Raw genomic sequence first — 278,004 nt, 5'->3', positions numbered from 1 at the left:
ACAACACAGTCTTTGGAACCTTGTAAAAGGAGACACTGAGAGATTATGGTCATGGTTATTTATTTATTACATATTTATACTGCCCAACAGCCGAGGCTCTCTGATCAGTTAACAATTAAAACCATGGTATACTAATATCAAGATTCAAAACTTTTTTTTTTTTAAGTCATATAAAACCAGAATAAGTTATAGTCTGGGGAAAGCTTGTCCAAAAAGATGTGTTTTCAGGAGGCATGTGAAGTATGTTACATTTTCCACCTCCCAAACCACACGAGGGAAGCTTTTTCCAGAGTGTGGGGGCCGCTACAGAGAAGGTCCACCACCAAGGCTTTTCATGATGAGATTCTGTTCATTTCGGAATAGCCAGCAGGACCTCCTCTGACGATTGTAGATGTCATCTGGGTGTATATAAGGGAAGGCGGTCTGCTAAGAACCATACAGAAAAACATCTTTTTCACTGAGCATCTTCACGGACTCTCGCCCCCATAACTCCTTAAAAGTAACAGCAAGAAGCAGCACAACAACCCAGCTTCTGCATCTCTACTTGCTAGCAAGAAGGATTGTATTACTCAGGATTAATTGCCCAAATAACAAACAGAGACTAAATCCCTCCCCCCCAAAAAACCAAAAGATGACGAATTATATATACACACATTATATATATACACACATTAAAACAGGAATGCAACATTCCGATATTCTGGCTGCTGCTTTAGCTTCACTGACAGCATTGGTGGGCGGACACACAAGATGCCCTCCCCTCCCCATTTCCTTTGTGCTTTACTGCCCTGCTATTTCTCCCTATCCTGGTCAATCACCCATTCCCCCCCCCATCACATGGCAGCAAATGGGTCCCTTTTAAAAACAGGTCATTGTATGGAGCAAACATCCAGCTCACCCAACAACTTCTGTCGTAGGGGTGTGCCAGGTGTGCCCACACTAATGTCTCAAGCAATAAGCACCACATTGAGTAGGGATTCAGAGGAGGATCAAGATGCAGTGAGAAGGGTCCTCCAACTGCTCTGCTGAAGCCGCCCCCAGCACTCCTGGAGAGCTGCTACCTATCACAGGAGACAATACTAGGCCAAATGGACCAACAGTCTGGCCCAGTATTAGGCAGCTTCCTCATAGTGTGCAAGGGTTTTACAGTCCATAAATGCCGAGCAGGCTTCTGCATGTAGAGGGCTTACAATCTGCATTATCTACTTTTTACATCCAGGCTAATTTTGGGCTCCTGGCTGCAGTGTTGCAGTTTCCCGGGTGATTGTTTCACCACATCCTCAGATCTAGATTCTTCAGCTTGCATCCAGATTTGAAAGCTTATTGGTAACAGTTCAGTAAAAAAAAACGTGTATGTGTTTACATTGTTTTTATCCCACTTCCCCATCTGTTTGAGGTGGTTAACAACCATTTTAAAAAAGAAAAGAAAACACACACACACACACTGTAGATATGGAATACAAATTTTGGATTAGGAAGGCACACAGACCTGGCCAAAGAAACCAATTTTCAGTGACTGGTTATGGGACAAAAATAGCCTTAATCACCCAGTTGGATGAATTACATTGGGGAATGGAGAGTGCAACCTTGTTGGTTTTTCTGGACTCTTGGCCCCCAGTATCATCACTCATGGATCCTTCTGGATCAAATTTGCTAGAGGTGGCTTGGGAGGTGGCGAATTCAGTTGACGGTGCTTGGAGACTTCTGTTCCATCTTATGGCCATTGACTTTTGGGGTGCCTTGGGGTTCTATCTTGTCCCCTACACTTCTGAATGTCTATATGAAGCCACTGGGGGAAGACATTTGGAAGGGTGGGCTGAAACGTAATCGGTATGCAGATAGCACACAGGTCTACCTCTTGTCCCCACCTACTAATCCCAGAGAGGCTCTGCAAGTCTTGAACAGATATTTCAAGGCAATTTTGGGATGGATCAGGATGAACAAGATGAAATTTAATCCAGACGAGATAGAGGTATTGTGGATGTGGAAGTCAGCTGGTGTGGATGGAGGTGTACAATCAGTTCCGGATCCAGTTGTACTTCCGCTGAAAAATCTGCCTTGCAGCTTGGGGATTCCCCTGGACATGGCACTATCCATGGAAGTGGTGGCTAGTAGTGCTTTTTACTAGCTTAGGCTGGCATGCCAGCTGCAGCTCTATCTAGGGGCAACTTGCTTCAGTTACTCATGTCCTGTTACATCCAGACCAGACTATTGTAATACCCCTCTACATGGAGCTGCCTTGAAACATAGCTTGGAGACTTCAGATGGTACAGAATGCAGTGGCATGGATGAGGGGGAGGGGGAGGCAAGCATTGGGAGCACATTGCACCAATTCTGTATCAGCTACACTGGTTACCAATTCGCATCCAAGCTCCATTTAATGTGCTGGTATGGACCTTTAAAACCATATGAACCCACCTGGGTATTAAGGTTAGCCACAGAGATCCCTGTTTGTAGGCCTTCCAATAAGATTGGGTTGGCTAGCCGACACAAGAGAGAGGATCTTATTGAAGTTGGCCCCTCATCTGTGGAACACGTTTCCAATCGTGGCTTATTTGGCTCTCTCCCTATTTGATTTGAAGTGGGCTTTTGATTTCAATCTGCTTTTTATTGAAATGGTTAGTTGACTTTTTCATGGTAAACTTCAACCAGACCAATAAACTTTTTACTGGTTTGGTTGAAAATATTTTAGGCAGCTGCTTTTAATTCAATGTTTTTAATATATTGATTTTAAATGTTTTATGAAATTATTCAATAAACAAACTTTTTCTAAAAAGTCAAGGAGCCATATACAAAGTGTACCTCCTAAGGATGAGCATAGAAGTCATATGTTGCCATTGTGTGAAATTCCTATGGACAGGTTTATGTTATTGTGAGCAATACAAACCTGGGCTAGGAGTCAGAGCTCCCTGACTCTGTTCTGATATAACTTCTGTGACTGCGCAGGTCCATTCTCTCTCTCTCTCTCTCTCTCTCTCTCTCTCTCTCTCTCTCTCTCTCTGTCACACACACACACACTGGTGAATTATAGCAGGACTGGAACAAGATTGTGCTAGATAAATTAGCACCATTCGAATGTCTTGAAAACCAAGAGAAATAGTCTAACTGTACTTCATTGCAATGCTAAAACAAAATCACATACAATAAATTAAAACTATTGAGCGTGGTCAAAATGTTCTTTTATAAATACACTGAGAAATAAGAAGAAACCTAGTTAACTGAAAATAATTTAAAAATTTAATTGCTTTGGCACTTTGTTTTGATATTATTTCTTAGTTTAATAAGTAATTTGACACCAGATTATTTGCAGAACTTATGGTGACATTGAGAAAAGGACAAAAGTTAGGTTAGGAACAAAGAGAAGTAACCTTTGGAGTTCCTATGCCATCATAGAACGCAAATCTCATTCAATGTCCAGTAGCAACCTTGGCAATGAAAGCAGGAATGTGTGGGTGGAATTTGCTGATGTCATGAAGTTTAAAATTTGAGATCAATACTCCAGATGAAGACTGGAAAGACTGGAAATTGAAAGGCCCCGTAGGCTTCAGTAATAAAAATAGGATAGCATTAGAGTGCATTCAGACCAACACTGGATCAAATTAATTTTCATTTTGTTTGTCATTATCCTTGTATTAGCCCTTTACATAGTTCCCATACAATTGCATTTTCTGAACCTACATTTCAGTCCTAGATTTAGGATTTTGAGGTGTACTTGTACAGTTATAGACAACTGAAATTTGATGTGCTGGAAAAAGTGAGAAAAAACATTGAAGGGGAAGTTAAGTTCTGGGATCATGATGTTGCCAGACTTTAACATTTGCCCAAAGGAAGTAGCAAGAGGTCTGAGAGTCATTACCCCCTTAATGCAGCTAAAGGGTTTGCCATTCATCCCCCATGTGTGTCTTAGGGCAGGGGACGACGACCATAGTCTTTTTGAGGGAGATGCTTATGCACCATGTTTCCCATCACAGCACATTTACAGACTGTTTTCCACTTCACACTTTAAAAGTTCACTGGGAGACTCCCAGGAGATACGCAGCAAATGAATTGGCCACAAAGAGAATAGCAAGAGAGGTGAAAATTCAACACAAATTAAAAAAGGACTCTACTAATGAAGGAAGAGGTATGGGGAAATGGAAGAAGTCTATCCAGATGGATTGCTGGAAGCATTGTTCCTCTAAATGGTACAAGCCCTTACACAAACCAGGAAGTGGTGCACATGCAGTGATATAGCACAGAATGGGCTGCAGACTGAACCCTCTGCTTGTGAAATTTTCCACAATAGATCTCAATCTCTCTCTTGTGCATACCACACACACACATGTGTGTGATTGGCCTTAAGTCTGCATCCTGTACACACTTATCCGGATTCCATGGGACTTACATCTCACTAGACATGCATAGGCTTACATAATAATAGTAAAAGGTAAAAGGTCATGTGTCCATTGACTAATAATAAATAGTCTGCCTATCTGCAGTCAGTTAGTTTGAAAGGTTAAACAAGGAAAGAGACCTTCAGGTACTGGTCTCATTACTCACAGGACTAATGTAATCGCAGCTAAAGCAAATAACATTTTTGGATATTACATTTCCAGCAGGAAACCGAATACATTGATATCATTGTTTAGCACCCTGGAAAAGAACACTGTTCATGGAAGTAGCCAAAATTGCAACCGCTAAGGATTTACGGCACGGTTCCCCAACATGGCAACCATGGGCACCATAATGTGCAGAACACAGCAGCTCAGCTGTTGTTGGGAGCTGTGCCCTTTCAGCATGCAACTCCTTTGCTAAGGAAACTGCATTGTCTGCCTATTTGCTACTGGGCTAGGTTTAATGGGTAATGGTTTAACTAGGTACTGATGTACCCTAAACAACTTGAGACCAGATACTTGTTAGAGTGCCTTCTCCTTTATTAACCTACCGGGTCACTAAAGTTATCAGAGAGCATGCTCCTGGTGGTTCCACATGGACTTGTGGCCTGATTGGAGTCTGCCAGAAGAGCCTTCAGTGTGGCGGCCCCCTTTCTTTGGAGCTGTCTGGCCCTGGAGGTCAGGCAGGCGCCAACATTGTGCTGCTTCTGGCACCTCCTGAAACAGCTCTATTCCAGGAAGCATTCCTTAACTGACAATCACATTTTTATTGGCATTCTGTTTTTTAAAAGTATAATTTTAATATGGTGTTTTAATATATATTTTTATTTATTCTATTTTACTTCTTATGTTCACAGTTCTGGAATCTGTTTTAGATATTGAACAGTATACAAATGTTGTTGATGATGACGTTATTCCATGGCACCCCTAAAGCTCTCTGCTTGCCCTTTCTCCATGCTGTGCACGACTTTGTATTATTTCCCTGTGTGACTTTTCCCCATAAAGTATGGGAAGTGTCAATGAACCATTGAAGCTGTGGGAGAGGCTGCAAGGAGGATGTGGAGGAGCAAGGAAAATGAGGACACTCTTCACTTAGGGCTTCCTGTTCTCTATGTTTGCCAGAAGCAATTATCACTATTAAGCCAGGCCATCTTAGGCTGGTTCTCTGTGTCTACATGTGGTCTGAAGTTTAATGGAGGTTTAGTTGGTTTCCCATGTAAAAATCATGGAGATCCTTCAGGATCCACACCTTGGGGGACCATGTTTTTCTGCCATAGCAGTACTGAAAAGTCCCAGATCTGTGATTTTTACTGTGCAGGCTGTAAAACTGTAGTTTGTGGGGGAGTGGGGAGGGAATCCCATGTAAAAATCATGCAAATTTACTATGGGCCTGTCTTGATGGTACCGCATTAGCACTGCAAGGCCTCAGGGTCCCGCATTGGCGCTCCTTCCCGACATCTGCACGGGAAGGAGCACCAATGAGGCGTTGCCGCTGCCACTGGGCCAAGCACCAGGGAGAGGAGAGGAACGGGGCAGCTGGCTCACCTCCCTCTGGCTGCCCTGTTCCTCTCCCCCAACCTTTTTTATTTTTTAATTTGTTGATGCGAAACTTTGGATCTTAAGATTAATTTTATAAAAAAAAATAGGGGGGGAGAGGAATGGGGCAGCCAGAGGGGGGTCAGAGGGAGGACAGCCGATTTGGGCACCATGCGTCCCTCTCTTCCTCCCCCTCCAGCTGCCCTGTTCCTTTCCCCCATTTTTGTTTATCTGTAGATGCAAAAGTTCGCATCTACGGATTAAAAGGGGGGAAGCAACAGGACAGCCAGAGGGGGAGGAAGAGAGGGACGCACAGCGCCCAAACCAGCCCTCCTCCAGCCAACGGCAACCAATCAAGGAGCGCCATCGGCTGTGGCACACCTCCACTTAAAAAAAGTCGGGGTAATTGCCCAACTTTTTTAAAGCTGAGTTTAGGGAGTTTACCCCTAGATGGCTTCGGGATGGCAGCTGTGTCATATACGTCAGGGGTCCCCAACCCCCTGTCCACAGACCGGTCCCGGTCCGTGGCCTGTTAGGAACCAGGCCATGCAGGTGAGCTGCTTTCACCCACCCCAGCATACCATCTCGCCTGCCCAGCCGAAGCGAAGCAGGACGCTGGGGTGGGGGCGACAGCTTCGGAACAGCACGCCCAGCCGGAAGCCGCTCTGTTAGAGTGACTTCCGGGCGCACTGTTCCGAAGCCGCCCGCCCGCCCCAGTGTCCTGGCTTCGCTTCGGCTGAACGCCCACCCAGCCGAAGCGAAGCAGGACGCTGGAGTGTGGGGGCGGACGTGGCTTCCCAAAACCATCCCCTCAAATTGTCTTCCATGAAACCGGCCCCTGGTGCCAAAAAGGTTGGGGACCGGTGATATAGGTGACCTGCCGCCACTCCAAATCCACTCCAGGGCAAACCCCTCATCAAGACAGACACTATGTTTTTGATTTACTAGATCTGACTTTTACTTTGTTGCCATTTTGTGATTGGCTATGCCCCCATGGCAGCCATTTTGTGACAATGTCCCTGACACTTCCTCAAAATTTCAAATGGATCCATGGGCCCAAAAAGTTTGGGAACCCCTGATTTAAGGCAGTGAAATCTAATGCTGACTGTGAAGTGTTACAGGATGACCGCAGAGTCTTAGTGTTTTTCAGACTTAGGGTGTGTGCACTCCTGGAGAGGTGTAGGCAGTTGTTCTTCAATGACGAGTACCCCCAGACGAGAGGTACAAACTTTTTTACTGTACTTACAGCAGCTGAGCACACAGAAATAGCAGGAGGAACTTTTCTTGTGATTTTATTCGCATGCTGCTGCTTTTCTGACACTTTCTACATTCTATTCCATAGGGCCAGTTTAAAAAGGATAGAGACCCCATTCCTAGCATATGTAGGGTGACCATATGAAAAGGAGGACAGGGCTCCTGTATCTTTTACAGTTGCAAAGAAAAGGGAATTTCAGCAGGTGTCATTTGTATATTTGGAGAACCTGGTGAAATTCCCTCTTCATCACAACAGTTAAAGGTGCAGGAGCTATACTAGAGTGACCAGATACAAAAGAGGGCAGGGCATCTGCACCTTTAACTGTTGTGATGAAGAGGGAATTTCACCAGTTTCTCCATATATACAAATGACACCTGCTAAAATTTCCTTTTCAATACAACTGTTAAAGATACAGGAGCCCTGTCCTCCTTTTCATATGGTCACCAATGTGTCCATAGGACCATTCAGCCTGGCTCATCACGATTAATGCAATAAATGATGCTGAATGTTAATTGCTGGCACCAGGGGAAATTGAGGCAACCCTCTATATTTTGCAAGGTTGTTTTGTTTTTGTTCTATTGCTTCACAGGTTTTCCTCCCAGCAGGCCTAGATGTAAGCCTACTAACCTCCCTTTTGCTTTGATCTTCCTGCCCCAGGGCCAGGGCAAGAATGAACATTGTCAGCTGAATAAGCTTTTGTTTTGTTTTACACAAACATAGCAACATAGGAAGCTGCCTTATACCTAGACAGTCAAATGGTCCATCACAGGCACCAGTTCTTAATGTTACTTAATTGGCCTTATGATGACTGGCTGGAATGGAGACTGTTCAGACGGGGGATGAGTGAAACGCAGGTTTTTGCAGCTGAGTTGATAGAGTGGGCCTCATTGTCCCATTTCTTCCTCTGCTGCAGCCAGGTGCAATAATGAGCTGAAAAAGGACTCATAATAATAAGGGATATTTATTATGCACCCGTCGGATGCTCCAGGTCCTGGCAAGCTTCACTGCTCCTTTAAATGGGTATGATGAGTGAGGTCCCACTTGTTCTCCCCTGGGTGCCAGCACTTTGACCCAAGCCAAGTTAATCTACTGGTTCCTCTCTATTCGGTGCTGGTTAAGCCTCATCTTGAGTATTGTGTCCAGTTCTGGGCACCACACTTCAAGAAGGATGCAGACAAGCTGGAGCGTGTTCAGAGGAGGACAACCAGGATGCTCAGGGGTTTGGAAACAAAGCCCTATGAGGAGAGACTGAAACAACTGGGCATGTTTAGCCTGGAGAAGGGAAGATTGAGGGGAGACATGATAGCACTCTTCAAATACTTAAAAGGTTGTCACTCAGAGGAGGACCAGGATCTCTTCTTGATCATCTCAGAGTGCAGGACAAGGAATAATGCGCTCAAGTTACAGGAAGCCAGATTCCGGCTGAATATCAGGAAAAACTTCCTGACTGTTAGAGCACCTAGGGAGGTTGTGGGTTCTTCCACACTGGAGGCATTCAAGAGGCAACTGGACAACCATCTGTCAGGGATGCTTTAGGGTGGATTCCTGCATTGAGTGGGGGTGGTTGGACTTGATGGCCTTATAGGCCCCTTCCAACTCTACTATTCTATGATTCTATGAAATGTTGATCTGGCTAAATGTGTCCTACATGCACATCTGGCATTGGTGTACCTTGTTCTCTCTTGCTCTCGACATGGTGCACGGCGCACACTGTAATTTGGGAGATTACAGGCTATATCCATAGCTTAATTTTTAAGAAAGGAGGCATTGGATTCAAATATGTCTCAAAGTTTCACACTGGAACTAGGAAGCCCTAAAAATGGTTAGTTACTCAGTAGTGCAACTAGTGCCACAAATACAAGTCTGCACATTCAAATAAATAGTCATTATGTCAGGTTTTAGTGCTTTAAAAAAGGCACAACTACTATACATGTCATCTCTCAGGAAATTAGGGCATACAAGAAACTGAACAAAGAAACTTTCACCTTTCTAGCACCATAATTTTAAGGTTTGGGGCATATGTTTGCTGGGAGATACTTATGGCCAAGATGGTAGGAGTGGAGATGTTATGTGTCTGGGCATAATTGATGGGGCTGGAACAAGGCTCCCTGCCAAAAAATTCATCCGACATGCATGGGAATGACCTAAGACCCTTATTGTATACAGTTCGTTTCCCAAAGTCCCAATTCCAAGCCAAAGGCATTCCTATTTGTGATTATTTCTGCGTATATCACACAAGTTTGCATAGTTACTTTATTTGCATAATTATTTGTTTCAGTTGCAATACTTGGGATACTGCAGAGCTTGGTTCCCCCCACCCCAACATCTGGGGGGGAAGGGGAAAATACACGGAGGGGTCAGTATGGGCACATGGTAGAGGACCAAGGCCAAAGGGGCTTACAAAAAACGGTGGTTATTTTGAGAGTCCTGGCAAGACTTTCTTGTTTGAGAGCTTTCAGCAGGCATTCCTCCTCCTTCTCCCCCTCCCCACCACCACAACTGTTTTATAGCTTTTGTTCATAATCATGAAGGCTAGAAACTTTTGTTTCAACTGAAAGCTGATTCTCAGGAATCCTACTCCTGTGCCAGAGCCAGATTGTAGATTCAAAGTTTCATGGAGGGCATACAAAATCACAGGAGCGTGCACACACGCACGAAATGTGCACCGCTTCGTGTTACTACCCTTCATTACGCCAGGTGTTACATAATGGGGAGAAATGCCAGGCTTTGTCCTGTGCCCACCTGTATCCTCTCCCTCAAAAAACTGCTGCCATAGCAGGCAGTGGGCATACTGACCAGCAACAGAGCCAGCTCTCTCAGTCATCTCTTTCCAGGCCCTCACCATCATGTCCTCTCCCAGCTAACTCACGTTCAGATTTCCTAGCCCTGAACCCATCCCATATTTATTATTCTTCCAGTGATGGAAGTGATCAGGAGCCGCACAGTTGCATCAAAACATGGTGGAGTCCCCTGGCCGAATTTTTTCCTCTATGGTGATCACTGAACTTTGAGCACTAGAATAACATTCTGGGAATCTGAGACAAAGATGTTGTCCACTTGCATCACTGCTTTCTTCTCTCAGCTTCCTTCCAGCCCAGTCTGTGCCCTCTGCTCCCTCAGGCTGCCAGCTTGTTTATTTTTCTTCGTCATCTGCACCATCAAGGGGACCAGTTTCTCAGCGAGGGAGGGGAGTGCAAGGGAAAGCACCTATCATTCCCAGAAATGGAATCCAAAAAGAACATGAAAAATGGGGTGCGTGCAGAGTTCCTGGGCCCCAAAGGGACTTGTGGATGAGAGGGCCTGGTCACTGGAATGACAAGCTGAGGCAGGCATTAGTATGGCCGGCGCAGGTAATTATGGCCATGGGTCATGAAAGAGGCAGATAGAGACCATGAGCAGGTCCCTCAAAGTGAGTCAGGCAGCGGGGGATCTACACTACTGCTTTTAAAGCGCTTTAAAGCACTTTGAAAACGTTTTGAAAACTGTATATGCAGTGTGTCCTGGACCCAAACAGTTCTCAAAACTGTTATAAAGTGCTTTAAAGCGCTTTAAAGAAGTAGTGTAGATCCCTATACGAGTGTCCCAATATATATTGGGGCCCAAAAGCTTAGCTCTAGATATGAAATCCCTACCTTCTAGTTACAAGGTGGTCTTTATAGTGAAAAAAGAAACTTTATCCATGATCAGAGAACTCTCTTCCTTTGTTATTATTGCTTCACACCATCCAGGGCTGAGCCCTGCCATTGCAAGTAGGGTTCTGGGGCTACGCTTTACTGAGCTTTAAGTCCTGGTGGTAAAGAGGGATGCTTGACCAGCTGCCAGACACAATGGGCCACACTTTTCCAGGGGCCCATCAAGGTAGATCAGACTGAGGCAGGAACGCTTTTGAGGCCCCAGTCAAGGTCTCCTCAGGCTTGGCATTACGTCTCACACCCTCTCCCCACATGCTGGTCCCAGCTCAGCAAGGTTTTGGCTGGGGCTGCTGCAGCTGTTTCCCATTTAGACATGGATGAAAAAGATGCATCTTTCAACTTTAACCGCACTCCCCTCCCCACCAGGCCTGGCTTCTGGCCCATCGAAAGTCTGAATCCCTCCCTTCCCCCCTCCCCAACTTCCAACCTGCATATTTGAGAAACTATTCAACTCTATCCAAATTCAGTAGCAAGATAAGTTACCTAAACAGACCCCTCTGCTAGCTATCAAAGGAAGCAGGAGTTTCTCACCCGGGACTCTGTTTTTGGAATTAAATCCTTTGTCTAATTCATCGTAGACCTTCCATGAGCTGCAGTCAAGATGTAATCTATAGATGAAGGCGGGACTACATGTTGTCTTGGCAAACCCAACGTTTGCCAAGACGATGGGTAGGTGGAGGGAGGGGTATGCAGGGGAGAACTGGTAGGCAGGAGGGAGAAATACATATCCACCCACTACCCCCTGCAAATCCCACCCCTGAAACTTTTTAAACCTAGCCAGGTTTATTTCTGGTTTCAAAGAAATGATTTTAAAAAGTGGGAAGGGTACACTTCCAGGGCAGTATCAGAGGACAGAGGAAAGGTTAAAGAATCTCCTCCTCTCGCCCACCAATTCTCACCTGCAAATGCCCCCACCCAAACATCACTGTGTGTTTTCTTTGCAATGTGTTTTTCTGCCCTGAGGTTGAAGAATTAGGTATTTTCAGCCTATAGCGGGGGGGGGGGGAAGTAATTGCTCAGAGTGGGGAGGATCTGTGTTTACAAAAAGAGTCTCTAACTGTTCAAGGCCCATTTGGAATTTTTGAAAAAATCTCATGGGCACGACCACAAAATGGGTATAGGTAATGTTGGGAGTATCATCCCCATTCTGTGTGTGTGTTCTCTTTGGCTCTATGTTAGAACACACAGATACAGAATAACACACACACACACACACATTTTAGGACTCTGTTTTGTCTGTGTGTTTTGTCTGTTTTGTGTATAAAAGACACAGAGACATAAAAATGTATTGAATAACAGACACAAGTTGGGTGTTGTCTATGTTTTTGTGTTTCTCTGTCTTTTGTATGTGTGTTTTGCCCTCCCCAAGCTTACTAGGCAGTGGCAACAGCAGGGCCCCATTTGGTGTCCGCCCCCGCCCCCCATCTTGCTGCCTTTTTTTTTTTTTTTGTAGCATTTTAGCAGGTGGCTGGCATGATGCTTCCTACCATGAAATGTTTTGAACGTTCTCCAAACAAAGTTGGGAGCTCCTGCTATTCACGGGACAAGAAGCAACAGTTTTCAATTACTTTTCCCTTTATTATATTAGTTTATAATATTTATATCCCTTCTTTCTTCCAAGATCTCAAGGTGGTGTACAAGGTTCTCTCATCCTCCCCGCTCCTGTTTTAGCTATTCAACAGCCCTTTGAGGTAGGCTAGGCTGAGAGATTGTGACTGGCCCAAGTTCACTTACTGGGCTTCATGGCCGAATGGGGTTTGAACCTGGATCTCCCCAGACCTAGTCCAACACTCTAAGCACTACACCACAGAGCAGATTTGCACGTCACGCTAAGCCACCCAGAGAATAAGCCACCATGGGTCGGTTGTTCGCTCACTAACCCTATGCTACAGAGCACTCTGTAGCTTGCCTTCCTCCCTCAATCCTCCTGCTGGCTCCAGCACGTATCCTGGGGCCCTTTGCAGCCAAACTCCCCATTTCCTTGGTCTCTTATAGCAGCACCCTTTCTGCAATTGTCTGCTGGGGTTGCCACATCCTCAGGAAAACTCCCCCCAGGCATTAGATTGCCAAATGGAATTAATTTTCAGAGTCCTTATAAATGCAGCAACGCGTTTGCAACCTTTAAAAATAATTAAGTTTTGTGCTTTTGCGCAAGAGCACAAGACCACCTGTCCGATATTTAGGCAAGGTTTCTGATATCCCCTCCTGTCAATATCCTTGTCAATTTTATCCTGTTTCCATACTTTCCTTGCTAGTGAACACCTTTTCTTTAAAGGCTGCTTCATGTTACATTGAAGTAATAACACTGTCCCTAAAGCTCTTTTTCTTCTGCAAGCAGTTCTCCGCTCCCCCACCCCACCCTTCATTCTTTCTGCTTCCCTTCACTGTTCTCTGTTTCTAGCGGTCACGTATAGATATGGGTTACAGAGCAGTGAGCAGAATCGCTAAAGATACACAAATGTCATGGCAGAGGAAAATCTCATGCCAGAGCAGTAAAATGGAGGGGGAAATGGCACAAATCTCATTGCAGAGCAATAAAATGGAGAGGAAATTGTCAAGGCAGAATAGTAAATTGTAGGGCAAATTGACACAAATGTTTTAGCTGTGGATATTCGCTCCTACACATGTGCACAGGACCATTTTTTTAAAGTTGCAAACTAAAGATGGTGAACCACCAAACTGAATACATGAAGGCCTATACAATTCTAATGCTTTCCTCTGTGTATGGATAGTGCTGTTTTGGCTACAAAAAGAACAACACTTGGAGAACTAAGTTTGCTTTTAATATATATGATTATCAGCAAGAATAAGATCTGATTCCACTTCAGCTGTCTACTACTAGCACCATAGATCAATCTATCACCTACGTGAAGAAAATGTACCTGAGCTTGTTCTATGTAATATTTTGCATCCATATTAACCAAAGTGCAGTCATGCTTGGTGAAAGTATTAGTCCCTGTAATTTCAGTCGCTTGTTGGTGGGGTGACGAGAAACAACCCCCAAAGGTTTTTGCAATCTTTGGGAGTTCAGCAAAATTGTAATATAGGAGGGCAGGGAGGCATACCATGATAGAGATGTGGTGGTAGAGGGTTAGACTTTTATAGGAAAAATTGCCGCCAGTTCAAGCATCATTTCCACTGGGCCGTTCTCTTTGCAATGAGGAGTGCTGCTAGGCTGCTGCTTATTTCTGCTCTGCTGCCTCATGGAGTGGTGGCATTACAAGAAAGGCTGCAGCCCTCTGCTGCTTTGTCTTTATCATGCTAAGCCCTCCGCCTCTCCCCCCCCCCGCTGCCTAAATATTATAATTTCACCCAACCTCCCACCAAAGTCTCCTCAAATCCCCTCTTTCACTGGACACATATGGCCCCACAAGCTGGGCATTTTCAGCCCGGCATTAATCTGTACTGAATACTGTATTTGTTTGGGAAACTCATAGGTTTCAGCCTCCTAGATGTTTTCGTGTGAAACATTGGGATTCACTGTTTGCTGTTTTTAGGTACAGACCCCACTTGTAAACACCTCTGAATAAATGCTGAGCAATGCTGCTAGGGTAACTGCTATTATCCCTGCTCATCATCTCTAAAGTCTTTGGTCTAATTGGATCTGGTTAAATTAACCACTTTTCATTGTATTATTAGTCTTTCAATCACAGAGTCCTTTTTTCCATTAAAGGGTTGTGTTTCTTGTTATCACATTTGTCTTCATGCTCCAGTCTTGCATACCTATTGGAATCCAGGCACCAGATGTTGTGAGGGAGGCTTGTTTTGCACTCTAGGCTGAGAATGAGGGAGAAAAGATATCGGTAACCCTCAGTACTGTAGCTTCATCTGGGCAGATACCGTTTATCTCTCTCAGTGGCAACAGGGAAGCAAACTCAGTACACGTGTGTGTGTGTGTGTGTGTGTGTGTGTGTGTGTGTGTGTGTGCGTGCGCGCGCATGCATGTGCAAGCAATCACACATAGAAGGAAACATCACCATTGCTGTGGGCACAGCTGCAAGATGTTATGTCTTTGTTCCTTTATCAGTCTGGGAAAAAACAAGATACTGCTAGAATCAACTGTTCATTCATTGCAACTCCTATGTATTAAGTCTCTCTAGCGTGTGAAAATTCGCATGTCATGGCCAATTCCTGGATTGTTTAACCCAGGAATTGGCAGGGCATGCAGAAGTTAGTGAGAGTGCCACTCACCACTTCCATTTTCAATTAACAACCCAGGAACAACCTAGAGTTAACCCAACAATTGCCCATGTTTGTAGTACACTTACAACTCTGGGTTGTTTCACTCATAAACAATCCAGTGTTTCTGGGTTTGGACATCACAAAACAATCCAGGAGCAGGGCATTCTTGAGTTGTTACTTGAAAACAGAAGTGGCAAGTGGCACACTCACTCCTGCACCACCACTCCTGCCAATTCCTGGGTTAAACAACCCAGGAATTGGCTGTGACGTGCAAAGGGGGGCAGTGGATGCATCCAGACCCAGGTTTTATTGGGCTATCACCCTGCCTCATTCGTAGAGTTTTACAAGGGATCCAGATGACACCTTTCAATCTTTTTTCTCACCACAGAAAATCCATTAAGGACAAAAGAGCTCCAAAATGTCTTTTGATTGGTAGCACTAGGAGCCCTCCATCTGGAAACATTCTGTATTTACTTCCATAGGCACACAGCAGGGCATGGATCCCTAAGTGACACCAACCAATGCAAACCCAAGGATCTCAGGACACCCATTTCCTGCCATACTTAATAGAAATATTGCTGCAATTTCCATCAGGCAAAGAGTTTCCATCATTTCCCTCATGCTCTCTCCCTCAGTCCTGACCTCCCTGCTCCCAGCTTTGTGCTAAGTAACTGTTTCTCTTGCCCATTTTCCCTGGGCATCAAATTCCCATGGCCTTTGGAGGCCTCTGTCATAAACAGCCCCTTTTCCTTCAGCAGAATGGAAGCACTAAGCTCCAACAGCCCATTCCATGACATTCACTTCTCTGCAGAAATGGCCTTACCATGAGACAATGTACAACCACTAGCTGTTTGAGGTGGCAGGATTGGGGCCACTGAGAGAGAGAGAGAGAGAGAGAGAGAGAGAGAGAGATCCAATTGTTGGGAAGTGCAAACAGTGAGCACCAGTTTCTAAGCTCTTATTCTAATAATGAGAAGAGCCATTTTGTCCAATCCTGGGTTAACTGCCTAGGGAAGCCAATGAACAATATGCATTTTGGTGCCATATTGGAAGTATTTCTTCATTGCCAAAGGAGGTGGTTTGGGGGCAGAGAACAACAACAGGTGACCCTCAAGACGGTACTGTGAATAACAGCTGTGCAGCTGTCACATTTGTTCATCTGGAAAGGCTTTGGCCTGCAGCGGGATGGGTGACTACATGTGGATGTTGAGTGACACCAGATGAGCATTTTATCGCATGCTCACTACTGCCCACTTATGGATGTTTGCATGTCCGCCTCTTGCTCCTTCTTGCCTGTTTTCCATCACAAAATGGACCCCTTTTAATCTGACTTTTTTAAAAAAAAACAGAATGTGCCACCATTTCCTGTTGTGTGCAGTAAAAACAGCATGATAAAAACGCCCCCTGAATGGGCCACATGGTCTTTACTTCCTCTTTCTTCTCCAGGTAGAAGAGGAAGTATCACGGGACAGGAGCAGGGATGGAGAAGTGACGGTAGGGAATCACAATTCCTCCCCGCCCCCCCGGCCCGGTCTGATGACGCTCATTGTCTGCTATGGATTATTCATAATACCTAACTATATTTATTCACAAGATGTATAAAACACAATGTGTTTCAATTAAACTTTATTTCAGGGCACATATGTTTATGTCCATATTCATTGAGGTAAAACTCTTCCAAGAACCTTTTTCCAGGAAACAGATGAGTGACCATGCTCTAGAGGAAGGATCCTGAAATAGTTGCCTCACTTTCATTTTACTGTAACATACCAGGATCGCCTTGTTAATTTTAGTTGTTTTTGTTTTTCCAGTTTGAAGCTTGCCTATGTTCTTGGGTTTTTTCCCACCCTTCTGGTGCTGACCCTCCTCCTTTTTGGCTTATGGGCACAGAGAAGGCCAATTGGTGGAGCAGGGATGGACAAATGGCTGCAGGAGGAGAGTAATGACTTAGGGTGCTTCAGGACAAGGCTTTTATAGCGCCATCAACTTGCTGCATTCATGGAATTTTCTACATGAGGCACCTATCGTGTGCTCATCATTCCCTACTCACAGGTGTTTACGGGTTCTTTAAATGAAAATGTGATCTTCCCGTTTCACTTCTGTTTGTAAATAGGGAAATAGGGAAATAGTTTTAAAGCAGGGAAAATGGGGTATTATTTCTGATGGTAAAAGAAAATACAGTCCCCTCTTGTGTGTTTGCACAGCACAGCACCATCTAGAGGTTATGTAGAAGAAAAGCAGGAAAGGAAATTCTCCTTATGTAGAGCTTGGATCTCAATTCTATGAGAAAATAAGCGAAACTAGAAACATCAGATTAACAGCCTCATGTTAAAAAAAAAAAAACCTCAGAAAGGGGTCAGACAATAGCGTTTTCCATTTGTAGCCCTCCTGTGTTTTCTCAGGGCTTCCTCCGTCTTTTTTCTTACCACAGGAAATTGTTAAGGAAAAAAGGCTGGAATTGCTACACTGTGCCTTCAGATTGTAAGCACTGGGACCCACTCCAGCTGGAAGCACCCTTAGCCTTCTCTCTTCCGGCAATTAAAACTTATGGCCAACCCTGGTTCTCAGGGGCAAGGAAGAGCTACCAAGCCAATCAGGATGCCTTGCTTTTAGGTTGCTGACTAGGGATTTCCCCCTCCATCTTCTGTCAGATCAGGCATGTGAACAGGGAAGCCAATGTGCCTTGAGCAATCCTGTTACTGTCACACTCTGCTCCTTTGTGTTCACCCTCATCAAGCCACACACAAGGAAGTTGAGCAATGCTAGCAGTAACTACCTAGCTTGGGATGTGTGAATAATGCCTCTAGTGGGCGCGTGCATTAATGAGGATATGACCTCAGACACTGCTGGCTCAAGCATACAGCTGTCAGAGCACATTTTTTAAAAAAAAAAAACCAGAAACATTCCAACACTGTGATATTTAACTCGGAGAGCTGCAATGATCTAAAAGAGAGGTTCTCAGTTTAGGGTTCTGGAAATTTGGAGGACTGTCCTTTAAAATAAGAAACATAGCAACCAAAGGCTCGACTGACCCCTATTTTTCCTGATGCTGAAGATGCTGCTTTAAGTATCTGCTGAATGTGTTGCCTACATCATCAGTTATAGCACACATACTTTTTATTTATATAATACCATTTCCTGGTGCTCAAAGTGTTTCCATATTTTAGGAAAGAGGCCAATATTAAAAAATCCTAATCTTCCATCCTATATTGAGAATGCTGTGCTTTCTCTCCTTTAACTCCTGTCCTGACTTGCTCTGTGCAAAAGGGCAGCAATGAGCAGAAATTCACAACACACCCACTTTCCAGTCCCGGAGGAAGCACCTTTCCACATCCGTTTTTTAGATTACATTACTGACACGTATTGCTGCCACTGCCAAATTATATGGACTGATGATCTCTAAGAACATTTCCCAACCAGGAGGTGCCCCAGATCCTGTGCCTGAGGTTTAGATTATTTATTTATTGCATTTCTATACCGCCCAATAGCCAGAGCTCTCTGGGCGGTTCACAAAAATTAAAACCATTCAAAGTATAAAACAAGTGTAAAACCATAATATAAAATACAATATAAAAGATTCTTTGTTGGAACAATAATTCAACACAAGTCATTCTTAAGCAAGGGCAGGCATTTATTCAGAAATTGGTTGACTCATTATTTGTCCTACTGCCCTATCTATTCTCAAATTCGTTCTAAATATTTAGATTGTTTTTTTAGAATATACTTTTTGTTTACATGCAATAACAAGACTGTCATGTTGGCATTGGCCAACTTCGCTCTTACAGCCCAAATGTATAGAGAAAATTTCTGACCTTGCATGTATGATTTTAGCATTGTTTTTATTATGGTTGTTGTAACCATTGGTTGAAACAATAAAGCTTTTGACTACTTAGGTCAGTTTCTAACTGAAAAAACACACACATTTCTTTTGGATCAGATACCACATTTCTTATCACCCATGTATAAAAGAATGTGTATGACTTTTGTATATCTGAAAAGGTAACTTACTGTACCTTCCCCAGAAAAACTGACATTCTGGGAGCTCTGAATGTGTGGCTCCTTATGTACAGTCTAGAGATGGCTGGCACTGCTAAGGCTTTGCTCTCCAGCAACCAGCTGGACGGTCAATCACAGAGTGTCATCACACGGGGGGAAATCACGTTTGCTTACCATCACTTCTCTGTTTGCACATTTGTCCCTCATTACTTCCTCTTTTGAAAGAGGAAGTAAACAACCTGCACATGACCCATTCAGTGGGCCGTTTTGATCTCACTGATTCTCCTGCACACAGCAGGAGATAGCGGCAACTTTCGTCTTTAAAATAAGTTGGACTTACTGGGGTATTTTGTTGTAACACGAAGAAGGCTAGAAGGGTCGAGAGGCAGATGACATCGTGAGAAAGGGACCCATGAAAATCTGTGAGTGCCCAGTAACAAGCGTGCAATGAAACACTTGTCTGATGGCGCTCACTGTGGTTGCACATAGCACTGCATTATCCATTACAGTTCCTTAATGTCTGTCCCCACAGCAAAGGTAAAAGTGGGCAGTGCATTGCCATAGCAATCCCAAGCCAAAAAGTTTGAACATTGGTGCTGTATTTTATTATTGGTGCGTATACTTTAGCACCAAAATTGTGGGGGTGGGGGGGAGATAAAGAAAAAAGCAAATGCTGGTTGTGGAAAAGTAATGGGGGAAGGGATGTATAATAGCAGAGAGGCACGCGGCCAATACAGGTAAAAATTCCTGCAATCAGCAGTTTGGTAAGGATGGGGAGGAGGTGGAAGGGCTGAATTTAGTTTCCATGATGTTTCCTTGGGTGCTTCCAGACAAGGGTTTTATTCTGCACTCGCCCTGCCTCCAACAATGAATTTTATGGGTTGGGTAGGTTTATAGATGTCTCATTCATGAACCTCCCATGTTTTTTCACTGCATCTTCCCCGTTTTCTTACCATAAAATATCTGCTAAAGAAAGAAAGACAAAATAGCTAAACAATATCCTTTGAATGAAAGTCCTAGGAGCTGTCCATCTAGAAGCACACTTCAGACAGTTGATCTGCAGAATGTTCACCTGCGGAACATTCATCTGGATCCAGAACAGGTGGTGGCAGCAGTGCAGCCAGAAAACTCAGGGCAAGAAATGCAGGGCCTAAGCAATTCTATCACCAACTGCTTCTTGGATCACTCCTCTCACCTCACCTAGGAGGCATCTTTATGTCTCCACTTTTGCTATCGATTCCCCAAAAAACCTGCAGCATCACTGCTGCGAAGCGGCAACAATAGCGTTACATGGCAGTAGTGAGCACAGGCTATCCAGGCTGGAAAATGGTGGTAATACGCAGCAAATGTCAAGTGATTGAAAAACCTCCAAAAGCTTTTCGTTGTTGTTTTCTGACTACTCTGCACACCATTGTAGCGCTTAAAGCCTGCATCTGCATAGCTACAATTCATTGAATTTGAGTTATACATAATTACTGTCCTTACTTTCATTCGAGAATCAGACTTTAATGTCACCATGGCAGCCACTACTAAACATTCACCTGTGATCCACCCCCCTGCACTGTATTATATCGTGCCTACCCTGCACTGAGATCCGCCCTCTAACTATGCCCACTCTCTTAACCTGAATTGAAACCACCACTGACATGCACAAACAACCATGGTGACATCGGAGCAAAGTAAAAACACATGGTAAAATGGCACATCAAAAATGCTCAGCTTCATGGGTATTAACACGATGTGACTGTGAATTGGCAGCTGCGTCATATAAACAATGGAGCACAACTGCGCAGCCACGATGGAGTATATACAGCATATAGAAAAGTTCCAAGTGAATCAACAGAAATTTGTTAGACCAAACATTAATGTCTGTGTGGGTGGGTGTTGTGGGGGTGGTGGGATATCCCATTTTATCCTTACAACAAACCTCTGAGATAGGTTAGGCTGAGAAAGAATGGCTCTCATTTTATTATGGGGGTGATGTGATTTTACAAACTGATTTGTGGTTTTTCTTTTTATTATGTAATTGTATTGACTACTGTCTATAACCTGCTTTGAAGGCCACTAAATGGCGGGAAAGCAGCACATAAGAACACAGGAAGCTGCCTTATGTGGACTCAGAACATTGGACCAACTAGCTTAGGATTGTCTCTAACATATCTGACTGGAGATCTTTCTCAGCCCTACCAGGAGATGGTGGGGATTTAACCTAGAAGCTTCTACATGCAAAGCATGTGCTCCGCCATTGCTACAGCCATTCCCCATGCTGTACCAAATTGATGAAATAAACAAACACTGTAAAATAAATAAACAAATAAATAAAATGTAATGAATGATTGAAATACACAAAACACTGTATTACAAGAATGGATGGCTGGGGCAAGTTCACCCACCAAGCTTCAAGTTTCCCCTGTCAAACCCCCAACCTTCTATCCACAGCAATATGATGCTGGCTCTCATTTCAACACACGTTCAGAGTCCCACTGGAGTCACCAATAATCCTTCAGTGCAGGGGCAAGAAACTACTGCTAAAGGTAAAATTAGATTTCGGAGGAAGAGGAGGAGGAATCAACTGTATAGCAAGAGAATCCAGGCCTGGAATGCCAGAATAAGGGGCCAAAGAAAGCAAAGCAGCCCAGCAGGCTGCTAAATGGAGTTTTCAGTTACACACACCTTTATCTCCCTGCACCTCCCATACTGGAACGGGCAGTGGTGGCGCACAGCTTTGCTGGGGCAGTTCCCTGTCCTTCCCAGTGCTGTGCAGAACTAGCCCCTGCTTCACTCGAAGAGGGCTGGATTGGAGGGGTGAAGAAGCTCCGAGTTGTTCAGCCCCTTACTCAGGGCCCCCAGCATTAAGCCAAGGACCACGCCACACTCCCTTCAAGGCAACCAGCTGTTCCCATCAAGCTGCCAGCTGTGTCAGAAGCCTCAAAACAGCAGCCCATTGTAGTGTGGGACTGGAACACTGCCAGGACATGGAGGTGGTGTGTGTGCAAGGGTGATAGAGGGAGTGCAACTTCTGCAGCTTATCCCCCCTCCATAGTGAGGTCCTTCCCCCTCCCCCTTTGCCATCCACCCCAAGGTTGCAGCACAGATCTCTTTGAGCCATCAGCTTAGTTGCACCCACACTGTAAATGTCTCCAAACGACTACTCAAGACCCCCTGTAAATCCTGACTAGTAGATCGGGTCTCACTTCGTCTGCTTTTATTAAGCAAACTCTCCTCCCTTCCTGGGGCTCCTTTCCATATATAGCTAGTCCTATCGTCCTTCCTCTAAAAGTGAGGGTGGAGAAGAAAAATCCAGTTAGGGACGGAACATGACAGGCACCAGGTAATCCCTCTTAGATTCCAGGTTTCCCCATATTTCGGTCTGAGGTACAATCCACACCTCTCTCGTCAGGCGCACTTGGCCACTTCCTGCTGGGCAACGCTGGTTTACAGCCCCTTCCGGGAGTTTATCCTCCCCAAATTAGATGACAGTGATGATAATGGTTAACTTTTACATAGTGCTTTCAAGCGTTCGAAGTTGTAATGTTATCGAGTCGTAATGACCTTGTATGGGAAACCAACATTATTATCTCCCTGTTTTCCGGATGGGGAGACTGAGGCTGAGATAATGGCTTGGCTAAAGCCACCTAGTGAGTTCACCGCAGAGCCGTGAGACTCAAGCCAGGGACTTCCGGATTCGTAGCTCAACGTCTCCTCAGCCACTGCGCTTAGGACAAAGCCAGCAAACTCCCTCCCTCGCCCTCAAGGGGCTCAGAGCCACCGCCGCCTTCGAAACAGCCCGATCTTGCGCAGCGTCAGGCGGGGCCGGCCCTTCTCGGCCACCATCTGGGAAGCCGGCGAAGACCAATTGCGGCGTTGCGCCCCCTACTGGCCACAATCCTTTCCGCCGCACACGGCGGGGGAGGGGGCCTGCCGGACGCCTCCGCCTCCTCAGCGTCTCCCTCAATGATTCCACCGTCGGAAGGCTGTTGGCGCTTTCGCTGGGAGAATCTGGAGGCCCGAGAGCAGCAGCAGCAGAAGACTGCGTTTTCCCGGCAAAGAGCCACGGGGGCGCTGCTAGGCCTGGACTCCTCATGGCGCCTGCCCCTGAACCTGTTTCCCGGAGCCCCGCCTATTCCACAGAACCCTGATTGTCTATTGGTTCCAATGGAAGCCCGCCGCCTGCACGCACGTCGCTTAATTCATGCAGAGTGGCAATCCTACGCATGTTTAGACATGTTTGCCATTTAGAGCGCAATCCTATGCATGTCTAGACAGGGGGGAAACTCTTACAACTCCCAGCTAACCTGCCTCCATGGCTGGTTGGGGAACGCTGAGACTTGGAGGATATGTTTCCCCCCTGTCTAAACATGCATAGGATTGCACTGTACTTTTAAACCACCCAATAACCGAAGTATACAGTACATTGAAAACTTAAAATGGAAATGATAAAAACAACAGCGCGGAATAAAACTAGATAAAGCATGAAACTATTTCAGCACATAAGACCAAATTAAAATAAACAACAGCATAAAGCACTAAACAGTTTGTAACATGCCTGGGAGAATAAAGAGGTCTTCAGCTGGTGCCAGTGGAGGGCAAATGTAGCTGGGGAGGGAAGGGTTAACTCCCCTTCCCACATGCTACAACACCCCTCCCTAGTCCAATTTCTTTTTTTTCCCTGGATAGCAATTAAGCTCAGAAAAAAAACGTTTTCCATTGGTTTGGGATGATCTGGGGTAGGGTGCAAATTAATGGAATAATTTATTTTATTTAAGATTATTTGGATGAGAAACTTTGGCTTGCCTCCTGAAACATGTAAATAAATCCTAGTAATTCTTTTTAAATGTGTATATTTAGATGTAAGTTAACTTATGCAGGTTTTATGCCAATTTGTCTCCTATGGGCCTGGACCCTGAATCTTTTAAGTGCCCAGCAACATCCCATGCCATGCTGTCCCCATATAGAAGAGGACGCAAATTCAGTACTTTTGCTTTTATCTACTTAATCTGCCCCAGAGTACATATTGAGGTGGGGAGAGATAAAGGAGATGCGTCTAAGTAGGACGGCCAACTTTTATCCTGAAAGGGCTCCTGTGCTTTTAAGCTGAAACCTTTTCTGACCCTGGAGATGGAGTACCAGTTTTAAAAATGCAGGAGTCCTGCCTGAAAAAAGTTGGCAACCCCATGTCTAGACACTTAGGTAACAGTCCCTGTTTATGCTGCAAATGCTTGTGGGAAGTTCCCTGTTATTGCAGGAAGTGGCCTTTGCAGTCCAGAGGCTCAGAGCTGTTCCTGGAAAACTGTTGATGGCTGTAGAAAGAGTGACAGATATATGCATTTCACTTTGGCCCTCAGGATGGACAGCAGTGGGTGATTTTCCAGGAGCACCTCAGAAAGGCAGTGCCACCGTGATGATGAAGAAATAATTTCTGATGTAGAACTAGATTCCAAGGGCTATTCAAAAATTTGAAGCCAGCGTTTGGATATAAGGAAAGCAGATTTGAAGAGCATTTGTTGTGTGTAAAATGTTATATTCCTAACAGCCAAAGATATGGGTGGGTGTGTAACTTTGTGGTAGAGTGTTTGGCGTTCTTCACACAAGCGAAATAAGGCACGCTTGTGACTCATGGAAGTTTCTGGGTCCTTTTGATGACGTCGTCAACCTCCATGCATCGACAGGAGAGGAAGTTTTTAGTTATAGATCATGTGGTTGCTCTTTTCTGCCCATGTAATGGTACTTATTACAGTTGCACAAGAGAAGCAGGAAGCAAAGCCCAGTAAGGCAACACAATTTCCCCTTAATCTAAAGAAGCCCTACTACATGTCTTGTTTTCAGCAAGGCCCAGGCATCTCCAGTGAAAAAGACGGCAGGTCATGAAAAAGACTTCCTTCTGTCTGAGACCCTGGAGAACTATGTTGGGGAGATGAGAGTTAGGCCCTCCCTCACTCCCAAGGTGTGATCCTCCCAAAACATACACACATACCCCTTGCTGCTGATCTGAGATGAATGATTTCCCAGTCTATGGGGAAAGGGGTTTGTGGGGGAGGCTAGATAAGGACACCTCATGCGCTGTATCCAGCCCACAGGACAGAAGCCCCCAATCCTTGGAATAGACAATCCTGGGCTAGATTGACAAATAGTCTGGCCTGATATAAGGTAGCTTTTTATATATTCTTCTTGAGGAGGGCCAGGATCTCTTCTCGATCATCCCAGAGTGCAGGGCACAGAATAATGGGCTCAAGTTACAGGAAGCCAGAATCCAGCTGGACATCAGGAAAAACTTCCTGACTGTTAGAGCAGTACAACAATGGAACCAGTTACCTAGGGAGGTCGTGGGCTCTCCCACACTAGAGGCATTCAAGAAGCAGCTGGACAGCCACCTGTGAGGTATGCTTTAAGGTAGATTCCTGCAGTGGGCAGGGGGTTGGACTCGATGGCCTTGCAGGCCCCTTCCAACTCCACAATTCTATGATTCAATGAGGAATAATTATGTGGTCTGAAAAGACAGGCTGGGCAGCCATCCCCTGCCTGCCTTCCCTCTGTGACCCGCCTGCAAGAGACCAGGATTCCATCTCCTCCTGTCCCAGCAGAATCTCTCCCCACCCATTGCTGAGGACAGATACAGAGCCCAGTGGTCCCAGTTCCCACTCTCCCCACCCATCCTTTCCTCATGAGAGCCACCCAGTTGAAGGAAAGGGTGATGTTAAAAATAAAGGAGAATGGAAGAAAAGGTCGAAAGGGAGCAATGCCTCAAGTCGTGGGACGCTAATAGCTGAGAGGGCCAGTAAGGGAACAACTCACAGTGGTATAAATAGCCCTGAAATGCAGACCGTTCCCAGCATTTCTATCCTTTCCTGTACCCAACTACTGGAAGCTTCCTGTTAAGCTCACACCAGTACGCCCCACCAGGCCAAGTTCATGGCAAGGCCCCAATAACAGCATTCCTTTAGCTTCTGGCAAGAGGATCAGGCGGACAGTATAGAAAGTCTCCCTGGCAGGTCCTGCAATGCAAGGCGATGTAAACAAAGCCCAACTCTAGGAGATAACAGCATGGGGGAAGAAAGTCCAAGCCCACTGGATGGGCTGTTAGTCCTAAGGCAATGCATTGTCTGTTAGGGTGGATTTCTGGTCCAGCAAAAGTTGACTACGTTAAAAAAAAACTGTATTATTTACATTTCTCTGCCCTAGTGCAAATCCAGAACTCTTCAGTCATAACTCCCAAGGAGCACACACTCCTTTTTTACTGCCCAGTTGTTTAAAAATTATTTATATTTGGGGGATGGGGTGCTTCTAGAGGGTGAAGTCAGGTTATAGTATTCTGAAAGAAAAAGCACATTACAAATACATAACCCATGAAACAAAATAAATCTCACCCTGTCAAGTCACAGGAATAATACCCTAATCTATTTCACCCAAGGCCAAGGAAAATGGTCTGAATTCTTCTGAATGATGCTCAGACATTGACACTGGGCAAGAGCACTTCCCTGAACACCCTCATTGTAAAGATAGCGCACAAAAGGCTGGAGGTTCATAGCACTTGTATTGATTGCAAGAGGACATCATGGAGAAGGTTAGTTTTCTTGGCATGCAGAATCCAGGTCAGGAACAGTTCAATGGTTCTTACAACAACCTGGAGACAATTTGAATAATAGAATTTCTTGTGGAGCCATTGGTGAATGAGTTTCTTTTTGAAATAAAGTGTCCTAGCAGCTTCTGTGGTTCCTTCCTTGTGCTCCCATTGGACAAACACGGCCTTCGCTTTCTGTACAGGTGCGCAAGGCCTGCACAAGACATTGAGCTGTTGCCTGAGGTAGAGCCAGAAATCCTGCCAACACCCACCCAAGTCAAGGTGCACAGCCAAATTGGCAGCCAAATTGTTTTGGCGCATGAGACAAAAAAATATCCCACAAGCATCTCTCCCCATCCCTGTCAGTGAATAGTATATGTTTACTGACAGGAGTGGGGATTGGTACTTGTGGGATAACAATAATTAAATAATTACCCATTTGCTGCCCTTTCATGGCACCCACAATCTGCTGCTTGAGATGGCTGCCTCATTCTGCCTAATGGTAGGGCTGGCCCTGCAGGTGAAGTGAGGTAAGTAATGCTTCCCCCAGAAGGGGAAGGCCCTGCACTGGTGCATCACCCCCAATTAATGCGCCTGGGGGGTCTAGAACATGGCTATCTGGTTCATCCATTGCCTGCCAGTCATGTTCTGGCCTTTCCCCTTTAATACCAAGAAGGGGTGCCTTCCTCCCTTATTGTCTGTACTGCCCCTCCCTGTGCTGCCTCCCCCTCCCTGCCACATGGCTGCCTGTCTAACAATGGTGGTCCTGCCTGTCCCTGGCTTGTGACCAGGGGGTTGACCAGGGACTACTGGAGATGTGGTTCTTACACCCCTTCTCTTCTGTTTCCCTACTGCCTGGCTTGCTGACAAGTAAGAAGAAGGAATCCAGCTACCCCTCCCACTGACAAACACAGGAAAGACACATGTGGCCTAGGAATGTGGCAGATTGCACAGCACCCAGGATGGAGTGGATCCTGAACGACAAAGACAGATGTCTGGGATTGCCGACCTGTTATTCCAACAAAGCTCCTGTGCCTTTGACCAAAGAAAGGGGAGCAGGTGAGCAGAGTTCATGCTAGAGATAGCATCACCTGTTGCCTGCCTGCCTATTATGGAACTTGCTACAGCATAGGAGCCCACCTGTTGTGAGTAGGTTTCCAACCATGCAGCAAGCAACTGGTTGCAGTGCTGGTGATGATGGTGTGACCCTCCCTCATGGTCTGCATGGGACAGGGTGGCTCCTGTCCGTGTTTGGAAAGTGTGCCTGTGGAGAGCAAAGGGAGGCAAAGAAAGAGCCAGCAATGAGTAGCTGGGAGTAGGGGTTTGTGAGGAGGGGATAGAGCAGAATGAGAGCGAAGAATGAATGGTACCACCCCAGGGTGCTCAGCCATGCTCAACTATCTGGCTCCCCATGGGAAACGGGTGCAGTGATGACTATGAGTATATGTCCTCTTTCCCCATAGAGGGTCCCAGTGGAACAATGTGTGCAGGGACTGGACTACAGATGTATTGGACAACAACTCCCTGCACCACCCCCCACATCTGGAAGGCACCAGGTTGGGGAAGGTTGTAGCAGAGGGAGGCAGAATACGATTGTCCTCCATGGCAAAAGGGATGGGTGGGAGCGAGACATGAGAGATAGTCCCCGCAGTTATACCTTGCACCCTTGTGTTTCATTTTCCATTACTTACCTGTGTTGGTTGCTCAGTTGTTGGACAGTGGGTTGGAGTTTGGTGTTGGATGTCTGTGTCCTAAGGCACAACGTGGGCACGGGGTTGCTATTGATGCAGGGGCAGCTATTTTTTTATGCCCTTCCTTCCTCCATTGAATTCAATGAGAGGGAAATGTCTTGTACCTGGTAATGCAGGGATGGTCTGGAGAAGTATAGGGCTCTTACTCTGTGTCATCCGTGACCCACCCCATTTCACCCATTCTGCTGGTGTATCTTTCCCCACGGCTTTGTACTGCCAGCATCTTTGTACTGTTCCGCTGGCACGTGTTCCATGGGGGCAGCATATCTGGTGTCACACCGTTGCAGTGAGGCTTCTGCAGAATCCTATAATCCCTCACCTTGATTGTACCGTTAAAGAAAGAAGCCAATTTTAATTTTAGCATAAATGGGATAAATTCATTCAGTTTTGGAATATAGATTGTGGATATCCTGGGGATACAGCTTTGCTGTTGTCTCTGTAGTGATCTTTAGATAAATATTTATTCACACAGGTGTACTCTGCTGTTTGGTCTATGTATCTTATGTGTATTGTTTTGGACAATGGCTTTCTAAAGAATAATAAATTGATATAAACAACAGTTCAGTAGCAGAAAAATAGCATACTGCAGCCTCCCCCAATATGGTGTTTTGGGATACAGCTGGCCAGGTCTGATGGGGAAGTCCAAACCATCTGAGGAAGGCTGGCGTAATTAATAATAATAATAATAATAATAATAATAATAATAATAATAATAAAATAACATTTCTGTAGCGCTTTCAGCTGTTCAAACTGTTTTACATGCATTATCTAATTGTCTTCCTTACAACAACCCTGTAAGTCAATGTAGCGTTATTATCCCTCATATTGCAGATGGGGAGACTGAAACTGAGAGTGGGGGAGGGGGAGGGGAGAGGGGAAAGGGAGCAGCTTGCCTGAGGCCAGCTAGTAAGTCCAGTGCAGAAGTGAGGTTCAAACCAGAGACTTCCCGATCCATAGCTTCTCTTATCCACTCAGCTCCATCTGTTCTGTGTGGCATCCATACAGATGCTGGACCTCTCTCTTATCTCTCATGCACACCATACAAGAATGCAGGCTACCAAATTCTGAATCAGTTGAAGCTTCCAAACACTCATCAAGGGCACCTCCTCCCATGCAATGTATTACAGTAGTCTAACCTCCAGGTTACAATGACATGAAACATAGTCATCAAGTCTGAATCCAAAATGAAAGGTCTTATCTTTCCCACAAGAGGGTAAAATGCACTTTGGGTGTTTTCAACCACTTCAATGGATCCAAAAGCATTCCTAGACTCCAAAGATCAGTGGGCAGTGAAGGCTGAGGTTATCTATCATTGATGGTTATCCCTGTTGAACCCCCTCCCCCTTTACAGGTCACAGGGTCTACTGTTTTGTGGGTATACGTGGGTTTTTTAAACAATTGTCTCATCTAGCGTCACCTTCAAACAGCTTTCCCTCACCAGGGCTGCCCACTCCATGCTTTTAACAGAGGAGAAAAATACACTCCTATCCTATTTTATACATGATGGTACATGGATTCCTGCATTGAGCAGGGGGTTAGACTCAATGGCCTTGTAGGACTCTTCCAACTCTGCTATTCTATGATTCTATGATATGGTTCTATGATTCCTGCTTAGGGATAAATAGAGGAAGTTGTAGGAAACTGTAATGTCTGACGTAATCCCAGTGGTGCAGCTAGTGCTGGAACTCAGGGCCCAAATCCTGGAGTGGGTCCCAAATGACTGTACAGAGTGTGGCAGCCGATGAGGCCAGGCGCAAGCAGGCCCGGTGTCCGCTCCAGGGCCGGTATAAGCATGTTGGGGCCTACGGGGTGTGTAGCTGCTCAGCACAGCAGTGCCCTTTCTTTCATCTCATTTAAAGAAACAACAACTACATTTTATAATCAGAGGGGTGCCAGACAGGCATTACATGGTTACAGATGCTCATTACTTTAAAAAAATCCTTTCTGCAGCAAAATTGTGTGCTTCTTCCCTCATAAATGTGCTTAGGATCAGGGCAGCCGGAGCAAACTCCATTTTATCCTGTAGTCATGCTGCTGCTATGGTTTAAATTCTTTAAGCAGTTGTAAAGCACGGAATGGTGGGGGTGGAGAGAATATCCACTTTAAACCAACTCTAAAAGAGTGTGTGTGTACGTACATGAGATCATTAAATCCAGGGACTAAAATTACCTAGCTTCACCACTGAGTAATCCTGAAATGTGAGTTTTTTTATCCTTCCCATTCATGCACAGGTATTTAGGGGGGGGGAGTACAGTTATAGTTGCAGCTGGCTTGATCATGAGTTACTATGGAGGATGTCCAAATTCTATGGTGTGAATTATTTTATATTAATTTTACGACAAGTGAAGAAGAAAACCGGCCACAAGAGTCATTTTCTAAAGTTTGGGCGTTTGTAGCTCATTTGAATAACAAGTCTGCTCAATAAAATAGATCATGTTCATCTGCATCTCATTCTACGGGGCCACAAACCCCCCAGTCTGATTTCCAGGTTACTACTTCGCTGACCCTGAGGCGAGTGCGCCTCCTGCTGGACTCACGGTGCCATTGCCAAGCAGGGAAATGTGTAGTCCAACAAAGCAGTGGGTGGACAGCTATACCATGCAGAAATGGATCGTACTAAAGAAATGAACATTTTTATTGCCTACTCCAGCCAGGATACTTGCCCAGACCAGACCTGATACTTCTTCCAAGTTGGCTTGTGTGATGATCTTTACTGGACAACAGCCACCCTAAATTTTACAATAATTGAGCAGGAATTCACCCACCCACTCCCCCTGCACACATACCATAGAGAATGGGACTCAGCAACATAATAACTAACAACTCCAGAGCTGTGCACTGCCCCTTTAGCGAACCAGCTTTCCTTCTTGCAAACCACAATAGATCTGATTAGGGCAAGGGGGATCCCATTTCACTTGAGCTTCGTAAACAGGCATGACTGTTTCATGCCAGAGTGCCATTCCAGTTGCAAAAACACTTGCAGTTGTTTCTGTATTTTTTGCTTTGGCTAACAGTCTGAAGTGGCTTGCGAGTTACTCATTTGCAGTTACTAGTTCATTATTACGGCTGCCAATGCAGCAGCAGCATTTGGGGCCTGAGTGGCTTTGTTTCCCCTCCTCCACCCCATCCTGTGCATTGGGCCTCCCCAATCCATGCTTCCATTCCCTCCCACTGGTGGATTGTGCCCTATGAACCAGTGGGCTGACCCCAGGAATCCTACTGAATTTTCATTTACATTCCTGGGATCAGCCTGTTTGGGAGCACTTTGTGCAAGATTGAAGCCTCGGGCCAGACATGTTGCTAGGTCGCCTTATGAAACACAAAAGCAACTAAGGGGGTTTCTCCATGTCACCGGGCTGGCGCTGCCTCCCTCTCAAAAACCAGGCTTTCCCTCCCCTGGGGTGATGTTGGATAATCCCAACACTGAGTAGGGATTGTGGGGTTCCTGGGTGGCCATTCAGAGCCTCCCCCAGCTTCTTCCGGGTGGAAGGCGACCTATCGCAGGTCGCCTTCCACCAGGCACCACCTGGCCATGCCTCCATTGCAACTCCAGAGTGAAGCAAGGGACTGTCTTGATGTCATCTTGCACATCCTCACCTCGCTCCAGAGAAAAAGGTTGGGGTAAGTCCCCGTCTTTTTTTCTCCACAGCTTCGGCGGAAAGCCCCAGGGTGGGTGCGCAATTGCAGCATGGTTATTGTATAATCGACGCCGCGCCACTGTGCACCCACCCCGGGGCTTTCCGAGCATTTAGACAGCCCCCAGGAGTTATGTGGCACCTTAAACCATTTTTCTGGCATGAGCTTTCATGGACACGGTCCACTCCATCAGACACATGAAGTGTTAACCTCAAGCTGCGAGATCTATATACACATGCTGGGAATATAAACTGGAACTAAAATTCAAAAACATACAGACAGTGATGATTATCTTATCAGTTGCCATTCACAAAATGTTGTTGGGTGATGACAGACAACATTGCAATGGTAAGCCGATTGATAAATGTAGTGTGATATATATTCTCACTTTCAAACCACAGGAAATGGAGCTGAATCTCTTGATGAATTGTACTTCAGCAATTCCGCACTGATATCTGCCTTTGAAATTCCTTTGTTCAGGAACGGACACCTCCTGAATGATTAAGGTCATTGACAGTATCTCCTGGGAGGTTGAAATGTCCTCCCATTAGGTTCTGAACTTTGCCCTTGGTTTTGTTAGAGTTGTGTCTATTTATTATTTTATGTAGAGACTGGTCTGTTTGTTCCACGTAGAACGCAGAAGGGCACTGCTGGCAAATGTTGGTATTCATCACACTGGACGCTGAGCCAGTGTAAGAACCCCTAATGTTGTGGATGGCATTATTAGGACCTATGACAGTGTTGCCAGAGTAGATCTGGAGACAGAGTTGGCATCTGTGTCTGCCACAGGCTCTGGTTCCTGTGTCTACATCTCTGTTGTGGGGTCTGTTTTTACGGGGGAGTATCATTTTTAGGCTGGGCAATTGTTTGTAAGCAACCATAGGCCTACCATCCAAAGCCTGTGAGCATTTAAAAGCTATATAGTTGGGGGAGTGTGAGGGGGGAGGGAGAGAGAGAGAGAAACACAGTTTTGAAGAGTGAGGAAAGGGGAAACTGTGTTTTTCCTCTTTCTCCTTTTAGCAGAGGGGTAAGATCACCACAATTTTAAACCCACCCCCCACCCCCGATACTTATATGTTGTCAGGTTTGAGCAGATCAAATCTTACTCTCCATTTTCTCTCTCCCTCCTCAAATTCCACATCTCAGCTGCTCTCAACTTAACTAATAATCCTATAGACTTGGATCCAAAGATAAATGAACAGAATAAAGTTCAGTGGATACCCAAGACAAACAGAGGTATATTAATCTGTAAATTAAAAGAGAAATTAAAACTCAAAATAAATGGGCAAAGACCTGAGGGCTTCCAGATTTACAAAATATTAATGGCAGATGAGTCAATATTTTCCCCCCTCCTCCACCCACTCTGGGTACTCCTGGAAGAGGTTTTCATCCTGCAACTGCCCTGCCTCAAACATGGAATTTACAGGGGACCCAGATGTTGTCACCTTCAGCTTGTAACCCTCCCATGTTTCCCTACTGCCTTTTCTGTCTTTTTCCTTACCAGAAAACATCTGTTAAGGAGGGAAAGACGGACTAGCACTCCATCTTGCGGGGAAGGTATGGTTCCAGACAGAGGGTTTTGAGTGCTGCATCCAACGAAGTGAATGGACCCCTTCACTATAGCCTATGCTGGCTAGGGCTGCTGGGAACTGAAGGCCGAAACATCTGGCGGGCCACGAGTTGCCCACCCCTGTTCTAGAGGGAGCATATTCCACAGCTTGGGAGCAGCACAAGAGAAAGCGTGCCTGACACATGGGTCTCTGCAGGGAGTGGGATCCTCAAGAGAGCGTCTCCTGCAGATTTTAACAACTGGGCAGATTCATAATGAACACCTGTTTGGAAGAAAAATGGGGCCAACAAAACAGCAAGATAATGAATTTACAGAGTCCCATTTCAGGGGCTGTCGGTCCTAGATCCATGGTGACCATGCCTGTAGCTTAGCATTCGGAGGAGCCCTATGCAGATGCAGATAAGAAGTAGCTGCTTGCCTAAAGGATGCTTATATTGGAAGATGCTCCACCCCAGAAGCAGACTCCTCTTAGGGCAAGGAGTCACTTGCTGCTGACTTCAGTTTGGTGCCTCCTCTAGAACAGAAAGCTCAGTTTGGCACACTGGATTTCATTAACGACTAAAAGGCAGTCTTGGGCCAGGGCTACACAACTCCTTAAACAACCTGTGGATTTTTACTGCCTGTCTCATGTCAGTGCCAGTCAGCCTGTGCCTCCTTTAGGCGCTAGGGCAGCTTGCCTTCAGCCCTCCACGATGCTGTGGGCCCTGGTGTAGGGCAAAGGAGGCACCCCTCCCATCTTGCAACTGGAGAGGGCTCTGCATGACGTGAGTAGCATGCAGGGCCTAAGCTGCACATTCCCAAGGCTAGGCCCTCCCACCATGTGCAAGCTATTAGGCAGAGCAAAGCATTTCTTGTGCTTGAGTAAGAATGTTCCCACAGCAGAACGGTGGGGTGGGGGAGACGCTGGCCGAAAGCCAGGCGTGTGGAGATAAGTCTCAGGCTGGCCGAGGTCCAGCCCTCGCAGAGCCCCATTCACAGCAACCTCTGGCCTGGCTCCCGAACCTCCCTGGCCAGAGGGCACCACTTCCTTCAGGGTCAGAGCCTTGATTTATGCACAGGGTCACTACTGCCCATGCTCCCTGGATGTGCACCACTGGGGTGGCACTTGGCACTGCTCCACAGGGCCCAAAGTCGGCCTGCTGGCAATGGTGTGCTTCTACTTCTGAGGCAACTTAAGGCTCCAGCCCAAAGTCAGTAACAGAAAGCTTCTTATAAAAGCCCCACAGGCCGTTTTTAGTCTTCCTCCACTCACTGTCTGAAATGGCAACAGCAACTCTGTGGCCAATGCAGGTCCAGGAAGAGATTTACAGGAACCCTTCCCTCCATGCCAGATAATGAAGCAGCCAGAATCGTCACCCATCAGGCAGCCTCTGGGATTTCCTTACTATAAATGAAAACACAGACGCAGGGAGCTGCCTTAGACTGAGCCAGAACCTTGGTCCATCTAGCCCAATATTGTTTACACTGACTGGCAGCATTTCAGGCAGGATTCCCCACCCCCCAGCCCTAACAGGAGATGCTGGGGATTGAACCTGGGACTTTCTGCATGCAAAGCAGGTGCTCTAACGCTGAGGTATGAACCCCCTTTTTCAGAACTACTAACACAGGACCCATTTGCATTCCCAATATGTCATGGTGAATCTGACGCCACTGCAAGGAGCCATTTTTCACAATTATTGCAAGCCAACTCAAGGATGGGGAAACTCTGGCCTGCAAGAGATCCCCATCTGCCCCACCAGCTCCCCTGGCTCTTCTCCCTCCCAGAGGAAAATTTCTTATCTCCGATCTCTGCAGAGATAAAACAATACTGCTCTCTTGCCACCCACCATGGTGCATTTGGGTTTTTAAAAGCATCCATTCAGTGCGATTGAAAGCCTCCTCCAGTACAATTAGGCTTTTAAAATTAGGGGTTTTTGTTTTAAGAAAAGCCTAATTGTAGTACAGTGGAGGGGGGGGCGGGCAGGGTCACTATTGGGGAGGAAAGCGCTCTCCCTCCCCCCTGCTGTTAACCCCCCCAGATCCTAAACAAATTGTTGCAAGTTCTCCCATCAACAGCACAAATCAATTCAAGGGACAAGGTGGAAACAGGTCCAGACACTTGTGAAGTGATCATAACTTTACAAATGGTGGCCTGGGAGTGTTGGGTCAAGAGCTTAACATCTGTACCCCAAAGGGGAGTGTTCCACATACACAGGCAAATTGCATGTTGGAGGCAACTGACTCTGCTAGCATAGCCTCCCAGAAGATTCCTTTCCCCAGCAGATTGGGAACAATAAGCCAGGTATAAAATAAATGCCTGGAGAGAGTATGTCTCTGAGAGAGAAAAGTGGCTCAGTTCCCATATGAAGTCCGAGGGGGTGAGTTTCTCAAGACTCCTCTAGCCTCCCTTTGGCCTCTGCAAACAAGGCAAGTCAAGGCACACAAGGGCATATATGTGTGTGTGTGTTTAAATAATGGACGAGAGAAAATGCAATCAAAACAGAAGCAGAACAGAGGTTATGACTTACACAGAGTATGTGCATACAACAGAAGTGAAGGGCTCCAGCAACCTTGTGCCCATGTATACTTCGGAGTTAGGCCTGCCTTGAGTGATAAGTCTAGGACTAGTGTTCATTATTCCAGGCACCCATTAAAAGTAATTCAATCTGCAGAACATTCTATTTGGTTTAGTGCTTATCTGTCTTTGAATTGTTTGCTTTAGGTATAAAGTACCAGTTCTTAAATTCAAGTGTCCTGGGAGAAAACAACGTGCTCCAAAAGGCTAGATGTTGGATTTTCAAGAGTAGTTCAAATAAACTTGATTTCACAACCTGAATTTTCCCTCCCCCTTTCTTACTTTCCAGTGGGGTGTTTCTTTGAGATTCTAGGTTAGCCTTCCCCCAACCTAGTGCCCTCCAGGTATGTTAGACTGCAACTCCAAGCTGGGTAAGGATGATGTGAGTTGGAACCCAACACATCTCAAGGGCACTGGGGAAGGCTGTGTCAGGTAATCCAGAACATGCTCCCATGTATAACATGGCCTGATCAGGAAAGGTGCTGCAACATCACCCCCTAGTGGCATTCCAAATCACAACAGATCTAAGCCATGATGGGAGACAGAGCCTGAGAGACGTGCTTTGCTCCATTACCACGAAGAAGGGAAAATGCAACGAAGGTGTTTCTTCTTAGGACTGTGGAGAAACACACTTTACTCCCAAAGAAGCAAAAATTATCATGCCAAACCAGAGCAGGGGGGAAAGTCAGCAGCGTTGGCATTTCACTATGTCGTCACCAGTTCTCATGTCAAAGACTGAGCAGCAATAGCCAGTAAGGAAGCTGGCCTACTGCCGCAAACTATCCAGCCCCGCTGACCTATCCTAATGGGATCTTTCCTCTCTTCTTGGCAACACTGTCTATTGTGGCATACTAGCAAACTAGCCCTGAATGTAAAAGGGAAATCAGGCTGAGGAGAGAGTGTAAGCTTCAATGGGAGAGACTGAGAACAGAAGCAGCCAATGGAATATGAGCCCATCGCTAAAATGGGCCCAAAGCCATTATGGCAGCCTCCACACAATCCTGTGTGGGAAAGCCCACATCAGCCAGTGTAGTGTAGTACCTAAAGTGTTGGACTGGGAGTCGGGAGATCTGGGTTCTAGTCTCCACTCAGCCATGGAAACCCACTGGGTGACTTTGGGCCAGTCACATACTCTCAGCCCATCCCACCTCACAGAGTTGTTGTTGTTGTGAGGATAAAGTGGAGAGGAGGATTATGTACACCGCCTTGGGTTTCTTGGAGGAAAAAAGGCAGGATATAAATGCAATAAATAATAATAATAATAATAATAATAATAATAAGAAGAAGAAGAAGAAGAAGAAGAAGAAGAAGAAGAAGAAGAAGAAGAAGTAGTGAGAGCTGGACTGGCCAAGGCATTGAGGTGGTACAGAGCATCCCTCCCAGCCAGATCCCCTCCTAGTAAAAGACCAAACTGGTTTGTTAAGTGGGCGTAAAGATCCTGACCCTCCTGACCTATTTAGATGCCATGCATGGTTTGGCCTTTAGTGGACATGAATAATGCGTTGAACGTGGTGCAGAAAAAGCAGCCGGAGGGTTCCCAATCTAGAACGTGTTCCTGATCCCAACTGGGGGCCTGTGCCAGCTTCCTGCTGATGATCACCCCCTCCCTGGCTGATTTATGCCCCCAGGAGGCACTATTTTCAGTAAAGGAGTGTTATTAGTTCCACTACTCTCAGTCCCATTCCACAGCTTCATCTGATCCACTTCACACTGACGGCATGGCTTCTGATGCAACCCACCCTAGAATCCCATGTGCCACCTCTTAGGGCAATTCTAAAGATCATCCACCAACTTCCAAACACAGCCCTTTAGAGCATCAGGTCCAAAACATTGGAATAGACAACAAATATAGGGGCAAGAAGCCTCTTTATCGTGGCTGCAGTTCCATGGACACGTTGACCTTCTTTCCCAGAGCACTGACAGACTTTCCTCCAGGCAGATATAAAGGTTCCACTGAGTCGCACTCCTACAGGAGCAGCACATGGCTGAGTTACACGGATCCTCCTTTTACACACCGGACAGTCTTGTCTTTTCTCCAGTTTCCCACATGCACAGCAGATGTGGCCACAAGGGCAATTATGTGACCTTCTTTTGGTAGCGCAGTAGGCAATCTCACACCTCTTCCTCAACCCATCCAATTAATTTCCTCTTCTCCTAGGTGGCACAGGATTTTTGTAGGTACAGTCACACTTCCAGGTGATTACAGTGATAAGAGACAACTTCCTTGTGGTGTGTTTCATGGTTGATCCTGGGTACTTCATAGAGGAATGCAGAAGTCAAGCCTTGCCCTTTCCATGGGTATTCATGGCTCACATTCAGAGGAAGTGAGCTGGAAGACCTTTGGCCAGACGCAACAGCTTGCGATTTTATAGTCAGGAAGGCCCAAACCAGAATCATGGAAGCAGATCCTCCTTATTGCGGGCTTGTCACAAAACCAGTTAACGTTTCGTGGGACTTGGGATCCAATACGGTACAGGAAAATTCCAAAGAACACCAGGGAAGGCCCCTCTCTCCACAGTCAGGCCAAGCTGCCGCTGTGGCAGTTTCCTGCATGGCGAGGAGAGGAGGTGCTTCTAATGCACAGAGCAGTTACTCCATCTTTCCATCACGTTCCTTTCCCAGGAGGAAAGCCCACATCAATTGATTGACTTTTTCAGGTTGGTCCTCAGCAATGAAGTGGCTGGCTTTCGGGATGAGGTGCACCTGGACGCTGTTCCGTATATTCTGCACCATAGGTTGGATCAGCCCCTGTTCCAAGTAGGCATCTTCCTCTCCCCAGATCAGCAGGGTGGGCATCAGTATATCCTTGCGCTTTGGAGGACCCCAGCTGTATGGACAGACACACATGTGCATAAAATGGGCACTGGGCATCCAGTAGCAACCCACTTTTCCATCTTGTCCCAGTCAGGATCAGTCCTCCCACTTCCCACCCCAGGAGTCTCCTACCCAACAGACATGGAGGAAATCCAGAGGGATCTGGAAAGGGAACATCCCCACACCTCAGCTTACGTTCTAGAACCCAAGACTGCCCCATTTCAGTAAGAACTGCGATTCCTTGGAATTCTTTTTGGAACAGTCACAGCATTTCCCCTTTCCACGTATGGACATACCAAGGGAGGAGAAGCATTCTGCCCCTGCAGTTATTTAATCCAACTAAGACTTTGTGCCCTCTCAGAAAAGTAGGATCAGAAGATTACTGCTGTTCCACTCCCTCCACCCAACACTATTGAGGAAAAGGCCCGAATGTACTGACACTCCCAATTCTACTACCCAAAGACAGAAAACGGGAGCAGGAAGTGTTGATACCACCCAGAAAGAGAGTGGGGGAAGACTGAGTTCTCACCAGAAGACGTTCCTGTAGTAATTCAGGGGCGGTGTCAAACCGCCAAGGCTCGAGAGGCCATACAGATAAGCCTCCAACTCCTCCTCTGTTAAACGGTGTGCTGGATTCTGGATCCCAGTCTTCTCATTGGTCAAACAAAACTTCATATCCTGTGGAGACAAGACAGCACCATGTTGGTGTCCACCCTAACCCTGTATAAGACAACCTCTTATGAGACAGGGAGATCTCCTGCCACTAGAACAGCCTTTCCCAGTCTGATGCCCTACAGATGTTGTGTACTTCAATTCCCCAGCCAGCATGGCCTTTGGGCAGAGATGCTGGGAGTTGTCATCCAAAACATCTGGAGGAGGGCACTAGGTCATGGAAGGCTGCTCTGAAGCTGGCCTTTCATATATATATGCCTTCCAGGGGCCTGCCATAAAGTGCCTGAGCTGGGTACAGCAAGAAGTAGTACGGTCTTTCCCTTTTTCTCCTTCAGAAAACAACAACTGCCCCTACTCCTATGTACAGTGCCTTGCATATGTATTCACCCCCCTTTGACTTTTACACATTTTGTTATGCTACATCCTGGAATTAAAATGGAGCAGCACCAGAACTTATTTATGGATGTCACAGCACAGGGAGTGAATACTTTATACAACCAACAAATGCCAGTTTGTTTTTGTTTACTTAACTTTTGTGCCACAATAATAAAAGAAAAACCACCCTTGGGGAGTTAAGTATGTTGTGTAGGTAAAATGGTGAACATGCCAATTAACTCCATTTTAAATCCAGGTTGTAAGACAACAAAACGTGGACAAGTCAAAGGCACTGCATTCACCTGACAGTTCTGTGTGTGCTGGCCTGCAGTGAAAGGTTTTCCCAGCACTCCTCTCCACATTGTATATAATGTGTATTTTATGCTTTTTATGGCTTTAAATTTTGTATATTGGTTTTTAATGTTCAGTACTGCAGTGGTATATAAATGTAGTAGTAGTAGTAGTGGTGGTGGTTATAATAAACTCTCTTCACTGGCTGCCAATTAGTTTCCGGGTGAAGTATAAAGTGTTGGTTATCACCTTTAAAGCCCTACATGGTTTGGGCCCAGGCTACTTGCGGGATCGGCTTCTCCTATACAAGCCGCCCCACACACTCAGGTCCTCTGGGAAACATCTGCTTCAGTCAGCAAAGACTAGGCTAACAACCATTACCTAGAGGACCTTCTCTTCTGCTGCTCCCAGACTGTGGAATGGCTTGCCAGAGGAGACTCGTCAGCTTGACAGTCTTTTAGCATTCAAGAAAGCTATCAAGACTGATCTCTTCTGGCAGGCCTATACAGTAGAATTTTTAGAATATTTTTAGTATGTTTTTAGGATGCTTTTAGGATGTTTTTTAAACAGTGTATACCATGTTTTTAATCAGTGTTTTATGCTTGGTGGTGTTCCCCGCCTCGATCCAGTCAGAGAGGTGGGTAAGAAATAAATTATTATTATTATTATTATTATTATTATTATTATTATTATTATTAATAATAATAATAATAATAATAATAATGCTGCTACATGTGGGTGTGCCAGTCTGCCATGACAGCACAGGATTGGGGCAGCAGCGCCACCTAGAGGAAAGGAAGGGAAAAGGCAAAGCACAGTAAGTCCCGGGGCTCAACCCAGGAGCATTGAAACACGCCTCCTCTTGCCATGGGCATTGCTCCCTCCTCCCCAAGGGCTTTGTGCAGCAAGTTCACCCCCTACTACCCAATGAAGCCATAAGCCACTGATTCTGCATCTCTAGTTGTTTAGTGCCAACGCGCCCACCCATGCCGGCTCCTCACAGGTAAGATTTAAAAACCTAGAACGTCTCTCCGCCGCAGGGGGTGAAGGGAGAGAAGTCTGGATGGTATAAAAAAAAGGCAGACAGCCCAGCTCATAATCCTGCAGCCAGAGCTGAAAGCCAGCCCCCGTCATTTATTTGCCAGGAAAAGGCCATTCATAATACTTGTATGACATTACAAAAGGTGGAACAGAAATAAAACAATGGAGTACTTAAGCAATTAAGAAGAAAGTTGAACTAAAATACAGCCAGGTCTTTACACCAGCCCAGCAGAAAGCTTTAGGGGACATGGTACCATGAGACACTGTGGAGGTTTGTAGCTCAGGTTTCAAGGGAGGAGAACCGTCACCACAAGGCAGAATGGAATACTTGGGCTTTACAAAGGAAAGGCCCCTCTGCACCCCCAACCCGGGAGCGGTTTTATGTACGTAGGCTTCTGTTCCCAGAGTGGCAGGCCAGGAACAGTCAGGCCCACCATGCAACCTTTCCCCCACTTACGTGGAAGTCGTTCACGGACAGCCTGAGCTCTGGCAGCTTTGAGAGCTGGTAGAAGAATAGGTAATTGGATCGCAGCAGCTGGGTGGGATGTCCAAGGATATATTCTGCCAGGTTGAAGGGGGGGAAAAGTTGTGGCAAAAGTTGCGGCATTGCCCTGACATCCGTTCTAGATCACACTAGATCCTCCAGGAGGGCTTGGAGTTCTCCTTACTATCATTTAGGCCAGGAGTGGCCATCCAGATGTTTTGGCTACAATTCCCATCAGGCCCAGCCAGTAGAACCAATGGTGAGGGATGCTGGGAACTGTGGCCCTCCAAATGTTTTGGCCTACAAGTTGCCCGCCCACCCTGATCGAGGCACAAGGCAAATGCATTTCTTTTTTACCAGGATTTTAAAGAGCTGATCATGTTGGCATTTTCAACTTACAGCGGTTTGACTTCTGGGCTGCAACCCTATATCTTTTTACCTGGGAATAGACATGTCTATTAGACATTGTGTTCTTACTCTCTATTTGAATGGACTCTTGCTTTTTTACTTTGTTTGCTTTATTACTTGAATGGGTTGGTGCTCGTTGAGTTAAGATTGTTGGCTTTATCACCATAATAAAATTGTACTTTTGCACCTTGTTAGCTGCCCTGGAAACATAAATTTATGGTGAAGGTGTGGGATATAAGTTATGCAAATGGTTTTTTTAAAAAATCATTAACAAGAGGAAGAAAGGCTCAACTGGGGTGCCCCCACCCCCCAATATCTGAATCAGCTACCAGCCCATGCAGTGAAAACAAGTGGCTGCTTTGAGTGAGTCCTCCTAGGGCCAGCCTCCCTAGGCCAGCTCAGTGCTTAGGTGCTAGGGCACGGTACCTGGACAGCCCAGACAAGCCCCTTCCCCCCATAAGAGTGGCAATGCGACAGCAACGGCCTGGCAATGGCTCTGGAGTTGTAGGGTAGGATCCAATCTTAGGGCCTACATAGAGTAGACCCATTGAAATGAATGACTTCAATTAATCATCACAAACTTGTCCCATTCATTTCAATGGGCCTACTCTACATAGGACTAACACTGGATATTACCCATAGTGGCCCTGAATAGCCGAGCAGCTTCTTTCCCCAATCCTGCTTGGAGCAAAAGGGTGCCAAAAGCTGGACACAGCCCTTGGGAGCCCCAAATCACAGGGCCTTACCTAACAGGATGTGTAACTGGACAGCATTCATGACAATCAGCTTCTCCACCATGTCGGGGTGATAGGCAGCAAATTCAGACGCAATGAATCCACCCCAGTCATGTCCTACTAGGACACACTTAGCAGTTTCTGAAGAACAAGAGAGACAGAAATCAGCAGAAGAAAGAGAGCGTGGGCAAGAATCGGTCTGCTGGACACAACAAGCCTGCTAGATCATTTCCCAGACTCACTCATCTGTTATTTCGCAGAGAGCCCCAACCAGGATCCATCCAACACTTTTGAAATCTTAACCAGACCTGGAGGAGTTGGCAGCAGCCAAGCCCCGGCTGCACTGCCACCGGGAGATGCTCTTCTCCCAGCGTAACTTCTCACCATCCTTCTCACTGGAGCCCAGGGCTTCAATGACGTCCCGCACGTCTTCAAGCAGCGCATCCCTCCCGTAGTGCTTACGACCAGCTGGTGCGTCGGAAAAGCCGTAGCCTCGCAAATCGAGTGCCACCACCTTAAAGGCTTCCTTAAATTCCTTCAACTGATGCCGCCATACAAACCTGATTTAATACATAAAGGAATAAGACAAAAGTGTAGAGAAGGGCTTCCCTGCCAGCAGACATCCAGGACATCAGTGCTGGTTTGCCCCTTTCCCCCCCTCCAATATCAAGAATCCCTCACCCAGCTTCCCCTTAACTTTACTAAATCTCTTTTAACATTCGTCCTTCCATCACTGAGATAGTAATTCTATTGACCAGCAACCGTGTTGTTTGTGCATTCCATTGAATGTATGACCGATACTAAATGAATGCTGTATAATTATGATTTAATGATGAAGGCCTGAGAGTCATTCACCATGAATCATGGGAGCTGAATACCAAGCAAGTGACTATCACCACCACCTCCAGGTCCTTTCCTCTGGCAAGTTAATCCGTTCACTCCAAGCTTTGCAGCACACCTGCTCCCAAAATAGGTCAACTGCCACACTGGATGAGAGACCTGTGGGTTGTCACTGCCTGCACGAGTAAATTGGTATCAGCCCCACGCGTTCCACCTCTCCTGATTTCCACACACCACAGCAACACTTACCAGTTCTGAGGATATCCGTGCAAGAACAGCATCAGCTGTGCTCCTTTCTGGCCAGCCTGAACGTAGTGGAGACGGAGCCCGGAGTTCTTGAGGCCCCGAAGGACAGAAAAATAGGATAGTTACACAGACATTCAAGGTGCTTCTCCCTTGGGGAGGGATCAGAACTCAGTGACCGAGAACATGCTTGGCATGCAGAACTGCTTAGAGATATTTTTAAAATGTGGTATATAAATCATCATCATCATTAGTTGTTGTTGTTGTTATTATTATTATTATTTTATTTCTAACATTTATATACCGCTCCACATCTAAACAGATTCCGGAGTGGTGAACAATAAAAGTTGAAAAGATAAAAGAATAAAAGACCATATTAAAATGTGTTGTCTTTAAAAAACAGAATACCAGTAAAAACCATGGCTGTTAAGTCAAGGAAGTCTTCCTGAAATAAAGATGTTTTCAGGAAGCGCCAAAAAACAACACGCTGTTGGCACGTGCCTGGCCCCCGGAGGCAGGGAGTGACACAGAAAGGGGGCTACCACCAAAGTTCAATCTTTGACCTCTCCATTTCAAAGGATCCCTGCATGAGATCCTGCTGTGGGCCAGGCTAGACAATACTGCGCTGGATGGACAGACAGTGAGGCCAGATGCAAGGCTGCCTACGTGCCTCCCAGCCTTTCAAATATGCCAGCCACACACAATGGCAGACCCCAAGATCTTGCTTTCCCCTCTCATTTCAGTAGACTCCTGTGAGCTGCTAACCGTGATGGTCTCTCCAAGGGGCTCCGCCCAGTCCCTCGAGCGTACTCACCTTGAGCGTCAGGTATCGGTGCTCCCCATATGAGGAATCAGTGAGGCAGCTTGGAGGTGCCTCCCGCTTCCTCCTGTGGAACACCTGTCTGGGGCCCTTTGTCAGCACCTGCCAGAGCACCCCCCAAGAGTAGAGAGCTGCAGTAAGGCAAGCAACGCTGTACACGGCCAGCCAGGAGGCCACAGTGGAGACCTTCAGCACCAGACGAGTGGGGACCAGCAAGGAGCGATAGAGAGACACCATCCTCTCTGGTTGTCCTTCAGGGCTGCAAGGGAAGCATTCTCCTTTTTAGGCCAGTTGGGCTGAATAACCCAGATTCTCATGAAAATACCCCACATCAATGCACACTTCAGCCTGCATCTGTCCAGGCAAGTGTGTAACACAGCAGGATTCTCGGTTCCCTGTGGATGTGTGGTACAGGGTGCATAGAGAGGCAACGGCTGCCATGCTTCTAAGCCCATGCCGGGGCCCGTAATGAACTTCCGTTACAGCGGCAAGATCCAAATGCTTTCTTTGGACGCTATGGCAGCTCTCCAAGCTTCGGTGGGCTATAAAGGGGAGTGCAGGGGATCTTGCACAAAAGCTACAGATGTCATGACTGAGGCCTGGCACGGAATAAGCTCAAAGTCATTCTCTACATCTGCCATGAAGGCTGCAGGTACCTGTTAGAAGATGGGAGACCCAGACTTAGCCACGTTACAAAGGGAGTCTTGCCAGAGGTGCAAAGGTTAGTGCCTGATTCCAAAACATTCTGCAAATAAAGTTTCCAACAATCGTCTATCCCATAGTTGTCTTATGTCGTCTGCTTCCTTTTGTGTGCGTGCGTGTGGGGGTAAACTTCTCAAATCTTGGGATCTAGCCAATCTAGAGGGTGGATGATTGCCCCCAAATGCGGCTGGCTATTTATGTCTCTGGCTGCCTTCCAGAAAACTGCTCAGGCGCCCAAGCTCTGGTCGCCTCAGCCGATCAGGAGCGGGATGTCGCCCGGCCGGCTGCCCTCCTGCCCAAACCCAAGGCCAAAAGTTTCGCCCACAAACGTGGCCAAAGAGAATCCAGCGGAGGTGCCCCAGACGCCCCAAACACTGGCGATTCTCGCGCCATCCGAAAAGCGAGCCCGTAGATCGCTCCCCGCCCATTCTCTCACCTTGCCTCCAACGCACGCGGCTCCCGCAGGCTGGAGTTCAACCAACTCGCCTCTGCCTCGTCCCACCCTTGCAAGCAAGCAAGAAAGCAAACAAGCAAGCAACAAGCGCCGTCCCTCGTGGCCTCAGCAGCTCCGCCTACCCAGCAAAGGATCGGGCTGGTTCTGCCCAACTTCTGCCGCCCATAAACTCAGGCAGGCGAATACGAAGACAGGTGAGCGGGAGGGGCGTGGGGAGGGAAGTCGGCGCCCCTGCCCGCGTCGGCCTTGCGCAGAGAGCTCCGCCCAGCCCGAGCAAAGAGTGCTGGCCAGCCAGGCCTCTCGAAGGAGGAGGGACCAGAGCTCCCCGCGCGCCCATCCGCCGCCTGCGCCATTACCTGGGCTCGGGGACGGGCTGGTGGGGCCGCCGCCGCCTTCTCCCTGTCAACTCGGCAGGAGACCGTCAAAGGGCCCGGCGGCTGCACGCAATGGATCTTCCGCGTCAGGAGCAAGGCGGCAGGAAGTGTTGGCGCAGGAAGTCTGGGGGAGGCTCTCTTCCTCCGGACGGGATGCTGAGAGTTGTGCGAGAGAACCGAAGGCAGAGCTAGAGTCTGCTGAAGGTGCTTTGAATGCCGCAGGTCTAAAGCCCTGAACTCTCCCGGTAGGCCAGGAAGGATGAAGGCGCCAAACTGGGCTTGGGGAGAGGTGTGTGTTTGAATGTACTGGTCTCAGTGAGGTAGGGTGGCAAAAGGCAAGTGTCCCTTTTACAGGTTGTTTGGGTCCTAACTACAAAAATGGGCTTCTTTCCATTAGCTTGAAAGTATGTTTCTTCTTCAATTTCCACTTCGATGTCATTTGTGTTTGGTAGAAATCAGTGGAACGCAGCTTTACTTTGAGGCAGCGTTACCCAGCCCTTAGCACTTCAAATACTATAAACACTATAAGCGCTATAATAATAATAATGTAAAGCCGGAAGCTGTAAGAGGTCAGCTGGATACCTTTTTTTAGTTATTTATTATGGCATTTATATCCTGCCTTTTTTCCTCCAAGGAACCCAAGGCAGCGTACATAATCCTCCTCCTCTCCATTTTATCCTCACAACAACAGCACTGTTGACTGGCCCAAAGTCACCCAGTGGGTTTTTATGACCGAGCAGGGACTAGAACCTGGATCTCCACTACACCACACTGGTTCTTAAAGATTAAAAAATGGGTATACTAAAACAAATAATGCTTACCAAAAGATAGGGGCTACTACAAAGCAGAAGTTATTACAAGTAAAATCTACTGTGTTGTATAGTGCACTGCTGCTACTCGGAATGTGGCCTTTCAAACTTTGGCTTTGTGCATACTGTAGCACAATAGCTGAGAGATCCAGGTTTTGATCATTGTCGCTCTAGATGTATCTTCATACTACCTGTATCTTTCTATGGCTAGCTCTGTTGCTGTGCTTTTGTGTTTTCTGTACTGAGCCCCGGACAGCTTTTTCGGAGACATTTTCACAAATACCCCAGTCAAGACACATATATAAACCCACCCATCTGTCAGGGATGCTTTAGGGTGGATTCCTGCATTGAGCAGGGGGGGGGGGGGGCTGGATTTGCTGGCCTTATAGGCCCCTTCCAACTCTACTATTCTATGTTTCTAGTTGCTAGGCTCGGTCACATGGTTGCTACAGCTCTATATTTTGGGGCAATGGTAATTTTCAGCATTAAAAAAAAAGCAAGGGAAGAAGACTACAGAAGAAGCTACAGCCTGGGAGACTACTCTGGTGATATTGCCCCTTTAAGATTAGTGATACCACTCCAACAGAGGGCCTAACTTGTAGCTGAGGAGGAAGTGTTGAAGGAGAGCTTGCAGCAGGAGCCATTTTGTGGGGGGGGTTGAACTTAAAAAATATAGGCCTACCACTCCATGGCAGCCATCTTTTAAAAGCTGCCCACACCACATGACAGAGACTTCATTGGGATCCTAAAAGTAGAGCAGGAGTGCACCAAGAGTAGGGCAGCAAATAAGAGTTAGTTCACTGGGCCCTTTCACAGACATTGCTGGGGAAAAGCTTGGGAGTAGCAGGGCCTGTTACAGTGCTATGTTTTGCAGCTATTCACAAGCCTTACAGCTTTGTAATACTGTGAAGCTGCAGAGCTACTCGGGGGAAGGGGGGGAGTCTGGGGCAATTTGCCCCAGTCTCCCACAAAGCAATGTGTACCATTGGCCCTGCCACAATTCACCAGAATTCTTGGTATTTTGTTTAAAGTTCTCATTAAAAGAGGAAATGGTATACTAGAAGGTAAGATGATGCTGAATTCATGGCCCGTGCTACCATTAGGCCAACTAGGCAGCCACCTAGGGCACAGACCTCAGAGGGGTGCAGTACTGCCCTTTAAGGGTCACAGTTTTATACAAATTAGCTGTTCTAAGAAAAATAAAAGGAAAATATAGTTCAGAAACGCTTCTTGAACAGCAGAATCAAAGTTGGCAATTTTGGGGGGAGGGGGGAGTGCAAGTAGCTCGCCTTCCCTGGAGCGCAAAATAGTCTGGCAACGGCCCTGGCTGAATTGCAACATTAATTGTGACACAAAGGGCCTCTCCACAGCCACAATGAAGTAAATATTTTACATAGCTGTGTATGAAATGGACTAGATGCTAATTTGAGACTTAAAGTGGCTGTAAAATGTATCCTTGGGAGGCTGGAGAGGAGGGGCCTGTTTATTAGCAAGGTAATATCATAGCAAGGTAAGATATTTATGTCTGGGCAGCAATAGAGACTGGATTGGTCAAGCAGGGTTATGACTGACCAAGGCCAAGTAGTCCATGGGGGTGGGGGGCACCAAAGGCACTCCTCACCCAGGGCAGTATTTATACCTGAACCACTACTTGGTCTCAGTGCTGCCGCTGCTTCCCTTTTAGCTCGGCAGGAGACCATTGAAGGGCCCAGCTTTTGCAGGCTATGGATCTTGAGTATCAGGCAAGGCGACAGGAGGTGTTGGTGCAGGAAGTCTGGGGGAGGCGGTCTCCTTCCATGCAGCTTGTTGAGAGTAGTGGGAGGGAATTGAAGGCAGATCTAAAGCCTACTGGAGGTGCGTTATATGTTGAGGGCAGAGATCCTTCTATGGATCTGCATAGTGGCAAGGAGGAGTCAAATGGCTTGCTGGTCTAAAGGAAGCATCTTCATTACATGCCCAAAGCCTGGGAACCACTCCCGATATGGATGGGCCAGGAAGGATGAGTTCATCCCTAATCCATATTCCTGTCCACCACCCTCTGCAGGCATTCAAGTGCTGTGCCAAGCAGTAGTAGAGCACAGCTGCAGGATAAGTGACCTCATTGAAGTCCAGCCAGATGACTTGCTTAGTTACTGGTAGTTTGCTGGTGTTTGGGGTTTTTGGGCCTCAACCCTTTTGCCTTTGTCCCCACCTACCATTGGAATGCGGCCCTCAAGAGCTTCACCAAGATGGGATTTGGCTCCCAGGCTGAAAAAGATCCTTTATCCCCTGCTCTGGAGCAACTCAGCAGAAAGGGCCTGAGGCAACAGGAACAAGCTCGCTGCCTCCCTGTATTTAATCAACATAATCCCATGGTCACAGGTCTAAGACCGATCAAACATTTTTATAGGAGCAGGGGCGCCTCAAAAACACACTTTTATTGAGTTTAGTTCTCTTTTGTAGGCTAGCCCTCTGAAAATATAGGCTCTGTATTTTTTCAAGTAGTAGCTAGCTATGGATGGTGCTGTTCTTTGGCTTAGGGAGCCACAGCTGAAAGATCTGATCCAGCGTTCTGCAACCTGGTGCTCTCCAGATGTTTTGGACTACCATTCTGATCAGCCCCAGCCAGCATGGCCAATGGTTAGGAATGCTGGGAGCTGTGGTCCAAAACATTTGTAGGGTGTCAGGTTAGGAAAGGCTGACCTGATCTCTCTGCCTCCCCTTTGATCCTTCTCACACTCCCCTGATGCTACTACACTTAGGGCACAATCTTATGCATGTTTAGACAGGGGAAAAAATGTCCCACAACCCCCAGCATTCCCCAGTCAGCATGAGATTTTTTTAAAAAAGTTTCTATATCACCTAATTGCCAAAGCTCTCTGGGCAGTTCAATACCACATGATAAAACCAGGCCTGGAGAGTAAACTGACTGACTGGCTCTAAATCCACATGGAAACCTGTTGGTGGCCCCCAGATAATAAAGCAGTAGCCAATATAGGGTTCATCCAAATTACTGACATGCAGCAAGTCTCCTAAAGCAAATGTTTTCTATCTGGAGAACTCACTAAGAGGTCTCTGAGGAAAGATGGGTACAATTATATTTCTTTGTTCAAAAAGATTAAAATCAAACAATGCTTACAGGTTAAGGGCTGCTAGTAAAATAATAATCAGGATGCACATCCTCATTCTGTTTTTCAAAGCCGTCAGTGCTGAACTGAGTAACAGGAAATGGAGTTCACCTGCTTAGGTCTACTATCATCACCTTCAATATCAATGGGCCTCATTTGTTGACATCATTTAGGCCTCACTGACTCATGAGGAAATATAATTGCGCATCTTCCTTCATCTCAAATTCTGCTCCAGAATGATCAAAATCGCTCTTACATAAAGTTGTTTAGTGCACACATAGCCCACCATACCCTGATTTAGAGCTGCCAATTGAACCCACACCCCCCAAATAGTTTTTTCCAGTTTTGTTTCTTGGCTGGTTGGCAGAAAAGCAAGTCGTCTTCTCTCCCCCCACCCACCCCAGATGGTTATGTTTTAGCTATATATCTTTGGTGAATACATTTTCTTTTTACTGGAGTCGGGCATTGGGCATGCCAGAAACTGCAATGCTGTGCGTCTGGGTCTACCTCTCTTGGTCATTGCTCACCACAAAAGTTTGACTCCATCACTGGCAATTCTACCATGATTATCAGAAGATAAATTGAGTGGCACAACATGAGCCCTAACATTCTCTGGTCACTCCCATCACTGCCACACACTCGCTGTGCTATAAACAGCACTGTGTAGGTATAGGTAATTTGTAGGTCAGGGTGGCGAGCCATTGACCCACAGAAAAATACTAAAGCAGCAGTTTCACACATATAAAAAAGTGCCTTCATTTCAGCTGATCAGTACCCCTTTGCCTTAACATTCCATACTCCTAGCACTCTCCTCCAAAAACAAACCCCAAATTTAATAACCCTCTCTAGGAAAAAGTTTTCCTAGAAGCCTTCACAGCCCAGCTGGGGAGGTCTGGTGGGCTGCGTTTAGCCTGTGGGCTGGAGGTTCCCCATTGTTGTCTTAAATGAAGGATGAAGCTGGCCTTGCTGTGGAGTCAAAATCATGTATTGATTTCCATTCAAGGCTTTATATCCACTCGGGATGTTTGTTTTTCTGGGCAGGCCTGGCATCAGCAAGTGGGCTTACCCAGTGGCATGTGCAATGGGCCATTGCCACTGGGTGAGCTTGTTCACAAGAGTGAAGGGGAGGGAGGGGGATCTGGGCAGCTGTAGGAGCTGGGCATGGGGGTAGGTGAGGTGTCAATGCTGGTGGGATCTGGAGGGGTGTGGGCACTGCGACAAAGGCTGCATTGTGCAGTATGTGGGGGGGGGAGGCATGAAATGTTCGGAAAACTCAAGGGATAGCTTCTGTTAAGGTAATGGGGATTTTTGTACTTTGGGAAGTGGGTGTGCTTTTAGGGAACCAGACGTGCTGGGACCCATTCAACACAACCTTCACCAAGCATCCATGCACAAGAGTAAAAGATTAAAGAAAAAAAGTTTACTGCATATATTCAGTACAAATGTTTATTTTTGCAATGAGAACTGCACAAAAAACCTTTAGTATATAAGTGAAAACTCTATGAATTCCCTTCTACAAATGTCTAAAGTGTTTAATACAAGTTTCAAATTCACTGACATAATTATTTGCCAAGCGTTCCGTGCATTAAGTACAGTGGGATTGTACATTTCTCTTATTTATTTGTACAGGACTTGAGAAGGGAGAGAAAAAATAACCAAGATTACATCATTTAGGCTAGACTCCTACATCTAATGTCTGTAATTGTTAAAATCATACATAGGGGTTGGGGAGAAGGGGAAATTAAATATGTCTCAGTCTGAATGACAACCAAATTATAAACACAAACATCTTGTAAAAACAGAAAAATAAAACACAAGAATAGCAAAAAATACCTTTGGCAGAAAAAAAAATCATGTCTCCAACTAACGATACCACTCTATGTTCATCATTCAGAAATGTGTAAAAATAAAAGACCAAGTACAGCTTTAAAAAATTTAAAGCAAATAGGTGCAAGCCTGTAAACATTCTGAGAAGTTTGCAAAAGATAGAAGTGAGCAGAAGAGGGGAGTGAGGAAGAAGAACAAGACAGCTGAGTAAGCCACCAATCTAAAAAACGCTACCACTACTTGGAACTCTCAACTACTGACAAGAAAAGGTTGGCAAATGTCAAATGGAAAAAGAGGGTTAAACATTAAAAAAGGACTAACCTCACTACTGACTAGATACAGGGGGCGTTGTTCTTTGCATACATATAAATTATATATTTTAAATTTTTTACAACCGAGGGTGCTCTCTTGGTAGAAGTTCCAGCATCTCCATTTTGTTATGCCTTTATTTTTGTCAGTATGGTGCGGTTTTATTATGTACAATTACGATGAGCTCATGTGTGATCAACTCTTACAGCGGATGTGCACTTAAAGTACCCCGAAAACCCTGAGCTTAAAATTAAAGGAGGGAGATGATCATCCAAAGTGCTTCGTAAAAAGGGTGGTGGTGGTGGTGGGGAAAGGGAGACACGGGGGGCAAGGAATACTGTGAGAGAGGGACCGGCAATGGAAATGAAAGGATCAGAACACGTTCAGAGGAGAAGCCAATGTTCCTACTTCCCTGTAAAGGATCTGCACAAGAGCCAAGAAGAGAGGATTAAGGCCAGTTAAGGAATCTGTGGTAAAGAAGGCGTGCCAATGGCACAGGGAAGAGAAGGGGATGCCAGGGGGTTCTTTCTGCTTAAGTATGAGCCATAGCCATAGTTATATGAGCTCCCTTTTCCTGACAATTCCTGGGATCCAATTTAAAACTAAGGACTAATCCATCAATTAGGCCCTCACAAAGAATCTGTGTGAGCCGGAGATCCAACATTTTATGCATTCTGAAGTGAGAATGCTCACACATCAGCAATTAAAGGGTGGAAGATAGTTTTCGTGTACAATCCAGCGTACTGTGACTACCTTTATGTTGGTCCAGAAAGAACAGCTACATGTTCCCAAGCATGCAGTGACCCGAAGCCTGAGTGCTGCCCTCAGGAACCCAGCAACCTTCAGATCACACCGCTGCATTTTAAAGCTAAGGGCAGTTATTGGCCACAAGTCTAGTCAACTGATACAAATCCACTGGGCTTGGAGATGATGTGCAAGCATCCCCTGGCTTTCTCAAGACTGGCACTGACCTGGAAGAAGAAGAACACAGCCAAGAGTTTGCTTGCTTTAACAACTCGTAGTAGAAAGGTTGGCCAGCACCTACTTGCTCATTCTTTCTTTCAGCTAGATGACTCTCAGATAGCTTTCAGGGAAGTTATCTTGGAAACATCGTTCCTTCTGCCACCCCTTAACTCCCACCAAGTACCCAACAATCTGGTCCTCTACATAGAAAAGCACAGAGATCTTCTGATGATGTAGAGTTAAAAGGCACCTTTAGGTAAAATTTCAGCATGAAGGCCAGTGGTAACACTGGCCCCTAAATTCAATCTGCCCCCTTCAGTACATGGCTACTACACCAAGTTACCAGTATTGATATGTGACCATGTGTCTCGGACTGCTTAAGGGCATAGAGATTTAACTGTCCACTGAAAGGCCAAGTCCTGACTGGAAATGGAAAATTAGGTCTGCCACATTTGGCAGTGGCAGCCTATAGCTTGGTCTTGGCGGTGTGCAGCAGGCCAGTTCACAATACCTGCTGCAAAAAGACCTGAGAGTGATGCTGAAGAGGACTGAACAATGCAAGGACCATACTAATCACAGGCAATTGAGGGCTTCCTTGGGTGTTCCGTTTCCCACTCCCAATACATCAAGGATAATAACATGAGGCGGAGTACTGCAGTCCTTTCCAGGCTTGGAGGTAGCCTTGCACAAATAGCTACCTACATTTATGTCATTTTGGACTCTACCTGCTTCATAATATATGCACTATGTAACACAAAGTAGAGTTTATCGCCAAATTAGGCCAGCTATAATGTAGTTGGGCAGAATGTGTCTTTATCGGATTCCGTATTCCAGCTTTATGCGAGTGAAGAGAAGAGATGACAGCAGGCTACAAAATGTCTTTCAAAACATTTGTCATATGGAAAAATAGGGGTGTCCTTGGCTGTATGTGCAGAAGTGAGGTGGGTGGAGGTGTTCACACAGAGCGATAGCCTCCTCTACAGCAGCTAGTCAGGGAGGGCCTGACAGGAATAAGCACACTGAATGACAGTGTTGAATTGATAGCCCAACCCCACTGACCCAGACCAAGGACAATTTATGCCAGAACAGTCACATTTTGTCAAGAGAAGAAGAAACACAAGAGGCCATTTGCAAGCTCGGAACGGTTCAATCCTATAGCCAGCAGTTCCTGTTCTAACACCTGTTTGGACAAAGAGTACAGGAATGTGAAAAGTGCTGCCTATTTCCCCCCCTTTGCTTTTACTGGGTTCTCATGGGGTCAGGTGCAGCCAGTCCAAATGTCCCTTATTTAGCTCACCCCAGGCACCCAAGCTTAAAAGAAAACCTTTCGCCAACAACACAGGCCTTGTTCAAGGCTTGGAGAAGCACGGTCCGTAAGAATTAGGACAAACTTTCTCATTCCAACAGATGTGGGCCAATTTTTACTGCTAGAAGCTACACCGTGCTCTTGAGATTTGTCCAGAGCAGGAACAAGAGTGTCTGACAACAACCACTACGTGCTCTTCCCTTACTTTTGGTTTAGTGCTACAGTGTGAAACCATTCAAGTCTCTGCTGCCTGCCAAGGCTGCGACGGCTTGTTACTTTGTCTTCCTACTGTTTCTATGGCATTCTGTAGTTTTGGTGCTGCTGCTTGCAGGCAAGCCTTCCTTAGATTGGTGAGAAGATGGAAACCCTGATCATTGTGGCCGGAGAACTCCCTTCCCTGCTGGAGCAAGACAGATGAGAGGGACAAGCTGCGCTTTGCAGCCTTACTTACTTCCTTAAAGTCATTTCACCACAAGAGGGATTTAAAAGAAATGTCAGTACTACACCAACTTTAAAAAAAAAGAGATGAGTTTATTCCATGATCAGTACAGACCAAATGCATATTCACCGTATTAAAGTAAAACCAATTAATTACTCCAGAGATTGGCCAATACTGACACACCAGTATTGTACTGTATAGTGGGTATTTATGGCACATAAACTTGGGAACAATTCAAAGAGTAAAATGAAAAGAACACTCTAAAGGTGCTGGGAAAATGGTCACTGCTAGTGTGAGAGAGGACTCAACTGAAAAAAGGAGCAGGTCTCCCTTCCTGCTGATCCAAAGCCACTCCCCATCTCCCTCCCTGGAGCTGCTCCTCTGCTGTATAAAAACTAATTTTAACAGACTCCATGACATTTAAAAACCCAAAATGTAGCTTTCTGGTATTACAGTTAAAAATATAGACTAAAAGTCTGGAATTGAGCAAAATAGAAGCAGTGTCTTTACAGAGTTTGGTGAGCTCACCAGTAAAACTCAAACAAATATATGCCAACTATATTCACTATACAATACAGCCACAGTCCAATACTATTGACAGGGTGGGAGCTTCCCCTGGTGCTAATGTTTTCCCCACTCCACTCCACTCCGTAATGAAGAGACAAGAATACCCAGTCAAGAGTTGAGCAGAGCCAATTTGTCTGGAGGAAAATAAACAGATTGAAAGAAACTGACTTTGGTTGGTAGTCTAGCTCAGATTCCTGGACCTCCACACAATGCTAAAACAAAAACCTCACTCAAATGGCCAGTTACACTTGACACCTCCACTAAATTATTCCCTTTTTCACAAGCGAACACTTACAGAGAATGGCTCCCAGCTAAAGGCTTGTGGGAAGTTTAGTTAAAGGCAAAGCCAGTGATGAAAGGACCCAAAACAGCTTGTGTGTCTTCCCTGCTGAAGCCCAGGCAGGGTCTTCCTGTACATAGCCTCTCAATGCAGAGCGTCTTGTGCTCCCAGCACACAGCATTGTAGAGTCAAAGACATTCTGTAACTCAGAACTCTTTTGAATAGAAAAAGGGTGAACAGCATAAAGTCCTGGATATACTGCAAGTAAGTTTGGCATAGAGAATATCAAGTGATCAGGGGCACCCTTCCCAGCAACTGCATGTCCACCGACTCAAACCTAGTACAGAGTTGGCTTGTCTTGGTCTCTCTTTCTTCAGTGAGGCGGGGGTAGGGGGGGTGGGGAAGAAAGTCAAATTGTAAGGCAGACTCTGCTGATCCTTCTGAGGCCGCAACTGTCACACATGCAGAAAGGCTGCAGGAATGCTCTCCTCCCAGCCGCCAACACTATGGAGAGTCAAAGATTTGCCGGGAAATTAAGGAGTCAGGCGAAGAAAACCAGGCGCGCTGTTAGAAAAGATTCTCTTCAAATATTGCCAACAAATCACTCTGGAAATTCATGTCGATAGTAGCTGCCATCTGGAGGTAAGAAAAGAAAAGAAGGCAACAGTCATGGGCTTGCAGGAAAGGTTACATCCGTAGGATGGACAGGCAGAAAAGAGAGGTTTCCATGCCATGCCTCAGCCTGCCAGTGGCAATCACAGGCTTCCTTGGCCTGCTGCACTGTTTCTCCCACAAAGGCTAAATTCTCAACTCTTAAGCCGAGCGTATAGCAGAGTTCTGCTGGGGCTACACTAAGGAAATCACACAAAGCAACGTTATCAGGGCTCAAACAGGTAAGAACATGCTTGCCTGTGCTACAAATGTTTCTGTTACAGAAACATTTTTTCTGTGTAACAAATTCCCTCACTGCTTCATAAAAACGAAGAGGATAATGTGGCAAATGGGTAAAGGCGACCAGAAACATGGGATACTTAAGAGACTGGTGTGTATGGAAGGGAAAAGGGAAGGGAAGGTGAGTGAGACTGAGGGATATAGGAGTGAGAAGGGAGGACCATGTGCTTTATCCTACAAGAAGAAGCCTCTGGCCCAGGGTCATGAAGAGTTGGTTGTGCGTGAAAAAGAAAGCGGAGGAGAGACGTGTTCATGCTTGAGGGTCAATATTTTTGGCCACAGAACTGTTTAAACTTCAATTGTTATGTGTGGAAAGTATATGTTTGTAGAATGCACGTTATGGGTATCCCAAGCAGAGGATATATTAAAAGGAAGTCAGAAAGAAAGAGGGGGGTGGGCAAGGAAAAAGGTCAAAATTCAAGACAGGAAAAGATCAGAAAGCGAAGAAAAGAGTAACACCTTTTTTAATGAACATGATACTTTACATCTATTTCTAGGAGGGAACCCTCAGTACCATGTGTCTTCCTTTACAATTGTTCTTCCTTTGGCTAAAAGAACTATTTCCCCTTTCCCCAGTTTTAAAGAATCTAAATGTCTACACTCTCTAACCTACGCTTAGGAAGATACAAATAAATTTAATTACTGATTTTCCTAAACATGGCTGCTTTACTCAGAAGTAAGTCTCTTAGGCTCATACTGAAAAAGCTGGAGAATATTTAGCAAACAGGACAGATTCAAATGTACCCCAGCAGAGTGAGCCTGCAGTTATTTGGCTTGTTGACAAAATACCGCCTCATCCAACCACCCCCTCCCCCCTCAATAATGCCCTTCCTTCCCCCTCACTTACTGCCTCCCTGCGCCTTCGTTCCTGCTCTCGTTTTCTCAGCATCTCTCTCTGTTGGTCCAGCATGGACTGAGAAGCCTGCGGCTGAGAGCTCTGTGCTTGGGGAGCGGAGGCTGCGGCTGACACCTGCTGCTGGGGCTGGGGTGGCGGCTGCTGCGGTGGCGGTGGCGGCTGATGATGCTGGGGCTGCTGCTGCTGCTGCTGCTGCTGCTCCTGGCGCCGCCGGACTTCTTCATGAACCCGGCGAGCTTGCTCCAGCGCATCCTCCTCCTCACGACTCCTGCCCAAGACCAGAAGCACCGTTAAACCCACAGACTGCTCTCTGTCTCCATGCAAGAGCATCAGGGAAATCGCTCAAAAATACCACCAAGGAAGCAGAGGAGACTAATCCAATAGCACAGCTGGACATTATATCCTAGCAACACCTTGTTACTGGTGAAAATATAAAAACCATTGGAAAAGAAAACCTATCTAGGAGGAGATAAGAAAAAATAAAACAAGAAACAGCTCAGGTGAGAATGTTAGCTGAAGGCTGCCAAGAAGTATTTTAAGCAAGCAGGCAAACAGTGGGTGGGTAAGTGGGATGGTAGCGGCCAGCAATGGTTGACCTAAGTGGCTGAGGGCAGCAGCAAAGCCAGGCCAGGGCACCATGGAAATGGGAGGTCAGAGCACATGGAGGGGAAGGAGGCACGGCCAGCTCATGACTGAACGGTGTTCAAACTCCAACCGTATCAAGTTTCAGATGGAGGGGACGAGGAGATAGTTGGTGGAGTGAGAGAAGGAAGAGACTGGAAGAAGGGAAGGAAACCAGAGGAGGGACTGTGCAGCTGAAGAAAACAGGAAAGGTGGAGAAAGAAGACCTGAGAGAGGAAGAGCTAGTGAAAGGAGAAACGTTTCCTTCCTGTGGAGCTGGTGAGGCGAGTGGATTCAGGGTCAATTGAAAATGAATTGATTTGGAGCCTGATCTGGGTAATTACATTTGGGAGACATTGAGTTGGGGTGATCTGAGTAGGTTATTAATTAGGGGGGGGATTAATTTAATAGGAAATTATTTATGATAGGTATTTAGGTATTTATAATTGGGGCTATCTGGGCAGGACAGTAATTTGGGAAGGGGTGCAAATTGATTGAACACTTATCTGAGGTGATCTGGATATATAATTAATGGGAACTAAATTTATTGAATATGGATGGAAACATGACTGGCTTGCCTTTGGTGAAGTGGGAATACTGTTGCTACAGAAGAGTGTGGAGCTTTGGAGCTCAGAGCCCACCTCTGCCTTGTATCAGGTTCTGGGGCAATTTAGTTGCCTCCTACCCTCGCCACCTTTTTTCTTTCTGTGAAATGGGTGTTTTGTTGAGGTAGCAAATGTTGTGATGGGCCATGCCAGCCATTTTGTGGTGGTGAACACAATGCTTTCTCAAAATTCCAAGGTGCCTGTAGGCCAAAAAAAGCTGGGGAAGAACAAGCCCCCTTTTTCCTGCTGCTAACCCACCGTCCCTAAAAGATCGAGAGCCTAACAGTGTTTGCCCCCACACCCCGGCAAAAAAAGCTAATGAGGGAAGTTAAGCAGAGCCCTGATCCCCAACAGGCAGATTCTTCTCACCTCATCCTCTCCTGCTCCCGCCTCTGCCGCTCCTTCTCCTTCTCTGCTTGTTCTGCCTGAGCTTTCAAGGCCTTCTCGCGCTCCTCCTTTTCCCGGGCTGCTCTTTTGAACTGCTCAAAGCTGTCACTGGAGGATTTCCCTGTTGAGGATGGAGCGGTGGGGTGCTTCTGCACTAAGCTTGCCCAGGAGCCCATATTCTTTAGTTTCAGATCCTGTGGAGAGAAAAAAATTGCAGGATTAACACTGAACCTGTACCATGACTAGCCGATAAAATATAATATTAGGCAAGTTTGGCAGTTTCAAAGTTTCAATTAATGTTTTTCAAGTGACTGTCCTGAGGAATTGTAGGCAAAAAATTCTGGAGGGCCACAGATGTTGCCCAAATTGCTTCAGAAAATGTTCCGATGCAAACTCAAGATTTTCCAGCAAATTTTCCAATTCAACTTTTTTGGGAAAACCCACATCGCTGATTGGAAATACCGCTGAAGAGAAGTTCTGAACTACCTCACGGATGCTGGGGTTGCGGCTGGAAAGGTTTATTCATCTACTGAATCTATGGGTGGGTTCATATATCTTTAGGATGCTTTAGGGTGGATTCCTGCATTGAGCAGGGGGTTGGACTCGATGGCCTTGTAGGCCCCTTCCAACTCTGCTATTCTATGATTCTATCACAGATGATCAGGCTTGCAATGGTTTGTTCTCTCCTTCCTTCCCCCTCAGTTCTCCAGCCAGCTCTGACACGTATCCCAGGTGCCTTTGAGACAGAACCTGTTTTGTCTGCTCAATCTGGCCCCCTCCCCACTCCAATCGCTACCCCTTTTTGTTCACCACCTTCTAAAAATTGTTTTAAAATTACTTTTTGGGTGCTTCGGAATACACAAATGTGTTCCCCCCTCCCGTCCTTTCGCAAGTGCGCAAGAGTGGGACTTTTCAGCTGTGCCATGTGTGTGTAGGCTTGTGTTGTCAATGTCCTTGTATGTTGCAGATGTCGATGGGAGCAACCAAGTGCAATACGTAACATACAAGGAAATTGACAAGACAAGGCTGCATATTAGCTAATTTGGAACACAGTTGCAGAGGGACCCAGTAATGCAATTCAGAAGCACTGGAAGGGGAGGGGGGGCAAACAGAGTAAGGAGGAGTGGGGGAACAATATCTCTCCCTTGGCAATGTGATCCTCTCGCTTTTAAGTGTTGAACTGACACTTCTCAGTTTCCTCCATCTTTTCAACACTTCCAAGAGTCTCCAGAAAGGGGGGAATATTACCTCCTCCATTTTTCGCTGCTCCTTTCAGAGTTACTGCAGGTGCGCAAATCTCCGCCCCCCCCCCTCCAATATACTTTGCAGGCTTTAAATTTGAGCATTTATTTCCCAGCCTTTAAATTTAAACAAAATATTCCCAACATTAAAAAAAAAACTCTCAGAGGAAGGCCAAACACTACCACCACTGCTGCCCAATGGGGCTCCATTCACTCCATCCCATACAGCTGCCTTCTCAGTATTTTTTTTTTATTAAAAAAAGTGTCTGGGGGATTTGCACACATCCACTGAAACACAGTAACCGCAGCAGTAACTGCTCCAAAAAGCAGCAGCAAAACCCGGGGGGGGGGGGGGGGGGAGAGAGAAAGAGAGAGAGAGAATGAGAATATCTTCCCTTCCTGGAGTTGCTAGAGATTTGGGAAAGCGTTGAAAAGGTGGAGGACGCTGAGAAGTATCAGTTCAGCACAAGTGCAGAAGTGATGGCAGTTCAGTCCAGATCACTGAAATTGGCTTTCCCAATGTTGGTTATAATAGTCTGCTACTTTTTCAGGAGCACTCAGTTATAATGGGCTGTTACCTTTTTAGGGGCGACTGGTGTTTTTGGTTCCTGCTTCTGCCTCTCTTTGTCCTGGACTCCTGGTGGTGCATTCTGCTCCGGGGGTCTTATAACAGGCCGTCCACTGTCCACTGGCTTAATCTCTGTTCCTGAAACAATGATCATCACTTTAAGAATCTGTTCCTATAGGTTAGCACTAAAGAAAAACTGACTGTGGACTAAAACGGGGAATTTGGCCTTTCCCGCTTTCTGTAGACAACTCTACAATGAACCACATACATGCTCAGCTGTCACTCACGTTGTTGGATATGCGCAGGTGGCTTGATGCTCTCTGGGTGTTTGGGAGGATCCTGCCGCAAGGGAGGGCTGAAAGTCTCGTTTCGAATGACTGGGGACTGCATCTTGTCCTCTTTCACCATAGGCTGTGACTGAACTACAGATGCTACTCTCAGTTCCTGCCAAGGTAGGAGAGCAAAGACAAATCAGTCACCTTTTCCCTTTGTAAACCCATCCCATCTCCACATGATCCATTCCCACTACAAGGTTCCAACAAAAACCTGCATTCTCAAGAGCAGAGAGCGCTAGACAGTGCTTGCAAGTTGCATGTGCAGGCTATGAACCCTGAAAAGCCCTTTACATTCACAGTGCACCTTTACCTGTTTTTTTGGCTGGACATTTGGTTGTGGTGGAGATTGGTGTGGTAGCCCCTGGAACTGTGGCATCTGTGGGGAATGCATCATGAGAGGGGAAGGCGCTTCTCTCAAGTGACCTGGAACAATTCAGGACCAGTCAGTCAGTCAGCTTCTCATGACAGTCTATTCAGAGTCATTAATCAAAGATTTTGCAAAAATGATCTGCAGTTGATCTAAAACATTATACAATTAGGGATGGGGGGGGAGATGCTTACTTCAGGAACGGAATGGAGGGAGGGCTTTCATAAATTATCAGCCTCTTGCCAGATATGTGTTACTTTAAAAGCATACTTAATGTTGCTCAGGTACATTAAGATAACATGCACCAATCAATGAATGAATCTTGCTGCACACCCTTGTCTGGGATCAGGCCAATGAAGCAATGCACAAACTACCAGTCAGGATGAACAACATTTTGTATGAAGCGATGATCTTTTTTTGTCTGCACCACTAATTGGCCTAGTTATAGCCTAAGGGTGTGGATTGGAGATGTAAAATTTCTGGAAATTTTGAAGTCATGGAATATTTCCCGGGAGGGAAAATGAAATTTGAAGTAAAAATAGGAATATAAGCAATGCTTACTTTTTTCTCAAATCTTTGTTGATTTTATTTAACAATAATATGTATCATTTATTAGTACATAAAATATACTATTATACATATTTATGAAATTTACAGCTCTGTTTACTCAGAGCTTCCAACTAAAAGCTAAATCTAATCCACTTCCTTCTGTGAGTCTGGGTAAGAGACAGATTCTCACTTAAATCTGCAGATTTCTCCACATTTGAACTGTCCCATGCTCCTAAAAACTGATGACACTGGAGAGTGTCCTGAATACGTTTGCAATCTTTAAAAAGTCTTGTATATATGTACTGATCTCCCTCACTTGTATGCCTTAAAATGAACTGATTCTTCTCACTCCCTGCTCTGTCTTGACATTTGCACGTCTTTTCTTATCCCCTTAATCTCTGCTCTGCCTTGAAATTTGTGAATCTCCACTCTGTAACCCGTAAGTATATCTGACAGCTAAGAATGGAGACCAGTAGAGGAAAGTGACAAGCACAAATGGGGGTGTGGTGGGGGGAGAAACCGAAAGCAGCTGGTGGCTCCAGGAGAAGGAGCTTTTCGGGTGGATGTAATTAATAGTAGGCGATGAAGCATTTTATTTATTAAAAAAATGGTGTTCACTAAAAAAGCAAGCCCCAAAGTGGAAAATGAAATTGACACAGTCATTGACTTGCACAAGACAACAGACACACCCCACAAATAACATTTGTGAACACATTACTGCATTTATAAGAGCTCAGAAAATTATTTCCATTTGGCGATCTGATGTGGGGGGAGTTTCCCTTGGTAGCTGTTAACCACAGTGGACCAAAGGTAGAAAGAATGCTGATGAAGGGACCAAGGAAATGAGGAGTCCTGCCGCAAAGGGACCTGGGATACATCCCGAGAGCCAGCGGGAGAACTCAGGGGCAGCGAGGGAGCAACAAGCAACAGAAAGCCACAGAGCACCTGATTGTCGGGTTAGCAAGCGAACAACTAACCCATGGTGGCTTCGTCTCAGGGTGGCTTATGAGACTTGCAAACTCACCCAGTCTGGCTTTTGTGTCTCTCTTGGGCATCTCTCTCTGGCTGCTTCCCTGCCCCCTCTTTCTCTTGACCTTTTCTTCTTCCAATGTTATCTTCCCCAACTCCTATGCACCTTTCCCAACACTGCCTGCCAGGATTCTTCAGCTTACCAAGTGCCCCAGTGTGTGTGCGTGCACATGTGTTCGTGTACGCATGTATGCACACCTGCGGTTTCCTGGCCTGCAGCCGCTCACTAGCTTCTTTTCCCTAGAATGCCTCTAGGTCCAGTTGGGGCTCAAAGGCATTGTGTAGAAATGAAGATGCTGTGGCTAGAGGCCAGAACTTCCCGCTCGGAAGGAATTTTTGCACCACCTCCTTTTGACATTGATATTTTTAACAAGGCAAGGCAATACGTTGCTTGGGGGTTGTACAGTGTCTGGGAGTGTTTGCATGGGCTGTTGTAGGGTTACTGGAGGGTTGTTGTTTCCAACAACAAGCCATGCTGCCCAGATTCGGACAACACGACCAACTGCGCCTAGGCAGTGACGATTCAAACCATGCCCTGCATGCCCTGCGATTTAAATAAGCCCTGATGGCTTATTTTGATCATGTGAACCAGATCACTGTGTCAGTCATTTGAGGTGGAGAGGTGAAAAGGCTGAGAAGGGAGGGCCCAGGTCAAAAGGCCAACAGACACAAGATACTTGCTTCTAGTACCTCCAAACAAGATCAAACGTCACCAGAAGAAGGCAAGCACCAATAAAAGCTCCATATGCTTGCCTTGTGAAGATGGCAGCACCCTCCACATGTGGAAATGCACCCTGGATTTGAGTGTTGTATATGGCAGAGCAGGCCTAAGAATTATCATTCTCTAATGCTGCGGATTGTCATCTTCATACTACAAATTTTGAGTGAGTAGATCTTTGTCTTAAAAAGCATTTCATTAATTAAAGCAGAGAAAATATTTAATAGGGTTTTTTTTCCATTGGAAAAGGGGGGTATCCCTGGAAAAAATCACAGAGAAAAATAAAGTATCTGTTTATCTTTGTTTTCCCCCTGGGTCTTCGCGCTTTTAGTCTGGTGCCACATGTGCTTCACAACAACTTCAGAATGCTAGTCCTCACTTTTGAAGTTTCCTTCTCCTCCCTCAATTCCCATTTGCCCCTTCTTGGTTCAGTTCCAATTCCAGTGGCTGTGAGTTCAGTCCTGCTGCCACCTATGCCTTGACCTGCCTCCTCCTATCCATTCAGCGGCCTCCTTTGTTTCCTTTAAATTCCTCTTCAATACCCATTTCTCTAGCAAAACCACCCAGACGTACCTGCACCTCCTCCATCACCAGGTGACTCTGTCCTATCTCACCTAAACCACTTGTGAGTCAGTTCCTGACTTTTTCACTCTCCCATCTTTGCTTTGTTTATTGCAAGCTCTTTGGGGGAAAGAGTTAATGCTATGTGCAGCACTTAGCATACCATTACTGCTAAAACAAATGTGAACTAGGAGGAAGTGGAAGTTGAAACAAAGGGCTTCACTATGCACCATGACCTCTTATGCAGTTAGGAATCTGACAGGATGGCTGTGAAAGAAAATTTCAGAATTCCCTATCCTATAACGAACTAGAGTGGGAACAATTATTAATGTGCTGGAATTGTTCCACAGAGGCATCTATCTATCTATCTATCAGCAGCAGACACTTTGATTAATCACTGATGTGCCACATTTTAAACTGTGTCAGACTATGCTAGCAATTTTCATAAAATACTTTGTATACCTGAGAAATAAATATGCAATGCATATTCTTCTTCACAGAGCACATAGTTAAAACTATGGAATTCACTATCACAAGATGTGGTGATGGCCACCAACTTGGATGGCTTTAAATGGGGTTGGATAAATTCCTGGAGGAGAAGGCTGTCAATGGCTATTAGTCCTAATGGCTATGTGCTACCACCAGCATCTGAGGCAGTAAGCCTATGTACACCAGTTGCTGGGGAACATGAGTGGGAGAGCGCTGCTGCACTCATGTCCTGCTTGTGGGCCACTGATTGACAGCTGGTTGGCCACTGAGTGAACAGAATGCTGGACTAAAGGGGCCCTTGGTCTGATTCAGCATGGCTCTTATGTTCTTGTATAAATGGATGCAGCAGGACACATGGGATTTTTGAATACAAAAATTGAAGCACCTGAGTCAAATTATACTGAATAGCTAGGATAATCTAAGCCAATAAGCATGCAGTCCTAGGCATATTTAGACAGAAAAAAAGTCCTACAACTCCCAGCATCCCTCCAGCCAGCCAAGCTGACTGGGGCATGCTGGGAATGGTATCTTTTCACTCCTCCATCAGTTAATTCTAAGGCTCATTAATACCATGCCGTTGGCCACCATGGAGAATGAAATGTATTATTCTTGTGTTATTTAAAGCTGGCATTTCCAAGAAAAGTAAATCTAAAAACTTAGACAGAATGGGTCTTCTCCTGCTTTATAAAAATAACTGGATTGAGACATATATTTTGCTTGATTTTTTTTTTTTAAAGCAAGGGCAGGTGAAAGACAGGAGAGGTACTGGATGAACAAGGGACATTCTGAACGGATGCACATGGGACTAGTACAGAATACAGATAGATGGAAAAATAAATTGTGAGCTTCTAAAGATTTAAACTTTTTATCAAAATAAAATGTTATTTTGTAAATAAATGCAAGGCTAGTAGTGTAACACTGTCAAATAGAAAGAAAACAGAGGTGAACTTGAGTTGGAACTTAATAATTCCAATTGGAAATATTTTTTTCTTCTTCTCTTGACTCTCTTCAATTAATTTCCTCTTACAGAACTAAATTAAAAGACAGGATTATTATTTTTTTATGAGTCTTAAAGTAGTGAGATGGCCTCCAATGAGCTGACCACATAGCATTAGTAAAGTAAGGGAGACTTTAGAAGCCAAGCAATTCATTCCCAGTATGCTCCTCGCTTTAACCCTGTCCACATTAGACTACTCACCCGCTGAGTAGGGGTCTGGCTTGTGATGTCGTGGCGATGGGTGGTGTTGGATGACTTGTTGGGGTTTTGAAGGCGGCGGCGGCGGCTGTTGCTGCTGTGGGGGTAGATGCTGCTGCGGAGGTGGCTGAGGCTGAGGGATGTGGGAAGGGAACTGCATGGGCTGCATATGTACTGGCCTCTGCTGCGGCTGATGCTGCAACTGTTGCACTGGAGGATGAGGGGGAGGCTGCAGGGATGGCTGAGGCTGTGACTGGACCGTCACCGAAGGGAGGAGAGAAGTCTGTGGCTGCACTTTCTGCAACTGCTGCAGGTACAGCTGCATCTGGCTATTACTCAGCGGCAGGTTGTGGTGAGGAGCGGGAGGTTCTTCCTCCTCCAGAAGCACCTGGGGGGGCTGGGGGAGGGGGGGCTGCGGAAGCATGGCTTGCTGGTTAAGAGCTGGCGACACTGCAGAAGGCCGAGGAGGTTTAGGAGGGAGTGCTGCAGCTCGATTACTGGGTCTTGAGGGCTGCTGAGGCAGAGCATTGTGCAAAGCTGGGGGAGAGAAAGCAGTAATACATGGCATCAAACACGGTGGCACAGAGACAGTTCATGGGCCAGTTTGCACGATCACCGCAGCACACGCCGTGGATTGTGGTGTGTGCCGGTGGCCGTTTTGAATATTCAACCCCTGACGGAGGGGTTGAATAGGGTTTGCCATGTCGTCTGAAACCGAGTGCCAGGGGTTGGTTTGAGGTTTAAACAACACTCAAATAACCATGGTCTGTTGTAGGACAGAGTGTTGTTTAACCTTCAAACAACTCCTGCCACCCGGCTTCAGAAACATGGCAAACAATGGGAATGCCCCTGCTGGGAGTTGAATATTCCAAATGGCCACCAACATGCACTGCAACCCAATCTACACATCTAGCTAGGAAAGGGATGGCTGAATTCATAGTAAAATGGATGGACTCCTTCAGATTACAAGCAATGGATTACATTTTAAAATCCCCTCCTCTGCGCCCCAAAGTAAAAATATTGGCTAAACATTTATGGGAAATGTTGGAAGACACAAGCATTTGAATTTAAAAAATAACTTAGCCCTGCACACATTGAAATACCCTGTACAGCCTTTCCTGTGCCAAAGAGCTCATTAAAAGAAGGGTTAGGCACATTATGGTATAGCATGAGAAAGACACCCACCGTTCCAAACGCCAGATCCTGACCCTGCAATTCTAATTCTATGGCCCAGTTCAGACATAATATTCCCATTTTGCTAAGCCACAGTTTAGCAAGATGGGAACCAGCATTGGGCTTGCATGCTTCCCATGCCTCCTGTATGCTCCTCTGGTTAGCTTGAACTGCAGTTCCTTATGAAGTTTAAAATAGAGAACTATGGCTTAATGTCATTTTGCTAGCCAGGACCTTAATCCATGTTCAAAGTGTAAACCAACAATTTAGAACATAGTTCCTTGTTTTCAGTATAATTAGGCACTGTAGTTTAAGATATCCATGGGTTAGCAAGCTGGGAATATTACATCTGAAATGGTTCTCTTAACATCAAACTACTTGACTTGGGCTGCCCTGCTGTTCAAATACACACAAAGCCCAACAAGGGGGATTTGCAAATCAAAAGTGAAGACTGTGACACATCCAAGTTATTCAGCAAGTGCTCACCTGGAGGGGACACTACTGCAAGTTGATTCAAGTGAGGAGGAGTGCTGTGCTCAGGCTGCTGAGGGAGATGGGGTGGCATCTCTGGCTGAGGAAGATGCATAATAGGTTGAGTGAAATGTGAAATAGTGTCAAACATGTTCCCTGGGAGCGGATGATCCATAACTGGGATCTGTGTTGGAACAAAAGCTGGAGGAGAGGACTTGGCTGGAGGGGCTGCTTGTTGAGGGGCAGGTGGAGGTGGCGGTGGCAGCTGCTGGGGTTGCAGTTGTTGCTGTGCCTGTTGATGGTGATGATGGTGATGCTGCAGGGAAGAAACAGGTTCTACAATTAACACAAAGCAACTTTGGGAGTGGACATTTTTGTATGGAGAAGCAACAGGGGGAGGGAGCGCTTATCCTTTCCCTACAATTCCTCCTCACCGGCCAAGTTGAACGTTCAACTGAATGTCTATGAAAGAGAAAAGCAGCTTGGGAGGAGGAGGGAGATATAGGCCCCATTCAGAAGACACCTTAAACCATGGCTTTAACCATGATGGTTAAGCCAGAAAGCCAGGCTGTGTTCAGAAGACACCTTAAACCACATCTTTAACCATGGCGAATAAAGCAAAAAAACTTATTCACTGTGCTTAAAGCCATGGTTTAAGGTGTCTTCTGAACACAGCCTGGCTTTCTGGCTTAACCACCATGGTTAAAGCCATGGTTTAAGGTGTCTTCTGAATGGGCCTGTAGTGGGAAAATGTTAAGCACTCCCTAGCAATTCTCCACACAAAAAGCCTTCTCAATGTTTACAAAAACTAGTCACTGAAACTTCGTTGCATGTCTTTTTGTGCAGTTTGCCCTTTACGACAAGTAACAAAGACCACTGAATCTTAGGCTGCAGGGGGGAAAAAAACATGCAAAGTACTTTTAAAAAGTTTATTGTTGATCCAACCCAGCAATCAGTGCATGTTTCAGCAATCTAGAGCAGCAGATTTATAAAAGGATACTGTCAAGAAACGTATCACAGAGCAAAAGGCCAGGGCAGTTTGCCCCTTAGTCTTTTGCCTCCAGGCAAGCAGTCACTATGTAACTGAACTAATTGAAAGAATTTAAGGATTTTTACTAAAATTATTTTAAAATGCAATTTTGAGGGGAAAAATCTAGCAGCAATAGTCTCTTTTTTTTTGAGCTGCACTTTCTTGATCTTCAATGTATCTTCTCCTTCAACTAGGAAGATTCAGAAGTCTCTAAGGAAACTGGCGCTAGATCCAATGATAATCAATTACCTGGTCTGTTCTATATCCTCACCAAAACCCCAGACTCTATTTAGTGCTAAGGAGAGAGGTAAATAACTAAGCTTTGGTTGCATATCTCTGGTGGAAGGTGTAACATGCTTCCCCAAGTGAGACAAGTCTAGGGAGGGTAAGGTGCAACATAGCTATTCCTCTCAAGATGAGGTGGGCCCAAAGATGAGGTGGGCCCGAAGCAGTGGGGGCGTCTTCCTTGAAAAATCCAATTAACACTGAGCAGAGAGCCATCATTTTAAAATCTCTTCTCTAAAAGAGAACCTGTACAATAACTCACCTTCTTTTGTTCTCGCCCAGTATGTCCTTTCTTCTTAAGTTTTGGGGGCATTTCTGTTGGGAAAGTACAACAAAGGATTACTGCATAGGAACTGCTTTTGAGTACAATTTGTTTTATGACTACGGCATCAAAATCAAAAGGCGTTTAAAGTTCTAGCAGCCACAGAAAACTCTTTTTGATATCCCACCCCAGCCATTTTTTCCTTTGGAATTTGGCATTTCCTCACAGAAACTAAACACTCAAATTGTTTTATATAGAAACCATTCCAAGTATGCAAGTTGTAGAGCCAAAACCTCAGAAAAAGAAGGCAACACCTGGTTTTAGCTATTCACTTTTGGGGGTATTTCCCTCAACAGCTCAGTTGCCAGCATAAAGGTTACCATGCCTTCCCTTCATATCTGCTTTCAGTACTACACATAATAAAAGCAGGAGCAACTTGTTTGAACTGAAGTAATAGCTCCTATCAACTCCTGTATGTTGGCTTATGGATTGTACTCACTACCTCAGGAAATGAACTGTACAGCAAGAATTTGCTCTAGGGATTTCAATACAATATTTGCTTAAGCTGTCTACTATTGCACAGTAAAATGCCCTACAAATACCCTCACACAAAGTCTGCCCTGCTTTCCTGAGCTCAGTGGCTTTTTAGATTTTTAAGGTTACACTAGAAACCACATCCAGGTGGGTAGGGCTATCCCGTTAGGGTTCAAACCATGCATGCTGGGAATGGTTGTGCAACTTTTTTTATGACACACTTATACAACTGCAAACCTAACCCTAACCCTAACCCATGACGGGAAGTATTCCTACAGTATTTCTTTCTATAATAAACAGGTCAAAAATTCTCTGCTGAAAGATAGTGATAAGGAAATTGGCCAGAAAATTCAGGTTGATTCCAATACATACATTTGTTATGAGGGAATAAAAGTCCTATAAATCCATATCACTACTCTCAAAAACAGCAAAACTAAATCTCCGTGTGGTTTATTTTTCAAAGTAAAACGTGTAACAAAAGACTGCTCTGTTTCAACATAAATAAAATCACATGGGATTTTCACAAGCCAAAACGTAACTGAACAGTAGACATCAAGACATCAAGATTAGGTCCTAAATGATGCGTTGTACCCTTTAGGGCCATTCTGTTTCAAACCTTCCCCAGGTGAATTAGAGCTGCTGATCTACAACTCCTCCTGTGCTTTTAAGTTTTATTGTTTGACATTTTAATGTGAAGTGCTTAATAGTATGAAGCCATGTTTCTCCAAATATGCTGTTAAAAGTATCCCTTTCAGACTTTTCATTTGTGCTAATGAGAAGTTTTTCCATTACAAATAAACAACACCAGATCTTTCTGCAGCTGAAGTTAATGTAACTCACACCAATCGCCACTTCTCTATAATATCAGATACCTTTGTTGCCTTTCAAAACCCGTCAACAGCTAGAATCCAATAAACGCAGCTTATGAACTCCCTCTTGCACTGCACAATACAGAAACACAGGAAACTTCCCTCCACCCCAAGCAGCAACAAATCCAGCATGTCTTTGAAATTTTACCAATAATATCAGTTGTACCAATATTAGCTTCACTGTAGAAGACTTATAACTATCACCTGCCCATTATGATCTTAGAAAAATGCAGCCAAAGGAACTGCTTTTCACCATGGAGAAAGCCTGGATGCATATGCTAAATTTGCAACTATAGCCCATACTGAGCCTTCTTCAACCTGGTGCCCTCCAAATGTTTTGGAGTTCAACTTCCATCAGCCCCAGCCAGCATGGCCAATGGGTAAGAATGCTGGAAGTTGTCATCCAAACCATCTCGAGGGCACCAAGTTGGGGAAGGCTGTTTCAGCCTATAATTTGAAGATCGGAGTCTTCAGAACTCAGCTCAATAGTCACCTTTGGTGCTTCTGTCAGTAAACAAATAAAATAAAATAAAAGTGTTTATCTCCCGCTCTTCCTGGGCCACAGAAAGGCAGCAACCTTCTTCTCCCCTTCACCTAGGTGTTGCCAAAGCATCTCAAGTGCAGTGTATAATCACATCCAGACCTAGAATCCATGTTGGGGGCAGGCATGGAATCTGACCTGCAAGTGTTATTCAGTATTCAAACTTTCACAAAAAGGTTTTCTATCTTGATTACAGCTTTTTACTAACGGCCTATCAGTATAGAATTTTCACAGTGCATTTTGGTACACTGATCATAGTGCATTCATCTGCTCATATACTTGAACTACTTGTTTTTAAAAATGGGTTTACTGCAATGTTCAATACCCTCTCCCCTTTTAAAGTATGCAATTGGCATGTGAGAAAGGCAATTCTCTCTTTTAAAACACTCTGCTTCTGTAAGATAAGCTGACCTACCTTTAGCATTCTTGCATCATAAAGGTGCTTTCTAAATCTAGAGTCCCAAAGTTGTAAGAAAGAGAAAGCAACTTTCAGGAAGAACTGATACTGATGTTTTATTGGATGAGGGTGAACAAAAACACGGAAAGCCAGAAAATGTGTTTAGCTCAAGAAGGAGAAAAAATAAATAAGGAAGCACTTCTTATTCTAAGGCCCAATTCAAACATTATTTCAGCTGTATGATTGCTGAAAATCACTTCACCATGGTCAAAGCTTTATGTGACTCTGATCACATCTTCCAGTATGGCACGGGTGGGCAACTTCCAGAGGTTTTAGCCCGCAACTTCTATCAGCCCTACCTAGCATAACCAAAGGTGAGGGATGATGGGAGTTGTAAGCCAAAACACCTGGAAGCCCACAAGTTGCCCACCCCTGCTATATGGGAAGTCTGCATAAGTACCTGTGCATCAACACTAGTAACGGTATTTACCATGTGGGAATCTATTCCAGATGTTGGCACAGCATGCAGTCTCAAACAGGCTGATTTTTCTCAGAAAATCTACGTGCTGAAGTAATGTTTGAATTAGGCATAAGAGTGGTCTTGATACATTTCAGGCTGGGGACATGATTATTTAGGTCAAAACAGCAACAGCTCAGCCAATGTAATTTCTGTTAACGTAGTGGTTATATAGGCAGCATAACTTAGTTTGACAACATGGGATTAAAGATTGAAATATACAAGTATATCAGCTGTATTAGTCTTCTTTGTGCTTTATTTTCTTGGCCCCATAAAGATGATTTCTGTGTGTGTAAATAATATTTTACTGGAGAATGTTGACAAAGGCAAGCATTCATCCCGAGTAATGGAAAGATGGTGATTTGGGGCGGGGGGGGAAACTGACATGATTATATCAGGTTCCATCCAACAGTGCACAAGCAGACTTCCTCTTGTGCAAAAGGACTCCCCTTCCTCTCCTCCCCGTTGTAACCTACTCAATCTTCCATAGCAGATTGCAGGGGGAATCTGTTCGCCAGTGGTGCCTTTTTTGTTGGCAAACAGGCAGCACTGGATACAACCCTCACCCTACCAGCGTTATTTGGGCATGCACTGGTGCCCATGACTACATAATACGCGGGTCTACACAATCACGGAGGAGAGAAAAGCCATGGTGCCTTACTTCCCCTCTCTGTGTGCTGCCTAATTAGCATAATTACCCTCATTGGGCATGGTTGCCATTACATCCAGCAAGAGTGGCTGGCTGGGGAGATTTACATACCACCAAGCAATGCATGGGTTTCAGGGTGGTTTGTAAACCAAAAGCCAAAACAGAGATGCCAAAAAAGCCAAAAGCAATGGGGTAGAACAAAGGATGTTATTATAAAATCCGATGTGTTTTGGACCCTTGGGTCTTTCCTCAGGGTGATTAGACAAAAAACAAGGGTATGAATAGAAGAGAGACCTTGCATTTTGTTTAATCACCCTGAGGAAGGACCCAAGGGTCCAAAACGCATCAGATTTTTTGTTCTACCCTTTTGCCTTTTTTGACATCATGGTTTGTAAACCACCCCAGCCCCCGCCCCCCTCGCTGGTTTTGGCTGTCCCAACAACCTGTGGCCATATACTAATTAGACTGCTCGCAACCAGCTCAACGGACGGAGGGAAAATAACCCATATTTTCCCTCCATGATCATGCAAACCCACAGTCTTGAATTTCAAAGCTTATATTCTAATTAGACCTCTAGAAGAAAACCAGCACATGCCAGTGTTTCATGTAGTGATATACATTTTAATGCATCTTTAGCCTAATCTTACAGGAAATTCCAACCTAATGAATCAGTGTACAAGATCCTAGGATATTCTCTGTCACATAAGTAAGAGGAGTCTGCAACACTATCTATACTTCACTACTCAAAATCAGGGGCAAGACAAGGCAGAAGTGGGGATTTTCTTTGTTTCAACTGGTAAAAGCTCAAAATAGTTTGACAACAACGCACTAGTCTACATAAGATAATGCAGAAGTTTCTAAAAATACTAAAATATCCAAACACAACTCAGATGCTTTTCAGAATGTTAATGCAGTTTTCCATTTATTGTTAGACCAGTCATTAAAGGCACAATCCTATGTATGTTTAGGCAGAAAAAAGCCCTACAACTTCCAGCATTCTTTAGCCAGCACGGCTGGGTGGGGAATGCTAGAAACTCTAGGACTTTTTTTAAAATCTTAACATGCATAGGATTGCACCTTAAGTAATTTAAAATGCAACCTTGAGCGCCAGTTTTGGTGGAAAGGTGAGACATACATTTAATAAATGATTTTTTTAAAAAACCCATTTCCTACATGCATACAAAATTTGATTAAACTTACGCTAAAGACCTTGGTTTGGATCTAAAGTAGTGTGGATTTGCATCCCACTCATGCAAGGGGGCTCATCCACTACCCTCTTCTAGTGGCAGCCCCCGTACTACCCGAAAGGCACCTACCAAATGTTGGAAGACTCTCTGGAATGGCTTTTTAGGGATACAAGAGACTGCAGACGGGGTGGAAAAATAAGAAAACCTCCCTGCCATGTGTGTGCAGAAGTGCCTTCCACACATGCACAGGGGGGTTTGGATCCAAGCCTTATTTTTTTTCCTCTGTGCATTTCAGTCCTGCAGAATGAAAATACATCTAAATTCACTGAGAAGGTTTCATATTGGTAATCAGAAACTAGGAATTTTCAGTAAAAGAAGCCTGGTGTGTTTGTTTGTTTTTTAAAAAAAGTTGTTTATTTGCCAATGAGACTAGCAACTTAATGCACATTATGACCACACAGTGCTTTCTGAAAAGCATCAGGGTCTAACTTATTTACATGGCATCCTTTTTACAATATTACATTTTGATTTCCTTAAAAGTAGCAATTATAACTATTAGAAACATAAAATATGAAAAAAAAATCCCCATTTAAAATTGTCAAGTCAAAACTACAATTTTAGTTATTATACAACAGGTACATTGTATGTAGCAAACTAAATTATTTATGTTTATTATTTTAGAACAAAAATAGATCAACTATACAATTTGTTTTAAAAATTATTGTGATTACATCACTGTTAAAATCATAAGCATGCAGATAAAATATAAAACAGATTATATAAATTATTGGTAAATTATCTGTAAAAGTAAAGTAACTGAACAGCTGAATAAAAATAACAGCAGTCAATTCATTATCAAATGCATTTTGAACAGTTCATATTTAAGGGAAAGCAGAATTACAGCTTTGCTAAAAAACATGCAGTTATACATTCCAACCAAAAATGTCAAGCCCTTACCCATCCCTTCACAAAAATTGAAAACAGGAACAAAGGCAAAATGGAGAAAGCAATATAACACTACTAATAATAACAGTGTATTTTAAAGACCTGAATATAGTGTTTTTATTTATTTATAACCTTCGCTTAATAAGAGAGACTCCATTGTATATTTACATCAAAGGCTTTAGGATATCAAAATTTGAGGTGTTAAGCAACTTGCTTGTTAGGAAGCACTGTGTTTGTTTAATGTTGCAATGCAAGACACTGGATCTAACTATTTCTGGTTCCTGTGCTTGGAAGGCATTACTTATTTAGATAAGCAGTCCACCTAATCCTAAGAGCTCAGAGTGGATCAACTCACTTAACATTCCTTGCCACTGACAGTCATGGAAATTGGAATAAAGCTTAGCATTCAGATCTCAAGTTTGTCTAGACATACTGTGTCTTTGGCTTTATAGAAAAAAGGGCAACCATATTCAAAATGTACTTCTAAGGCAGCTATTATATAACTGTGTTTTATTTTCAAGGAACAATTCAAACATCCATTTTGTAGGGGGACATATATAATAAAATAAGTAGGACGCACCCTTTGTTCAAATGAAATACATTTATTGCTATTCCATAATCTTGTAGACAATCTAGTGACTGCTTATAACTAGAACTCCCAGAAAGACGGGTTTCCCCAATTACTGAATACATCCTGTTGGTGCTTTGCCACTGTGTATTCAGAGCTGAACCTTACACTGAACAGAACAGGGAAGTCTTTGCTCACATGGAAGTTCTGTAGAAGCAATTAATGCCTGCAGAGTTTTACGGTGGGCTAAAAGGCAGAAAATGGCATAAATCTCTATTTTTTAAAGAGCAACCCCCCAGCCTGAAATACAACTTCTCCTAGCATTTTCCCCAAATGAGGTCTGTTAGCCCCCTGCAACCTGTAGTAGAAGAGGGCTCCCACCTTCCTGCAAGTAGGTATGATTGAAGTGGGACACTGCATAGTAAAACCAGATGACTCATTTACACAGGATGTTTTCCAGTGAAGCCAATCCTTCAGCAGTTTTCATGCCAAACCACTCAGGGCACAATCCTATGCATGTTTAGATAGAAAAAAGAACTACACCTCCCAGCATTCCTCAGCCAGCCATGCTTTTGGGAAGTTTTTCTGCCTAAACATGCGTAGGATTGTAGCCTGAACTGCTTTTTAAACTTGAAAGAGGCTTTTAAAAAAAGCATGGGGATTCAGTGGAAGGAGCCATTAGGAGGGGAACAAGCAAGAAAACTCTGGTACACACATACTCTAGATCACATTTGGATATTTACCCTTTGTTTAAAATTTCCCAGCTCAACATATTTCACTGGAAATGATCCCAATCACTGCACTGTCCTGAGCTTTACCACATGTTCCAGAGCTAACAGATAATTTGAGAAAACTGTCATATTGTCATACTGAAAAATATCACCAGATACGAAGTTGGTGGGAGGTGCTCTAATTTATGGAAAAAATACAAAACACTACTGCTTTTTGAAAAAGCTGGAAGACTCATTCAATTAAGAACATGCTTTATTTATTTACAATATGAAGGGACAGAGCATGGACACTCTCCTTCCTCGTGCTGGGATAAATATCAGTATGAACTGTCTTGCAGTAAACCATAGCTATGTTTGTGCCTTTTGTGAACTGAGACTAATGCTCCCTAGGATGATGTGTGTGGGTTGAGTTAGCAACAGACTTCTCTCCTCACTAGTGCTCTATCAACTACAGTCTGTAACTCTTAGCTCCTCGTCTGCTGTTCATGTGAACTAGGCTTATGTTACAGCTCTCTATGGTGCAGTCCACATCACATGCGATGATAAAAAAAAAAAACCCAAAAAAACTTAACTCCCATTACTTTGAATGGATGTGGAAGACAGCCTAAATGTTTCTATGGAAGAATCTAATTTTTAGACAATAGCAAAAATTGACAACAGGAAAAATTGTTCTCCCGATCTTCCATTCCACAACCCTGCTTTTGATACAACCTATTCTTGGCACAGTGATTGGGGGAGGGGGCTGTAGGATCTATGAAGAGTTGATTGAAAGATGAATCAGCATGCAAGATAACTGATTTACATGTTTAATATACGTAATCAAGTCATATACAACAGCAAAACCCAAAATTGCCCATAATATTATTATTATTTGCACAAAAACATTTGAATTCTCAAAGAGGTTTAAATAGTAGTATGTTAGCATAGTACTGTAACTGAAAATATAAAAGATTGTAGATCTTAGAAACCCATAACCTTTTTCAACAGAAGCCTTCACTGAAATCATGCTTAAAATTGTTGTAAAGCTGATGAAAGGATTAACGCAGAAAAGTATGCTGAACAATGTACAGTTAAATACATCCCAACCTCCCCCCTTCATTACTCTTTGTTAAAATAATTCAGTTACTGGGGAAATTATCTACATTTTTCATTAATAAGAACCTAAGAAGAGCCCTGCTGGATCAGACCAGGGATTCATCTAGTTCAGCACACTGTTCACACAGTGGCCAACCAGCCGTCGGCCATTAATAAAATTATTGTTCTAGTGGCAGGAGTCTTTTAAATTGTTTTATAAAATTTTCAGGTTGGAAAATCTCAAATGAATTTAGCTGTATTTTGATTACAGGCAAACAGTATTATTATCACAACAGGTCTATCCATCTGTACAAATGATAGTTCGAGGGAGGAGCCTTAGCTCAGTCGTAGAGCAGACGATTTGAATGCAGACCCAGGTTTGATCCCCGGCATCTCCAAGTAGGGCAAAAAAAACCCTACTGCCTGAAACCCTGGAGAGCCATTGCTGCCAGCCAGTGTCGGCAATACAGGGCTACATGGACCCATGGTCTGTCTGAGTACAAGGCAGCTTCCCATGTTCCTATGATTCCCCTAAATGAACATTTTCCTCATGGCTTATATTCTTTCTGTGCCTAAATTGTTCTATCCTAGAGGCATCAGCAAACATTTTAGCTAGGTTCCAAAAAAGGGAAATTATGCACATATGGGAATGATTTCCACACAGCAATTAATAACCAAAGAGAGAGAGAGAGGGCAATTTTAAAATTGCACAGTATAGGCTGCTTCTTCAGGTGTGCTGAATTCAGAAAAGCAAAGCTCTAGTTACATGCTGCTGTCTATATGGTCTGTTCTTTATTATTTAACCTTCTACCTGTAGAAAATAATCCAAAGTCAGAAGCCAAGATATCTAAGAATATATGCAAGATATACTCTCAGTTTTGAGAGGGAAGTAGGTGTGGTTTCACTGACAATTTAAATGCCTTTCTGTTCCTAGATGCAAAGTGCTCTGTTGGCAAGGGTGGCAACAGACAAATAATTATTTTCAATATGCCACCTCGTATGACCAGATATGCACAAAGAACATCTGCATACAAACAATGCATCAGAAAATTAAACTAAAACCCCTAAAATGGACATCCCACACACCCCAAAATCAGATGCTATTTCTGAAATATTTGGCCATTGGCTACAATATTTTAATGTGAAAGGATTATCCAACTATTACAGTTTTATAAGCTAAAAAAAATTGGCCATGTTCAGAACTGCTGTTATCTCTTTTAAGTCATAGTTAAAATATGCTAGAATACAAAAAGCCACTAGACACATCTTTGTTCATATCACAGGCAGCACTTAGATTGGTTTTATTTCAAACTTAGCTCTGTTAAGTGACACACTCTGCCTAGTGAAAGTGGGGTGTAAATACGGTAAATAAAAACATGCCCCACTTTCACAATAACCTTTTTGTAAGTCATGTTGTAAGTAAAAAATACAGAATACACTAAAGCGGTTTTAAGAAGAAGCCCCCCACCCAACACACACAGTAAGGCAGGCCATCTTTAAGGCAGAAGCTCCATAATTTAGTTGCCAATATAAATAAGGTTCTCTTTTTACTGCCCATTTTATTGTTCATTAATCTACCATAGTTATATCCCCACTTAATAAAACCTCTTAAAGGTGCAATCAAAGAAGTTCTACAACTCCCAAGATTCCCCAGTCAACATGCTGGGAGTTGTAGGACTTTTTTTCGTGCATATGATTGTGCCCTTAGAGGTTTATATACATTTTGGCCAGAATAAATGTAGTATTTGCATATACAGACATTTCCCCCCTGAAATGTTTCTTTCTGATAGTTGCCTCAGAGAACCTCAAACTGTTACCAAAGTGTCTCTGAGTTTTTTTAAAAAAAATTAAGTTGCAATCCTGTACTTAACTGGGAGTAAATTCAAGGTAAAAAGTAACCCGGGTAATGCCTTAAGTTCAATGGGACTTATTTCTGAATAGACATACATAGGATTGTACAGGTAAAAATTACATGGGAACCAAGGACAATACCAACTATGCATCACAGTTTCCCTTAGAAACATTCGCAGCAATGTTTCTTCTACCACTGAGTGGTAGAAGAACAATCACCTCTTCTACCACTCAGGGATCTTTGTCTCAGGACTGCTAAGCAGTAAGAGACCATTCTCTACTATCAATGTCCTATTAATCTGAGGAACAGTATTCAAAACTTTTAAAATGTATGCTTAAATAGCAACAGAAATATATTTATCAAAGCTATGCTGATAATTAAAATACTTGGGTCACATATAAACAGGTGGCACATAGTTTTTATACTTGTGCCACAGAGAACCTAGTCTTATTATTGCGATTTTAAAGAAACTTGCTATTGAAATGCATGGTAGCCTGAGAAATGGAGCAAGAAATAAAATAAAAAATAAATAAAAGTGAGCATGGAAGATCAGATAAATCTGGAAATAATTTAAAATCTAAAAGCAGCATTTGAAGAGTGCCTTGCCAAATCCCTGCCACCCTAGACAACCCCATGCTTTTAAAATCCTAGAAAGTCAACCTGAGGATTTTTTTTTTAAAAAAATGTCCATACATTCTTAATCTTTTTTCCCCTTTCCAGATCTAAACAATCTCAGAAGCCTTTTCACATTGCTACATAGGTACTAGGAATGTTACATAAAGTTCCATTTTGTGATGCAGGAAAGTATCCTTTAGAGCACTGGTCTTCAGCTGGTCCAGACCCGAGACCCACCTCGGACTCCCAGCATGTAACATGGGACCCACTTTCACAATTTCCCAACATGGCAGCAATAGCACTGTCATGACCCATCTGGACAGATCTTGTGACCCACTTTTGGGTCACAACCCACCAGTTGAAAACCACTACACTTTAGAGTGAGAGTGGAAGAAACTGGTGGAAGAAACATGGGTGGATGCAAAAGCCCTCCATCCAATTTTGATGCCCCCCCTGCCCCTCATACTGCAGTTCTGTGCAACACAGCCCATTGTGTTCAGGAGGGTCCCACAAGCCCTCTGAGGAGTGCTTTCAGGAGATATGGGGGGAGTTGCCCAAGCAATTTTCTTCTCACGAAATCACCAGATACAATTCATTAAAAAAAAAGACTACTCCCAAGATAATAAAATACAAGACCACTCTAAAATATTGATTTCATGAATAAAACATTAAAATTTGGCCCAAGTCTGAGCTCCTTCTTATTCTTGTAAAATGTTAGATGCTTCATATCTCTGTCAGAATTACAATTACATAGCACATCAGAAAGTACAGAATTGTATTCTGCCATATTTATTTATTTTAAAATATTTATTGTTGCCAGTGAATGTACCATAAGTGTACCACAAACTATAAAACTACTTTTGGATCACATGGGGAGTATCAAATAAAGGCACTTTCAATCTGAAAAATGCAAATGTATGCTGCAATGCTATTTTAGAAAAACACACTGCATTTGCCTTTTGAATTTTATGAAACCTGTAAATGATTCCAAAGTTAATGCCCACCTGCTCCCCACAAAATTCTGGAAATGTGAATTTAAAATAACAGAACAATGTTCCACAACATTTCTGCCCTGAGTTCAATCTTTCCTTTCAAGAATGTAATTTTTCTAACACTCTTTCTCTCTCTCTTTCTTTCTGTTTTCTGGCAAATTGGCTTTGTTCTCTAATAAAGGTGTCTTTTACTCTTAGCGAGATGAGAAACTAGTTTAGAAAAAACCTTTCCCCCTAAACTGCAAATCTAGACCACCAGACAGATGAAATCTTGGCACAAATTATAAAATGACTCCACCAATTTACAGTATATTTCAATGTACTATACAGAATATTTCAACAATTAGATGCAACATTCTCATTATATTGTTGGATTCAAACTTGGCAAGCTCTACATACAGAGACCATGTGTACTATTTTAATTACAAATACAAAAAAAAAATTAAAAAGACCAAGCCAGTACTAAAAACATATTTATTTATACAGGAAACAGGTATAGGATTGAGTCTTTAAATAATCTGCATCTAACCTGTTTCTGAATCTTCACTGTCGGAGGAGCTGGACTCACTGGTGCTCTCAGACTCTGAGGAGGAGAACCCCTTCATTTTAGAGGAACCAGCAATTACATCCACTTTCTCTGCTGCAACAAGATAATAGCACAATATTGTCATTGGATAAGAATATAATCCAGAACTCATTCTTGTGCTTTGTAGTTCTCTCAATAAACACTCCAATCTACTATTTTTCCCCATATGGAATATTTCTGCATACTGATATGCTTTAGTTGGGTTAAGTGAAACACTACTTTCAGAAGAATGGTGGGAAAGTGCCACCCTGCTCTTTCCCCACAAGCTTCAACTAAAGGCATGTAAAAGAGGGTTTGCCCTATAATATAATCCTTTAAGAAATAATGCAGAATTAAAGGGATTGAATAGGTATACCAATAAAGCTTTGGAATCTAGGTGCTTTATCCTGTTGGTGACAACTACTTTGAAATCTTGACATTTGCTGCTGCATTTTTTTAGAAAGTTATTCTTCCTTAATTAACATTTATGAAGAAGTAGTAAATTATTACTAACACAAAAAACTTGAATGCTTCAAAAAGAAAAAATGTAATAGAGCCTTTGTTAATTGTTTTGTAAGATACCATAGTACATTATCTTAGGAACTCTCTCGTGTAAAAAGGCTGTGTCTGCCTGTGATGAACAGTTTCACAATAAATAGAAAATACATATGATTCACAAAACAGTTAAAATAAGTTGTAAGATATAAGTACTCAAATAAAACAGAAATTTGATGTGTTTGTATAGTTGTTTGAAGAAAATATTTGTAATGTTGTCTTAAGCAGAGGGACACTACGATCAATGGCCTATATCAAAGGCCGTTGAGATGAAGTCCAGTGATAACATCTAACACATTTGCTCCTTTGGTATTAATCTAATCCATCATTTGCTGGAAGGCTGCAACTCCATAAGGAGGTACTCTGTTTCCTTGCATGAATTTACAGTACCTGAATACTAACAGGTTCCCCATCTCTACACAATGGTAACTGATTAAATAAACATCGCTGGAATGTGAAGCAACTGTTCAGAGCTTGAAAGGTACCTTGAGGTTTCCTCTTTTTTCGTAAACAAGACGTTACATATCTCTCCAGCTCCCGCAACGTGGATGCCTTTAATGTCTCAAAGTCAATTTCAATCTCATCAGGATTGGAGTTTTTGAGTGAGGGTTCTCTTGACTGGATGATATGGACAACCCGGCCTAGTTTCTCACCAGGGAGTTTGTTAATGTCCAGGCTCAATTGTCTTTTTTCTTCATAAGACATTGGCTTACATTTCTCCTCCTCCTCAGACTCATAAGCAGGAGGTGGTTTCGTGTTCTTCACAGTCACAGGCTCCTTCTTACTACTTTAAAGAACAAGTAGAATGCATTATTATAAGAAGCAAAATGCTACAGGCAATATAACAGAAGTGTTGTTAATTACAGTTAAAGTTTTGTTAGTACTGTCTACTGCTTTCTGAGATCTGGTATAAACTAATGTCTAATAATCTGAGCCATGAGTCAGCAAGTCTAGAGTTTAAATTGTACCTCAGTCATAAACATACTAGATGGCCTTAGACAAGGCACCATTTCACACCCTCATCTGCAATTTGGGAAGAATACGACTGGACTATTTTACAGAGCTGCAGTAAGGATTACAGAAATAATATATGTGAAATTCGCTGAACACTCAAAAGTGCGATATAAGTTTTAAATACTATTGTTTCAGTAACTCAACAATATAGCTAAAAGGGCAAAAAGAATAAAGAAGAGAATGATCTGCTATCCATGTAAAAGAGAACACACGGTTAAAGGAACTACAGTACTTTCAGCATGAATTTTACTCAGAGTAAGGAAGCTAGCAACCAGAATCCAATTACTTACTTACCAGACAAAGAGCATACATGGACAGCAGTATGTTTCTGCAGTTTCTAAACACCAGCTTCCCTGTGCCATACTGCATTCACAAACCACTCAAACTCAGGGAAGTTTAAAAAGCAACTTGTGGGATGGGTGTCAGAAAGCAAAACCCAAAATTAATATAATAAATAAATAACTCTGCTTCCCAAGTGTAATTGACTCTGTTAACTCTATGTATTAAGGCCAATATGCTGATACACTACTGTCAAATAGCCATGTGTACAGATATAACCAATGAGAAACCTATTTGAGCCAGATTTAGAGACATCGGTTCTATGACAGCTAGTAAGTACATGTTCACTGAAGGAGTTCTTACGTTCAATGTTTTTTGAGTGCAGTATTGCATTCCCTAAACTAGAAAAATCCTCTCCTACTAAGGAGAAAAACAAGCTGCTTATTTAGAAATGATTGTTTCTTAAATAATCATCCAGGCAGTCATACAAATAGGTTTTGAACTGATTGATCCATCTTCAGTAGTATTCTAAAGTTCTAGCCAAGGAATTTCCTTTCTTTTCTCAAGATTAATTTTTAAAATACAGGGGTGGAGTATAGTAGGGCGTAGAGCCACTGCTAGTACTTAACAGAAAGAAGAGCTTGTTAAAGAGTAAGAGCGCTGCTCAGTCAAGGTTATGTGGTTAAGGAAGTGGTGCGGCCCTACTTTTTCGCTGGAAGCAGCAGCTGGGAAGGCAAGGCTCCTAAACCCTATGAAAGAGTAAAGCCCTATAGCAGAAGGGAGGCATAGAGGAAACTTGTTTTTGCTTGGCTGCTACTGCTACTGTCACTGCTACTGCTAGTATTTACTGTTGGTAAGTGGTCATTTAGCTTGTTGCTGAGGAAGCACAATAAACTAGACTATTTCCTTTTATAATTTCTGGCTGATTTTAAGTTCAGCATTATTGCAGGGCCCATTCACCATATGGGGTAAGCATCGTCCCGCTCAGCTACTTGTCACAGCCCCATAAGGTATTAATACTAGAAATATGTAACTTTATATCAGCAGTCAGGAGGACAACTTTATGATCTATTTTATTTTTTAAAAAATTGGCTGCCTTTAAAGTAGAGTCGCCTCAAGGTGGCGCATAAGAAAAAAACAATACAAAAGTATATAAATAAATATACAAAAAATACTATCAAAATGTTGTATGACCAAACAGAAGATATTTTAAAAAACATCAGTTACAGGTAAAGATTTGAATGGCTCCAGAGTGTTGTTTTTATATTGTTGTCTATATGTTTCTGATGTTATTTTTAAATTTTGTATAATGTTTACTGCTTTTAACTGTTGTAAATCGCCCAGAGAGCTTCGGCTGTGGGGCGGCATATAAATGTAATAAATAAATAAATAAATAAATGTATGGACTGAGAAAGTGAAAGCAGCCATTGTCAGTCACATGGAACAGAGACAAAAAGGAAGGAGCTTGCAGTGCTGAGAAAAAGGCATCCATCCACTTGGATATCTGAGGCAATGCGACATCCTGGAGATGGTGTTTTTCGGAAGTGCAACATTAGTTCCGTTATTAGTGGTATGGGTTCACCATAACCAGAGGTAGGCAGGGTGTTCAGGATGAGCTGGCTTTGAACCGATTGGTTAGAAAGGTTAGAGAGCCTGAACCATTACCATAAGGATCTCAGGGGATGTCCTGCTTGATATATTTCTTCTTTTTCAGTTCTTGGAGAGCATCAGCAGTTACAAATGGGACAGAAATGTGTTGTCAGTCTTCAGCCTGCTTAGGAGATGGCTTCAAAAGCTGTTTTAAAACCTAGCCCCTCAGAAGTATGTTGCACTGGGGTTAGTGGTAAGGCAGAGTATCTAACAAAGGTCATTGATAGAGGACTGGACATGAATCAGAGAGCTTTATATGAAGCTTCTTTGGCCACTCGGACATAGTGGCTGTCAGTTTTTCTTCCATAATGATGTTTGAAGCCTTGAGGAGTTACAGCCATGTGCCTGCTTTGTACATTTCAAGCAGTGCAGATACGATTCCTACTTGTGCTCTTCATAAAGACAAATTCAACATTGCTCCTTAATATCAGGGACCTTCCCTCTCCAAGTATGTCTGCTACAAACAATACACATAAACACACACATGCGCGCGAGAGAGTGAGAATGCTGGAAAAAACACCCCATTTTAAAAAGGGAGTGACGCCAATTACACTAAGAATAAAACAGAACAAGAGAAGACTTCTAGTCTAAAGAAGAGCAAGTGCTAAGGCTCAATGTAGGAAGAGAACCACCACAGAATGAGCTAATTGAGCTGCTGCTGTTGTAGACATTGGAAAAGAACTGAGCAAGAAGGCCCTCGCCCCATCCCTTGAAGCAGATGCAGATGGTAAAGAAAAGAAAAGAAAGGCGAAATCATCTTGAAGGGAGAGGCGCAAATATCAATTCCTTGGCAAGAGCTCTAGAATGTTCCTGGAGTTGGTTCTGCATAGCACAGAACCCCATATCTGGGACTGCATGGAAACCACAAAGAACTACTCAAGAGACAGAATTTGTACCATGATTATATAATTCCATTTGCTCCTTTGTCATAGTTTTCTGCAACACAATAAATTAATCTTTAAAAAAAAACTAACAATTTTATTCAAAATAAACTAACTTTCTTTTATTCCTGGTACTATTATATTTTATATATTCCAGCAGTGCCTTTTTCAATCTGAACACACATACTTGGAAAAATTCCACAAGCTGGTGTAGAGGCATTTACAACTTCACTGTAAAACATATATCTATGCAATTCTCTTGGGAGGTTTTCTGCTTTATGTATATTCATAAGAAAATGTATCTGTGCAAAAAAGTGACACAAAAATGTGGGATACAAATCATAATTACAACTGCCCAACATAGCAGTCTATTCAAGGATCTAAAGATTCTTAGACAAAACATTAGCATCATTGTTTGTTGCTGAAAGTGATTTAATTGATATTAAGGCTTTCTGCCATTGAAAATAGTTATTCCAAAAGCCTAGAAGTTCCACAATTATAGAACTATACATTCAAACAAACGGTAGCCCTCTTTCATTCAAGTTAAACTATCACAACACGATGTGGTTGAAAACAATGTCAATTCAACTAGAGGTTTCTGAAGTAATGGAGGTTCTGCCATACTTCTGACAATGCTCTTGGTCCTCAATCCAACATTAAATAAAAACTACGCATGCACACATAAGACTGACGCATGCACACATAAGGCTGACCTTGCGTTACTGCTGCTGCCGTTATTCTTTTTGAGCTTCTTAGGTGGCGGATCCTTGGTTTTATTTTTCTTATTCTCTTCTACTTCTTCCTTCTTTTTGTGCTTCTCCTTTTTCTTTTCTTTCTTGTCTTTCTCTTTTTTCTTTGGTTTGTTCTGTTGTGGCTGGGACAAGGCAGCCAACTGCTCATGCACTGCTTTAAGCTAAGGAGCAGACACACAGATCAATATAATTTTGTTCTGATTTCTTTTTCCTGCATTCTTTATTTTAACTCTCTCCCGGCCTCCTGCTTTTTCCAAAGAGTGTGTCTGAGGACACACTGCTCACAAGCTCACCCATTCTTCATCAGCAGTACTGCCTACTGAGGAGGAAGGGATGATACTATAAATTTCCTTCATTCTCTAGGTGATAAGGGGAGCCCAGACCGGCATGGTAGATCAGGGCCCTTCTTCTTACCCATTCCTATCCAATCAGCAAACAAAAAGGAGGGAGCACAAACTATTCCAGTAGTGCCTAGTGCATGCTTGATTCTGAGTCAGGAGTTCATCTCCCCTCACCCTAGCACAATATGGATAGTGCAAAGAGTGAGACACCCAGGCATCAACAATCCCACTCACATGGTGAGTATGGAGCAGCCTTCTGGTGAGCAACCAGCCCTCCTCCCTCCTTTCCTCTCCCAGCTGCAGAGGTGGGCAGGGATCATCCTTGCAGCTGCACAACTTCTCCAAAGGTGTGCGAATGGCTGGGGGCTGTTTTCTGGCAGCTGCATGGCCAAGTTGCCCTGAGCACCTTAGCCACACAGGACCAAACTGGCATCCCACCACCCCCTGCTGGCCTTTCCGGCCTTTCCAGAGCAGGAAAGGCATGGGGGGGGTGAAGGTTGGATGCTGCTGTCTAAAGGCCTTTTCCTGCTAGGCAGGTGTTTGGAAACACCTGATCTTGGCTTAGCTGTTTCAATAACGTATGTAAGAGGAGCGTGTGTGAAAATAAGCCCTACCCAACTCTCCAAGTAAAATTATGAGAGCTGGGATGAGAAGCTCAGATCATCTGACAGTAAAGCACACATGTTCGCCCCTAAAAGCAGCATAGAATTGCTATGGACCTGTGAGCTTCTCCTCATCCAAGTTGTATAAAAACTGGAATGTGGGCTACAAGTCCCAGACTATACATGTGGCTGGTATACAGGGAGCTGAACAGAACCTAACCCTAAACCCGAAAGCTGGATTTAAGCAGATAACTGGGCAAAAGAGGATACGGAGTCAGATTCCCAAAAGCAGGATACATAAACGTTTTACCTGTTCCTGGAGCTCTGCTAGCCGCTGAGCTCGCTCTTCTTCAGAATCATCTGATGAACTGTCACTATCAGAGGAGCTGTCACTGCTGCTGTCACTGGATGAAGGTGGGGGCACTTTGGGTGGGGGCTGCACCACTACTGGCGAGGAAGCTGGAATCACAGGCTCTTCAGGTTCATCTGGCATTTTAGCAAAGCGCATCTCAAACACATCCTGGGGAAAATACAATAATCAATATATGTAATAGTCATAGAATCATAGAGTAGTTGAGTTGGAAGGGAGCCATAAGGCCATCAAGTCCAACCCCCCGCTCAATGCAAGAATCCACCTTAAAGTATACCTGACAGATGGTTGTCCAGCTGCCTCTTGAATGCCTCTAGTGTGGGAGAGCCCACAACCTGCGGCCCTCACTTCAGAAACCTACCACCACCTCTACCCACCCTGAAAGAAGCACAGCCACCTGTGGCACCCACAATTCCAAACTCCAGAAGGATACCATGGTCCAGGACAAACAACAAGGTAACATTTCCCCAGGCTCTCCCCAAGCAGGTTGTCAACGAGGGCAAGCTTTGTTCGAAACCAGGCCTGAAAGCCTATAAAAACATATCTTTTAAAAATAAAAATCTTATCTCGAGAAATGGACCCATAAACCCCAGATGTATTAAAACTTTTAAGTTAGTTTAATCTTCCAATTAATAATTTGTTTTCAAAATTAGTTTCTGAACTTGAAAAAAGTATGAATGTAAAGCAGATTTTTTTAAAAAAATAATTTTTTATTTACCTGCAGTTTCCGTGCCATAGCAACCACTTCATGATCAGGAGGGTTATACTTGTAACAATTGGAAAACATCAATCGGACATCAGCTGCAAATTCCTGAGCATCTCGATAATCCCGGTTCTCCAGTTTGGACTAGAATTGTAAAATAATTCTGCCATTAATATTGAAATCATGACAAGAAAGTAACACAGAACAATTACACTACTATTCGGAGTGTAACCACATTGTAATCTATGGGTAGGGGTGTATGGTAGCTACTGTAAAAAGCACTGCAGGAAATGGCCGTGCTTCAGAGGCATTTGCAGTAAACTACCCAGTTCACAATTATTTAATATGATGTAGGAAGTAATTTATTGTTGGGCATGTCCACTATCACTGTACACCCTACAGTAAACCCTGCTTGACCTGTCCAGGGCCAGATCTACACCTCATGTCATATTGATATGATCCCATCTTGGTGGCGCCATATCCCTCTTGTGCATTTATACCTTGCAGCACACACAATGGCATCTACTGCGGTATTTCAGTGAATACGGAATAAATGCAGGGAATAACGCTAGAAAAGCAGTATATGGAATGTCTAATGTGCCCCAACAGTTATTGGTGCATTTCAATACTGCTAAAGAGCACTAGTGTAGATCTAGCCCAGGAATCTACAAATTCAGAACACAATAGTATTCCTGATATCTGACATCCTGGGGGCAGGGGGAAATACCCTTCTTTGTTTCTTGCCCTGGGCAGCACCAAAGTTCTGTGTTGTGGGGGCTCTGATCAGATCATTCTTGTCTGTTGGGGAAGGCATTAGTCTGGACCAAGTTACCTCACTACCACAGGGAAGAAGTGGAGAGAATCTTTCAGCAGCTTAGACAAACAACTATGGTGATTAATCCCAGAATTCGCATAGGAGGTAAGAACAGGCATAGCTGTATGTTTAATGCAAAAGCGGGAAGGCATTGAAGAATGCATTGAAGAATGGTATAAAGAAGTGTGGGACATTGCTATAAACGATAAATTGACATGTAATATAAAAATGCAAAGAGGCATAGTAAAAACGAATGATTTTGAGAGTATATGGAAAAAGTTCCTGGAGTTTGTATTTTCTAAAGGAAGGGGGGTTCCACCAACAGATGAAACTATGAGTTTTTGGAAACAAGAATGAGATCCCGAGGTGGGGGGAGCACTGTTATGTTTATTATATTATGTTTAATAGGTTAATATTGAATATATGATAGTAAGGTATGATAATATCTTGTATTAAGTGATTTTGATTTGTGTTTGTTGTTTCAATAATAAAAATATTCAAAAAAAAAATTAAAGAAAAAAAAAGCGGGAAGGCTACCACTTCCCAGCAGCAAGGATGGGCAGCTACAGCAGGAATCAGGTGGGTATAAGCAGAAGGAAAAGGCCTCATATTTCCTGTCCTACAGGGGTACTTTACTGTTAAGTACTTTACTATAGTATTAACTATATGGGAAGATCAATGAAAATGCAGCCACAGGTAAAACATGTCATCTTGTGGAAACTAGGGCAGACACTTCCTCTAAGTAATGGATAGTCCTATCAATCAGGAGAGACCTTCAGGAATAATGCATACCTGACCACACTGCTCCCCAACAAGCAGTCATGGCTTATTTGTACAAACAAAACTAATTTCATAACAGCAGCAATTCAGCCTTTTTCTTTCCTTTGCAAGCAGCTTTAATGAATATAGGAATCATTCATTCATCCTGCCTTCTATAAGACATTTTCTAAATCCAATTTATTAACAGATTCAGTTCACTCATTCCCCCTCTCCACATCAACAGCGCAAGCACGTTTGTTTTAATAATTCATTTTAAAAAGAGAATCATGACAACTAGCCTGGCTTGCACAGACTAAAATGTCAGCTTCCCTGCAGTTCATCCTCCTTTCCCACTCCCCCACAACAACGTGTTAGTCATAGATAAAATGACTGACTAGGAAGTCCACAGCCCTGAGCTGACCCTGATAGAAGAACAACGGCCAGAAAAGTTGCTTCCTGTGTTCATGTTACGAAAGTAAGGATGGCCAACAAAGTCCGATGCTTGTTCTCCTTGCCTTGCACCACACCCTTTGTCTCTGACCCCACTAGGCCCTGATAGAGAAGTGTGTCAAGGCCTCTAGGAAGGGGACGATGACTGCTTGCTTCATGAACAAAAAGAACCCCAAGAGGCAACCACCATAGGAATAAAGCTAAACCAGTAAAATAATTGTTATTCAAATTTGTACACAACTCTATTATACTCAATTAAATGTATTCAATGTGATGATAGTAATACAAATCAGAAAACAATTTCCTGCCACATCAGTGTTAATCATTATTGAATGTTATACTGCTACACTGATGTGGCAAGAAATTGTTTTCTGCTTTGTATTATCATCACATTTATTTGACTGCTTGCTTCAGCCAGAGCTTCTTGGTAACTAGTATAAACAAACCTGCACCATCAGCCCTGTGGCCTCCAGAACATAGAAGACAGAAAGACCTGAGGTCAAGGGGGAAGGAAGGGGCAGGAATACCCCCAACTCCTGACAGAGCTCTTGAAATATCTGCATTTCAGCCTGCATAGCAAAAGAACTATTATTATGTACTGATGATTAGTTATTACCAAAAGCGCAACAGAGCAGGCATAGGTAACATGGTGCCCAGTACACCCTTAGATATAGTTTTGGGCGCCTGACAAGAGTCCCTATCCTTCCTTAGTTTTTATGCTGCAATAACAACAACAACAACAACAACAACAATAATAATAATAATAATAATAAACCATTCTTACTGGCAATTGGGATTGCATGAAAGCAAAGTGAGGGCCTCTAAGTTGGACCCATCTCCTTTTCCCCTTAATGTCTCTGGGCCACACATAGGCCTCGGAGATGTTTTTTAGGCCTAGTCACTATCAATTTGTTGTTAATAATTTCTGAAGAAGTTATAACAAACCCCTGTAGAAGGCCTAAAAACCAAGAGGCTGAAACAAGTCCTGAGACTTCTCTCTTTACGTCTCTTTAAAACAAACAACCCTCTATAGAACAAATGTAAATTGCTTGGAAATTCCTTCCTGCAGATAAGCATTATAAAAACCAAGAGGCTGAAACTTTGGGCTTTTGTATAATAAACTTTTCTATAGCATCCTGAGACTTCTCTCCCCTCTTTGTGTACCTTTAAAACAAACAAGCCTCTGTAGAACAATTGTAAATTGCTTCGAAATTCCTTCCTGCAGATAAGCATTATGAATATGCCAACAGAAAAAGTCATTGTTAAGGAATGTAGGTCTTTCCCCGAAGTAGCTTTATGATAAGGCACCTAGTGCTGCTGCATTATTAGGCTAAACCTCCGAATAATCTTTCTTTGATTTGGGGCCAGTTGTTTTTTCCCCTACTCTGGAAAGAGGGTTGCCTTCTCATTTTCTGCCTAAGTGGGGATGTCCAAAACCTGTTTATTTCAAATTAGTTTTCTGATGTTCCACCTCTTGATGTCAGGTAACCATGAATGGTCAGCAGTTTCCAAACAATGTCTGTGTGCATGTGCATCCCGTACCCCTCAGCTGTCTGAGGAATTGTTTCAATATCCAGCTACTGATCATGGAAAATTCAGTTCTAATAGTACATTATTTGCAAACGCTGCAAATCTGAGAAACCCCTCCACAGTTAAGATGCAAATTTTAGTCCTCTGACAATTTTATTTCTACAGTGAAACTGATAGTATGAACTTGTTGTAAACATTGAGGGGGGGAAGCTTATCAGTTTCACTGCAACTTTCTGGAGTCTTGGTATACAAATCCCCAAGCTTGTGTAAAATTTGTGTATCCAACAGCAATATTTTTTTCTCTCTGACCCAATATGCATAAGAATTTTCACATCCAATCACCGTTTCCCCCCTTCCTGGTAGAAATCAAATCAAATATAATTAGATATAGGACAGCTTGGTGTATTCACCTACGAAAGTGGAACATCCAAATCAAAATAAAATGTGGCCAATTAATGCAGCATTTCCATGCACAAGGCACACTATAAACCAGGGATGGGGAACCTCCAGTCAGTAGGCTAATTTGGTCTGCCAGGCTGGCCCATCCAGTAAATCTACAGGGCCCCAGACAGGATCCATTGCTTTCACCCTACACGATAAAGGCTAGCAGGAAGTGGAATTCCCTCTTCATCACAACGGTTAAAGCTGCAGGAGCCCTGCCTTATTTTGTATCTGGTCACTCTAGTTGAAGAGGGAATTTCACCAGGTGCTGCATGCATATAATGACACCTGCTGAAATTCCGTTTCCAGTACAACTGTTAAAGATACAGGAGCCCTGTCCTCCTTTTCATACGGGCACCCTAAGCAACAAGCTAAGGGGGAGGCATGAGGTAAGCAGACACCCTGACCAAAGGGCAGGCTGAAGGGGTGTTCCCCCAGCCGGCACCTAGGAAAGCCTGTGCTCGGTGGAGCTGGGCCCTGGCCGCCGTCACCTTGGCTGGGGTTGCTTCACTGGGCACAGGCACTCCCCAACTCCGATCCCTGGTGTCATTCAGCTCATGGAGGGCTGGGTGATCTGCCCAATCCATCCCAAAACAGTTCCCCACCCCTGCTATAAGCAAACAATATTCTATCACATTCTAAAGGGGAGGATGTGAGCTAATAATTTTCAGGCAAGGTTTTGTAGAACTCCATTATCCATTTATTTATTTTTACAAAAAAACTGCTCCAGTGTACTTCTGCAAAACCCCGTGCTAGCTATACTGTTGGCCAACTAACTGAAAATACACATAAAATTATTGTAAACAATGTATGCACACACACACAGCTATGCCTCCCTGAGAACCACATTTTTTGATATATGCTTGCATGCAAGACAACATAATACAACAAAAAACTGTACTTACTTTAATTGTGCTCAGATCCATAGGATGCTTAATGATATCACGATAATCATGAAGCCCAAGTGCTTCCACATCCACAGGCTTGTAGAAGGGCCACGCATACGCAGCGTGCTTCTTTGCAAACATCTCCTTTATGATGCCACTACAATACTTTAATTGTTCTGACGCTTTGCTACTGCTACTCTTCTCTACTACATGCTGCTGAGAGTCCGGAACATCCTTCTTCGGAGGCTTCACAGGTCGGCTTTCTCTTCGTGGACCTGCCTTGGCGGGCTTGGGTTCAGGGGGCAGCGATGACGATTCATGAACGGGGTCAATTGTCGTTGGAGTTGTAGTGTCTGCTTTCCTCTTCACACCCTTTTTTGTCTGCAAAAGCAAACAGTCACTCTTTGTAGACGTCTGCTCTTTCATTGGCACATTGTACTGTGGAATTCTCATAACTAAGCAAACAGTTCACACAAGAAGGGGAAAATACAATCACAAGGACTTCATGTACCCTTCACTATATTAAGGCCAAGTATCTATTTTAAGATAATTTACCAAAATTTTGACCAAATATCAATTAAATAATAATCTTAAAAACTGGTACAGTGCAGTGTAGGAGCAAACTGTGAAGCTGTGTGCCATGAAGTCTCTGGTTCAAATCTTGCCTCACCCTATTTCCTTACTAAGCAGTGGTAAGGATTACTGAGATTATTTGTGTATTTATTTAATCTATTGATATATACTGCTTACCTTATCTGCATGCGAATAGTGTGTGAGAAACAGTTTGTACACATTAAAGCACTACATAACTACTTAATCATCATCATGGGCTGGATCCAGAACTGCTCCTCCGTGAATAGAAGGGGGCCTTTTATTGGCGGAGAAAACAAAGATCCAAAGGAAATTTCCCACTCGAGGAAAGAAGAGGTTGGGTTTTCTTCCGCTTTTACTCGCAACCAACAATCAGCTCTTACATAGGTTTCTGAACATGACATTCGAGCCTTTACCAATGGGTTGTTTAGGGGCTAAACAACCCAGAGCTGAACCCATGATTTGATGTTATACTGTTTTTATATATTCTGAGCTGTTTTGGGATGGTGTAAGCTTTGAAATATAAATATCTAGATAGATAGATAGATAGATAGATAGATAGATAGATAGATAGATAACTCCACTGCTTTGAAGAGCACAACTCCCTGCAACTACTTTTAACAATTTAAAAATAAAGTACAGATAGAAAACCTATGTTAATCTTTAGCTTCAAGCATGTCAACATTTAGCCATCAATCCTTACACCACCCTTGCTTTAGTTATTTTATCAATCCTTACACCATCCTTGCTTTTTTCTCTGCTGCTTTTCTCTTCCATATAACATAAAACCTGTTTTCCATGTACAAGCGAGTACACTTTCTATCTAGTTCATAGGGCTTGAACGATGGCAAAATCTGACTTTCTTGTACAGTAGAAATTCGCTATTACACATTTCTCTGAAAGGCTTTTTAAACAGATGTTCTAGGAGAACAGCAGACAAGGAAAATGCACCCACTATTTTCAGTAGCTCAGGGTTTCTTCACAGTTTACAAAAAACAAACCATTTTAAAAACATACATGTGGCAACAATCCTCAGCCAAATTCAGCTTCCTTTATTAGCACGTATATGCTTAAAATGACCTGTGTGACATAGAGATGTGAACACACCCACACCCCAAAAAACCTGGGGAAACTATGGGGAACGTTTTTTCTTGTTGTTTTCTGTAGGGACTTTTTGGGGGATGCTTTTCTGAAAGGAATTGGATTAGGAAATATTTTCTTTTAGAAAGATGAATACCATGTTTAGGACAAGGTATTATTATATTGCTATCTAGTCTTTATTCCCTCAAAATCATTTCTAAAAATGATGTAATATGAAGACTCTTATGTAAGACTATGTAAATTTATCAGAACATGACCATTCCTGTACACTGAGGACAATAAATACTGTCCAACTCTCAACTACAGAACAAGATGTCTATTTGCCTCCAAGGGCCACTGCCATTTTCACAAGAGAAGTAAGAAGGATTCAGTGCCATGTTTGCTTGTGAGCTTCCTCTTGTTGACATTTTTTCTAGAACAGGGTTGGGAAACCCTTTTGTCTCTGTGGACTATATGTAGTGTTGGGCTGCAAACACACCCTTTGTACCTCTCCTCCCTGCCTGCTGAGATGGGATCACTCGTGTGTGGGGCAGTTAAAGCCTCTCCCACCCCAAAGAGGTCCCTTCTGAGATTGCTGTTGGGGTCTTGTGCAAGCCTAGCTTGACTCTGTCCCCTAACTGTCCATGAGAAGATCACAGGCAAATTTATTTTAAAGTACAGCAGTCAGAATTGTGCAAGAATGAAGTGAGAGAACTGCTAGGAGGGATACGCCATGAGCCAATGCCCGGTTATAGTGTTGTCTGATTTGGGGCAAGTTATATCCCCCAGTTTATTTGGAATTGACACCTGCCATCGTGAAACAAAACCGTTTCTAGTTTACTCACCTTCATGGGCTGCGCAGCTGTTGGGATAATTGGTGGGTGTGTCTGAATGGGTTGCGGGGCAGAAGGGGGAGGGGGAGGAGGCGGAGGGGGAGGCGGTGGTGCAGGAGGTTGGGGAGGCACCACTGTCATTACTGGCGTCTGGACAATAAGGTCAGGGGTCATAGAAGGAAAGGAGTGAGTTGTTTGCACGGGCTGAGGATTCGGCTGTGGAGCTTGCGTCTGTGGTGGGGATGATGCTTGAGTTGCATTCTGTACCGCTGATGCGCCTGCCTTGGATGTAACTGTCAGAAAGGGACAGTGTCACATTCTGCACATAAAGCCTCTAAGTATGCAAAAATAGACTTTCCTGGTAACCTTATATAACCCAAGTGTTAAACAACCTAAAATGTATACATTTTCCTTCTCTGATTAACCATATACGTATATATAATTACAGAAACATCCTTTCTCAACAACTATCCAGTACTGAAAGAGCCCACAGTTTATTCCAATAACTAATAAATGCAAATCACTTATTTGAAAACAAAATGGTTTTTTCTCTTCTTTCTCCAAATGTATTATCTTTACAATTATAGCCACCTCCCATCTATTCAAATCGTAGTGAATGTAGGACTTTAGGTTTCTGGAGACATACATTCGTTCAGACTTCCTGAATATGGACCACAGGTATTTTGGACTACAACTGCCATCATTCCCGCACTCAATCGGCATGCTGTTTGGGGATGATGGGAACTGTAGTCAAAAAGTAAAGCATTATACTTGGGAACGTCAATGGAGTAGGAGCAAAATTTGCCCTTTAGCTTTAACACGGTATTTCTCCCTCCAAGACAGGGATACTTATGTACACTGCACACATACACTGACCTGGTTGTATGACACAACAGCCCACCATGAGTTACCCACAGGGCTATCACGTTGCACTGGGCACCTATAGGTGCCCGGCCTGCTGCGGCTTGTCATATCATGCAAATCCAGGGGTTGTTTGAGTGTTAGTCTTTGTTTTAGGGTTATTTGAGGATTGTCTAACCCTCAAACAACCCCTGCTGCTTGGGTTTGCACAACACAACAAGCCATGAAAAAGTGGTACCCACGAACACCTGGCATAACCCAACAGCCCTCGCAGGTAAATGAAGATATGGTGGGCTGTCGCTGTGCAAACCAGTATCTTTTCAAATATATATTTGCTTTCCCTACACATACATACAAATAATGTCAGCAAGTTTTTTTTTTTAAGTTCAAAATAAAGTAAAAACTTGGGAACACAAACAGTAGATCAAGTATCAGTACCTGCTTCTTTCCTACCACGTCCTCTTCCTTTTATCGGGACTATAACGATTTCAGTTTCTTCCTGGGTCATTTCAGAAATTTTCTGTAGAAAAAGTTTTTCTAGCGCTTCTGCCATTAAAACAATATCATCCCCTTGCTGAACAAATAAGAAATTAAAGAAGTTAGTGATTATTTAGCGATATCAGTGTGAGCATACAACTTTTCTGGTTCTGTGTGTCACTGTTAAAAATATAGTTGGACAAATGGCAGTTAATTTGCCATCTGCATTTGGAATATCACAAATGTGTTGGAGACTATGGTGATAATGGTGCATTTATCACTTACTTCAGATGTCTGTCCATGTGACCTTAGAAACCATTCTGAGCTTTTAGCATATATATCACTATGCATTTGTAAATGGAAGCTATGGTTCCTTCAGAAGCCTGAGGCCTTGGGTTGCTTTTCATTGCATCCTATCCTATGCTGTACAGCCCAATGTAGTCACTTTTGGATTCTACTTTACTTTCTCCGAATCAAAGTTGGTCAATACTTGACTGAAGTACAGAAACATTTCACTTATTACCCACAGAGGGGAACTAGGTAGCATATAACCTCCTACCTACTCACTATAGGCTGGTTCACACATCATTATAAGCCACCCTAAAAATAAGCTACAATGGGTTGGATGTTCCTTCACTAATCCATGGACATGAGGAAAAGTTCCTGATTTTTAGAGCAGTAAAACAATGGAACCAATTACCTAGGGAGGTTGTGGGCTCTCCCACACCAGAGGCATTCAAGAGGCAGCTGGATAGCCATCTGTCCGATATGCTTTAAGGTGGATTCCTGCACGGAGCAGGGGGTTGGATTAGATGGCCTTAGAAACCCTTCCAACTCTACTATTCTAGGATTATAGGATTCTATTCATGACAAGACGATCAAGCGCTTTGAAGCTTGCTGTGACTTGCTTTCCCATTAGTACTCCTGCTCACTCCCATGAGCCTTTGTGGCACAATCTCAGCAACCTATTTCACTAATGAGTGCGAATGCATTATTTTGTAAAAGAAAATCTGTTTTGGGGAAATTTGCACATCTTTAACAGTTTTTTCAAAAAGAAAAAAATTCAGAGAGGTTTCCACATATTTAGCAGGGAATTTTTCTGTTACTGTGCTTTAGTGAATGTGCAGAAATCTCCCCAAAAGTTAAAAATATTTAAAGATAGATTTGCACGATTCTAGAGAAAAAACCCAGAAAAAAATGGGCAGGGGGCAAACACGTTTTTCCCAAGGACAGAGTTTGTTTTTTTACTGAAAGTTCAACAGCCTTGGATTATGATTCTTTTTAGAATTTAAGATGTTTTTATATGTTGTTACTCTGCCTTTATGCCCCCCAAATTGGTTTCTAAAACTATGTAATAAGAACACTTTTATAGGAAGGCTAGAGATGTAAACTGTCCACAAATAATGTAACCATGATTGAAAATGCTTTTAAAGTCCTCCCTGTAAGATTCCCAGCACAGTAATTCCTTCCATTCCTTATTAAAATTATTGATCTAATATATCTTTTACTGATACATTTCAAATCCATGGCTTGTAGTAGGGGTTGTGGCATTGGTAAGAAACCACCCGTGCTGTGCACTGAGCCGGGTTTGGATGACACGGCAACCCACACTGCCTTGTGGGTCATTATGCAAATTGTGGTTGTGCCTGCAGCACATATGGGGGCAAGGGAAGACGGCAATTTCCCGCTCCATTTTATAGCCCTTCCATGAGATTTGCATGATTTTCTCCTTATTTTTACTGCTTTGCCATGAGATTTGCGGAGCAGCCTTTAAAAGGTGTTCGCTAGGAAAGGAAACACCCTTTCTGCAATTGGTCCACTGCAGTAGGTGGCTGACCCTCCTACAGATGTGAAGGTCTGGCGGGGTGGGGGAGAGAGAAACCATTTCCCTCCCCCCCCCCCATTTTTTTCCCGAAGCCTTTTTGGGGGGGTTTCTGAAAAATTGGAAAACTTGAGAAATAATAATGAAGAAAAAATGCATTATGGGATGTTTTATTTTAGCATGATGAATAAAATGTTTAAGACAAGGTGTTCAGATATTTAATTGTCCAAATGATTTCTAAAAACTATGTACAGTATCAGATTATTACAATTTCTGTGCACCAAGGACAAGCAAGTCCTAGGTTGCAAACTAAGACTACAACTCTCAAATGCATTCACATCTACAAATTCTATTATAAAAAAAACATAAAACCGTCCTCTAACATTAGAAATACCAAATCACCAAATAGTTTTTACCTAGGGGGCACTGCCATTGAAACAGAGACTAAAACTGATAGCGATAGCTCAGAAAACGAGTCTGATTAAATTTCATGCATATCCATTGAATTTTGGTCTCCCTGACTTTTTCCCAGTTCTTTTTATGGGAAAGGGTGCTTTATGTCTGCTTGACACTGTGGGGGACTAGCAGAGACATAAATAATTTTCATTGTTACTAATGTTGATGGTTTCTTCTGTTTGTTGTTGTTGTTGTTGTTATTTTGTTTTTGAATTGTTTTTTGCCTGCTCCTCATAAACTGGCCAAACCAAAGAGGTTCCTTACAGTTTAGGTGTTCCTAACAGTTCAGGAGCTTGTAGCTCCATTTGTTACCTTTTTTTTTTAATGAAAAATAAATTCAATATGTAATAATTGTTTGAATACACTGTACTTTTAATATACCAAATGTAATAATTTTATGCCAAACCATCTTGGACATAATTACATTTTATGTTCCTAAAGTAACAAAGTGTTTTTCAATCTGTAAAAAGTGTTAATATTGCATTATTTCAATTTTTCTGAAAATTTCTATTTCCCCCCCGAAAAACCTGGGGAAAAAAACATTTCCCCCCCCATGGCTTCAAAATTTCCGGAAATTTTACATCTCTAGACCCTCCCACAACAGATCACAAAAAGGAAATAAAAGCAGTCTTTAAAAATAAAAGGTCTTCAAGGAAGGGAAGTGCCGAAGTCTGTCGGGATAAAAAAAAACCACCCATCGTGGCTTCTTCTCAGGGTGACTTAGCATGATTTGAGAATGTCCCCTACATGTACATTCTTATGCCAAACACCCTTTTACCTCTACATTTTCTCTTCTCAGTTATATATCCCATATCATTAGTTTATAGCAGGGGTTGGCAACCTGTAAACCTCCGGATGTTGTTGGACTCCAACTCCCATTACCCCTGACCATAGTATGCCCACCCCGGTTTATAGCCTCCCAATGCAATGTTGCCTCAAGAACGTTTCTTTTTGAACACTGCTATAATGCAAGAACAAAGGCCACTCAGGAATCACTACAGCACTTGTTGAAACTTTCTTTCTACAATCATCTCTAAGACATGCATTACCACTTTCTTTTTCAGAAACTATCAATACAGTGAACTCACATTGCAGAACAAATGTTTTCTAATTTTCACCAATGTGATGCATTAACATGTAAAGGTTTACTTAAGGCATTTGCCAAGCAGAACTGTTATTCCTGAATTTTATTTCTAACCAAAACAACAAGGAGGCATTCCAACCCAAAAAATAAAAGCAAGTGTCTGAGTCACAAATCTCCTTCTTCAGGAGCCGCCTGCAAAGTAACAAGATATAGAAATTTAAAAACACTCTTGCATAAAAGCCAATTGGCATATAGTACAACACCACAGACAAAATGCAAATAAATAAATTTGTATCTACAGAGTCAAATAAGAAGAACTTTCAATTAACAAAAAGATAAAAACCACCCTCCAACATTAAACATGCCAAACCACCAAACGGTTTTTACCTGCTCTATCAATCTCAACTTCAACAAATGACCATTAAACCGTCTTTATATCTCCCGCCCACAGGTGCATATAATCAACATCCAGAGCTCTTCTCAAAAGTCAAATCACACAGGAAAGAAAAAACTCAACAACAAAGGAAGGAGTTGTAACTTCTCATTCAACCCTTCTGGAGATTTTTGGATAAACAATTCCAAAATGCACTTAATTTCTTTTCTTAATGGCATTTTTTCCTTCATTTTCACAATGCATTCTTTCCACTGCCCAAAATTTCAGATCAGAAATTGTATGATTTTTCTCAAGAAAATGAAAAAAGTGCTCTTAAGAAAGGAAATTAAGGGTGCAATCCTATGCATGTTTAGCCCGAAAAATTTCCTCCAGCTCCCAGCATTCCCCAACCAGCATGCCTACATGATGTTGATTATATGCACGTGTAGGAGTGATATATAAAAACAACTGGGGAATTTACCAGCGCTGGCTTAATGGTCATTTCTTGAAGTTGATATAGATCGTGCAGGTAAAAACTATTTGGTGATTTGGTATTTCTAATGTTAGAGGACGGTTTTATGTTTTTTTTATAATAGAATTTGTAGATGTGAATGCATTTATTGTATTTATCTGTTGCGCTATATTATATTTATTTATATATATATATGTTATGTATGTATGTTTGGCTTTTATGCAAGAGCATTTTTAAATTTCTATATTTTGTTACATGACAGGCAGCCCCCGAAGGAGACTTGTTCTCCTAAACACTGGGTAAGCACAGAGTAAAATAGGTGCTATTGTAACTGAGTCACTTGTTTTTCGATTCTAAAAATAAGCCACACATTTTAAGTACAAAAGACAGTAGCCACTGAAATACTTTTAATAAAATAGTGTTGACAAGTTTGTCGCATCCTTCCTAAAGTCTAAGTTTCAAAAGAAATGCTTATCATTTCTTATCAAATGTTGTAAACCGCCCAGAGAGCTTCGGCTGTGGGGCGGTATATAAATGTAATTAAATAAATAAATAAATCAATCAAAATTTTAATTAAACAAAAAAACATGAAAACGGTGACCCGATACGGTAAATTCAAACTTGAATTTAGCAACAGTTTAGGAATACATCATTTGCAAACCCAAATCTATGAAGTCAACATACCTTATTGTAGATGTAACAATTTGTAAACATTGTATTGAAGTCCTGGATACATTCTTGAGCATTCCAGTAGTAGTTATTCTCCAAGCGTTTTTTTATTGTTCCCATGTCCATAGGAGTTTTAATAATTTTATAATAATCCTGTAGGAAAGGAGATTGATTAAGTATGGCAACTGAAGACTTCATTAGGCCTACTTCTTAAAACCTTTTTCAGATGGCAAAACGTAAAGAATAGAATTTTTATCTGTCCTAGCTCTAGTCACTAAAACGTCAACATATTTTTGTAGCAATGTTTGAAAGATAAATAATCTTAGACCTGAAAGCATTCAAATAAAACCATTGAAGAGCAAAATAATCCAATACTTGATGCTTAGTAACTACATGCCAAACTACACAGTCACTCTGTTGCGTTTTAATTCTGCAGGCAAAAATAGGGAGACAGAGGCAGGTCAAATTTCAGAGCACAAATTTAAAGAATATTAGTTACTTCATGGATGAGAAACCAGTATTTTGTACATCAAATGGCTCTGCTCTAACAAAATGTGGAATCTGCACCAAGTAAATCTTTAATAGCAAGAATATTTTTAATTTTAGGAAATATTCCAGCTTCAGGCCATAATACCTTCCAATAGCTTTCCTCCTAGACAAACAGTTAAATTAGCTGGTCAATTATCTTTCCTGCTGGCAGTCTTCAACAACAGCAGGCTACAAATGTTCTTACTGCTGCTTATTGCACTAGCCTCTAGTTTAAAAAGGAAATCTTCTCCTTGGGCTAGCCGACTGCCACTGTACCATAATTTTTAAGTGAGGAAGATTCAAAGCTTCCTTTCTTGCCAAGACCAAAAATAAGATACTTCTAGGTTAGAATGCTTACTTATAAAACAAATGAATAACCCAACCTTTGTAGTGACCCCAAGACTCAGATCACAGAGTCTTTGTAATACTGACACAGTACAGCTCCTACCCAAGAGGTTTGTGATCTACAACAGACAGACATGGCTGGGAGAAAAGTCAGGGACTGGTAATGAAGAGTGGACATATGGATGGACATTTCAAATAGCTTCTCCACTCCACCTCCCAGCTCTAACAAACAACTGTGAAATCCAGTCCATTGAACATAACATATACTGCCCCTTTCCCATTCTTCATTCTCCTCCCTTACCACACTAACTATATACTATGTACCTTCATTACATCTCTCACTTTAATGTGGATACATTTGCTGTCCTCTCTTTCCATACTGTCCAGTACTTCAGAACCTTGGATGACTGCCATGCTTTCTCTATTCCTACTCCTAGTCCCTTGAGAACCCTCTGAAGGAAATCTATACTCTATGTTGACTTCATCCACTATAATTCTACTCAGGCCTAACAAAGCAGTATTTCTACTCTTCTCCTGTTGATTCCCAAATCAGAAATCACACATTATTTTCAATTTTTGGTTGGGTCATCAGGCCCTCCAATCCTCCATAACCATCCCACCTAGCTCTCTCACACCACTAATGATTAAATATGTTGCTTTACTTTTCTTCTCTTCAGGCTCTACTTACAGGGAGGTTTAGTTTGACAGCATCCACAGGCTCCTGGAAAGGCCATGAAAACTGGTGTTTCCATAACGTCTTGAGCACCACTTTGAGCAGATATTGTAGTTGGTTGGTCATGCGCTTGGGTTTGCTGGGATTTGAGGTCTCTGGTGGAGGTGGGTTAAGGGCTGCTGTACTGCCTTGTTGGGGTTGGGCCTGGGCCTGTGTTGTAGACATTTGTGTAGCTTCTAGTCCATCCCCCATTACTGGTAAATTTCTCAGTCTTGTCCCAGGGCCACTCTCTGCAGACATGCTATTGATCCCATTGCATTCTCCACCAGGCACTCTGCAAAGGAAAAGAAACAATATTAAAGATATGGTTAACCATCTGTGTACAGAACAGAAAGGAGAACACTGCATGCTTTAAATTGCCTAGAGTAAAAGATGTGCCCATATAAACAGCATGTAGCTTAGTTTACCCCCTTGCTTTCCAAAAGCCTAAGCTAGCCAAATGATTCACAGTTGAATATCATAAGGACGCAAAGTAGATGTGGAGTCTCCAGTCTAATCTAGCTTTTTCCTTCTCCAATCTTTACTAAATACTTTTTCTATTATTTATTTTTCTATTACGAGTGTAGTTTCACCACACTTTTCAGCCAAAAAGGCTCTGAGAGCAGCTTACACAAAATTATAAAAACATGGCAGCACCTGCCCACAGGCTTACAATCTAAAATATATGACATGACATGAAAAGAAAACAGAATGAGGAGGGGAACAATATCACACACACACACACACACAGAGGCACCAAATCTTTAAAAACTTAAAAATTTGATTCTTATTGACAAGCTGGAATGTAAACAGTTCAGGGAGATGAGGAGCAAAACGGATCTGGTCTCTCAGCAAAGCCCTCCCACCCACTGAAGCCTTTATACTTGGTTTTACCAGTAAATAATCTTTGCATATCTATATCTATATATCTGCTGGGGCTGGTAGAAAAACCACGTCTCAGGCTCACCATGGGTTGTTTGGACAACAACCCACACTGTGTAAGCGTTGTCTTGTCGTGCGAACTCAGCCATGTACAGGTGTTCTTGATGGCTCTTAATGACATTCATTAAGAGATACAGACACTCAAGGTTTGTTGCGATTCCCCTCAGGGGCTCTGCCCAATCAAACCAGGTATCTCTTGGGTTTGGCAGGCAGCATCTGGCATGTGGAAGAGAGGAAGGCGTTTTTCCTGAGACACTCCTTTTGCTCAGGGAGAATCCTAAAAGAACTGATGAATGATACTGTGTGTATGTGAATGCTTTGAGTGTGTGAATACCCGAAGGTCTGGATGGAGGAAATCAATAAATGGAGTATACGCATGAAAGAAATTCAAAAATAAAATTCAAAAATCCTTATCACTGTAATACTTTCATAGGTCATAAAATACTGTGCAAGCTTTTGAGTTTTCCAGAAATCCTCCATCAGGCAATATGGTAAACAAAGCAAAAGAAAGAAGAGTGGGGTTAGGAGTGCTGATGTTCAAGCCATGGAGTCTGCATTTAGTTATAGTCATAAGAAGGGAAGTGAGAGGAGACTGCAGCCATTCAAATGAGCCTCTACATTACAGAAGTAGGCAACCTGGTGCCCTGCAGACATTTTCGACTACAACTTTCATAATCCCTAACCAATGGCTGGGGTTGATCGGGAAGTCGCCAGGTTGCCTACCCCTGTTCCACCAAGAATGGAGATGGGTTTCAAGTTGCACCTGGTATCCTTCCAAGGGTTGCTGGGAAGAAGAAACAAACATTGGCTGATCCCCATTTAGCAGATAACTAAAATATCAGCCAGGTGATGTCAATTAATAAAAAGCCTAACTGAACAAAACTGTCTTCATCAGGCAGTGGAAGCTAAATGGAGAGGGGGCCAAATTAACATCCTAAAGAAAAGAATTCCACAACTGAGGTGTGGTAAAAGCGTTTTCACATCTTCCAAATAACCTAGCTTCCACCCAGGCTGTGATACAGAGAAGGTGTTCCCCATCAGTTCATAACGCACAAGCAGGATGATATGGGAGGAGACGGTCCTACAGTACCCTGGATTTAAGCCATTAAGGGCTTTATAGATAATATAAGCAATTTGAATTGTTCTCAGAAAATACTGGAAACAGTGCAGTTAAGTGCTCACATAGCTGTGTTCCGACAAGCACACTAGCTAACAAAGCCTTTGATGGTTAAATTCACTAAGATGGCACATTGTTTTAACTGCTTTTAAATTATATATTGTTTTAACTTGGTTCATGGTTTAATTTGTTTTAACTGTGCATATTTATTGTTTTATACTGTATGCTTTTATCTGTACGCTGCCCTGGGATCTTAATGATATAGGGCAGGATACAAATGTTTTAAATAAAATAAATAATAAATAATGCATTCTGGATCAACTGAAGCTTCTGAGGACTCTTCAAAGTAGCCAGATGGTGATCACATTATAGTAGTCCAATCTTGATATAACCAAGGTCCAACCTTTCCAAAAATGGGACAGTTGGCATACCAGCCTAAGCTGGGCAAAGAGCCTCCTGACCACGGCTGCTCTCTGAGCATCCAAACAGGAAGGCCATATCTAGAACTTCCACTAGACTGTGAACCGTATTATCTTTCAAGTGGAGTGCTGAAACCCTGCATCAAAAGCTACACTCTTTCCCGCCCCGCCCCCATTCCAAATAGAGCACCTCTGTCTTTAATTTTTAAGATCTTATCCAGCCCATTACTGATTCAGGTCAGCAACCACTTCCTTGGAATCAGAAGGAAAGGACAGATAGAGTGATGTGTCATCTACATACTGATAATATTAGTAACTTGTTTAAGTAGTGAAGGGTTCAGAGACATTGGTCTGGTTCGCACGTCACAGTAAGCCATGCTGAAAATAAGCCATAGTGGGCTAGTTGTTCGCTCACTGAACTATGTTACTTCCAAAGATGACCAGGTGCTCTGAAGCTTGTTACCACCTTAGTCCTCCAGTTCCCACCCAGCATGTATCCCAGGGGCCTTCACAGCAGAACTCTATCCTGGAAGTCTTTGTAGGAAGGGCTGGTGATTTTGCAGCTTTTTGCCATTGGCCCGCTCAGTGTGCCTGGCGTATTTTGTTTTGCTGGCTTTTGTTGAGTGTAAATGGCAAGTTGTTAGTGTAAAGGCTGCGCAAGTTTCTCTGTTCATTGCCTCCAGCTCCATAATCAATGATCCTACTGCTATGCTTGCCTTACTGGGTTACTTTTGTGCCCCATCTTCCACCCACTCTCTCATTTCACAGACTCTGCTTGCCCTAGTGGGTTACTTTTTTATATCCCCATCTCCCCACCCCTACATCTGCATTCACAGACTCAATTTGCCTTAGCAGGTTACTTTTACACCCCATCTCCCCACCCTCCAGGCTTTCAGCATATTCTTTCAATCTGTCTTATTGGGATGGCATAGACAGAATCTCTATTACACAGCTCTAAAAAACACCTGGAGTTCACTTGGCTCCCAATCCTGATCCTCATTGATTCTTTCCTGGAACTCTCCCTGTTTCACTCTGTTTAGCCCATGTTTCCAGGGTCAGAGTTCTTCCTCCCTTTCATCTGAACCATCTTGCTGTCTTGTTTGTCCCCAGACAGATCCATTGTCTTGTATAGCCAGACAGCACTTCCATCCTGTGTGTGGAAGCTCTCACCAGCTTCCACAGATGGCATAGCCCACCCTGTGACCTCACTGTATGTTTCTACATGTGTGCTGTGCCTTAGAAGAACTGCAACATCTATTTGAGATGCTGACTGAGTCGTGTGGTGAACAAGCAAGGAGTCTTTGTGCTAAGGTTGTTACAAGGATCTAGAGTCAAATGCAGCCACCTATGTAGCCACACTTTAAAGTCTATTTTTGCAACCACCTTGTTTTGGCTCCAGGTCCCTCATAACAGTGTAGCCAGCCATTCAGTCACCCCATTCAGAGCCTTTGCTTGTTATCAGACCACTATGTACATTGTGGCCTTGTATCCAAGGGGGTGACTGCCCCATTTTTGAATTTGTAATAAAAAGCTGAAATCAGAAGGTAGCCTGTACTCTCTGTGATTTTCCAAGGATCTTTGACTAACCAGGATGGTTCTATTTCCTTCTCTTTCTCTTTAGATTGTTGTGGATCTATCCATTCTATCCCTTGAGTGGTCTGTTGTCACTCATGCTCCATGTGTACAGCTTCCCAAGCCCTGTCTCACAATTTGCTTCACACCTTCTACACAACTTATCTGACAAACACCAATTCCCTTCCTTCATCTCTGTTACTGGTATTAGGTAGGGTGACCATATGAAAAGGAGGACAGGGCTCCTGTATCTTTAACAGTTGTATTGAAAAAGAAATTTCAGCAGCTGTCATTTGTATATATGGAGATCCTGGTGAAATTCCCTCTTCATCACAACAGTTAAAGCTGCAGGTGCCCTGCCCTCTTTTAAATCTAGTATAGCTCCTGCACCTTTAACTTTTGTGATGAAGACGAAATTTCACCAGGATCTCCATATATACAAAGGACACCTGCTAAAATTCCATTTTCTATGCAACTGTTAAAGGTACAGGAGCCCTGTCCTCCTTTTCATATGGTCACCCTAGTATTAGAAATAGTATACCAGTGTATTAGTTAGGGTAGGAGGTGGCAACCTGATGTCCTCCAGATGTTTTGGACTACAACTTCCATCAGCCCCAGACACCACACCAATGGTCAGTGATTATGAGAGCTGTAGTCCAAAACATCTGGAGGGCACCACATTGCCTACCCTTGTGCTAGGGGCTTGGAATACTAACAAAGCAACATTCTTTTCTGTAAAATAAGAACTGAATCTTTTATTCTTAATACTTGTTCTCAGCTCTTGAGCCAATTCCCCCCATTTTGTTGGAGTATGGCACATTATCAACAGCATGCACACCACACCTATGGGAAAGAACTCTATAATCCTGTGTTTGTTATGACACTTGTATACATACAAGTTCACATGACCATGTGAACAAAGACATGAGGTAATATTACCACATGGAACTCAACCAGATGAAAAGTCAAGCAGCTACTATTACCATGTCCTAAAGTGGCATCAGTTGTATGAGAACAGCGACAAGCATATTATCCCACTTCCTCCACCCTGTGAGGAATCTTGCTGGTGTTCCCTGACACAAGAGGGGATCACCATCAACTATGCTGTTCAGTGGAAGACTAGCCAAACGGCCAACCTACTGTAGTTGCAGACCAGAGTGATAGAATTAGTGATAACCCTATTACAGTGTACCTGGTGGAATCATAGTTCTCAGTCTTGTCCAATAGATGAAAATACATGAACCTCCTCAAGAATTTTTCTTCCACTTTAGAGGCATTTCTCTGCACCCCCTTCACTGTTTGACATGTGGGGGCAGGGTGGGGTGGAACACCAGAGATATGGTCTTCCAGATTGTGGTCCACAGAATTTCAACACTGCCCTAGAGAGCCACATATGAATCTATCAGTACCTGGTTTTAGACAAGAGGCAAAGCCAGTTTTATTTCAGCAGTTTTCAGGATATTGTTTTTAAGGATGTACTATTGCCAGTGCTTTCAAAGTGTCACTGCTCTCTGGTTTTTGTTTATTTGTTTATTTATTTACTTACAATATTTATATACCACTCCCCATTCAAAATTTCAGAGGGGTGTACAAGATAAAATAAAATACAAACAGAATAAAACACCTTAAAACAGATTTTTAAAAGAAGCAAAATGAAAAGTGAACCGTGGCTGGTCATTGTTTGAGATGTTATTTGTTACTCCGTTATTGTTTTAACATGTGTATGTCATCTTGATCACATTTTAGAAAGGCAAGACAGCAATTCCATAAACAACAATAATGAACAGAAATAAGCAACAAGAATGAACAGTGGAAAATATTAAGTTCTCAAAACCTATACGTCTAGTTTTATTTAGGAATTGTACTTAACAGTCATCTTCCAAAACAGTGTAATACATGAGAATAGTCAGGAGAGGGTGCTAAAAGCCAGGAAAACACCACAGAGGATATGCTAAGTAACTCACATTTCAAAAATCGATGGGTGTCACATGAGCTATACACCTAAGCTCTAAGTTATTTTAAATAATGTGCATCTGAATTATACCTGCTAAATGTTAGGGCCACAGCTACCTTATCAGAGAGCACCATTTCTAATCTAGGAACAAATCTGGGACCTGAGTGGACATGCACTGATCAGTATGAAAACTGTATGCAGAGAGAAACAATGGTAGCAACAAAAGGAGCCATTAAGACAACCTTCCCCCAGCCTGGGGACCCTCCAGATTTTTAAGACTACACTACCCAGCATTCATAACCACTGACCATGCCAGCTGATAGAAACTGAAGTCCAAAACATCTGGAGGGCACCCGATTTGGGAAGGCTATTTTAAGCCTTCTCTGTTTGGGCCATGAGGCAGGTGCATCATCAGCCTGCCCATGTCTGGTGACCTCCAGATGTTATTATTATTATTATTATTTATTTATATAGCACCATCGATGTACATGGTGCTGTACAGATAACACAGTAAATAGCAAGACCCTGCCGCATAGGCTTACAATCTAATAAAGTTGTAGTAAACAATAAGAAGGGAAGGAGAATGCAAACAGGCACAGGGAAGTGTAAACAGGCACCGGGAAGGGTGAAGCTAACAGTATAGAGTCAGAACAAACTCAAAGTTTAAAAGCTATAGGGAAAAGAAAAGTTTTTAGCTGTGTTTTAAAAGCTGTGATTGAGTTGGTAGTTCTCAGGTGTTCTGGAAGAGCATTCCAGGCATGAGGGGCAGCAGAGGAAAATGGACGAAGCCGAGCAAGGGAAGTAGAGACCCTTGGGCAGGCAAGAAGCATGGCATCAGAGGAGCGAAGAGCACGAGCGGGGCAATAGTGTGAGATGAGAGAGGAGAGATAGGCAGGAGCTAGACCGTGAAAAGCTTTGAAGGTCAACAGGAGAAGTTTGTATTGGATTCTGGAATGAATTGGGAGCCAATGAAGAGATTTCAGAAGCGGAGTGACATGGTCAGAGCGGCGGGCCAGGAAGATGATCTTAGCAGCAGAGTGGTGGACAGAGACCAGCGGACTGATGTGAGATGAGGGTAGGCCAGAGAGGAGGAGGTTGCAGTAGTCCAACCGAGAGATAACCAGTGCGTGAACGAGAGTCTTGGCAGAAGAGACAGACAAAAATGGTCGAATCCTGGCAATATTATACAGGAAGAAACGACAAGATGTTATGGGCTGCAACTCATACCACCCCCACCCAGCAAAAACCAGTATCAGGGAATCTGGGAATTGCAATCTGGAGTGCACCAGGTTGGGGAAGGATGATCAACTGACTCCTTTCAGCCTCCTCCAATGAATGCAATACAAAAGGCTATATAGCCTATCCTTTACATTAACAGGGCTGAAATCTTTTATGTTTGTTTTTTGCAAGCATCTGCTCCACTATGATATTCCATATGGAATTTTAAACTCATTGTGATGCTTAGGGGCCTGTTCCTTCACCTCCCTTTATTTTAATGCTTGCTTCAAGGTTTGTGGATAACAGAGAACATTGGGAGTTGATTCTCTGTGCAATCTTATATATGTTTACTTAGAAGACCCAAATATGTTCAATAGGGCTCAGTCCCAGCTAATTGTGTGCAGCATTCTAGCCGTTGAGTATTAACTAATTCTAACAGAGACTGAAAGAACTTCATTATGACTAATTTTGGGGAACTCTTTAAGACTGATAATTAATGCACTTCCAGACTATCTTAGCATAGACATTAGAACAATTTACATCCAGGAGATGGAAATTATAAGGTAGAAGTATCATTAACTCATTATAGTTCTCAAAACATGAGACAAGTCTCCCTGACGCAGTACAACTGTAAAAGTTATGCAAGTGGCTACATAATTGTTCCCTGAACTATTTATTGGTTTAGTGTTGAACAGCACCCTATTTCCCCCCTATCATGTTTCCTTTCTTCATGGACCTTGAAAATCATGCTATAAGCCAAAGCCATAGGTCCACTTTTTATTTTGATCTGCTTAACCCCTTTGCTGAACTGATAACGATAGCACTAGTTTAACTGATCTCAGCATCTTCATCAAATTTTGGTAGGTGTTTTTCCCATTGTTTCATTCGTTATGAAAAGAAAGCCATGTAAGAGATATATTCCAGACTTTTAATATCACTTCTTTCTTCGGACGTTTTAATGTAATAACTCCAGCAAAAGCACCTATGTTCCATTAACTTCCTTCTAGGAGATGCGGACTTGATTTGGAGGGGGGGGGAACACAAGTGGGAAACCCAAAACAGAAAAACAAAAGGGAAAGAATAGGGTAAGAGAGAAAATAAAGTGTGTATTGCAGTCCAACTTGTTTTGGCCTCTTAATAGTCTTTCAGCAGGGAATTCTGGAATTAAGAAAATTTGGGGCCACTGACTTTTCATCTTCCAATGACTTTATTATAGAGAAATACAACTCTGTGAAGAGTCTGTATTGTGGAGCAAAATACATTTCAAACCATCACATTTCAAACCATCATGGAGACAACAGCAGTTGGCCATTCCGGCTTTAAGCCAAGTGGGGAGGAGTTACCTGAACAATTCATTTGATGCGGGCAGTGAGTAGTCATGTTCCAGCAAGGTTATATTGAACTGAGCTTGTCGAGAAGATCTAATGTGATGTAATCAAGTGCTGGACTACAACCAAAGAGGCAAGGATTCAAATCATTGCTCAGGCACAAAGTGATCTTGGGCCAGTCACAATTTCTCAAATTAATCAACTTTACAGGGTTATTGTGGAAATACAAAGACCATACCATGCTTCTGAGAAGAATGGTAAATAGCAATAGGTCAACATATTCCCTTATATTTCCATAATACTGATGCTGTTACCATGATGGCAAATTTTATAGATTCTGGAATCATTTATTATCAGGCTTCATCTTCTACTGTGTAACATTCATAAGAACAGACATGCTGGATCAGACCAAGGCAGGGTCCATTTATTCCAGCATGTTCACATCTGATGTGCTTGTCACTTCTAAGACCAGTCCACTATGTTTTTTCTTCCCCTTTTCTTTCCAATCATTTGATTTTTGTACTAATATTGTTTTATTCTCACAATACATTTAGTCACTGATGCCATGCTTGCATTACCCCAACAAAAGTTCTCTATTTTAATACAACATTAAAATGCAGTGTAAAACAATAAAGCTATTACACATAGAACATGGGATAGTAGCAATGTTATTCCTACTTAGAGTATACCCATTGAAATTAATAGGACTTAAGTTAGTCATGACTAACCAAAGTCCCATTCATTTCAATGGGTCTACTCTAAGTAGGAATAACATTGGATACTACCCATGGAATTTTAAACAAAGAGCCCCAGGCTACAAAGGAAAAGCTTGGATAAATGAAAAGTTCTTCACCTGACAACCAAAACCTTAGGATTGCCTCACAATTTCCCATTCTCTAGTAATCTCCTGTTTAGGTTATTGCAGTGGATTCCATGTGGGTCTGACTTAAAAATAGTTCAGAATAGTGCTGCAAGATTATAAACTGAAACCGTTTAAAACAAAACAAAACAAAACATTATGCCTATAGTTTGTCAGCTGCACTAGTTCCTAGTCTGTTTTGGGCCCAATTTAAAGAGCTGGTTTTAACCTTTAAAGGCTTAAATAGTTTGGGACAAGGTTTCCTAAAAGACTACTACCTTCTCTCAAAATTAAGAGACGTGTGTGTATATATATATATATATATATATATATGTATGTGTGTGTGTGTGTGTGTGTGTGTGTGTGTGTGTGTGTATATATATATATATATATATATATATATATATATATATTTCAGTGACATATATATTCACTCATACTTGCTAGGGATAATCACCCAAAAAATTAATTGCAACTTTGAAACTGTCAAACTTGTCTGATGTTGTATTTGCAATTGGCATGAATTCATTTCTACTAATGAACTTATGAAATGGATTTTTTTCCGCAGAAAAATAAAGCACTGGAAAATTTTCTGCCCCACATAACTGGTAATGGCACTGAAAATAGCTAAAATGGTCCAGGAGAATCTACACTGCTGCATTCCCCCTTTCTCTCTCCCAACAAAGGTCATTTTACAGGGTAACCAAGGCAGGTTTTTTGTGCTGGGTAACGCTATGGTATATGTGGGTCCGGGATGGGGGTAAAAGTAGTCCTTGGATCTCCCACAGTTGCCAACTCCTGATCTTAGCTAATCAGTTTAAACATAGTTGTTAACATTCTCTGGATCCAGACTAGGTTCTTCAGAAGTGGCAGAATTATGGCTTTTTAAAAAAGAAGTTGGAGCTGCTCTCTCTTTCAAAGAGGCATTCACAACCACCTGAACTCAGCCAGACATCTTCTCTTCCTGCATTTAATAAGCCCTAAAGGGCAAGGGTCCAATATACAAGTGGTCAGCCAGACTCAACTAAGCACCCTGTCTACATCTTCAGGCTCCAATTACTGGAATTAAAAGCATAAAAAACAAGGTGCTAACCTTAACCAAAAACAGACAATTAAAAGAAAAGAAGTTAAGGATATGATTATAAATTAAAATTTAATACAAATGAAGTTAAATTATTAATACTTCCAAAGAGCACTCTTATACAAAAAAAGTAATAAACTAAAACAGTGCTCATTTGACTCTGGCCATATGCGTTTCGACGTTTGTCTTCATCAGTGGCCCAATCACTAAAAATATACAGAAAGACATTTATTAGTGCCTTAGATAGAAGCAAAGGAATTTTATCTTATTTTCTTTTCCTGTTTAAATAACAAAGTTTCTTTTTTGCATTTGATGACTTCCAATTACTGAAAGTCATCAAACACAACTGGACCAGATGGTTCTCTGGACACCTCCACTAATTACAGTGCATTAATTGTGGAATCAAAATTATGATGGATATGATCAGTTTCACGCTGGAGGAATGGCAAACGCGATTCAGTGTAAACAAGTGTAAAGTGATACACTTGGGGCAAAAAATCAATTGCACATATTACTGATGGAATCTGATGACTGATCAGGGAAGGGATCTTGAGGTTGTGGTGGATAACTCAATGAAAACATCAACCCAGTGTTTGGCAGCTGTGTAAAAAGGTAAATTCTATCTTGGAGATCATTTGGAATGGAATTAAAAATAAATCTCCCAATATCATAATCCAAAACTCCGGTGCAAACATACTTGGAATATTGTGTACGATTCTGATCATTACACTTCAAAAAGGATATTGTGCAGTTGGGAAAGGTGAAAAAAGGGCAACCATCATCACTTTGCCTCCAGTTTGAGATCAATTTTAATTATCCACTCAAACTGGTACTGGCAAAGAGGTGGGTCTTTTAAACAGGTCTGAGGAGCAAAAAAGGAAAAAGCAACTAAATACAGTGAAGAAGTTTTCTGCAGCGTACGGTAGGGTTGGGCAAACAGTCAAGAATGCCTGGAGTTGTCCTGCAATCATCCACTCAAATACCTTGCCCAGGAATGGGATGTTAGCCACCGAGCTATAGTTAACATCCTCCGGGTCCAGATTAGGCTTTTTCAAGAGTGGCCTGATTACTGCCTCTTTTAAAGAGCCCAGCACCGCTCCCTCTCTCAGGGAGGAAGTTACAATCTCCTGGACCCAACCAGATATTCCTTTCAATGTTCACTGTGATAAGCCATGAAGGACAAGGGCCGAGCAAACAAGTGGTTGACTGGACTTGGCCAAGCAACTTGATTGCTATCGTCAGGCCTCATCCAATAAATCTGGACCAGATGGTGCTCTAGATGCCTCTACTAATGGAACTGCATTAATTGTGGAAACCAAATCATGATGAATCTGAGCAACCCCTACTTAAAGCCATGGGTTATAAGGTGGGTGAAAAGTTACTATGACAATGTCCATTTGAATGCCATGGCAACCCATGCTGCAGCATGTTTAAATAGGTAATCCTGGTCACGCAACCAGCACACATGGAAACAGGGGAAACAACCAACACTACATTGCTTCCCCCACCGATCATCTGAACCTGGCCTCTGTTTCCTACAGAGCTGGAAAATAAAGGGCCCTTCACTACCGCTAAAGAGTCATTATACAAACCACAATGTACACTGCCACTTAACTAAAGAGCATTATAAACTTCATTTAGTATCTGGTACTATTTGACTATGGTCAAATTGACCAGTAAATTAACTAGCATCCCAACTCTAGTCTGTATCATTTCACTGCATCTTGTGTAAACTAGAAGGAAGACAATTATCATCATGAATGTATTTGAAGGAGTTCCACGCAACCCTACTTGGTCAACTGGCCAAATTTTATATAACATGGAAAGAGAAATTATTCTTTCATGATGCTGTGAGTTCATAACACAGAAACAGTGAAGTGTCTTGCAGCACCTTAAAGATTATAAATTAGGTAGCAAACAGAAGATGCCTGGGTGTGTCCATATAATTTGGTTCTGCACAAGTTTGGTTCTAGAAGGAACTACAAAACTGATGAAGGAAATTCCCACAAATATACAAAGCCAAGTCAGTATGGACATGGCTTAGAAGCGTCAAACAGGCATGATCTACACAGACATGGGAACCAGAGCCTATAACAGGATGAGATACCAACTCTGTCCCCAAGTCTACTCTGACAACACAGACCAGGCAACCCTGGGCCCCCACATTGTTTTGGCCATCGCTACTATCCAAATTGGGGTGTCTGGTTATGCTGGACTATATGCCATCAAAACTGACCAAGTTCCACCAGGATGTCTGTAACTTTCTCCCCACTATCAACCTAAGCCTTGATCAGTTCATGCAACAGGTTCATTTCCTGGATACAAGTGTGCAACTACATAATAACACCATCTTATATCGGAAACCCACTGGCAACTACATATGCTTCCATGCTTCCACCTAGAACATACCACAAGATCCATTGTCTACAGCAAAACTCTACAATATAGTTGTATTTGTTCAGATTAATTGAAGAGATACTCACAACTTAAGGATTTAAGTCAGGCAATCCTCAGTCTACAATACCTATCCAACTAACTGAAAACACAAACCAACAAGCCCAGACTGGTACCCAGGAAATATACTATAGGACAGATCCAGAAGAGCAGACATCCACTTGCTGTCATCTACAGTTCCCAGCTAAAACCACTGAACTATCAATGATCAACAGCCCATCCACATGACAATGGCACTTCCCTCTCACAGGCCTTAGGTGATAAACCTGTATTTGCTTACAGACAGCCTCACAACCTAAAGCAGTTTTCTCACCAGCAAAAGATGACACAACAGAGACACAGACATGGGAACCAGAGCCTGTGACAGGGTGAGATGTCAACTCTGTCCCCAGGTCTATTCTGGCAATACTCTTACCAGACCTAATAATGTCATTCATAATATCAAAGGTTTATACACATGCTCACCTTCCAATGTGATATATATGCCATTATTTGCCAGCAGTGCCCTTCTGCATTCCAGATAGGATAAACAAGCCGATCTCAACGTAAAAGAATAAATTAACAGAAATCTGATATCAGAAACAGCAATATTTAAAAACTAGTAGGGGAATGCTTCAGCTACCCAAGACAGTCTGTTCATCAACTTTAACATGGCCATTCTTGAACAAAGGAATGTTAAAGCCAGATTTTAACATGAAACAAGTGAGCTACAAATTAATTAAGAAGTTCTCTCCTGTGGCTTCAATAGGAACAATCCAAGGACCCAGTTTGCATGTAATGACAGCAAATTTTGAGTTAACTGTGGGTTGTTGGACTAACAATTAACCCATAGTGTCCAGGTTTTCGTGTCAAGGAATAACCTCTGATCAGAGGTTGCATATTCAAAAATGCATATTAACTAATCAATGATTTGCTGTGCTTGTGTGCTGCCACCTTTTTGAATAAGCAATCTCCAATCGGCTGTTATTCCATGATATGTGAACCCAGACAGTATGTGTTAATGTGGATTAAACGACCCACCGTTATCTTAAGACCTAATTGTAGGTTAACTGTGTTGTTTAAGCCATGATTAACCAATTGTATCCAGGTTCGCATATCATAGAATAACCTCAAATCACGCTGCCACTATTTTGAATTTTCTACTGGACATCTGGCTGGCAAATGTTACAGAATGTTGGACTAGATGCACCTTTGGCCTAATACAATAAGGGAAATCATCAAGGAGTGGGAAATGGGAGGAGGAATATGTGCCCCACAGCATATAAGTAAGGAGAATGCACAAATAACCCCAGTAATACCAAAATTGCATGTAACTGTCCATGGATTGTGAAGGCCACAGAACAGCAAGCACACTGCCTCCTGCCTACTTCCAATTTCCACTTGGCACCCAGTTGGCATCCTTGTGATTGTGAACCAGGAACTCTGGGTTGTTGAGGGAGAAACAACCCATGGTTTGTTGGCTTCAAATTGGAAACATCAGGCACCATCCTAGCCAGCCAAAACTAACCAAAGATTCAAAGTACTCTACACACTATATCTCAGGAATTCAAAACTCCTATGTGACAAGAGCCTGGGGGATATAAATGCAGCTGAACTAGTTTCACTACGGACCAAACTGGAAGATGTTTAAAAGTTGTCTCAATAAGCAGTTGCCCAATCAAACGTTCTTAGCCTTCATAGTAATTTAGTATCTCTTTAGTTGGGGATGGAATGGGAAGAAAAGAATCAAGTTCTCCTCAAAAACAAAACCATTCCAAACACATACACACATGCTCTGCAAAACGTACAGTTAACTCTCTCCAAAGTGCACAATTATGGAGTAAGCTTCTGAGAGAGATTGTGAGCTCTAACAATTCTATGCAAAGTGTCCAAACTATTTCCGTGACATCCAAAGAAAATGAGCAATTGAGATCTAGAAAGCCAGGTACACTGCCCTCACAGACCTCTGAATAAACCAAGACTTAACCAGAAGGGTACATTTAGAAATAGAGATGAGAGCAATAGTGCCAGAACAAGTGAACAGTAAAGCAGATATAGGAAAAGAACCAAGATGGTTGTTAATTTTCACTAATATAAAACAAAGAAAAAAGTTACTATAAATATTTCATAATATACTTTTATTTCTTTATTTAATTTTAATTATAATGTAATTACATGTTTTACACATTTAACTGCACATTTTACACATTTAAGGTAGCAATAAATCATGTCACGTTTTCACCCCAAAATCCAAGAATTATAAAAAAAAAACTGCAGAATATTAACATTCATTTTAATTATGCAAGCAAAATCCAATCTTTAAATAAAAGTTAAAATGTCAAACAGTTTTCTTGTATTTACGTTAACATTGATTTTCTCCTCTGCACCAGATTTATAGGATCACTGTTTCATGGAGTAGATTACAAGTAATCTTCATTAAAAGTTAAGTATTGCCTGAGCATTTACACAAGTCAGGGTAAAGAAAGAGACTTTGTGAAGTTGGTTTAGGTACAATCATGTAACGAATGCAACAAAAAACAACACATCGAACAGTAAATCCAGTACTTATCAGGAATCCTTACAATCCTAGCTTCCATTTTTAATGAGATGTTTCTGGTTATTACAATTGCAGTGAAGAAGCTACCTATAGCACATACAGAACCTGTTCACATATAACAGTAACAAACCATGGGTTAATTAATTCCCAGGTGATGTGCTGTGTGCAAGCTGATTCCTATTTGAATATGTAACTTCCAATCAGCCCAATCATAGGTCGTTCTGTGATGTATGAACCTGCCTAATAATACTAGAACCCGGGGTTATCCAATGAAGCTGATTAGCAAGAGATCCAGGACAAATAAAAGGAAGTACTTCTTCACACAGCACATAGTTAAACCATAGAATCCGCTTCCACAAGATGTAGTGATGGCCACCAATTTGATAGCTTTAAAACACATCAAAATGCGGCGGCCAGATTGATAGCTGGAACAGGGAGGTTTGAGCATATAACACCGATTCTGGCCCGCTTGCATTGGCTGCCTATATGTTTCCGAGCCCAATTCAAGGTGCTGGTCTTAACCTATAAAGCCTTAAAAGGCTTGGGACCACAATACCTGATGGAACGCCTCTCCCAACATGAACCTACCCATACACTGCGCTCAACATCTAAGGTCCTCCTCCAAGTGCCTACTCCGAGGGAAGCTCGGAGGATGACAACAAGGGAGAGGGCCTTCTCAGTGGTTGCCCGCCCCCCCCGACTGTGGAATGATCATTCCAATGAGGCTCGCTTGGCGCCAACATTGTTATCTTTTCGGCGCCAGGTCAAGACTTTTCTCTTCTCCCAGGCATTTTAACAGCATTTAACAACATTAAGTTTGTTTTTAATGGACCCCAGAATTGTTGTTTTTAAATGGATACTGTTGTTTTTATACTGTTTTTATGTTTTTTAAATTTTTGTATACTTTTAATGTTTACTATTTTTAATTGTTATAAACCGCCCAGAGAGCTTCGGCTGTGGGGCGGTATATAAATGTAATAAAATAAATAAATAATAAATAAAAGGGGGTTGGATAAATTCCTGGAGGAGAAGGCTATCAATGGCTATTAGCCCTGATGGCAATGTGCTATTTCAAGTATCAGATACAGTAAGCCTCTATACATCAGTTCCTTAGGAACATGGGTGGGAGGGTGCTGTTGCATTTGTGTTCTGCTTGTGGGTTCCTGGCCAACAGCAGGACTAGATGAACCCTTGATCTGATCCAGCATGGCTCTTCCTATGTAGGGAGAAGAAGCCACTGTGGCTTCTCTATCCACCCCCACCATTTACCTAATAATATCCCACGATGCAGCGCAGGTTGGTGTGCTGCCTGAACCTTTGCAGTAGAAGTTGTAGAGTGGGTACAAAGTTACTCCACTGGGCCACAATGCCAGGTTCACAACCCGCCAACCAGTACTGCATTGCAGGGAACTACAAATGGCAGTGTCATGCACAACATGTCCAGGGAGCTGTGGAAGAATTGTCCAACATCCCTAAGAGTTAATCATGGGTTAAACAACCCAGAGTTAACCTACGATTAGTTCTTAAGCTAACCCAGGTTTGAACATCATGGAATACCCTACGATCAGCAAATCGTTGGTTAATTAAATTAATTTACCCACTTATCTGCTGCTGTTACACGTGAACCGAGTGTCTTCATGTTTGACTTCACATGTTGTGAAGGAAACTACGATCCAGCATATTCAAACTAGAAGCAGCACATGACCTGGCAAATTGTGTTAATTGCCGCTGTTTATGCATGAACCAAGTAACATTTTCAGTGTTCCCTAGTCCACATCTTGCTTCATCCTTGCACTTTTCCTCAAGTTCTAACTATTCCTTCGTAGTCTCTCAAAACATTTCTAGAAAGCTTTGAAAATTCAGCTTGGATTCTAAAAAGTGGGTTTCACCCAGACTTGTGCCTCCGCAAATAGAATGCCTCCATTTGTTTTCAGAGAGAACCAGGTTCCAGCAGAGGTTTTCTACTGGAGGAAAGGGGAACAGTAGCGATTTTTTCCAATTCTCCCTCTCTTTGCAGACCTCAGCAATTCATGAGGGTCCCCCAACCCTCTGGAATAGCAGGTGGTGATGAGAGCTGCCGGAAAAAAATGAAAAAATCCCTGTTCTACATCCCTTCCTCCTATGCCAATGGAATTCCCAGAAAACAAGACTGGATGCAAGCCAAGGTTTTTTGTCCATACATCTAAACATGTATTCTGCCAAACAACCCCAATAAACCCAACACCAAAATTATGAGGCAACACGTGTGATGTTGGACTCAGACTTCCAGTCCATGGAAGGCCTTCTTGTATTTGCGGAGAGAACCAAGAGCCAACGCTGAAGGAAAAGAACCAAGACAGCAATTTTCTCTGATTCTCCCTTCCCTCTGCAGCCCCTAGTGCCACTTCCCACACTGTTCCAGAGGATTGGGGCATCCTCCAAAATGTGGCACTGTGGGCTGATGGGAGAATAAGAGAATACTACTGGCCCACCCACTTCGTGCAGCAGAACTCTGTAGAGTGCAAATCTGGATCCAACCCCTTACACAGCAAACATACAAAAGATACAATTGAGAAACAATTAAGAAAATACATCCAGTTTTCCAAAATAGTTTTTAACTACAGAATTTTATTTATTACATTTCTATACCCCCCAACAGCAGAATTCTGGATTATGTCCCCAAAAGCCAAGTGAGTTTACACAATTTTTAGGACAGAATTCCAAAAATATTGTATAAAGTTTATTTAAGATTAATTCTTTCTCTAAATGGCAATAAACAATAAATAAGATACTTCAGAACTGAGACATTACTCATGAAGATCTATCTATCAGGTCTGTTTCATTTGGTCCTGCATAACAATGTGAATTATTTCCTTGAAAAGCTTAACCCACATTGTTCAGATAACCAGATTAACTCAACAAAGGCATCTTCTCAACAAGAGCAGATAATGGCTGCATTTGCACAAAACATTAAGGCAGAATCCCTCAGAATCCTAACTTACTGTTCATGGGCAAGTGTGCTGATGCACATTACCTAATTCCTCCCATTGGTTCCTGCAAGCAAGTGTACATACCAGGATGCAAAAGCTTAGTGTTACATTCGAACTGGGAATCATGGCTTGTTGCTCCTCTAACAAAAGCCAGGGTCTGAGTTTGGCTTGGGGATCCAGACTCATTGGAGGAGGACAAGCCAAGGACTGGGTTTGGACAGAATGAAAAGCTTTTCCACCCTAGTAAATTCTGCTGGTGGCATGGTCCCTGCTGACCGTACCAAATTCTAATCAAGGTATGATAAAATGGTTTCCCATAATCTAATTGTAAAGAAAATTAAAAAGTTACTGCTACATTTCTCTACTGGAGTTTGGCTGCATTGTATCTTAAGGCACATGCTTCTTAGCTGTGAATCTCTTCCAGATAGAAGGTGCCATCTTTATTATGGATCCAAATAATTGAGGCAGTTAGTTTTTGCAGCAAAACATAAATCCAGTTCCTGAACTATTATGAGGAAAATAGAGTGGGCTTAGACTTCAGACATTACTCATCTATATGTTTTTGTGCAAATTATGGCAATATTGCCTTGGGACCCATGTCAAGCCTGTGGGCTGCCCATTACTTATCCCTGTTTTATGTTCTCCAAAGTGGATTACCCACAGTTGTACCAGAGAGAGAGAGAGAGAGACACACACACACACAGATAACAAAGGCTAACATGAAAATTTCTTCATTTTAGCATACTATTTTATCAAAATGTGACAAGGAAGTTCAGTTTGTTATATATTAGATAAAACAAGTTAAACACTATAAAGTATGAAAAATATGGAGCTGTTGACTATGAATGCAGAGTTGTAGACCACCAATCCAGGTCCATTTGGCCATGCAGTATTCTGTAGAAGAAAATCAATTTGGATGTAGTAGATAAGTCATTTTCTTTCTTTCTTTAAACAAATACAGCCAACTACAAATACTTACTCTTTACACTAAACTAGACTCATGCACATCACCAGTTGTATTAAACTGGATGGATTATCAGCATTTTAAAAGATTCTTCCAGTGAAGCAAATTAAAATTGAAACATTTTATGTGGCTCTTCATCTTGGTTACCAACTAAGGCCATCAATTGCTTCAGGTATAACTTGCCAAGTTTTCCCTGCATATTTTAGAAGACTTTGCCTATGTATTATTTAAATTGAACAACTTATCTGCAAATTATCATTAAATAGTTTTCAATCATTTTCCATTTCCATGGCAAAAATGGCATTCATAATCAGCACACTGTTCTAAACAATTTTCCTAATTTCAACTTCATCCCACTCCCTTTCTCCACCATACCCCTGGGCCAGGCCCCACCCCATCCATTAAAAACAATAATCCAGAATTCTCTGACTATTTGAATCTTAGAAATATACTAATACATCTATGCAAATATATTTGCATAATTTATGCTCCCTTGCCTTGACTGTGGATTTTATTATTTTTGTACAAAAAAATGTATATAGTCCTAGCAGACAATGCAAATTAATACAAAAGGTGACGGTTATGCCACTTGACTAAGATGAGTCAGCAGAATCAAGCCAGAGAAAGAAATGTTCATGAGGGAGAAGAATAGAGGAATGAGTCAGCAACTTGGGAGTTACAGAAAGCATTCCAAGGGGATGCGGAGTGAAAGCTATAAGGGAGGAAACTCAAAGGAACTGCAGTAAATGGAGCAATTACTGGAAGACCAATTAAGAATACAGCTATCACAATAAAGAGTAGTGGTGACTTGGAATTCTAGATGAAGAGTACAGAATGAAATGAACCATGGGGAAAATAGGATCTGAGAGGATTTTGAAGTGTTCTGTTAACATCCCAAGCAGTAACAATTTCCTGAACAGTCCACATGATGCCAGTAAAATAAATTAAGGAATAATGAAAATGTACTAGGATGAGCCATTGACCAATGTTCACTAAATACGATAACACTGAGGGATATTAGATGACTAAACAGGCCTGGCTCCAGGTTTTGGGCGGGGGTGGGTGGGCTCAGCTGACATCGATGGTTCCCCTGCGGCAGCGCCTACCCATATGACTTAGTAACTGGAGAAAAAGCTGTGTGCCTGCCTGCGGAGGTGGCACCAAGCAGAGCTCCACATCTGCACAGCGTGCATTAGCTTGCTGGTGTTGCCATGTTAAATTATATCGGGTCAGTGTCGATGAGTACAGATGCATGGCCCAGGTGCTCTGTTTACCAGCACTATCTCCCAGGCCACCTCCTTGTCCTTGCTGGTCACTACCATGTTAATTATACCATCCTGCACACAACATATGCATATCGGGATAATTAACATGGTGTTACTGGCACTACATAATCCTGACTGAATCACGCCAGCTCTGTTGATAATGGCAGCAATTGAGGAGTATACTAGGCCTCCAGCATTTGCTATATGCTGTATATCTTAACGGAAGCTCTCCCATCAGCACTCTTACAAAAAGGTCTCTCTCCTAGAAGACCTTATACAAAACCAGGCGACTTCTCTACAAATATTCAAAGGATATGCCTTAACAAACAAATATCTACAGCTGTTGTGCTGCAGCACACAGAATATGAAAGAGAGCAATACAGAGAGCTCTGAATTGCTGCAACTTATGCAAGCATTACCTGAGTATTTCAAAGTGCAGTTTTCCCTAGAGTATGGAGTGCTACAGAAGTCAAAGATGAAAACTGCTCCAATTTGTGGTCAAGGGCAAAGCTGCTGAGAAGGCTAATGTGGGTCAATTATTCCAATTTTTTCCCCTCAAAGGAAATCCTTCATCACCACCAGAAGTTTTAGGATCTGTTTTAGGAGAGACTAATTTTGGCCTGCTATGCTCTAGCCTGGTACTTCAAAAATTAGATCCAATTAGAGATGTTCCTCATTCAAGGTTGTTTAGTCCAGCCACAAGCAGTGATGTGGGGTGGAACATTTTCCAAAACAGAAAATTTTCTACAGAAAATTTTATTTTCCCTAAATTCATTTTAAAAATGAATGTATGCCAATTGCAAATAAAATCTTAGGCAAGCTTGACAATTTCAAAGTTGTAATTAATATTTTTCAGGTGCTTCTCCCTACGATATATGTGAAAGAAGTGTGTATGTGTGTGTGTGTGTGTTTGTGATTGAAATACATATATGTCTCAGTGAGAAATTGAATTAATATAAAGTGACAGCGAAACTGAAGGCGCCCCATCAACATTAGTGGAAGACGGTTGAACTGTTTTGAAACAAATGAGTGGTTGTCCGCATTTCATGCATAGTATGTTGGGCTGCTAAAATTAATGTATCAACAGATCAATACCCTTTTTTTTTTTTTACATAATGGGTCTGTTCGCATGTAACAACCCATAGGTTTTAGAATGACTTCTGAGTAAACGTGGAAGGGGCATCAGCACATCCACTCTCTCCTGCTCTTGCGTGAGAGGCCATTGGTTCTAAAACAATGGGGGCTGTTATGTGAAAAACAGGTCACAATAGTATTTAAATCACAGTAAGTATTGGTTAAGGCCTTACTCTCATTCATGTTGCTATGTGGAAAAACTTCACCCAAAGACTGAAGAACACAAAAACAAAAATTAAACTTAACATCAAAAATCTTACAGTGTGAATTACTTGATGATTCCTCCTTTCCCAAACAGCCACCTGTGTCTCCTGAAAATGATGCTCCAGAGGATTGGGGGGGGGGGGGGCTCCAGAAAAGTGTGGGAGGTGACCGGGGTGGGGTGGGGGGTGTTTTACAAAAGGAATCAATGAAAATCCCCTCCGCCATTCCCTACACTGGAACTCAATCATTTCTGCAAATAGAAGGAGCCCTTATGTTTGCACAAGAGGCACTCTGGATTCAACCCACAGTAGAACACATGTTCACAGTTATTATATTATTAAATATAAGCCATTCTTTTCAATATTTACCTGGCTATAACCATAATGCACAGGAGCTCCAGATGAAAATTTGCAGTATGCACATACAAATCCAGAAAGCCAAATATTCATATGCTATAATACACAAGTATTATATACAAATAGGGGGGAAATGACACATTACCTTAATGCAGAGTTTATCCTTCTCTATATTCCTCCACTTATTACTCTCTAATTTCCATTTTTGACACTGAACAGCAAAGTGTCAATCTGTAAAAAATTAAAGTATTATATTAGTATCAAACTAAAGTGCCAAGGGGAAAAATACCATTGCTTATATTTCAATTTCAGCCTATGAAATTACGCTCCAACTTTCACACTTAAATTCAACCCTGTGAATTTTGTTTTTTAAAAACCTGATTTCTAAAAATGAAGTTTTGAACGTAAGAAATGCCCTCCTTGGTCAGACCAAAAGTTTATTTGTTTCTAATGATGGCCAGACAAAAGCCTCTGGAAAGCTTATAAGCAGCCATTAACACATTATCCATGATCCTGATTTTTGTGCCCAATATCATGAGTTGTATAACTGTAAACATAGAAATCTTATTTAGTTTTCTGGCTAAGAGTGATATATGGACCTATCCCCTGTGAATGTTGCTTAAAAAGTAACTCATTTCCCAGCATTCTTTCATACAGTATAAGATATCCTTTCCCAACCTAGTTCCCGCCAATCAACCCCAGCCAGCATGCCCAATGGCCATTCTGGCAGGGTGATGGAGAGTTGTAATCCAACACATAAGGAGGGGACCAGATTAAGGAAGGCTGGTTTAGGACAATACTATGTTGAAAATGGTTATTGGGGTCAATTCAGAAGTTTTTGTTCAACAACTGCAATTAATTCTTCCATTTTGATACTAAGGATAGCAGCTTTTAAAAAAATCTTATTTACTCCTTTCTTCAATGCTAAATAGATCAGCAGCAGAGAAAATAGGAGAATACCAAAGAGGAAATCCTGAAGGCCCACTTCCTCCTGCGAAATTACAAAAGACACTGGGAAAAGGGAGGCAAAAACAGAGAAACCCTTTTTACATATTGAGCATTATTTCTTAGTCTAGAGTATTTTAGATGGAAACGGATTATTTTCTTGATTATGTATGAGTGTGTATTACTATCATAAAAATTTTAAACATTTAAAAGTAAATTCAGTTAGCAAATATGTAACTGTCTGAATAAACTATACTTTTAGATTTAATATAACAACTATGATAATTCTATGGACAAACCAAGATATACATAATATGACCAGGGGGAACTTCAGCAAGTAGTTCCTCAAACATATGAACCATCCTAGAAGAAAGAAAAAGCAGGAAGAGCTGGAGACAGAGAAAGACAGGTTTACATCATCAGTTGTTTGTGAGGAATTGATTGGGGCGGAGTTCACCAAAGCAGAAGCTGGCAAGTTGTAGGGAGGCAGTACTCTACTCACACCAGCACAAACCGAACTACTCATGGCTTAAACAACCCATGGGTAGTCATTATGTGCAAACCAAGTCACTGACTGTTACAGAACAAGCCCAGAAACCAAGTTTGGGAAGAGCACAGAGGACTACAGGTGGAGAGGAGAATAGGATGATGTTGCATTCCTCACCATTTCTGTTGTTTTGTAAAGACCAAAACAAGGGTTTCCTCTCATGGAAAACTATTTGGATTTACTTTTGAGGAACTAAGTGAAAAAAGGCGAAGTACAAAGGTAATAAAGTGGAAGTAAGATTGTGTGTAGATCTTTAAAAATGCTGTGATACACTTGTCAGATTATAATCCTGGGTGCAGATATTTGCTACAACATACCTTAACCCATTTTTTTTAATCCAAAGGATTGGTATGGAAAAGTGTTTGAAAAGGCTTGAAATCTAAGGAAGGTTTGCTGCTTTTTTCTAGGTCTTCCTCCAAGATATCTCAAGAATCAAATATATACACACAGTTCACACATAACAGACTACAGTGTGTTATTTAACTCACAAATTGGTGGGGGTGAACAGGACAGAGTGAGTGTGCTGTCCTAGTATGCTCCTCACTTTCACTTTCATTTAACATCATACAATCACCCTGTTCATAGGTTGTTAGCATTATGTCTGAACCTGAACACTCTGGGTTGTTTATGGGTCAAACGACCCATACTTAATCCAACAACAAACCATGGATTAACTCCAGGTTGAGTTGTTTATAAGTATCCAGGTTCGGATATTATGTTAACAACGGACGTTCATAGATTGTTTATTCAAACTGGAAAGGGCTCTCACGCTCTGCACATCCCTACAAATTTGGGGTTAACTCATGATTTGCCAATGTGATGTGTGGACCAGGTCATTAAGTGGATTGCGCAAGGGAAGAGGGCATGGCTTGGTATTCATTATATGTGAACTGACCCTATGTGTTTGATTTACTACTTCATAGGTTTCATTTATTGTAACTTTTGAGTTCTCTTAAACTTTGAATATTCAATATATAAAAAATGTAACCAATTCAATATACATTTTAAAACCTAATGAGAATAGAAAATCTTAAATATTTACAAGTTTCAACCCTCCAAAACATTCCTTGCCTCCCCTAAAACTACCATCAATTATACAAATAAATTTTAAAGAGTTAACTGTATAGAATCCAAAGATTAATCTTTTAAAAAATTAAAGCAGTGATACTCACGTACGCTTACCAATGTATAAAGTTTGAGAGAGTGCTAAAACAAAAGAAAACAATCCAAGGCAAAGGAAAAACTAAGGAACAATTTAAAAGTAGGGATATATTATAATCCAATTATTTTTACTGCAATGTTTTAAATCATTAAGAGCTTGCCAATTAGTGAATAATACGACTTACAAGAAATTACTAGAAATTATTTTACCAAGATATAGCAGGTTGAGATGTGGTTTCTTGCAAATTCATGTTTGTACTGTTTATCATTCTTCAAGCTTACTGGGAAATTAAATGCTGTACTAATTGTTTTCCATACTAGTGCTATTGCTGTATATTTCATCATCTCCTCAATGTCAATCCTTTGGTACAATGCTGAGCATTAAGTGGACAAGTAAGAATCCTAATGGTGACCTGCCTTGCTAAAGAAATTAAAAACTAAGCCTAAACAGAGGGCAAGATCTTTCCTATACAAGTGTATTACTCATGGCAGACCCCCAAAGACCACAAGAGAGCCCTATTTAGCCTTTTTGCCCACCCGCACTCTAGCACACATAGATGCAGCTGATTAAAGGGAATGTGTGAGCCTCCTGTCTACCTGTTCATTCCTCTACCCCCTCTTGCATACTCAAGAATGCAGAGGCCTCCCATTATTCATAATAGCCTGCCCATGAATGCCAGGAGTGTGTGTGGGGAGGGGGAGAGGGAAAATAAAGATCTGTTATTCCCATCAAGGATACCTCCATATATAAGCACTGTGCCTGGATGGGAAGGATTATGTCCAATGTATTAGAACAAGACTTCACAGAAGTTTCTTTAGCTGATATTCAAAAGCCAGGGCTTTCCCCACATTTATCCCAATACTCACATATAACTAGTGTTATATATTTACAAATGAGCATTTTGTTGTAAAACAGGAACTAACTTGGGCTGCAACTCAATGGATGAAATATTAATCAATTGATCTTATGGTTTTAGTCACTGAGATTAACTGCTAAATGGCACATGAAGAAAACCAAGAATTCTGATGAAAAATTATGTTTATTCAGAAAAATATAAAAATACTATCAAGCAGCCACACATAGGGATAGTTCTCACATAACAGCCCAAGAGTTAAAGAGCTCATGAGCAAGTGGGTGCACCATTTCCGTTTTTAATCAACAACCTACGATTTGTCGAGCGTGACATGATGTGTGAAACCAGATCAATGGATTGTTTAGGGGCTTAACAACACAGGAGTTAAACGAACAACAAACTATTAACTTCTAACATCAACAACCTATGAATGAGTCGATTTTAGATTGAGTAAAAGGGGAAGTGGCAGACGTGTAGAAGGCAGTGTGCTCACTCTCTCCCAATTGTGCATGACAACCATGTTGTTTAAACCATGAGTTGTTGTTACATGTGAACCAGTTCATAATAATAGACTGTAATATCAATTGTCAAGAAAAGATTAAGGTATAATGGCCATAATTCTCTACTGTTTTAATCCAGCACTTCATATGCAGAGGTATACTGCTTCTGAAGATCTTAGTGGATATGGTCATGAATGACAGTAAAGATGACCTAGATACAGCATCACACCTATTGTAAACCAGATGTTTCCAAGAATTCAAGCCCACAAAAGGACTAGTAAGGCAAGTGTCAGAGGACACCATTAATACCACCACCCCAGAACGTGAGTGCAGATTTTTTTTCTAACGATGTGCTTCGTCGCTACAGAGCACCAAACTGTTCAAAATTAGCTTATTTGCTATGAGAATAAAATCTAGCCACTGCATCCACCATCTTTTCTCTGCCCCCCACCCCCTTACAAAGGATTGTTGCAAGCTTGGTTGCTAAGCAGAACAGACAGAGGGAGATGAGAAGCAAGGATTTCTCCCCAAGCAGACAGTCCAAATCCTGTTCCCAACAATGACTAACCAACAGACATGGAATAACTGCAGAAACTTGCTATTGCTCTTCAAAGCTGCTGCCTCTTCTACCCTTACCTTCCCATCCCAGAATCAGCATTGCTCACCTTCCAAGAAATATGGTCTCTTTAAAGACACAAGAGGTACCACCAGCAGAGCTAGGAAGCTAGAGTGTACACACTCCACAACACAGTGTTTTCTTTAAAAATAGGTCCTGTGGTAGCGGCGGCTTGTCAGTTCTGGCTACAGAGCCAGAGAGAGAGAGAGAGAGAACTTTTCCATTGATCTAATTATGTTGCAACCATAGTAATTATACCGTAACCAGTGAAAGTAAAGTACCACTTGCACTACCCAATCCCAAATTAACCAATTTCCTGTATTATGCAATAACTGCATAATTCAAAACTTGTACTATTTTCCTGTACATCATCAGATGTGGAACATTAAAATGTTAATTTCATGAAACAAAATAAAAGCACACTGAAAAGTTACAGAGCAGGCAATCACGAAGATTGAGGAGCAATGACATTAAACATTAAAAGTTATGTATCTGTGAGGGTGCCATTAAATCAGGTGCATGATTATATGTAGCATGCATGGATGTGTCTTGGGGGAGAGTAGAAGGGCTGCAACTTTCTTTCCTCTTATAATTTGGAGAATCTTAAATAAAATTTAAATAGGGGCACTTCTATGATTTGAACTAACTTCTACATTGTGTTGATGACCTTTGAAGAAAAGTATAAAGACTATTGCAAATAGATTATGTGGAAATTACAGACCTAATCCGTAAAGAATGTAGCCTTCAGTTTTAGAACGGGACTAAATGATTTTGAGTTTTGTTTCAGGCCTGACAAAAATGCTTTGATTTTGGAATACAGTAAAGAAGGGAAAAGGACAAAACACTAACATATGCGTGCCTTATGTGATCTCACATTGTGGGGAAGAGTAGATTAATTTTTATTCATTTCGGAAGGCAGCCTTAATTTCAATGGGTTTTGAAATCAGTATCACTGTTTTGTAACACAGTTTGAGGCATTCAGTGCAGTAACTGCAGAAAGGGAGGGAATGGAATGTGCGGTTTAGAAGTATGAAACACACTTTTTTTCCGAGTGCTGACAAACTAGGTAGGATCCAATTGTCTTCTGATACTATGCCTGAGGGAAGAAAAGTTTTGAATATGAGGTTAGGGAACTAGTCAGAGAGCCTTTGGCTCAGGCGCCCCTCCACTAAATACAAACTGTTGGGGGAGATTCAAAAGAATCAGGACCCTAATGTTTCCTTCCATTATCTTGAATTTTCATTTTTGATAGGAGAGGGGAACATGTGGCCCTATAGACATTACGAAAACCCAGAATTTAACAACCCATACCATGGTTTAGCATTATGTGTGAACCCAGCCACTATGTCACAACAAGTAATGTTGAATGGAGTGTTACGAATTTTCCATTTTTAGAAATTAATTGCTTCATAAAATTAGTTACGTAATTAAAGCATACTATACAAGACAAGTTGGGAAACTTGAATAGATGCAATACTAGTAAAACCTAAAAATGAAAAGTTGTAATTAACTCTTTTCTGGTGGCTATTCCCTGGAACCGCACAACTTTGGACATAGCTCTTCAGGTATGCTAAAACGGCTATGTTAACAGTTCTCAATACATTCATTCTCTCTTTAAATCTAAATTTTGTAGAGAAGTATGACCTTAAAATATTTTAAAAATCCAATAAAATTCATCCCAAGTAAAACTTTGAATTTGTTTTAATATCTAATTTAAACCACACTAGATGCTGTTGCTCAGCTGCAACACTGCAGTGGGCCTTACAGTTAATAACCAAAATCTGATCAGAAGTAGTTTGGAAGGGTTTGGGCCTATTCAGCCTGTGGAATGTCGGAATCAGTGAGTTTATCTCTGTCAGTGTTCTCAGAAGAGAGCAGGCGGGAGTTAAGTTACTCCCATCCAGCTGCTAGCTTCAGCCTTGGAGAGGATAGAGGCTGGCAGCCTTCTCTGTGAGAACCTAACAGGAGAGGTGGGGGCAGGGTTTATTTTGTTTTGTTTTTAGAGATGTCACCCCTGAAGAACAGAATAGAGATACCCTGTTTGGGCAAGGGTTCCACTGATAGGCTAAAATCCCTAGTCAGTTGTTCAGGAGGAGGGCTATCGCAGCCAAACCTTCACTTTTAAGCAGATGCCCAGGCTGCTTAATTGCCCAGCTTTATTGCCCAGATTCCTTTGTATAGACTTCCTACCATCTGAACCTCTTGAGGAACTCTTCACACAGACTCTTCATCCAATTTATGATTATTATTTTTTAACATGTTATTCTTGTCACGCTCCGAAATCTTTGGATGTGGAGCGGTATACAAATATTGTAAATAAATAATAAATTTGGACTCTTGTCTCTTTGAACTTTGTATTGCTAAGAACCTGCCATGAAAAGTACTGCTACACTTTTAAAAGACCTTAAATTCTTGTTTGCTATTGACTTGGAGCCATGGAGATAGCAGAGTGGAATCTATAGTCACCAAAATCTCTGCATGTGTTGGATTATCTGGACTGCAGCCAGATCTATACCAAGCAGGATGTGACACTTGGAAAACAGTTTGAAAACTGTTTATGTCACTATTGTTATAAACCATTTTAAAGCAGTAGTGTAGATCCTGCCTTACGCCTGAACCGGTCTTGACTCTTGGATTTTAAAGGCTATTTACATAGCACTGAGGTTCTAACAAAGATTTTAAAGTAGGACTAAACCTTTGCATGTGTGAATTTGTTTAGGTCTTTCTCTAAAAACCCTTATCTTGGATTCCCTGGGATGAATTATGCCAGGAATCTTCTAAACCCCTTGCCCTGTATTTGGAAGCCCTTGTCTTGGATTACCTGGGATGGATTATGACAATTCTTTTCTCAGTCCATTTGGGAAACCCTGGTCTTTGAATGCCTGGGGCAGCTTATGCCAGGAATCATTTGAACCCCTTGCGAAGTATTCTGAGCCGTAGAGATTGTAATAAGGAAACCAAGTTGTCTGGATCTCTGGCACACATAATTATTTGCTTTGGAATGTTCTGGAATTACATGGAACCTATAGCTAATTGTCACCAGCTATCTGATTTCTGAAGAATGTAGGCATTAAGTTTTTACTGTGGGATTTGCTACAATAAAAGAGTCTCACTGATTTGGGGTGCCCTGTATCAGTATGCCAGAGTGTGTGCCTGAAGGATCAGGCCCATGACACTAGGTGCACTTTACTGAATTTTTCCTAATCAAATACTTCAGTTCAACTGCTGGCTATTAGTAAAACTTTGAGAGTTATAAAGCATGTAGGATTAACATGGTGTACTTTTAGCTTTGTTTACTAAATACAGGTAAACATGCTAAAACAGATTTCAGTCAATTTATGACTGCAGAATGTTTTCCAGCTCAAACTTTTCTGGAAAACCCAATCAATGGTTGCAACAGTCTGCTATGTCATTTGTGGGACTTGAAAGGAGTGGTACATCCTTGTACAGCCTCCATTCCTTCCTATCTAATTAATCTCAGAAGGCCACATTGCTGAAGTATTGCGCTGAACCTGGTATTTGTCTTGTAAAATTCCTCAGTACTCCATTCTGCCCTCCATAACCATGCTACTGTTTCACATTATTATTAATGCAGAGCTTGAAAGGGGAGCACGTTTCTCATGGATGGTTTAGCTCCAAAACATGTCCCCTCTTTTTGGTGATTTGTTGTACTTTTTCCAAAGAGTATGGAACTATTTGCAATTAGATGGGTGTAAGGGAGAAAAGCAAGTATGTTCCCCATGCTGAGGCAGTTGTGCTGTTTTCAATATGCAATCCCCAATCAGGCCTATTGAGGGTTGCGCCATATTGTGCAAACCCAGCTATCATGGGTTATTTGAGAGTTAAACAACCCTTGCAAAACCCTCAACTACAGGCTGCATATTCAAAATGGTATCCAGCATACACTGTAGCTCAACATGGGACCAGCTGGCTTTGTTGTGCAAATCAGCCCATTATTTTCAATAGGATGCACATTCTCATTCTACCCAACTAATCATGCATAACTATGTGCAGTACATAGTTTGTACATGCTGACTTTGAATTTAAAATTATTCTTTATGCTGATCTTTTATTGTTTATTTCTAAACTCCAGGCATCTAATCCTACTTTGATGGAATTAACACCTTCAGTGATCTTTCCGGTTACTCAATTAATTGGTTAAAATCGGAGTTGATGCCAACTGGTGATAGTATATTTTCTAATGTGTTGGGTAATGGCCAATTTCAGTGGTGCCCTGATTTTATCATGTATCTGGGAATACTCATTCCAAGAGATATATCTCAATTGTTTAAAATAAACTTAAATAAATTGATTAGTGAGATTACACAAGATATAGACAGATGGGCTCTACTGAGTCTATGGGGTAAAGTCAACACACTGAAGATGAACCTTATACCTCAAATTCTTTGTTATGCGTGGGATTGCTTTATTTATACCTGGCAAAGATTTTGAACAACAATGCTTTGTTTTGTAAATCCCCACCTCGAATATCTTTGAAATGGATGCAGCTTCCAATTAAAGAAGGTGTGTTTGGTTTTCCAGACCTAGCTTTGTACCATCAGGCTTAGCTATTGGCTAGTACTAAGTTTTGGTATTTTTCTGTTCCCTCAGAACTGCCACTGTGGTCTGTCTGGAAGACTTATGGTTAGAACCTCTTCCCAAATGGATAGCACTCGGTTCTCGTCATATCAGAATAAGTAACCCCCCTCTCACAATTTTGGCTGCTAGACAGACGTGGCATATATATCACATCAATTACAGTTTGATTCATCCTCTCATGAAAAATTGACTATATGGGGAAACCCAGATTTAAGAATTGGAAGGAAAGCATTTCTGTGGAGTACGTGGACGGATAGGATGATTTTTACTTTGGATCAATTAACAGGCTCAAATGATGAGTTTTTGTCCTTTTCACACTTGTGTGTTAAATATAAGTTACCTGCTACAGCTCAATGGAATACTTGCGATTGCAACATGTGCTGGAATCTAGGTTTGGTCCAGCTGGTTTTACAGCTTTGGAGCCTCCAGCACTGTTAGAAACACTTATAACAGCTGAACTGACTTGTCAATCCACAACCCATATATATAAGTATTTAATAGCAGTAAGTAAATATGATACCCATAGTTTAAGACTGGATTTGAATAAAGAATTGGAGTGCCCTATCTTGCTTAACCAATGGACGGTTGCCCTAGCATCTGTATCTGAAGCTTTTATGGAGCTCAGGTTATGTTTTATTCAGCAAAAAAAATGTTTCAGGTTTATTGGACTCCACAATGCCTTTTCAATAAGGGTTTGTCTAACTTGCAGTTGTTGGAGACATAATGCATCTAATGCTTCTTTAACTCATATGTTTTGGCAATGCCCAGCAGTTGCCCTTTTGGGAGGAGGTTATAATAAGGATGAACTTTGTACTGAAACCATCTATGTGTGTGTCCTCCTAAATTACCTATCAGCTTCTTAGAAGTTAACACATGGTCAGCGCAGATGGATCTTTAGAGCCCCTATGACAGCTAAAAGACTTATACTATCACACTGGAAGGACAAATCCACACCTCCCATAATACGATGGATCGAGGACCTAATCACGTTATCAACTTTTGAACAGGTGTTATATAGACGCAACTTGGAGGTGGATAAGTACACGGATATATTGTCTGCTTTTCTTGAAACCTTTGTATAACTCTCTTCCTCCCCTTTTTTTTAAATGAATGGTACACATGATATAAAATGACGATATCTTATAGATGTAATCTATGGAATTTTTCTCCCCATTTTCATGATGTATTTTCTGTTCTGTTTTGTTGATATTCACAATAGAAAATAATTTTAAAAATGCATAACTGTGTGCAACTAGACTTGATCCAGAGTAAATCTTGCTGCATACCACTAGCAGCAAATGCAACTGGGGTTGCTCTGCCACAATGGGCTCAATAACCATCCTCAAAAGAGAAGATTAGAGTTAACAGGATCATCTCTGTATAAAGGTTGTTTTTAGAGCAGGGATCTGAACACCCTTGAGGGAAGGTGGGAATCCACTCCCATCCAAGGGGACACTGATAGCCCAAATAACTGGACTCAGGTTCTCATGGCTGGCCTTCAGCAGCCAAGGTGGGCACACCGGTCCAAACACCACACTGTGGTTTTACAACCCTGCTACACCCTTGAGAAAAACAGACCAAAACTAACTGTAAGCCTAACTGACCATTCCGTTACACATCTGACTTGGATTTTTTCTCAACTACAGCATCCAAGTCAGACTAAATTTGAGTAACTTCACCATCGAAGGATCTAGCAGAGACATCAAAGCAAGCTACAGATCATTTACTCTATGGGTCTGCAAGCCTAGATTATTATACCCTATTAGCCACTTAAAATATCTGCACTAGAAAAAAATTAGTCAATATCGCTTTACTATCACCTCAATGGTATTCATGCATGCTGTGCTCTCTGTCAGCTGTAGCTTGACTTATCCACTACCTACATTCAAGCCCTCTAACTATTTCATGATCTTAAGTTCTAGGAAGTCCCCTCAAAAGGAGTAGAGGCTGGAGTGGAACTGGTCAACTGCTTCAGCTACTCTCCTACTGAAGTATTCACTCTCCTACTGAAGTATTCAACCTACCAACTCAATAGCGTGGATATGCCTTTGTATTCTATAATCTTCCCTAACGAACATCTTGTTAATCCAGAGATGCTTGGAGATACCTCTTTATGATGTGAATGTAAAATAACTACAATTGTAGATGTAGTTACAGATAATCATATACTCTGTTAGGAAGTGGTTACCAAAATGAAAGGAAACAGATTACCACTTTTTCAATTTTCCCCAAACAAGAGCAATAGTGAGATATTTTAATGAAGGAATAAACTGAATTTGACTTACTTATAGTGGTAGAAAATACAAAAGGGATCACAAGGAAGATGGATTCCCTACTTTCAAATCTAAATAATTCACAGGATAACTTTATAAGAAAGAAGTCTAGAATATAATCTCTCTGAATACCAATGTACAGCAGCAAAATTATGTACAGTGGGAACGATCAACGCTCCACCATCAATCTTAGGCCAGTTTAGGAAAATAGAGCTAACAGCATTTATGACTAAGCTGCCACATCTTGTGAAAGTCTATAACCTCTTAACAGGTTCTTTAAAGTGTCAGGCTAATTAAGGAAAACAACGTAAGAAAAATAACTGACCTGTAGAAGTTTATATTGTAATTAAAGAGCCTGTTAAACAGATATACTAACTTACTTAGGGTTGGCTCTAGAGATAGACTTGCACAGTATGACTTTCGCAGCTCCTCCCACATGCTCCATAGCCTTCTTCTACCAAGCATCAAAGGATCCTATGGAATAGTTTCCCCATCCTATAGTAGGGCAGGGAAAATGGGAGAATTTGGTGGGTCTGGCTTGTGCAAATGGAAATGCCTTTTTGCTTCTGCAAAACACCTCTGGATCCAACTCAGAGCCCCGCCCCGCCCCCAATTTAGTGAAGATTCGCTAATGTCCTGTAAATTAGTGCATTCCCCCACCAGAAAGCTTCTAACAATAGTGTTCTATTTTAGACAGGCAGACAGAGAAAGAGATTGATTGAAGCAGATTTCAAGTTAGTAATCCTTCTTAGTAAGCCCCCACTGAAGTTGCTAGCCTATGGGTTTTTTTTTACTTCCTTGTTTTTTACTCATAAGAGGGACCCTCATAGAAGTAAAAACCTGGTGAATAGCACAGTGGATGGCAAAGGAGGGAAAGCTTGCTGTGTCCCTAGGCTACTTGGCTCCTGTATTGGCTGCAGAGGAAAGGGTTTCAATTCTTCCACAGCCAGTATGGAAGCAGAGCCAGTTGGTGAAGGAAATCGTTCTGTCCCACCTTTGCCAGCTCATTCACTCATCTGGAGGAATTCCATACACTCACCTACATGAAATTAACACAAGATCATATGAACTAACTGCAGGTAACAGGACATTTATATTGCTTTTATATTGTATTTTATATTATGGTTTTATACTGTTGTTTTATACTTTGAATGGTCTTAATTTTTTGTGAACCACCCAGAGAGCTTCAGCTATTATTATTTATTAATATTTATTTACAAAGCACCATCAATTTTCATGGCGCTGTACAGAATAAAACAAAACAAGGCAATCTGCCATATGGCTTACAATGGGCAGTATAGAAATGCAATAAATAAATAAATATTAAATTAATGCTGTTAAACAATTTGGAAATATTAGGCTAAACTTACAAACCTCTTTTAGAGTTTGGCACTATTCCTGCCAAGGTCTTTAGAAGAGCTTTAAAATTTTCCCAGAACTTTTCCCATGTTTTATCTTTCTGTGTAAAATTTTCCATTTCATAGGTTCAATAGTAATAATGAATGCATGCCAATTTTGAGAACAATATTAAGCAAGTTTGGTAGTAATTGTAGATGAGCAGTCAGCATATCGTGCTCATTTATTTGGGTTGCTAAAATGTATTAGTATATCAAGAGTTTTCAATACCTTTCTTTTTCTTAAAGAATGTAAGGGTAATACATGTTATTTTCTTTAAATCTTTAAAATTATGCCAATAAAAAGTATTTATGTGTGATTTAAATGTTATAAAATGTGTTTTATTTTCTTCAAGTATTTCAGGTCAAATACTTGCATACAAATGTGTATCTTGAGAATGTGTGCAAGTTTGTACACATGTCTAGAATAATACGTTTGGTAACAGTTCTCTTTAATCTTCAATCTTTTCGCAGTGATTCAGTTTTAAGACTTCAAACTACCAGCTTGAATTGCAACCCGTCAGAGATAAGGAGAGGTATAAAAGTTTTAAGATGGTATAAATATCCCACTCTTCACTGATTCTATGAAAAAAGACAGTTAAAGACCAACAGACACTACTTTTTAAGACTGAAATTCAGGGTGGGGGGGAGGGAATTCCTCCTCTTCTCCTTCTACTTGACATTTTGTCACAAATATCACTTATACCCTATAATAAATAATAATAGTAATTCATATCTGTCTTTTCCAACTAATAGATTCACTAGCGTGCAATGGAGAATTACTGTTAGAAAACCAAGAGGAGAATGTAACAGGCTGTGACTTTTCACCTTGAGGAAAAGCCTCCAAATGCCCAGAACTGTCTGGGTATAAACCACTTTAAAAGTCAAGGGCCTTTCAGATAGCAATAGCCATTAATCTAAACTTTACCCTCATGTCAAAACTAGTGTGTTCATACTGAGAAGTTAAAAGGTTATCTGACAATGAACACATCCTAACTTCACTACACAAAGGGACAAATACTGATATGTTTTACAAACCTGGATACGAAGAGTCAAGAATAAATATGAACACAGAAAGATAAACCTGCAGCATGGATACTGTCTGGAAGAAGTCGCTGTGTGCAGGAGTTGAGGGAAGCAGGGGCATTTTTGCCATTGTAAAAAAACAGATCTCTGTTCATTACACAGGATTCACCAATTCCCAAAACAAATTTCTGTAACAGTCACACTATTTCATGAACTTTTTACACTAACTTGGCCACAGCAATAGACTACATCTGACCAGGACTGAAGGAAATCAGAGGAAGCAGGCATCTGAGGTAAGAGTGCAGATGAGGCAGCAAACAGAAAAGTGGCAAAATGCCAAATGAGATCAGGGAATGATGTTGGCACTTGCTGGGCCACCCTTACTGCTACAAACCATCTATATGGCCACAATTCAGTAGGTGTCTTGGTAATATAGAAGACTATAAAACTGGTCTCAGAAGCCAGCTAGCAGGGCAAGCTTTGCTTTTACATTTCATGTTTTTTCAAAGCTCTCAACAGTTATTCTTCTGTTCTCTGTGTGAAGCATAACTGCACCTAACATGTTCCTCAACTCTCTGGTAAATAGTGTCTTGACTCAAGGAAACAACCATGTATTCTCTCTCTGCAATGAAAGAAGGGTCTTCAAGAAAAGGCATCAGAATCCTTCTGCACTCAGATCTTAAAATATATTGACAAATATTAAAAGGTATTAAATAATTAGTCATTATAATTTTTCATATTCCATTCTGATTCCATGCATTGTATCTCTAGTAGCCTGTAGTGTTTATGATTACATATTAAACTGCATTGAATTATAATCCATAAAACATTTTGGAATCCATAGATATTGGACCTGCAATGATTCAGCAATGAATTTAAAACTCAATGTAGATTTGTAACCATAACAAGGAATGCAAATTAAGTTTTTCTTAGTGAATCATACTGTAGCTGTTCAAATAGTATTTTATCAGGGCAAAAATAGCAAAATGAGTGAACTGAACAGTGTAATTTTCAATTTGCATCTGCACTACATCTCCTGAAGAAAACCAGACAGCCAAAATGTTAACACTGACATCTTGATGAGCCTGGAAGCTGATAAGTAAAAACTTCAAGTCATGGATCAGTGTCGGACACCACAGAAAGGTGATGTTATAACATAAGAATGCTGATGCTTTATCAAGTCTAAAGGACTCTGAAGAGCAAGACTAAAGAAAATCTCAGTTTTAACTCAAAACAGAAATAGTGTCTTTTGAAACAACGTAGACCAACCTTCACCAACCTGGTGCCCTCCAGATGTGTTGGACCATAATCCCAATCATCCTAGCCAGCTGTCAAGGCAAGGCTGATATAAATACAAAGATACACACACAATCATATATACCTTGCAAATGTTCTCATCTGGCCCAAACCAATCTATCAACTACATAATGATGTATTTTTAAGCATTTACCATCTTCTAATTCAATATTTACTATCCAATCAATATAAATACAAGCTATATTTTTAGCATGTATTTATCAGTTGTTTCCAAGATTACATTTGGACAAAATACTTCTTAACAAACTCCTTTGAAACAGATTTAACACATTTAATTAATCCTGCCATATATGGCCAAAACTCAGAACATTCTCCTGAAAGCTAACATGCTTTGAAATATACTGATTTAGGTAGTATTCCTCCAGTTCCATACAAAGGCTTCCCACATGAAGGTCTAAGATAAGCAATTCCTGTAGACTAAATACAGATTAAGCAAACACAAATACTAACTCCTTTGGTGTCAAACCGATCAGTTATCTCCCTGTACAGACAAGGCAGATATTTACAGAGACTGAAGAGGCATCTGTGGTCTTACTAGCCGCACTTTATTCAGTAATCCACTGACCTGAGGGCTTTGATAGCGGTTCATAGTTGCATGTTGCAGCCTCTCTGAATGGGGACAACTTTGGAAAAAAGCTATAGACGCCCCTGCAAGAACCTACTTTCCGTCAGTGATACAGAGGTATCTTAAATAGCATGAGCTCTGTGTGGGGAAAAACTACATCTGAGTCATCTTATGCTCTTAACTCTTGATGAATACAAATGCATCAGAAATCAAGCCATTCCCTAGTTCTGAATTTATCCCGCATAAGAAACTTGTGAAAAACATTTGGTTGGTTAGTAGAAAATGATTATGTTGGGAAGATCCTCTAAGCAAGAGAAATCTAGTCCCACAAAACAGAATTGCTGTCTCAGTACCATGTCAGACAACCATTCTTGCTCCTCCTTAGGAGGCTTTTGTTTTTAAAGAAGTGAACGGCTACACAAAGCTAGAGATGAAGAACTGGCAGGCCTAGGCTACATTATCAAATAGCAGATATGAAGAACTGCATTTTTGCTAATAATGAAGCACAGAGTTCACTGACTTGAGGAAAAAGAAATGCTCACATGAGCAGTCTACTCACTTGAGTCACAAACTGATTCAAGATCAAAGCTCCATTTTATGAAAAGGGAAATTGCTGTTGAATTTTGGCATGAGTGGCCAGCTCCCACCTTACGTAGCTTATGTGAGGGGGTGGGGAGAGCACAATTTGTCCCCAGTGTATCTTTGGAACCAAATCAGTTGTTTCTGGGAGAAATTCTGTATTTCAAGTCTTTAGCACTGGCATTTAGAGCTTTTCATGTAGTCATAGCTACCCCTTCTTTCACTCTAAAAGGAACAAGGGAACTGGATGGCCCCTGAGAATTTTTTTTAAAAAATGGCCATGCCTGTCCTGGGAAGTAAGAAGCTCACTTCTGATGGCTATAGCAGATTGGGACAATTTGGATTTATTATGCAGGGATGGAAAAGGCCTATGTGTCTTGCTAATTTAACTTAAAACATAATAAAACTGAAGGCTGAAAAAAGAATATTTCTTTCCTGATCAGGAAAAAAAACAGGCAATAAGCAGAAAGAAAAGAGGACACCTCCAAAGCAAGCCCAGAATAGCTCTCTACCTTCTAAGGATTTAAGAGAATCCACCTAAGGCAAAGCTCAGTGGATAGAAAGAAACATGATGCGTATAAAATCTGACAAACTCTGACAAAAACCCAAATTCCTACAACCACCACCAATTTCTCACATAAAACTGCAGAACTGTTACACTTTTACATAGCCATAGCCATTCCTTTTACCAAGAAAAAGCACAACAGTATATCTAGTATTTTGAAGAGTCTTAGAGATCCAGCTGAGTATACTTCTGTAGCAGAATGAGTACAATTAGTAAAGATTTGCTTTAACAAGAACTATGCAAGAAACAACAGAGGGCAACTTAGCAGATAACTCTGCACTGAATAAAGATTACAGCATAACAAGTCATGTACATGTAAAAGGGTATATTTTAGACACTTATTTTCCTCCACCACCTATGCTCCCTGCAAGTTACTAAGATTTTAACTTCTAAGTGTCGACTTAACAGATCCAACTACATCACCACCTGCATATCAGAAGCCATACTAACCCAAATACCCTATTTCTTCGATTCTAAGACACACTTTCCCCCCCATATAAACATCTCTAAAAATGGGGTGCGTCTTAGAATCGCGGGTGTGTCTTAGGGTTTTTTTTTCCTGTTGGTGGTACTGAAATTAGTGTGCGCCTTACAATCGATGGCGTCTTACAATCGAAGAAATACAGTATATCACTGCCAGCCCTTTGCACTAGACTAACATATTGAACAGGAAGTTCAAATGAACATAAATAATATGTGCTAATACTTAACATTAAACTGACCAAACTCTGGGTAGAAATATAGAAGAGAGGTGATTGCACAAAGTCAACATCACATAATTGAACCAGATTATGCATCTTGAGGGCAAGAATATCTTTACCAATATTAAGTCTGCTTCACATGTTATACCTTTCCTACATGTAAATATAGACAAACCATATACATTGCCATATGTGAAACTCAGAAATGTATTTTGCTTTATGCATGTTTGAAAAATACACCAAATTCTAAACATGTGTACATAAAGTAAAAACATGCAAAACAGTGTACATGTTTTCTCTCTTACAGTTTCTGTAGGGAAAGTTTGTGTGTGAAGCAGCTTTTAGTTGAACCACAGTAAATGACAAAGGAAATACTACCTTTGGTTGGAATCTTGCAGATGGAGTAGCTACCTTCTGGGCAAAACTACATGTATAACCAGACACATATTACTGTGGTTGTAAGAACAGCTTTACTCTTGCTATTCTAAGGTGCTCTTCATGAGTACTCAACTTGCTCCATGGAGTCTAGAGAACAATGTTAACCATCATAATTGACCAATTATGACATATTGGAATAACATTTTTCATGAAAGCAGGAAAATCCCTTCCATACCCTAACTACATGATCCAAGACAGCAGTTTCTCTTTCACCAACTTGAACTTGCAGCCATTGGTCCTCCAACACAGTGCACACAAGGTTCAGCAGATGCCACTGGCAGCAGCAAACTATTGAGTGTTTCATTGATACTCATTCATTCCTTCTGCTACTATAATTTCTGGTGGTGTGGGGTGGAAGAACTGAAAATCACAACACACAAGCTGAGTGGTCCTATTACAGGAATAGCTGCTTGCTTCACGAGCATATCTGAATCCAAGCCTCCTTCAAGCTGGGATTGTGGCAGCTGTTGGGACTAGGGAGCATTCCAGGAGTTTTATGGCACAAGCTAGTCTTCTACTCTTCCTACAGAAGAGACAGATGTCTCCTCAAAACAGAATCCTCTAGTAAAAATCAAGAGGGCCAAAGAAGTCCATCATCATCATCCAATGTAAAAAGCCCTGCAGGGGAAACAGCCCTGCAGATCAGTTTGGTGCAAGACACTGCCATGGGTAGGAGTGCACAGGAGCAAGGTGGTGTATTGCCTCCTGACTGCTCACTGCTGCTGTTTCCACCTTGCAAAACAAACCAGAAACTGTGTTGCGCTCTATGATGTCCGAACCCAGCACTCTGGGTTATTGAGGGAGAAACAAACCAGAGACCTGGTTCATACGTAGCAACTAGCTAGAAATTAAACAACCTGCAATTAGTTGGGCCACACTGCAGCAAGATACCTCCTGCTCTCTACCACTTTACAACTATTCCTGGGTTATTTGTTTTAATGTGTGAACCCAGAACTCTGGGCTTTTGAAGGACAAACAACCCAGAGTTCTGGGTTTGCATATCACACAACCCAGGAACAGGGAGCTCTTGGGCAGCTTACAAAAGTAGATACAAAATAGAAGTGGCTAGCAGGCGCGAGGTAGAGTGCTCACACGCATGTTCCTGCACAGCCCCAACTTACTATGGGTTGTTTAGGTAGGTCAGAGATTTTACCCAACAACAAACCATGGATTAAAAAACTCTGCTGTTTCTTCGTCAACAACCCAGTGGTGAGTTTGGCCATTATGGCACACAACTCAGGAATGGCACGCTCTTGGGTTGTTTTGCAATACTGTCAGGGAGCAACATGCTCGCAACTACACATGGTTTAAACAACCATGAGTCCTCGTTATGTACAAACCAGGTCTACACCTACAGCCAGTGAAATCCAAGTGCATGAATTTAACATAGTAGGTTTCACTCTTCAGTTTTAAATCAATCCTGATTTAAAACTGAAGAGTGAAACAAGCTATATTAAATTCATGCACTTGGATTTCGCAGTTGTAGGCGTACCTGGTTCGCACAGCATTTTCAGATTTATTGTTATCTCTTAAGTAATGAATTATTTGCCACTTAAAGACATTACTTACAAGTTAAAGCACTGATTTGTCCACAAAACAGCTTATAACATTTAGTCCAAAGGACCTATTAGCAATATTGATCAAAATCTTTGGGAGAAGTTATTATAAACTTTATTAGCTATCTAAAATTACAACGGGACAAAGCTTCAGGTAAAATGAAACAGTAAAAATTGTTCACTAATTTTATTGTAACATAATAAACACTATGAGTATGAACATTACAAAGGTCACTGTTGCCTCAGATTATGTTTATTAAATATCTATATATACAAATACTAGCAAGTGACCTAAATAAAATAAGATAATTTCACAAGCTTTGCAATTTTTCTATCAAGTAATATAACAGGTTCTATGCCAGAATTTCAACTCCTATACAACAAAAGTTCTCTAGAAGATCTACTAAAAATGCTGCCCTTTAGAAGTTAATGAATGTCAACTGCTCCTTATTTGGGAACACAGTTTGTACTGGATCCTCTTCTAAAAAGAAATTGGAATTATAATCTATGTCAACATTTAGATCCATCTAACTATAAACTGCTTTAAAACTAAGCGACTTTCCTGACAGCAAAGATATAGGATGGGGGAGACAGTGGTTACATGTGGTGAACAACTAAGAGAAGAGATACTTCAGGGGAGACAAATTGGAGCTTAAAATGAACGGCTAAGGGGCCAACTCCTGGCAGCGGTCCGAATCTGGTCACAAGATATATATATTTTATACAACCGCCGACTGCGGCCTTGCTAGGCGGGATACCGTTTGCCGCGCATCCTTCGGCCTTTCTAATCAGGCTACAAAACAAGAGAAATGTTGGAAGCCAAAATATGTACCAGTTCGAGCCAAGAAGCCAGCCAACAAGGCCTCCACTCGCAGGGAGTCACTGGGAGCCAAAGCACAGCCAGAGCTGCTCCTGAAATACCACCAGGTGGGGGCGGCGCTAGGGCAGGACCAGCGGTCGACCAGGCCTAGAGGAACCGCAACCTTTGGCAGGCAGGCTAGAGCGCGGAGCGAAGAGACGGAGTCGCCTCGTACCCGCTACTTCGAGGGAGGAAGGAACCAGACAGCCAGTCCCCTCTCAAGCGGCGGCTTCTGTTGCCCGCCCGCACGCCTGCCTGCCTGGCCGGCCGCCCTCCGTACCGGAGCCGCGGCCGCTACTACCACCGCTTCCCCTCCTGCTCGATGACAAAATGGCGGCGGCAGGAAGTACCATCAGCACCCGCCCCGCCCAGGCTCGCTCACTGCGCCACCCGCGCACCGGAGCCGGACACCCCTACGCAAAGACACTCGGCTGCTCTCCGTCTCATACGCACAGGCGCCAACAGTCCCGAAGGTGCGGAGCGCGCCCGCAACGTCCGCCGGTTTCATAGCGGTACGCGCGGAGGACACAGACATACTTACGGCAATCACGTACCCTACAGGGAGTAGCGAAGACGCTCCTACGTAAACTCCGCAGCCACCATAAACCTTCCACACCACCTACCGCAATCCGCGTAAGCGTGCAAAATAGCGAGCCACATCCTACGCAATAACCCGGCGAAGAACTTAACAACTGCGAAATGTGCGTAAATACAAAAGGAGAAAGATGCGCCCTTCAGTAGCACGGGACGCTAGGGACAATCTCATTAACAGACAGCTCAGATTGGAATGGTTCGCCTAAGACCTTTGCGCAATAGGCCTCCGCGCAAAATGCGTAATCCGCCTGACGCAACGGTCACATTACGCAATGCGGGTTACGCCGGCAAGACAACGTAACTGAACAAGGAGAATACCAACCCCCGCAACCGCTCCCGACCCGGCCCAGCTCTTACCTGACGCCAAACGAAGAGCCGGACCAGGCCGTATTGTCACTAGGCTCCTGCCAGACCAAATCCTGCAAAGTCCTGGCTAAAGAGAAAGCGCCGCACTCCGTAGGGAGGGTCGGGGACCACAGCGAGCCGAGCAGGGCAGACGGAGCGACGGGCAGCGGGACCAGCAACGGCGGCGCCACAGTGACCTCACCGCGCGACGCATTACGTCACCGCGCAAAAAGCCACGCCTCGCGTCAGGTTCCCTTATCGCCGGGCCACGCCCCCTTAAATGAGAAACCTCGGGATGGAAAGCGGGCTGGAATTTTTCCCAGTGTCATCGAGAGGGGAGTGAGAACGCAGTAACCCAAGAGGGCGGGGGAAGGAAGTTGAGGCGCCGCAGTCCCAGGGGGAGAAGGATGTTTGGCAGGAGGGATCTCTACTGCCTCCCGAAAGCGCTGTTCCTTACGACTGGAGGAGCTGCGCCCCGCCCTCGCTCCCTCCCCCACCACCTCTCACGGAGTAGACTCCCGCTCCTTGCCAGAATGCATCATCCCTTCCTCGACCGCTTCTGATCTCGAAACCATCTTCAGCCCACTTGTCCCAGAGAGCCATGAGCCCCCACATTTACTGCTCCAGAGAGCCATCAGCCCCCACATTTACTGCTCCAGAGAGCCATCAGCCCCCCATTTACTGCTCCAGAGAGCCATCAGCCCCCACATTTACTGCTGCCAAAACAGTTGTGCACTTGCCCGGGAAAAGCGTATGACTACAACTCCTGCCGCTTGTTAGCTCAACGCTGACCCTGTCAGCCCGAACACGTCGTCGATACTCAATCATCAAAATACTTGTTCCAAGTGCCCGGCGGCGTTTCACTTTCCCCAGCAGCACTCGTGGAAGTGTGTCACTGTGACAAATAGGAAAGGCAGGACTCTCGGGGTAAACGCGGCCGTAGTGCAATTCCAGCCCCTAAAAAGGTGGGAAAGCAGCCTTCCCCAACCTAGTGCCCTCCAGATATGTGGGATTACAACCCTCCTATTCCCCCAGATAGCAGGGCAAGAGGCAGATTATGAGAGTTGTAGTCGCATACATTTGGAGGGCACCAGGTTGGTAAAGTACACCAGGGAAAGGAGGCGGAAACCAGTTTCTGCGCGCCACCCCCACCCACCGGCAGACGAAGACCGGCCGGGTGATAAGCCGTGCCCTTGTCCTCCCAGCTCAATCAGTATTCTTTAGTTAATGAGTACGCAGACCGGAAAGGAGGGACGGGACGGGAGACGGAGCCTTTGTTCGCCTGCTGGCGCGGAGGACTTTGACCATCAACGCTCGCTCACCTCTGAGCCACAGCGACTGTGGCGTAACTGGCGAGCGGCCGCGCAGGCGGAAGCGCATCGGGGGAAACACCATGCCTGCTTTATCCTTGACATTTCAGGCCAAGGTGGAAGAGGGATTTGGGGCGGGTGGAGGATAACGCTCGACTTTAGGCAGGGCCACATCTCTCGGAACTCCCCTCCTCTTCGCCTGTTCTGCTCAGCAAGTCCTACCAAAAGAGCTCTCGCGAATAAACATATCCGATAACCTCCGTGCTCTGTTGGACAGCATAATTCATTTTACTAGAGATTACTATTGACAATGGAGGAGATCTTTCTTCCGCTGCCTAATTTAATGGACCATGCGGACTAAGGAGGAAGGAGTGGGGGGCGGTCTTGACTAGGAAACAGAATGGTGATGGTTTCGCAGTAGTAGCAGGGAGCAACAATTCTGCCACTAAACAGAGTTAAAAAGCACCATACACTACAGAAGAGAAATGGGGGTGTTATATACTCGACTGTGTGCCATTCACAAAAGGTGGAATCTGGGCCACATTGCAAATGGCAATTACAACAGCCATCTCTTAAGCAGAAGTAACTGACACCTTATGCAACTTAGTTATTACGTTTCAAAAACAGCAATTTCACCTTTTCATATATATATATATATATATATATATATATATTTGTATCCCGCCTTTTGCCCAATGCTGGGCCTCAAGGCGGCCTTACAAAGTTTAAAATATACATGCGGGCAGGGGGAGGGTAACAAAACCATAAACAATTAAAAAATACACAACAAAATTATAAGACATTAACGTAGATAGAGGGCTGGATTATTCTCCAAAGGCCTGCTTGAACAAAAAAGTTTTAGCCTGCTTCCGAAAGCCCATCAAGGAGGGAGCCAGCCTAGCTTCCCCGGGAAGAGAGTTCCAGAGCACCAGAGCAGCCACCGAGAAGGCCCTCTCCCATGTTCCCACCAAGCGTGCCTGTGAAGAAGGTGGGACTGAAAGAAGGGCCTCTCCAGAAGATCTCAAAGCACGGGCAGGCTCATAAGGGAGAATACGTTCTTTCAAATAACCTGGACCCGAACCATATAGAGCTTTATAGGTCATAACCAGCACTTTGAATTGTGCCCGGAAACAGACTGGAAGCCAGTGGAGCTGTTTTAACAGGGGAGTTGTATGCTCCCTGTAACCAGCAATCTGGCTGCAGCTCTTTGAACCAGCTGGTTTCCGAACACTCTTCAAAGGCAGCCCCACATAGAGCGCATTACAGTAATCCAATCGGGATGTAACTAAGGCATGTGTCACCGTGGCCAGGTCCGACATCTCTAGGAACGGGCGCAGCTGGCGCACTAGCTTTAACTGTGCAAATGAATTCCTGGCCACTGCTGAAACCTGGGCATCCAGGCTCAGGGCTGAATCCAGAAGTACACCCAAGCTGCGGACCTGCATCTTCAGGGGGAGTGTAACCCCATCCAACACAAGCTGAATCCCTATTCCCTGATCTGCCTTTCGACTGACCAGGAGCACCTCTGTCTTATCTGGATTATGCTTCAATTTGTTCGCCCTCATCCAATCCATTACTGCCAACAAACACCGGTTTAGAACAGAAACTGCTTCCTTGGAATTGGGTGGAAAGGAGTAGTACAGTTGGGTGTCATCAGCGTACTGGTGGCACCGCACCCCACAACTCCAGATAACCTCTCCCAACGGTTTCATGTATATGTCGGAGTCCCCCAGTACCACCTTCTGGGTCCGTCCATCCAGGAAGGAATGGAGCCACTGTAAAACAGTGCCTCCAAGACCCATCCCAGCAAGGCGGCCCAGAAGGATACCATGGTCGATGGTATCGAACACCCCTGAGAGGTCCAGCAGAACCAGCAGGGACACACTCCCCCTGTCCAGTTCCCGGCAAAGATCATCCACCAAGGTGACCAAAGCTGTTTCTGTCCCATAACCAGGCCTGAAGCCAAATTGAAATGGATCTAGATAATCCGTCTCATCCAGGAATCCCTGGAGTTGGGAGGCCACCACACGCTCCAATACCTTGCCCAAAAATGGGATGTTAGAGACTGGCCGGTAGTTATCCAATACAGTGGGGGCCAAGGAGGGCTTTTTCAGTGTGGGTCTTACCACTGCCTCCTTCAAACAGGTTGGGACCCTTCCTTGGCAAAGGGAGGCATTGACCACTCCGCTTACCCACTCAGCCAGTCCCTCTCTGGCAGCTTTTATAAGCCAGGAAGGGCAAGGATCTAGTATACACGTGGTGGCTCTCACCAATCCAAGGACCCTGTCCACATCATCGGACTGTGTATGTTCAGCTCCATCCCAAGGGATGGGAATATATATGTGAATAAGGCAGAAGGTAATAATAATAATAATAATAATAATAATAATAATAATAATAATAATAATGTTGTCTACAGGACTGCAACAACAGAATACTAGTACTACTATCCATCATGTCTATTCACAGTTTCTGGAAGAATTTATTGTGCAATTGAACAATGGGGGTTGTTTGTTTTTTGTCCATCCTAAGCATGTCTCTGCTGTATCTTTATTGCTATGAACATACAGAAAACCCTGTGGCAGGGATCTCCAGCCATTTTAGGCCAGTGGGCACATTTGGAATCTTCAAAGTATGCCCTGGGTGCTCTCACCAAACACCCATTTTCCAGAAGGCAAAGTGGTGAGGCTAAAACAAAATAAACTTGCCCCCAAAGCTAAGTATAAGGTAGAAGTGAGATTGGAGCTCCAAAACACAAAACCACTCTTTGGAACTCACAATTTTATGTTCTAAGACCCATTTCACAGAAATCAAATTGACGAGGCTCAGAAACAAATAACTTGATGAGTACAAGGCAGTGACGGGGTCTGATCCCCAAAAGCCAAATCACTTACTCTCCCCCACAAAGCACAACAGGATAACCCATTTCAGATGAGGCAAACTGGTGATGTGACGAGAAACACACAAACAAGCAAAACAGACCCCACTCTCCCATAGCCCCCTACCCTTCCTACAAACCCAGTTTACCTTTTATTTTTTGGCTGGCTGGCTCTGCTTCAAAACAAAGGTCTGGGCTGCAGCCACTCACCATTTTTATTTTCTAGGAATCTTTTTGTGGCTCAGAGGCATTCTTGGAAATAAAGGTAGTGTTGAAAGCCAATGCTTTGTGCTATGCCAGCACCCGCAATGTTTTTAAATAATTAAAAAAATAAATAAAAACCAGTAGGGGCAGGTAGCCTGGCAGACACCAAGGGAGGTATCTGTGGGCACAATGCTGATAGGCACCCCAGTCCCATGGGAACAAGTTCTATATATTACATTATGTACTATGAAAATAATTTTTGCCTTTAGATTTTATTGGGGGAAAGGGTAATACAATCTTTACCATTTTAGATTTAATTTGAACCAGAGTTTAATAGGGCTGAACCCCAGCATCAGTTTTCAGTATCATGGTTCAGCCCTGAAATCTCATAGAATCATAGAAGAGTTGGAAGTGGCCTATAAGGCCATCAACCCCCTGATCAATACAAGAATCCACCTTAAAGCATACCTGACAGATGGCTGTCCAGCAGCATCTTGAAAGCCTCTAGCTTGGGAGAGCCCACGACCTCCCTAGGTAATTAGTTCCATTGTTGTACTGCTCTTAACAGTCAAGAAGTTTTTCCTGATGTCCAGCTGGAATCTGGCTTCCTGTACCTTGAGCCCATTATTCCATGTCCTGCACTCTGAAATGATCAGTAAGAGAACCTGGCCTTCCTCTGTGTGACAACCTTTCAAGTATTTGAAGAGTGCTATAATGTTTCACCTCAATCTTCTCTTCTTAAGGCAAAACATCTCCATTTCTTTCAGTCTTTTCTCATAGGGCTGTTTCCAGACCCTTGATCATCCTGGTTGCCCTCCTCTGAACACGCTCCAGCTTGTCTGCATCCTTCAAGTGTGGTGCCCAGAACTGGAGGCAATACTCTAGATGAGGTCTAACCAGCACCAAATAGAGGGGAACCAGTATCTCACGTGATTTGGAAGCTATACTTCTATTAATGCAGCCCAAAATAGCATTTGCTTTTTTTGCAACCACATCACACTGTTGGCTCATATTCAGCTTGTGATCTACAACAATTCCAAGATCCTTCTCATTTGTAGTATTGCTGAGCCAACTATTCCCCAACTTGTAACTGTGCATTTGGTTTCTTTTTCCTACGTGTAGAACTTGGCATTTATCCCTATTAAACTTCATTCTGTTTTCAGCCCAGCGTTCTAGCCTATCAAGATAACTTTGAAGTTTGTTTGTTTTCCAGGGTATTAGCTATCCCACCCAATTTTGTGTCATCTGCAAATTTGATAAACATTCCCTGCACCTCCTCGTCCAAATCATAAATAAAAATATTGAAGAGCACTGGGTCCACGACTGAGTCCTGTGGTACCCCACTCGTTACCTCCCCACAGTTTGAGAAGGTACCATTGATAAGCACTCTTTGAGTCAGATTCTGTAGCCAACTGTGGATCCACCTAATAGTTGTTCCACCCTGAACAAAGAACAGAAACTGTCTTCCCTTCTTCCTTGAATAACCACAGGTGAGGCCCAACACATATAGGATGAGACACAAGAACATGGCATCCAAGGAAATTTGAGCCGGAGCACTTCACTTTTTAGGAAAGCAAGTATTTTCTCCATAGCACTGATATAATTTAATTATCATATTCTACATTAAGGCAGAATATAACCCCAAAGTATCAACAATTAGAGACAAAGAATTATACACTGACTTCTCCCAACAGAAAATGTGCCCATGTTTATTTTATTTATCCCCAAAGGCTTCTTCAGACCAGATAACTTGTCCATTATCACTCTTTTTACAAAACGTGCCTATGTTGGAAGGAAAAATTCACTTAACCAGTGTTGTCAAGGTAACAGATACTGGGCTTTGTAGTTTGTGATTTTAATAGCACCTAACTACCTACAGACACACACGGCGCTGCTACTGAAGACCAGAAATTGTAGTTTAGCATATATGGTAGATGTCGAGTGTATAAAATGGATAGAAAAATGCTTTAATGTTAGGCTATGTACTGATAGACATGAAGGCAATATGATTGGACTGTTCCCCTGCTGTTTTTTCCTAGCATATAACCTCAACTAAAAGTTTTTGTTGTATTTAATAAATCTGTGCTGATCAAAATTAAAAGCAAACCTCAGAATTTGAGGGAAGGCAAGGCTAAGAACAGAAAAGACAGGTTTGCATGATACTATACAAAATGCGTGCCAAATAGTGAAGAAACACGAAAGAGTAAAGTTAAAGGAATGTCCTGTTCTTAGGGAAGGAAACAGGGAAGAACTATTTTCATTTTTCCACCAGTAGGGGGAACTTGTTAATAAGCAATTAAAAATAGTATTTAGTCTACAATTAAGTTACTAAAAAAAACCAAAAGTGCTATTAGAAGCATTGTGCATTAAGAAAGCATTGGAGGTGGGGAGCTAATCTCAAGGGGAGAGAATATAAAGAAACAATTCCAACATGACAAGACAGCTAAACAGGAATCACTTTAGGCTTGCCAATAGTATACATACAGAGGCTAGGGCAGGTTTCTTAGAGCATAAACTGCTTTGCTAGTGACTTGTATTTCTGTACACACTTACTATAATTATTAAGCAATGGTAAGAGTCAACAATCGGGAGCCATGTGAATTGATTCCTACATAATGCATATGGAGCAAGACCAAACTACTCCTGCTTAAGTAACAGCAACCATGGTCCATGGTCCACAGTTCAAAATAGTAGCCCATTAATTTATTTCTATTTCAAACTAAGGATCTTTTTCATATTCTTCCTTAATGGAAGAGTTTCTGCATTTATAGTGAAGTCTTTTTTATTACTTGGGAATAAAGCACAATTCTATTCTCATTTCTACATATTAAAGTTGTATCTTAACAATGGACTTCATATGCACTTTATGGATGTTCTCAGCAGTTGTATAGAAAGCCTTTTATCAGGTCACAGTATTTGCCCATCTAGCTCAGGATAGCCTACTCTTGTGTGCAATAACCCTCCAGAGTCCAGAGTCTTGGCAGAAGTCTTTCCAATGGGGAAGGCCACATGACCTACCACTGGCCTTTTTAAATTGTCAGGGATTGAATCCGAGCACGTACAAACCAGGTGCTCTGCCAGACGGTCAAAGGAAAACCCACATCAGACGCAAAGAGGAATCATCCCAAGTGTTAAACCTGACTAGTAAGATATTTTGTAGCACCATCGCTCTACAAATGGCTGAAAGTCTACTTTGCAAACTATTGCAGATAGCTTAGAAACCAATGAATGTCATACAAATTTCTCCCAGAAATAACCTAGCTAAAATAACCTAACCTAAAGACTGTGTGTAGGGAAGTATCATGGCCTTTAGCAATTCAATATCAGGATTTTGTGAAGCTTCATGATATGACCTCAGGGACCTGCTTATGGCCATGCTACATGGCTCTTCTTACAAGGCCTGGGTGAATTATGAAGACTGCTCTGCCCATTCTGAATGTACTACAGTAGGAGAAAAAATGCTTAAAATTCACACACCAAAGCAAAAAGTTACAGCAGCTGTGAGGTAGTCAGTAACTTGTGGGCAGGGTTGTGCATATATATTGATTCCATCTGTGAGAAAAAGTATAAAATGCTGCAATACTGGTAGTACAATCCTGCTTCTCGCTATCTCAGCTTTAAGAGAAAATTGCTTACCCTTTGGATTGCCAATGGAGTAATATACAGTGAAGTTACAAAAACCAGAAGAGTGACTAAATAAGATTTCTAGGGCATTCTAGATTTCTTTGGTTTCCAGCAACACAACATTACTGAAGGATTCTTGATTGTCATCTGAGTCAGTTACCCCAACAAGGAGAATAATCTCTCTCACACATACACATATATGGAAGTTTCCACCTTCATTTGCTGTTTTAGGCAGATCTCAGCTTTTTTAGTCAGCATAGTTGACTGAGAAATGTTAGGAGTTGTAGGACTTTTTTTCTGTCCAAAAATGCATAGAATTGCGCCCTTAAAGAGCCATTTTTTAAAAACAAACAAATGAACCAGCCATGAAGTTAATATATATTAACTGGAGTTAATATATATTCATGCCTTTCCTTACCACCACTTCACCTGCCTACCAGAGAGAATTTCTTTTAAGGAACAGCTCAGGTATTTGGGGATGGGGGGGGGAGAGAAGTGTGCATTCTTAACATCCAGAGAGCTGACAGCTCTTCTAGGTCCAGCAATGTTGTGACAAATTATACAGTACGTATTTTGGAGCCAACTACATTAACACCAGATAACCATTTCCAGAATTTTATTTAAATGCTAAGACAAATGACTTTGTAGCTATTCAAAATTCATTCCACTTTAAATCATTATGCTATAAGCATCAATCATAACACTAACAAACCCACCCTTATTTTCCTGGCCTTGGTGCTTCTCCTTTGGCAATCTCCTCTGTGAATGATACTCCTGTGACTTTGATGAGCAGTGAGGTTTTGGTGGTGCCATAACTTTTCTCCTTCAAGTTATGTCTCTCTTCCAGCATAATATACAAGCTGCAGTTTGCCATCCAGAAAATATGAAACAGTGCACAGTAGAAATGATGACCCCAGTGTGACACAATCAACATGGTGCTTAAAAATTATATAGTTACAGATCTTTTTTTTTCATGCAATCCTGCAAACTGGATAAATGAAGATAACAGGCATCATGGCAAGTCCTTTCTCTAGGAACTTAAAACAAGCAAACATTTTCACAGGAAAGAAAAAAAAATCAACATTTATCTACTCCCTCATTAACAAGAGGGTCAATTTAATTTCCAAATGAAGTCATATTTCCTCACTATTGAAAATTGAAAAGCAGATAGGAGCTGAATGATCAACAACTTTGTTTTTCAAATAGTTCTATTCATTCTAAAATACAAGGAAATATCAGTTTAGAGCTTTCTGAGCTCTCTAACCTAAAAGTTTAATAGACTTGCTGATTTCCATTTTCTACAACAATAAAGCACGAGACTGCTTCCATAACAGAATAATCAAATCTCTTCCTTTCAGATAAGAACAAAACTGGCAGCACTCCAGCAATGCACAGACATGTACTGTAAGATTGGGGTGGGAGGTGGCAAGATTATACAGGTAAGCAGGACAAATCACCTTCATACGACAATCATTCATATGGTAACTCCTACGGCACCTCGGAACTTGCTACCACAACTGGTTCCTCCTTGGTGTCATTGCTTTCAGCTGTTGCCATTTCAGAGCAATTCTCCTCTCCAGCATCCACATGTTGTTGCTCCTTCACCTGGTCTTCTGATGCTCTCTCTTCAAGATTTCCTTGGGAAGGGTCAGAACATTCTTCTGTTGTTTCTACTGCCTCTGTTTTCTCTTCTGCCTGCTGCTGCTGCTGCTGCTCCTCCTCTAGTGGTTCATCTTTAGAAAAACCTGCAGTAGAGGAGGCTTTCTCATCCCCTTCTGGTTTAGAAGTTTCACTGGCCTCAGTGGTTTCGATTTCATCCCCAGTATTCTCTTTTTTCTCTACAGTAGCACTTTCTGTAGCCCTTTCACCATCTGCCCCCTCTAAGGCTTCAGATTCATCAACATCTTGGTCAATGTTTTCATCTGTAAATGGGTCATCACCCTGATAAAGGGAAGAAGCACATTATCAACATTGCAGAATTATATGAATCTCTTTTAGAAAATCTCAGACCTAGAATGCAGAAGTTTGCAACTGAGTGTTTGAAAACTGAGCACCCTCACTTCAAAGCCAAATCGTACCAGTTCCTCCCTTGCCTCAAACTACTTGAGCAAACAGATTATATTTTTACTACTTTACCTGCCAGCATTCTAAATCCTATGTCACTATCTTAAAGCTGGCAAATTCTCTGCCTCACAGAAGTAGGAATGCAATTTTTGCTGCAGTATGTTCATTGTAGCATCAGAGAGGGGCAATTCCATAATAGGAAAATGAAGTGAATCTTAAGCAAAATGCAGTACCTGTGACCTAGGAGGACTGCTCATTTCTCAACTTACTTTTGAGCACTCAAGTTAGCGGCAGGAACTGCCCCCTTTAAGAAATGCCCAGTTATCTCAGCAGCTAAGATAAGTTCAGCTCTCTCACCACCTATTCCAGTAGTAGCGAAGTCCAGATGTCAACAAATGTCTGTAAACTAAAGATGTGTACTCACACATTTTGGTGCTATCATTAATAAAACTCTGTGTTGAAAAACAACAACACCCTACATGACGACTATACTGGAAATTGCTCATTCAGAAATTATGCTAATTTTATTCAGGCTGAGGAGAAGGCTTGCCACTGCCCACAATAGGGACAGTGCTGTGTTTTGGCTCTGTCTAGGATTTCTCTATTAAAGAAAACACCATATGAAAATAGCAGACACACTAGTGCTGCTCTGTTGGCTCTCAAAACCATTGCCTATTCTATATCAGGACTCTTTAAAGCCATTCTCATCCCACACCCCACTTCTTGCAGATCACTCATGTATAACTGACCTGCAACAGATGTACAAGGGGAAAAAAGCAGCATTCCTGGGGCATAATCTGATGAAATAAATGTGTATAACTATTTTTGAACTCCTGTTCTGATGAGGCACAGGAGGTCAAGAGTCCTGTTCCTTCTTCTATATCCACGGAGTCCCACCCACAAACACTGGGCTGGATAGCACAGTCAAGGATTTCTGCACCCAGAAACTAAGTATTTCTGTTTTATGACCCATCTGGATCAAATTCAGACCAGACTAACTGCCTCTATGAAAGGTGATCCATGCAGGTGAAAGACAAGTAGTGTCATCTTCTCTGGCTGAAAATCAGCCAATCAGCTTTATTTACTGATGTTCTGGAGTTTCAGAGAGCTCTAGGCTCTACACTGCGATTTGGATTTGCCCATTAATCGCTAGTAAAAAGGGGGGAATTCAAAGTCCCCAACTGGTGGAGACTGTCACAGGCTTCCTCAGGAAGGGCAAGGTGCCAGCATCCTTTAGTGGAGGAAGCATTAGGCCAGTGTTCAAGAATCATCTCTTGATGCCAACAGTCTCACCCTGCCTTCATCCTTCCTTTTTTGGGGAAGGTGCTGAGAAGATTTTTGATGGGGCAGCTCTGGCATTACCTGGAATCCTCAGATTTCCTTCACCCCTTTCAGCTTGGTTTTGCACCTGGGTATGGTACGGAGACTGTGCTGGGTGGGTCGAAGATCTCCTCCTGCTGATGGACAAAGGTCAGGTGTCCATGCTGATTCTGTTAGACCTGTCGGCAGCCTTTGATACTGTTGATCATGAGGTGTTGCTGAGGCACCTGCGGACCCTAGCAGGGGTAGACGGAGTTGCGCTTGAGTGGATCCATTTTTTCCTCCGAGAGATCCCAGAGGGTGGCACTGGGCAACTGCTCATCTGCCCCAAGGGCTCTCTCGTGTGAGCTACCGCAGGGTTTATTCTGTCACCCCTCTTGTTCAACGTGTATGAGAGGCCGCTAGGGGAAAACAGCCTCAGTATATAGGCCATCAGTGCCAACAACAGGCTGATGTTCTCAGCTCAAAGTCTTTCACTGGACCCAGCCCAGAGAGCAGAGTCTCAGTTTTGCTAGTGTCTGCCTAGCAGAGACTAGGTAATTGGCAGATGGTCAGTGTGGATAAGACCAAAGTGTTGCCAGAGGGACATGTGGAGGAGATGGCAGATGCAAGATCTGCTCTCCCATTAGTCATGTTAGCCCCAATAGGGTCCTGTTGAATCATGGGTTGCTCCTGGATTCCCAGGGCACAGTAGCAGCCAATCTTGTTTCTTTTCATCTTCACCTGGTCAGATGGTTGCAATCTTTCCTGTCAGAAGTGGAACTCACCAATTACACATGACCATGTGTGCTGTATGAGCAAGCTCTTGATGGTCACATAGAAGTGTCCACATGACCTGCAAATGCTCATCTAAGCTGGCATTGTTCCCATTATGGGCATTTCACACCCATGCTTTTCAGTTCTCATCAGGATAAACTGCTAGTTTCACCTGCAGAGCCATGCCATTCCCAAGTATTTTGGAGGCCCTGACTCACCTCATGCACTCTCTCTAACAGTTGAAATCAGCTCAACTGATGTCAATTGCCTCCCACAAGTGATATTTGGGATGAATGGTAAGTGCTCTGACACTGGAATGTTGTTGCCAGGTTAATTTAAAAGATAAACTAACAGAAGTTCCAACTCCCTAGGGAAATCAAAACAGAGCCTACCTTTTCACTCAAGAGAAAGTCCACCCCATGCTGAGAGCAAGAACACAATGCTTTACCCCCAATGAGTTATATTTTAAGCAATGCTTAAATTGAGGATAACGTTCCCCTCTATGCAGAGTTTTTTATTTATTTATTTATTGCATTTCTATACCACCCAATTGCTGAAGCTCTCTGTATTTTACAACATTGTTGCCAGAGGGTAGTCTTGAGGACAACAGCATTTAGTTTGCTAATTTGTCAGATTTAATTTCAGTGCCTTCACCACTATCTATAAACAGCTAGAGATTTCTTATATACAGTCTGCTAGTGTGAGTATTTAACACATCTGGATAAAAAGCGTGAACTGCTCTAAGGTACACTCAGACTATACATAAGAAAGTGAAGCAATAACTTTGCTTCCCTCCATCTGAGATTAAAGTCACATGCAGCACACTCAGCAGTACTAGGGCTTTGCTCAGTTAAGACCAAGCTGGAGCTCCTGGTCTCTTGATCTGTGAAAAAGTGGGACTGAGTGGCAAACATCCTGCTTACTTACCTTGAGGTACTTTTCTAGCATTTTCACTATGTGCTTGCTATTTAGGACACTCTTAGCTACATGGAAACTAGCCTTCTTGAAATGCTCAGCTGCCATCTGGAAAGAGTAGATATACAAGTCATTATGAAGATTAAATACAAAATAAAACATGTGTCTGATGCAGAAGTCTACACTCCTGGATATTTCTCTTATTTCAGGGCATCATCCCAGTGCCAGCATGCACTCATGGTCCTACAAAATGCAAATACATCAGACTTCTTGGTGAGGCTTTTGCCTGGGTGTCTTCAAATCACATGCATTTGTATCCAAAAATTCCTTTGAGTTCTCCACTCAAAGGAAACTCCTGCAGGAGAAAGAGGTGGAGAAGAAGGTGATTTTTTTTATCCTCCACCCACCTGCAGCCTCATGTGGCTGCCCGGGGGATGCTCTGGAACAGTGGGGGGGTCCCAGGTAGGTGGGCAGAGGGCTTCAGGGGAAAACAGGCAAAAATCACCTTCCTTCTCTTCCTCCAGTAGAACACTTTGCTGGATCTGTCCCTTTCATTAAGGAAGAGATCCAATACATTATCACCAAAATAGAGTAAGCATTCATAGAAAGTGAATACAGAATAGAATCTGAATTACATTTGTATGAAGCAATAGATTTTATAGCACCTCTAGTGGCAAAGTGATGGTTTAGTATCAGTGAAAACCAAACTGATGCAATGTTTCTTCTATAGTACTTTTGTTTATTTAATCATTCCTCTTATTCTGACTACCCTTACATAGATGCTTCATAGGGAAAGCATCACTCCCTACTATATAAGAACAAAAACATTAACCTTTTCCCATATAGTTTGTATTAAAATACACTGGGTTGAATTTTTCTCCAATATGTCAACATTCAGTTGTAATGACAGGGCAAGTTACACATGTGTCACTGAAATATGAAAGCACAATTATGAAAGCATCCATGTAGTGTAAGTTTTTGCCTTTTCTGTTTATTGATTATGAAAAACATTTTCTGGCTCTATAACAGGTAGGAAGTCTGATATAGTGACAGGAAGTATCTCGGGGGGGGACAAGTATAGGAACCTGACTCATACCCCCAACAAAGCTATGCTCTTTGTGAAACACAGTAAGGTTTGTAGGTTTGGTCTCCATTAGGTCCCTCATAAACTGAAACTACCATACACATTATTGGCACTGATTAAAAGTTCGGTGCTCACAGAAGAATGTTGAGCAGTAGCAGACCTAAAAAAAAGTCTGACAAGAAATTTCTGACATTTTTAATCTTGGGAGGGCAGAAAGGGGGGAGAAGTAGCAATCATCCTGAACCAAATGTCTTCTGGGTGAGAGATAATTAACAATAACACACACTTGTTCTTCCTATACAGTGAAGTAACTCCTGAATTGAGTCAACTATTCTGTCCCAGAGGTAAGAGCATTTATTAGCAACCAAGATAGCAATTACTCCATATACTCCATACATGTTTTCAACTGTAAAGAGACAAATCCTTGACTGGATGTAGGGATCAGGTATGGAGTATCTAAGAATTAGAGAGTAAGGCTGCAATCCTAAATCTACTTGCTAAGGAGTAAGCCCCATTGAACTTAGTGGGATTTATTTCAAAGTAAAAATGCACAGGATTTCACTATTAGATTGAAATTGTCTAGAATTATTATAATCACCAAGAATGTACTAACTAGTATTGCTTACCCTGCGATTCCTATTATGATCGACAGACCTCAGATGTCTCTGAAGAAGATGTTGCTGGGCAGGAATTAGCATATCACAAGCGATGCAGTGAGCTGCTTCTATCTTCTTAAAAAAGTGCTCCTGACCAATTCCTGAAAAGGTGCTAACAAGAATTAGGTACTGTCCACAACAGTTGAACATAAAAAGTTCTAACACCATTTCCCCCAACTGACTACATTAATCATTTTAAGCATAAAAACTAAGAAATTACCGTTCGTGCCATTAAAAAAAAGTTGTCAGTTATTACAACATCAAAATCAGCTCACAAACATTAGTTCACTTGTCACCATAATATGTAGGGCAACATGATCCAAACATGGGAAGTTAACCTCCCAGCAATGGCTACAATTTTTTGTAAACCGCCCAGAGAACTTCGGCGATGGGGCGGTATATAAATTTAATAAATAAATAAATTTGAATTTCTTGTACAATCTTCTCTGCTCCATATACTGGATTCTCTTTGGCTCAATTTGGACAACATGTTAGTCAACGGTTAATCAACTGTTGATTAAATAGTCCACCGTTGACTAATGTGTAGCCTGTCGGGCAAAACCCACGCCATGGTTGGTTATTTCCAAAAAATAACCAACAGTTTGCAGAGTTGTTTTTCTGCACCACTGTTGGTTATTGTGTCGTGTGGCAGGCTCTGTTGATTATTTCCCTTATCGACAGAGTCGCAAGGCAAGAGCGGCAGAAACCCCAGCCGCTCTAGCCCATGGGGGCTCCCATCGGCAGGGGAAATAATCCTGTGCTGGCAAGTGCTTGGGGAGCCCCAATCGTACCGTCCCTTCGTGGGACGGCGCGATCCTCAGCTCCGCACGCACTTCCTGGCATGGGCACATGGCGCATCCGATTCCCCTACATCTCTCCTGCTTTAGCAAAGGATTGCCCTTCTGTTCTCGTGAATGGGGACGCGATGAGGAAGAATCTGTTCTGCTTGTCACAGCAGCAGCTCAGATCGGTGCATGCCCCTCCGTCGCCATCATTTCCTTAGCAACGGGGCAGTGGGCGGCATTGTTGCAGCCATCCCCATCCCTGTTGCTATGGAGATGTGGGCGGATGCATCGGTGTAGAGAGAACTTCTTCACTGAGAGGGCATCAGTTGTCTTGGTGGAGCGTCTTCCGTGCCCATCTAGTTTCAAGACAGTGATAGTCAGAGTTCCCTGCTCTCTGCCTCAAAAATAGATGGGGATGGAGGAGGCGTCACTGAGACGAATGATGCCCTCTCAGTGGAGATGTTCTCTCTACACCGACGCGTCCTTCCCCTTGTGGCCATGGCAACAGGGAAGGGGGCGGCGTTGCTAGAGCTGCCCACTTCCCTGTTGCCATAGCCCAGATCGGGAAGGATGTGTCAACGCCAAGCCATGTGATCTCCTGTGAGGGATGATGTTGCTTGGCTCTGATGCGTCCTTTGCTGGAGGCTGGACTGCGTGCCCTGACACATGAGGAGACTGTTCCGAAGGCCCTTGCTTCTGCGACGGGGACGATGCGTGTTTCTCCACAGGCTGCTGCCACAGAAGCAAGGGGCTTCAGAACAGTCTCCTCATGTATCAAGGTGCAGGATCCAGCCTCCGGCAAAGGATGTGTCAGTGCCAAATGATGCCCCATCACCTCTCCCTCTGCGCTGGGGCTTCTTTCTCCGACGAAGGCTACAGTGCCATTTCTTTTTGCTCGTTTTCAGCTTTCATTCCAGCAAACTTAACTGGTGCTTGCCAGCAGGACTGTAGCTACAAGAAGTCCAAAAGAAAGGGCCAAGATAAACAAGAGGGAAGCATCAACACGCTCAGAGGAACCCTTATGTTTGCAGAAGTATGTAACATTTTTAAGGAAAAAAACGAAAGGAGCAAACATAACAAAACAAAACAACAGCACCCCAGATCAGCCCAATAAGAACTGAACATGCTCAGAGGCCAAAGAATGCTGAGTGTCTGTTGGGGGGTGGGAACAGTGAGGGAGTCAAGTATCCTGAAAGGAATTTTGTCTGGCTGGACTGGCACCCTGAACAAGAGCGCCCACCACTGCAATATTTTGTTGCAGGTCTCATTTGTGAAGTTTACTGACAAATGTTTTGTTCTAATTGAGACTTGCCCATCTGGTCCCCTTCCAGATGTTTTGAACTTCAACTCCCATCAGCCCCAGCCATCATGGCTAAAGGACAGGAATGCTGCGGCTTATAGTCTCTTCTTATACACAGAACTGAGTGAAACACAGCCAGTCAGAAGTCCTGTCACAAGCAAGTTGGCTATAGGAATCTCGCAAAATCCTCAAAGAAAGTCTTTGTCCCAACCCTCTAATGACTTTAGGTTCCTATATTCATATCCGAATGCCCCTAGAACAGGAGAAACCTGCAGTGTTATCCAATCATGGTGTCTTGAACAGCCTAAGGGCTCTTTTTGTTATAGCTTAAATAAATAAAATACCATGTACCCAGAACTGTGAAAATAGGATTGAGTGTCAAAAAATAGTCTTGTGAAATTTTTGAATTGGAAAATTCCTATGCTAATTATTAATCAAAATGGAATAACAACATGTATAATGCCCTGAATTCATTACGGGAAGAATAGGATACATATGTGAAATATATAAAGCAGGTTGTAAGAGATGTCTAGACACATCTTAACCCTTCTATCCAGTATCTGCTGTCCCTCATGCACAGTAACACATTTCACCCACTTCTTACATGCTGCCTGTTTAAATCCTGCTAAAAAAAATTATGAGCAATTGCTTTTCTTGTGACACAGACTGTCCAAGTATTACCCGTATCATGAGATTCAAGAATATTGCAGCACTGTGTACTCTTTATGGTGGGACTTCTTGAATTACTGGTAGCTTTCTCCTTTTAACAATGTTCCACTTACCCTTGAAAGGATCTGGCTTTGGTTTTGTGCCCTCTTTCTCAGTCAGCTCTTGTCGACGCTTCCCAATTTTCTTATTTCTGTTCACAATATATTTCTGGGGATTAGGAAAGAGAAAACCTCCATAATTTTACAAGTCACCACCATCAAACAAATAAAAGTCTGACAGGAGGAGGCACTGTAACTACACATGACACACTAGTCACTCAAATTAATGATCCCAAGGTCACTTTGTTTTTGGTCCTGAGTGGAGTCAGATGACATTTTAGAGGCCTTTTTTCTTCTTTTTGGATTCCAAAGGGAGACTGTCCTGTTTGGATGCCTTGGCCTTCTTAGTAAGCTTTTTGGAAATGAAAGTGTCAGTGACCACCCCAGCAAGGGTGGGTGGGAGTGTCATGTTTGCTCAGACATATTTGAGCAGGATGCCGAGGGGCTTTTCTCTCTGATAGGCTCCAGCATGGCAGGAATCCCCTCAAGTGGGCTATTAGACAATTGAGCCATGAATTAGGCTCCTCTACTGCCTCAATTGCCTCAGATCCTTTTCAACTGCCATAGCATTGCCTTCTGGCGATTAGATCAATTGCGCTCAGCCTGTTGGCAAAGACTGGCAATGCGGGCAGAACTTCACAACGTGCCCTTTTCCCAGGCAGAATAGGCAAAGCAAGTGTCCGTCTGTTGGGAGCAAGTTTCTTCTGCAACGGACACACTTATAAACTTGTGCCAGGAGGGCCATATGCCCTTCGGGCGATTGCTAGATGGCGAAATAAAAATAAACAAAAAATAATTAAAAAAGAGACAGATTGAGTAAAAACTTCAGCTTTAACAACAGCTATCAATGAACTGATAGAGAAGTTTCCTCACGAGGCTGAGGGTATTGGTGGAAACCCGCTAGGGACATGCGCACTGGGACTGTGAGGGGAAAAGTTCCCACCAAAACTCCTCAGCTATAGATCTTCCCTGAATTGAAATTTCACGTAGATGCACAGCCCATATCTGTGACCATGAAGAACAGCTCTGGACAAGCAGTGCAATCATTTGGCAAGTGATATTCAGAACCATGGTACATGCTAAAATGATTTACCAGTAACTTAAGCCTATTTTTAAACAAACCTATGATGATCTACCACCTTAGGGAATAGTAATCCCAATTAAAGTAATCCCAGTTAAAGTACAGGCAGTTAACGTTTCCCAATAGTTGTGCTGTTTTCCATAATTTAAGGTTTTAAAATGACATACCTGCAGGAATTCTACAGTCTTGTCAGGCAGTTTGGTCCCAATGTAGCGCAAGACCTCTTTGTGAAATTTGCTCTCTAGATGCTTCTCCATTTCTTCATCATCAAAGCTTCGAAATTTACATACGGAGCAAGCAAACTGGATCCTGAAGGAAGAAACTTAGTTTGATTTGTACTGTGCACGATTCCAAAGTCACTATTTATGATATTCAACTCTTTAACAAAAATAAATAGCATCAGAAATTATCTTCTGTCTACACAATGCCTTTGCCTATTTGATCTAGTACTGTACTGTTTGCTATACTAAAATATACATAGCTTTGCTGCAATTCAAAAGTGTATCACAACGTAATCTCATCTAGAGGTTAGTAAGATTTTCAAGTTCTCTTACTGCTACTCTAGAAAAAACATAGATACCACAAAGCTTATTGACATGGTACTTGTTACACAACACTAGGGTGCACCAGTTCTTACGTTCTTCCAACAGAACTTTGCCTTTACTAACAAAGATAACCTCCTAAAGGAACAGCTGTATGACATTACATTTTATAAAGCACACATAATCAAAAACACATCTGAACCCCCATCGCATCCCCTGCTAGACCTCTGGAAGATACCCAACATTCTTCTACTCCCTATATCCACCCCCCCCCCAAATAAAAATGGAGACAATCTTGATTACTTTTGGCCTCTCCCAACCAAAGTAGTCTCTATTGAGATCACCATTTCCCCATTGTTGTTGGAGATGGGGGGAGGGGGGAGAATAGGATACACATGTGAAATATACAAAGCAAGTTGTAAGAGATGTCTAGACACCTCTTAACCCTTTTCTATCCAGTATCTGCTGACCCTCTTGCTCCTTTCTGCTTCTGAGAGTGCTATTTTCCTGTCTCTAGCAATCTCACTGGAGACTGCTGGGGTTAAGGAGAAGCAAAAGGTCTCCCAACCACAAGTGATCCCTAGATCTCAGCAGGCAGGTGAGATTTAAAACTCCCCATCCTTGCATGCGGAGATGTCTCATCTGGGAGGGGGGCAGGGAACTGTGTCTGTGTGCATGCACATCTGCTATAGGGAATGCAGTCTAACATGTCCTGAAATACATTAACTAAACCTAGTTTTGGATTAGGTCTATTTACCAAACTTGTATTTTTGACCTTATTTTTGTTATTAATTATTGTAATATGCCTGGGGTGGGGGTTCATCTGGTCTGAAAGTCAGGGTATTTGCAAAATAAAATTGAAATAGGTTGTGTGGAGAAGATAGATGAAATTATTGGCAGGGACAGGACCTATGGGCCATCAGTCGGCTACCAGTGATTTTAAATTTTGCTCTCAAAATCTCCACATCTTTTCAATCGTGAAGCCCCAAACAATTCACAATAATAACTCATTGTCAACTATAATGCAAGTCAGTCTTCTCCAATGATTTTTAGATGTTTTGTACTATAACTTATACTCCATGACCATTGGCTATGCTGGCTGGGGCTGCTGGGAGTTGTAGTCCAAAACATCTGCAAAATAAAAAGTTGGGAAAGGCTGATGTAAGTCAACAGCCTATTCCTTAACGTTTTTGATGGCTTATTTTCTGGGAACACAGACATAAAGCCATTTTGATGTCTGTAATGTTATATCTGACACTGAATGTCTTTGTAAACCCCATTCCAAGAATGTGACATTTTCAAGTTCTTACTATCTGTACATTTTTCTAAATATTCAAAAGCTAATATGAAACTAAGGCTCTAAAGCAAGAGTAATGTATTTTCCTTGAGCTGTAAAGTTCCTATGATGCAAGCAAAATGGTTAAATTTACTGTTATAAGTTGGAGGCAATCATAAAATGAAGACATAGCCCAGATAAGTTACGAATCCTGCAAAGACTTGGAACACTATCCATTGCATCTCTGTCATGTATTCTAGAGCTAGATATGATACGGGATCTATGATATGGAAATCTTACCCATGAAACAGGAATTGAAGTTAAAATAATCTTTTAAAAATCAACTATATTTAAAGATGCAAATTGCTTTTGATTTGTTTAGTTACCTGTCCATAGCACGGTCACGCATCCGATCCCTTTGTCTCTGTTTCTCTTTTCTTTGTTTTGTCTCTTCATCATCATCATCACAGCCGTCACCAGTTGCTATAGAAAGTCATGTTAAAGCAGTTCTTTAAGAGCTATTGCACATTTGTGCTAGGATGCTTTGGATGGAAATATTTTACCTTCTGATACTATCTCTCCTTTCTTTAACTTGCTTTACGGATTTGATGTAAACATCACCAGAAAACACTTACTCTGTCAGTGCTCCATATAGTTTAAAAGAAGAGACTTATTTATCAACGTATTTATCAATTAACAGGTGTACGTAATTTTGCCTCTAATATGGCCACCCCCATGAAACACAATATTAGTGTTAAGGCTCTCAAGAGGAGAAAGAGTGCTACTTGCTCTATGAGAAGTACTTACATAGTAAAAGTGCTTTTCAATAACCTGGAGGTGGGGGCTGAAGTGGTTAGGTTAGGCCTCAAAACAATTCTAATTTAGCGCAGTGTAATAGTGTTGGGTTTGGAGGTTGGGGAGAGGAGAAGCCAGGCTCATATCCCTGCTCAACTATGCAGTTCACTGGATGGCCTTGGGCAAGTTAGTCTTGCTTACAGGATGATTGGAGGCAAAAAATCCTCTGAGCTCCTTAGAAGGAAATGCAGGATGCAAATATTACAACAAAAACAGAAAACCTGTAGTCTCAAAATAATACCAAAGAATGTTTCAAAACACACATCCAGAAGAAATACTCCAAGATGTGCTCAGTATCACCTAGATTATTTCATGTATCCCTTCCTCTTCTTCTTCCATGTCACAAGTTAAACAGCCCAGGGAATACAAATTGGTTAATGGGAAATGAATTAACAAGAGAATGGCATGAGATTCAGCCTAAGTGCAAAGTGATGGATGCTGGATTATTTTCACCCTCAGAACCTTCTTGTGAGCTTCCAAACCCATCTGGCTGGTTGCTCTTAACATTCTAGATTAAAATGTTCCATGACCATGGTCTGAGGGAGGAAGGCAATTGTTGTATTCTCTCAAGCTGAGTAATATCTTATTTTTACACAAGCAGCTTTCTAGTGACAGACACCACAGCTAATGGTTCAACTCAAGGATATACATGTTATCTCTATGTTAAGAACTTGCATTCTCAGGAAGAAGATACTTGAATGTTACAATACAGGTGATATTAATAGCTTTTGGTTTAAGTTAACTTCAGATTAAACAAAGTGAAGGAAGGGAACATAGGTTTAGGAAATGAACTTCATCCTACCTTTCCCCCTGCGAACTCCCTCATGCTCCTTTAAAAATAGAAAGAAAATGGAAGGATCACACAAAGCCATTATTTCTACATCTCTAAAGTTCGACATAAAAATGTTCTATGTTGAAATGTCAGTAATCCAAAATATTAACCATTTTAACCAATTAGTTTTTAAAATTTAGAACTAAATACAAAATTTGCAATCCTATTTACTAAAGAAATGTTGGCATATGAGTGAAGTAGATCATGTTGATTCAAGCATAATCTGGATTTTTAAGGAGGTAGCCTCTGGTCTGCTGGGATTCACCACCTGAGCCACTCACCTCTTCCCTAGACCATGCCCCCTCTCCCCACATGGAAAGGCTCTTGTCTCCGATTTATCTACTGATTGGAGGGAAGAGCTTTTCCATGCCAGGAGAGGGGCAGGGTGGGGCTGTGGGAGGAAGCTAAGTGATTCAATCTCACTTACTTTTGAGCTTTGTGCTAATTACTTCTCAGGCTTGCCCTGCAGAGGCTTCCCCCACTTACTTGTAAGTAGATATGTTGCTCATGCTTACTTGTGAATAGAGGAGACGTGCAGAGGGGCTTGGTATTTGGATACTAACTGAAACTGTTGCTGAGTGATTCAGTCCTACTTCCTTCTAAACAGTCATGTAGAGCTTTCTTCTGAATAGGTTTAAAATCAGTAATAATCACATTTTGGGCCCACCCACTTTGCATTTGACCCTGTCCACAGATGGAATGTGGCTCCCAAGAATTTTCCAGATGGGAATTTGGCCCTTAGGCTAAAAACGATTTTCCACCCCAATTTAAGGCAGATACAAATTCCTTCCAAGAAACACTGGAAAGTTGTTGCAAGTCAAAGGCAAGATATGTAGCCCATATTTCAGAAATCTGAAAGTCTGGTCACATATTATTTTGGTAGTCAACACATTAACAAGAGTAAGTTTCAGGATTCACATACGACCTTCTCAGATTTACTTTATAGTATGTATAAAATTAGGAAAGTAAAATACTGCATTTATATTTTCCTTGATATCATAATCTTGTCAGTGGGTTGAAAGAAAAGAAGGATCAAGAGGTCAAGAGGACCATGGATTTAGATAAAAACATTACAGCTCGGATTAAACATTGTTTCATGCGTGCAGAGGAATGTCACATACAATCCTGAGACTTGCTCTCTCCATTACCAGACCAACTTCCTCACTAAGTATGGTGTAACGTGCCTCAATTATAGATTAGCTTTCAGATTGTAGACCATACTGTCCCTAAAATTAGGACTGCAGTATAATAGAGCAAATTTATTTTGTTTGTGCTGTTAAAACAGGTAACCTCATTTTTAACCACATTAGCATTCTTGGGGATTTCATACCTTGGAAACAATACTAGGAGAAGAATGCCACGGTTTAAGAATAGAGTTCCATCCTATGTCACTTGAGCAGACTTCCCCTTGCCCAACAAGACTTCCCCTTGCCCTCCTTTACCTACCCCTGCACAAATCTGCTCAGAAAAATCCCCCAACAGTTTTCATCCCACTGGAGGACAGACAGGATGGATACCAGCCATTGCCATGGTTTGCACATCACAAAACCCAGTTTTCCAAACCCTGAGTGAAGCGGGAGCAAACATACTGCTTCTCGCCATCCAACTGATTCTAATGTAGTTGGGTGGAGCTAAACAACTCAGGGACACCCCATCTCCAGGTTGATTGTCACATCTGAACCAGTATTCTGGTTAGTGGGAGAAGAGACAACCCAAAGTTGTAACCCAAAAACAACCATGGGCTATAATTGTAGGTTGTTTCTCTGAACAACCCACAATTCCAAGTTTTGATATCACAGGGTATCCCTGGATTATTTAACTCATTGGGAACACAGAAGGCAGCATGCTTGTTTGCGCCTGCTAATTCAGATCTATCCATGATTTAAACAACCCATAGATAGTTGTGCTGTTTTTAAATTAGCCTCAAAGACAAGGCAGTAAGGTATCAAATTATTATATGATCTATTTTCACTCTTAGATGGGGCCACTGTAATTCAGCCATTAAGAAACCAGAAGACACGCTGGAAAAAGTAGGTTAACTCAAAGGCTTTAGGGAAAGTTACTTACACCTTTATCTCCATCATCTCCTGATTTGTCTTCTCCTTCGCCATCATCTGTGAAGAGCGTAAGACACCATTCAGCTACTGTGGAAAACTACTTCCCTTTGTTGCTGTCTAAACAGCAACACTGTTCTATAATGGAACTAGTGTTCAGGAAACAGCAGCTCAGAAAGCTGTTTCGCAACCACTGATAAGTGAAGATTACTTACTTGAGTATTTTCTCCATCTTACTACATGGATTCAGGGTACCGATTTCTTTGGTAAACTGACAGTGCTGTGAAGTACTGTATTTGACAGCAGCACTTCAGAGGAGGTGGATTTTATATTGGCATATTATTAATAAGTAATTAGAAGCACCAGATATGTTGGCCTCATAGCAAAGAACATGCTGGATCAGGCCAAGGGTCCATCTAGTCCAGCATTCTGTTTACACAATGGCCAACCAGCTGTCAACCAGGAACCCACAAGCAGGACATGAATGCAACAGCGCCCTCCCATCTATATTCCCCAGCAACTGGTATTACAGGCCTACTGCCTCTGATACTGGAGGTAGCACATAGCAACCAGAACAAGTAGCCATTTTAAAGTAATCCAAATTGGTGGCCATCACTACATCTTGTGGAAGTGAATTCCATAGCTTAACTATGCACTGTGTGATGAAGTACTTCCCCTTATCTGTCCTGAAACTCCCACCAATCAGCTTCATGGGATGACCTTGGGTTCTGGTATTATGAGAGGAGGAGAAAAAGGAGAAAACAGCATACTAGTCCCTATTCAAACGCTCAGAATAAAATAACTTTACCATTATCAGAGTCATCTCTTTCACTTTCTGTCTTGACTTGCTTGCTGTCAGGTTCTTCTCCGCTTTGGGACTGTTTCCGCTTGCGCAATCCACCTTCATTATCTGAACGCCCACCCAGACGACCGCGAAAAGCTCTTCTCTTGGGCTAGAAACACAAATTGAACAAGACATGCTAAACCAGTTGATCAGTACCAGCATGTGATCACAGAATCTTTCAAAGCTCCCTGCTGTAAATGTACTCTTCCACAAAACCCTGATTGACACCATCTCCTTAGGTAAAGGATGTAGCCCAAATAACACGCATGCTTCCCTACCTTGCAAGTAGGCATTCTTTCATGCAGTGATATTCAGTCCCAATGAAACACACACAATGGAAGAACACTACCCTGTCAACGATCACTTCTCAATTATTAAAAGTAAAAATAAGCTGCTTCTCATTTATTTATTTAATTGATTGATTGCATTTTTATACCGCCCAATAGTGGAATAACAATTAACAATAACCTACACAAAATGATGGGATATCTCTCCCTTCGCAATTTAATTTTACAAAGAGCTACTGTTGAAACAGCTATAAATCTAAGTTCCCAATGTTAGCATGCTAAACTTACTCTGCCACGCGATCTGCCAAAGCCATAGGGCATGTTCCCAGGAAACCTTCCCATTCCCTGCATTCCCATCATGCCGTAATCATAATCCCCATAGTTGCCGTAGTCGCCATAGTCTCCGTAGTCGCCATAGTCTCCGTAGTCGCCATAGTCTCTATATTCAGGGATGAGTGCTTGGGAAAAGAGTGATGGAAGCCTGTTAGGTCCAGGCCCTCCCATATTCCTCCCGCCCATGTAATTCATCTCATTCCATCGCGTAGACAGCCGTTCTGTACTTGATGGCATGAAGCGATCTCGATTGAAAGTGTTAGGGCGCCCTCGATTCTGGGCCCTCCCTCTAACAAAGCCATAGTTGTTTCCTCGGCTGCGGGGCTGATCTCTGCGGTTTCCAGCATCATCATAGTGACTTCCAAAAGAATCATTCCGATCTGATCCAACTTCATTATAGTCATAGCTGGCTCTGTACAGGTCACGGTCAGGCACTGAGGCTCTCGAGTCATAGGATTCAAAAGACTCAAATCTGAAAGAGCTGCATCACAAGCAAAGAATCCAGTCAGTGGTTATAGAGGGCTTGATTGGTAGTCTGAAAAAAGACTCGACAGAATTTATTTACAAAGGTGAATAGTTTTAGAAAGGTGGAATACATGATTTGCATGCAGAAGGTCCCAATCCTTGGCATCTCCAGTTAAAAGGAACTCAAGAAGCAGAGCTGGGAATGACCTCTGCCTGAGAGCCTGGAGAGATGCTGTCGGTCAGAATTCACAACTCTGGGCTAAACAGACCAATGGCATGACTCATATAAGGCAGTTTGATATATTCAGTGTACTGGAAATTAGGAGCAATGCACCTTACAACAAAAGTAGAAAGAGAAGTTGCCAAATGGAAGGGATATTTAAATTCTGAAAGCCATGTAATATCTTTTTCTATAAGGTTTCATGCAGTACAAAACCAATATAAGAATGGCAGGTGCAGCTAGAAAAGCTATATTAAACCAATATGAAATCCCTGTCTGAAAATATCAGTGTAACAGTGTGTCTTATCATGCATGAACAATAAGCCATTTGAAACATATATTCAAGTGTATCAAGATGCCTATGTTTTCAGTTATTTGGTATCGTCAAAGAATTAATATTATGCTACCAGTTCTACTACTTCAAGAATTCAAGTTCAACTGGAAACTAAAATGGATTGATAATAGATGGAGAAACTTTAGTCACCTTCCCTGATCTTCCATGCCTTCTCCAGCACCACCACTGCTTTCCTTTGACAGCATATCCAGGCGCTGGTTTATTTTTGCTATAATTGAATCAGAGTTTTCTGTGCCCACTGCTCCAGTACTGTAATTAACTGGCATATTACTGCCCATATCAGCACTCATTGTCATGTCAGTAGTTTTTGAAGTGTCCCAGGTAGTTGTGGCAACAGCGGCAGCATCGTAGTTGTATGTAGGAGCTGTAGCAGAGTTGCCAGTTTGGGCACTGTAATAATCATAGCCTTCATAGCCTGGCAAAAAGGAAGAGCAAGTTACACAGTCAACAAAAATCTACAGAAGAAGGACCTGAGTTCTCAAGCTTTCACTTAATTCTATGGAAACCATCTCCAATTTTTAAAAAAAGCATACAAACCTGCAAAAATAGTTCTCAGACACAAACGTTTATTAGGCTATTACTATCCATTGCTATAAGATTAATGAAGAGTTACTGTGTCAACAATGTGCCCACTCTTGTTACATTGTCATAAGAAGCAAAGACATTAGGTTCTCTAATCATTCTGTTTTCCTCCATAAAAACGAATTTAAACCACCCTGAGTTCCTTGAAAGAGAGCAACAGAAATTATAAAAAGCAGTACTGCACCATCTACAGCACACACTGTATTATATTCTACAAATGGGACTTTGCAACAAAATGTTTCAGTATACCTCTAATGTGCTGATTTGCCCAAGTCTGTGGTTGAGAGGGCTATTGACTCAAGGTTAACAGAGGTAGTTCTCCCTTTATGGAGGAGAGGAACACACTAGTCCCCTCATGAAGGGGAAAGTGTGCTTTCTCAACAGATTACGGTTCTTGTTTTCCTAAGAAAACTATAGGCCACCTTATTGACCCTCTCCCCATCTCAACTGCCACTCTTTCAGCCTTTTTTCTCCCCTCTTCCTCTGCTTTTGCCTCCCACTTTGTCCTTCTCTCACCTTGTAATGTTTTGCTTCTAGTTCCTTGAGTTTTGCTTTACCTGTCCCCTTCCCCAGCTCAAGTACAGCAATATGAAAATCTTGGATTTCTCAATTGTTTTCTATAGACAGCTCTCGCTTCCATTGCTGGAGACGTTTAAAAATTGTTTCCCAATGTGAATCATAAATTAATGATCCACACAAAGATGGTTCTTTGTTTTTTAAAATATCTATGGTACTTTATAATTTTGTGACTTTTCCTCCTCTTCTGCTTCATTTCCCTCCTATTTTCTTCATTCTCTGGACAGAGGAGGAGGAAAGGGGAACGACAAAAATGGAGCAATCGAGGAAGAGATATAAAAATTAGCCCCTCTGAATTCCTTGCCTTCTTCTGCCAGTTGATCAGAGGCGTTTTGAAGCTTCCCAGGCTGCCATGGCCATGCCTCCTCTTCACCAAACCCTCCCATTCCCCTGGTTTTCTTTTCCAACTAACTCTCAACATTCTGCAACTATCGAGCATGCAGAGGCTTTATTGGGCCTTTTGGAAGGTGGACTTTATGCTTAGATTTGATTTTTAAAAAACATTTTTGTACTTCTGCAAACCTCTGGGTTACTCCAAGGATATTGATACTTCCCCTTTTGTTGCTCAGTGGCCCTTTGAGGCTTGGCTACAAAGTTGTCAGCATTCTGGGACTACATTCAGCATTCAAAGTACCAACGTGAATTCAAATACTACTTTACACAGTTATAATGCCGCTGTCAATTCTTGTTAATTCTGAAAAAGCTAGCAAAATGCTCAACATAGCTCCAGATGAGGCAAACACACTTTAAAATACATACCTTGCCAACTTGCTGGGTTTGTGGCATAAGCACCTTAGCAGAACACAAAGAGACAAAAGTTTATTTCTACATTAAATACGTCTATCAAGGAAATGTTAATATACCAGAAGAATGAGGTTATTCTTTTGATTTTCACAAGGCAAGTTCTTCAACGTAAGCAGGTTATATCATTTATACTTGCCTATTCAGAAGTTATTGCCATATGGATTAAAATCTGCATGACTGTCATACAAGTTCTTCCATAACAATACAATGGGCTGGTTTGCACATCATGGTAAGCCAGAATTACACCTAACTGGTCATAATTCTCAGCTTTTGATCCTGGCTATTTAGGAGAGCAACAAGCCAAAGATTCTGGTTTCAACATAATGCTAAACAAACCGCAGACAAAGGTACCCTGGTCTGTTTAGCCACTGTCATTGGCAGGAGGAAGCATGCAGGGACAATTCAACAACATGCATCAGCACACTTGCTCATTCATGGTAAGCCAGAGTTCTCAGCAATTCTGGCTTACTGTGACATGTGAACAAGACTAATAAAATATAAACAATGTATTTAAGAGATTGAAGTGCAGTTATCAAGACATAGCTGTTATATTTAGTTTTATACAAATCAGAACTATGATTTATTCAGATCTGACATATAAACTCAGAGGAAGGGAAAGCTATAGATAAGCTATTCACTGCCAAAAGTCCAAAAGAAAACTTTATTACTCTCAATTATTCCAAAAGTAAAATTAATTGCAGCTCAATGCACCTTTGAAGTATAATTATTCATGATCCAGGTTTATGCTCAACATTATCAGCCCCAACTTCTATTTCTTTTCTAAACTTTGTATGGAAGCAGAACTACAGCTTACCTTGAGTATTGGTGGCCTCAGTACCCCAGGAACCATAACCTGTAGGATAAACATTTAATAGCTCATTAACTCAAGTAAAAATTGCACAACTCACTTCATTTCTCCGGACATGCTATATATCTTCTTTTTAATACAAAGGGATCGGATTTTCACTTATATTACAGCTCTTATATTGCTATAGCATACAATCTCTTCAGCCATTTAGAGGTTTGTTTTCAAAGTGATCTCTGTCTATCTGATAGGTGCTAACCCTCCAGGAGCATTGCACTTAATAAATGGCACTGCTACTGATGAGTTAGCACAGAAAGAGATACCAGACCAACAGTTATGTCTTCCCACAAGCATATGAATTCTGAAGTATATTTTGCCCAGCCTTTTGGAACTACACTGGATCTGAGGTCCACACTACTCCTGAACTACAAAGCTAATTTGAATGCTGTAGAGAAGAGAAAGCAGAGTCATAAGTGATGCCTACAAATCTCAGCAGCAATGAAACCCATCTAAAAAGCTGTTTGTTTACTGATCATGTTTTTTTTAAGAGGAAAAAAGCCAATTCCGCACAACAGTTAGATCTTCTAGATACTATTCTCTCATCCCCAGACTCTTACAAACCCATCTGGTACAGCATGATTTTTACATTGGATGATGAGACTGCACTCCTTTACAGCCTGATCTTATACACTCTGGTCTTCAACAGATACCTCATAAGCCATTTTACCAGTACAATCTATGCATACTTACGTGGAAGCAATTCCCACTGTATTCAATGGGTCTTACTCATAGGTAAGCATGCACAGGATTGCAATCTCAAAGAGCCTTTACAACTGAACTTCTGATATCTGATTTCTCCATTCACCAGTGCCTTTAAACCTATCTGTGCTCTTTCTGTAAGGCAGGGGTAGGCCACATGTGACATCTGCTGTGGCCTGAATAATAAAAAAAAAGTTCACCAAAAAAATAGTGTCTGTCATGTCTACAGAGCATCAAAACAGCCAAATTTAGCTTGTTTGCTAAATTACAAACCAACAATATTAGCACTCTATAGAGCTATGGAGCTGTTCAGTTGGGCAGCTCCAGGGGGCAAAAATGCCCCCCCCACCTCCTGAAATTGCCTGCCCTTGCTGTAGGGCACAATCTTTTATTTATGAAGAAATGTGACAGCTAGAGCCAAAGGCAATAAGAGAGAGAGTGGGGGTTGGCTCACCAATAGATTTTGGGCCATTAGAACAAAAACTTATTTAACTGAAAAAGTACAGAAAAATCTCTCTAGAGATACAGAATTACAAATTAAATAAAATCATTAGTATCCACTTCCCCATCAATAACATTTTTTCTGAACATAGCTGTAATGAGTAAGTTAACAGCCTAAATGAAATATATAATAAATTACTCTTTAATAAAGAAAACTATAACCCATTTCCAAGCTATGCAAAAACAATTTAGCAATAAACCTGCTAGTATAAGTATTCTACAGGTAAGTTGAACAGCATATCCAAATTATTCAGCAATACTTCACATGGGTCCAAACTGATATAATTGGGAATATTATACCCAAGAGCAGAAACCAAAAAGCTGTAGCCCTATTACATATCAACAATGAAGAAAATCTACATGAGACTCTGCAGGTTTTTTATCTGGCATGAAAAAGAACGGAGTGTAGATGCCAGCAGACCCTTCGGGGAGGGCAAATACACTGAAATGTCCTCTCTCAAGTAGCCACATGTCTCAACTCACCAACTCAGTCTAGCTATCCAGAAGGACACTATCGTCACAGGGTGGCAATACCTGTTCTACGCTGTAAAGCAGAGACAAAGCAACCAAAACAGTTTCAGTTCCAAAACCAAACCTAAAACCCCACTGAAATGCACCTAAAAAAATCAGTTTCTTCCAAGAGTTTCTAGAGTTAGCACTTTGCCCAAAAGGTAATGTTAATAATAGGCCCATAATTGCTCACATCTTCCAGGTCTAGATTGGTTTTTTCAGCCTTATTACAGCCTCTTTTAACAAAGCTGGTACCACCCCTTCCCTCAAGGAGAAATTTACAACTCCCAATTAAACCTTCCCTCCTTAATCACTGCAATAATCCAGCCCTCCTCAACCTGGTGCCCTCCAGATGTATTGAACTACAACCCCCATCATTACAGACAGCATGGGTGGAGGGAAAGGGTAAAATTGCTGCAAATCAATAAAAATATAGCACTCTGGGATGACTGTTAGTGTTATTATTACACCATATGGGGGAAAACTCACTAATTGTACCTCATGCAAAGGTGTCATGTGACAAGGAAATGGAAAGTGACCAGAGAACACCAATAGCCACTTTTTTTGCATCACATCCTAAAACCTTTTCAGTCACCATGAAACAAAGTTTTGTATTGCCTTTAACACTTACAGATTTTATTATGGTATAAACCTACTTCATCAGATGCTGGTTTGGCATATGCCAAATATGTGGTATGGAACACTACGGGTGCAATTGTATGCATGTTTAAACAGAAAAAAGTCTTACAACTCCCAGCATTTTCCAGCCAACATGGGAATTGTAGGTCTAATTTCATTCAAATGGTCCTGAACCTGACACACACCATAGCAAGAAAACCATTTGCAATTTTAACAGAAAATACTATGGCAGCAGTGTTGGTACAACCTGTTCTATGCACAACTGCAGCTCCAAGATCAGAAACATGTTTGAGAACGAACCTGGGGGTTGAATTAAGGAAACTGAAGATGACCTGATCTAAAAGCCTGGAAACACTGAATCTTCATTAAAGCAAAGAGATGCTGTTTAAAGTACGCTGCTAAAGTAGAGCTGCTTCCAACTAGAACAGAATTACTGCTCATGAAGAAAGCCCAAGAATGCCACTAGAATTACTTCTCCTGAAGACCTAGTTTTAATTTTTGTAAACAGCCCAGAGAGCTTTGGCTATTGGGCAGTATAAAAATGCAACAAATAAATGAATAAGAATGAAAAGAAGAACGCCAAATAAGAATTCAATATGGGAGACAAGGTATTAGTGTTGCCACTGTTTTTTCTGGCGGACCTCCTCCTCCCTTATTTTTACATTACATGGCACACAGACATTTTAACAGGTTGACTCCCCTTCCCTGTTGTGATTCGTTTGCTAGAAAAAGTTTCCTTGTCACAACCAAGGAGATACAGGAGCCTCGCAACGGCAGAGGAAAGTGGAAATCTAGCAGATGTGAAGGCAACTTTTCTCCATAACCGAGGATGACACTGGAAGCTACGGGGCGCTGCGAGCGAATGGAAAAAGAGATCAAGGCACTCGCCAGCACACCTCTGGCTACCAGGAACAATCGCTCGGGGACAGGTGAGCCCCGTGACAGACTGGGGGGGGGGGGGGAGGAGAGGGAAGAGACCACTTCGACGCCATTTTGTGTCGTCTTTGGAAATAGGCCCTGGTCCCGCCTCCCTCACAAACCAAAGGAACTGAACACTCCGCCCCGCTTGCCAACAAGCTCGCCAGTCGCCAGTCGCCATTTAATAAGGGACAAGTTCAGTGTCCAATCAACGCTGCCGCTGTCTCAACGCGAAGGCAGGCAGCTGGACCTAGGCTCCGCGGCTGTGTGAAACGCAACCACAAAAAGACAGCAATTCTGTCTAGCAGGAAACCTTCCCCGCGTTTTCTAGGGCTCCCGTTTCCCCTTGTGCCAACACAACCAGCACTCACCATAACCCTGATCCATGGCTTCCCTCGCCGTCAACCACGCTCGGTGACCTATACCCTGACTGCGCGAGCGTCATAGGCCGCCACGGATTGGGTAATGCAGCAGACTTGCGAGCGTCTATTGGACGTCATCCGAAAATCCCGCCCATTCGAATTCCCACAAATGACTGCTTCTCCTGCCTCCTGATCTCAAGTCCGCTCTGGCTTGGGCTGCACTACGCCTTTGCACATGGATGGAAAGTTGGGCTTCAGCTGGGGGAATTGCTGTGATATTAAAAACTGGAAAACATATAGAAGGGCCCATTGTTGAATCCTCCATGAAAGGCTGCAGTAAGTGAATTGCTGTCTGTCCAATGGCGTTTACCAATGCAGCGACCCTCCATCCCCTCGTTTTCAGCCTTAGTCTCTCTCGCGCGCGTATAATCGACCGAGAGGATTCTGTTTTCGAAGCACCGATACGAAGGACCTTCGCTGCATCTGTTAAATTCCTGCCTCACATGCATTTAAAAGCACGAAGCTCTCGCTTCTTTTATAGCTCTGCAGAGTAGAAGTTAAAATTATTTCGAAGCACCGCAATCGAAACGAGCATCTCAGCCTGCTTGCATTATTGTCGCTGTTACTTCCCAATGTATTTCTACCGCTCTTGCCCCTCTCTCACTGGAAGATTCCACCCACTGAAACGGGAACTCTAAATCCCTTTAGCCAGCCGTTTCAGTTGCGAAGGTAAAAGTGGAAACCCCTCCCCCCACTCAACAACTTCAAATTTACATTGATGGGATTTGATCTGGCAGTGACTAAGAAAAGAGATCCTGAGATTGTAGCGGATAGCTCAATTAAAATGCTGACCCAGTATGCGGCTGCAAATTCTATGTTGGACAAAAATAGAAAAGAAATTGAAATTAAAACTGCAAATATCATACTGCCCTTATACAAATTTCTTATGCAACCATATTTGGAATAGCGTGCACAGTTCTGGTTACCACATTTTAAAAAGGATATTTTAGAGTTTGAAAAATCACAGAAAAGAGCAGCCAAAATGATCAAGGGGATGGAAAAACGACTCAGTGGGGAAAGCTTGTAACATCTGGGACTGTTCTGCTTAGAAATACAGCTAGTGCAGGGAAACATGATAGAGCTGTACAAAATTATGCATAGTGTTAAAGTGGGTAGGGAGATGTTTTTCTCCCTCTCTCATACTATTGCCTGAGGTCCACCTATGAAACTAAGTGGTGGGAGATTCAGGACAGATAAAAGGAAATACTTCCTCACACAATGCATAATGGAACTATGGAATTTGTTACCGGAAGATGTAGTGATGCTGACCAACTTGGATGGCTTTAAAAGGGATTAGAGAATTTCATGGAGGATAAGGCTACTAATGACTAGTTGGCACAATAGCTATATATTCCCTCAGTATAGGAGGCAATATGCCTCTGCATACCAGTTGCTGGTGAACACAAGTGGGAGGGTGGTATTGCAGATGTTCTGTTTGTAGAATGCTGGAGTAAATAGGTCTTTACTCTGATTCAGTATGGCTCCTATGATCTTTACTTCTTAATTCTGGTTTCTTCTTTCAGAAGTCAACAAGCATTTTTTCTAACTACAATCCTGTGTACACCTACTCTGAAGTCAGCCTCAACTCCTATTGAACTTCTAACAAGCAGATGAATGAACTATTAGATCATTAGTGTTCCTAGTCCCCCAGTTTGCCCTGTAGTTAAGGGCAATACAGAGATGTTTTTAGATCTAGACTCAGGAGCGCTTCTTCAGGGCTCCAATCTACAGAGCCTATACACCATCTATTGCCACTGTAAATTTAGGGGATGAGCAGTCAGTCAGAGCAGTGCATACATCATGCCTGTTTGCCACATTTAAAGTTTTGTGTTAAAGCACTGAAGCCAGTTACAGAAAGATTATCTTGCACAAATACACATTCACATGTTACCCTCATTAGCTGCTCTTATAATAGTCTATTTTGCAGCCAACTCTACATGCCAATACCTGGACTTGAATGGTGCTCCATCCTGTACCTTCAAGAGCTTGATGTTAAGGAAGAATCATTTCCACAATTGTACTATAAAACATGCTCAACTTACTGCATCCCTTCCCACACTACAGCTGTTACAGGCTCATAGAATTCTTTGCATACTGTGGAAGAATTTAGATTGTGAGCCTAACCTGTCTCCTTTACAGGTATAAGACAGCTAAGTAGACTGTGAGCTTGACCTTTAGAAAGGCCAAGACAGATAGGGATAATAACTGTACTCCAAGTGTTTTGCCCCATCACTCTGCATTAATTTAGCTGTTTGCTAGCTTACGCCCTTAAACATCCCCACGCTGCCAGAGTTGTGCGTATAACATTGATAAGAAGTTGTATGGAGTACTTATACCCCATACAAATGCATAAACAACTTGTTGCATCAGCTTGTATTGGACTGGATAATTTGAGTGTATGTGTGTTGTGATTGGATATGTATTTCATAATCTAAGAGTAATGATTGGTGCTGTTTTGTATCTGTGTAATGATTGGTCCTTTGTGGGATCCACCACAATAATGATAGGGTGCCTATTAATTTGTGGACTGTTGTACCAAACGCTAGTTTCATATTGGGCTTGTCCTTCAGTGCAGACTCCTTGCAATTGCTCGTAATAAACTCTCATTACAGAGAAGGAGACGCTCTCTTGAGATTCTTTGACCCCCACCGAACGATCCTAACAAGGGGGAAATGGGGGTACCGATTCCTCCATAATACCTACCCAGTATATTACTTTCAGATACAGAGCAATATGAAGGTCTACCATTTTCTAATCTAGAGAAACTTTCTTTTACAGCTTAAGGGCTTTGACTACTATTGAGTTCACCATGACTCAGTTATGAGTGAAAATGGACAATGAGCTGCCCTTAACTCATTTCTGAACTAGGGCATTGCTACTGACATCATATGGGAATCAATAAGATATGTGGTAACACAGCATAACCATGCTGAAAATAACTCTCCTCTACATGCAGCAAAAAGACACCAGATGTTATGATTACATCCTTGCTTGTCATAGTGGCTCAAAAATTATTATTTTTATTTGTGGGGAGGGGGGTGTCTTCCTTTTTTCAGGGTACTTTATGGAATTCTGCACATTCAATCCCAGAAGAGCATTACCTGGGAGGCTACCGATAACCATTTATTTACTTTATGTAAAGAAAGAAGGGATAATTGAATTAATGTTTTGACATCCAGCTTTGGAAACCCCTCTTTTCCCTGCAAAGCCACAAAAGTCAGTTCACTTTTTCTGAAACAGATAAATAGCTGGACAGATATATGGACAAATACGATATGGGATCAGGTTTGCCACAGAAACCGCTGCACCAAATGCCATGATTACACCAACCCCCATTACTATGCTGGTCACCTCCCTAGTCCCATGCATTTGCCCACATGACTGCATAGCTCATGATAATTAGATCTGCTCTTGTGTGAAGTGCCTCAACAGCAGGTAATACAGTTAGACACAGACTGCAGTATATAATGGTGGATATAGAGATGAGCTGCAGAGCCAATCTAAACCTTATTCATCTCCTCTGGAAATGCAACTGGACAAATTTCAATTGAAATAGGAGATAAAAGTATGGGTATGCAGAAGCCATTTGCACCCTAATTAACCTGACTATTCAGAAAGAAGTTGAGGCTCCCTGCCTCAGACAGCACAGGAAGAGGGCAAGAAGTGAATTCTATGGTGCAGAAAAACAGCAAGGTCAATAATACAGAAACAGACTACAGGGCTTACAACTAGGTTGTACAGTCCATCTATCCAGTAGATATAGTTCATTTTTTTCTTAAAGTTTACCAAGCGATGAGGTCACACTGAACACTGCAGGTCAGTAAAAGCAAATGCTGCTTTCCAGACACAGCAGAAGCTTTATGGGATTCAACAAACACACAGCTAAAGCTGTAGTTATAACAAATGCTCTGAACATTTTTTGAATCACTGCAGGGCAATCACATCTTGATTTAGACTAGTTTTATATAGACAGAACACTATAATTCATGACAGAGTATAACGATTTTAAAAACAAATGATGTACAAAATTGACATTTGGTACAGCAAGACAGTTAATGACATTCAAGCAGGAGGCTAATTTGTACAATATTTGAAGAGTAAGAAACAGAAGCTTGTACATATGAACAGTGAAAAGGAGAAACTGAAAGTGGGAGCAGGCCCAGATTCAAAGGCAGCTCTTGTGTTTTAAGAACTGCATAGAAAGGAGAATTTCACTAGGATAGTTTTTGACAGGAAAAGCTGTACGTGGCGAAATTTTCCTGCTGAGAATCTCTTGCAGGGTCAGAAATATTTGGCTATGATGTCAGTAAATAGAGGTATAGATATAGGCAGGGAAATTGCACTCATCCCCTACAGAGACATGTGATATTCTGGCGTACTCCTTAACCCACTGTCCTTGAAATTTAGTTCCATACTTAGATTGCCTAAAGAGACAGACCCATCTTCCTCCATTTCACTTCTAACAATGAATACCAATATCAGAGTGTGTTGAATGGGAGAGTGAGGTATACAGGGGATCATCTTTAATAAAGGACCAATCTGAGGTAGGTACAAAACCGCTCCCTCAGATCTTCTGTCCCAGGAAAGCCTCCTCTGCTCCAGGAGAAATACTGGTGCCATCATTGCCTCATCCTTCACCTCCTTATAATAGCCCTTTTCTTCTACCCACAAAATCTGAGTAGCAGTAGAACCTTCTATTGTCCTGGACCTCTTGTTTGTCTGCCCTGTCACAGATGCCCTACAGCCCACAGCTCAACAGCCTTGAAACAGAATTATCTAACTGAAGTCAAACTAAACATAACAGGGAGATTCATGATTAGAACCTCCCTTTGTTTTAATTTTTACTAATTAACAGCTTTTTTGAAGATTGGAGAGGTGAAGCTCTGGGAGAAAATGTTTAATCTTTCCTCCCAAAGTGATTCTTAGCTCCTCAGAAGGAAAAACAGAAAGGTTAAGCATGTCTTTGGCCCTAAGCCACACAATTCTTCACCCATTTCTTAGTACGTATAGTACACTTCATTACCCTAAAAGCAGTCAGACTCAATTTATGTTGATTTAAATTGTCACATGCATTTAAGAAGTGTATAGAAGGGAGGTTTTTACTCAAAGCTTTTCCTAACAGATGACAGAAGAAACTTGCTTAATGTGACTTATTGCATTTTTTTTCCTACTATGTACAGAAACCCTTAGAATCTGGACCTGAAAATCTACTCGAACTTTATATAGAAACTACAGCTCTGGAGGTTAGAATAAGATAGAGACTGCAAGACATGGTGATGCCTATCACTTTCATACTCCTATAAATAGTAGGTCCATGTTTTTAGAACAATAAGGCTCTAAGATAGCTAAAGGAATTCAAAGTTGTGAGGGCAATAAGCCCAGATAAGTACTTTTGAAATCAGGTTATCATTTGAAAAGCCCAGCTCTAAAGTAGCAATCACACATTTGTTCAGTACCATAGAGCAACAATTGTGGATAGTTTATCTAGCTATAAATCCATGAAGGAAGGAGGGCTCAATCCAATTCTTATGTGGAAACCAGGAGCCTGACTCTGTACAAAATTTACTCAGCAGTTTCATGAATTGAGTGTTACTCATATGCATAGATAAGGTTGTAGCCTAAGGCTGCAATCCTTAGCCTATGTAACTTGATCTCAGTGGTACTTCAAATAATCTTGTACAGGATCAGGCTTTCAAAAAGATTTTAGGCAGAACTATGTAACCCTGGTAAATTTGGATACCCAAACCTGTTTGCTCTATGGTAATGTAATTGTAGGAGCAAAGGGCATGGCAGATAAGAATTCTTCCCTCACCCATCAATTCTTCCCCAAGGCTGTTTTCTCTCAGATGGACTTTATTTGGAGGAGGGAGGGGGAGAACAGGCCTAGGAGAAGGACTTTATGTGACAGAAGGGTCAAGCATCCCTCACAAGTGCCAACTGCCCCCTGCAAAATGTCCCCACCTGTTTTACAGCTATGAGACGAATATGGGTTTGGAAAAATGCAGGTTGCTTACCTGTAACTGTAGTTCTTCGAGTGGTCATCTATGCATTCACACATATGGGCTTTGCGCCTGCGCAGAGACCAGACCGGAACCTTCTATAGCTGAGTGGAACGTTTTTGGCGGGAACCCCTCCCCCACGCTACCGTGCATGTCCATGGGGTTCCCGCCCTTACCTCAGTTTACAGGAGTCCGACATTGTGCCCCCATAAACATGAGTGTAAATAAAATACCAGTACATTCCACACATAACTGTGTCATTTATAAGTCTCACACCACCAAGTGGGGATGGTGGGTGGGTTGTGTGAATGCATAGATGACCACTCGAAGAACTACAGTTACAGGTAAGCAACCTGCATTTCTTCTTCGTGGTCTCTATGCATCACACATATGGGCGAGTAGCAAGCTGACATATATTTGGAGGTGGGTTGGTGCATCATCTGAAGATCTCCGAGAGCACTGTCCTCCCAACGAGCAGTCGTGCCTAGCACGGGTGTCCAAACTGTAGTGCCTAACAAACGTGGATGGAGTGGACCACGTTGCAGCTCTACAGACTTCTGTCAAAGGAACACCTCTGCCGAAAACCACAGATGTTGTGACGGCTCTGGTAGAATGAGCAGTCACAGGTTTCACCAGTTCTAGTTTAGAGATAGAGTAGGCAAGTTCAATTGTGTCTACAATCCAGCGTGACAGACGCCGACATGAAACAGGGAGTCCCTTATAAGGCTCCCCATAACAAATAAACAATTGCTTTGTTTTTCTAAAATTCCTTGTCCTAGCCTTGTAAAAGGTAAGAGTTCTCCTTACATCAAGTGTATGTAAAGCAGACTCTACAGGTGATGTAGGATTCGGAAAGAAAGCTGGTAGAGTGATATATTGGGACAGATGAAAGGTTGACACTACCTTAGGCAAGAAGGCAGGGTCTGTGCGTAACACAACCTTATGTTTGTGAAAGATAGTGTAAGGAGCAACTATCTTGAGAGCTCTAAGCTCACTTGCACGTCTAGCAGAAGTGATGGCTACTAAAAAGACAGTATTGAATGTTAGAAGCCTAAGGTCAGATAAGGCCATGGGCTCGAAGGGCTTCTTTGTCAATGCCTGTAACACCACTGATAGGCTCCATGGTGGAACGATACTCTTTACTGTCGGTATCATATTTTTAAGCCCTTTTAAAAATTTCCTCGATGTTGGATGCACAAAAGGTGTAAAACCAATCATGCCTCGATGAAAGACGTAATAGCTGCTAAGTGAACTCTGATGGAAGTGAGTTCGAGTCCCTGCTGATAAAGTGTCAGTAGGTATTTGAGGATTAACGCTAAAGGGCAAGATTCAGGTGCTTGATCGTTTTCCCAGGCAAAAGTTTGAAATCTTTGCCACTTTGCCGCATAAGATTTTCTTGTTGAAGGCTTTAGTGATGCCAAAAATATATGGTCTACAGTTAAATCTTTGATACGAGAGGAGGAGTGGATGATATCCTCCATGCCGTCATCTTGACGGTCGACGGGTTTGCGTGTCGAACCCTGCCCTGATGTCGAGACAACAGTGTCGGTATCGGCGGGAGTCTGATGTAATTCCCGTCCGACAGTCGAAGGGCGTGGAGAACCACGTCTGTCGAGGCCACCACGGTGTGATAAGGATGTAGTCCGACCTGTCCGACTGGATTTTGGCCAGCACCTTCGTCAACAGTGGAAACAGAGGAAAGATGTAAAGAAGATTTCCTTTCCAGGTTCTGGTGAAAGCATCTCCTAGCGAGTGCTTTCCTCTTCCTGCTCTGCTGCAGAACCTGGAACAAGCTGCGTTTTCTTCGGTAGCGAAGACATCGACAGCAGGGAGGCTCCAGTACCGAAAGAGAACGTCTCTTACTTCGGTATCGAGCTCCCATTCGTGGTCGACGTGGAAAGACCTGCTGAGGGCGTCCGCGAAGATGTTTTCATTGCCCGCTACATGGGTCGCCGTCAGGTGAGTATTTCTCTTTATGCACCAGATGCAAATCCTGAGTGCCGATCGATTCAGAGGGTGAGACCTTGTCCCACCTTGTTTGTTGATGTACACCACCACCGTGGTGTTGTCCATCGCGATCAGGACGTTTAGGCCCTCGATCAATTGTGAAAAAGTTCTTATTGCATTCTCAACCGCTAGCAGTGGTAGATATGATGTTCCCTCTGGGAAGGAGGCCAACGGCCCTGAGCTGTGAGGGAGTCGCAGTGTGCTCCCCATCCGATCAACGATGCATCCGTCGTGATCGTTACCGAAGGAGTGTTTTGTTGGAACGAAACCCCTTCTAGGAGCGTCGACATCGAAAACCACTATTTCAGAGATGCCCTTACTTGCGTCAGGATCGACAGGTAAGCTCACCGGGCATCGTGTCGAAGATCGAAAGTTCTTAAAACCCAGGCTTGCAATATTCTCATTCTGAGTCTTGCAAACCTGATGACTGCATCAAGCCTAATAGCCTCTGAATTGTCCATGCCGAAACTTTTCGGCGGCTCTCGGTATCGATGGCTAACTGCTGTAAGGTGTTCGCTCTGGTCGACGGTAAGTATGCTCTCCCATCTCGAGACGACAGAGTTACCCCTATAAAGTCGAGCTTCTGATGTGGGGTCAAGATGGATTTCTCCTCGTTGACCCACAAACCCAACAAGTCCAACAGGTTGAGGGTGGTTGAAATGTCCTTCTGGAGCGTGCAACTGGTGTCCGCTACCAGAAGCCAATCGTCCAAGTGTAGGAGCTGCAGAATAAAAGTAACCGTTGTCATACGGAACTTCCTTGGAATGATGAATTTGTTTAACTGCTTTAAGTCCATGATCGGCCGAAGACCTCATATTTCTTCGGGACCGTGAAGTAGCGCGAGAAAAAACCCTGGTTGAGTTCCTCTGCGGGTACGGGAGAGATGGCTCTCTTCGATAGCAGAGGTCTGTACCTCCGGAAGCAGAGGAAGGGATGGCGCCGTTACTTTCACCCCCGAAGGAGGAAGGACATCGAGCTCGATGGCATACCCCAAGTTGATGATAGTGAACACGCAGGAGTCTGATGCCATTGACTCCCATTGATGGTAATGGGGTGCTAGGCGGTTCGCAAAGGGAGGTGGACGTGGGACAAAGAAGTCAAAGTCACTGCTTCTTGGTGAAGTCAGGCTGACGCTTGTCTTGTTGAAATGTAGACTGATATGGCCGCTTACTCTGGAGTTGTTGTTGTTGTTGCTGCCTCTGTTGGCTTTGATAGTAGGGCCGCTGCTGTTGTTGTTGAGCAGGCGGTCTTGTTCACCGTCTCAGCTTGTATTGAGCAGGCTGAGCAGAGAAACTTATTTTCTTGGCTGTTGTGCAAGCCTTGTATATAGAGTCCAAGGTCTTGTCCTGCTATTAAACAAGCCCTCGCCATCGTAAGGCATGTTCTAAATCCTGGCTTTGGTGTCATGAGCCAGATTAGCGGAGCGGAGCCAAGCATGTCTCCTCAAGGACACGGGTCCCATCATCGACTTGGAATGGCAGTCAACTTGGTGTCGCGCTGTCGACACTTGTTGCCTGGCTATGGCTGAAGCTTCACTTTGGAAGACTCGTGCCCGCTCTTTTTTGTCCTCTGGGAGATGTTCACCTAGTGATCCTATTTTCTCCCAGAGGAAGAGCTGGTATCGTGCCATGGTAGCCTCGTAGGCTGATGCCCAAAGAAGCAGAGGAAAAAATCCTCCGGCCCGTAAGGTCCAACTTTCTGCCCTCTCTGTCCACAGGTGCAGAATGTGCCTTCTGTAAGCGGTCTTGAACCGACTCCCTACGATCGAATTAGGTTTGGGATGTTGGACCAGAAACTGTACATTTTCTTGTTAGACTCGATAGAGGGTCTCTAGCCTTTACGATGTGGCCTGAGACATAGCCGGTGTTTTCCAGAATAATTGAGCCATTTGCTTTAAAGCATGTGGTGCTGGATCACCAGTCCTAATGCCTGAGCCATTCTAAGCATATGGTCAGAAGATCTGACCATATCGTCGGAAGGGGAAGAAGGGTCGTTGTCATGAACCTCATCTTATGGTGAAGGCATCGATGGAGTAGCCGACAACCCCAATTCAGAATCCGATGAATAATTTTCTTCAGGCAAGGATACTGTAACCACCTGGAGGTATACATGCTCCGTCGGTATCGTGGTAACCGCGGCAGTCGATGCCGATGGCTGTGTACAGTGTCGAGGCGTCGACACCGTGGACATTGGTGGGCGGGCGGTGGAGGCAGCGGTAGATGACACATGCTCCGTCGGTATCGTGATAACCGCGGCAGTCGATGCCGATGGCTGCGTACGGTGTCGAGGCGTCGACACCGTGGACATTGGTGGGCGGGCGGTGGAGGCAGCGGTAGATGACACACCCTCGATGTAAGCGAAGGGTGCGCATAATACTCTTCTTGAGGGTACTGGTGGTCACCCTGGAAGTGGGCGATATCGATCCCATTCCGAAGGTGGTAGAGGGATTAGTCCCTGAACCTCTCACGGCCTGCTAGGCTCTCGGAAAGAGGCCGCTGAAACCGAATCCCGCAACTCGCCCTCCGATAGACTGGGAGGGTGCGTCGGTACCGTAGCCATCGGTAGCGGCTGGAATCTCGATACCGAGGGAGGCCTCGGTATCGAAGCGGTCGGTATGACAGGAGGAGTAGAGTGACTCCTAGCCGGTTCCGCCGCTCCATTTCCGAAGAAGATTTGGGAGTCCGGGCCTTTTTTGGAGATTTTCCTGGCCGCGGAACTCGCCAGTGACCGTCCAGGCGTTAGGGGTATCTGAGCCCTATTAGCCGCTCTGGAATATTCAGGCACCTCAGTGCAACGGTCATCAACGGACTTACTGGCTGCCGTTTTGTCGATCGTCGAAGATTTGGGAGCCCGGGCCTTTTTTGGAGATTTTTCTGGCCGCGGAACTCGCCAGTGACCGTCCAGGCGTTAGGGGTATCTGAGCCCTATTAGCCGCTCTGGAATATTCAGGCACCTCAGTGCAACGGTCATCAACGGACTTACTGGCTGCCGTTTTGTCCATCATCGAAGATTTGGGAGTCCGGGCCCTCTTGGAGATTTTCCTGGCCGCGGAACTCACCAGTGACCGTCCAGGCGTTAGGGGTATCTGAGCCCTATTAGCCGCTCTGGAATTCTCAGGCACCTCAGTGCAACGGTCATCAACGGTCTTACTGGCTGCCGTTTTGTCGGTAACGGACTTACTCGCTGCCGTTTTGTCGGTAACGGACTTACTGACTGCCGTTTTATCCATAGTAGGAGCCTCCGTGGCTCTGAGAGCTTTTTCCCCCCAAGATGGAGGGAAGTCGTCAGCTCTGCTTTTCCTCGTTTGTTTTGTAAACGACATGCAATGATGGCAGGCCTCAACGATATGGCCTTAGCACAAACAAAGGACACAGAGGGAGTGTCCGTCAATAGGTGGAAGCTTGGCCCCACACTTCACACACTTCGTAAACGGTGTTTCAACTGCCATACAGGCCTCACGCGACCGAAGTCGCTGAGGAAAACTATCTTCAATAATTTAATTTTTTTTTTTTTTTTTTTAATATAAGAAAAGTAGTAAGAAGAGTCTTAGAAAAAGATCGAAAAACGAAGAAGATCGTAAAAGAGAAAATAAAGTTAATAAGAAAAACGCTAGAGGTTCGGTTAAACAGGTCTGTGCACAATGGCGGACGACGAAGAACTGAGGTAAGGGCGGGAACCCCATGGACATGCACGGTAGCGTGGGGGAGGGGTTCCCGCCAAAAACGTTCCACTCAGCTATAGAAGGTTCCGGTCTGGTCTCTGCGCAGGCGCAAAGCCCATATGTGTGATGCATAGAGACCACGAAGAAGAACCCATATTTACCTCATAGTGTGTAGCTTCATGCCAAGGCTGCAATTCTCACCAGACTTACTCAGATGCCCCAGTGAACTCAGTGTGACTTATTTCCAAGTAAACATGTTTACAAGGGGGCGTTAGTACAATAATAAAGGGGGAATGCATGCTAGGCTTCTAAATAGTTTTTTGAGGAATACCTGTAAACCTTATGATGAATACCACTCACTTAGGGTTTAACAAGTTGTCTGGTATACACTAAACAAACTGATGAAAGGAACAATGGCATCTTTTTTTTACAACCCACAATTAAGCTACTAGAATGTACCTGCATCTTTTTAGATATGGATCTAAAATGGTTAGAAGAAGGCAACATTGACTATTTAGGTATGAGCAACCCGTAAGTATTATGGCAATTACTGCCAAACAATGTACCTTTTCGTAGGGTCTAACAGCTATTCTAGAATTTTTTATTATTTATTTTATTTTTATTTATTGCATTTTTATACCGCCCAATAGCCGAAGCTCCCTGGGCGGTATAACACAGCTAAAACCTTTGAAGATGCCAGCTCGGAAACAGAGATATGAGTTAAAAACTGTATTTTCAGTCCTCCCAACATTCATAAAATTTATTATAAGGACCATCTACAACTTGATTGGTTACAAGACATAGCTACTGTTATGAACATTTGCATCGTTACACATTTTTAAGGGTAAGCTATACTCTGAAACCTCCTTCAGTGTTTCTATTTCTGTTGATTCAATACACTGCCTTTTCCATTATGTTCACTATATTTTCTTCCACATATCTATCATCAGATGCTAGGTGCTCAAGGGCTTAAGGCAGCAAGAGTGTGAAAGGGCAGCAAAACCACTATATCCGAGTTTGCAATGATTCCTTCACTCACCCTTCTGTTTGATGTAGCAGGTAGTCAGAAAAATATGTCCTTTTCCAGTTCCTTTGCTTGATTTCCACTGTAAGAATAGTGCATATACATAAAGAGAAACACAAGGTAATAAATGAGAACAAAGAGCAGCATAGCAGCTGTTCCACTGTTGTTTTGGTGAGGGGGAAGCTAAAACAATCCTATAGCATTATTGCTTGAGGTTCTTTTATCTTTTTCTTTAAGTAAAATGAAGCAGGATTTAGAAAGAAACAACTGCCAAGAGCTGCATTGAAGGGAATATTTAATATTTCTGTAACACCTTCATCAGTAGATTTCATATGCGCTCCTACAGCCTTTCTTTACAGAATAGCATTCTAAGGCAAGCAGGGTCAATGACATCCCCTAAGCAACATCAGGACAAACCCCAAATAGAGCAATGCTGATTTTAAGAAGGGGCCAGGATGTATTTATCCCTCTTTGAGGCTTTGTGCACATCCACCATTTTACTGCTTCTTCCAGAAACCCTCACGCATAGGTACGTCCTAACATACTGTTTTTATCTCCAATCACTGGAAGCAATCACTCTTAAATAAAAGCACTGCAAAACTATTGTGCTGACCCCCAAGTATTACCTTTGTATATTAAAAGTAAAAAGAAAGAATAGAAGAATGCTACAGTTGCATGGAAGTTACTCCAATTGTGCAGAATTTTAAACCCAGAATTCTGCTACTCACATTTCCAGTCAAGGCTAGCTAGGGAACGAAAAACATTTTCAACTATATACAAAATTAAAGGGAAGGAGAATCTTAGAGGACATTTACCCCCCACCCCAAGTTGTAGCATAGTACAAGCTAATTAACAAAGTTTGGGTTTAAGTATTTACTCCCCAAAAAAAGAAAAAAGAAAGGTATTTTTCCTAGTACAAAGCCACTTAAAAATTGTACTGCACAAAACCTAGCTAATACAACGAAGATTTGGTTAAAAAAAGCTATTTCCAAAAACACTTTACAGATAAAGGCTTTTAAGTGCTGTAACTAGGTGAAAGTGTAGTCAATGAGAATCAAAAGCCGCGTGCCATGTAGTGTCACAAATACAGTTATGGTTTTAAAAGTTTTAATGTAGAGTCTCAAAATGCTTCAACTTTCTTTGCAAGTTCACTCATCAGGTGGTTCCATCTCCTCTGAAGGTGCAGTTCCTCTTCTTTCTTCTTCTTCATCTTCATGTTCTTGCTCCTGCTCAGCAGCAACGGCTTCCTTGGATGCATTCAAGTTCCACTCTTCCGTTTGGTCTGGTGGTTCCTCTCCTCCTTCATCACCTTTGTTTTCTGCACTACCTTCTTCAACTGGATTTTCCTCAGCCAGATTGTCACCACTTGTAGTTTTCTCTTCAGTCTGGTTTCCTTCACCTGCTCCTTCCTCCATATTACTACTTGTTCCTGCCTCACCTTCCTCATGTTCCTCTTTCTCTTCAGGATCATCTGTGAAGGGATTCTCACCCTGCAAGACAAAACAGAACCACATGGCACCTAGTATGAGGTGCTTCTTTTGTCAGACATTAACCATGCCTCACATTGTAAATAATTGTATTCTATGCAAATAAATAGATTTCCAAGCAAGTTTAAATTGATGGAATGGGCCCAGTACACGGAAAAAAGAAAAAGAAAAAGACAAGGTATGGAGTACTGTACCAAACGAGTTGCTTGCTTGTTTTAAACTACAAAGCCTGAAGAAAAACAGCCACAATACTACACAGGACATTTCCCATTCCTATTTTTTCACCAGTAGAAATAATAACGCCTCAAATTCAAGTAAAAGTAGGTTGATCATGTTTAGGAACAATTGAATTCCACCCAAAAAGTGGCCTGACAATGTTTTGTAATAAGGTTTTGAGAAAAAGGAAAATGTACTCTTCATTAACAATCTTTTTTAAAAAATTATCCCACTCTCAAAGGCAAACACATATCATTTTACTGAGAGTGTTTCAAGACACTACAATTTAAAAAAACTGTGACTGTTCATTTTGGAGCTAGAGGTTGAGTAGGATAACTAGAAGTTAAGAAACTATCAAAAAGCACAAAATGACACAGACTTTCTATTAAATTTGGAAAGCAAATTTCTGCATTCTCTCAAGATTAAACTCTCTCAATTGCTGTTGGCTGTAAAGTCTTCAAAGAGTAAAGCCATGGTTTGCCCAATGTAAGGACTGACTGTGGTCTCTTCCCCTTTATTTGCAGTTTCCTAAAGACATTCCAGATATCAATGGTTTGTGGTACTTTCCCATATCTTTGTAGGAACTTCTAAAATTAGTGGGGAACAGTTTGGAGTTATCAGGTCCCTGGGGAAAGTGCAGGCTGGAGATCCTCCAGCTGGCAATTTCGCTGGAGAGCCTGCTTCATTCCACCCAGGCTTTCCCAGCTACGAGCTGACTTTGCTCCTCTCTTGCGTTTCCCATGTGGGGAATGAGTTGACTCAGTCCCTTTCTGATAGAAAAGTGAAGGGGATTGAAGCAGCTTTGCTCCTCCATGGTTAGAGGCCTGACATCAGTGTGTGTAGGCTTTCCACAGCCGATGAAATCCTTGTGCACCAAAGCATCTCTGCCCAAGGCACCAGGTCCTTCCATATGACACCTTGTTTGGAGCAGCTTTGCTTGCCTTGAGCTTTCCCCCAATGGGGAGGATGTGGAGAATGCAAAGAACTCAGCACATCACTCCCATTCCCAATTGGGAGGACAAGCAATGCACTAAGCGGAATCCCTGCTATTATCTTCAGTCACCAGTTGGAGATAGTGAGGATTCTTCTCCCCACTAGCCTTCAGGGGCAAGGGCCTGCAGAGGGGGCAGGCCTTGAGGAGGGAACCCAAGACCTTGTGGGCTGGGTGGGGAACCTCTGTGGGCCGGAAGTTCCCCATACCCGTTCTAAAACGTGTTGAAACTTTTCAAGCATGGGACTGAGAAGAAGAAAATTGCTGTATTGCTTCACTTCTTCCTGGAATAAAGTGTGTATGGTGGATTGGCACTAGTTTTTCCAACCTGTTTCAGCTGAACAATCATGCTGCATGCTCTGTGGCCCTTCACTGGTGTAAATCTTTGGGAGAGTTGCTGCTAAATTCAGCAAGCAATAGTAGAGTATGGGGAAGAGAATAGGACACAAACAGTAGAATCCAACGTGGTGCACTACTACTGGCGGCCAGCACTGCTGATCCCACATGTGCAGCCCCTACCACAGGTGGTGGCAATGTAGCACTTCTGATGGGGGCAAGCCCCCAAACAACCAGAAACACAAGTTTCTGTAAGGGGCGAGTTGCGCCTTCCAGAAATTTGCATTTCTGGTTGTTTGCGGGGTTGCCCCCATCAGAAGTGCTACATTGCCACTGGTGGAAGGGGCCAGCCATGTGTGCTGGCTGCCAGTGGTAGGGCACCGTTAGATCATACAAAAACAAAGCAAACATAGAGAAAAATAGAAAAAGAGGTAAGGTACACAGAAATAGGGTGCAAAGAGAATAGAGCATTGTGGGGTGCAGAGAGAACTGTGGGGTAAGGAAAGATGTAGTAACGAAGAATGGAAGTACAGAGCAACCTTAATAGTGCAGAGAAGAAAAAGAAATGCAAATGCAAAGAACCCTGTGGATGGGGAAGCACAAAGAGAGGGGTTGCAGTGTGAAACAAAGAAAGGGAGTAAACAAGAAACTGAGGATTTAGGAAGTAGGGTTAACAGAAATACAGAGACAATGATTTACAGTGGTGCACAGAAAGAAATGGGGGTTCAATGTAACATGTATTAAAAACAGTTACTATTGCAACAAAAATACATTCCATGGTTAACACAGTAATGCAACCTTTTTTGAGTTAGTAAAAATGTAAGAGTGGCCCTCAGATAGATTGGAGTTATGCACTCCTAGTATAGGTGCAGAAAGATATGGATGTTTACCTTCAGATACCGCTCCAATTTCTTGCTGATAAGCTTATTGTTAAGAATGCTTCTTGCAACTACTAATGATGATTTCTTGGACTGTTCCATCATAGCCTAGGAGACAAAAAAAAGAAATCATGTTCTATACAAAATTTATTTATATTTTATTATTTCTCTTACACTTGAAAAAGGCTGATATCAAGAGCATTTCCAAAATAAAGATAACTTCACAAATTTAGTTTATGAACTATCCAGTGTTGTCTTCTTTGATTAAGCAGTTGAGTCAGTTTGGGCCACTGGGTATCTTGGAAGATAGCAATACAGCGGAGATTAGAAAAACCTTTCACGTCATACTTCTTGGTTGTACCAAGATGCAATCTAAAGCAAGAGAGGGAAGCTGAAAGGGAAATCAGCTAATTTTCTGATCTGTCAAGCATTGGAACCTATCCTTTAGTACTCTGCATTGTTAACATCCAACCAGATAAGCATCTAAGGGCAAATTCATGCTTGATGAGGCAGTTCCATTTGTGACAAGTATACCACACATCTCCCAGTAAAGACTGGGAAACACAAAAACACATATGCTGAGTGGTGACCACTGGAACAGTTCCCTATAAGTGTTCACCATATATATCCCTTTCACAAATTAGCTTTGTCAGCAAACACATCTGCCCCATACACTTAAATGTTTTGTTTTTTGTTTTTAAGCTTCAGGGTACTGAATTTCGACAAAACTGAATGGTAAACAAAGACTAAATTATAAACAAATGTAGTTTAGTAGACATTTTACAAAACCAAAATTGACAAGAGATTAGAGTGCATTAACAACCAAAGAACTGCAAAAATTATGAGATGCCATTATTGGCTATATTACTGCCCTGGGAGTAGTAATACTGAGAAATGGGATAGAAATCTTTTAAATATATAAGTACAACAGCCTCTTAGCAAGCTGTCTTTAAATTATTTTATACAACAACAAACAAAATACCAATATGCATATTATACAATCCAATTGTTTTAACATGCATTTGCTGTTAGGTAGTTCAACCATTTAGTGATCATTCAACCCTGCCACTGTGTTGGTTTGGTTAATAGTCAGTTCAGCAAATACACTTACTCTGCGGTTGTGATTATGATCAAGTGACTTCAGATGTTTCTGGATAATTCCATACTGCATTGGGATGAAGAGGTCACAGGCAACACAGTGAGCAGCCTCCACTTTTTTTACAAAATGCTCCATGCCTATGTCTGATGAAAGGTAAAAAAGTCCACATATTACACTCTGTAGTAGAGTATGCACTACCTCATAGTTACCAAGGACTTGACCATCTAAGGGGACTGGGAACATAGCAGTTTGCTTAAGCTTCCCGCAATACCAGCCAATAACCTGGCTGCAAGTATATTGATGAAATAGAATAGTAAGTATTCTAGTAATGGAAAGCCATTGACACAAGGCAAGAATACAGGAGAGCAAGACAGTAGGTTTCAATCCCCCAGGGGCAGTAGGGTAAAGATTCTCCCCTGTACCAAATAAATACCTTCTGAAAATGAATTTCTATTCTATAGAATATTACATGACTGTTTGTGCACACATACACCACGAAGATTTAGTAATACAATGCTGTGACTATCCCAAGGGGACAAGAAAGATCAATCAATTCTCTTATCAGTTAGTAACACAGACAATTTAGGGGAATCGTTCTCATTTGGCATTTACTATTACATATTTCTTCATGAGCACCAAATGTTTTACCCAAGAAAACCAGAACATGTATCACTTCATAACTGAACTTTGAACACAGCTTCAAATCTGCACCACTGGGATGTTAATACATACCCTGGGTAAGATCTTGGTCTTTGTATATCTGTTGTATAACTGCGTTAATATCTTCAATTGCTTTACGGCGTTCTTCTGTCTTTTTTGTTTTGTTAGCAACATATTCCTGCGTTGTAGAAAAGCTTATGAACACTCACTGTGACACTGGTGAAGTTCAAAATACAGAACATGCTATGATTACCCCACTAAGTTCTGCCCTCCCCTCCTACTTTTCTCTAGCCCGCCCGATGTATTTTCATTTCTCAGATTTTTTTTTAGCAGTTCCAGTTCTTCCTAAGCATTAAAAAGCAAGAGCTAAGATTGGGGTACCCAATCTGATGCCCATGGAAGGCAGACATGCTTCAAGGTGAAGCACTGGATTTCAGTGCCATCTATACTTCCAAGAATGTCACTGGCATTGAGAAAATGAAAATTGTGAGTAGCTGCAACCCAGCACTTCATTTTGAAGTGTGCCCAATAGCCCAGGGAAAAAAAGGAAGCTGAGGATGGTAGGGAGAATCCTGGAACACTAGAGGGGAGGTGTTCTGGATGTGCTGGGTAAGTTTTGCCTTTTAGGGGAAAAGTGTGGTATGTGTGTTAGCTTGTTCGGTTTTGGTGTAACGTGTTTTGCCTCGTTGTATGTCTTTGCTGACATATGTGTGTGTTTTGTCTAGGTTTTTTGTGTGGCTGCATGTGTTGCCTCAGTGTATGTTTTTTCTGAGCACCACCTGTTTGGCTTCTGTTAAATGGATATTCTGTTATGCTTTGTGGGAGCAAAAATGTGATTTAGCAGTTTGGGCTCAGACTCCACTTGTGCCTTGTACTCAGTTTCTTGGCCAAGTAATTTGTCTCTAAGCATCATCAGTTTATCTTCTGTGAAACGGGTATTGGAGCAGAAAACTGCGTTCAAAAGAGTGGTTTTGTATTTTAAAACTCAGATCCCACTTCTGCTTTGTACTTAGGTTTTTGGACAAGTTACTTTTCTTTTCGCCTCACCAGTATACATTCTGGAAATGGGTATTTTACAGCAACTGTTATGGGAATGGGCAACCTCCACCCCCACCAATGGCAGCAATTGTGAGAGCAGCCATGACACACTCAAAATTCTGGTCCAAAATGATTAGCTCATGGGATAGAACTGTGGCAGGCTGAAAAATATAAGTAAGGGTGAAGTAGAACTCTGAGGTGTGGACGCTGGTCTGACTATTTTTATCAATATTTATCCCCAAAATGTCCTTTTTTGGCCCAATCAAAATACTTTATAACTCAGTGACACAAAGAGATTGGAAAATATAAAAAGATCCCCATATAGCTCTGTATGCTAATTTCTTAAGGAAAATACAAGAGGAAAAACCCACCTGAAGGAAATCAGCTGTCTGCTGGGGCAGCTTGGTCCCAACAAATGTAAAGTGCTCCTTGTGAAATTTGCTCTCCAAATGATTGGTCATCTCATCCTCATAGAAAGTGCGATATTTGCACAATGAACATACAAACTGAATCCTGTTAAGGCACATCAAATAAAATAGAAACTTCAGTACAAATGATTGCTGCTTCTTGGACAGACGAGAACTTCCACTTTATGTAGTCAAATTGATATATATGTTTTACTGTAGCACAAGCGGAGCTAGCATATACTATGTGTGTTTTATTTGAAGTCTTATTCCCAGTTTAATCTTTGTAAGTCACCTATCCTCAAAGCACTAGTGTAAAGCCCATGTCACCATGGGTGCTAGCATTTCTGCTCCTTTCTCATTTTTTTTGCCCTTCAGTCCCCTCACCAAAGAGGGGCTCCTAAATAATGCAAATGTGGTTCATGCTTAGTGAATCCCCACTCCGAAATTTGTATGCATCACAGCCCCACCCCCTCCTTCACACGTCCAAAATGGTCACCTTCATCCCGTTCCCCCACCCCAGTGGCAACAACAGCCTAACTGCAACACAGTTATTGGCCGACTAAGGCTGTCTGTCATCACACTGTTGGAGGGGCTGCCCTGCCTGTTTGGCGCTAAGGAAACTAATTGCTATTAACACTCGAGCTTTGACATTTTTTGAACTTTCAACATTTTCTGCATGTCTACCCTGTTCAAGCTTCAGTTTAAAAACAAAAATGAGCAAAATTTGTCTTGTAGAAGCCTTACACTATTTTTATTTATTTATTTATTACATCTCTATACCGCCCAATAGCCGGAGCTTTCTGGGAGGTTCACAAAAATTAAAACCATTCAAAGTATAAAACAACAGTATAAAAACATAATATAAAATACAATATAAAAGCTCAACCAGATGGAAACAGCAGCAATGCAAAATTACAAATTTAAAACACCATGTTAAAATGTATTTATAGATTGTTAAAATGTTGGGAGAATAAAAAGGTCTTCACCTGGCGTCTACCATATTCTTATATAGATGGTTGGTGAACTATTGGAGCCATCCATCCTCCAACCTTTAAATCCCTCATTCTAGCCCCCAAACTACACAGGATTCCAGTCAGGAAGTCAGCAGAGATGCAGAGAGTTGGAAGGACACTGATTATTTTATTTTTTAAAGGATGGCTTGCTTTCTTCAATTAACACTTGCCTGTTTAAGTTGTACTTTCAAGAGTTTATAAAAGTCAAACTTTTACCAGTTTGCCAAGAGTTAATAATGTTATTTTACATACTAAGACATATAAATATAATGAATTATACTTGAAACCCCAAAATACATCACATTATCCCAAACCAGGTCAGATACTAGTATACTCTCAAGTCTTCTGGAGAAGAGGCTTACCTTTCCACCATCCGATCACGATATCTTTTTTTTTGCCTCTCCTGAGTTTTCTTACCAGCTTGCAATTTGCGCTTGATCTGACTGATCTCTTCTTGAATTGTCAGAGCTCCTACATATGAAAAAAATAAGTCTACTTTTAAATGACACTTACTGATGGGCCCCATCGAAGTCAATTGTCCTAGATGAGATTGCCCAGGTTCCCAACCTTATCTCCTTGAACAGAACAAGTGTAATTCACACACAATGACACAGTTTCCTGGAGTCCAATCAAAGCTGGAAGCAAAACCACAACTTCAAAGTTTTCGCAGTTTTAAAGTGATTATAAGTGATTATAAGTGTTTATAAGGTTTGTTGGAAAAAAATGTATGATCTATACAAAACATAGGGGCTGTTCTCACATAAAGGCAAGCAAATTGTTGATTAAGCATTGTCAGGTCATAGGTTGGCTTTGGGTTGTTTAACCCACAAAAAACACATAATGTCCTGGTTCGCATATCACGAAGTAACCTATGATCAGGCCAATTGGAGAGCATATATTCAAAGCAGCAGCAGCATGCAACCTGGAAAATTTTGGGTTAATTAGTTAACACATGATTTGCTAGTTGGAACAAATTCTTCATACAGGAAAGAAAAAAATAAGTTTCCTTCACAGATAAGTGGAGAGTACTACATATTAATTAGGAATCAGTCCTCATGGTTATGAGTGAAGGGCAAAGCCAAAGTTAGAGTTTTAGATTCACTTTGGGCTTGATTCTATTAATTCAGAATAATTTCATTGTCTCTAAGTGATGTTCCTGTGTATTCTGGAGGCACAGAACTGCATTGATACTGGGAATTACTAGCTCAAAGCAGTTATATCCCACCTCAAAAAAAGAAAATAAAGTAGTCTGGGGTATTTAATAGCTACCATTCTATCAATATAATTCACAAGTCTGCTAACTTTGTAACTAAAAGTATTTTGATTAATGTAAATTTAACTAATTAAGTACTCAAGATACATATTTTCATAGAAAATAGTAGTTAGGTCAGTTCCTAACCAGCATGTAAATACTAGAGACTTGGTATTTATTAAAGACTTATAAAATGGCTCCAGTAATAGACATCTAGTATAATATTCCATACAAAGTTCTTCCTATGAGCTACTTAACACATGCACATTTAGACTTGCCTTTCTCAGAGTCTCCTTTTCTTTCTTCATCTTCACCGCCTTCCCCTTCTCCCTCCTAAAATATAATTAAGGACACTAAAGCATAGAAGTGCATTTGCTGATAGTCAAGGTCACTGCACATGTGGAAGCGAGCTTTTACATCAAATAATCAGAGTGAACACTAAAAACGTTTTGTAATATCGATGCTTCAAAATTTATTAGTGTCAAGCACTAAGGAACCTTTAAAAATTGTAAGCATTACAATTACAAACTGAAAACTGGCACTAACTCTAAATTTAGATAGGGATAAAATAAGTGTATGCAATTTAACTCTGCATTGAAACATGATTTTACTCCGTTCTATATAAAACATAATCTATGCCCTCTTGTTAGATGGAGGGAGCTCTTAGATGGAAGGAGACATCTTATGGTAGGATTGTTCCCAATAATCTGCTCAGGGCTAAAGTGAGCACTAACACAAATGGCTAATGCTGGGTTACTGACCCCACTCATCAACATTGCTTTAAATGCTCCTTTTACTTTTCATACTTCATATGAATCAAACCCTTGTACAATGTAAAGCTACTGTCACCAATCATTCAGTCAGTGCTCCCCTTTGCCATGTATTCTGAGTACACTGCAGTCTTCACTGTATTCTTACTCTTTGATTGCTCAAATCAGCTATTAGGTTCAAGAGCTGTGGGTTATACGCAACGCTATCAGCATCAAGATCCTTTTCACCTGGATCAATAATACTTCACCAGTTGAATCAATAAAAAGGCAATTGCCATTATTTTATGTACTTCCTTCAACATCTACAAAGCATTAAAATGTTCTTTGAGCCACAGTAAACCAGCCCCTTTCCTTTTTTAATTCTTTATTAATTCTTTAACAATTTAGGGAGTAATCTGATGCCCCCTAGAAATGCAGTGTGGGATGGAGCAAGAAGGTGAAGAGCGCCTCCACACTGATCCTACTCTGCGTAGGATTCTTATCAGCCTCCAAGTTCGGAGGCTGAGGGAAATCACAATAGGATTGTGCCCTTAATTCATTAGTCTTACAAGAATTACTACCAACTATGTAATACATTAAAATAATTCTTTTTAAGGCAATGTATTTTGTAACGGATTCATACCTTAAATTTGTTCAATAAACTGGAAATTCAGCATAGTTCTCACACCAGTTACCCTATTTCTTCGATTCTAAGACGCACTTTTTTCCCATATACACATCTCTAAAAATGGGGTGCATCTTTGAATCGCGGGTGTGTCTTAGGTTTTTTCTCCTGTTGGTGATACTGAAATTAGTGTGCGTCTTACAATCGATGACGTCTTACAATCGAAGAAATATGGTATATCCTTTCAGAGCCAGAGATACCATGAAGCATAGCAAGGAAGTTGTCTCTGGCTGCATATTTTGAGAGCCATTAAAGCAAGTGTAGTCAACACTCTGTGACCACATTTGGAAATTTGATGAACTGTCCTGAATACAACCATAAAAAGGCTGCCATGGGTGGGGCAGGACAAGTGGTCTGCCCAGAGGCATTCACAGAAAATTAAGGTGGCATAAACTAGAGGCTCCCACTTTGCTTTGAAGCAATGTAGCTGCTAGTAAGAAATATATATTTGAAATAAAAATTGGGAGGAGTAGGGTGTTTCAGTGAGCATCAAGGAAGGTGTCTGGGAACACATTGGTGCCCATGGGCTCTACATTGCCTATCTCTGCATTCAAGGCTAACAAATTTCCAACAACTTAAGTTATTATACTTTTTACTATCGTGAGGGGTTCAGAATGTGCCTGTGTTTACCTCTGGAGACAATTTTGTCCTTTAAACATTCCTTCATATCTAATCATGCTAGCCTTTTTTCTTTGACCAAAAGAAAAAAAAAGAACAACATGTAGTTTCTCCTTACACAGGATTAGCACTGCAGGGCTTTCTAACCCTTGTTTCTTATATTAATAATCAATGGACTATAAATCTTTGTAATAAGACTAAATTCAGACTCACATTTTTAGAACCCTTCTCAGCAGCTTCTCCTTCAGGCCCGTCTTCTGAAAAGAGGAGCATATCAAATGACTACGCATAATACAAAATGACTAAAATAATTAGTGAAAAATATTGTTTTAACATTGACAAAGCAAAGATGCAGTGAAAGGAAGGCAGGACTACCTCTCAGACTACGTAGACTTCAGTAGCCGGCTCTTACCATTATCAGAGTCTGAGTTGTCAGAGCCATCAGTTTTTGCTGTCTTGCTGTCAGGCTCATCAGAACTGTTAGCCTGTTTCCGCTTATTAGCAGTTGGTTCATTCTTAATTCTTTTTTTCTGTGGATAGAAAGACAAAGCTATTTTCAACCACGCACAATTTGAAAGACTTTTCATCATCAACCAACTAATGTACATTCAACCAAATTTTAAGTTCTCAACACTCAATTAAACAACAGTTACAGAAATGCTCCCCTAAGTCATGATCTAATTCATACAAAACTTCCGAGCCAATCTCAGATTGTATTTCCTAGATATCACTAAAATTCAGTGGTTAATCTCCTTGATAGTAAGGCAATTTACTGGATATACTATGAGACTTTCCTACAACAACTTAAAAACAATGTATAATAATAATAATAATAATAATGATGATGATGATGATGATGATAATGATGCAAATGTCAGAGACGGAAAAGAAAATTGTTTCCCATAATAAAGTGTTGTAAATTACAAAGCAGACTCCTTTTTGCTCGGTTTTAGGCAGTGTCTCTCACTGGACAGTACCCTTTAAAAGGGGGCAGAAAACAGGTAGAAGAAGATTGTATAGGTACTTACTTTAAAATCTGCGTCCCACATTTTCCAGTTTCTCCTCATTCGTTGTTTCATACCGCCGCCTCCAAAGCGCATGTTGCCAGAGAAACCTCGCATTCCCTGGAACATGTTGTATTCAGGAAATAGTTTATGGGAGAAAAGGGATGGGGGCCTATTGGGGCCATGGCCCCGTCCTCCCATTGGCATTGGCGGTTCATTCCACTGTCCGCCCATGCGCCCAGAATATGCAGATGCCATGGGTCTGTTATTTCGCCCATCTCTGGCCCAGTTTTGACCCCGGTGGCCAAAGTTGTCACGTGCTCTGTTGTGGTACTGGTCCCTGCGGCTCCCATAGGAGTTGTCATAGTGACCTTCATAGGCATTGTCGGTGTCATGTTCAGCCTCACTGTAATCGTAGCCGGATCTGTACAGATCACGGTCATTCAGTGAAGCCCTTGAGTCATAGGACTCATATGTATCATACCTGAAAGAATTGCACAGCAAGCAAGGAATCTAGTAAGTAGCATGTAGAGCACCACATGTAAGAGTCTGCCAACATATGGCAGTAATGTAAAAACAGGTTACATTAAAAACATCAACCACCACCTCAGAACTGTTTTAGATCCAGTGAAGTCAAAACAAAGCTCAGCTAATGTTTAACTCAACATGAGAGATTTTACCTTTATCACTGAGAAAGGGCACAGGGTAGATCATCAGTATAAGAGCTACATGGAACAAGAATTCTGTTTAGCCTCAGCCAATCACAGAAAGAGTACAGCATTCTGATCAGACTGAATAACATGTCTTCAATTTGGAGGCTACAAATTCTTAAGTTTTGCCTTTTACTGGTTCACACAGCAGTCCCTTCAGGTATTCATCTATACTAGACAGATGAAGTTCCTGGGTGCAACTTTACAATTATTCCAAGATGGAAAAAGAAAGTTGTTTTAAGACGAAAACAAGCAGTGATTATTAGCTATGTAATAAGATATGCTTCACAAAAGACATTTTCCCTGCAATTACTTCTTTGCAGGAAAAACATGTGAGCAAACCTAACAATCCCATCTTCTATGTCCACTATAATGAGTGGCTGAGACAAACAGGTTAACTTGATTTCCCCCCCTATAAAACACAGCTTTGTACCGGCACAATTTTATAAGAATGATCCAAAAGCTGCAGAGGAACTTTAGGTTTAAGCTATACACATTGGGCAAGTTCACATGATCAGACAGCTCACCATGGCTTATTTAAGCCATTATAGGTTGTGGCACGTACCAGCGGTCATTTAGAATATTCGAGTCTGGATTGTGGCTTGTGTCATCTAAACCCAAGGATTGTGGGTTATATGAGAGTTGAACAACCCTTGCAGAACCCAAGAACAGGCCATGGGGTCTGCAAGAGTTGTTTAAACATCACATAATCCATATTTCCTGGGTCTGGATGACACACTGTACCTGGAATATTCAGTATGGCACCCATGAGTGCTATGGCTTAGCTGGGGTGATCGTGTGAACCCAGTCATTGTCATATTAAAGTGTCTGCATCTTAATAAGCATATAGACTCTGTGATGGAGATAACACAAAGGCTAGAGTCCACATTATTCTGGATAGCATGTTGCTTTGACTGCTGTGGCAGACCAAAACAAAGCAATGCTGCACTTAAGAAACTAGCACTGGACACAAGTGCACAAATCAACAGTCATGCTTTGTATCAAGGATCTGAAAGCAAGGACATGGAAAGGAAACAATGGCTGAGGAGGAGACTTTAAAAGCTAACTCAGAACAGGAAATATCATTCTAAAAAGCATCAGGGCAAGCTCTATTACTCCACCTACCAGCCTCACAATCCTCATGCCAATTTATAGCATACTACAACCCTCATTGCTGTGACTGTGCCTTCTGTGTTTTCTAAGATAGAAATCCATTTCAGCATTCTGCTACTTGCTCATCTGGGCTCATTACATTTAATTCAAGAGAAAGTGAGTAAGTGTTGGGTTAATATCCTCTTAGTATGATTAAACTAAAACTTGAGAGATAAATTTTTATTCAGAAATAAATCTCTCTGTCTTCAAAGTGTGCAGAGGGTTGCAGCTTTAGCCATGTTTGATAACTTGGATCAGCATCTGCCATGTGGAGGAGATTAAACTTTATACTTCAAAACTCTTCCAGCACATGAGAACTGAAGTCTAAAAGCAGAAAGACTCTTTCCTTTAAACTGTCACATAACTGTCTGCAACAATCTCCTTTCTCTAGACACTGAATGAATGCAAAGGGCAAATACACTACACACCAAAAATTGATACAAAGTAAACCCATGAGGATTTCTGTAGTCTCCTATATCTTCTATTTTTATGATAGTAATATAAGTTAATAAATAACACAATATGGTTAGATAACTATTGAGTTGGGGGTATTTTTTTAATGCCCTGCAATACTGCAAGCTACTTTAGAAATTAGTATATGAGCAGTGTCAACACAACAGGAAAGCAATATAGAGTGTTCCATCTCATTTAGCACTACAGTGCTTTCACTCCCCTAAGCTGTGTGAAATTAAGCAAAAGGCTTGAATATAGATCATGAAGCTCTTCTTAAGTATAAAGGTCTCCAAGAAGAAATGAAACATACATCCTACTGATACCTAACTATTTTTCACCTAACCTCTAGAAATAAACCTACAGAACAATTTACTGTCAACCCATAAAACTGTAAATATAGCCATTGTAAAATGTAAAGTATGAAGTGTCTGAATCAATGTTTTTAAAACCCTTAAACTTTAGATTTAAATGTGAAGTAGGCCGTTCTTCTAGTGTTTTTATTGACATCTTTATAGTACCATGTAGTCAGTTTGCCAGCAAAAAAGCACTATTACTTTATCAATTTAAATGTGTGCTTCCTTGCATGTGAAAAATAGTTTAAGTGACTTATTAATGACTTTTGGGGATGATAGATACACTAAGTTTCTATACAATTCCCTCTTTACCTTTTTCTGTTTCAGTTGCTGGGGCAAATCCAAAGAAACGTAAGCTATGGTGACCAGCTAAACACATGTCCCATTAATTTCAATGGGACTTGGTAGTGCACTCTCTGGATAGGTTTTCACAAGCTATACAGCATTCCTAAAACCCACACTTATTTCAGAACAGTATAATTCACAAATGATCTACTACAGTATTTCCTTGCTCTAAGTCATATGCAAGCACCTTATTTTCAAAGCTCAAGCAGAAGAAATACAACTTAGCCAATTCTAGTTTTCCACTAACAGTTCCCTGTAAGCAAGAGTATAGATACGAAGCAAAGAGTAATTCTATTAGTCAGACAATAAAGGGCACAGCTATTAGGCAACAGCACAATATTTGATCAACACACCTTTCAGAAACAGAAACTGGCCTGGTCTATGACTATTACTGAACCTTTTCACCTTTGTCTCTACACTCACCTGTCTCCACCTGAGCCATAATGTCCTCCTTGCATCGTGTCAGTTTCTAGATGAGATACCATATCTAAGCGATGGTTAAATTTTGACATTACATCATCAGCACTGGTGCCAGTGGATGCGTTATAGTTCATGTCTGTATCTGAATTAGGCATTTCCCAAGAGTTTGAAGTGGCCATACCATACCCATAATTGCCAGAGTTATCCTGACTGTATCCATATCCATAACTATAGTCCTCGTAACCTGAAATGAAAAGCAGTCACTGAGTTTTCCATTAAGCGTAGATTGCTATACATGAGCATCGAATGCAAGACTGTTGGCACCAAGAATACTCTCACTGTTCAGGATACAGTATCTGTGACTAACAGTAAAATTTTGGGGATAAGCATTTTCTGTTCCCCCTGACAATGTAAATTTAAGGACTAAACTCCCTTATCTATGTAGCAACAGCATATAGCAGATTTTCTGCTAAAGCCAACTTCATTTTTAGCCAATACAGAACAAGCAACAACAATAAGTACTACCTCCAAATACAGTGCCCCCAGCCATGAAGCAGTGTAGGCCAATATTAGGACAATATTAGGACAATACCATAGGGGGCAAAAACAGAAATAGCACATTTAATAATGCCTTGAGGTCTATCTAGATTATCAGACAGGACTGTGATAGCAGTCTGCATGGCCAGTACATATTGAAGTTTAAACTCTTGGCAGCCTTTCCTCTCTTCAAGAGTAGGGGACCTATTAAAATGGGTCCACAGATCTGTAGAGTGCAGAAATGACTTGGGAAGTTGATATGATCATGCCCAACCACCCTCTCCTCTGAGGAGAGCTCAGGCAGCTCTTCAGTAAGCAGCTGAGCTGAAGGCAATGAAGCAAGAGAGAAGACTGCCAGAACACAGGTGGAAGAAAATTCATGCAGAATCTGACCAAACACAACTTAAGAGCTCATTATGGAATCTATTTTGTAGCAGTGTTAGTGATAAAGAGGGAGTTCTTTTCCATCACTACTGAATCTTCTCAGCGTCACCCAGCAAAACTTTTCTAAATGGTATGCAACCTGCTGCAACTTGGGCCAGGGAAAGATGTGATAGAACCCTTGGTAGCATGCTACGATAGGTCTGCGAGACACCTTGACCATAAGGTTGGTCACATCCATCAGAACTAGGACTCTACATTTAATGCAGTCCCATCAGTAGAGGCACCCAGGGCCTGAACTGAAGCCTGAGGATGCTCAGCCAAGTCCAGTAGACCACCTGTGCGTTTGAGCCTTGCCCAGTATGGCTTATTACATCTAATGGAGCCAATGTGGTACAGTGGTTAGATTACTGGACTGGGTCTCAGGTAGCCCAAGTTCTAGTCCCCACTTGGTCAAGAAGTTCACTGGATGACCATGGGGCAATCTACCTCACAGGGTTGTTGTGAGGATAAAATGCAGAGGAGGATTATGTACATTTCCTTGGAGAAAAGGTGGGATATAAATGTAACAAACAAATAATATGGAGGGGATGTCAGTCTGAGTCCAGGAGGTTGTAAATTCCTCCTTAAGGGAGGGGTTGATCCCAGCCCCTTTAAAGGATGCAGTATTTTAGCCATTCCTGAAGAAGCCTAGCCTGGCCACACAAGTTATTAGTAACTCTCCCTTTCTGGGCAAAGTGCTTAAGTGGGTGGTTGCCAGCCAACTTCAGACACTCTTGAATAAAAGTTATTATCTAGAATCATAGAATCGCAGAGTTGGAAGGGGCCTATAAGGCCATCGAGTCCAACCCCCTGCTCACTGCAGGAATCCACCCTAAAGCATCCCTGACAGATGGTTGTCCAGCTGCCTCTTGAATATAGAGTAATATAGAATTTGAATAGATCCATTTCAACTGGGCTTCAAGCCTGGTTCTGGAATGAGAGCTGCCTTGGTCACCCTGTGGGCTATTTGCCAAAGGAGGGACAAGGGGGAGTACAACCCTGTAGAATTTCTCAGCGGCTTTTGATATCATCAACCATAGTATCCTTTTGGATAAGATATCTGGGCTGGATGTTGGAGGTACTGCACTGCAGTGGTTCCGTTCCTACTTGTTTGGCTAATTCCAGAAGGTGCTGCTGAAGCAATACCCTCTGTCCCTAGACAGATATGCTATTAGGTTCCTCAGGGCTCTATTTAATCCCCCAGTCTGTTCAACATATACATAGTAGACTAAGGTGTCACCAACATGTGGATGACACCCAGCTCTCACTGACTCTCCTTTTCATTAAATCTAGATGAGACAAGAGTTGTTCTGAATCAATGCCTGGGTGTGGTGAGGGCAATAAACTGAGACTTCATCCACATATGCGGGTGGTTCACCTGCTTGGCTGAGTGATGTTCAATCTGTTCCAAAAGTGTTTGTACTTCCCCTAAAGTAGTGGTGGGAAACCTCAGGAGGTTGCCATCTCCCATGAGCTCCACTCTGCAGGGCACCGTGGATTTTTTTAAAAAATAGCTACTCCCAAAATAGGACAGTGAGACAGTTGATGGACCAGCCAATATATTGCAGCAGTGCTTCATGATCTGTAATGGCTTCCGGTACATTTCTGGGCCGTTATTAACTTTTAAAACCCTAACTACTTGTGACCTGCTTATATGAAGGGTTGTCTCTTCCCATATATACCTGTATTGATTCAAAGATCATTTTCAGAGGCCCTTCTCCAAAAGTCCCTACAAAATGAAATGAGAGGCTACTAAGAAAAAGGACTTTTTAATGGTGGCATGCCAGTTATGGAATGCCCTCCCCAGAGAAGCTCGCCTGGTGCCTACATTGTGGTTTTTCTGGCATCAGATGAAGACCTTTTCATCCTCCCAGGGTTTTAGTCCTTTAATGTTAAAAACTGTCAATGTATTTTTAGATCTTTGCACTGCTGTTGGCTTTTACTTTGCTTTTACTTTTTTGTTTTATTCCATTGTTTTAAAAGCTTGAGGTTTTTATATTGTGCTATTGCACTTTATGTTTTAATCTTTTTTGTGAGCCACCCAAAGAGCTTTGGTTATTGAGCAGTATAGAAATATAATAACCAGGTATGTTAAATAATTATATTATCATGTGTTTGGTGTCAAAATTCTGACCGGAGCTCAGAGGACTGATTTACCTCTCTTCAGGAAGTGGGGAAACATTCCAGGGCAGGCATTCGGAACCTCCCGCACTCTGTAGTTATACACTGACATAACAAACACCTGAACTGGCAGAAGCCCAAGGATAACCTCCCAAGTCATTTTCAAAATGCAAGGTGCCATATTTCAGTTTAATACAACACTAAAACCAAGGAACTAAAGCTTACAAGTAAGGAAAGGCAAATTCATCACAACCAGTAAAATAAGTTATTAAAGCTAGCAGTTTGGGACACCCAGTCACTGGACTGCAGAATACTCTGCATTATTTCTGAAATTCAATTTCATTTGGAACTATTTATAACCACCTAAACAAATGCAGACCTGGATCAGCAACATGCCTTCCACATGATTTACATACTCCATTGTTTTTGTACTGACTCTCAAAGTTGTACAGGAACATATGATATGCAATCCATATCATATCACTTCATATTAAAAGTCAGTGCTATCCTATGCATGTTTACTTGAAAGTAAGTCCCACTCTGTCCCATAGGACTTACTCCCATGTGTGCACTGGATTGCAGTCTAAGAGTGAATTCTTATGAAACAATGATAAGAGTCCATGGTGCTTTGTTCCTCTTTATACATTTGGAGAATAGCTAGGCAAGCAAGCAGAATTTGGTTTTGATCCTATGCACACTTTCTTGAAAGTAAGTTGCACTGAAGTAATTAAGACACTTCTGAGTAAAATGCATACGATTAGATTCTTACTATTACTTGTTAAAGCCATCTTATAGATAGCATGTAGGAAGTGGTAAGTGATAAACTGTTTTCCACATTCAATATGCAGATTATCAAAGATCAGTCATACATAAACATTTGCAGTAGTGTTACTGTCAGACAGAAGCAATTATTGCAACATAAATCTAGACCTAAACAATGCGGAAAGGGTGCATAAGTAGCAGAAGCAGATATTAGATGAGAAAATACACTGAACCTGTGAAAAATGTCATATTTCAGAATTACTTTCTGGTTACATAAATTTGATTTACTGGTGTGTCTATTATCACTTCGTTAATATTTATGGTACTTGCCTCTATTTGTGCCTGAATTCCAGTTCCCATAACCTAGAAAGAAGATACCAAACTGATGTCAATACCTGTGTTATAAGGGTATTCTAGATATAGCCAAAACAAAATATTATTCAGCAGTATCATTAAACAGGCCTTAGATGAGTATCCATTGAACAATAGCTAAATCAGGAGATAAATCACAACAAAAAACTCACATGATATCAGAATGTTATACTTCTTTAAGATATACAGGGGGGAAAGGCTAACTACACTGTTCATAGTCTAAATCACAGGCTACAATATTATGTAATCCTCTTCTGGGATGTATCAATCATTGCTCTTGACGTTAGTCTAACCTGGAGGTTACAAATAAATAGTTTGCACATAATGACTACCCAGAGTATGGATAGCTTATAGGTTGTCGTTGAATTGTGGGTTGTCATTGGCTCAGTTCGGACAACACATTAGTCAACGCAGTGTGAAAACTCCACTCAACGGTTGCATTTTTATGAGGTACTTTCCCACACAACGTGTTCTAAGTCCACTGTTATGTGAATGTGGGCTACTGTGGAGTTCGGTAAAATCCATCACAATGTTTGATTGACAGTTCCTCCACCCTCTCTCCTCCCCCGGTTCTCCTGATGGTATCCCATCAGCCATTGCTGGAAAAAAAATCCCAGCAGCTCTCCTAGAGTGGCACTCACTTTTTTCACCGTTCTTGCCAGGGAACTCTGTACCAAGTGGGAAAACTCAATGCAACGGAAAACTCAACAGAACCTGCCGCACAACACAGAACACAATGGTTGTGCAGGAACTCTCCTCTACGCAGCATGGATATTCTGCGTGGAGTGTTTTCCGAAAAAACCTTCAACATTAGGTGGATGTTTCCTGCTAAACACTGTTTCTCAACGGTGGTGTAAAAACTCCACCATGTAGTTCTAAAACCACCGTTGACTAACGTGTTGTCCAAACTGAGCCATTATGTGTGAACGCTGTGTTATGGTTTAACTATGGGTTGTTAACTACAAACAACCCAGGAAGAGAACCCATGGTTTGTTATTGGGTTGTGAACTGTGGGTTTAGAGATCAGGAGCAAGTCATAGGATCACCTGCTCCCTTTCACTCCCCTCTCATATAGGAATTCCACCACCACCTCATCCATTTATTTTGTGTATAAATGTTGCTAATCTAGTTGAGGGAGCTCTTAAATGTGGCTTCTTAGGAGCATCCATTACTAGGGTTACCACTAGCTACACATAACACTGAACAGTAGTAGAGGGGGATAATGGGGAATACTAATAAGGTTGAGGGGCAATTCAATCATTCACATCTTCCCTATAAACCACAGCTATATATTACACTATATTGACCCTAAAAACGGCAATAACTACTAAGTAGAGAAGTAAAATTTCTGGATATTTTGAAGCCATGGGAAAAAATAGAATTTTTGAGGTGAAATGGGAATAAACAAACAGATTTTACTGCTGTAAATGCAAAATGCTTCATTCATAGCATAGCTAGTATACAAAATTGTACTATTTGGCACATTTATGAAATTTACAGAATAAATTTATGCATATTTGTTAAGAAGTAAAGTCTACACAGTTTAGTAGAGCTTGCTGCAGAGGACTGCAGCATCAAAAGTATAGATGCCTTAGTTTTGTACAAAAAAAATGCAAATATACTCAATATTAGAGAATGGAGGTGAGAGACAGTGCTGCAAACTGCTACACCCTATGCTAACTAAGTGCATATATCTCAGTTTTTAGCATCTGAGAAACGGGGGGGGGGGGGGGACATTGAAAACTGAAGCCACAAAATTTATAGTAAACAAAACTAAGTGTATTATTTGGATAGAAACAGTCTCAGTATTAATACATTTTTTTTATTTGAGTATGGTATATGTCTACTACACACACAGAAATTATCATTCTCTAGTTTCCATCTGGGTTCAAGTGCGATTTTGTGACAGAAATCGCCTTGGTAGATGACCTACAGAGGACACTAGACAAGGGAGTGCGCCCCTACTGATTCTGCTAGATGTCTCAGCAGCATTTGACACCATTGACCATTGTATCCTTCTAGGACATCTGTAGGATAGGAAACTTAGGGGACACCATTTTACACTCCTATTTGGCTGAGCATTCCCAAAAGGTGGTGCTATGGATGTACTGCTCAATACCTTGGCTTTTTGTCTGTGGGGTTCCTCAGAGCTATATTTTGCGGTCTATGAATTTTTAACATCTACACAAGGCCACTGGAGGAGGTAATCCAGAGTTTTGGGTTTGGACTTCATAGAGATGTAAAATTTCCCCCAAAAATTGAAGCCATGGGAAAAACATTTTTTCCTGAAAAAAAATGAAAAATAAGCAATAGCTATTTTTTGAGTGCTCTTTACAGATCTAAAGTCACTTTGATGCTTTAAGATAATCTTCGCCAAACTGGTGCCCTTCAGATACTTTGGCAGCTCCCATCAGCCTCAAGCAGCATGGCCAATGGTCAGTAATGCTGGGCATTGTAGCAAAAACATCCAGAGAGCATCAGGTTGGAGAGGGCTGCTTTAGAACTATAAAGCAGCATTCCTTATTTTATTAATAACTTAGTTCCCTCATAAAATAATCATATTTTAAAACTTTTAAGAGTAAACTCAGTTAATAACAGTAAGTTCTAAAGGAAAAAGTCATAACCCAAAGTTGTCAAATTTTTCAGAAAAAACAAAAATGGTCCTCGGAAAACAATGGGTTCCCCCCACACACTCAAATTTTCCCCGAGCCTTCACATCCCTACCTGATACCCAGCACATCCTCTCATTTGCAACTGATGCCAAGGATGCTGCATAAATCCTAAAGCAGTGCCTAGGGGTGAACAAAGCGAGGCGCAATCTAGACAAGAAACATAGGAAGCTGCCTTATTATTATTATTATTTATTTATATAGCACCATCAATGTACATGGTGCTGTACAGAGTAAAACAGTAAATAGCAAGACTCTGCTGCATAGGCTTACAATCTTATACTGTGTCAGACCATTGGTCCATCTAGCCCAGTATTGTTGACAGCAGCTCTCCAGGGTTTCAGACAGGACTCTTTCCTAGCCCTACCTGGAGATGCTGGGGATTGAACAATGGACCTTCTGCATGAGCAGATGCTCTACCACTAAACTATAGCCCCTTGCCCTAATTTGGGATTGTAAATACAAACTGTTCTGGATGAGAATGTGGACAAGACACTCACAACAGTTTAACCAACAATATACCCTCTTAATCCTTGCCCATCAAGGTAATTTGAGCTAATCGAGGGGGGTTGACTGGGTGGTCCAGGAAGTGGTAAATGTACCATTGTGTGAGGGAGCAGTGCCTACTGATCTAGAAAAGGTAATGTTGCAACCACTCTTGAAAAAGCTCCCCCTAGACTCGGAGATTTATATCAACTGTTGCCCAGTCACAAATACCCCATTTCTGGGCAAGATGCTCGAGAGTGCACATGTTCTTGGAGGAATCGGATTACCTAGATACATTCCAGTTTGGGTTCCGGCTGGCATATGGGACAGAATTAGCCTTGGTTGTCCTGTAGGAAAGCTTTATCAGAAGAGCAACAAAGGAAAGATGACCTTGTGACCCTTAAATCTTTCAGCAGGTTTTGATATCTTTGACCATGGCATCATCTCATCTTGGACCAGATCTATGGATTGAGTTGGGGGCACTGTTTTACAGTGGTTCCACTTCTATCTACAAGGTAGGGTACAGAGAATAGCACCTCAGCCACCTGACAATTCTGTTGTGAGATGCCGCAAGTTAGCATTTTGGTCCCAATGCTACTTGACATCTATATAAGGGATGGGGAACCTCCAGCCCACAGGACTAACCCAGCCCACTGAAGTTCCCCATCTCTCCCATGAAGGCTTAAACTCCCTCCACAGACACTGTCACCAACTCAATAGTTCTAAACTATTCAGAAAATAATTACAAATTTACTGAATTTACTTTTAACAGTTTAAAAATATAATGATAATTTTAGGAGTCAACTAAGTTATCCATAAAATAAAGAAGGCTGCTTCCCCAACCTGATGCCCTTTGGATATTTTAGACTACAGTGCCCAGCATTCCTGATCATTGGGCATGCTGCCTGAGGTTAATGGGAGCTGAAGTCCAAAATATCTGGAGGGCATCAGGTTGGAGAAAGTTGTCTTAAAGCAATTTTAGATTTGTAAAGAGCATTACAATAGTAAGTTTTGCTTATTTGTCCATTTTCCCAAAATTTCCACTTTTTCAAACACAACACACACACACACAGAGGAAAAAACCCATTTCCTCCCATTCTTGGCCTCAAAATTTCTGGAAATTTTACATCTCTAGCCCTTACTCTACTTTTTTGAAATGAAATGTTATTGTATCTACCACTAAAATGAGCCAAGTCCCCCAACTAGCATTCAACAGCCACAAGGAACAGGGCATCACAATGGGCAATCTGCTATAGCGAAAGCTGGGTACTCTCAGAAAACAGGGGTCCTCTGAAGCCTAACACACAGTCTTGCTACCAGAGATTAGAAACACATCAATTCTGAACAACTTGACTAATATATTACTGCAATATAAAGTAGACCATGCAGGGAATTGCTGAGTGCCCAGATAAAACAAGACTGAAACAGCTTTACTAGATAAACTTTACAGATATTGTGAGAGATGGAAATTAGTTGACACTGAATAAAATTTTGAATATTCTTTATGTGAAAATAAAATCCAAAACAGGTCAATTACCATTCACACTCTAGTTTCCACTTCTCATCAATACTGAGTTTAACTTCTGAAGGAGATGCCGGGCCTCAAGCCTACCTACAACTTGCACTCTTTGATTGAAAAGCATTACTTGTATGAGGATGGTTGCTGTTACTCAGCAGTACTCTGATCATGCTCACATAAAAGATACAGTTTTTACATTCCAATATCAAGACCTCACTCAAATACCTGAAGGTTAAAGTATAACTGGGGTTTGGGTTAGAAAAATATTGTCCATGGTTTCTCAGAGCACATGCAGAGTAAATGGCATACACAGGATTGTGATGCACAGGCCTCTTCTCTACCTGAGGAAGAATTTGTATTATTTTAAAGTGCACCTGAGCAACTCAAGAGATTGAACAAATTGCTTTCTTTGAGACTTTTAGATGAGGAGGCTGAGCAGTCAGTGAAGCTGATCTTCAGCATACTCTATTATGCTTTGGGGCACAGGCACTAGACTCTTAAGACTCCATACAAGTCTAACATCTGTAGTCTGGCAACCACACTGACAACAAAAAGGATACTTCATTATTATTTTTTGCAGAAGATTTGGCTGAACACATGCACAACCATGGGGTTATAGAAGCAAATGCTGACACAGTATGTATGCAGAAACAGGTAGCATTCCAGGAGAACACAATGGTCACACACATTCCCTCCATCCTGCTTTAAAAACCTAGCAGAACAAGGTGTCAAATATAAGCGTTTGAGATCCGAACATAGGCAACTGGGGTATGTGCACCAGAGCCATCTTTCTCCTGGCTGTTAATAGACACATTATAGGAAACTCCTCCTTGGCAGATACCCATTCTAAATCCCAAAAAAGGTACAGGGTGGTGGATGGGATTTAAGGGAGGGAAAACGACGGCAATTATTCCAAGGGAAACCACTGATCTGACACGGGGAGATTTTTATTTTTATTTTTTTGCGCTACCTTCGCACACCCACTTGTATTATAACTGCTCACAGAAAACCAAGCAGTGGGGGTGCGCGTGTGCAAGCGACAGACAGGCAAAGACACCCGCCCCCGCCCCCTCCCTTGCTCTGAGGCGGCAAGCGCAGAGGAGCAATGCCGACATCCAGCCCCCTTGATTCCGTTCACGGAATGGGGGGCGGGGGCGGGGGGCACTCTAGCTTGCTCGCTAACTTAGGCACGGGGGAGCGGAGGGGGGAGGAGGGAGAGACCAGGGCGGCGCATCGTGCCTGCATTGTCCGAAGACCCACAAGGCGCCCCCGCCCCCGCCCCCGCGCAGCTCGTCTGGTGGTAGAGAAGCGCAAAGGCCGCTCAACAAGCGCTTCAGCACCGAACCATGGACGGGAGAGAGAGGGTCGCGGCGACACAGCCGTCCCCGGGAAAGAAGGGAGGGCGACGCTGCTGACCCCACCCCCTGGGATATTGACATGAGCTGGGCCTGGCCCTTCCTTCAACCCACTCTCGGGAGAGGAGCGGGCCATCCCTCACGCTCGAGACGCCCGTCCTTTTCTCTTCCACACGATGCTCACCTGAATAGCTCATGATGGCGGCGGCGGCGGCGACAGTTGCTGAACACCCCAACCCCGCTCCTCACACCCGTTACCTCCTGCGCCAGACGGCAACGGTAGCTTGCTAAACCCGCCTCCCGACACTGTTGGTCGCGCTCACACACCTAACCCATCAGCCATTGGCAACCGCCACCGTTAATCCCACCTTTACCGCGTGCAATTGGGCTGGAGACTTTAAGTTCTCACATTTCATTAGACGTGAGCAACATCTATCAGAATCACCCTGCTTAACCTGTGGGCAACAACAAACGCCAATCAAGTGTTGTCAGCAAATAACAGCCTCAACGAGACATTCCTAAGCGGTCATTGGGCCTAAGCGCTTGCCACTCACGAAGAACCCAGGAGCGGCAGCCAATAACGTGTTCACATTGTCTCCGAGATTGCAGCGAGGCTGCTTTCTCTTGTTGGTTTTTCAGCAGGAGGAAGCACCGGCTTCTCCGATTGGCCAGATATAGCGAGGCCGAGCCCGCCTTTTAACAGCGAAGTGGGTAACTAAACGGAAGGGATTGAATTTGTTCCGAATCCGACAGGGTGGGTGCGTGGGCACAAACCTAGCACGGTACAGCTTTCATATAGGAGAACGTCTCTTCCTCGGTTTCCCTTCTGCTGCTGTAGCTATAAAGGGATAATAACTACAGTATTCCATCATGGTCTGGAGTGGTCCCTGTGTTGACTCTAACCCTCTATGAGAATTGTATCAGAGCTTGTCTACTGACAGCTCCACCACTTCAAGGGCTTTCCTCCACAGAACAGCCCACAGACTGTCAAAGCACTTGCACCTCGCATGTTTCGTAAATACTTGACAATGAGTGCTCCTCTTCCAGGCAGAAAAGACGCACAATGGACATACCTCCAAAATGGGGCCCTCATGGCCATACCCCATAGGCAATTATGGACATTACAAACACAACAGAAACGAAATCCAAAGCCAGTAATAGAAAGAAAAGCGGGCAGAAAGACAAATCTGAAGAAAAAACACCTCAGCTGTTGTACTACAAACAACCAATGAGAGAAGTTCCATACGAGGCTACTGCAATGGCAGTTGAAAGAGAACTGAGGGAATAGGTGGGAATTCACTAGGGACATTGCACTAGGATGGTGGGTGAGGTTTCCCACCAAAAATTCCTCAATTGTAGAAGATTCCCTGAATGGGGCTTGGAGCAGTCACAGACCCCATATGTGTGATGCACAGAGACCACAAAGAACTATAGTGTTCCATCATGGTCTCAAATGGGGCCTGTGTTGACTCTTAACCATCCATGAGCCAGAACCTTTGGGCTTTTATGAGGGGGAAAGGAACATAATACAATGGGAATAATAAAGCACAGACAGAAAATACAGGTAGAAAGTAGTCTGCTTCCCCTCAGTATCAGCTCAGCACTTCCTACTGAAGCACATCAGTGTGCTACTTGGCACAGAAAAGTTTCCTCCCAAGAAGAACAAGCACAGGCAGGATTTCTCTCTCTCTCTCTCTCTCTCTCTCTCTCTCTCTCTCTCTCTCTCTCTCACACACACACACACACACAGAGGTTTGACAATCTGACTATAGATCCAATGTAACAGCTTGTATCCAATTAAAACGGGCTTAGCTGATATGTCCTAATGCAGTTTTTATAGCAATCTGTTTAATGTAAAGGCAGAGCTAAAGTTGTTTTAATTTTTTATTGCTAAAACACAAGAGTGCTGACTGAGGTTCAAGCCTATTTATAAATCAGTCCCTTCAATCTAGAAGCCATTGACTTACTGGTGAAAGGTTTTAGTGTGCCAACTGAAATGTATGTACATAAACAAAGCCATGGTATTTTCTGACTTTTCATTAAGTGCTCTCTGCAATGCAGTATTCTTCTCTAGAAGTGTAACCATCCAGAAAGAGGGGCTCAGCTGTTTTACTGAACCAGATTTCAAACAAAGAACAGGTGGTGCTGAAGTGTGAGCTAGAAGCCCTTGAATCCTGGTTGTTTTCTTACCTCAGCAATGAATGCACTGGGTGGCGCTCTCTCCCCATCTCTCAGCCCTATAGTTGCAGTATGAGAATACTGACCTGCATTGAAGGGTTGCTGTACTATTAAAATGTGTCGTTTTGATTCATTAATGCTCTTCATCATGAATACCTATGCAGCATTGTATAAATGCTACATAGTGTTGTTAGCTCTAATTCAAAATATTATCTAATTCAGGATATTTTATATAACAGATGGCCAAGCAGTCCTTAATCTTGGATATCTACCCTACATAAAGGATCCCTTGCAACTCTTTAATTTTTAGAGAATCATTAACTGTAGGGAATCAAGAACTCCTCCAACTGGGTGAGTCTAACAAACAAAACATTTAGGCTGCAATCCTGTACCCACTTATCTCAGAGTAAACCCCACTGAAATCAATGGGACTTACTTCTGAGTGAATTAACAACTTATCTCAGAGTAAACCCCACTGAAATCAATGGGACTTACTTCTGAGTGAATTAACAACTGGGTCTCTAACTGCTAATACATCTGTAAATTTTAAATGATTTGTTCACTTACCTGCAAATAATACCCACTGAATCTAGTAGGATTTACTTCTGAATAAATATGCATAGGATCAGGCTAAACAAGTGAAGAGAAGTACAGGGAGAAGTAAGTCTTTCTGTGTCTCTTCATTTATGTTTGGTTTCCATTTCATAAATGTATTAGTGGTAGGAGATTAGAAGAACTCAGCAGTGGTGTGTACATGACCCTAGTTGCAGCCCAGCACCAGAGATTTGTCTCCCACATAATGCACCTGCTATTACAAGAATCTCAAGTTCTAGATAAAGGAATTCTCCACAGTTGGGAATTTTTTCTTCTTCATTGCATGTTATAGCAATAATAAATACATTTAAGGCCTCTTTCTTGGCTGTGTGGGTCTTTTGGTCTTCGAGTATGTTTAAGGCCTCTGTGAAAATCGTTGTTTCATCGGTCATTTGTGTGAGGACATTCTCTGGTTTCTGATAACGTGCCAGCCTTAGCCAAAAGTTAAGCCTTGTCACACATTCATTAAAAAAGGCACCCCAAGTGGATTTAATCATGGAAGTTATATAGTTTAATATTATTAATGTTGCCTCCTATCAGAAGGAACTATGCTATAATGTACTCTCAAGTGCTACTCAGTCTAGGCCTTGATTAGTAGTCTCATTTTTTGCTCAATTTCACAAGACAAGAGAAAGCACAAAATGCATATCAAAGCGTTTGAAGAAAATGAAATAAAAGAATTCTTGCCCAATGTTTTGCAGCAAAACCAGGTGTAGGCAAGTTACTTGAGGGCCTTGGGAAATAGTCTGACATTGACTATATTCATGATAAATGATTGCAGGGAAGAAGGGTCATAATACTATTACAGCTTAGCACCATTACATAGACACACACGGTAGTGCCATCTCAGCCTTTTCAGAAAACCTAAGTTGTCCTGAATGGCCCCGTAGAAAATTCTGTATTTTCCTATTAACATCCCACCTTGCCCCCACCATGTAATGCTGCATAGCCTATACTAGAACCCATATTTTGAGGTTTTAGCCTGTTAAACTAAGGGATTCAACAGTTTTATTCTCTTTAAGGGATTCAAGAGTTTTACTCTCTAATTTGTTAATAGGATGAATGCAAGCTCTTTTGGGAGAGGACATCAAACAGCATAAAGGGCAGTCTACTGTAAAAAAAAATACCCAAAAGATATAACAGCCATAACATCTTTCCCTACTGCAACACTAAACTTCATTAGTGAGGCAAGCCAACTCCAGGGAACAAATAGCTGGCTCAACTCCAAAATCTCAAGGAGTCTTAACAAGGAAGCTCCTTCTGATCTTAATGCCTATGAAGATGCACAAGGGAAGAGTCAATTCCAAAAGGTAACAAAGCTCCAAATTTTCTAAACAGGGTTGCATCCCAATTTAAAGGAATTTTAAATCAATTAATCATATAAGTTTTAGTTGATCAATTATATCTGCAGAGTTGTAAAAGCAATATTCTTGAAGCAAGAAATATACTTTGTTTTAAAGATGATGCATGCGTCATAACAAGCGTTTTAGAAGAGGCAATCCTCCTGGATGCAAGAGAAGGGGGAAAGACTCTTTTAAGATGGTGCTTGCCATCTGTATTTTTTCTTTTAAAAGTTGTATTAAAACACTTCTTTCCTGCAAACTGCTGCAGGACACACAATTCCGCCTACTCCCCGTCCCAGGTTAATTCTTCCTCAGTCCAACCACATGAAGCTGGGTGGAAAGTTATGGTGTTGCTGATCCTTAATTTAAAGTGATGGCAAACGTAACCATTTCACTTACTCCTACCCACCCCTGTGCTCTTAGCACAGAAGAATGGGAAGTGACATGGCCATAGCTCATCAATGCAACATTTATGACTATGTTATCACACTAGTCAAGCTTCTGGAAAATGGCCCTTATATACTATGAAGATTTCCCTCACCACTGCATCACTTGGTGCTGTGAGATTTCCACATACCTTTAGTTGGATACCTAGATTGAAATCAACGATCAAATCCTGCTTCAATCTAAAAGAAACTTGGTGCAACAAAGGTTGAGGATATCATGCTGTTTTGTGCTGGGGCTTCCTTCTATATTTTATGTGTTTGTGGAGAAAAAGGCTTAGTATAGTGGCTTTGATTTCATAATGTGACTATGCTGCTCTCGGAGGATAGTTTATAAAAGGAGAATTATTTTAAACATCAAAAACAGAGGAAGAAGTTGCATATGGCGAAATATGTGCCCACCTCTGATGATAGTGAGCCTTCAATGATGTCATCACACTCTCATGCAAGGCCTTCATTATCTGTTCTACTTAATTCCTGTGCGACTTTGGTTCAGAATTTATTGCCTGCTGAGAAGGTAGAAATACTCTCAATGCTGGGAAAATGAAAGCAATTTTTTAAAAAGCATAGTCTTCAAAAACTCATTTACTAAGGCATACTTAAAAAGCAAGTGATACTGCCAGTTTCCACATATGCTGGATAATGGAGCCCACGATTTTCTTCAGGAAGCAGCTTCCACATCCACTGGTAAGACTCTTGGATTCTCCTCTATGGAGAAACCACAGTACATTCTCCATCTCACCCACGTTTATACAGAGAATCAGAAAGCACACACTCAAGATTCTCTATTTTTGTTTCCAGAACAGAAGTTTAATCTAATATACATATTCCTAGGTACAGTAATAACCAGAATATGTCCATTGAAAAAGTTAAAAGGTAATTTCCCTCCAGGCTCTGCTCAGCCTGGGTTCCAAATAAAAACGAATGCTTGTTATTTCTACACAAAACTAGAGTTTAAAAAGTTGAGGTTCTATGAAGAGAGAGAGGAGAGCAACAGTGACCAAGAACAGGAAAACAGAAATTCCAGTAAGACCTACTGTTGCTGCTTTGGGAACTGCACCAAGTGCCTGTGAGAAAGGAGAAACACAGCGTCCCTCCACCAAGATGTCCACAAGACCATGCTGCCCCAAGCCCTTCAGGTACTTTTGGATAGACTCGCTTACCCAGAGTTGGCCAGAAGGACATATCATCCCTGATTTCAGGCAGAGGTCACCTATAGGACATCATTAGCCATTTTTAAGCCCAAGGCTAAAGATGGGAAAGAACCATACACCTCTGCCAAAATCTCATTGCCACAATATGGCAGGATTGGATTCCCTACAGGGTCCCAATGAAATGGACAGGGATAACCTCAGGAAGAGAGGAAATGGGGAAATGTATATGGTCAAGGAGTTCATGATTTCCCCTTTAATGGGGGTGGTACTGAGACCCCTATTACACATAGGTTAGGGGATGTGAACATGCACAATAGGATCCAACGTCTACAGAAACTAAAGACCTGTCACCTAAGGAGTCAAACAGACATTAACTCTAGGATCACATACAGAATCAACAGCTTTCCCCACAGAGCAATGTAGCTCTGCTTCCACCCTCCCAGCTTGAGTATGCATGGCCTCAAACAGACCCTCGTGTTCAAAACTTTCACTAGAACCTCATATTCACGACTCTCACCATCAAATCTCCTACACTCTGAACTGCAACAGAGCAAGTGTATGCTTCCTCCTTGTAATGAGAGTGTGTCTTTGGAGAAACTGCATTCACTGGAAGGACAAGGAAATTCCCATTTTACTTTGTTCCACACCCTTCCCTCTGTGCAGACAGAATGCACACAAGCAAACTCCAGTCTGGAATACCACTGCCGTCAATAAGGAGCATCTCCAACAAAAACAGCATGGTTTATTTAGTGCTCAAACTCTGGGACTCTTCTCCCAAGCCCCCCCCCCTCAAAAGTCCAAGTAAGTCTACAGACACCTGGCCTCTAGCAAAGCTGTGGAACCCAGGTCAAATACTGCTTTCACCCCTGTTTGTTAACAATTAATCTTGTTCATTTGGAAAGGTGAGGGAGAAACCCTGGAATGCTGGTGCTTCCTAAGAGCTTTGCTACTGGGCCTCAGCTACAGGTGGTGCCACAGGCACATCGGTCCCACTTCGCAAGGCATCTGCCTTGGAGAAGTTAGTTTCCAAGATGTGACGCTGGAGGTGCCGCACCCACTCCTCTTGGATGGAGAGGGGCCCTTGGAACTCCACTTCACAAAACCTGCACAAAGAGAACACAATGTCTATTCAAGTCAATCTGAAGAATTATTAATCACAAAGTTCATAGTGAAACCCTCTAAAAGGGAACTCTTGGGGGAGGGGGAGAGGAAGAGAGACTGCCTGTTCATCTCTCAGCCTGCCTCTGAGAGGCCTGGAGCAATAAGGACTGTCCTTGTAATACATCTGAGATTACACCATATACAATATAGTCAGAGATGCTGCCCATTATTCAAACTTCACTGTAGAAAGGGGAAATGGCAAGATGGAGCAATGGCACAAACCTGCATTTTAGAGTGTAGATGTTGCCTACAAACTTCACCAGTGAGGTCTGTGGTGGCCTAGGAACCAAGGAGGGCACAGGTCTCACTCTGGGGGGTGGCTGGCGGACCTCTTCAGCCTTCTGCTGCAAATCACTGGTCTCTTCTTCCCGAGGTAGAGGAGGTTCAATGGGCTTGGCCTGCCTCCGTTCAAACTCTAATAACAGAAGATTAATATGAGGCAGGATGGTGCAATACAGCAAACAGAACTGGCTGTGACAGAGTTGGGATGAAAATTAGTTTGATTTAGAAAATAAAGGCTAGTGGGGGCGGGAGGGGAAACCAGGTTTAAAGAAGTCGAAAAGCCATGCAGAATTTCCTAAACAACTTTGCCTGCTCAAGAGCAGAGAAACTAGAGGAACAGCATTGTCATCCTGTTTCCACTATGACTAAGATCTTAAAGTACCACTCTATTAGGTAGCTTCACCAATGCCCTTTGCTGGAACTAGCCAAAATATTAGGATGACAAGGCAGAGATCCCAGTGAGGGATTTGGGAACAGTGGGAAATCAGATCTGTGTCTAAATCCTCTTCCCCCATGAGGAAGTTAGTGCCTCCTCTAACAAGGCCTCCTCTGACTGTCCAGCAAGGTTTGTGATGGGCCCTCTGCAGGCAATTTGGGACCAATGACTCACTGTTGATGTTATGCTGCTGATGCTCCTCCACCTTTACCAGCGATAGAGGTGATGTGACTGCAGGTCGCTCACTGCCGTTGCTGCTGCCACCGCCGCCACCAATGCTGCCACCATCCACAGATTTACTAGGCTCACTGGGCACCATCTCCCCAGCTAGGCTTCTGCTCACCAGTGGAGGGCTGCCTGCCTGCAGGCTCAGGGGAGCTCTCTTTCCAGAAGCATCATTGTCACGGACGTGAGAGGCACTGCGGAACTTCTTGGTGAAGGGCCGCCCACCTTGGATGTAGCTGCGATAGGCTCCGGCTTTCTGGGGGCGATGCTTGATCCACTCACTCAAAGTCTCGATTGGGGAGCCGTTCACACACCATTCAGTCACTCCGAATTGTCTGAGGTGTGCACGAGCATGGCTGGCCAGTGCCTTGCGGTTTTCAAAGTAGAGGCCGCACAGTTCACAGCAGGCTTCACTGGCTGGGAGCAGAAATGGTAGGGAGCTAGACTGAGCAAAATCCTCAGTAAAGGACTTAAGCAGCAGCAGTTCAAGAGTGGAGCACTAGGTTTTATTTGCTCCATGTCCCTACTTCTATTTCCCCATAAAACGTCCTCTGGGATTGAGACTGACAGACTGAAAGGCCCACTTTGACACTAATAAATCCCACAAGCCAAGCAAACTAAATGTCACAATCCTTTGCACATAAATCGGCAAGTTGCATATCTTTGGCCACTTGTGGGCCTAAAGCTGAACGCATGTGGGTTTACGCCATTTATTGATTTACCTGATGTCTGAATCCCCAAAGATGGTGAAATAACTCCTTGTCAGCCAGAGGCTGTGTATAGCCTAGTTAAACTTATACCAGGGAAGGAGGAGTGGCAATGCATTATCCAGGATTATTGGCTGATGCCTGCTGATGTTGGCTTGCATCAAAAGCCTTTTCTAAAGATTGCAGTGAACAATTTATTATCTGAATAAACTATGTATACTGCTGCACCACCCCTCCCCTTTCACCCACAACGCCAAGCCAGAAAGCAATTCAATTTCACAAGGCCCTGCAACAGAATACCAAGTTTTCTCTGGATCCCAGCCATATCCCCTCCCCCTTCTGAAGTAGCACTTACATGTATGAGTGGGCTTTTCATGCACATGCTTGGCTTTGAATGGCAATTCGGTCTGGATGTAGGTTTTTTGCTTCATTTCACTGTGGTTACTCAGCCGTTCATCTGATAGTGGGCGCTTAGCGGAGAGTGGTGTCAAGAATCCCTCCTGTGATTTAAGTGGAGACAGAGAGACCTCCCGAACAAGGTTTGGTTTCCCAGTCCTCCCGCCCAGCGGGGACAAGGCCATGGGCTGTAGCATTTTCTCAGGGGATTTAGGGTCAGCTCCATCCTCCCCCATGGCCTTCGGAAGTTCAATGCTCATTGTGTTTGGCTCCTTCTTTATGAAGCATGGCTTGTTCTTTTTCTTTATGATTTCTCGCAGTGTGTCAATGGGGGAGCCATTGACCGACCATTCAGTTACTCCCATCTGGCGCAAGTGAGATCTGGCATGGCTGGAGAGCCCCTTCCGGTTTTCAAAAAACTCGCCACAAAACTCACAACGAATATCCCGCACAGGGTCAGCACGAGAGGCTGCAAGGGACAGACGAAAGTGCACAAAGAATAGTTACTATCCAAAGACAAGGAATTAGCAACAAGTCATGCCACCCTCTCAAAATGCCCTTGTTTAATTCTGAAGCACTTTTCCATACACAAAAAAATGTGAAGTACTAATCACATTTTTTCTGATATACTGACTTCTCTAAAACCACCCATCAAACTTCAGGGCTAAACTGGTTCTACACTCTCGTTACCCAAGCCTGAAGCCAGTATACTGCTCAATGCTCCACTAGTTCCAGGATGACTGGGCATTTGTAATTAAGTGCAGCTAGACACCTGTATTTTGCCAAATAGGACCTATAAAGGGTTCTCATTGTACAAAGAAGGTATTAAATACTTACAATTTTAGCCTCCAAACATTTCATAAACAACCCATTCAGCATAGTTACAAGTTCCCAAAATCTACAGTGCAAAAACCAGTGCAAGCATGTGCACACAAACACACAACTGTTGGGATGGCACCCAGGCTCTTAATTACCAGGCATTACCCCTTTTTTTAACTGAGAAAATAACCATCAGCCTGATCCCTAATTTCGAACCTATTCCAACATGCATTCTTGCCTATACCAAAGCTTTAGATATCTGATCCCCATTTATAGTGCTTACAGAGATTGAGTGGGGACATCTCCTCTCGTGGTGACCAAGCTCTGTCAGACAGATGTGATTCATTGTGGAGTCCCCCAGACATCATTTCCCGCTTGATTTCCATGCGTAATTGGTCTTGCTTCAGTTTCTTGTGAAGAGATGGAGAAGGAAGCCCTGAGAATATTTTCCTAGCAGTGGGAGGAGAAGTGGTAGGAGAGTGCCCCATGGGGCTCCCTGGCTGTTGTGCCTTCTTAGGGATTGTAGGCATATGGCTCTCCCCTGGACCGCGTGGCTCCAGAGAACCTCCAAGAACAGATGTGGCAATTGATTTCTGACCATGTGCTGGGGAGTTACTGGTCCGAGGCTGGGCTCGCCGTTTCAGAATTTCCCGGAGTGTGTCAATAGGGGAACCATTCACATACCACTCAGTCACCCCCATCTGACGTAGATGTGACCTGGCGTGGCTGGAGAGCCCTTTCCGGTTCTCAAAATATTCACCACAGAACTCACACCTGATGTCCCGCACAGGTTCTGCTCCAGAGGCTGAGGAGAAGGAGAGGAGAGAAGAGACAATCAATTATAGTTGTTGAATGAAAGATCAGACAGACAGCAGCATGTGATGTGGGCACCAACTAGATTATTCCCCTGGGAGGCAGTATGAAGCAGGCACATAGCGCAAGGGTTTTACAGAAGGCAAAGTTGATACCTCAACAAGCTTGGCCAAAAGAAATAAATTAAACCACCAGCAAGAAAATTAAATCACCGACAATTCCTGTGAAGCATGAAAGCTGGGGTAGGATGTAAAAGCAGGGGACACTGGAGACATGGACAAGAAACAGTGAAGAGCAAGCACTGCCAAATAAAAAACATGTCTGATCCTACATTATGAGATTATCTCTCTAGTGTTTAGGCAGTTCAGAAGCGGTAAGCCTTTTCTTCCTCCAAACTCCATCCAACTTTTGAAGGAAGATGTCAAGGTGTGTACAAACGAATCCGGCATGAAGGCTAGATCTCCCCATGACAGCTATCCCAGTCTCTTTCAAAACGTATCTGGATCAAGCACACTGGCTAGCTGTACATCTCAACAGCTAATCCAACAAAGGAAAATGCTGAATACCTTTCCTATCCCAGAATGCAATGCCTGCTTAATTCTCCTTATCAGGATATTCAGAGGAGTCTCACTTCCAAGGATGTGCTTGGGGAAGAACCACCAAATGTTCTGTATTTGCCACCATAAGCCAGAGCCATGCAGCTTCCTTTAGGTAATGCAGAACAGCCAATGCAAAGGAGTGAAACACGCCATTCAATATGGGGGTGCTCATTACTATCAAAGTGCTTTAAATCACTGGTACATAGATAACCCTTTGCCTGGTCCCCTCTATTCTCCTTGCACTGAGGGAAAGAAATAGCTGAAATCCCATCACCTTTTGGCACCTGTCTCCTCCATCCCTGGAATGGGATGTAGCGTCAATTTAAAGCCCTGCTGAACTTGTAAATAGCAAAACAAGAAGGAATCTTCTTCCTTGCTCTGTGACTGCTAAGATATTAAATGTCAAGGAGAAAGATATTAGTACTGAGCATTCTGCAAACACTGAGCAAAGTCAATGAGCGCTCGAGAAAGTGTAAGAGCCAGTGTGGTGTAGTGGCTAAAGTGTTGGACTGGGAGTCAGGAGATGCACGTTCCAGTCCCCACTCGGCCATGGAAGTTCACACGGTGAGTTTGGGCCAGTCACAGACTCTCAGCCCAACCTACCTCACAGGGTTGTTGTGAGGATAAAATGGAGAGGAGGAGGATTATGTGTGCCACCCTTGGGTTCCTTAAGAAGGAAAAAAGGCAGGATATAAATGTAGTAGTAGTAGTATTAATAATAATAATAATAATAATAATAATAATAATAATAATAATAGAAGCAGCTGTCAGAGTCCAACCAATGGCCACAAAAGGGCTCAGGCTGCATAAGATTGCATACCCTTCCCTTCAAATAGCAAAGTAATTTCCCCCTCATCTGCAGCAAATCTGTTGAGTCCAAACTCTTCTTGTATAACTCCTAACTGTACAGCAACCAAGCATATAGCCTCGTTCTATCTGGGTCAGGAAGATGGCATCCATTTGGAGCAAGGTGCAACCATGGAGCAAATGCCCAAACAGAGGAGGAGTAACTTCAGCACGCACAGAGGCCAGCTGGGAAAGCTGCATTACAGAGTTCAGAAAAAGCTTTGCAGGGTAACGGCAATGGAGTGTATGTGGGCCAAAGAGCTTGCTTCCCCACCCCCTTCACTGTTTATCAGACACATGATAAGAAATGGCAAGGGGCCTGAATTTCTAGGTGTATTCTAGGTGTACAGCTCCATGTCACATAAACAAGACTGGGAAGGGAGAGGAGGAGGGGGACAGGAGCCAGTGCTGATAGAACCTACAGAGATTGAGTGGAGCCATCTCAGCATCTGATGCCCAATACGAGCTGGAAGAAAGACCCTGTTTCCTTTGCAGACTGGCCACAGCTGACAGCCTGTGGCCATGTGGCTTCAGCTTCTTGGATGGTGGAGGGGAGTGAGGTGATAGTACAGATGGCTGTTTGCCCAAAGGCCTTGGTGAGTGTGCTTGTTTCATGCCTGTAGCAGGCGCTGCTGTTGATGTGCTCTTTGGGCTGGGTCCATCAGAGCTCCCCGGCTCCCCTAATGATTCTCTCTCACTAGGGAGGAGAGAGGAAAGACGGCCTTTGAAGTCTTCGCTTTTGATGAGATCATTTAAAACATCAATAGGAGATCCTTTAGCATCTGGATCGCTCACTCCCAGGTGTCTCAGGTGGGCTCTAGCGTGACTCGACAGCCCTTTTCTGGTTTCAAACCAGGCACCACATAACTGGCAGTCAATTTCTCTGCCCGAGTCACTATCTACAGCTGCGGAAAAAAAACACACATTGATCACAATAGATACGAACACACAGAGAATGTGTCTCAAGCACCTGTTACAGGCAGCCCAAAAGGAAGGGTGTGTTATTCACTGTTGCTAGCTTAATAGTTAAGCAGAAATGCCTGCAGAAGACTTGTGTTTAATCAGATTTCCTTTCACTGGCCCAGGTCAAGTTTTCAACCAATCATTCTCTTTCCTGAAAACATGATGCTCAAGCCTTTTTCATCTCAGCTTAAACCACCAGGCATTGGAAACTTGTAACTTTTGAGAATGGCAGTATGAAAAACTAGCCACAGTGTCAGATGGCACTACTCCCAGATTTAGCAAAGCTTCCAACTGTGCTCATGCCAGAAAAACAAGATGGCAAACAGAACAAGAGTCGCTTTAAAGATTTAACACAAACTGGCAATTTAAGAGGTCCAAAGCATTTGCCTAGCATTCCATGCCTTCAGACTGAAGAATCACATCTACACAGGAATCCCAACAGTGGCACAAAGCTAAGATGGACACTTTCCAAAATGTACTCATGGCCCACACCTGTAGGTTTCTAGAAATATTTTCAATCCAGTGTTAAACTTTAGATTTGATTTCAAAATAAAGATGGACTTAAAACAGCCCTGCCATAACTTTCAGTGCTACTGAACATATTGGTCCATCAACATGTAGTATAGCAAGAATTAGCCGGAATTGGGCTGACATCAGGATTGATAACTGTTGTTATTCAGTAGGTGCAGAACTGCTACTTCAACAGCTTAATTTAGTTCATGCAGATTTATGCCAATTTCTGTCACATGTAAATTCAAGTTGTCATGAATGTTCAAAGAAGCCATGTAAACTATTTAGAAAAAAGAAAGTTATTGATTATAAACTTCATCTTGGGTATATAACAGGCTAGATAAAACACAGTTCAAAATCTCATCAGCCAAGACAAAGCCAACCAACAAAGAACATAAAAGCAGAAATTTTTGCAGTGATTTTTAGAATATGAAGCATAAGGAAAATATCTAGTCCTGGTGTAAAGACTTACATCTAGAGATGGACTACAAAATGGGAGTGGGAAACAGTTATAAAACACCTTTTCAATAGTAGAATTAAGGCAGAATTGCAACATATCTAAGAACTCCAGTGCTCAGTTTAAATTAGGATACAACATTAGAACAACAGTCTGTTGCTTCCGATAATACCCTTTGATCAGCACCGAACAGGGATTTGGAAATGGTTTTTTGAACTGAAGATAGCCAGATGAAAGAAGTATAGGATTCAGCTGCACTGTGGATAGGCTGGTAGAGCATCTGATACTTTCTATACAACTGGTGCTATGGTGAGACAATGGGAGGAACTGCAATAAAAGCCTCATGCACTGTTAGTTCCCACCGCCCCAAGGCAAAGGATGGCCTTGGCACGCTTAATCAAACCCACCAGAAAATCCCCCCTTTTTTATGGTTCTACTTACCTCTGCCTAGACAAACCAAGTGAGAACACACTACTCTTTCACCAGCAACAACTGCAGAGCAGCTTAGAAGGACTGAACCAATGGTAGAGGCATTGATTTTCCATGATTTCCCTCCAGGTCAAAAGAACACCATGTAACACAGAAGTAGCGGTACTGGGTGGCTTGCACCAATTCTGCCAGTTTTCAGAGAACATTGCTGAACAAACTTAACCCTGAATACTAGAGCTCAGTAGAAGGCTCAGAACAAAGGCTATGTTAGTCTCCAGGAAAACTAAAAAGCTCCAGCATTAACTGCAAGTCCACAAACGTTACCAGAGACACAAACAAGGAGAGAACACAGATAACATGCAAGTTTGCAATGGGGAAAAAGCAATGACTCTGAAGCAGTAGAAATTGCCATCAGTTGGGAAATCTGAGGTACCAGCAGCACTAAACTCCTCACACTTTATTCTGGAATATTATAGAAATTTTCTTTTAAATGAACAGCTATCCCCTGGTTCTCAGAAGGTGCCTTAGCCTTTTCTTTTGACAAAGAGTAGCTTTGCTCAGGACTTTGGGAGGAAACAGATGGTGTTTACGGCTGCTGTCCCTTCAATGGAGAAATATCCCTCTTTTCCAATAATGACTTAACATAGTCTCTGGGCACAAACCAAAAGGACACATTGAGAAGCTTTGTGGCACATCCAAGGAATAATATAAATATGACTAACCCTCCCAAAGTTAGGCTGGGACAGGATCCTTTTGGGAAGAGAGATCTGTTAAGATGGATGTCTAGGAATAAGAAGTGGGCAAAACCTGCTTACACAGCTCAGAGATGGAACGAGGCCCCTCTGACCAACACCAAAGAACCATAGTGACAACCTCAGCAATTCTTCAAGAATTAGAAAGGGACCCTTTTGCAAGCGTTCAAGCATATCCAATTTGTCTCTTATGCCTTTCCTTTATTGTGGTATGTACAAGATATGTGTGAATGCAGCAGCCTTTGCAGAGCCAATAGATGTAAAATGTGTCCTGTGCATGGGCAATCCCACACTGGGTCACATTACAAGGTAATGCGAAACACAAGAGCTCCCTGCAAACTGCAAGCCAGCTCTCCTGTTTGCAAGCAGCATCAGCATCAAACAGACTCACTTAGATTTAAGGGGCCTTCTTCCTCCGGCTGTGGCCACTGTGCTTTAGGAGAACTTTGCAGAGGGCTCAGCGGTAGCTTGGGGCTTTTGTCGTCAGGGTTCTTTGGCAGAGGAGAACCAGGCATAGCAGGTGTCACTTTCTTGAGTATGGGAGATCCTGGCTGGGCAACATTCTTGGGGGTGAAACCTGGAGGGGATTTGATTGCTTTGTTTATTACAGGTGGCTCTTGTGGCCGTTCCGTAGCTTTGTTGAGAGGCGGCAGTGTTGGCCGTGAGGACCCTGCAGTCCCTTCTTTGGGAGAAGCAGATTTTTTGCTAAGGCTTGGAGAGATGGGGCCGCTGTCCACTTTGCCCTTCTGTTTCATCAGTTCATACAGTAAGTCGATGGGGGCTCCACTGCTCTCAGACTCAGCCACGCCAAGCTGACGTAAGTGAGAACGGGCATGGCTGGACAGACCCTTGCGCGTCTCGAAGCAGGCGCCACAGACCTCACATGTCGTGAGGTTTGGTGCTGGAAAGAGGAGAGTGACTTATTGAGACAAGGTTAAGCTTAACCCCACACTGTCTTTGCTACCAGCCAGTAGACCAGAGGTGCACGCTATCTTATCTTGATGTGGGTCCCTTTCCATACACCAGCGAAATATCACACTCAGTTCTGGACTAGCTAAACACATTGAAAACTCTAGTCTATTTTGCAGTAGCTGAATTCAGTAAATATTAGTCCAAAATTGTGTTTTGCAGTGAAATTCCTTCAGCAAAAAACAATACCAAACTTAACTACTACTCTGCCAGGCATCCACCCCATTAACCCTGTTCACACATACAATTGGTTCTAGGTGTCTTAAGCTAGCTAAGCTGATGAAATCCACACAATATCAATACTCCCCACCCACTGGCAGCATCATGCTTAACACAATATTACAATTCTTATTTTCAAGCATATTTCAAATACCATCACCTATCTGTTACTACTACGCAAACACAATCAAGCAGTAGGAAGTCTATTCCATCAGGCAGCAGAGGGAGAGATGGGAAGCAGAGCCACTCCATCAGCTCTGCTGAGAGATCAGTTCCATCAGAATCCTCCTTCCCTCAACTGTCACTTAGCAGCAGCCATTCCATCAGGGAAAGATGGGAAACAGGGCCAGTCCATCGGATCTGCCGAAAGACCAGATTCATCGTGCTCCTCCTCTCCCTGAATTGTTTCCATTCCAGCTGGTCATTATAAGAACTGCTATGTAACTTTAAGAACTAGTACCTGAGCTTACTTATTTTTCATTTCCCGCCTCATTTTTTTTCCTTTGGTGCTTTGTCTTTTAGGTTGTCAGCCTGTGAGCAAGGTTTTTGGTTTTATTTATCTTCGTAAGCCACTCTTGGAGCCATTTCGGCTGAAGAGTGGGGTAAAAATACTTTCAATAAATAATAATAAAATTGGTACTGATCAACTACTTGTAATTATCTTAAAAGCTGAAATCAGAAAGTATTAATCTTTTCTTAGTTTCAGGAACAAATACAACCCAAACTCAGAAAGCTAGGAGCCCTCAGAGGTTGTACTCCACATTTCCTTTAAAATGAAGATAAACTACAACAAAGGTATTTTGCTGTACATCATAACAAACAATAGGAAAATAACCCCACATCCAGCCAATAATGGTGCATACTGTTGCTGGCCGATCATATTTACACAAGGGTCCATTAACTAGCTGTCCTTCACCAATGTAGCTTTTGAATGATTTTTAAAAATGATACATAGTATGGAAAGCATTGTAGAGTTTCACTGCTATACAGCATACACAACATATTGAAAAAGAGACATTTTATTAGACCGTCAGTATTTAACAGAAAGAATGCAAGCTTTGAATCTACACACAATTCTTTCTGTGACCTTTTTTATGTGAACAATAGTTTTGTTAGCCACGAAAACTTGTAAATTCTTTCACCAACAGACAAAAGAAAATTAAAAGCATCCTTCCTTTATAAATCAGGTTGTAAGAAAAGAGCTCAGATCTGCAGTGTGGGCCAGCTGAGGGGGGGCTTTCAACACCTCAGATGCCACACACAATACTCAATAGCAATCTCAACAGAAGACAGACTCACTTTTGGAATCTTGGGAGTCTGCCTTGTTGCTGGACGGTTCAGGAGACAGTGAACTCCCTATCCTGTTTGGAATTTGGTCTAATGACCCAGCCAGAGAACTCTTCTTCTGGAGGGGTGGTGACCCCATCTCTGCAGTAATCATCTCCTCTTCCTCCTCAGAAGCCATAACTACCAAAAGACAGGGGGAAAATGGGTTTTGAACAGGAAACTGGAAAATTAACAGCACAAAAAAAAGTTAAGCATCATGCAAATTACTCATTTGTCTCACAATGCTACTTAAGAACTACACTAGACTAATAGGGCAAATCCTATGTGTATCTACTCAGAAATAAGTCTCACAGAGGCCTTAGCTAGACCTAAGGATTATACCAGGCAAATGGTGGGGTGGTCCCTGCCTGTTCCTGGGATCCCTTGTGTGTCATTTGGATGCAGAGGGATGATCCCAAGATATAGGCCTGGTCTAGCCATGGCCTGAGTTCAATGAGTCTTACTTCCAGGTAAGTGTACATATGACAACAGCCAGAAGTGAATTACCAAAACAATACTAACAACAACCTTGACATACAAGGAAGAGTGAAGATATTAAATTCATAACTAAGCCCTTACTTTTGCTTAAAAGTAAAAATATGTGTGAGATCACTGAGCATTAAAGAAATTTTCCTGAGTATGTTTTTTTTAAAAAAAACACCCAATCAATAACTGAATAGTAAATCAATTATATGAAAATATAACAAGTCATGCTATTTATTTGGGCTGGAAATATTATTATTATAAGACAAACAAAAGTCTGAAGGAAGATACAAAATGTAAATATGGATAAACATTACCATAGAGGTAATGAGACCAGATTTTAATGTCAGAAGGTGAAACTATGATAAGCCAATCTGTCTTCCTAGATAATAGGACATAAAATATTTGTTACTCATTATCCATTAGATGAGCTAAACAGAATCCTTAGGGAAAGATAATAAAAAATAATCACATCAGCTAGCCCATCAATTGCTTTTTAATTACATGCTTTTTAGTTACATGCTATATTTCCATCTTCAGTTCAGTAGACAATTCCTTACTTGAAACAGAAAGCACTACAATGAGTGGCCTTTATGCAGGAACACCACAGATATAAGGGGAAATTTGTATTGATGAAGAGAGCAGTAATTACAAACAAACAGAAAATGGGTGTCAATATTTTCATTATAAAGGACACAGTTCTGCCAGAGTAGAGTCACAAAAACTGTTTCTAATAAGAAGCAGAGCATAGGCTTATCTGTTACAATCCAAAATGAAAGTTACAGCAACAGCAGCATTGTTAAGTCATTTAGCCAAAAACTGGTGACAAGGATTAATAAGGGCATAGTGCTAAGCATATTTATCTGGGACTAACACTTATTATAGAGAGCCAACATGGTGTTGTGCTGTCGGACTAAAACTGTGGAGATCCAGGCTCAAATCCCCACACAGCTATGAAGCTCACTAGCTGACCATGGGCAAGTTAATATTTTTAGCTTAATCTACCTAACAGAGCTGTTGTGAAGATGAAGTAAAAAGGGCAGGGATACCACTATCTGAGCTCCATGGAGCAAGGGGCAGGATGTAAGCATAATAAATAAATATAAGTTAATCGAATTTCTAAATAAACACATAGGCACACTGCAAAGATGGGGATGGGCGAAGAAAACTCTTCTAAATGAGACTTATTCCATCTGTTGTTTGCTGGAGAAACTCAATACAATTTAGAAATAATTATATCAGCTACCTAAATGTTATAGAAGTGTCCGTTCTATAAAATATCTTAAACAAATAACAAATGGTTCTATGAAATATCTTAAACAAAGAACAAACAGGACAGGCAGAAGATTAAAGTAGAACTACTGTCTGTTCTACATTGCCTAGTACACTGGGGAGTTTAAAAGACAGAAGTAAAGCATTTCATGATGCACAAGCCTGCAGATAACAAGACAACCTTTTGTATTTAAATCACAGCACTGACAACATTCTATAGATTGCTCAGTACACAAATTCCTTAATCTTGATTTGAGTTTTAGACTAAATCAGCCAGTACCCAGTAAGAAGCTATTATTCAAAAAGATTTCCGAAATCCACTTTAGAATTCATATTTATTAATACGGAGGACTGTTCTGTTTAGAAGTAACGTGATTCTAAAGTCACAAGAACCGAGAGCTATTTTGTTTCAATATGAATTATCCCGTTTTTCCGGGCGGACAAAGATGCTTTGATAAACAGCCCACTTTTCCATTACTAGCGGCTACCAGAGACAGTGACCAGGCGCGAAGGGCGCTGGCCAGATGCTCCGGGTGCTGCAAGCTAAATCTAAGGCGGCTGAAAGACTGTGTGGACCACCGCTATCAGTAAGAGGCGCGAGAGACCGAGCTACCCGGACCGGAGGAGGAGACAAGTCTATCAGGCCTTGACAGGAAACGCTTTAGGATTCCTCTAAGGCAAGCGCGGGAGAAACAGGGCGCTGCTTACTGTCACCCAACTCAACCCCACAGCGCCTTTCAGAGGAACGGGCGCCGCACTCCCGTCAGCTACAGCCCGGGTTCCCCCGAAGGCAGGAGGGGGAGTCAAGGAAGGAAAAGCGGTATTACATCCTGACACTCCCGGCTCGACCTTCCTACCCGATGGGCCGAAGCTCCCCTTCCCCTTTTCAGAGGCTTACCGGCCTCGGGAGGCGGCCCCGCGCCCGCTTCGTCGTCTCGGGGCCGCGGCGCCGCCACCGCTTTTGTCGGTTTGGGCTGCGAGGGGGTGGAGGCCGCCATCTTGGGTCCGGCACATGCGGGGCGGCAGCCAGGCGGGACGGTGGAGTGCCGAAACTCCAGCTGAGCCCGAACAGGTGAAGCAGTCGAGCGCCGAGTTAATCCAAAGAAGCCGGCCCCGGCCGAACCAGAATTCCACAGGCCCAGAGCGATGCCGGAGAGCACGAAAAAAAGCAACGCACGGATCCAGACAGAACAACTCCAGCACCGAATTACCGATGGCTGCCTCGCCTGCAAGGATGGAATCTCGGAGCTTAATACTCCAACAGGCAAAGCCAGTAGAGCACCTAACTCGCCTGAATACAGTTTGAGGGTTTCCTGCAGCGTGGCAAGGCCCAGGAGCGATTTGGGCAGAAAGTACACAGGAGATAGAGAAGGCGGAGCAAGCTAAAGGGCAGGTAGAAAAAAGGAGAGTTTTTAATGTACACTAGAGGATATACATAAATAAACAATTGGTGCTTGTGTGTCCAGTTATGAATAGACGGTAAGTCTAATCACAACCTTTATGAAATAAGCAATTATCCAGAACTGAGCAACAGTAGCAATCCGAGGTTTCTGGTGAAATATCTCATTGTGAGAATGGACAAAAGGAGATAAGATGTCTGTCCTTTTATTTCTGGCGTCCCCTACTACAGCATATTGTATTTCTGGATCAACATTAAGAATAGGAAGTCAAGAAGCTGAAAGACAAAATGGCCAGAGAGTTTTTTTAGTCTGTCCAGTCCATTTGAACAGACTCCAGGCCACTTTGGAATCTTCAGGGCATATTGAAACTCAGTCACCTACTACACATGGAGCAGCAGCAGAGGAACATTTGAAGGACAATGCTCCAAAAAGATCCTTGATGGGTGGAGGTCCCTGGGGCGACTAAGAGAGCCTGGCCAAAAAGTTCCATTGTCCATGGCCTTCCCACAGGCTGCTGCTTAGCAAAAATTACAGAGAAAAAAAGAGGGATAGAATAAAAGTACATGTCTGCATTTGTGTCGCATAGAGGGAGGAGACAGTTTTGGAAATCAGCAAAAAAACAAAGATGATTTTGTAAGATTACAAAATGACTTTGATTCGATCCTATGAGCAATGAGTTTTAAAAAGGGGGGGGAATACAACTTGCTGGAAAAAAGAATACCCCCCCTTATGAAGAATCTAGGTAAGAGACATTTTAAAGGATTGTTGTGTGTTGTATAGCTGCAAGCACTGATTGGTAGATTAAACAGTAGAAGCTCAAATTAAATAGGTACTTTGAAAGCAATTTTAATCAATCATTCTTTAATTGCTGGGACTGTGAGTTAAGGTCACTGTCAGTGCAATCCTTTGCACGTCTACTCAGAAATAAGTCTGAGTTCAACAGAACTTACTCCCAGCTAAGTGTGCACATTGCAGTCCCTTTTTTTAAAAAAAGCCTACTTTGGTTCTGGTATGTTATTGTAATAGAAAATGAAAAGGATAATATTATTATTATTATTATTATTTATTTATATAGCACCATCAATGTACATGGTGCTGTACAGATAACACAGTACATAGCAAGACCCTGCCGCATAGGCTTACAATCTAATAAGTTGTAGTTAACAATAAAGAGGGAAGGAGAATGCAAACAGGCACAGGGAAGTGTAAACAGGCACCGGGTAGGGTAAAGCTAATAGTATAGAGTCAGAACAAACTCAATATTTGAAGGCTATAGGGAAAAGAAAAGTTTTTAGCTGAGTTTTAAAAGCAGTGATTGAGTTTGTAGTTCTCAAGTGTTCTGGAAGAGCGTTCCAGGCGTAAGGGGCAGCAGAAGAAAAAGGACGAAGCCGAGTAAGGGAAGTGGAGGTCCTTGGGCAGGCGAGAAGCATGGCATCAGAGGAGCGGAGAGCCCGGGCGGGGCGATAGTGTGAGATGAGAGAGGAGAGATAGGGAGGAGCTAGACCGTGAAGAGCCTTGAAGGTCAGCAGGAGAAGTTTATATTGGATTCTGGAGTGAATTGGAAGCCAATGAAGAGATTTCAGAAGTGGAGTGACATGGTCAGAGCGGCGGGCCAGGAAGATGATCTTAGCGGCAGAGTGGTGGACAGAGACCAGCGGACTGATGTGAGACGAAGGAAGGCCAGAGAGAAGATGCTTCTTATGATAAGGGGTAGCTTTCATTAAATTGTAAGTTCTTCAACCTTCCTCCAGTTTCTCAAGATAGCACCTATATTGAAGTTTTAGTTTGTTTATATACACACACACTGAATTCATGGGGCTTACTAATGAGTACACACTGAGGGAGTGTGTACTGGGGAGAGGCAACGAGTGGGGTACCGCAGGGCTCAGTCCTGGACCCAGTGCTCTTCAGCATTTTTATTAATGATTTGTACAAGGAGGTGCAGAGAACACTTATCAAATTTGCAGATGACACAAAATTGGGTGGGATAGCTAATACCCTGGAAGACAGAAACAAACTTCAAAGTGATCTTGATAGGCTGGAGTGCTGGGCTGAAAACAACAGAATGAAATTTAATAGGGATAAATGCCAAGTTCTACATCTAGGAAATAGAAACCAAATGCACAGTTACAAGATGGGGGATACTTGGCTCAGCAATACTACAAACGAGAAGGATCTTGGAATTGTAGATCACAAGCTGAATATGAGCCAACAGTGCAATATGGCTGCAAGAAAGGCAAATGCTATTTTGGGCTGCATTAACAGAAGTATAGCTTCCAAATCACGTGAGGTACTGGTTCCTCTCTATTCGGCCCTGGTTAGACCTCATCTAGAGTATTGCGTCCAGTTCTGGGCTCCACAATTCAAGAAGGATGCAGACAAGCTGGAGCGTGTTCAGAGGAGGGCAACCAGGATGATCAGGGGTCTGGAAACAAAGCCCTATGAAGAGAGACTGAAAGAACTGGGCATGTTTAGCCTGGAGAAGAGAAGATTGAGGGGAGACATGATAGCACTCTTCAAATACTTAAAAGGTTGTCACACAGAGGAGGGCCAGGATCTCTTCTCGATCATCCCAGAGTGCAGGACACGAAATAATGGGCTCAAGTTAGAGGAAGCCATATTCCAGCTGCACATCAGGAAAAACTTCCTGACTGTTAGAGCAGTACGACAATGGAAACAGTTACCTAGGAAGGTTGTGGGCAATCCCACACTAGAGGCCTTCAAGAGACAGCTGGACAACCATCTGTCAGGGATGCTTTAGGGTGGATTCCTGCATTGAGCAGAGGGTTGGACTCGATGGCCTTGTAGGTCCCTTCCAACTCTGCTATTCTATGATTCTATGATCATTTAGGGGTCATCTATTAACCCTAGGCTGAGCACAGCCAATAGTGAGGGATGGTATGAGTTATGGCCTTCCAGATGTTTTGGCCTACAAGTTGCCCACCCCTGATTAGAAACTAAAAAAAATTAACTCCTAGGTTGTGTTGCACTTTCTGTCTCAGCTCTTTGTTTAACTAAAATGCATATGGAGGAGATTAACATTAAGTCATTCACAAGAACTAAGATATTGGTTCCAAAGTTTCTAGAATTTCTCACTTAGCACATACCAAGAACTCAATTAGCATTTTATTCCCAGATTTATAATGAACTGGCTACTCCAAAAGGAGATTCTGCAAGTCCTCCAAATTGAATAAAACTTTGTCAGCAATATAATACACCCTCTACTTTCTTGAATTAAAAATCACCATTCACTTTGTCCAGATGCTTGGATTTGATATAGAAAATGCTGCAATGAAACTACTGATACATTAAAGAGGGTATAAAGATTGACAGGAGTCCCGAACATACAAGTAAATGGCATTTGCATTAAGATAAAGAACAGTTTTGAAAGGTTTATCTTTTGCTAATGGCAAACAAGTACAGGTTTCAATTCACTGGCTTTTGCCAATAGTCATACAATCCAACTGTTCATCCATTACTGAAAATACACCTTCAGATAAGGGAATAATACTGCATTTTGAATGAGAAGAAACAAAACATTCTAAAGCTGTATTATTTAGTAACATCAAGCACATCATTCCATTCTCTAAATGCTTCTCCACTGTCAGTATTGCAATCCTATTTTATGTCCATGTTTTGCAGATTATGTTATAATGTAATGTCTTTACTTTCTGAAAATGCTGCCATTTTGTTCCATTTTGCTTAAGGCTAAACAACTTTCTATATAGATACATTCTCAGACAACTAAATTCTTGAGTGACAGCTTTTAATTATGATTGTATTTACAGCTTGACTGAGGGAAAACCAGATAAGAGGCATAACTGCTGCCACTCCTCATCTCCTCCACATTTCCCATAAAATCCCTGTTCTTATCATTTTCTCCTGGGGACAGAGCAATTTGCAACATCATAACCTCACACCACATTTATTAAGCTAGGCACCTGAGAAAGGGCAAGAGAAGAGACAAAGGGCCAGTTTGTACATCACAATAACCCATACTGAAAATAAGCCACGGGGGGGGGGGGGATATTGTTTGCTTACTAAACCACATTACTCTCAAAAGATGACTGGGGGGCTCTGTGACTTCCCATGGCTTGTTCCTCCCTTAGTCTTCCAGCCCCCACCCAGCATGTATCCCAGGGGCCTTCGTGGCACAACTCCATTCCAGGAGTATTTGTGGGTAAGGCTGATGATATTGTGGCAAAGGCCTTTTTGCTCGCAGTCCCTGCCTGCTCAAAAAGTGGCAATCCTTCACCCTCCCTTATGCACCCTCCATTCTCTGTTTGCTGCCCCCTGTTCCATAATCAGCAATCCTCCTCCCGCCTTGCTTTAGCGGGTTACTTTTATGGCCCACCTCCCCCCACCTATCCTGCTTTCATCAGTGGAGGGGAGAGTCATAGTTTTCAGGATGGTTTGTAAACAAGCCATGGGTTTCAGAATGGTTTGCAACCCACTCCAGCCACACACACCCTTCGCCAGGTTCGTATGTCACAACAATCTGAGCCCAGTGAGGGTAATTATGCTGCTGCTGCTGCTATTATTATTATTATTATTATTATTATTATTATTATTATTTAGATGTCTTGCAACCAACACACTTGCGGAAGGAAAATAAGCCACCATGGCTTTTCCCCCCCTCTGTGATAAGCCAGAGTGGGTTGTGAGCCGTGTTTTAGAGCAGTTTGTAGCATTGTCTAAACCCAGCAGGGTAGCTTTAGCATAGCTTGTTTTTAGTCTGGTTCACATGTCACGCCAAGCCATCCTTAGAGTAAAGCACCATGGGGGGGGGGGCTGTTCACTCACCAACCTGAAAGACTTTTAGGTGCTTTGCAGCTTTCAATGGCTTGTTTACCCCTTCAGCCCTCCTGCTCACTCTAGGCATGTGTCCTAGGGGCTTTTGTGGCAGAACTCCTCATTTCCTCGGTCCCTACATCAACACCCTTTCCGCAATTCATCTGCTTTTGTTGCCGCTACGAAGGAATAACTCCCCCTACCCCCAGCATGAGATCACCAAATGGAATTAATTTCCTGAGCCCTTATGAACATGGTAACACATTTGCAAACTTTTCTTTTTAAAAAAGGGTCTTGTAAAAGTGCACAAGAGCACTTGTCTGCCATTTAGTCAAACATACTGATATCCCCCTCTTGTCAATGTCCTTGTCAATTTCATGCTCCATTTCAGTGCTGGCCTTGCTAGTGAACACCTTTTTAAAAAACAAAAAAACCCACTGCTTCATGTACTACCAATTACACCCGCTGGAAAAGCTTCTTCTGCAGCCACCAGCCACTTTCGGCTGTCCCTCCCCTTTCGTACTTGTTGCTTCCCTCCACCAGTCTCTGGTTTTAAGCTGTCAAATATACATATAGGTTATAGAGCAGTGACAAAGAGAAGAAAAGATGCACAAATTTCAAATCAGAGCAAGTAGGGAGAGCAATTGGTAAAGATATGCAAATTTCAAGGCAGGCAAGTGAGGAAGATTGGTAAACAATTTCAAGGCAGAGCAGTAACGCGGAAGGGAAAATTACCCAAATTTCATAGCCGTGGACTTTCAAATGTGCACGCTTGTGTAAGACCCCCTCAAAAATGTTGCAAATACACAATACACTCTCTGGGGTCCTTTCTTCTTGACCTTTAGGAGCAGAGGGCACTGAGAAGGGATGAGGAGAGCTGGCAGCAGCACTAGTGAGATCGCAAGGAATGGCAGTGGCTTCCGCTGCTCTTGCCTAACGGTTCCTGATAACCGATAATGAAGTTGCTCTGTGAAGTTTGGATATCATAACAAGTGACCCTGGACAAGCCAATAACAAGCCGTGGGTACTCAGTCTGGCTTGTTCATGATTTTCCCCCCACCGGGGAAAGTCTCAATTGTGCAGGTGGCGTGGATGGGATTCCAACATGAAAACAGGAGTGGTAGAGCTTAAATCCCCCTTCTCAAATTGCCATGGTCCCAGACGGGGCAGTGTGTGCTTACTCAAATGTAAGTTAATCTGAAATACACACATAGCTTTGCTAGGAAGAGGAATATTGCTTGTTCCAGGAAGCCTTCCAAGAAGGCTTTTTTCCCTTTTCTTTTTTTAAGAATCAGAGGACAGCCAAAAGCTTTAAAAAAAAGGAAATCACACACTTGGAGGGAGGCTTTACTTTTATTGATTAAAAAACTCTTTGCAGGTGGCAGAGGGCAGAGAAGGAGGAGGAGAGTGAACAAAAGCTATTTAAGTCTTTAAAAGTCTTTAAAACACACACATACTTGGTTTAACTCTTATTTCTCACAATTATCTTTGCAGGTAGCAATATGATTGGGGGGGGGGGGGAGAGAAAGGTTTCTCCCCAGAGCTAGCAACAGCAAAACACACTCAAGCACACAAAGCATACCAATAGTAAAAAGGCTACTAATGTAGTGAAGCCGCAAAGGATGCTGGGATACATGCCGCAAGCAGGTGGGAGGACTAAAGGGGAAAAAACACATAGCAAGCTGCAGAGCTCCTGATCATCTGTTGGGAGTAATGTGGATTAGCCACCAACCAACCCAGAGTGGCTTATTTTCAGCACGGCTTATTGCAATGTGCAAACCCACCTGAAGAATGGCAGCAGATCTATGGATCTCATAACACCTAGTTCCACCCTACATAGCCAGTGGCAGAGTCACTTGAATATTTGGGATGAATGGTACATGCTTAGGTCACAACTGCTAAACTGGCATGGAGAATTTGCACTGATATCTCCTTTTATAAAGATTGGTGTAAAGCCTTGCTCACTGGGGCACTATTTTGTCCCAAACCTCATGCTCTGAACTGGGGTGGGTGGACAATGCCAGCTACAGGACTGGGTACAGTGCTGATTGCTCTTCCTATTTCCTATTCCTTTTAGCCTCCTGCACCAGAATAAAGACCTTATTCTGGTGTAGAGGGTTGAAATTCAGATCTGTAGAGATCTATTTACATAGCATCTACACATATGTGAGATAATCAAATTACATATAACACACAAATCTTTTCCCCCATGATACACAAATACAACCACTTTTTCAGATCCAAAGACTAATTGTTGCAAAGACTACCCATCACCAATCACTTCTCAATCTACACCTAAAAATAGTAACATTTCAATTTATATGTTTAATATTTTATAATCCACAGTGTTTACACTACCAGTGTAACTTGGTATCAGCCAATAAAGCTGAGTGGTGGGAGATTCAGGACAGATAAAAAGAAGTACTTCTTCATGCCATGCATAGTTAAACTATGGAATTTACTGCCACAAGTTGTAGAGATAGCAAATCCATGGAGGATAAGACTAACAGTGGGTATTAATCATGATGGCTATACATTACCTCCAATATCAGAGGCAATACAGATGCAGGGGAACACAAGGAGGGGGGCAGAGTACTTTTGTCCTGCTTGTGGGCTTCCAAAGGCATCCAATTGGCTGGTGTCAGAATTTGGGCTTCTTGACTGATGCCATATGGGGTTTGGGATAGACTAAAGCTAAAGCGGCTATCACACAGTGAATCAGAGACACTGAAATCCAAAACCACCTGAGACTGACTGTACACCATCCTAACTATCAGAACTATGTAGGAGCATTTATAATGCCAAATTATATGTCAAACCTATCAATTCCTGAATATAGGAAAGCTTTTATGTTAACCAGATTAAATGTTCTACCTTCTGCACTCCTCGAAGGCAGATATAATAAATCCCTGTTCAAGAGCAAATATGCCCTTGTGACATGGGAAAGTGTGGAAACTGATGCCCATGTATTACTCCATTGTCCTTTTTTACCATGACCTCCACAAAGATCTTATTACCCCAATTCTCTTTTAAAAAACCGCAGGGAGATCTGAAGCATTTTATTTAAAATACCTATTATCAGATCAGAACCTCCTGATTACACACAACGTAGCACAATTCTGTGCATCTGCTATCACCTGCAGCCCTGTCTTTAACTGGATTGCTTTCATAATAGTTGTAATTGTAGTTATTTTAACCTGCCGGTTAGTGACGCTGGTCTCCCTGTTCTTAATTTGGCTTGCTTTTATAATTACCGTATCTTGCTTTTATTACTGTATTTCTAGCTATTTCTTATCTGCTGGTCTATGACCGAATACATTTGATTGACTGATTGATGGCTGGTGCCAGGATGCAGGACTAGATAGGCTTTGGTATGGTACCACACGGCTCTGCGTACATTCAGGTTTGCCACTTCATCTGCTATTTGTGAGGACCTGTCCAGCAGAGTTGTTGCAAGCAGACCGTTTTCTCTATTTACATTTCTCCATTTTCCCACTTTGTAATTTTATAAGCCTCTATTTTGTCCTTCCTTGGTCATCTTTCTTTTTCTAAACTGCTGACTTAAATGCATTTGACTAGCAACAAAAACTCATCCATATGTGATTTTCTTTTCAACCCAGCTTTCCATTTGAGTCACTATCTTAATTCCCCCATAGGAGTTTTTAAAAAGTACAGAAATATACCCTTCTGCAAGTGTAAAACCATTTAACTGTTTTAAACAGTCTGGAACAATTTTATCAACGGACAGATGCATACTAATAGGAGCACTAATAAGGGTGTGCAAACTGATGGCTCCATATGCTGATGTTTCAGCTGTTAGTGAGCTTAGGCAGACTTTCTTGCTATATGAGGTCTCCATGTTGCAAAACCACCTGCAGTTTTTTCACAGTTCTTAATGTGGGTGACCTTTTCTCAGAATCAGAAGCACACAGCACCATGTCTGTAAATTCCTTTTTGTCAGTAATTCCAATCCCATTGTAGAAATGCCCACTTGCTTAGCTTGCATATAATGAACTGATATATTTCTTGCTGGTGAACTTGCAAATGGATTATTTAGCACATTTTTATTCTGTTCTTCCTCTAAATAGCTTGTGGTAGCTTACATATGGTTCCCAGGCAGTGACCCATCTAGGCAGTTCACAGGCCCAGAATTGTTTAACTTTAGCAGTGGTGATGCATCATGTGCCAACAGATCATTTTCTGAGCCAATCATGTAACATTCCTGCATTTCACAATGTAACATTCCCTTTGAATCAGCTATTTAGCATCCCTTGCACTTGTTTCACAGACAGGGGGACTCATATCAACTTATTGATAATAACATCAAAACATTGTGTTGCAATTCACACCTCCAAGGTTCTAAAAGTTGCACAAACAAGATGACTGGCAGTATTAAAAAGAATGGCCTTTTTCTAGTGACAGAGAGAGAGAAAGAGAGAGAGAGAGAGAGAGAGATCACCCTCTATAGAAGTTCTGACTAATCTATGTCTGTTTACTTTGCCATTTGAAAGGGTATCATACTGTCCATTATATAAGCTGTGGAGGACCCCCCTATAGTCTCATAAGCCTCATAATGTTGAAAAAAAGAGATCTCAGAGAGGCATCCGGCACAATTTTCTCTGCACTGGCTGCAAGGAGAAGAGGAGCACAGATTCTTGTGTCCGAGGTTAGAGTACTGTCTCTAACCTTGGATCCAGGAATCCAAACTATCCAATTCTTGTTTTTTTATACATTCCTCTTAGACTGAATCCTTTCCACTCTACACTTTTGTTCTAATTCTGACTTAATGTTTTCTCTCTCATCCCCATTTTAGCTTTTCTACTTTTGCTTCCTTCTCTTCTCTCCCCTCACTTTAAAACAAAACAAAACAACTTTCCCCTTTTCCTTTTAAAATCCTTTCCTGAAGCAGATCTAGACTGAGCCAGGAATTGAACAAGCCTAAAAGACTTCCAGAAAGGCTTGAGCTCTAGCATCTCTCAGTAGACACTACTTGGAATAGGTGTGTGCCGGGGGACAGGGACGGAAAGATGGAAATCAGATGGAAGATGGAAATCAGAACACAAGGAAAACAGATTCTCCCACTAGCACATTCAGGTTTCCATTTCTCCCTCTGTAGGCTCCTTCAAAATGCCTGAGTCCCCCATTTTACAAAAAAAACCCACCCAAAAACCCACCTTGCACCTCTGCTTATCATTATAATTTACAACATACACCATCATTTCATTCATGTTGTGTAAAGGTTATATTCAGGGAGAGTAAAAGAGACAGAATGCTTACTTATATTAGCACTATTTCTAGTATGCACATAAAGCTTAAAAGCTGCTTACCATCTCTGAAGGACTGCATGGGCTCGTCTCCCCAGGAAAGAGGGAATGGGGAGAAAGGTGATTGTGAAATGCTGCATTCAGATATGGGGGTCGTACTTTTGCCAGGCCTAAACCCAAGCATCTCTCTCTCTTGATTTGGAGATGAAGGCTCTACTCCTAGCGCAGACTGAAGCATAGGATGTTCTGATGAGTTGGCTAGTAGCTCTTTCAAGATGTTAATTGGAGAAATGGTAAGCTCCCAGTTGGTGATACCAAAATCCCTCAGGTGGGCCCTGGCATGGCTGGACAACCCTGCACGTGTGTCAAAGCCAGCCCCACAGAATTCACATCTCATTAAACTGAAAGTACTTGGGTCAAAGTTTGCAACTGTGGGAAAAGAGAATAATCCATGTCATAATAAAGCATGAAGTAGAGGCAATAGATTTTCAGAAAACCCACACCACCACTAGATCACGTGATTAAACACATAATACCGTGACCACTAGATATTGCAAGGATGCTATAACATCTGCCGTTGAGAGAGAAAACGGGAACATACATACCCATCTTCAAGGGAATGAAAAATATTAGGAAAAAATGAAAAAATTATAAATTGAATACATACTACCTTTTTTCTTCTTCTTTTGGAAGGAAAATTTTTGCTCAATAGCTTTCACTTCTTCTGCAGAGATGAAGTGACGGACATTGTAGCTCACACCCACCCTGTTCAGGTGGCCCCGCACGTGATTGGCTAGGCCAATCCCATTGTGGAACCTGTCAGGACAGTATGGGCATTTCCTCTCCTCATTCTTCAGCATTGATGAATCTGCATCCAGTAGATCATCCAGCTCTAGAGATCCTTCTAGAGAGGAATCTAATAGGAAGACACCTAAAGGAAGGGACTCATCCATTCCAAACTCTTGGGAGAGAGGCGACAACTTTTTCTTGAGGATCTTCATCTTGGGTCTCTTCATCTTTCTGGGATAAAGGTTAATCTCCTCAACAAGAACAACAGGAACCATCTGACGTAACTGATGCTGCTGTCCTGCGGATGCAATTGGATAATCTGTTTCCTTTAAAGTACCCCTGAATGTCCTTTTGAGGTCCAAGGCAGATTGAGGAAGAACAAAGGGCCTGAAGTATCTATTTTCTGCTAATTCTATTTCTGTTGCTAAGGGAAATTCTTCGTCCATACTCCTAATATCATTTGCAGGTGACCATTTGTGCTGCAGTTCCTCTAGCCCACCTGGATGGCTTTTGGCATTCTCTCTCTCGGCCTCAAGTAGCAGTGCTGTGCTTTTATTCTTCACTTGTTTCAGGGCATATGGAGAATATGCTTTTGCTGAGGTAAGAGGGGACATCCCCAAGATCTTATGTGAAGAGCTGTAGGGAGCTCTTTTCCTAGCCCGAAACCCAGGCATGGGGATGTCTTTTTTATTAGTGCTATTGCTTTTATTAAGTCTCTGGTGGCCCAGTGTAAAACCAGGGACAGAATCATAGTGGGGCATGGTTTCACAGTGGGGCTGGGGAAAGTGTCTGTCTGCTTTGCTCAAATAATCGCTTTCTGAAAGTCGGCCTGACCTGCTGGGGCTATAGGCATCCCTACTAGTTCCAGGCTGGTTCATATCCGCGTCAAAAGCCTCTGTGTTCCAGGATGGGTGGGAATGAGCATATTTCATGTGTTCTTTTAAAATGTTTTCATTTGGGGCAGGGAAGCTGCAAAGCATGCAAGTACTAAGACCTTTGTTGCTACTGTGTGCATGTGTCATTTGAGGTACATTTGGTCTGAAGTGCCTATATACGTTTTGCATGGAGCCGTCCCGTGGTTCATTACCACCAGAAGTGCCAAACAAATTCACATTCTTCAACCCCTGGTCTTTCCTCTCCCTGACATGCATCTTTGCATGCTGGACAAACACCTTAGAGGAGTTGGTGCCAAACACACATTTCGGGCACTGTAGCCTGGCATCACGGCCTTCATCTGGGAATTCATTGAGCTTCTGAATTTCCTCAATGATTTTTTCTCTCGACTCCTGATGGAGTCTCTTGTGCTGCTCTAGAGAACCAATATCCCCAAAAGCCCATCCACACTCATTACAGGTCAAGTGACACTGACCTCCAATTCTCTCTCTGCTTTGATCCTGCCCTAGTCCCCTGTTATGTTGAAGCATGTGATCCATCAAGTGTTCCTTCATCTTAAAATAGATGCTGCATTCAATGCAGGTGTACACAGTGGGGTCCTCTTCCTGCCCTATGTCATCTTTCCCCTGCTCCTCTAGCAGGACATTGCACATATAGGGCCTTGTCTCCTCATAGGTGCTGCAGGAAGGAGATTCCGCAGACCTCGGAGGAATATGCTCCATAGTGTCTCTGGCACTAACAGTCCAAGGATGTTTACGGGCAGCAAGGTCCGTGGCGGCCTGGAGCGCTGATTTCTGTAATGGCCACTCCGCTGTGTTAACAGAACTTACTTCACCTAAATCAGAGTCCATTGCCTGTCCCTTCCTGGGGGAAAGCGCACTCTCAGCAGTCTTCACTTGACTTAAGTGAGGATTTAGCATTTTTCTAAATACTGGCAGAGCCAACAAAGAAGCTTCTCGTGCAGACTGTCCCCTGACAGACAGGTTTGTTGCTGCATCGGCTGGCTTATTCATGTCTCTGTAGGGAGGCCCAAGCCCTTCATTGTGCTCAGAAAGCCAGTCAAACCTCTGAAAGCCCTTCTTGTCCAGCTCTTGCCTTTTGTCTAAGTGCTCTTTGCTGAAGGCTTCTAGCTGCTTTGGTTCATTGCTATGGTATCTTTCATCCCCACCAACAGTCTGTGCTCCAGCAAGTGGTGGAGAAGCTTCCACTGCTGCCTTGCCAGGGTCTAAGTGCTCAAGCTCCCCTTCTAGCTCGTCAGTATTCATTTGCACAGTTTTTATAATGTTAGGTTCCGTTGCAGAAGTGGGCTCCTTAGGGTAAGAAGGATTTCTCCGTGCTGCTTGCTTAGAGTTCGCTGGATCCTTCAAACCAGGGAGTCTTTCTAAAGTGCTTTCTTCTTTGGAGACACTACCCATTGTCTCCCGTGTAGAGCAATCCCACAGGACAGCCGTGCTTCTTTGATCTGTGGGTCCCCTTGAATCTGCTTTATAACAGCCTTTCCTGAACTTTACACGGTCTTCTGTCTTGGTGCTGAAAAGAACAGTCAACACTTATTTGCTGAAGACTCTATATTGAATTGTTGCCTTAAAAAGATAAACATATTTAATAATCATGGACTTTGAAGATATTATTGCTCTAACTCACAGTACTCATCCCCCCAAACCTCCCCTTGGTGCTGTGTAGAAAACTGATGCATCAGCACATTTCAAATGCCTGCTCCTCACACTTCCATCTATGTATCTACTAACAGCATTTTTAGAATGTATTTTTATTTATTTAATTTCTATTCCGCCCAGTAGCCAAAGAACCATTCTTCCTAACTGCAGCAGCAAGAGCTGAAATCCCAAAGCCTGCTCCACTGGCTCAGCCAGCTGGGACTAACGGCCTCTTGGTGTCTTCTCTCCCAGAATTGGCATTGCAGTGGCCATTCTACCTGGTCACTATGTAACTGGAAAGTTCTGGAATCTAAATTTGCTTTTTGCTCCTCTTCCTTCTCATTATTTGTTTCTTTTTGTATTGTGTCATTTCAATTCTACACCTGAGGACAGGGCGTGAGTCTTTTTTAATCTTTGTACAGCTCCAAGATAATTTTAGGCACAATGATAACAAATCATCATCATCGGCTGCTTACTATCTAGCTCAAGGGTGTGCAACTGCAGGAGATCCGGGGACCATTTTTGTCCCCCAGACCCCCTCCCCATGGGCCACACCTCCCCATGGGCCCTCCACGCTCCCACAAAATAAAAACAAAAATCAGTATTTTGCTGCTGCAGTTCAACAGTAAACCACTCCATAGTGCTACAAGGGTTAAATTTAGCTGGTGCAAGGAGGAAAGAACAAAGCCCCTCTCCCCTCTCCTCCTGATTCTGTTTGGGGCCTCTGCATCTTTTTTTGTCACAAAAAATAAAGTGACCAGTGCCAACCACGCTTTTTAAAATATGTGCTTAATGTAACTTGTAGTTTGGCCCTCATGCTCTCCCACCTCCTGGCCATTGTCCCATCCTTCCATCATCACTGGAACCTTTTTTTAAAATAAAACTGTAGATTTGTACAATTGCACCTGTGTACCTAGTGCACCTGTGCTAATTTCTTTTTACAGAAGTGTCCTGTGGATTGCTTGCTCTCTAGGATGAAACAATAACTGTCCTGCCGAAAATGAATTATAAACTTCATTAGACTTTTGAAAAGCAAGCATATCATTCCAGTTCCTTGGCCAATATCACCTCCAATGGAAAGGGGAGGATACTTGAGTAGCTGATGGGACCTACATATTCCCCATCAAGCCTATATGGCAACGAGGACTACAGAAATCCAAGGACGAATTATTGAAGCATCCTGCTATTTAAAAGCTTGAAGTCTAGAGATGGTACTAACTCCCCCAACCCTATACACTTTACTTGGAAGCCAGTCTCAATGATTTCCACAGAGGTTATTTCAGATAAACATGCCTAGGACCAGTGATCAAGTATGTGCTATCAACTGATCCACAAGCATTTCCGACTTGACTATGACCCACTTCAAAGAGAAGCTAGGGAAATTTTCCAGGAAGGATTACATGGGTGAGGCTGCACATGTTATATTGAATGGTATTATACTAAGCTTGATGTTCCAGTACAAATGAAAGACCTTGGGAACTGGCCCATAGAGATTAAAAAATGCCAACCACTGTAATTCTTCCTCTAGAAATTTCAACACTTACCAGACTTCCTTCCTGCGAGTTGTGATAGAGACAACACTATGAGGCTCATCTGCAAGACAGAGAAAGTAACATCACAGGCCTGACTGCCGAATACAGTGTAATTTACAATCATGTAATTTTAAAGCTATAAAGCTTTCCAAGCAGATAAAACCACCCAGCTTGTGTGCCTTCCTGGGGGCGATTTTGGATTAGCATGGGATTTCTAACCCACACTATTTAATCCTGAGCACCAACAATTTGATATATAATCATTCCTTCAGTTAAGCAGTTTACATTTTTAATATATATATATATTTGAAATAAATCATGCCCAAGAATCTTTCCCAAAAGAAGGCAATTTATTTAATTGCGATAGGTTTTATTTGAGCTATGCCACAGAAATACAAACTTGCTCTCTGTATAAAGTCAGAAACAATTCTTACACAACATTACATTATAGTTGACCACTATAAATACAGTGATTTGCCCTGCCTATGCTCTCAGAGAAAAAGCTACACACACACACACACACACACACACACTATATCACACTCTTATATTATACTCACCTCCCAGACCAGTTACAAAGACTAGAGTTTCCATAATCTTACATTTTGAGGAGACAAAAAACTACTGCTTATCTTGAAACATTCTTTAAGAAGATTTCTCATCAAACTTCAGCAATAGAGAGACAACCTACATTTCGATTTACTCTCAAATTGGAATAGAGGCGCAAGTTGAAACAAAAAGAAAACCAGATTTTTACAAATGACTCACAAAACTCCTTGTCCCTCCCACATGGATCATCTCTAACCTAATTTAGCGGGCTCTATACCAAGGGCAGGCAGAAGGTAGTTCAGGATGTACTGATAGAGCTCCAGATTTAATAACAGCAAGAACGGAAAAACTTTTTCCCTCTTAAATTACGTAAGAAAGCTTTGGAGAAAGCAGGAGTAGATGTATATGGAAAGGATTTGCATGCAAGCTCCAGTTCTGTTAGCGAAAAATTCCTGGGCTGAGCATGTGCTTAGAAGAGGTGCCTTGTTCCTCAAATCTATGTCCACCTTCCTAAGCCACTATTTTGCACCTGGCTCTGATTAGTGGAGTTCAGGGTGTCTATTGAAAAATGAACTTGATCCTGCAAACCTAAAGTCACCCACCGCCTCCTTGCAAATGTTTTCCTTCAAATTCTCTGAAAGGGTTTCCTGGAGGTAGAATCACATATAATAGATACATGGAAACTGCTTAGGTTCAGCACAACATTCCAGGGACTAATGCAATAATCTATTCTGGGAATAAATGCAGAGGATTTGGCTTTCTTTGGTGCAAAAACAGGGATTGGGGCGGGGGGGGGGCAGTGTCAGAGTACACAAAGCCCTGCTTTTAAAACAGGAAAGCTATGCAAAAGCACAAATTATGCCCACATATCTTGACTTACTTGGCATTCCAATGAATGCTTTAAACTATGCCCACTATCTGGTACTTCCAAGTGCTGCACGGAAAGTCTTCTATTATTTTGGCAGCCACCAAACGTCTGGCCCAGACACTCACTAAAACCTTCTGCATCTGGCTCTGTGCTGAAGTGCATTGTCATTTGGCTGCATTCTACAAAATCCCAAGTGAGATGGCATGCAGTGGCAAACCGTGTTCTTGAGGAAACAGACTTTACTTTGCCAGAACCTGACTGCTTGAGAAATGGCTTAAGGAGAGAGGCATTATACAAGTTCACCATAATCATATTAAAGCCATCTTTAATTTAAAAAGCCCAACTTGTCACATGTCTTTCATATTCATACAGTCCAAAATGGTGGAAGCTTCAATAATTTTCAACTACTGATCAGAATTTAACAAGAACATAAGAACAGCCATGCTGGATCTGACCAAGGTTTCAATGTAGTCCTGTTCACACACAGTGGCCAACCAGCTGCCCAAGGAAACCCGCAAGCAGGACATGAGTGCAACAGCATCTCCCACCTACATTCCCCAGCAACTGGTGTACATAGGCTTACTGCCTCTATAGCATATAACCATCAGGACTGGTAGCCATCAAAAGCCTTATCATCCATGAATTTGTCCAACTTCCCTCTAAAAGCATCCAAATTGGTGGCCATCACTACATCTTGTGGATGTGAATTCCGTAGTTGAACTATGTGCTGTGTGAAGAAGTACCTCCTTTTTTCTGTCCCTGAATTTCCCACCAATCAGCTTCATGGGATGACCGGGTTCTAGTATTATGAGAGAGAGCAATGTCTCCCTATTCACTTTTGAAACACCATGAGTAATTTGTACACCTCTATCATGCCCCCTCCTTACTTGCTTTTTCCTTAAGCTAAACAATCCCAGCCCAAGGATAATTCTAGTTGACCTTGTAAGAAGTTTTTCCAATTCTACAATATCCTTTTTAGGTGCTGTGACCAGAACTGTGAACAGTATTCCAACTGTGGTCACACTATAGATTTGTATAACAGGAGTATGATCTTTGCAGTTTTATTTTCAGTTCCTTTCCTAATTATACTTAACATGGCATTTTCCTTTTTCACCACTACTCCACGTGTTTTCATCAAGCTAACCACCACAATCCCAAGATCTCTTTCTTGGTCAGTCATTGCTAGCTCAGATCCCATCAGTTTATACTTGACGTTGAGAACTTTTGGCCCAATGTAAAGTACTTTACACTGAACTAAATTGCCATTTTGATGCCCATTCTCAGTTTGGAGAGATCCTTTTAGAGCTCCTCACAATCCCATTTTGTTTTAATTACCCTAAATAATTTGGTATCACTGGCAAACCTGGCCACACTCCTAATTCCAGATAATTTATGAATAAGTTGAAAAGCATTGGTCCTAATACAGATCCCTGTAGGACCCCACTGTTTACGTCACTCCATTGGAAGAAGTTTCCATTAATCCTTCTCTCAGCTTTCTGTTTTTTAACCAGTTGCTGATTCATAAGAAAACTTCTCCTCTTATTCCATGCCTGCTAAATTTGCTCAGCAGTCTTTGGTAAGGGACTTTGTCAAAACCCTTTGAAAGTCCAAGTAAACAATGTCCACTGAATCACCCCTGTCCACATGTTTATTGACACTCTCAAAGAATTCTAGAGATTAGTGAGAGGGGACTTACCTTTGTAGAAGCTGAGTTGATTCTTTTTCAGGAGGGCTTGTCCTTCTCTATGCTTACTAATTTCAGCTTTAATAATGCTTTCCACCAATTTACCCAGAACAGACATTAAGATAACCGGCCTGTAATTTCCTGGATCCCCCTGGATCCCTTTTTAAAAATTGGTGTTACATTTGCTATTCTCCAGTCCTCTGGCACAGAGACTGATCTTAGGGACACATTGCATATTACTGTTAGAAGATCACTTTCAGTTTATCAATAAGGTAGAGGACTTCACCTTTTGTCACCACTAGGGCACAGTCATTAAGGGCACTGATAAATGTAACCTCTTTGTTGTGACAGAACATGCATTGATCTCATCAGCGTGGAGGTAATTGAAGTCACCCATTATTACAACACTTTCTCACATGAAGGCTTCCCTTATTTTGTTTTTCATCTCAAGATCACCCTGAGTGTTCTAGTCTGGGCAACGACAGTATACACCTAGTACTAAATTAGATTTAGAACCAGTATTCACCCACAGTGCTTCTGTGGAAGAGTTGCTCAACACTCTACCCTCTTTGACATACTGAGCAACACCTCCTCCAGTAAGTCTTTCCATGTCCTTTCTATAGAGTTTATAGCCAGAAATAACCATATCCCACTGGTTCATTCCATTCCACCAAATTTCCATAATGCCCACTCTATGTAGGTTCTCCTTTAAAAGCAGGCACTCCAATTCTCCTATTTTGGCTTGGAGGCGTCTAGTATTTGCATAGAAACCACCTATACACACTATTCCTCCCCAGATCTCTCTGGCCTGTCCATCTTCTGCTATGGCACTTAAGCCTCTTTGACTGGCTGTCATGTTTCACCATATGCTCATGGCCTATTTCCTCCCCTTCTACATTTGAGCAATTGGAAACATTTTCAGCTTCATTCCCTGGAGATGATTTAACCTGAACCAGATGCTTCACAGCTCCTGTCAGCTTTTCCCAAGGGTTCAGTTTAAAAGCTGCACCTATTTTATATAGTGTCAGCTAAACATAACTCAAATGAAAAGAAGGGGAAATTGGAAAGAGCACAAAACTCATCTCGTAAGCACTCTAGGTGTGGTATGGAACTCTTTCCTGGATAATTAGGGAAGAAAACATAGGACTTCGGAGCACAAAGTGTTGCATACTAAGGGCAGTGTCGCGTAGTGATTAGAATATTGGGACTAGCACTGGGGAGGCCTGGTTTCAAATCCTCACTCAGCCATGAAGCTCACTAGGTGATTTTGGGCAGATCATGATACCACCCTAACCTGTCTCACAGGGTTGTTGTGAGGATAAAATGGGAGAGGAGAGAACCATGTACACCATCTTAAGTGCATTGTAGGAAAAGTGGGATACAAATGCAATAAATGTGCTGTGATGTTAAATTCATACGTGTATTTAACATGCAAGTTTTTTAAAAAAAAATGCAAATAGCATCAGCTGGGGGTGATAATTATTGGGTTCACAGCAAGCATGGAAGGAGGAATTGAACCCTTTCCTCCTTCGCAGCAATCCTGAGGAAAACCCTCCCTCTGAAGTTGGTACTTACTTTGGGAAGAAATCCTCCACTGATGTCAATGTCTAACTCGGCAGAGGATTTACTGAGACACATCTATAATTCTGCAAGTGCAGGTAGCAGGAACAATGGCAGACTGCTGACATACATTGCTATAGATGAAACGTATTTTAATATGTGGCTTCAGCAAGCGTTATAGTGGAGAGGAGAGCAGTAACGTGATGTCTGAGCTGGCAGGAGGAACCCAGTGCTACTGGAAAACATAGGACGAGAGTATCAGGTCTTAACTGAAAGAGAGCTTGAAAATGCACTGTCATTTTTGTAGATGTTGTCTTTGTACATTCCTATATCTGAAAGCATTCACAGATAGGAAATGTAGTGTCAGAGACTACAAATCATCCCCAGCTATGGGAAGCATTGATTACATTTGCAGTGCAATAAAGACAAAATGAAAGAAAAGAAATGTAAAGTAGCTACAGTGCAATAAAGATAAAATGAAAGAAAAGGAATTTAAAGTAGCTGCAGGCAAGATTTACGATTCATTGCAGTTTTCTCACACACGATTAACCAGGGAAAGAAAAGTTGCTAGTGTCATCTCAGGATGAAGACAGATATAATATTTTAACCGTATGAGCCTGCCTTTAGCCCAGTTTCAGATGTGCAACAGTAAGTCAAATTATGGTTCAGTTAGCAACCTTGCCCCCTCTACTTTACATGGGCTATTCTCCCACTTTTTAAAGAGCACATGTAGATTTATAGGTTCACCCTTTTCCTTGTAAAAGCAAATGCAAAGATTTTTAAAAAAACAGTTGTAGAACTATTCCAGAGTTTGAGAAGGAGGGAGGTATGTTGGGGGGAGGGGCTGTATGGCTTCAGGTTGCTGCTGCTATAAGCAGAACCCTGCACTTTTGCTGCTTTGGGGTTGTAGCAGCGAGGAATAATAATAATAATAATAATAATAATAATAATAATAATAATAATATTTATTATCCGCCTCTCCCTCCGGATTGAGGTGGGGAACAACATCAAATACAAAAATACTATAAAATACATAAAACTGATTAAAAACGTATAAAACGAATACATTATTAAAATAACAGCCAGACATCTTAAAATTTGACTGGATAAGCCTGCTTGAAGAGATCAGTCTTTATAGCTTTTTTTAAATTCGGAGAGACTTAAGTTGGTGAATCTCTCCCGGCAGGCCATTCCACAGTCTGAGAGCGGCAGAAGAGAAGGTTCTCTGGGTAACAGTTGTCAATCTAGTTTTATCTGGCTGAAGTAAATTCTTCCCAGAGGACCTGAGTGTGCAGGGCGGATTGTACAGGAGAAGGCGATCCCACAGGTAACCTGGACCCAAGCCAGTAAGACTTTAAAGGTAATAACCAACATTTTATACTTTGCCCAGAAACTAATTGGCAGCCAATGAAGTGATTTTAAAATTGGTTTAATATGGGCACCTCTAGGTGTATTGGTGACCAAACTGGCTGCCATATTTTGAACTAGTATGGCGGATGTGCCGTACTTGCCTGGGTCCGAAGAAAAAAGTCAGGTTAAGTCCCTAACTTTTTTTCTTTGCAGCTTCATGAGAAAGCCCCAGGGTGAGTGTGCAATGGCTACTGCATCATATAATCGATGCAGAGCTACCACAAACACACCCCGGGTGTTTCCTTGCTTATAGACAAGCCCAGGGTTGTCACAGGAACTAGCCAATCAACAGCATTTAGAGATGAAATTTTCACATTTAAATTGAAACACTTTCAAAAAACTGCAAATTTGTTTAGCACTTGCCCCAAAGATAAAAAGATAAATTTGGACTAAACAGATACAACACTCTTCCAAGCCACTCCTGTTATAATACATATGATACATCTATGTTCACCTCCACATTTTGACGAAAGGCACAGCTATGCTATAATTTGGATGCTTGCTTCTCAAAAACAAGTGAATCTTTTTTTTAAAAAAAAGACTCTGCTTCAAAGTGTCATGTCAAAACACAGAATGAATTAATCTAATTTTCTTATACACTACTTTCAAACCAAGTCATGAAATGGTTCCAATTTTTTGTTGAAAGGCTGATGAAAATCCAGGCCGGAGGATAACATCTGTGAAGTTTTAGAGAATGACTTATCTCAAAGTTCTTCATATTTGTAAAAAAGTGTTTTGCAAGAGAGGAGAAATGAAATTGATCTCTTGGTAGAGAAACAGCAAGGTCCTGTTTGTTCAGAAAACAGATACTGAATAGGCTAGTTTCAGTTGAAGGGAGGGAAGAAGTTGCAGAATTGCTATCTTTATGAAGGGACAAAGAAAGGGACATTTTAGAGTATTAAAAACGTGGAGCCGTGTTCAGGGAAAAGAGCAAAAGTACAGATAAAGAGAGAAGGACAATGGTAGAGGTGGATCTTAGGAATTCTTTTGTTCGTGGGAGCTCCAGCATGCTCTATTTTTAGAAACCATCTCCTTTAGAGGAAAAACAGAGCGATTTATCTTCCTTCTGATGAGCACAAAACTGTACTCTGTGCTGCAAGACCTCATTTCTTGGAAACCGCAAGAGATGAATTTAATGTCTTGATCTTAGCAGGCTAGCATTTTACCCTCTATGGAAATCCAAAATAAACTTTGCTTCTGAATATTAAGAATGGTAGACATGGGCTTTTAGACAAAGGCTGAATAAATGCACACAGCAACACTAGGCCCTCCCCTTAGCTACAGGTTCAAACATGCTGCTACATTCAACTGGGAAAGCATCCATATCAACTAAATAGCGAAATTTGATATATTATTCAAGGAAGGAACAGTTACGACAACCTAATAGTAATGTTTCATTAATATTTGTGCAGCTACTCTCCTCCACCTTTATGATCCATTTTGGTGTGGAGCAAGTTGCTGACCTTTCCACTAGCCTTCCCTGAAACTTAGCTCAACCACACGGTCATGCCCACATCACATTCATAGACTTGAGCCGTTCATAACCTCGGTCCATGGTGCTTAAGAAAAAATTATAACCTGCACAGCATTTCCAAAAGACTCTCTGGCATCAAACACAATCCAATTCCGGGTGTACCTTCTCTAACAAAGAATTTAAGATCCGCCTGTACTGCTTTGGACTTTATCCATCCACCTTATACTGCATCAACCTGCTTTCATTTCATCTGGTTCCAACTGCCCAGAGAAAACCGGTTCTCTTTCCCCATTTTCACTATGCAGCCAAAAGGCATCAAGATCTTATAAACCCAATAACATCAAGTTCGTTCTGAGACAGCTCAATGTTTTCATCAACACCTTATTCTCAAAGACTATTAGTTATAGTCATGAATTCTGAAGTGGTTTCTTTGCCAATGGATTATACTTTCCAAGCCTGTCCGTTTTCCTAAAATCTATACTGTGATCTATTAAAATTATATATTGTTTTATTCCTCTACTCCGTTCTTACCCAACCTCGTGCCCACCAGATGTTTTGGACTTCGACTCTCATCAACATTAGCCAGCGCAGCTAATGGTCAGGAATTCCAGGACTGCTAGTCCAAAACATTTGTAGGGCACCAGGTTGGGGAAGGCTGCTTTACTCCCTTTAAATCCAGTGGCTTTAATACCCTTGTCAGATTTTTCACACAGGGTAATCTGGAAACACAAGCAGCTTTTCCCACCACCACTTAACTATATACTGATGTCTAGTTTACATAACTCCCCTGCTATTTTCATTAGAGCTACTCTGACAAGAGGAGAGGATGTCTTTCTGTCTTCAAGTCTTAGATAAGTTATTTATCTATTTCATTTATATCCCACCTTTCTTCCTCCAAGGAACCAAAGGTGGCGTACATAATCCTCCTCCTCTCCATTTTATCTCAGGTTGGGCCGAGAGTCTGTGACTGGCCCAAAGTCACCCAGTGGGTTTCCATGGCTGAGTGGGGACTAGAACTTGGATCCCATTAAGAATTAGGATGGAAATCTATTTATTATGGAACTTTCCCCCATAAATTACTACACTTTCTTTTGACTTGACACATTTTTTCAAGTTATCCTAAGAGAACTTAAAATTATTCTCTTTAATTACCTAAAACTGGCTGGGTGCTCATAGGAATTGGAACATAACCTGGTTACCTCCCTGATAGTCTTCCATTTGATAAATTTGATAGCAGGATGGTGGCCACTATGCCAGAGTGGTATGATAGCACTTGCAACTTTTGATGTGTATTGTGGAAATTCCTAACTTGCTGATGTGTCCTGCTGTGCTATTCACATTTGCTATGCGCAAGATAGAATGGTCAACATGGCGTCTGGCACAGGCGCCAGGAAGATTGTTTGCCCAACAGCTTAGGTGTCCTTGTGTGCCGCAGAGCGGTAAAGCAGCAGTTTCTGCAGCTGAAACTCTCCCCACGGCCTGAGTTCGATCCCAGCAGAAGCTGGTTTCAGGCAGCCGGCTCGGGTCGACTCAGCCTTCCATCCTCCCGAGATCGGTAAAATGAGTACCCAGTTAGCTGGGGGAAAGGTAATAATGGCCGGGGAAAGCAATAGCAAACCACCCCGCTATAAAGCGTGCCAAGAAAACGTCAACGAAAGCTGGCATCCCTCCAAGCGTCAGTAATGACTCAGTGCTTGCACGAGAGGTTCCTTTCCTTTTAGGTGCATGTGTAATATGTAACCTATGGGAAGCATACTCACTGGCAAGTTTCCAAGACTATGTAAGGGTAGTGGGCGCTGAGTCGTGTCTGCTTGCTTTGTGAACAATCGCCAAACACCCCTTTCTGCGCAGATCGAGAAAATAAAGATTAAGTTGGATCCTCCATCCCTGCGTGTTTTATTGGACCTAGCACACTGGGCACGGGTCCTCCTGTCCTTTTGGGGGACAACACTTTCACCAAACCTTGGGCACCACACAATATTAAGTCAAGAGTCTCCTTCCCTCTAATGGCTCCATGACTAAGACAGAACCGTTTTTATAGATATCTTGTCTAGATTTTATGCTGAGCTTGGAGGTGAGTTGGGAAAGAACTACTGGAGCAGGATGAAGCAGAGAGCTTGAGGTGAAGCATTTGAATAAGTGAGAAATAAAAATAGAAGTGGTATTTATGGCTCTTGGTCATGTGAGAGTTTGTTATGTACCTCTGAAGATTAGGAACTTTGGCTATTCTCTTAAAGCCAAATTAGAAGTTTATTATTTTCTCTATTTATTATTATATTTATATCCTGCTTTTCTTCCTCTTGCAAGGAACTCAAGGCAGCTTACATATTTTTTTATTTTATTTATTTAAGCATTTTTATCCCTCCATTCAGCCAAAAAAGGCTCTCATATCCTCATCTCCATTTTATTCTCACAACAACCCTGTGAGGTAGGTTAAGCTGAGAGTCAGTGACTGGCCCAAAGTCATCCAGTGAGCTTCATGGCAAAGTGGGGACTAGAACCTGGATCTCCTGAGTCCCAGTACAACATTATAATAATTACACCACACAAGTTCTCTGAGATGTATGTTTCCTGCCTGCTCCTCCTCGACTGAAGATATGGAAGGCCTGCCAATTTGAGCAGATGAACTAGAGGAGGTAAAAAGAAAGTACCCATATATTTCCCCCACAAATGGGAAAGCAGTGTTTGGCACATCCCTGGGAGCGAGTGAGGAAGCGCAGTTCAGAAGCTGCAGCTTGTGCAAAATGCAGCGGCAAGACTGATAACAGGGGTTAGGAGGTTCTAACCTGATTCAAGGTGCTGGTTCTAACCTATGAAGTCCTACACAGCTTGGGATCACAATACCTGATGGAATGCCTTTCACTCGTCAAAATGAAGGAGGGGAAAAAACACTATGCAAATCAAATGAAAAAGAAGAGATAGTCTCTAGCGTTGAAAAATAGAAAAAGGTTTTTATTTTTTGCTACACATGTCTTCAATTTTTTAAAATTGTATTGTTATAAAAGGACTTAATCCTTTTACAACAATACAATTTTTAAAGATTGAAGACATGTGTCCTAATGAAAATCCTAATGAAAAAAAAACAATAGTACCAGGTACAAGGTAGTGTAATTGTGTGGCCAAGACTGAACCATAAGATACATTTAACCCAAAATGATTAGTAACCATCACTTCATTTTGTCTCTGAATACAGCTATATATTTTTAAAGCCTGTAGGCTTTCAGAAGTGGATCTGAAGAGGCAGAAAAACATTAGGGGGCAGTCTCTTCACATCCTAAATCCATAAGAATACTTCCTAAAACGTACATTGCTCACCCATTCTGGGTAAATGTTTGGTGATTTCTTTTTCTTTCCTTCCTTCTTTTTTTTGGCATCTGGAGCTCTCCATTCCTGCTGCTCTGCAGTCAAAGAACGCATCCTTTGTCAGATTTAAAACTTAAATATTGTGAACTCAGAAACATAATCGCAAGTTCCTCACAGAAGGAAGCTACAGAGACAGCTGCTAAGAAGAAAGACCTGTGAGTTTATGAAAGAGATCCTTGTGCGTTGACAGTCAGAGTCTTTAAGATGCTGGCAGATCTGAAGCAGACTCAGTGTGATATCAGGATAAAAGCAAGCAAGCAAGTTCTTTCGGTCAGAAGAACACATATTATAAGACCACTCTTCTCACTTCAGCAAGCTAACCTGAATACCTCCCTCTTCATCAGACTGCAATTGAGAGCCTTCCATCCTTGTCTGTGATTACTGAGACCACGCTTTGGAAAAGTAGATGGACTACCAGTTTCGGCACGTCATTTTCTACTTTATTGAGGATAATGTACTGGTTACAATCAACTCCAGGTTCAGTATTGTTCACATCTGTCTCTACATAGTATCGAATGCATTAAATGACTCCCAAAACTCTTACAAAATGAGCTTGCAGCTTCATCCCACTGATATCTGTATTTTTCTGGTACCTACATAAAGCAAATGGGAGCAGAGGTGGCCACTCACTACCCAGAGAGCTTTGGCTATTCGGTGGTACAGAAATGTAATAAATAAATGAAAGGAACTTCACCCTATGAGCCTACAAAAAGGTGGAGGTGGGCCAAGAAAAGGTATCAAAATCTTGACTCACAGGCTGCCAGGGAGATGTTCAGAGATTATCTAATTCTAAACTGAATAGAAAACAAAACTTGCAGTCAGAATATATCAGTAAATTAAAAACATAGGCACAAGTCCTTTATGACACCATTTGGGGATTTTATACAACTAAAAATTAGGGTAGATAGTGGAGCTAGACAGGGAAAGAAGGGAACATCTGTATTTCACTTAGGTATTGGTACTCCAACTTTTCAAGGCAAAACATCTTCAGAAATCAGCTTACAATATAAGTGGCTTACAAACACATGTGGCATCAAGGACAACAGATAACGATAGTTATGAGTTCAGGGGACAAGTTCAGACTAAAGGCTATAGGAAAGAACAATAAAACGCAAATGTTCCTCTTATTTCCTGGGCCAACTTAACAGAAGTTGACTACACATGTTCAAGCTATTCTTGAAGAATACTAACATTATCAAGAATATAACAAATTCAACTATCTCTGAATAAGAACGTCTCTTTGGCCACACCCATGTAGCAGAACTCTCCTGTCAGCCTAAGCAGGCAGAATGAAACTTCTTCCATCAGCAGAAAATGATGCAACCCATCATCCTATTAGTTTTATTCCTGGCACTCTGTACCATTCATGATCTGCCAAAGAGATTCTTCTGATGAGCAGCATCTTTTAAACAACAGGGGCACAAGGACAACCTATTAGTACATTCTTCCAGTCATGGTATTGTTATTGTATTGAACATCTTCTAGGCCAATCATCTTCTTTCTCTAAAGCTACAAGAGAGTATGTGTAAGTGCAAAATAAGCATTCATTATTAGTATTTTTAAAATATTAGTACCTATTGGTTAGAACTGCCTTCCCAAACCCATCACCCTCCAGCTGTGTTGGAGTACAACTCCCATTACCCCCAGCTAACATGGCCCTTTGGGCTTGCTGGGAAGGGAATGTAGTCCAACACATCTGAAGGACACCAGGTTGGGAAGGCTGGCCTAGCAGATGCTCAGTACGATAACAATACCATGACTGGAAGAATGTACTAATAGGTTGTCCATGTGCTCCTGTGGTTTAAAAGATGCTGCTCATCAGAAGAATCTCTTTGACATACAATGAATCAGAAAAAAGTGTTAGGCAAACATCCATCTTGTTGGTGGCCAGGTCAATGCAACTGATACTCCATTACAAAGTTTAGTAACAAGACCTAAAATTACTTGGACCTAGCTAGGGGCTTTCAGGATTTTGAACTGGAATGAAACTTGAAGCCAGACCATGATTTTTCCAGGCTCACAAATGCATTATAAGACAGTTCATGATTGTTCCAGATTCACGAATTAATTATAAGACAGTTTATAATCGGAGAATATAAAAACCCTAAAATGGAGGATCACATATTATTTATTTATTGCATTTTTATACCACCCAATAGCCGAAGCTCTCTAGGCAGTATACAAAAATCAAAACCATAGAAACCATTCAAAATATAAAACAAACAGTATAAAAGCATAATATAAAATACAATATAAAAACACAGCCAGGACATTCCCCCCACTTCTTCCTGCCATGATCTGGGGCAGCAAGAACCTCCTGTAGCCACACTTTGGGACTAGTCTGGAACTTGTCAACGATGTACTGCTTACTAAAGATAGCATTTAACAATGTATAATTTTTTGCAGCTAAGCCCTAAACTTTTAAATCTATTTAGTGAGTGCACAATCTGTGCCCTTATAGCTGGTGTAGATGCAAAATGAAGAATTTGGTTATCTGTGTCCCAGTTTTTGGTTGCAACCTGTTATATAGGTTAATGAGTCTACATAAACCTTTTTCCTCCCATTTTGTAGACTGTTTAAAATTGTCTCCACAATAATAAAAAAAGTGGATGACATAAAATTCAAATATCCTCCTATTATTAGCCCATCCCTAAACTTGAGATTTTCTAATGTTTCCAAACCAGGTGCTATGTCAGAATGATCATAACAAAACCTGTGGCCAGTGTGGGCACAAGATGGCATTTTTTACTTCCAGGTTCACAAGGTGGACCAATAGGTCTTGCAGTTTATTGCTGTTCAGCAGGGACCTGCCTGACATCCTATGCCCTTTTCTCTCATCTGTTCAGGATATTCTGAGCTCAGGTATTACTTCTGACAGCCAAGTAACTAGGAAGTTGGTTGCATCTCAACCTTGCACCAATTCTGCTATCAGAGAGACCTGGCCCCAGTTTGGGGAGAGCTACAGCCTGTGATACTGATTCTCAGTCATACAGGGATGTTGCAGAGTCAGGCCCAGACTTGGGAACCCAGACACCGGAGAACTCAGTTCTACCAGGCCTCCCACTGGCTTACAAGCCAGGTGGGGATGAGATGCAGGACACTGATAAGGCCTATCTTCCACAGCCGGGAGACCTGACCTTGACAGAGGTCTCTGCTTCTTAAAAAAGGTTGTCTTCTATACGAGAACAGGGCAGCAGCAGGAGGTCTCTGCAGGAGAGAGTGTTTCAAGGGTGTCTCCTTTAGGGGTGTCTCAACTAAAGAGGGCATTTCCGAGGCATTCAGTGAGGTGCAGCAACCACCTAAGAGCCAGGTTTCCCTGTCCAATACTGATCCTGAGTGGTCTCTCCCCTGTATTTAAAACAGAGCAACCTGGAAAGCTTCTCTGCTTCCACTAGAACTCTCTGAACTTACTTGGATTTATTCTGTGTGCTAAATCCAGGCTGTTTGTGTTGTTTGTTGTGATGCTTATGAGCTGATTCTGGTCAAGGACTTTTTTTGTGATCTGTTAACTGTGAATTGTTCATGGGATTGTAAAGCCTTATAGCTAATTATTGGAATTACTGCAATAAAAGGTTTTACTGTGACTTGTGACTTGCCTCCGGGAGGTCAGTTTATATCCCTGAAATGGATATTTGGTCTACAACTGTAGTTTTCCAATGACTCAATATATTGCTGTAGCTCTTCATTGTTTTTTCTCAAGCCTAGTATTAGCCCTGTTTTTTTGCAACCCCAAATCCATTAGCCAATATTCCCAATTGGCAGCAACTCTGTCTATTTCTTCTTGAAGTAGCTGTAACACTTTAACACATTTCTCAAAGAGGTTTTGTATTTGAGTAGTTATTACTTGTAAGGGGTTCATACCTTCTGTTATCACCTTAGGTGCTTTTCACACTTATGTAGGGCCTTCTTCTCCTTTGTCTAAACCAGAGTCTGGAGCTGCATTTTTTGCACCAAAATAGGAGGTAAGATCTCTGTTTTTATTCTGTGGTGATCCTTAAAACATCTTCTTACAGGGTACTAATTTTAAGACTTTTGCAGACCTGCTGTTTGCTATTTGTTTTTATTATTTTACAGTGTCAGTACGGAGCTCAGGGATTAAGTAGCCATTTGGTTGCAAACTGACTCTGACCCACAATTCCCTTTGTATTTGAAACACTGGTGAATACTCAATGGGGAGTAGCAATGTTTTTGGCAGGGGAGAAGAAATGGCTATGCTTGATCAGGGTCTGGGGTTCTAGAGGAGTCTGGATTTGGGGTTTCACTTTTCTTATCATCAGTCACTTTTTATATTCGCTAACACAACACAATGCTTTGCATGACTAATTTTTGAAATGCATAAATGTTCTTTTTGAACTGCATTTTTTTCTTTTTAGAACCACATATTTTATGTCTGGTTGCATATTTTTAAAAAATCCTACAAAATAAACCCTTAGGACAGGGTCTGGAAACTTTGGGAGGTCTAGAGGCCACTTTCCACCTCCCCTGGACCACAGTCCTGTTGGTGGTTTGGTGGCAGCGGTTTGACAAGCTACATTTATATTTTTTAAGGATGGTTTGATGCATATTTTTTGCCACCACCTGGCAGGAGCATTTTCAGCAATGTAGCAGAGGCCTTAGAAGAGCTTGTGTCAGCCACCCCTGCCTTTTAGACATCAGAGACTGTATGGATGCTCTGTGAGGTGAGAAGGTGGATTATAGATGAGAGTTGGGACCATCATAACTTGAGCAAAATCTGGCTGATGTAGCTAAAATGTTCAGTCATAAACATCAGGATGATGTTGATGAGGCAATTTAAATTGATTTCGATCACCAAGAAAAAGGGGAGAATTAAAATCACTGTTTTAAATCAAGTTTCCCATTCTGAATTAATATATTTCCTGAACAAGTATGTGTACTAATTAGCTATTACAATAAAATATACTCTTGTTTGTAAAGCCTAATACAATCAAGGAGAACTATCCAAAACCTTTGGTCACAGAGCCCACATGCCATTTATATTTGCAGAATGTATTAGCTAAGAGAACAAGAGATAGATTTATACTTGGCACTTTTTGCACACATGCAAGGATTTAAGCAAGATACTTACTTGAAAGCAAAAGATGTAATCGTATGTGCAATTATTTGGAAGAAAGTCCCACTGAACAAAATAGGATTCGTTCCCAAATAAACATGCACAGGATCAAGTAGTAAGTGTACCGATGTTTGCAAAAGCAAAGGATAGCAGTTAGTGTTCAAAACAGTGCACCTCTGTGAGATGGAAAATAAGTGTCCACACTGTCTGGTTTGTAAAAACATAAATATTCATAATTTGAAACTGAATACAGTGCAGAGCTCGGGTAGCTAGAGGGCACAGAGCAGCAGTACAAGTTCAGTGTTTGGGCTCAGTGGATGATCCTGGCCCGATACAGGGTGACATCTCCTGAATCTCCATACTTCTGAAGATATGCTAGTTTCTTGGGACACTAGGAAAACCACATTATAATGCAAAACTTCCTGTATGAATTACAAAGCTTAACTTCAAAAGTATTTTTAAACTATTGTTCCCTCTTTTACTCAATATTTTATTCTGCTGGTAGTAGCAATCCCTTGGTGGAGGTCTGGTTAGAATACTTCCACCAAGACGAGTTTAAATGTTTTATTGTTTTCCAAAACACAAACCAACCAAGCAAATAAACATTTGCTTTTTGTAATGTTTATTTGTTTGGTTGGTTTGTGTTTTAGAAAATAATAAAACATTTAAACTCGGAGAATACTTCCACCAGGACAAAGTGAAGAGGCAATTTCCTGTTTTCCCCTCCTCTTGCAGCCCCCAGTTCCATCTCCCTCATAATTCTAGAGCATCCTCCTGCCCTCCAGAGCAGATTTTCAAGAGGCATCAGGGGCTGCAGAGTGAAGCGGGGTGGGTGGGTGGGAACTGACAAAAAGCACATCCTCCTCTATTCCATTAGGAGAAATGCTCCGCAGGATTAGAAGCCTCCCACAGACGAAAGGAGTCTTTCTATCCAAAAGAAACAAACGTTGGATTCAATCCAGTGTTTTCGATAAATGGTCATGATTAAGTTTTAAGAATTCTGTACAAGCTTAACATCTTTGGGTTAAATTCAGGTTTCCTTTTAACTGAGACACTATAACTGATTTTTTTTAAGCTGTCAATTTTCTATCGGTTCCAATGGCAAGATGCTCTGCATAGTATATTTGTGGATTGCACTGTTTTTTAATATAATAATACGAGGTTCAAGATCAAGTTTGTTTATACTCTCAACAAACATTTAGAAACTGCTATGAAAGCAGGTCATAATGCTACAGAAGTACTTCATTTGAAGACTATTTTAATAAAGGCTATTACAAGAGTATGAGAGAAAATAACTAAACTTGTCACTAGAATTAGAAGACAAACAAACACAAATGAAGTGTGACAAAGCTAAAGATAGGCACGCTGAACTGTTCCCCTCCTCATGCTGGTTGGGGGATGCTGGGAGGTGTAGTCTAACATCTGGAAGGCACCAGGTTGCAGAAGGCTGCCGTAAACACTAACCAATCACATTTAGTGCATGTATGCTGTTGCCTGTGAGGGATGCTGTGGTTTCTTCTCTTACTCCAAAGATCTAGCAACTACCTCCAAAGCATAACCAACAACTTTACCAGTCAGAGAGTGCAAAGCAATAATCATCAGATAACAATCACACAGACCTGCTTCCTCCAAGTCATCAATCTCGCAACAGTAAAATGTTTTAAGCTGCTTTATCTTCCCAATGAAGGTTACCTTTCCAGAACTTTTCTTCTAGAGTTCACTTCATACTTGCTCTCCTGGCTAAACAAAACTACCTACTACTTCTCTTTCAAAAGGCGCATCTCATTATGCATGGCCAAATTATTTTTCAGCTGCTCTAACAAACTGAGATGCCATATGAACTTCACAGGATGGTAGCACTGGTTACCATCAGGACTTTGACAAAGGCCCCTTTGCAATGAAGCTATGAACATAAGTTATCTCCTACAAAGTAAGTCAGTGGCACAATGTATTATGTTCCTGAGAGGAGAGCAGTCATTCAGGAGCAGAGGAAATTATAGTCTCATCCATGCACAAAGCCAGCTAAAGTTCCTGTGTAGCATGAGAAGACGTTGTGGTAATGAAATGTCAAAAATAGAATGTCTAGTGAGAGTGGTTTAGGCTACAATCCTAAACACACTTTCTAGGGAATAAGTCCCATTGGGCACAGCGGGACTTGTGTCTGAGTAAACAGGCATAGGATTATGCTGTTAGAATCCTTACCTCAGCCATCTTCTCAGGACAAGACAAAAAAATTACAATTCAAGTACTGAACTAAACAAACAGGGACAGTTTGCCTGGCAGCACTGTCTTATTCTCAGAATGGGGAAAGCAATCCAGGGTCCTTTTCATATGCTCACATCAAGTGGCCTCAAACACACTTAAGCCCCTGAAGGATATTCCTACTAGTAACTTTGCAATGATAATATTGCAATATCCCATCCACATCTAAAACAAAGGCAATAGCCTTAGTGGCTACCTTTTGCCACTTGGGAATTTTATAAAATCCAGCTAGATTTGCACTCCTATCCCAGGTGTGTGTGTGTGGCAAGGGTACACAGCAGGAGTGAAGGTATTTCGTACAAGAGTAGCAGACACATTAGATCTAGTTTCCAGTGGCACTGTTTAGCACTCTGTGAATTGCAGGTTTGATCTCAACAAAGAACACATTTGAAGCCCTTCTAGCTGTGAAGATGGACTTGAAAATGTGTGGGTGATGCCTGATGAAATCTCACAAATCATAGAAAGATTCAGTAGGAGTTTAGTTATCAGAACTGGAAGCGTATTGCTTCAATGCACTGCATAGGTCTCTGCCCTTCTTGTTGACTAAACCAAACTGGACAAAATAAGACAATCCAGGGAAATTTGTGGATTTCATACAAGTAGTAGAACTCAGCTTTTCTTGGCATACCATTCATTTAACATTTGAGCAGAATCAAGCAAGTATATACAGATGAGTATTCAGCCTCCAACTACCGAAATGGTTCACAAAACAGCAGGCGCAGTGGCTGTCAAGATGTTATGCTGCTCATCAAGATGTTATGCTGCTTATCATTAACAAGTTAGTGCCTCTGACACATTCCGCACGGCAGTCACAATAGTAATGGATGGCACCATCTGGGGGAAATAGTGCATTTCCCCTGGGTATAAAATCCTGCTCGTTGAGCAATCGTAAGATGAAATATCCTCACAACAAAACTTTATAGCATTTAAATTTTATGGCTTCCCTAGGAAATGGAGCAAGGAAAGCAAATGCAAAAAACAGAGCCCTCCAACTGTCAGAACTTGGGAGCTTTTCTGTCCTAAATAGATTTGGTACCTTTCCTTTCACAGTGTCATATTTATTTATTGTATGCTTACTCCTCAATAGTGTCTGCGCTGAACATTTCTACTATTGGCACCCCAATTTTGACAAGCTTAAGATGTAAGTACTGCAGAGGATTCTTCTGGGTTTAACAAATCAGCAACAGTTATTGGCCAGACTATTTACTATGCACAGCTGAATTCAGATCCTTCTCTGATGTGTTGAACTCACAAGCTGTTGAACTTTGAGGTGCATTTTGATCCTGTTCTTGGGGCTGCCTATACACTACCAGGTTGCTGCCGCCTTAAGCAAAAAACCACACTTTTTCTGCAGTGGGGTGGCAATGGTTAATCCCGATGCAGAAGGAGGGCGCAGAGTTTCCGGGGGCCATTGGCACACTGGGCATGTCCCCTGCCCTCTGCCTGGGCAGACAGAGACCTATCAGGGGTTGCCATCTGCCCGAGAATGATTCCACCACGACTCCAGACCAAGGGTAGATGGCAGATGCGCCATACTCGCCTTGCTCCAGGGAAAAAAGTCTGGGTAAGTCCCTGACTTTTTAAAATTACAGCTTTGTGGGAAAGCTCCGTGATGTCTGTAAGGTAGTTGCTGCGCTGTATAACTCACGCAGTGACACCATGCATCCACCGCAGGGCCTTTGGACCATTTGGACAGCCCCCATTTGTCTCAAGCAAACAAACAACAGGCAACTCCCCACATTATGCATATTTCCAATTTAGATCCAATTAGCCATGGCACCAGAACTGTGTCACTTGCCTTCAGACCATTCTTTGGGCTGACATTTGATTTGTTCAACAAAACTTTCATTATCATCTCAAAGGTTTGCCTGGCCTCTGCTTTATCTACCTTGAAATAAATAAAACCTTAAAAGGTCTCATTTTCAGAAAAAAGCTCCTGTCATTACAAGACATAGAACTTACCTGTCACTTCACTGGCTTCCAAAGCATCATCTGGCTCTTGATGAGCGAATGGTGGCAAAAAGCTGGGATCCTCTTTCCGGCTACACATCTCAGTAGTCACTTTCCCTTCTCTATTCATTGATTCTAGTTTTTCTGAAGAATTGGGGACATCCTCCTTAAGACCAATCCCCCCTTCCTTCGATGGCCCCAACAGAGCCGTGCTCTCCAGAGAAGTTTTTGCATCTTTTAAAAAGGCAGCGACCCTCTCTTCACCTTGGGGGCACTCAAGGGCAGCAAGATCCTCTTTGTTTGACACCAGGGTCATTGGCACAGCTTTTTCTCCCTCATCCCCACACTCTTTCATCCGTTCTGATAAAGCAGTGGGAATGGCTTTCTCCATTCCTTGTGGATTGTGCTGTGTCAGTTTTACAAACCAGACATCAACGTTTTGGAATAATTACCGCCAGACAACCTGTAATAAAAAAGGTGTCAAAATGTCACATGTTCAGAAGCATTCAGAAGACTGAATTTCATACAATTTATTTATTTATTTATTTATTACATTTCTATACCGCCCAATAGCCAGAGCTCTCTGGGCGGTTCACAAGCCCTCTTCAGGCATGTTGGTTAAGATTTATTTATTTATTTTATTTATTACATTTTTATACCACCCAATAGCCGAAGCTCTCTGGGCGGTTCACAAAAATTAAAACCATTAAGAACATTAAAAAAATCCAACAATCTAAAAACCCTAAGATCTAAGATTTAGTGCATGCACAACTTCTAAAAATACTCATTATACACATTCAGAACGAATGCCTCCTACCTAGAGACAATGTCCATGTTTGGAGTCCTGATAGCTATGTGCTACCTCTAGTACAGAGGCAGTATGCCTATGTACACCAGATGCTGTGGAACATGGGCAGGAGGGTGCTCTTACACTTGTGTCCTGCTTGTGGGTTCACAGTTGGTATAACTATTGTCCCTAAATATGGGTTATACTGGCTTGTTTTACTGAATTATGTGAAATCTTTCTACCAGCTACTATACCATTTCTTATCAGCAATACTTCTTTTAGTTTCAGACTTATAGCTAACCCCTTATAAAGGAAATTTTAATGTAAGATGTAATATATTCAGTTGTAGGTTTAGCTAATTCCTTCAAACTGTCACTGTCATGTTAGTTTGAATGACAGCCAAAGTGATTTGTCATTAATTATTTTGGAACAAATATTTGAGCAGAAATATTGTAGAAACTAAATCACACCCCATGCTCAATCTCCCAGTTGGTATCAGACCTTACTGAAATCAAAATGAAATAACTGTACTGTATTTGGAAAAAGGCAATTTTATACATTATGTATTTTTTCCATGATCAATTACTATAGTTACTCTGTGTTAAACATGCTGACTTACATTCATACCAGGAATGGGCATGCTGAACTTATGGCAGCCTATTATGAGCCTATACACTCTATTCTAATCATTAAGCAAGCTGAGGTCCAAAGGTATCTTGATATATAACACAATCTGGCTTTCAGTTCCAGGTATTCTCTATCAAAAACCTTAATAAGGCCTTTTACTCTGGGCAAAAACCAGACTTGTATTTAAGCACTAGCCTGATAGCCCTAGGTGACAAGAAATTGCATCCACGCAAGTACACCCAGCAGTTTGCCAAAAGAGGGAAGTCCCCGTTAGTGATGTGGGTTTTCCAGATAATTTTGAATTGGCTAATTGAATTAAGGTCATTTGCATAGGGTAATTTGCAATTTAATTTTTTCAGTATGCATTAGAAAATTTTCTGGTGCCCAATAATTGATCTAATTTTGCATGTCAATTTTACTTCTATTCAGTAAACAACAAAACTAAAAAAAAGTGTCCCATGTTATTTATTTTTTGTCTCAGTACTCCACAGGTATTTCATGTAAAATATTTCATGGAGGGAGGGATTAAAGGCACTCTTAATGTGATTTAAATGTTATACTACATAAATGTTTAAATTTAAATACCTGTAAAAATTAGAAGAGAATACCATGATGTACTTTTAAATTGTTTAAATTTAAGGCAGGGGGTACTGGAAACTATTGACACACTAATAAATTTTAGCAACCAAAGAACTTTGCATGATATGCTGATGCCCACTCATCTATTTCAACAGAGTTCAACTCTC

General features: G+C 42.3%; 5 protein-coding genes across 18 annotated transcripts in view; all 5 read right to left on the bottom strand.

Moving 5' to 3' along the window:
* Positions 1-37,952: 37,952 nt before the first annotated feature.
* EPHX3 (epoxide hydrolase 3) lies at positions 37,953-46,161 on the bottom strand. Of its 2 annotated transcripts, none has more exons than XM_063120465.1 (8): positions 46,104-46,161; positions 44,820-45,084; positions 44,012-44,097; positions 43,307-43,482; positions 42,942-43,063; positions 41,754-41,864; positions 39,447-39,595; positions 37,953-38,930 (listed from the first exon to the last, which is right to left on the bottom strand). In XM_063120465.1, the coding sequence occupies exons 1-8, from the start codon at positions 46,145-46,147 to the stop codon at positions 38,693-38,695; spliced, it is 1,191 nt and encodes a 396-aa protein (XP_062976535.1). In that variant the 5' UTR covers positions 46,148-46,161; the 3' UTR covers positions 37,953-38,692. The 2 variants fall into 2 exon arrangements, with proteins under 2 accessions (XP_062976535.1, XP_062976536.1); XM_063120466.1 differs by lacking the exon at positions 46,104-46,161 and adding an exon at positions 45,964-46,044 and having other exon boundaries at positions 41,754-41,857; positions 42,935-43,063.
* A 9,025-nt stretch (positions 46,162-55,186) lies between these two features.
* On the bottom strand, positions 55,187-148,053 carry BRD4 (bromodomain containing 4). 5 transcript variants are annotated; one of them, XM_063120457.1, is made up of 21 exons: positions 147,841-148,053; positions 126,540-126,625; positions 103,999-104,317; positions 102,453-102,590; positions 97,523-97,658; positions 96,236-96,516; positions 93,738-94,100; positions 88,854-88,982; positions 88,063-88,285; positions 86,784-86,973; positions 82,732-83,033; positions 81,656-81,766; positions 69,656-69,708; positions 68,094-68,394; positions 66,438-66,971; positions 61,837-61,949; positions 61,479-61,635; positions 61,202-61,329; positions 59,365-59,576; positions 57,761-58,037; positions 55,187-56,598 (listed from the first exon to the last, which is right to left on the bottom strand). In XM_063120457.1, exons 3-21 carry the CDS (start codon positions 104,281-104,283, stop codon positions 56,530-56,532), a joined length of 4,002 nt encoding a protein of 1,333 aa, XP_062976527.1. In that variant the 5' UTR covers positions 104,284-104,317; positions 126,540-126,625; positions 147,841-148,053; the 3' UTR covers positions 55,187-56,529. The 5 variants fall into 5 exon arrangements, with proteins under 5 accessions (XP_062976527.1, XP_062976530.1, XP_062976529.1 ...); XM_063120460.1 differs by having other exon boundaries at positions 82,732-83,030; XM_063120459.1 differs by having other exon boundaries at positions 86,784-86,983; positions 88,076-88,285; positions 147,841-148,052.
* Positions 148,054-156,443: 8,390 nt separating this feature from the next.
* AKAP8 (A-kinase anchoring protein 8) lies at positions 156,444-181,181 on the bottom strand. 3 transcript variants are annotated; one of them, XR_010025203.1, is made up of 15 exons: positions 181,101-181,181; positions 177,412-177,450; positions 176,553-176,585; positions 174,765-175,050; positions 173,551-174,076; positions 172,940-173,084; positions 172,145-172,191; positions 170,048-170,075; positions 168,777-168,873; positions 166,740-166,881; positions 165,507-165,600; positions 162,610-162,740; positions 160,912-161,007; positions 159,271-159,464; positions 157,698-157,785 (listed from the first exon to the last, which is right to left on the bottom strand). XR_010025203.1 is itself a non-coding variant. In XM_063120462.1 (14 exons), the coding sequence occupies exons 1-14, from the start codon at positions 181,114-181,116 to the stop codon at positions 157,333-157,335; spliced, it is 2,133 nt and encodes a 710-aa protein (XP_062976532.1). In that variant the 5' UTR covers positions 181,117-181,181; the 3' UTR covers positions 156,444-157,332. The 3 variants fall into 3 exon arrangements, 2 of the variants coding, with proteins under 2 accessions (XP_062976532.1, XP_062976533.1); XM_063120462.1 differs by lacking the exon at positions 159,271-159,464 and having other exon boundaries at positions 156,444-157,785; XM_063120463.1 differs by lacking the exons at positions 159,271-159,464; positions 170,048-170,075 and having other exon boundaries at positions 156,444-157,785; positions 172,147-172,191.
* A 12,939-nt stretch (positions 181,182-194,120) lies between these two features.
* On the bottom strand, positions 194,121-220,258 carry AKAP8L (A-kinase anchoring protein 8 like). The gene is made up of 14 exons (XM_063120456.1): positions 220,137-220,258; positions 213,882-213,914; positions 209,895-209,952; positions 209,712-209,775; positions 206,300-206,759; positions 205,684-205,801; positions 205,485-205,528; positions 203,498-203,552; positions 202,330-202,438; positions 200,919-201,060; positions 199,582-199,687; positions 198,862-198,992; positions 197,763-197,858; positions 194,121-195,332 (listed from the first exon to the last, which is right to left on the bottom strand). The coding sequence occupies exons 2-14, from the start codon at positions 213,909-213,911 to the stop codon at positions 194,991-194,993; spliced, it is 1,755 nt and encodes a 584-aa protein (XP_062976526.1). The 5' UTR covers positions 213,912-213,914; positions 220,137-220,258; the 3' UTR covers positions 194,121-194,990.
* Positions 220,259-226,388: 6,130 nt separating this feature from the next.
* The window catches only part of WIZ (WIZ zinc finger), a 60,141-nt gene continuing 8,525 nt past the window's right edge, over positions 226,389-278,004 (bottom strand). For 3 of the 7 annotated variants that reach the window (XM_063120449.1, XM_063120451.1, XM_063120448.1), the window contains exons 2-13: positions 275,857-276,307; positions 255,666-255,714; positions 251,451-253,996; positions 250,847-251,212; positions 237,547-237,714; positions 235,451-235,960; positions 232,371-232,853; positions 229,974-230,495; positions 228,831-229,340; positions 227,718-228,185; positions 227,048-227,240; positions 226,389-226,767 (exon numbers count right to left, since the gene is read on the bottom strand). In XM_063120449.1, the coding sequence (XP_062976519.1) occupies positions 226,611-226,767; positions 227,048-227,240; positions 227,718-228,185; positions 228,831-229,340; positions 229,974-230,495; positions 232,371-232,853; positions 235,451-235,960; positions 237,547-237,714; positions 250,847-251,212; positions 251,451-253,996; positions 255,666-255,714; positions 275,857-276,235 (6,351 nt within the window). In that variant the 5' untranslated portion in view covers positions 276,236-276,307 and the 3' untranslated portion in view covers positions 226,389-226,610. Of the gene's footprint in view, positions 226,768-227,047; positions 227,241-227,717; positions 228,186-228,830; positions 229,341-229,973; positions 230,496-232,370; positions 232,854-235,450; positions 235,961-237,546; positions 237,715-250,846; positions 251,213-251,450; positions 253,997-255,665; positions 255,715-256,213; positions 256,315-266,513; positions 266,521-275,856; positions 276,308-278,004 lie in introns of those variants that run through there. The other 4 variants (XM_063120452.1, XM_063120454.1, XM_063120453.1 and 1 more) reach the window with 4 other exon arrangements.

This window comes from Elgaria multicarinata, chromosome 3 (assembly GCF_023053635.1).
Source record: "Elgaria multicarinata webbii isolate HBS135686 ecotype San Diego chromosome 3, rElgMul1.1.pri, whole genome shotgun sequence".
Taxonomy (NCBI): domain Eukaryota; kingdom Metazoa; phylum Chordata; class Lepidosauria; order Squamata; family Anguidae; genus Elgaria; species Elgaria multicarinata.
The sequence above is the reverse complement of the archived record's forward strand: the minus strand, read 5'-3'. Positions and strand labels throughout refer to the sequence as shown.

Excerpts from the sequence above, each read along its gene's own strand:
- AKAP8L (XM_063120456.1), bottom strand. The coding sequence starts at position 213,911 with ATGGGAACTGGAATTCAGGCACAAATAGAG. Across the intron at positions 209,953-213,881 it reads GAATTCAGGCACAAATAGAG|GTTACGAGGACTATAGTTAT; the intron begins GCAAGTACCATA and ends TTTTCATTTCAG. Across the intron at positions 203,553-205,484 it reads CTGAGAAGGGTTCTAAAAAT|GAGGGAGAAGGGGAAGGCGG; the intron begins GTGAGTCTGAAT and ends ATTATATTTTAG.
- AKAP8 (XM_063120462.1), bottom strand. Across the intron at positions 175,051-176,552 it reads AAACCCAGCAAGTTGGCAAG|GCTATGAAGGCTATGATTAT; the intron begins GTATGTATTTTA and ends CCTTTTTGCCAG. Across the intron at positions 161,008-162,609 it reads ATCATAATAGGAATCGCAGG|ATGGCAGCTGAGCATTTCAA; the intron begins GTAAGCAATACT and ends TACTCTTTCCAG.
- EPHX3 (XM_063120465.1), bottom strand. The coding sequence starts at position 46,147 with ATGGGCGGCAGAAGTTGGGCAGAACCAGCCCGATCCTTTGCTGG. Across the intron at positions 43,483-44,011 it reads CACGGATATCCTCAGAACTG|GTTTGTATGGCGGCATCAGT; the intron begins GTAAGTGTTGCT and ends GTATTAAATCAG. Across the intron at positions 38,931-39,446 it reads TACTACAGGAACGTCTTCTG|CTGGGGTCCTCCAAAGCGCA; the intron begins GTGAGAACTCAG and ends CTGTCCATACAG.
- BRD4 (XM_063120457.1), bottom strand. The coding sequence starts at position 104,283 with ATGTCTGCAGAGAGTGGCCCTGGGACAAGACTGAGAAATTTACCAGTA. Across the intron at positions 81,767-82,731 it reads AAAAAAGAGGAAACCTCAAG|CAGAGAAAGTGGATGTAATT; the intron begins GTACCTTTCAAG and ends ATCTTGTTGCAG. Across the intron at positions 61,636-61,836 it reads ATGTCCAGCCAAAAAAACAG|GAACTGAGAGTAGCATCTGT; the intron begins GTAAAGGTGCAC and ends CTACCTTGGCAG.